This window comes from Stegodyphus dumicola, chromosome X1 (assembly GCF_044657685.1).
Source record: "Stegodyphus dumicola isolate Sdum_Otavi_A_Nest chromosome X1, ASM4465768v1".
Taxonomy (NCBI): domain Eukaryota; kingdom Metazoa; phylum Arthropoda; class Arachnida; order Araneae; family Eresidae; genus Stegodyphus; species Stegodyphus dumicola.
In genome coordinates, this window is record NC_140780.1 from 187,173,620 (window position 1) to 187,461,977 (window position 288,358).

Genomic DNA, 288,358 nt, shown 5'->3' on the forward strand with positions numbered 1-288,358 from the left:
GTCCAACTGAAGTTATAATAAATCTAATTTTACTAGATCTCTCCCTCCCCTCAGGTGTAGAAAATTTTCAAGTGCAGAAAGTTTATTTGCAGAATTAATTCATTTCTGATAAACTTATTATCATTAATTTTTTATATAACATGTTATTTAGTTACACATTTGACTACTGTGTAATAAAATTGTATTTAGGGCAAAAAATTAACTATAATTTTGCATCTGGTGACTAATATCATATGCTTCTAAGAATATTACTTTAACTTTTTCCATAATTTTTGTATTTCAGGAACGTGAAACTATTATTTTGATATACTTAAATAATAAAAGTGTGTATCTGAATCAATTAATGGATACAAATATTTTACAGTTATTTTTAGAAGATATTTGCCATATCACTTCTAATAATTCATAAAGTATGTTAAAATATAGGTAAATAATTTGGTGCAGAATTCAAATTTAGGGTTTAAAATATAGTCAATCATAAGACTAAATGATTTTTATTGTCATGATTTGCCTGGGCTTAAGAATGTACTTTTCGCCCGGTGGAAATTGTCATCAAACTGTCCTGAACAGGCTTTTTGTTGATAATAACTTCCAGGCTTATCAGTACCTCCTTTTGAGTGGAGGGTATGCAAATATAGTACCCAATTTAAATTACATTGTGATTGTAATAATATTGTGGTATGAAATAAGTGATTATAATTACAATTTAGGTAATTGCATTGTAATTATATTACATTGTATCTGTGAACTCTTAATTTCATTACTTTATGCAATTATGTTGTAAGTGCATAATCTAATTGCAATAATATAATCTATTCGTAATTACAAAATAATTATAAATTCAGTTACATCTTAAATAGAGGCCATTTTAATACTTTTAAATTTTCGCAAGATAACTTCCCATTAAGGTTCATTTGGAGGAAACTATGCAAATGTTAAAAAAGAAGTTATGCTAAATTTACATATTTTGTACAGTACTTTCTTGTTATAATGCTGTTCAATATATCTTCAATACTTTTGTAAATTTAACGACATTCTTTGCAATCACTGTGGTGCTTTAAAAAGAAGTTTCTTAGTTATGCTTTCTAATAAGAATGGGTTTAAAATTAAGTATTATGTATAATAACTAGCAGTTAAAAAAACTTGACTGCATGAAAATGCTGTTGCTGTGTAAAATAAAAAATAAGCTTTCTTTTATGCTTTGAAATGAATTACATGTGGTTAAGTCGTCCTTTTACAATTTAAGAATGTGGTTAACACACATTCTTAAATTGGACAGGTTTTATCTAAATTATTAGTATAAAATATATAAACTATGAATTATTTTGTAACATAACTCAAATTACAAAATTCATTCTATATACGTTCAAAGTTATTATCTTTTATGGAATAACTGTTTTTTTAATTTAGGTAAAAACTGGATTTTTAGAAGTATTACAAATACAATGCAACACAAAGGTGATCTGATTGAAGAGGAAGGACTTTTTATTACGGTTTCTAGTTCGTATTTATATTACATTTGATGAAAAGCATCCAAAACACAGAATGCTGTACTTTCTTCTTCCATATTATGTTATGAAATATTTCACACATTTAAAAGAAAGTGTTTCTTCAGAATCTTGCACAATTATTTCCATGTACCTCAGACTTAAATGACAACATATTCTTAAGTTATTTTTTTAGTATGAATTTACAGTGTTTTTATGGAAATTTTTGTTAAAATGTCATTAAGATAAATTTATTTGCACACTCTACGCTTTAACTATTTCCCCATTTGACACTATTGAAAGTTTTTATTCATATCTTATTTATTATAGTCTGCTAACGAAACTGAAACATCTAAAGAATAAGTTATTTTGAATATGTTTACAAAATATACGCGAAATTTTTATTTAAGTGAAAACGTCTATATACTATTCGAGAATTAATAAATTATCCGAAAAGTTTATATGCGCTGAATACCGCGCGTCTAGAAAATAAATCTTTAAAAAAACAGCAGACATTCAGCCAGCGTGTGCGATAAACGCGCCAAAATTAGCAGCGCGTTCACTCCCTCGCCAAGAGAGAAACGTTGGTGATTCAGCCTGGTTTAGAGGAGCCTTAACTCTTCTAAATGGGAGCGGAGAAAAACAAAAGTAGACAGACAGACAGACAAAGTAGACAGATGTCTTGTTTTGCACCCGCTAAGTCTTTCTGCACCGATGGGCGAAAAATCAAGCATAGGTGCGAAGGAAAGGTATATAGAAAGAGGGGCAATTTCGTATTTGAGGAGAGTAAAAAGGAACTTCGTACATCTTGTACGAGTTCAAAAGGCCAGAAAGAAAAGATGGGACAAAATAAAATTTAAAATAAATGGCCCAAAAATAATAGAGGAGAAAAAAAAGGGCCTTTAGAAAGAAAAGGAAAAGAAGTAGAAAATATCCTAAAATAAGATTGTGTACATGAGAAAAGGAGAAGAAACTGTCTTCATTTACAATAAATAGTGTCTCACAGGTGTGTGTGTGTGTAGTGAGTGTGTTTGGTAATTGTGAATAGATGTGTTACTGGGGAAAAAACAAATATTGGCGGTGTTAAAATGCTTCGTATTATGGTATTTAGCATGGAATATAAAGTAATATGTATGCTTGCATCTTGAGATATCAACAAAGGTCATCAAACAAAAGTATATATTAATTTAACTAAAGTAACTTATGCTACTTTCATTCTCAACATTTTCATACATTTTTCAAAAAACAGCAGCAGACTAACAACATAGAACCATATGCAGTGCAAGACCACAAGCGCGCACACACACACACACACACACACAAAAAAATATATATATATATATATGTATATATATATATATATATATATATATATATATGTGTGTGTGTGTGTGTGTGTGTGTGTAAATTACTTAGTATATGTATTAAAAACACAAATTAAACAGTATTTATTAATTTAACTATCATAATTTATTACAAGATTAATTATTTTACTATCATAATTTATTACTAGTTAATTAATGTTAGTATAACACAATGAGGCACACTGTTATTTATATAAGCTCATAGTTCTAAGAATTCATTTAAGGCGGTGAAGAATAAACCATCCCTTACATATGGACATTTAACAGATAGCAAAGAACAGTATGAGAAAAAATCGGTGAGGTATAATATTATTTAAAGGCGAAACTATATTCAAGTGATCTAAAAAGAAAAGAGAATCCAGAAGATCCGAGAGGGAAATAGCGCGATGCCCAAATTTTCCCTCTCATCCCCAAATTTTCCCTCTCTCGAGATTCCTTAAGGGCTTTGTAAGTGTTGACAGACGTGAACTGATAACGTTGGCGTCTGTTTGGAGTTGATACACAAAGGAAGCCACAAGCAATGGCAATTTCAAGTATTTTTTAATGCTTTAAACTGAAGAAAAATAAAGATTTATTGATTTAAAGGCACTTATTTATAGAAATTTGATTTAGTTTAGATGAAAGAAAAGTACTTATCTTAAAATTCCAGGCTTTTGGAGTATATCCTTACATTGTCCGCTGCTTTATTCTCGTCAACATCGGAGTCGAAATTCATTGGAATGATATAGGTGTTGTAGAAAAAAAAAAAAAGAAAAAAAAAAGAAAAAAAAAAAACATTTTTCAAAGAAATTTAATTGATAATCACCAAGAGGAAAGGAAATTTTTGCCGAAAAACAAAAGTAAAATGAGTAACGCGGCGACCCTTCCGTGGGTTACAGTTAAGGGATATTACCGCGTCCCCTTGATTCTGGCTGCGGAGGCCTGTCCGAGTCCGCGCGGACTCTCTTCGTGATAGACGGCGGCGAAGTGTTTTGCCTGTCCTGCGGCACAATAGTATAGTTTTCAACATGATGGCTTTTAGTAGAAAGAGACAGATTTTCTGATGGAATGGAATGTGGAATAAGGGCGTGTCTTCCTTTCCGTTATAATCCCGAATCGCTCGCGCTGAAGATACAGATTTTGTGATGATAATATTGAATAAAGGGAGTGGCTCCCTTTTCAAGTATTTTTCCGAAGGTTTCACGCTGAAGATGCAGATTATTCCAGAGATTATTGACTGTCGTCATCTCCTCTTGTCTGTTTTTATCCAAACCGTCAGCACGACAATTTCACAGGATGATTTTAGAGTTAAAATGCTATTGGACAAAGTAGTGGTGGAACTATTTTGAACTGGAGAAAATTTCCCGTTATGCTTCCCGTTGAACTGACTTCAGTATCGGTTTCCTGACAACGACGAAGTTTTGGCAGTAATTGTTTTCGACACTTTATGACTAGATCGCTGCTCCTCGTGTCGCTCAGACTTGTGTTACGCTGAACTCGTGAGTGTACATTTTTTATTTAATTTTTGCTTTCCTTTTATAAGTCCCCGTTAGGATTTTGGAAGAATTAATTTCTAACGCCTTAGCTGACCTTTTATATAGATTAAAATTTGGATTCTACTACTAATAAATTAATTTATAGTTGAGAAAATGTCAGCTATGTTTTAAATGTTTATTTGTCATGAGTTTAAATTGAGTACATATTTAAAATATTAATATGAGGTGTTTCACTATGATTTTTGTATTAATGGAATAATGTTTAAAATGAGATTGATATGAAAAAAAAAAAAAAAAAAAAAAAAAAAAAAACCATGAGTAACTTTTAAAAGATTTTTGTAGGGGTAGTCTGGCCAGCTATCTTAAATAATAATATTTGAATTATTTAATAAATGTGCTTATTATTTTTATCATTGTATGTTTCTTTGAGTTTAATGGTGGTTTACTGTAGGTCACCCATGTGATCCTTATGGAACATGGTTATTCAATCGAACCTGGGTAACCGTACTGCGGTAGTAGAAAAATCAGTTTTAAGTGTTGGTGACTATACGATCGGCCTAATTAATTTATCTTGATTTGTTGTGTAGACTTCTTAGGCGCGAGATTTATCTTTCCCTGGTGTTTGAAGAGTTCTGGGCTGTGTTTTAAAAATGAAATGTGTTTTAGGGCTATCTCTAGATTTGTATTGAAATTTATGAGTTTTCAGGTTAGAGATCTGAATTAGTTATATTTTTGTGAGAGATAGCAGATTGATGAATTTGTTGCGGAAGTGCATGTTTCGCAATTTGGTTTTGATAAAATATTCGTTGAGTCTACCAAAACACCAGGCAGGATATTTTTCCTTTATTTCTTTGATTTCAACAGTAAAGTGTTATGATTATTACTTGAGAGTATTTAGTTTGAGTTATTTTTACTTGTTTTTATGTCGCGGCACCAAAAAGGAGAAGTGAGTTTAGTCAGTTAAAAGTTAAATGAGTGTAAAAGGAAAAAGTAATTTTTTTTTCCCCTACGTAACAACTCGATCATTATAACGAAATATATAGAAACAAAATAATATATAAAATAGTTACAAAAAATAAAATAATACCGCTAAATAAAAAAAAAGAACATTATTAAACTGTTTTCAGGCGTCTTGGTAATTTAATTCTTGTAATTGTAACTGCCATTGTAGTTAAATTATCGTTTAACTGTAGCCTGATTGATCTTCCTTTTAGTGACGCAAAATCATTAATATTCTGTTTTTAAATAAAATCTATCATTAATGAAGTCAGTTTCTTGTAATAGTGGTTTTACTTTATGAAAAGCCATACAGGTTTATGAATCATTTCATGTGTATTGATAACTTAATACTGCAGATTAAAATTAAATGTTTTATGTATCTCTTGCTCAAACACTTTTAATAAGTAATTGCTGAGAAAGTAAGCTTGCTGAAAATTCCTGGAGTGAATAATTATTTTCATCGTATGCAACATAAATAAAAACATTGTTTTGAAAAATTGCCAAAATTTCTGTTGTACAAATTATCAGTACTGAAAGCAGACTGAATATTTATTTCTAATTCAGTGAAGAGGTATATCATAAAATCTGGAAAGATGACACGTTTTAATTTCTTTACTGTAGAACAGAAAATGTTCGAAAAAGTCTCTGCAGACTTGTTTTATTACATATTTATTCTGCGCGTATACATACGATATTTCTTTATCCAATGGCGGGCATTTGCCTATTCAGCATTGGCCAATTCTAAGGTTAAAGGGTAAACCCTCTGAGAAGGCCTCCGTCCTAAGGACAAGCCAAGCTGATTAATTTCAACTCAGAGGAAAATTCGAGAGGACCTGGCCGAATGGACGTTTGTAGCTTAAACCGAGGTAACTTGTAGAGACATTAGGATTTTTTGAAAGCAAGCAAGATGAAAATTTAGCAACGCCTTCGCGGGGAATAGAACCGCAGACCTCTCAGTTACGCGCTGAGCGTGCAGACCACTATACCACGAAGGCGGGAGAAATACCTTATATACTCCCCCTTTTAAAGGGCGACTGGAGTTTTTAGGGAATCCAATCGCCAAATCCTGGGTGAGAAGATTCATCATCCAACACCCTTTTAGTTCGGGCGCCACTGTAGAGACATTATGATTTTTTGGAAGCAAGCAAAATGAAAAATTAGCAACGCCTTCTCTGGGAATCAAAACTGGGACCTCTCAATTACGCGCTGAGCGTGCAGACCACTACACCACGAAGACTCGCTAAGAAGGCGGCAGAAATACCTTATAAACTGTTCTCTCTTTATGTACCGTGGACGTCTTGCGTGGTGATGCTGCGTACAATTCGCTGATGTATGTTGCATGCAATGAAATTGCGTTGCCTAGGAGGCGAAGTTTCTATGGCCGATGCAATGAATGCGCACTGAGTGCTGGTGTGCCATTGGGCGTTGAAAATATCTAAATGGGAATTATATGATAAAGGAGGATATTACATGATCCCTACATGGCAATTACAGTACATAACACTGCACTTACATTACATTTAAATTATGCTGATGATAAAACAATACAGAATACTATACATTAGATTGCATGAGGTTACAGTGCGGTATACAATACATATGATTAGAGTGCAGTTTACAGTTTGATATGTGAAGTTTACATTACATTTAAATTATGCAAATGAGGAAACAGTAAAGTAAATAATAAATTACATTGCTTGAGTATACTGTACGGTATACGATACATTAATATTAGTAATTACAGATTTAACATGCACTGTCTGAGATTACTTAGACTGATAGTATAGATGAAGAAATGACATGAATATATACAAGAAAGAGCAATATCAAGGTATTTTATTTTTTTCAAAGAAATATTTTGTATATTTTTTAATATGTAAATGTATACTTTTTCCCTTAGTCCCTTATTTTCTGACACATTTTCTTTTTTAAAATCAGATACCTTTGTCAATTAGAAATAGATACCTTAAATCAAATTTGTTAATTAGATACCTTACAATACAAATTCCAGAGTAACTTACATTTACTACATGGATATATACAGACAGAATACATACTGTTCAAATAAAAAAAAAAAAAAAAAAAAAAAAAAAAAAAAAAAAAAAAACACACAGATTAGAATACGGACTAAAATAGAGTAGCATTTACACATACTTTATGCAGATTAAATGCTAAGTTGATGACATTCTATTTTTTATTTCAATTCAAATCTGTAGCATTTTGATGAGTTTTGTGTGTTGCTGGGTATCCCACGAGATGAAGTGTCCATTCTTTCCAGTAACGCTTTGAGGGTTTTTTTAGGTAGTGGCATCTAGTTAACAGACAGTCGAAGGCACAGTGATTCGGTGCCCACCTTCACATAATTCGCTGTCCACAAATCCGAATCGATGTAAGTCTGGAATGGATCATGCCTTGAAAGAAATGTCGTGATGGCAGAAATGAAAACGAAAAGGTACTTTAGGGATGAAAGACCTAGGACCTGATACCCTAGGGATGATACCACGCGTCCGTCGTTCAGTGCTGGAAGTATCCCATCTCGTTTGCCATTGTGTTATTAACCATTCATATGTTACCTTTTTTAAGGTAAAAGCCTGGGAGTTGTAGTTGCATGCTCTGATAAGTATGCACCCACTACTGCCTCTTTAGTCAACTGATCAGCTAGCTCGTTACCGACAATGAGTTGGAACCCAGCTCAGTACTGGTCGATGGTCAAGTGGCATGCTCAGAAGCAGTTTTTGCACTTCGAAGACAATGGGGCTCCTGCTCTTACCACCAGCAATTACCTGTAGGCTAGATAAGGAGTCACTGTAGATTTGAGCCTATGTGTTGAAACGGCGAGTTAGATTAACTGCCCTCTATTACCGTAAGCTTCGCTTGGAAAAACGGAGTTATTTTTGTCTTCTTCGCTATGTGTGTTTACATTCGTCTTTTTCCGTGATACAAAGCCCGTAGCTTGTACCCGTTTCTGTGCGTGAGCCATCCATAAAAATTGTGATGCTGCTTGTTGGTACTAGCAATGGCGAGACGCTGACGTTAAGCTGTACATCGTGTTTGGGGGTATGGCATGGAATCTCGAAGGATTTAGTTTCAAAATCTGCATACTGGAGTTTGGCATTCCACAATTGGCTATTTTGTCTGACTCCTAGAACCCTAGTGAGGGTAGCCTCTCTCTCTGCAGTCCAGGTGAGTGGCTGGATGCCGGTCAGAACTTGTAATGCCGCTGTTGATGTAGTGCATACACTCTGCTTATCCGCAGAAGATGTTACCTTTGGATGGATGATAGCGTTCTACGTTGACGGGTATTGAGTCTCTTGGGCCATATGTCCGAGCCGTACAGGACAATCCGTTCCGTGACTGTAAGATACCACCTTTTCAGAATTGGGCAGTAAACGCTCTAATTCTTCCCTGTGATTCTGTTCATGTGATCATTTAGTATCCCTGTCCGATTTTTAACATATTTCAGGTGGAGAATCCACGAAAATCTTATGTCTAGAAGTAGACCCAGGTATTTAAGTTGGTTTACGACATTCATGGAGCTTCCCAATAATTTCACCGTAGTTTTCCTTCGAAGTGGGCGTTTAGTCCCTATGCATATTGCAATGGTTTTTGTCGTCGATATTGTGTCGATATTGTTTCTGAAGACGTCTAGCGCTAATTGCGCAGTAGACTCCAGTTTTGATCGGCCATTTATAACTAACAGGAAATCGTCCGCGTATGCAATAATTTTGCAGTTTGGAAAGTTATTGAGTAAGTATTTTAGGATGGTGTTTGCCAAGACTGCCCAGAGAATAGGTCCCAAGCAGTAGCCTTGTGAGTATCCCCGCTGGATCTTATGTTCGACGACTTCAGAGTCCAAAGTTGCTTGCACAGTACGACCTTGCAGATAATTTTTTATTAGGTTCACAAGGTCGCCCGGGCACCCCCTAGTGATCAGAGCATCTACGACGTCTGGCCACCACAGAGTGTCAAAGGCGTCAGACTGATAATTAAGGAAATAGAACATTGTTCTTGTCGGTGTTCAATATCTTTAGCAATTCTAAAATTGCATGCTCGGTCGACTTGCCTTTCTGGAAGTTGAACTGGAGCTGAGCAGAGTACTTTTCGGGTGTTCATGAAGTACTGGAGAAGGCCCTGTACTATTCTTTCCAGCAATTTACCGAAAGCAGGAACCAAAGAGCATGGCATCTTTGTCCTTGTTGTTGAAAAGCACTACTTCTGCTCGTTTGGTTGCCAGCGGGAAATGATGGAGTTTCCAACAGGTCTGAATTAAAGTGACTGAAGTTTAGGAGCTATCTGAGAGATCATTTGTTGTATTATTTTATTATGTATGCTGTCGGGATCGGGGGCCTTTTTTGGATTGAGCTTTTGAACGATTCGTTTAATTTCATATTTGCTGGGTGAAAAGTTTGGATGACCCTATCGGAGGGAACGTAGTTGTTGAAGTTTTGTCTTAGGTGCGCTTGCTCTGCTGTGTCATTGCTTGGAGGATCCTCTTGGATGAGTGTTGATAGTATAAATCTTAAAGTATCTCCTGGAGTTCGTGCTGATGGCAGGATAACACGATCTCATCTAGCCATAGGAGACCTAACTCTTACATACGTATTAATATCTCTATACCAGCTAATGTAATGTTAATGCATAAGTTTAACGTTCATTCTAATCGAATAAGGGAATGCGTATTTTATGTTTTGTATGAATTAATGTAATGTATGTATGCATGTATTATTAATTTGGAATGTATAACGAAGTATACAGTTATAAGTGCATAATCTGCACCGGAACTGCATCGCAGTATGTCTATAGAGTTTAGAAACTTTTATTTTTGTAGGTATTAATGTAACGAGTGCACGATTAATGTATAATGTATTAATATATCGAATGCAACTTTTATGTTATGTATCTATTGATGTAATGCATGTATTATTAATGTATATAGTTATAAGTTGCAAAATACGCACTGGTACTGCTCTGCAGTTTGCCTGCAGAGTTTAGGGAATTTTATTATTGTATGTATTATTATATCGAGTGCACTATTAATGTATAATGTATTATATATTAATATATCGAATGCGCCTTTTATGTTATGTATGTATTAATGTAATGTATGCATGCATATATTATTAATGTGCAATATATATAGTTATAAGTTGCATAACGTGCACTGGCACTGCTCTGCAATATGTCTGTACAGTTTAGGAAATTTTATTATTGTATCGAGGGGACTATTAATGTATAATGTAGAGCATTATTACAGTGGTATTTCAACGTATTACAGTGAAAGCCTCCCGGGTGTCCGGATCCTGCTGGTAAAGTGTAGGCCTAAAGACCCTGTTCGCTGCTATTGGGAAAACCTTCCCATATGTATCTAGGTTGGTGGAGCAATAGTTGCGCCAAGAGTCCTATATAGCTCTTGCTATGGTCCTTTCACTTTTGGCTTGTGCGTGCTTGTATCGTGCAAAGAGGCTACGACGTGCATCCGGGTATCTTTCGGTCTGTGCTTGTGTGCGCATGCGTCGCAAATTGCTTCTTTCTTTTGATAGACTTTCTGTCCACCATGATGAACTGGTGAGGGTTCTGTAATTCTTCATCCGGAATGTTTGACTGCAAGACGTGGTGCAATTATCCAACAGTTGTTCATAGGCTTTGTCCAAATTCGTTACTGTATAGGAGTTACTGTACTAGGAGGTCACTGATCAGGCGACCGATTATATGGGTAAAAACTAATCTTGAACTTTTCGAGTCCTCAATCTGTTTTAAAACGTCGCTTCGTGAACACACTGCTTGTAATACCAAAACTGAACGTTATGGCATTGTTGTCACTGACTGTTAAAGTCCTGTACAGCCCAATCATTAATTTCAGACGTGATGTTACTAGAAGCGAGGGTTAGGTTGTAAGGATCTTAAGTTTTACTAACGTTTATTTTATTTTAAATCTTTACTATCACTTCTTATTTTCTACTTCCGGCCAGAATTATAAGCGTTAAAGTATTTATGCAAAGTTTGTCTGGCGAACGCCAAGTATTTAAGTTGCGGCTTTTTGCCAAGCGAGAGAGAGGAAGCAGTTAGTCGAAGCAGGCCGCTTACCTTAGAAGTTTACTCAGTTGCTGGTTCCCGTCCAGGCCAGAGGTTTTAATCCTCTTGATAATTTTTAAACGTATTGTAGTGTTCACAGTTCTCTGTACTACATACGCTTCCTGTTAATATAAGGCCAATCTTCCACGTTCATTATTTTAAAGTTAAATTAGAGTTTAGTTCTATTTTTTATATTTTTACGTTAGACCCCAAGTAGCGGGTCTGTGTATTCCGAAGTACGGAAGTTATTGTAAATAGAGAAAAATAAAGGGTTTTGTATACCCTTCTTGTGTATCCTGTTTACTTCCCACAGTTTTGAACATAGCTTTAGTAAGCTCTCTGTTCCGAGTCAGGTCCTTGCATGTTCCCGAAGAAGGTAAGACGGAACATTGAACCTGATAGTGGCGCCCAACGAAGAAGAATAACCATGGCCGAGTTTCAAGAAGAACCTGTGCTGCCTGCAGAAATGGCTCAGAATCCAGAAATGCCAGCTGCCACCCTGGAAGGATTTGGTTACATCGTCCAGACCATGCGCGCTTCGATGAAACCAGAAGCAACATTTAATGGAAACTCACCGGTAACCAGTTTTTTGGAAAGATTGGATGACCACTTCATGCTCTACCCCGTGCACGAATTTCAAAAAGTTACCTTAGCTACCAGCGCTTTGAGGGGCCAAGCGCTTAACTGGTTCAAATGTATAGGCAGAAGTCTCTTGGGTCAAGCAGGAAGTCCCACCTATACTTACGAAAATTTCAAGACTGCCCTACTAAAAGCCTTCCCTGTTGTAAGGGATCGTGCGAAATTAGAAACGGAACTTTTTAGTATATATCAACAAAGAATCGAAAACCTCTCAAGCTTTATTTTAAGAAAAATTCACGTCTTCAAGCTCTTGTATGGAAACCGTCCGGATCCTGAGATAATTCAAGTGATTTTGCCGAGGTTACTGCCCCAAGTGCAAGACTTTATTGAATTAAGAAATCCGACTACACTGGAAAAGTTATTTGAGCTAGCAATCCAGTTTGAAAGTAGAAGAACGGCGGACGTTGAAAGAAGACGCCAATATCAACAGCGAAACCAATTTGGTGCGCCAAGACTACAGCAAACTCAAGCACACGGCTACGGAAGCAAAGCGAATCAGTGGGCAAGGAAACCCGAGCATTCAAAAACAGCCGGCGAACGTCGACAGTTCAATAGCAATCCAGGAAAAAAGTCTCAAGGCCAGTGGAAAAAGAAGGAAAGCACGGAAACGAAAAAGGATTTAAACTAAAACGGATTTCTGCTGACGAGAGGGTGCGGAAATCCGAAGGCCACGAAAACCCCTCTTCCTTCAAGTTAAAGAGTAATGGTGAAAAATTTGACTCTTCCGAAGATTGAAGTGCTGGTGAATAATATCCCAGCCACGGCACTCCTGGATACAGGCGCGCAGTGTTCCTGTGTGGCAGAAGATTTTTTTAGGAAGTATTTTCGGAAATACCGCATATATAATTCGGATAATACGACAGTGTTAGCGGCGCAAGGAGAACTATGTAGGTGTACAGGTAAAGTACCGCTATATGTCCGTATCAAGGACGAACAAGTAAAGGTGATGTTTTTTATAGTAAAGAATCTGCAAGCACACATAATCTTGGGAAAAGATTTTCTTTCAGACGCACAAGCAACGCTGGATTTTAATGAAGCGTCCCTTAAGCTGACAATGAAACCAGTTCGTGCAGAAAAGGCTGAACCGCCGATGTTAAATCTTGACCACCTGCCTAATGACGAGCAAGGAAGAATCCGACAAGTGGTAAGTGAATTTGCTTCGTTATTTAGTGATATTCCAAGATTTACTCAGGTTACTAACCATAGTATTGACACCGGAGATTCAATGCCAGTTCGCCACGAAGCATATCGGTATGATAAGAATAAGGAAAAATTATAGAATGGCATATCACCGATATGCTACGTAAAAAGATCATAACGCCCATCTCAAGTAGTTATGCTAGCCCGGTGGTTTTATGTAAGAAAAATAATGACTATCCTTTGACACATCCAAAAAGGTGGAGATTCGCGATTGATTACCGTAAATTAAACTCCATAACTAAATATCCGGTATATCCGTCACCTATTATAGAAGAAATTTTAAGGAACATAACATCCACCAAATATATGACGACTTTAGACTTAACGACTGGTTATTTTCAAATAGGGGTTAGTCCTGAGGACGTGCCTAAGACTGCTTTTATAACCAAGTCTGGCACTTATGCATTTTTGCGTATGCCGTTTGGCCTTTCAGGGGACCCGGCAACATTTCAGCGATGTATGGACATTGTGTTAAGACCTGTTCTTGGAAAGTCCACATTTATCTATTTAGACGATATCATTATTACTAGTGATAATCTCGACCAACATGTACAGGATTTAAGACAGGTGTTTTCTTTATTAAATGAGGCCGGTCTAAAAGTTAATGTCGAAAAGTGCAAATTTGCAGCCCCTGAATTAAAATATTTAGGTTACAAAATATCTCAGAAAGGAATAGAGACAGACGAATCAAAAATAATTGCTGTACAAAAGTATCCGACTCTAAACACGGCAAAGAAGCTCTCTTCTTTTCTAGGACTTTGTTCATATTATAGGTCCTTTATAAAAGATTTTGCAGCTATCGCTGAACCATTGTTAAAATTTAAAAGGAAAAAGGCAAGATTCTCGTGGACGGCCGAAGCCAATAGTGCTTTCGAAAAATTAAAACAAGCATTAACGCAAGCCCCTGTGTTGAAATTTCCTGAAAAGGATGAGAATTTAGAAATTTCAGCGGATGCTTCGGATTATGCGGTAGGAGCGGTACTTTCGCAAAATCAGCAGCCCGTGGCATTTTTTAGCCGAACTTTAAATCAAACACAAAGAAACTATTCCGCGACCGAGAGAGAGGCACTTGCAGTTCTGTTAGCAGTGCAAAAGTTCCGAGTCTATTTTGGAAAGGCGCCAATAACAGTGTACTCTGATCATGCGGCGGTAAATAGATTGTACTCAGGGAAAAACTTATCCCCAAGGTTAATAAGATGGGCACTCAAGCTACAAGAATATAATCTGGTAATCAAGCATACCCCCGGAAAGGAAAATATCGTAGCAGATGCCCTATCAAGAATTAAAATAGAGGAACAAGGTAATACTGTAAAGGTGGCAATGCTCAGAGCATGTACAATAAATTCCCGAGAAACTGTAATAACCGAACTGGGGAAAGATCCTGAGTTTGAAAGCATTTATGAGTATTTAAAGGATCCTGAAAATTTTAGCCACCAAGATATTGTGGCGATAAGAAATAGGGCGGCACATTACGAACTAATAGATGGTCTATTATTTTATAAAAAAACTACGAATTCCAACAACGAATTTCGACCTGTTATCCCAGCTAATCTTAGATTAAATATCCTGCAGGAGCTTCATGACAGCCCTTTAGCTTCTCATGCTGGTATTCGAAAAACTATCCAACGCGTACGCGAGGCAGTCTATTTTCCTGAACTGCAAAAGTTAACAAGGCGTATGTCCAGTCCTGCCCAACATGTCAAGCAGTTAATTATATTAATTTCCGCCCGGCAGGGTTTCTAAATAGTATTAAATCCGAATTTCCAAATGAAATAATTGGCATCGATTTATTGGGCCCTTTCCCAAAAAGTCAGTTAAATAAATGTCGCTATCTCCTTGTTATGGTTGATCATTTTAGTAAATGGACCGAAATTGTTCCCTTAAAACGAGCCTCCGCGAAATTAGTTACTGATTCTATTTTAAATAAATATATTTTAAAATACGGGGCGCCCCTAAAAGTTATATCGGATAATGGTCCTCAATTTGTAAGTAATATATTTGAAGACATGTGCCATAAACTGGGCATACGTCATTTAAAAATGGTCCCGTATCGGCCGCAATCAAATATAGCGGAACGGGTCAATAGAAATATAGTGAAAATTATCCGTAGTTATGTTAAAAATTTTCATAAAAGCTGGGATAACTATGTCAATGAATTTGCTTTCGCCCTTAGGACCGCAAAACATGATACAACGGGCAAAACTCCTGCTGAGTTATTTCTAGGCAGAAAGATTATAACGCCGTTAGATAAATTATTTATGTGCAATAAAGAGCCCCAGAATTTAAAATGAGTGATATAGAAAAACTAATTAAGGAAGCAAAGAAGAATACTGAAGTAGCACAGAGAAAACAAAAATTATATTATGATTTGAAACGACGGGGAGTAACTTATAAAGTAGGGGATGAAGTTTTAAAAATTAAGCATTCACTTTCTTCAGCACCAGAAGATAAAACTGCCAAATTTTTTCCACGATTTGAAGGACCATATGTCATAGAAAAAATAACTCACGCTGTAGTAGTGTTAAAAGCTAGAAATGGTGAAACCTGCTCCGCAAACATTGATCAAATCAAACCCTACTATGATCGTAATAAAATGAAAATTTTCAAAGATCTTTTGCAGGATCCGGCACGGCAGACACCGCAGGCACAAGCTCCAGAGGTGGAACAACGACAAGTACAAGGGCAAGCCATTAAGAGGCAGGAGCAAGTGAAAAGAAAGTTTCCCCGCGGAAAAATTGAAGGTAGCAAGAAAAAGAAGCCGTTCCACCGTCCAGAAAAGAGAGCTAACGATCACCCCCAGAATGAAGAAGGGAGAAGGACGACGTATGCAAAGACAACCAGGAGAAATGACGGCAACTATAACCCGGCTCTAAAACGGAAGATCTACTCATCCGACAGGACTCTCCGCAGCAAATGTCGCCGAACTGCGGAAGGGCCATCAGCGGCGGAGGAAAAGTTACAAGGAAAATTTGAACGGCCAGCAACGAGGTCCAAGCAGGAACACGAAAGAAGTTTCCCGGTTCCGCCAAGACCAGCTGCCATCAAACGGCCAAGACCACAAGCAGAGGAGAAAAAGAAGGTATTCAAGGGTGACCGAACTGGTGAAAAAAGGAAGCATCTAGAGGAAGGCACTGAAGGGCGAGCCCGTACAAGAAGGAGGATAAATCAAACAACTATCTGCACTACCTTTAAGCACTGGGCCCAGAAAAGAATGTCCGAATATCACAAAGATAAGTAAAATTTTATGTTACTTTGCAAACTTAAGTTAATCTTTCATTCTTACTGCAAGTGGCAGATTTCAAGAAGTTTTACCTCATGCGAGGTCTACCTTTATCGCCAAAAGGGCGAGAAATGAGTTGTGACCGATTTTCGTATTATGTTTTTCAATTACTCGCGCGTAAAACTAAAGTTGATGTATAATAGCGTTGTGTAAAAACTTAAATATTGTAAAAAGTTATTGTATAAATTTTATTTAAAACATTCTAGCAAGAGAGAAGTTTTAGTCTGAAAGACTTTTTGAAATGTATTATTTCAATGTAGAAAGAATTGGCACTTGCTTTGAAAAGAATAGAAGTTAACAATGTACTACTAATGTATGTTTTCAAATCTGTAAAATTAACGGCATGTTGATATGTTCTGTTATTTTAAATGTTAAGAAATACCGTGATATGGTAAAAGTGAAAGTAATGTTAAAAATTTTTCGTGTGACTGTAAAGACTAAATCATGGCGAATATGTGTTAAAGGTTGAATGATGTAGTTAGGCTCTCTGACGCTACACTTTAGAGTTAGCCACTTTTAGAAGAGTACCTCAGGGTTTAGAGTTGAAATTAGGGTGTGTTAAGAGGTCTCGTTATGTTGAATTTTAACACGTTAGTGTTTTGATTGTAGGAGGAAGTGTGGCACACGTAGACAGAAACACATTCGTGTTTGGTGTTCTTTTACAACACATGTCAGAGAGCACGGGGAGAGATAATTAAAATAGTCATGAATGAAATAAGAATGTTAAGAGCAGTATAATTGTATATGTTACTTGCCATGTCATTGTGTAACATTTCATTAAACTAGTTTTCCTTCCAGATCTCTGGAAGGAACCAGAATTGAATAAAAGCTCCTGTTTAGATGCAGTACAGATGAAAACACATTGTGTGTCCTGGGAGCTGCTATTGTAAAAACAAATTTCTTTCTTTTAAATTTCTAGTTTCTAGCGAAAAATGTTTGTAAAAGATTGGCCTCGCGTTAGATTCTAGAGCTAAAAGTTTTCAACAAGGTCGTTTTAGACCTCAGTTTCAAACTAATTAACTCTGGCGGGAAGTATGTAAGGATCTTAAGTTTTACTAACGTTTATTTTATTTTAAATCTTTACTATCACTTCTTATTTTCTACTTCCGGCCAGAATTATAAGCGTTAAAGTATTTATGGAAAGTTTGTCTGGCGAACGCCAAGTATTTAAGTTGCGGCTTTTTGCCAAGCGAGAGAGAGGAAGGAGTTAGTCGAAGTAGGCCGCTTACCTTAGAAGTTTACTCAGTTGCTGGTTGCCGTCCAGGCCAGAGGTTTCAATCCTCTTGATAATTTTTAAACGTATTGTAGTGTTCACAGTTCTCTGTACTACATACGCTTCCTGTTAATATAAGGCCAATCTTCCACGTTTATTATTTTAAAGTTAAATTAAAGTTTAGTTCTATTTTTTATATTTTTACGTTAGACCCCAAGTAGCGGGTCTGTGTATTCCGAAGTACTTAAGTTATTGTAAATAGAGAAAAATAAAGGGTTTTGTATACCCTTCTTGTGTATCCTGTTTACTTCCCACAGTTTTGAACATAGCTTTAGTAAGCTTTCTGTTCCGAGTCAGGTCCTTGCATGTTCCCGAAGAAGGTAAGACGGAACATTGAACCTGATAAGGTCTGGCCATCCCTTAGTTCTGATAATGTCATAAGTTGGTAGTAGTGTCCGAGGTATTCAGGATCACCAGACGATGTGACTCGATAAAGTAAATTACCAGTGCAGATCGAACATCTTCTCTTGGTGCGCCCCAGAGAAGTTAAAATCACCACTCAGCAGATAGTAATTAAAGGTGGTAACACTTAAGTAATCTAGCTCCAACAGCAGGGTGTCGATATCTTGACTAGGTGGAAAGTAAACCGAGATAATTGGGAGACTACCTTCAGTTGTGTCCAAGACCATAGATACCGCATTCTCGGTGCTTTGGCAGAGCATTGGTGTTAGTGAACCATAGTACATAATAGCTGGTAGTCTGTTAAGCGACAGGTACATCTTATTATGCGAAGTAGTATCAAATGATAATTTAACACGATATAAGGTTCTTGGTAGTCCAATATCAGCCCCAAATTCCCATTGTTTGTGAATCATGTGGCTGGTAGCAACTGACAAGCGCTGCAAATTACATCACAGGAGTTTTAATGCTGTATAGCTCTGTCGAATGGAATGTCCATTTTCTTGTCTGCAGTCCTTAGGAGAGTTTGGTGCGCGTCCTTGTAGGACTGGCATAGCGATGAGTCTGCCGAGCGATTGCAAGCAAAGTCAGTGCCCTCTTCTTGGTTGGATTTTGCACAATTCGTGCACTGTGGCTGTTCTTTACAAGTTTTCACAGTTTTATCGTACACCTTTGCGCACTGTATGCTCGACAGAGAGCTGTGACAGTTCCTGCTTAGGTGTCCAAATCCTTGGACGTACCTTCTGAAAGGGCAGGAGTTAAAACCCAGACAAAGGCGTCCTTGCAAGCCAAATTTGAAGCAGCACTCCTTGTCTAGATTTATGACCCCATTGACAAGAGCCTCGATGTTAAAGTGGTGGGCGGGTCTGTGGTCATCAGAAACATCCTTCTTTAACATATGGCTGACGCGCTTCGAATGCTAATTTGAGATTCTCCGCCGTGTAATATGGAGGCACCTCGAAGATAATTATAGTATCTGTCACCAGCTTGGGCTCTCTTATTCCTAGCCACTCGTTCAGATTCTTGTCAGATGTAATTGACTCTTTTACTTTCGTTAACTGCTCGCGTGTAGCGCACCGAATTAATAGGTCTTGCGATCTTGTTGGACGTTATCTGTTGAATTGGGAATCCCAAACTCTTTGAATTAATGTCCGAGGCTAATTGGCGCTGAATATTAAAGGGTGTGCCCCTCTGATCTTTGGCAGAGACGATTAGTACGTGATCCGAAGGTATGGGTCTCTGTCGTCGACGTTTTTTCTGGACCAGTGCAAATGCCTTTGAGGGAGCTACCGATGCTGGCTGATGACCTAATGATCCTGGTGCTAGCTGAAGGCCTGAAGGTACTGGGGCAACAGGAGAGGGTGCAGTGGTTGATATTTTAATGAGTCTATCTGACCACTCAAGTAGCAGAGCAACGTCGTTACGACGTTGCAAACTCGTCGCGGATGTCGTTGCAATATGTCGTCTTTAAGACGCCCAGATGTCTGCGAACATCCACTGTTTTGCAAACGTTGCAAAGACGTCTTTGCAGATGAGGTTTTTGTCGCATAGACGTCGTTATTGCGTCTTTCGCAGGTGATATTCTGGTTGTGAGAGCATCGTATCACGACGTCTTAACGACGCCTAAATTTTCGCAAAATTCCACCTTTTTGCAACAGTTGTGAAAATGTCGTTATTATGTCCTTGTGTTACATATTGATATATGCAGAAAATAAAAACCTTAATAATTGATATATTTTTCTTCTTTTTTAAAATTTTGTATTCCTTGTATTTATCTAAAGTTTAAATATTTTATTATTTTCTGAAAACCAGAAGATAATACAATTTTTTCTCTTTAGACTAAATATGCATAATTAATAATAGCCTGAACTATTTTCAGTACTTTAAACCATAGTTTTTAAAGTTTTCTTTAGACTAAATATGCATAATTAATAATAGCCTTAATTATTTCCAGTACTTTAAACTATATTTTTTAAATAACTTAAATTCTAAGTTACGATTATTTAAGATTTCATAATTTTTCCCCTTAAGTGAAAGTAATTATGAAAGTGGTTATAAATATATAACATTAATAGTAGGTTTTAAGTAAATAAAACTCAATTAGACATAAATAAAAGTAAAGATATATATGTGGGTAAAAAAAGAGCGTTTCTGATAACAGCATTATCATTGAGTATTTCTGTAATTTAATTTGAGTATTTCTGTAATTTAATTTACACAAGTTCATATAACTGTTTTAAACCGACAATGCTTTCTGTAAAGCTTAAAGAAATGTGTTGTTTTGGTTTTATGTTCACAATAAGAAAGCATAAATTTTAGGATTTGAATCTGTGTTAATAGATCTTTTAATATCTGAAATGTTAATGTGTTGTTCTGAAATTAAGCTTATATAACTAAATGTGTAAAAGAGAAGAATTACTATAATTCTGAAGGTTCTAAGGTTAGCTGATATTTTGACATATCATTTCTAAGACGCCTTGAATGTTTTAAATGTTAGAATTTTCCGTTAAGGTGTATAGATCATTGTGAAGGAAGTGAAATTTTTTTCTGTTGAACGTGTAACAGGGAAAAGCTAGAAATCTCCAGTATCTTATGTTTTAACTATTGCTACATCAATGTTTAGTTATGATCATGTATATATATATATATATATATATATTTGTTTCAATTTAATTTACAATTGAATGCATATTTTAATATACCTTGGAAATTCTGATGAAAGTATATTGTAGTGTCATAAGCATTTGAGTTTTAACGCAATTGAATGTAAAGCATTTAAAAGGTTAATGTTATTTGTAATATCATAAGTTCTAAAGTAGACAAATTATATTTGAACGCATAATGTGCATATTATAGTGTAAATTGTCTTGCATTTGTGTTTAGATCCGTAGAATATGTAGTGAAAAAATTAAAGGTTCAATTTTACTTCTAATATTTGAAACTGCTATTTGTTTAAAACAATTTTATATATAGGGAGAGAGTTGTTAGAATGTTATCATAATTTAGGCTTACATCATGGCATTCTTAACAAAAGTTGTCAGGACTTGTGTTTCTCTTGATTTGCTTTGGAAACTTGATGTGTCCTGAACAGGAACAGGGAGCTTACTCAAGCTATGTTCAACAATGTGTGATATAAACCACACAAGCAGGAAGGGTATACGAAACCCTTAATTTTCTATACTTTTACAAGTACTCCCGAACTTAGGGATACAAAGAACAACCACTTGTGGTCTGAACGTAAGAATATAAAACTACTAACTAAAACTCTAACTAAAAGCTAACTTTGAATTAGTATACAAATGCCTAGCACTAAGACTAGCCTTTATTTAAAAGGGTACGTATGTAGTACGCCGAGCTGCTGAAACTACAATACGTTTACAAATATCAAGAGGGCTAAACCTCTGGCCTTAAAGGCAACCAGCAACCGAGTGAAAACTCGTAAAACTGCAGTGGCAAGCGGCTTGCTTCCTAAAACTCCTTCTCTCTCCCTAACTCTTGGCAAAAAGCCACAAATTAAATACTTGGGCGTTAGCAAGACAATTTGCATAAACAAGTTAAAGCATTTGATTCTGGCCGGAAGTAGAAAATAAAAAGTGATAGTACAGTTTTAAAATAAAACAAACGTTAGTAAAACTTAGGATCCTTACAAAGTTAGAAAAGAGGACCTTAAAACCTTGGCTGAAGAGTTAGGATATTGCCTCTAATTACAGCTGATTATGAGAAATGAAGCCTATGAGGAGGAACGTGAAAAGTCTGTTGGAAAATATCACTTCAGTAAGGCTTGAGAGGGAAGAAAAGGAGAGGCGAAATAGAATTAGAAGAGAAGTGAGGCAAGATAAAAGAGCAGAAGAAGAGAGGCAAGATAAAAGAGCAGAAGAAGAGAGGCAAGATAGATTTAGAATAGAAGAAGACAGGCGAGATTGAATTAGAAGAGAAAAAGCAGAAAGGCGAGATTGAATTACAAGAGAAAAAGAAGAGAGGCAAGATAGATTTAGAATAGAAGAGAGGCGAGATTGAATTAGAAGAGAAAAGGAGAGGCAAGATAGAATTAGGACAGTAGAAAGACATTTTATAGTAACGAAACTGAAGTTACAAGCCGAAGTCGATAGGAAATATTTGGAAGTCGGACACGATTTACTTGGAAACCGGACTGTAGAAAAATTAGCAAGAAATCAAAATGAAGGAGTCTTTTGTCAAGAACCAATGTACAAGAGTCGATATCAAAGAAACCGTGAAACTGTTAGTACCAAAAAAAAAAAAAAAAAAAAAAAAGAATGCAATGAACGGAGTGAAGATGGTAGATGCATAGCTAACGGAGAAATTTTGCGCTCCGTTAAGGAGGCGATCAGACCTTCGCTGGGAATTCTGCTCCCAGAAGGCGGAATTAGCTTTCCTAAAGAAAAACCTACGGGAAACACGAAGGTGAATGAACTGATTTTTCATTTATTAGATAAGACTCGGACTTTTCACTTACAAAGAGAAAGTAATGATTGGAAATCACAAGTTTATTTTGCAGGTTTAGATTCAAAATTTTTCCTTAGAAAGGAATAATCCAACAGAAAACGGAGTGCTATTAAATGACCTAGAAAATGGTCGGAAACCATTGGTCATTCCCGAAGCAGTTCAAGAAATAAAGGTAGATATATGCGGACTCTTGCCCATCGCACTTAGGGAAAAGAAAAATATACTAACATAACTCATAGTCGGCGACTGACTACTTCTAATTGTCTGACTTACCTTGAGCCAGAAAACATACTGATGAAATGATTTGGCTTGTCCGTCCGGCACATTCTTGGTACTGGGTTGAATCCCCTGGTGGATCCCTCGCTATGAACTGTGACAGATGCACCCAAACAGCACTCTCCCACTTTCTTAGTAGCCATTTAAGAAGCCTTGCCTTCCAGAGAGGTCAAAAAACACACCCGATTTGTCCGAAATGTAACAATGAGCAAACTTCTCCGGTACATATTCTTAGGTGTCTGGGTTTGTCCTACAACGACCTGGTTAAGTTTCCTATGCTAGTCTATGACTTTTTAAAGGTGAATAAACTAGTGGATCTCGTCTAGCAGAAGCTGGACTTGAGGATTAGCAACATCAAAAAAATATATATACCTTGTTTATTCTCCAAATATCCGGAGACGATTCCAATAGAAGATATCACTTCTGTTACTAAGGGGGATGCATTACTGAATCCTTCCACCAGAATGGGAATCTCTAAGAAATTCGGTACAATTATAGAGCTTTAGTTATGCCAGGTTTAGCCTCGTAACAACCACTCAAATTCTCGGTCCATTTGACACAGCCTGGAAAATTCGGAAGGGGATTGTCCGAAACAAATTGTATTGTAAATTTACCAAGGAAGAAAGAAAGATCCGATATTCGTCATCTCATTAAGTTGTTAAAGTCTTATACAGAGATGCCTATTATGAATAATTATGCATATTGCATAGATGAAGTAAATGAAATCGATAATGAAGTTAGTTTGTCTTATGTTGATGCCCGATTAAATATCTATAATTATTTTGAGGTCATTAAGTGCATAAGTGCATTCAAGATCAAGTTTCGGATTTCCGCAGAGATTTCCAGAAACTGATAATCAAATACCCGCCAGGCTTTCTTTTCCAGTCTGGATAAATGTATAATTAATATTAGATTTTGAGAATTTATACTGTATAATACATGTTTTCAGAAAACTGTAAAATTCTATTTTGTATGTATGTAATTAAGTTAGTTTTAATATTTTGTTATGTATTTTTATACTGGCCTCAATATAAGTTCACATTTTGTTTTATCCTTGGTACTTAACTCAGCATAGTGAAAAAATTTTGTGTTTATATTCATTTAGTGCTGACTTTAGTGATAATTAAGCAAGAGGTACTGAATTATGCAACCCCCATCCCTCCGGCGAGGGAAGGGGATGTAACTATAATCAGGTTTGAAGAAACGTAAGACTTCCTGTTCTATGGGAACAACGCCATGGGTCCGCTGAATGACAAAGTATTCAACAAAGGACCCCCCCCCCCCCTTGTGCGGTTTTTTTGCGACGAAAACGTAAAAGGAAAGTAAAAGAGGCTTTTGTCCAAAAATGCCGTAGAAGTCGCGCCAAGCGACTGTGTGGTTCTACATCACGCGTAAGTTTTACGTGTTTGTTCTGTAGCTGTACTGATGATTTACTGTTTTTTAACCCAGAAATCTTTGTTTAAGTTTTAAAATAAATATTTAAAAGAGCACTAGTCTGATTACTTTCCATCTCGGAAGTTCACTTACGGTACAATGCCATTGCACTCAGCCATGTCTACAGCCAGAAGTTAAAGTACCGGATTCCTACTACGCATTAAAATATTACATATATATGTATATGTGCCTTATAAATTATTAAATGATTTTATTTTGAAAGAAAGAGACACTGTTAATTATGCAAAATTTGTATACTGAAAATTTTTCTGTCATCCGAAAGAAAATTATCTGATACAATACAATGTTTCCCAAGGTATAGGTAACTGTCATAACAAACAAAAGAAAATTAGAAAAAAATTATATTCATACCAACTAAGGAAAGTAAATAAATTTGAAAATAAATAAGGCTGAGAAAATATATCTTTAGAACAAATAAGAATGAGGTAAAAGCTTCTTTAAATGTTGCTTAAACAATTGCTCTGTTGAATGTGAAAATTTATTATATTTTATATTACTTTCAGTTGCTTGCTATGCTTTTTCAGCATGTTCAGATGAGGTGTAAATCAACCGCTAATGCACAATAGGCAACTGAAACTAACATTGTAGAGACATTAGGTGTTTTGAAAACAAGAGAGATGAAAAATAGCAACCGCCTTCGCCGGGAATCGAACAACGGACCTCTGAAATACCGGCCCAGCGTGCAAAACCACTACACCACGAAGACTCGCTAAGAAAGTGGGAGAAATACCTTATAACATATAGCACTTGGCAGCAAAATATGAAATTTATACTGACATTTTGTAGTAAAAAAATACACCAATTTTTGTAAAACATTTCTTATATAATGCTAAAAGGTTAATTAATTTTCTGTGTAATACATAAAAAACATATCACAGTTTAGAAATTTCTGATGAAATCATATATTATTTCCGCACTATTGCATGAAGTGAAAATTATGCTGTATTTCAAAAATTTCTACATATTGTAACTGAAGTGCTCATACATTAATTTCCATTCTAATGCATAAGGTGAAAATTTAAAAATATTTCACAAATTTCTACATAGAACAACTACGTAGAATCCCAAATACATTTTAGCCTGATAAAATCAACATTTATAGATGTTTCTCACTGTTCAGAACCAACAAGCTTCCGCACGCAAAAAACTGATTAGCTTTGCAGTAATGTGCATACATACTAAATATGGTAAAAAAGAATCAAGAACAAAGAGAGATCTTCTTTTACTGCAATATGCAAATTATTGGTTTGACACATAGTTTAACTGCAAACAGTGAATGTGCTAATATTTTAAGCAGATATTTCATAAGACTTTTATTGTAGTTTTGCATTGACAATGTGACAGCCAATCAACTGAGATTTTAATATGTCAGCTATTGAGTCCTACCGTTATTTAGCTCCATCTCAGTTTTGATACAGAACTTCACCGGAAGACAAATCAAGGGTTTGCTACCTCTCTTTTATTGCCACAACCTCTCGAAATGGCTTTCGGCTCGATAATATTTTAAGTGCCCCTATGCTGCAAAGACACTTACAAACATCCATGCCTTCTCCACAATTTGAATCTGAATCCACGCAACGGCATATACCTCCCTTCCCACCGCGCACGCAAAGTAGCAGATTCTAGACGAACAATAGAAACTGGCGCTGAAATTGTAGTTAATCTTGAACAGATATGATTTACTTTTACTACATTTGTTTGTATTTCTCTTATTAACAGTCGGGACATATGAAGTGGCAAAGTTTTGCAAATTAAAATTTCCCCCTATAAATATAGAGATTATACTTTTCAGTTTATACATGAAAAATCCAACTCTGCTTTTCCTGGGAGTGACACCTCAGATTTTCAAACTGCTAATTGGATATGCTAATCACAAAAGAATATATGACAGTTACCTACCACAATTTTACATACCTACTACAGTATACATTGTAGAATTGCTAACGTTAGCTGCTCTGATCGTTACAGTAGTTAACTATACTCGCTGCCATATTGTTGGGACACGGTTCGAATCTTTTGAGAAGCCAGGATGTTTAAGTGTATAATGTCTGTGCAGTGAAGGAGAACTTACAATACTCGCAAGCCGAAAGTCCTCTCAGTGGTTTGGTGGGAAGGACAGAGGGCTGGTAGAACGTCAGATCTATTCCCCAGGTGTTCTGTATCAAAACTGGAAAACAGCTACGCAGTTAATATGGTGGAACTATACTTATTCCACCAATGGTGAAATTCTGATGTCCCGCTTACTTCTAACTGTACTATCTGCAGACATGGCTAGACTTTTGCAGCAAAAAACGAGTGGAATAATTCCACGGAAATATTCAGAAAGCACGATGGTATTTTCCGAGAACTTTGGACTCTCCACTTCTACTTTTACTATGACTATGGACTTATTTAGTGAGTCAAACACGAAGGCATATTATTGTCTAAAGTAATCTCCCCCACGAATAATCGTAGCATTCCTATGCAAGGTGACTAAGCAACAATAACCTACCCTGTCCATGAAACTCTTCAGTGACAACGAATTAATTTACGTCTGACGGTCCTACCCTGAAATTCTTCCACCGAACATGCATCATTCCGTATGGATTTCTAGGACGGAAGCCTGCTCCGTGGTGTATAGTCATGTGTTCTTCGATATGGATAAAATGACCATGGGTCTTGAAATTGTTAGTTGAAGTGCTATTATATCTCAACAGTGCACATGGAAAGAAAGTCATACACCGAACACAGACCTAGACCTATATTTATTTTATACTGGTTAATGATGTAGTAGTTTACTTTTTGTGTATTTTACGCTTTCAGGACAAGCTTAACTTTTAGCTGCAATCTATTTAGTTTGAACTAATTAGTTCAAACTGATCCAAACCTCCGTACTTTGGTATTAACAGGCAACAGTCAATCTATTCATGCCTTTTGAGAAGGGAGTATATTTTAAGTACCAGCAGATAGAATACACAGATATTTTGATTTCTAGAGTGCATTAATTGGCGGTCAATCAAACAGATTACTCTGTCACGAAGGTAAATGACTTTTCTCGACCAACTTTCAGCTCTTCTTCTAAAACTTTGATAGCAGGTTTGCTGACATTATACATACAGCGTATATCTTTCACCATATATAATTTTGTTCCATGAGAACTGACATATTCAAGATTTTCCGTCAAAATACCAGGTCTGAAAATATTAAATTATTTCTTTCTACACAAATCTAGTAAATACATTATTAAAAAAAAAAAAAAAAAACTAGGAATACAAACAAACAGTATTCCTAGAACTTTACCAGGGGAAAAAAATTACCCCTCTCCTAAGATGATTAAATGCAGATATCCACTTGCTCCAATGATTTGAAGCTGAGCTGAAATGGGAGGAATGCTATCCCCATTGTCTTCTAGCCGAAAGAAGGAAAATTACAAAAAAAAAAAAAAAAAAAAAAAAAAAAAAAAAAAAAAAAAATTAAAAATTGCGTCTTTTCTACTAAAGTCAAGAACAAGCCCCAGGGCTGTTGTAACATTTGTAGCAAAGTAAAGTCATGGGCTGTACTGCTTGACATAGTATCGGCTCACAACAGATAATACTAAATGCCCAAACCTTGGACTAACAATGAACAGTCGAAACATTATGACCCTCTACTCAATAACACGTTGCACGGCCTTTGGCCTACAAAACAGCTGCAGCTTGCCTTGAGATGGATTCCACAAATTCTTGGTAGATGACTGGAGACTGGATGTACCAAACGTCCATGCAGCGCTCATGCAAAGTCGAAATACACCGACATGGTGGTGTTTGAGCTCTGAGCTGCTGCTTCATGACATCTCAAATGTGCTCCGGCGAAAAAGGTGGCCAGGGCATTAAGTGGAATTCATCGAAGCTCCTCTAACCACTGCAAAACAATTCGAGCCTTGTGACATGGGGCGTTGCCCTGCTGCAATTTTCTATGTCCAGTTGGGAAGAAAGACGCCATGTAAGGGTGCAGTTGATCTGCAGTTACATTAAGATATTCCGCAGCTTTCATGGTCTCTTCTACCACAGCTAAAGATCCTACAGCCGTCCATAATAACGTCTAACAAAGCATAATACCGCAACTACCAGCCTGTAAAAATTGTAGAGAATTGGAGGCTCCCTTCAGCTCACCTGGACACGAGTGTCCCCATAGCTCAAAAGAAGGGGCCCCGTCTCTCCACAAACGATGGCAGCCAGCAACCCAACCACCCCCAAACAACAAACAAAAATGTTAAATTAAAAATAAATAAGCACATCTAACACAAAATTACAAACAAACATACCACAAACCCAAATTCACAACATAGAACACCACAGATATCTATAACCCATATAAATACAGAATTCAATTTTAACAGAAGATTCCTAGAAGCGTCCTATTTTCATTGATAAACTTCATTAGAGCAATGGTATATGATTTAAAAACGGTACAATTCCATTTTGGGGACCGTAAAAGAATTGAAGCGAAAATATATGCGCAAAAGCGCCAAATCTATCAAGCACGACCATTTAACAGCATGCCAAATCTAACGAACGAGCTGATTTCAAATTGCGTAAGTTTAGATAGTTCTATATTTGAAAGTCGCCATTGAAATACTAGTTTATTTTTTTAATTCTTTCTTGATGACGCTATGGATTTAACATGTTGGGAATGGCCAAGTAACGAAAAGTCTGCAATAGAATTTTTCAAAGAAAAGGCATCATTCATGATAGAAAATTATGTTTGAACAACAAGGAGATTAAATTATGAACTCGGTAGCGAAATGGCGGTGCAAGAAAGAAACCAGAAATGAGAAGAAAGGATTAAGAAATCAAAATTGGTTTGAAGGTTCGATAAACCCCTTCCTTACAGTCGTTAGGTTCATTTATTTTTGGTGTCAGGAAATGACATCTATTGAAGTTTGTGAACTCCAGCTGAAGATGAACAAGACAGTTGTAGACTGGAACAGTTACACGCGTGAGGTGTGTGCCGCAGCTCTAATTACTCGGCCCGAGTTGTAAATCGGCGGTTGTGGAAAAACTATTGAAGTAGACGAAAGCCTTTTCAGTAAAAGAAAGAATAACGTTGGACGTGTTTTTCCGCCACAATGAGTTTTCGGAGGATTATGCAGAGAATCAAATGAATGTTTCTTAGTCGCTGTTCCAGATCCATCGGCGAAAACCTTATTGAACATCATACAGGAAAATATCCCAGAAGGAAGCATTATTTATACTAACTGCTGGAAATCATAGAAGTCGGATGAACTGCAAGTTGCTGGTTTTGGACACTTTACTGTCAACCACAACTATAGTTTTAAGGACACCGAAATTAAGTGTCATATACGAGTACAAACAGTAGAACGGCTGTGGGGCAGTGCGAAATGGCGTAATAAACGCTAGCGGGGTACTCCACTTACCTCGACAGCATTTCGATTCTTATTTGCCCGAGTTTATGTACGGACGTTTGGGGGAAAAAAAAAAAAAAAAACTGAAATTTTCTCTGCTATGCTGGAAGACATAAAAAAAAAAATATGCCTCCCGTTTAATTTCAGGTATATTAAGCCTTTTTTTTTATAAATTAAGTAAAAGTAATAAATAGTAAAATAAGTAATAAAAAATTTAAATTAAATTCATTAAAGTAATAAAAAATTATATTATATAAAACTAACCTTTCATTTAAATTTAAATAATAATTTGAAATATGCTTCAGTTATGTTTAGCCTTTTTTTAATATAAATTATAATAATAAAAAAGTATTATATGAAATTAACTTTTCATTTAAATTAAAACAATAATCTTAGATAGTTATTTACTACTATGCTTCCTTTCTTGCGTTAAGATTGCCGTAATTATTTTTGGCAGCATTGGCATCAACAATAGTTTGAAGATTTTTTTTCGGTCCTCAAAACGGAATTGTACCTTAAAAACTTTAAAATTAATGGCACTTACATTAAAATCAGTAATGTTAAAAATCTGTCTAATAGGGGCTGTTAAACTACAATTAACCACAAAATGCCTAGCATAACCATCAACTTGACAACTATTATATAGTTTACTTTCCTGCAGATTAAATCGGTTGAAATAGAACGAAAACCTACCATGTCCAGTTAAAACCTGATGAACGTCAATATTGTTCATATATTTCATTTTATTCATGATTTTAATTAGTTCCATAAATCCTTCTTTTTTTTTTTTTTTTTTTTTTTTTAGGTGAAGAGAATCACTGCATTTTCCATTTATTAACGTAAAACTCTTTCCTTCTTCGAACCTGTTACTTCAATATCCATTGCATTGACATTTGAGACCACCTGCTTGGCCAGGCTGTCGGCCTTCTCATTACCACTAAAGCCTACATGAGCTTTCACCCAATGTAGCTTAATATTTAAATATGAACTCAAAGTTTCTAAATTATTCTTAATTTCGACAATTAATGGAATGAAATTGTGTGGGCAAGAGAGTGCATGGAGAAGTGCCAGGCAGTCAGTGTAAATATTTACAGACATGGGTATAAACAAGGTATTTTTAATCCATAATAAGGCTTGTTTGAACGCTTCACTTTCTGCTTGGGAAATTGAATTATATGTATTCAACTTAAACATTTACAATCCACTTCAATTCCATAGTAAAAAACAACAAAGGCAGCTCCTACGCTCCCCCCGACCCCAGAACCATCTGTATAAATATCAAATACATCAACAGTTGGATTACTTTTATCAAAAGAAAAACCAAATCTATTGGAGGATGTATTAAATGAATATTAAATTTTTCATAAACATTCTTTGTAACCAAATAATCTTCATACATTTTCAATTCCATTGTCTAGTTCTAAATAAAAATTTCTCATAATAAAATTCGTATAAAATTGAGACAGGCGGCAGCCCAGCCAACACAAAGACGACCTTGGTAGGCACCATTCTAAAACATCGGATTAAAACTAAACCCCAAGCTCTCTGAATACTGTCTAACTTCATTCCGTAATCTAACCAGTTCCCCTGCCCTGGATCAACAGGCTCCAATTCCATACATGATGATTGAGAGCACTACATTTAAGTAAATCTTTCTCAGACTGGAGGATTTCAAGGCTAAAATCTCAGCTGAAAAAGTTCTATAATTTAATAAAATCAGATCAGTTCGTCTTTGCACCAACTTAAAATGTTCTATAAAATTTAATTTGTTATCAGTCATAACACCAAGATATTTCATATTATCTACAAATTTGATTCTTTTGCCTTGATATTTCAAATTTGGTGGTCTAATCTTTTTACCTCCTCTGGAATAAAACAATGCACATGTTTTTTCAATATTAAATTGTAATTTTTCTTTGTTTTGCCAATCACTCAGTATTAGAGAAGTTCATCAAGTAATTTTTCCAATTTTTCAAGGTAATCGTGTTTTATAAGAATCATAATATCATCGCATATGCAATTAATTCCACATTTTGAGAAAACTTCTGCTTCAGCAAGTTATCCACAATAATGTTTCAGAGCAGGTGAGCCCCGAGAGCATCCCTTACAAATATTCATTACTAAGTCTTTACTCTTATTTTTAAAGCAATTGAAAACAATTTTTCTATTACTAAAATAACTTTTAAATAGATAAAACAAATTTCTAGATATTTTTAAATCAATTAAACCATACAACAAGGAAGACCAATCAACAGAGTCAAATGCAGCCGAAATGTCTAGAGAAATCAAAGCTACATGTTGTTCCCCCCTAAAACATTTGACATATCCAACAACGCGATAAAGTGCATCCTCCGTACCTCTTCCAAAGGGAAATTCATATTGAAACTCACTAAGTGGACATTTATTAACGATAAAGTGTAAAATTCTATTAGTTACCAATCTGTCTAGTACCTTACCCAAAATATTCAAAAGTGTAATGGATCTTTGTTTTCCATTAGGCTTAGGGATAAAAATAATTCAACCAATTTTCCAACAATCTGGAAAAAGAGTAAACTTTAGACAGACATTATATAGGCAAACAAAAAAATCTGGTAATAGAAGAAATAATCAAAACAGAATGTATGCGATCCGGACCTGCAACAGCCATATTCCTCAAACCCAATATAATACTCTTAATTTCATCATATGTGAATGATGAGTCATTCTCACTACATTTCAAAACATCATCTTCAAAAATATGTATATCTTCTGGTTCCCCCAAATCAAGCACCTCAATATAGACAGTATTAATATCTTATTCATCACCCATACCATCAGGTCTTTTCACCTTCGGATGCAAATTTCGGTTTCCAATTGCCGTCTTATAAAGACCATCGTAATAAACAATGCTTCTTAAAAAACAATTCACTTTACATACTCTCTTTAGTTTTAATAATCAAGGGTCGACCAGTGGTAAAGACGCTGAACACCGGTAGTTCGGTCCGAGGTTCGAATCCCGTGCTGACTGCATGAGCGTTTACGTGGTTTTCCCCATGTGTAATGTATATACGAGCCAGTCTCCCTTAGAAAGTCCTCCACGAAGGCATCCCTCCCTTTAGGCAGATAGCCCTCGTCTGCTTTGCCATAATTGAATAATCCAATCCATCCTTCCTTATCAAACGTTTATAAATAGCCAATTCTCTTTTGTACTTTATCTTACGTAAAATTCTAGTATTATCATCTAATCCAATCACATGTGAGCTTCTCCTATATGCACAGATACGTCTTTAAACTTTTCCAATTTGGGCGTCCACCATGAGATTACATTTCGAGTCTTCCTCTGCATCAGCAGATCGCAATCTATTCTCACCCGAAGCAACATTCCAAAATTGTTTACTACACAAATCAATTGTTCACTGTCATTTACAACACTAATTCTCTCACCAAGCCTCATCATATCGACTTTAATTTTCTTACACAGCCTGTTGACTCTTAGAATATTTCTCGATACCAAGGCCCCTCTTCCATATTGCAGACAAGAATCTGTCATTTCGAAGACTATCTAGAGATGATCGCTCAGTGAACCATCAGTATTGATTTCAAGTTTGCATTTGTTACTATCCAGGTTACTGGATCCTATAGCCAAATCTGTCCAACCTTGTCCGGCAGCAGAATTAATAGTTGCAATAGAATTAAAGTCATTAAATTAAATTATTAGATACAATAAAATCAAACACCAATGTTCCTCTTGCATCAACCAATTCCCCCCCCAGCTAAAATGCTTTGAATTAAAAACATTTTATATATAGTTAAAACCTCTTCCAATTTATGAAGATTCACAGTAACGTCCTTTGCAGGAGAAAAGTATGCCGATATGAAACTCAACTCTTGGTCTCCCATAATACAGTAACAGCTGTTATTTCATCCATTTCATAATCCACTATAAAATCAATTTCCTCTTTTAAAATAACAATTGCGGTTCGTCCTCCGACTTCAGCTGCAACTCTCCAACCATTTTCAATAAATGCCAATTTTCCATTAACCCAATTGGGCTCCTGCAGTAAGATCAGATCAGGACTAACACCAATAACATTTTGGAGAACAGAGAGCTGGGCAGCAGCTAAGGCACAGTGGTTTAGATTTATACTTAAAATAATCATACAAATAAAATCATGTGAAAATAAAACAAATATACACATAAATGAAAACACAGCTGCTAAAATCTAATTATTTAAAATGCTAGAACCAATGAGTACATATATGTTAAAATTCATAAAAATTACATCATATTACTCATTCTTTAAAATCAAAATCCATGTGAAGTCTAATAAATTCAATTTCTCTCTTTAAAGAGGGACAGTTCTTATCAAATGCACTGTGATCATGTTTCAACTCTATACCATACTTCTGATAAGAAACCACACAGTTAACACATTTCCTACCTCTATCTTTATTTTTAAAAACAGTCACACGATGATTTCCAGCACATTCAGCAGAATGGACTTGATCTTTTGGCGTGTCCTACCCAGTCCTTTCGTAGGAATATCAAACAAATTTCTAACACATCCGGCATTACATGCACAATTACGTTTCAAGACCTACAAGCTCTTCATTCTTAAAGGTCTTCTCCTCACCATAAACAATAATTTTCGGTTTAATATACTTCCTCAAATTTTCTTTTTCTTCAATAGCACTTTCAAGCCTAACTACTTCATCTTTACTACCTAGTTTCAACAATAAGTCTCCATTTTCTCTTCTAATGAACCTTTTAATCTAAACCTTGATATCGTCTGGATCATACTACTAAGTTCATAGAATATACTAGTGGCATCAGAGGTAGGCTTTATCATTATCTCATCATGACCTTTTACAAGAACCAAAGAATGCCATTCTTTTTGAGTTGGACATCTTATTTTCACTTAAGCAATCCATTCGTTCCAATAGGGAGACCTTAAGATAAGAAATTTCGTCTCTATTGCCTTTGATATCATTTCTATTCAGCTTCTACCATAGGGACACTGTGTTTTAGAGCAAGCTGAAGAATTTTATCTAATCCCTCAATTAACTTATCCCGCAATGTACTGGCTATTTTCGTTTGGCTTTTAATCTTTTTTTACAATCTCAAGTGATTCTCTAGCCAAAGTAACGATATCACTGGCTTCATTCATAGCTAAATTAAAAGCATTATCTTCATCACTGAGTGAACTCTCAGGTGTAGACATCTCTCCAATATACCTATACAATCAAAAGTACTACTACTTATACATATAAATATGAATGTATTCAAGATCACTCTCAAAATTTCAATATATTAATTAAAATATAAAATTTCATATTTACAATTAAAATTCACTACATACAATACCATATACTATTACATTTAAAATCATATCAATTAAAAATATCTTTTATAGCAGCCAGTTTTCATACAAACACACAATATTGCATCATCACATTTAACAAAAACACACAAAAATGCCAATAATTATATTTTGATAATAAAATCTTATTAAAAACACTTCAAAATAATTCTCAAAATTAAAATCAAAGTTCAAGTACTAAAATTGAAAAACCTGTCCAATAGGCAGGAAAGCTTCAAGATGGAGCACCAATGGCGGATCAAGGTCCAAAAAGACAATCGAGATAGGTGCACTAAATAATTTACTACAGTTAGCCACTCGTTGGTTCAAATGTAAACATTAATCTGTCTGGTTAGGTCAAACATTAATCAGTCTGGTGCCTGCAGTATAAACAATGGTCCTAATACATTAGATATAGCATGAAAATGCACAATAAGGATAAAATTCAAAACTGGATCAAGAATTAACACAAATAATTATACTTCAGAGCATAAACACAGTGAATAAATTGCAAATCACAAGCACACTGGTCTCCGAACGTCAACAAATCGTGTTCATGTAGGCCTCTCTCACTTGAAGATTTAAGATGATCACCAATCCTTAAATTTGGCATGTAAAATCAAACTAATCACTGAAATAAGTATACGAACGAAGAAAAAAACACAAAGCAAACACACTTTTGCACTTTCACAAACTAATCACCGCAAAAATAAGCAAAATAATGCAGCTGACCAAGATGCACACAGTAATGGTGCAAGCATCTGCCTGTGTATGACATGCTGTACAGGGGAGGAGCAACTGTTCACCTGGATGAAGGTGTACCCTGACATGATCATCGATGTGATGAACGAGAAATCGTGACTTATCCAGCCAGGCAACTGTAGAGAACATTCACAAGGAAAACCGGTAAGAACGCATTCTACAGTGTTCTCGCTCCGTCTATGGCATATCGCCAATTTTGTTTCCAAATAGATGTGATTTCGAGCCAAATCCAACTACCCTGCCACTTTCTTGCAAACCTAAGCCCGCTTTGCGGGGAACCTATCTTACCGTAGCAGGGCTTTTGCAGCACTGCCCCCTCCTCAAGGCTGCATGTCCTGGGCAATACAATCCTTGGTCAGATGCCAAATTCAGTACAAACAAAGTAAACAAAAATAAAAGAAGCAAATATTTACACTATGTACAAGCTATATACATAAATTATATAGAAAAATTAATCTATAGTAATTATGGATGCCTCTAATCAGAATCACTATGTACTATGGCCATAGTATGGGGCTGATCTGTCATAATGTTCGACCTTAAGTTTACAATTGGGGGACTTACGGATCCATACCTCGACGTCGTTGTTAAGAACTGTATACGGACAATCACAGTGCGACTGCAGTTTGGGAGAAATACCCTTATGATGACTTGGATTCCACAGCCAAACCTCGTCATTTTCCTGGAATTGAAGTTCGGTGGCTCTTGCGTCGTATCTCTTCTTCATCCTGTCCATTGAGATGTTGATCTGCATCCCGGCAAACCTGTGTACCATTTCGAACCTGGCCTGGAGGTCTTGTATGTACTCCTGAGGCGAGGAATGTCCATCCTGAAGGCGGCCGAAGAGCAGGTCACTTGGCAGACGGAGATCACGACCGAAGAGCATATCGGATGGAGAAGAGTCGGCACTACAGTAGGCAAGCAGGAACAGGGTCAGCTTGCAATCCCAGTCTTCTTGGTTCTTGGAAACCATAAGCGAGGGGTGGTTCAGGATTACATGGTTAAACCTCTTCATTGTGCCATCAGACTGCCGGATGCAACGGGGTCGTCTGCGTTTTCTTGATTTCCAGTAAGTTACAGAGTCCCTTGAGCACAGCTGAAGTGAAGTTCCTGCCTTTGGTCGGAATGAAAATGGAGGGGCATCCCAAACCGGACCCAGTTCTGTAACAGAGCTTCAGCTGTCGTGGCAGCATCTTGGACTAGAAATGGGTACGCTTCGTAAAATAATCCATGACAGCTAAGATGTACTTGTTGCCATCTGTGGTCCGCGGCAAAGGTCCAAGTACGTTGAGGGCAATTCACTTGAAAGGCACTTCTCCACTATGTCCCTTCGGTCCTTTCTTGGCTGCACAAGAATAGCAAGATCAGCAGCACTTCTCAACATCCATTCTCGCCAAACTCCAAAAGAAGCGCTCTCAAACCTTGTTTAGTGTCTTCATATAGCCGAAATGCCCTCCTGTTGGGCTGGTGGGTATTTCCTTCAGAATATCGGGTATTCTATTTCGAGGAAGCAGAAGCTGCTATCTTTTATTAGTTCCATCGTCAATATAACACTCCATTTCAGAAATTGAGAGAGAGTCCCAGAGAGCCTGGTACCTTTTAATTATAGTACTGAAGATGGAAGTGTTCTAACACTTGGGTTTTGTACTGGATTATTCTTTCAGCTCTATTATTGACTTAATGTCAGGATCTGCCAGTTGATCTTCTCTAGTTTTTTCATCACTCCACGGAATTGGATCAGCTGATGTCAAAGATGTTATTTACCAAATGCTAGGATTCGAAAAAACCATACTTAGCCTTGTATCTTGAACAATGCCTGCAATTTGCAGGACAAGGCTACCTGGATACAGCATTCACATTTCCATGGGAAAAGTCTATGATGTTTTATCTCAAAGTCATATTCCTGGAGTCTTAGAATCCATTTGGCTATTTATCCTTCAGGATTTTAACCCTCCGAGCATTACGGGTTTAGGCCTGAAATTTCAAAGTTCCTCAAAATGTCATATTCCTGGAGTCTTAGAATCCATTTGGCTATTTATCCTTCAGGATTTTAACCCTCCGAGCATTACGGGTTTAGGACTGAAATTTCAAAGTTCCTCAAAATGTCATGAATAAGTGGTATTTTCTTGATTTTTAATTAAAAAATGACTCTCTCATTTTGTACCTTGATTCCTTTTCTTCCAATATACATCCAAATCTAAATCAGATATATTAAAAATTAGCAGAAATTTTCATGTATAATGAATATAGAAGGCAGCCTTCTATGCGGAATTTTCCGGCCATAATGCTGAGAAGGTTAAAATTCATTAGCCAAGTTAGAGAAGCAACAAGAATTTTCTGCCATAGAGATAACGATGGAAATGTTCTATGGCTTTTACAATGGCGAGCAATTCTTTACTGGTGATGCAATATTTCTTTTCTGGTTTGGACAAGCATTTACTGCAATAGGCTATTACTTGCTCTTGACCATCAATCATTTGGGAAAAGACAGCTTCCACACTTTCTTTGCTCGCATCTGTGTATAATACAAATTGCTTGTTTGTCTGGAAATATGCGAGCACGGATGTAGATGTTAATGCTACATTCAACTGATTAAAGGATATTTCGCACTTCTCACGAATTTTTGTTCTCTCTGTTAATTTATGCAGGAGCCTTGTGATGTTGGAGAACCCTATTATGAATCTTCTGTAATAGGTACTAAGTATCAGGAAGCTCCGTAGTTGATGAATATCTACAAGACGTTCCCAGTCCTTAACAACCGCACCTTCTCTGGATCTGTGCAGCAGACATATTCGACACAGATATCATGCCCCAGATAGGTGATTTCACTGCAGAACAACTTCAAAGGACTCAGCTTGTTCGAAACTACGGCCCACAATAATGATGCCGTCTAGTTAGACCAGACAGGATTCATAACTGAACACAGTATTGCATTGAATGCTGGAGATCATGTTGATCTTCTGTTTAGGAAGATGTTTCCTAATTCAGATGTAACAAAGAAATACTGATGTGCTAGGACGAAACTTCTGCAAATTTTAGTGAAAAAGGCATGGTAAGTATTTTGCAAAAAACCTGCCTTCTGTTTATTTGCTGATGGAAGCAATGAAAGTGATTACAAGTTATGTCCAGTTGTTAGAACTTATTTTGTCAAGTCAAAGAATAAAATAAAAAATACTATTTTATGTCTTCCTAATTTAATTGGTGATGCAACTGGTCAGAATGTTTGAGTGATAATTATCAGTAAACTGAGTAATTAAATATTTCCATACAAAGTTTGGTTTCTTTCTGTGCAGATAATACACCTGTTATGACTGGGTATCCCCCCAAATCTATCAGTCTTAATATATTTAGCAGCATAAGAAGCAGCTGCTATTCACATACATAGATTAATACATAGACTAATACACATAGATTAAATTTTAGATGTATTCTAGTGTGTAAAATGTGGTAGGCAAAAAAGAAAAAAAAAAGTGTTTAAAAAGCCTTCTATTAGCTTCATGGAGAACTTGGAAAATAATGACACATAAAGTGGCTGCTCCTTGTTAGAGCACTAAAAAGGCTAATAGAGTAGTGGGATCTACTTCAAAGCTTTTTCTTGCAAAAAAGTTAAATTACATAATGAGTTCAAAACTATTCATAATGACAAGAGAGCATGCTATGATGAACCTGAATAAAGAAATCCTGCAAAAGTAAAATGAAGAAATGTATCTTTTTTTAATCATCATCTGTTCCCGATTTTGAAGAATTAAATATACAGCTACAGTTTGCATGAACAAAGATTCATGTTCTATGTAAAGTTCTTGAGATATTGTTGCATGGACTAGTAAATTTGTCATCTTCAGTAATAACAGAATTGAAAGATATGACAGACATTCCTTATTGTCATTTGGAAAATCAGGAAGATAATTTGATTACTAGAATCTGGACTTATAAACTGCTAAAAAAAGTTACAACATAATAAGAAAAGGAAGATTTCGTAGCAGTTCAATAGTATTTTGAAACTGCTATATTCATTAGCAATTCCCACAGAAATGTGTCTATTACTTCAGGCAGAAATCATGAAATTAAAAGAGAGGATAATTCTTTTCCTAGTAGTGTCTGATATTTTCTCCATAGCTTCTCATTTGATGCATTAGTTGGTTTCATACAAAGTATGTGTACAAACATGTCAGGATTGCTAAATTTCCGAAAGCTATACAGTCAAAAGTCGTTAATCCGGGCTCGTTGGGACTCCGGCGATTCCGGATTATAGATCATCAGTTTAAATCTGGTAAGATGGCATGCAGAAATTATTAAATTTAAAATATGAAACCGTAATTTATGAAATAAAGAACAATTATGATCAAAATTTACAAAAAAAAAAAGCTTAATATTTATTTACTTTATTAAACATTTCTTTCAATGTAAGTTATTTAAGTTGCTTCGTTTTTTATGTGATAATACATTCTCTTTAATTCTATAAAGACATTAATAAATAATTTCTTGTTCAGTTACAAAGTTCCACTGTTCAAGTCCTATAACTGCTGTGTCGAGAATACAGACTGATTTGTCAATCGAAATTTTTTCATTTTCAATAACCTCTGTCACTTTCTTCGCTATCGGAAGCAAATTATAATGATGAGGAATTTGATTTAAATCATATCAAAGATGGAATACATCGAAATGAAATACTACATTTAGTAAGGAATTATACGCCAAATATCTGCCCTGAAGATAAGGATAGTGCTGACAGATCAACTTCCAATTCATTGCGCACTGCGGCGTTAAAGATAAACAAACATTAAAGTTTAGATAAACAAAGGATATGCCTTTATTTATTTTTTTGCAGCAATTCCACTTTTTGTTTAATGGACTTCGAAACATACTTTCGCTTTGTAGATCCTTTACATATTAGTAAATATATATCAGAAATTCTATTTGACATAATTGAACGTTCAAGCTTACTTTTATAAAATTGCTCTAACAGTCTGCAAAAAATAATAAGCCGAATCCAATTCGAAGATTAAGGAACAACGCAATCTGCAACATTAACTGAATTAGATAATTTTAGCTTAGCTTATACTGTCCGTTATACATTAAACGCACATTTGTAAACGTACTTTGCGCACGCATATTCATAGCCGTAAAGGTCTTACGCGCATGCACAGAAAGTTTGTAGCTTTTAGGTCCGGATTATAGATCATTCCAGATTATGGGTGTCCAAATTAATGACTTTTGACTGTATTAGCCATAGCTCACAGCAATGTAAGCACATTTTTAGAATTGTTAAAAAAACAAAAATGGCTTGTTCTTTAAATGCAATATAAACTCTTGAGAATACCTTTATTGTAAAATATAAACAGGATAATAAGCATTACAAATCTAAATTTTCCTATTCTTTTTTAGCAAAACCAAAACCAATTACTGGAATATGTTAAAATAAATGTGATTTTTCATTTTCGTTTCCTCATTATATATTTAAATTTTTTCTAGTAAATTTCATGCTTTGAAATTTGCTTTTTTTTTTTTTTTAAAGATTGACAGGGATATCACCAAATGAGCATATTCTTCAAATCAAACTCCTTTAAAATGCACCCAAATTCTTAACGGTATTTTTCTGTTAATTATAATATGGCTTCTAATTTTTTTAATTGTGTTTAATTAACCATGATTGGGGGATAACCATTTATTTTGTGACCATTATTAGTTTCTTTAACTAGCAGTATACAGCATTTTATTAATTTTAAATTAAAATTAATTGATGTATTACATCTATTAAATTCATAAATTTTAAGTAAAATATAACAGAATACACTTCTTTGGTGATAGACAGCTCTTTTAATTAGTTCCTTATGTTTTTAAAAATAAAAATTTTTTAAGGATATTTCATTAGTCTACCTTAAGTTTCCTTTATATGTTTTTTCCCTCTGGCCCTGGCGGCAACATATCAATGCCATTTTATTATAATTCAGAAGAAAGTGTAAATGACAATGCTAAGTAATTTATTGTAAATAATTATTCTTGTATGGTGAACTAGTAAAAGAATGATAATTTAGTACATGTACATAATAATGTTTGTAATCCACCTCTAATTAGAATTTTCTCTTCAAATTGAATTATTAATTATGTTACAAGATGTAACAGTTGCTAATCAGTATTTCCCCCTTCTTATTATTCATCAATCACTTGGCAATTGAAAACACATATACTAAAGTTGGCAGAAGCTGCTAAATATGAAATATACTTAATACCAATATTTTATAACTACTAATAACACACTTCGATTGTGATAGTGAGCAACAAATTACTTAAAGAATTCTTATGCCCGTGAAAAGAAATAATCGGGCGTCTTCACTTTCACTTCTTCACTCTTTTGAAAATTAGTCCCCCTACACTTTTTTTCAATTCTTCAAACATATTGAAACCATTGGTGCCAGCTCAGGAGTGTATGACAGGTGGATAACTAACAGCTCTCAAATAAATCTGTGGGGTGCAGCTTGTGTACTGTTGGCTGTATTGGGCCTAACAGTATTGTAAAAGATTGCACTTCATTAGGAAACTATGATGCCTCTTCATCTAATCTGCTGCAATCATGTAAAGGTACATAAATACCTGGATACACATGGCTCGAAGAAAGTACACTGAATTCAAACCAATGTCAATATTTCCTTCCTTGGTTAGCTAAACATAGGCTGTGCTCACCTCACATGCTACCAATACATTTTGATACAAACTGATCTGCCTGTCCTCTATCAACATTCAATGCAAAAAATCTACAGTGGTGCAGATGCTGTTGACTTGCTCAAACATTAATTTCTGTGTTGTGACATTAGAAGTTTTAAGCATGAAAATACATTCATGAAATAGGTCGGGAAAACAGCTCAGAGTGATTGATGATTTGCCCACTACTATGTGATGGCCAACAATGTTCTAATATGAAAACATACAAATCTTTATGACAAACATTTTGATTAGGAAGGTTACTAATTTAGAAGTCCAACTGAGAAGTTTTAATCAGTTTAGGTCTAAACTGTAGGAAGGTGATTGTATGAAGGATTATTAGAATGTACCTTTTGAAAATTGTATCACTTTCTTTTTTTATTTCCAAGTGCTTTGGACTGTAATAAAGAGAAAAGCCCTGTATGCATTACATATACATTGCTTAAGTTTCTATTCTAGAAATTAAAAACATGCCAGTGTGTGTTCTACTACTCATTTTTGGTACTTTAAACAATTTAAATTACTACTTCAGTGCTTAGAGATGCCTTGTTCACACATGCAAACATATCACCTAATCTTTTCTGCATGATGAGAAAAATTCTAGGTACTGTTAAATATATTTGGAAGTTTTGTGTAATTGTTAATGAAAGATTAAAAAAATATGTATAAGAATACAAAGAAAAAAAGTTTTATTTAATTATTGAGTTTCATTACAAAGGATGGCATACAATTAAAGTTTATACTTATGAAAAATGCTTTAACGAGAAGAACTAGATGTTGAGCGACGTGCATATCTTCGGCGCACAAAAGATCTTGAATTGGACCTTGATCGAGTACGACGACGAGGAGAACGACGACGATATGGTGACCTGAAGGAAGTGGGGAAAATAAGTTACAAGGTGATCATTATGGAACAATGGGCAATATCCAACAGAAGTTCCAAACAAGTTATTAATTAAGAATTAAAGAAATACAATTAACTAAATTAGATATATTCATGTGCCCTCAATTATTATATTGCACTAAAGGATGTATTAATATCATATAGACATCTTTATAAAGAGTATTAGAACTAGAACCATGTTTAAAAAATTATATCCAAACCATTAATTCCTACCCACTCAAAAAAGTTCTTGAATATGAAACTCACTATGAAAGATTTTAATAACACAAGCATAGTGCAGTTTGAAAGTCTCCTTAGGTTGGTTTTCAATACTTGATTTTATTCTGTGGATTCAAAATGTGTGGGTTCCTTTACATTCCTAGCATAGTCTTAAATACTTTTGTTTATTTGCAACAGCTTTTTAAAGGTGATATTTCAAATGATGCATTAACAGCATTTTCAACTACTCAAAATCGAAGTATTTGCATTTAAACATTTCTTCTTCATAACACTCCTGAGATCACTGCCAGGCTGTGAATATTGGGGCTTCTAATCTTATCTTAATAACACTAGCAGACAATGAGAAATAGCTAAAATGCACTAAAGAGCAGTTATGTATCCTTTATTGTTTTCCCAGTAATATGGTGTTTGTGAACCCATATGCAAGCCACTAAATGCCTCATCATAGTGAAAGCAATTATTGTGTTTGTTCAGTGTTTCTACCACCAGCCAATAAAACATTAGGGAGGGGTGCTAAAGCATATCTTGAGAAGACAAGGATGACTGCACATTTTGTATTTTAATAACATATGTAAGCCTTTTGATGAAAAATACCTTACTTTCCTTCACACATTAAGTACAGTGTAAAGGGATTTCTCAGCCATCTCAGCACTTAATGCTTGAATAAAATTAATGTCAGGAGATTTCTTCCTTTTACCACACACATGAGGTCATATACGAAGGCAACATATGAATTTACAACTTGGAAGCAACCTGCAGTTCTCATGTAAATTAAATATATGTATGCAATATGGTGAACTAAAACTACTCAATGTCCAAAAGAAAGTAATTATGTCATTGCTTTTTATATAGTAAACTAATCAATGTCCAAATGTAATTTGATTCATTTCTTGTTATCTAAGAAACTTCATTACGTTATTCAAAAGCATAAAAAAATAAAATTATTATTGATCCTATCAAACAATTTTGTACAGGAATTACAAATTAGATTTGCTTGTGGATGGCTTACAGGAAGAGGTTGAAGAATTTCTGAATCATTTGTAGTGGTAGGAACTAGACTGGGATGGTTTGTGAGTGGAACACAAAACATGTCACACACCACAAACATTTAATCATACAGAACTTGATACAAGTTAAAAATAATTTAGAAGTTGATTTGACATCCAAATCAATGAAAAATTTATGGCAACTGGAAGTTTTGGGAATTCTAATGACAGTCGCAGCTTTTTTATCTATACACTTTTTTCATTTTAAACCTGTCTATTATTTATGGAACGTAAGAGAAAGGTGATGGAATAAATAAAAGAACGTTTACGACAAAGATCTATATGCTGTATTTACATCCTCACTGCCAGCGGATACTATTCCGCAAAATGAAGATTAAGTAAGGCACAGGAATACATAAGCTCTCAAACATATGCAATTTACTGTCTAGTATAACACTTGATAATATACACAAAACACATTAATTTTACAGACTTTTGAAATCAGGAGGTGCACATAATGAGAAAGTACCTTATAATTCCTTAAACAAACATACATCAAAGTGATAATCAGTTGTGCACTGTAAGTTTTAAGTGATCAAATGTTATAAATGCATAACTGTTAAATGCCCTATTGTTACGAAATGTCCAGGCGCGGTAAGATAGCTTCTCCGCAAAGCAGGGCTGTCAGAAAATGACAAGGGAGCGCAGGGTTGCTACATTTGGTGAAAAAATTAGCACTATGCCATAGATGGATGGAGAACCTTCTGGGACGTATTACTAGTTAAGCATAGAATGTTCTCGAACACAAGGCAAAAGCTATATAAACCCTGCTGGTATGTGGGGAGTCCACCGAGTTGCTAGTCAGCCAGAGGATGCCAAGTCGAGTCAGTGACAGAATGTCACGTAGACTAGTGCCAAGTTGGTTGTCGAGTGCATTGAGAAAGTCTCTTAGTGTATCGCGAGTTAGTGCATTGTTGAGTTTTCATCTTAAGCGTGTGTTCAGCTTCAAGACCGAACGAACTGAGTCGGGAGCTGTACTCTAGTGTATCGTCGAGTGCATTGCCAGTCGCGGTGTGGAGAGCCTCGAGAGTACGTACAGTTCCGAGAACGACCGAACAGAGTCGGGAGCTGTACTATGGTGCTTTGCCTGAAGCTGTATTCACCGCGATAGCCTGAAGACTGTGCCACTGATTGTTCCAGTGTATTTAAAGTAGATCTTCGACAAATGTAAACGTGTTACTGGAGCTGTCTTGAATAATACTGGCTAATAAATTGTGTTTTGATACATCCTCAAGTTTCGTCGTTATTCACTTTAAATCAACAAACCCGTACTGTATGTAAGAAGAAAAATGCAACACAAGCTTATACTATGTACACCATATGTGTGATATAATTATATTATCTCCAAAACAAAAGGCGTACAGTCTTTAGTGTCTACGCACATAAATTATTTTTCAAATGTGGACACCATAGTTAGGATAATGTGTGAAGAACTGATATATGCAGTTGCTGTCAATCAGAAGTGACTTCAAATACACTTTTTGGCAAGGTTCATTTATATATTCATATATACATATACATATAAACACACATCTAATAAGTCAGATTTTTACAAATACACAGAAAGAGATGCGATGGTTTAAAAGTTGTTGATGTATGTTTATTAGTATTAATATAATGAATAAGATTTATATTAATGAATGTATATATAAATGGTTTTTCATCATGCATAGTAATAAATCCATAAATTAAAAATGTTTCAACATGTAGTATTTACAACAAAAATTAAGTTTAAGGATTTATAATCTAAAAAGTATTTCATTCATAACATAAAAATAATAGCATACAAATTTAATGAGTATTCTCATGTGCTATGCTTTCCTTTTTATACACCTTCTATTTTGTTTACACTATGTTGCTGATTATGCAATAAACAATTTAAATGGTATGTAATTAGTAAAAAAGTGAAGCAACATGCATATAAACAGTTTTAAAAGATTATTCACCTTAAAATTAATAAAAAAATTCCATTATAAATCAATGACACTATTTCTAATCAGTACACGAGGAGTCATTTCGCGAACTTTCAGTGATGGAAAATTTGCAAACAAATCATCAAAGTACAAAAACATCATAAAATACGGTCTACTCTGAAATTTTCATGATTATAAATTTAACTAGTATATAAACATTTAAAAAGTTATTTAAACAGTTATAAAAGCACATACAAATACAGCTTCCCCCCCCGTATTTTTTGATAAAATCGGCTTCCATTTCTATTGTCCACAGCATCAAACTAGTCCTATATCTCCATATAGGAGTCTACTCTGAAATTTAGATGATTATAAATTTAACCAGTATATAAACATTTTAAAAATTATTTAAACAGTTATAAAAACATAGCATACGAATACAGCTTTCCCCCCTGTATTTTTTGATAAAATCGTCTTCCATTTCTATTGTCCACGGCATCAAACTAGTCATCTCCATATAGGAAATTATCCATGATCCTTCAGAAGCAGAACTTTTGCCTGATTGGTTGATCTCTATGCGGAACACAACTGCAAATGAAATATTTTTGGCAACGTTTCAAAATGGTCTGCCTAGACAGGACGTTGTTTCCTCGGTTAGATGGAACATCGCCTCCAGACATTATGGTGTTTTTCTCCAAACCCTCTTGTCTAAACCAAAACAACCAGAACGTTGCTTCTCGGAAATGTCATATTTAACCGCACGTGTTCTGTTAGATGTCACAGCTCCGTAAGTTTTACGAGCACTACAAATCTGCGATAGATCAACATTTTCAAGATCACAGAAAAATTGGAGTACTTAAAAATGGGAAAAGAGTACTTTTTACTGCATCAAGCTATAAGTAGAGAGAAAAAAAGACACCACAAAAATGTGTCATCTTGGATGCACCTTTACATACTGAAAGCAAATTGTGTCACTGAATGTTTGCTTAGGATCAGCATCTCTTTCCATGTTCACTACATTAAAATTGATATAAATAAGGACTTGGAAGGTTTTCATAAAAGTAGCTGTGGCTCTCAAACTTTCCCAAATTTCAGCATATGAGTCTTACTGACATGAAATTTGTCTACACTGGTTAAATACACTTCTTTTAACATTTACCAGAATTTCACTACTATAACTACATATAAAGCTGATTTGAACTCCAATAATTATTATTAATAATCATTTACAAGTCATAAAAGTAGCTGTGGCTCTCAAACTTTCCCAAATTTCAGCATATGAGTCTTACTGACATGAAATTTGTCTACACTGGTTAAATACACTTCTTTTAACATTTACCAGAATTTCACTACTATAACTACATATAAAGCTGATTTGAACTCCAATAATTATTATTAATAATCATTTACAAGTCAGCATTAAGTTAATATATAGCTAAAATTTTAATGGCATTATTATGAGAGTATAAAATTGGGAAACACAATAAACTTTTTCAACATACAGGCAGGTCAGTGCTTGCACTGCATGCATAAAAAGCAAAAAAAAAAAAAAACTTTCAAACTATGCACTACTTTATTTCAAACATATACTGTCATTATAAACACACAAAAAAAAGAATATGAAAAAATTCTGTAATTCATAAATGCATGGGAAAAAGGTCCTTACATTTTTCTTAAAACTACAAAAATGAACAGCAAATAAAATGCAATGAAATTTGACAATTCACTACTCTACACAGTGATTTTTTTTAATGCCTCTGAAACACAATTCTACAGACTTTAAAAATAGTATTTCGAAACGCTTAAGAATCATGAAAAGAAAACGACCGTGCATTATCCATATCTAAGTAATCTTTAAGGGCTTTAAAACACAAATATCCATTAACATTTGCAGGCTGATAAATTCACTCCAAATCTACACAATGCAAGTTTCAAGTCAAACTTAAACTTCAGAAGACAAATTAACTGAAAATTTCCTTTTTTCCTGCTATACAAAATATTAAAATATCACAGTTAAAAACATAAGGCAGCATACATACCTAACACGCCTTCTTCTATCACCTCCACGAGGCCAGTATTGAGGGGAACGTCTCCATGGTACATATGGGACTCTTCTTGGAGGTGACATTCGTCTCAATGGTGGTGGTCTTGGTTTAAGTAATAATACTGGTGCTACAGTAATTCGCTGGCCATCAATTTGACCTGAAGAATTTAAAAGAACATTGATATAATTCCTGATTCGAAATAAAACAAAATTAACATATTTTGCTAAAGGCTGAGCATTTTAAAATCAATTTTGGAGTCAAGGAATCCTTAAAGGATGTTCAACACTATTTAACACATAAATGTCAAACCTGCCACTTTTAAGATGCACATTTTGTAACACATAATCTCTGCTATTTGAAGAACAGCTGTTACCTCATGCATTTAAATAACACCAATAACTTGATTTATTACTCCATTTTAGATACAACCATTCAGTGCAGAACTTCGAGTATTTGCTCATTTAACCTCTTGACAAAGTAGTCATTTTGCACACAGTATGAGTAAAATGCATTTAATTTCTGCAAAATTAATACACTGTAGGATAGAAATAAATAAAAAAAAAGTTTTATAATATTATTATATAAACAGAAAATTAAAAATGTAACATTACCATTCATCGATACATTTTACAAAACACAAAATGCTAGCTTAGCAAATGCACAAAAGTTGTATGTATATTAATGAACTTTGTTTTGTTTTAATTTGAGACTTTTTACTTAAAAATTTAATTTCAGTATTACATTTTTTGAAGCACATTAGAATGTGTAAACTCATGAAACAACATTTATATTTTCAAGATTTCAGTTCTCTTCCAGTGCTTTGAAAATCATTATATAGTTTTTAGGAGGCTTCCTACACAGCACTCGTGAAATATGCCTATGGGAAGGATGATGATTCATAGTGACACAGATGTAATGGTTTATTTTCTGCAAAATCAGTAAGCCCTCAGTTTTCTAAAGAATTATACAAATGAATGTGTGACACTCACTACAGTGGGAATGAGACATGGAAATCAGACTAGGAGAATTAAAGAGCAGAAAATAAAATCAAATTTTATATACAATTTAACAATTTGCAATAAAATTAAATGAAATTAAATAATAAATAAACAATATTAAACAAAGGTGAATCAATTATTTTATTGTTTTATTTTACAACATAAATCAAATACTGTGCAACAATGAGCAGTATCAAAATAAATCAACTCATGAAATTAATCAAAAAATACTGTGCCTAATGTTTCAGGTACAAAAATTGTTAAACGTTAACAATAATGCCTAACAAATAATAAAATGCACCAATTAATGCTAAAGAATGTACTTTCGTCTGACCAGATATATGCACCACATGCAGACAGGTAAAAATCTGACCACTCTTTTACAATGTGGATGGCCAGGAGGGGAGTTTTTTTTCCTTTGACCAAAGATAACTGACTGTTTCCCTGCCATACCCTTTTTCTTCTTGTGCTTTAAATAAAATACTTTTTTTAGATATATTCTTCATGTGTACAATCAGCAAAATTCGTTTCACAACATCTAATAAAAAGTTATTGAAATCAAACTTTAGATTATTTCTTATTTTGGCACATAACATAAACACACTGAAAGCATGACATGTTGTTAATTTGAAAATTATTTTACTATATCTCTGAGCATTAATCAAATCATCATGGACATCATCACAACATACTTCAAAGCTATTTTGATGCTTACTAATACCTAAGCACAAATGAAATTATTTTGTATTTATAAAGAATGATATAAAATCAAATGCTATGGAGACAGCCATGAATGAATTTAGATAACGTTGCTTGTATAAATTATCAAGAATTTTGGCATCAATAATGCACCAAGGGGTTAAACAGCACACTGAATATGAACACCCATCTAATAATAAATTGCTGCTAGGAAGCACTTAAAGAGGTAAGAAGCAATTCTGTCATGGATCAGGAAATAGATGAATTAAGAGTCTGCTTTTGGTGCATATTAATTTCAACTATCGCAATGCGCGCACTTTTTTTATGTACTCCATTATTTGGAAAATTCAAAATGGCAAAACTTTTTTCTATGTTGTGACTGCCTATCTGAAGCTCCAACTATGAGCAAAAGGACAGAAAAGAAATTGTCACATTCTTCGTATTACGAAAACAAGTATGCGACATTCATATGTAATTTCAGACAATTCTGTTCACATGTCAAAAAGGCTGCCTTTGAAAATATGATTATCAGTGATGCTCATTATTGATATTTAATGATGTTCTTTTCTTATACAGAAATTTTGGTTGCTTTGAAAGAGATCATAAGCACTTTTGCATACTTTAATTACTTGAATTATATAACTTTATACACTCGCTTATGGAATTTGCTGTTACTTTCTAAAATTTATCTTTTTAAAAATATTTTTAATAGTAAGTAGTTATAAATCTAACTAATATATGCTGTACAAATAGAACTCTTCACATTTTAGTAGATTTTTTTTTTTAGCTTCTGAAAAAAAGGTATTTGTATAGATTGCTCTAAAAACCAGTATAGTTTTATGCCAATTTAAGGTTTCCTTTTTATCTAATTTTTAGCTCTTAATGAGCATATGAAAAAAAGCTTTGCTACTTAAAATATTAATTGCTTATAAATATTTGCAACTGCAAGAGATTTCCAACAGACTGATTTAAAATCCTGTTTAAAAATCTTCCATCTTGATTTAGTATCATTTTATGAGAGTTAGTATTTGAATACAGCAAAGCACAAGCCTAACGGTAGGGATGCCTTTGTGGAGAACTTTATAAGGGAAAATGAATCATATTCATGTTATGCATGGGGAAAATCTTGAAACTAACCATGCAGCCAGTGTATTCATTCCTCTGAGTTTGAACCTTAGTCAAACTATCAGTATTCAATGGTCTTATTGGCTGCTGTAAGGCCATGAGATAAAGAGGGGAAAATAAATACTGCCAGACTGTTCTGTATGAAATCTAAATTAACAAATTAAAATATTCTCCCAAATTTTGATTTGCTTATGCTAATAATTAATATAGTTATGAAACAATCTTAAAATTTCATTTATTTCATTTTCAGATTATGAAAATTAATATGGTATTAATGAACAATAATTTAGACCAACGATATGAAAAAATACATTGAAATTTTCCTTTACAATATCGCGAGATATTGAAAAAACTTTTGTAGTTTATAAACAAGGAAACACAGAATTAAGCCAAATTATACGCATTAAAAAAGTTATACATTATGATCTCTTCTAGCGGAGATTATGGTAATTATATTTCTAGTTTCAAAAGCGAAGTAGGAAATCTAGTTGCTGAAGCCACAGAACACTAGCAATTCCGCTTTCTTGGAAAATAAACGCCCATGCAGTCTCGCTGTTCCAAGCACATTAAACCGGGACAAACTATGAGTGGTCAGTCAAAAGTGGGCCTAAAATGTAATTTTATGTATTTATGTTACTGACTGGCAAAGAAACTTATTATTCTCTTTTTTTCACTCTTGGATATCCTCGGCAGTGACCGAGTGGTTAAGACACTGTATACTAGTAGTTTGCTGACACAGACTGTTCAAAGAATTTTAAACTACCAGGTTTCAACCACATTGGGGCCTACAATGTAGTTTTATACATTTATTTTACTGAAAGACAAAGAAAGTTATTATCAGCTATTTCTTTTTCCCCCCCTTACTCTTGCATATCCTCAGCAGTGACCGAGTGGACATTAGCCCACGCGGATGCTGAACATTAGTAGAACATTAGTAGTTTGAGCACACACAAATGGTTTGGCTACTTAGGTGTTTTTCTTGTAGTTTCCCAAGGCATATTATAAATATGACTGAGTTTCCCTTAGAAAACCTTCCACGAATGCTTCTCTTCCCTAGGCAGATAGCCCTTGTGTGCTTTGACATGTCGAAATAAAACTTTACATTATGATTTCATGATTTTTATATGCATGCAACCAAAAAAAAAAAAAAAACCTGCTTACAGTTGAATAATTATACCGGGTTTGTACACATTTCTGCACATGGATATTAAGTACTTTTAAGGACCATTAAAAAAAAATTAAGGACCTATGAGCAAATGCGAACAGAATAAATTCAATTAAAATTATTATCTATGCCTGAACTTCACATTTGTGACACCATCCTAAAAATAAAATAGATCCGTAAGTAGGATGCATTATTATTAAACATAAACTAATTTACATAATTATTAATAAGTTTGAAAATAAAATTAACTTTATGAAATTTATCAAGTAGCATTACATATTTTACACTCATAATAGATGGAAATATTTGAAAGAAGGTAAGTGATATTTTATTTACCATTTACGAACAGTTAGCTCTATGTTTATTTAATGTCTCATTTTGCCACATGCTTGCTCAGTCTAGAGGTTTAGTAAATAGCAGGTAGATTTCATGTCACGCAGCACAGGTTGAAATGAGAAGTAAGATCATAATCAGCATGATTCATAACAGAAGACTGAATGTTATCACCGCTGCTACTTGCCTGCAGACCTGCTGATTGGAAAAAACCTAAAAGGCCATATGTAGGCATGGTTGGCAAGTTTGAAAGTTAGTTGGGCTCTGTCTGACACAGTTAGTGTCACCGTTTCATCTAGACTTCCATGGGTTGTAGCCCAATTAATATACTTTAAGGTTCCAATAAGCTACTAAAGCCCCAGAGCTGATAAGCCTTGTTTTATTTTAAGTCTCATTAGATGCAAAAAATAAGTTTTACATGAATTTTTACATTTTTGTGGTTTATCTTACACCACAGTAAGGATTAATGAAATTCAATAACTCGCTTTAATATGCAGAGATGATTTTTAAAGGCGAGCAGTTAGTTACAAATAATTAAATCAGGTAGTTACCCTTAGTCATTATAGATTTACATGACCACTATTAAATTAAAAAAAAAAAAAACATTTTCTAAAAAAGCAGTATTAAAAATCACAATTTAATAATTCACAGTTTAAAATGCATGTAATTTATGATATTGATTCTTAAATGGTATTGGGAAAATTCCACATTAAAAGCTACAAAACATGCTTTGTAACAACAACACACAACAAAAGATTTATGCATCTTTTTAATCTGAAGCCTTCCCAAACATTTTGGCTTCATTTATATCAACTTCCTTCTCTTTAAACATCTTTTCTAACAACTAGAACTCTGTTTTAATACACAAGCCAATGTTCTTACTAGCTTCTTCGTGCTTTATCTCCCAACTTGCTTTTCTCTTGATCCCAACGTGGTTTTACTTGATCTGATAAAAGTTAAATAGTCTAAAACCTTTGATAGACATGAAGCAAATTATGTCTGAAAGAAACTACAATGTCAGACAGAGGTTTAAATAAGCCTCTTTTTTAAAAAGAACATAGAACACAAAGGCATGTTCTTATGCTAACAAAATCAATTGCAGCTCGTGGTGATGTAATTAAACAAGAACAGTCAAATTCAAACTAAAAATGTGGACTAATGGTCATTTAATATGTATAGAAAGAGATCATCATGATGCATGTGGACTTAATGGTCAAAGACTACATAATTTAACTTAAAGTTGGCTCAGTAACTCTATCATATGAGAAAACAGAAATAGGAAATTATAGTATAGGCTGAAATCATAAACAACTGGGTAGTTTATATAATAATAACTGTACAATATCTTTGAAGAATAATTTTCTTTATGTATTCAGTTTCTTTCTTCAACATGTTTCCTTTCCATTTTAGAATTTTCAGACTTAATTAAGGATTTCTCTTATAAAAAAAAAAAAAAAAAAAAAAAAAAAGGCATTTAAAATGTATAGAAAAAGCTGCTAATTTTATTTCTTTGGTAATGTGAACATTCAGAAAAATATGAAATATATATGGTAAGTTGGTGTCGCAGAATTTTTAGAATTTAGTGACACACCGAGCAATAAAATCTAGACATGGCAAAACTTTTAGAATTTAGAGCAGGCATTGGAAGCAAAATTTAGAAAGGCATTAGGCAGCAGAATTTAGGATCCACGAAGATATCATCAGGTGGGAAAATGCCTAGTTCTAGCTCTATGCACGATGCATGAAAACATACTAGATGGATCTTTTAAATTTTAAGTTTTCAATTTCTTTATTAACCCTTTCAGGATGGGTGTCCCACATATGCATTCCCTAAGAACGTCTCTTACATTCGGGCATCCCATCCACGCATCACTATAGATTGCAAGAACGCGTGATGCATACACGCATTTTAAGCTGAAACATTTTTCTGAAGACCACTAGATGGCATCTTTTGAATTGAGCACGGTTTTAGGTTCCTGACCTTGAGTTTCATATATTCTGCCTGACTTTGGTATTTTACTCATCAACTGTTGCAAGGGTGGAGCAGAAAGCGTAAACAGAAGTGGGCTCTTTAAACTGCTACGTGCTGATATAAACATTTGCTTGTCTGATTTATATCCAATTCCTTTTTTTTATTCTATTCCTTTCCTCTACTATGTATGGTCTTTTAGGGTTACTATGTGGAGTCCTGTTACGTTTTGTATTGCCTTCAGATATATTTCTGTTTCTTCTCTTTTTATTTCGGAAAGCCTCACCTCCACTCTATTACGGCGAGAAGGCGTTATTTTTCAGAGGAAGAATACCCTTGTATGGTTAATGAACCATTTACTAACACAGATGAGAGTGATGATTCATTTTCTAAAGAGTTAGAGAGTGATACTTTTTCTAAGAATTAGAAAGTGATAATTCTCAGTGCTTTGAGATTCACCACAGTCTTCATTTTAAATTTTGTTACTTCTTACTGTAAATAGTCTTTATTGGGTTGTTTTATTAATTTTAAACTTTATTTATATTTTATATTGGATTTTTACCAATTAAAACTTTGGAATAATTTGAATAGCGCTTCCAAAAATTATTTTACAAGATAAGCAATTTTTTTAAGTATATTTTTATGTAAAATAAAGAAAAAAGGTTATTAAGTGTTAATTTTAACATATATAAGAGCTCAAGTAATAATTTAAAATGATACCAAAAATTACGATGCTAGAAGTGAAACTTTTTTTTTTTTTATAAAATTAGGCTTCGGTGCAAAACCTCTGTCCTGTACGGTGACAGCCTTTGATTCCCTTCCATCTCGCATGAGCGTCTTAAACAAAGGTGCGCTGTCACAAAAGGGTTAATAAAAAATATCCTTTTATTTTTTATCAAACGCCTATCCATGTGATACGATTAGAAGCATTTTTGATGGTTTCCATGCTTGCGTCTAGTGAAAAGTAGAGAAAATAAAGGGAAGATAAAAATATTAAGAAAAATATTCTAGTATCAGAAGTAAAACATTCAAATATTATGTTTTCATTGCTCTTTCAGAAGTTCTCTACAACATAAGAAATTCATCGCAAAATTTTTGGTAAAAATACATCCATTGCATGCTAATAATATGGAGACATTTTTCATTTTCTCACATATTTCTTTTAATCTTCTAGAATCAAGGGTCTATAAATCTAGCCTTCGATTCCTTCTAAACTTTCCAAGCTGCAATGCCTAAAGTCCTAAAGAAAAATTATCCCTACCAATTGTGTAACAGCAAAAAGCCAGAAATATTTTTTTTTGGGGGGGGAAGAGGGAAAAGGGCAAAATTAATTTTATAGAGAAAACTGATGCATATTCTGAGACAATTACATGGGAAAAACATTTGCTATGAAAAAATTAAGGAGACATTTTTAATTATATAGCTAATTGTGCTTTTGCTAAGATCTGTTTGGTAAACTGTACTTTATAGCATTATACTTTGTTGATTTTTCAGATTCAAAATATTGTATAAGTTGCCAAAATAGAATTTTATATAATATGGCAGCGAAAAATAAAAATGTTTTATTTTAATGTTATTTTTTAAATATAATTTCAATATATAACCATTATTTTAATGAAATTTATCAATGTTACAATGTTTTAAAATAAATCGTTGAAAAATTCTTACATCTGGGAATTAAAAATTTTCTATGGAAACTGATCTTAAAATTGCCAAAATGTTGGTAAGATACCAAATTTAGAACCGTTTAATAAAAGAATTAAAATCCCCAAAAGTAAAAGCCTTGCTCCGAAACTTGATCATCCCACCGTTTATATTAGAAATAGGAACAAATTATAACCCATGAATCCATTCATCACTTCATAAGGTAACCTAACCATATATGTCAGCATATCACCTAAAATATTCCTCCAAATTGCTAATCAATGCTCAAAATGGCAGTTGTAAAAACAGACAGAAATTTCAGATGATTAAAATTAAGGACCTTCTGCGGATTTTGGCCAAATTTAAGGACTTAAAGACAAAAAATCGATTCAAAAAAAAAAAAAAAAAAACTAAGGAGTTTTAAGGACTCTTAAGGACCGTACAAACCTTGTTATAGTTTTACACAAAAATATAACATTTCAATTGAAATTCAAATTTTATGGATTAGAAACAAGTTAGTTATCAAAATATTCACAAATAAATAAATCAGCAATTCTTCTAAAATTAAAAATATTATGCTAGTATAGAATTTTAAAATTGAAAGGCAATACAGTACAAAGTCCGTAATCCGGACGTCCATTATCCAGAATGATCTATAATCCAGACCTCAAAGGCTACAAACTTTTTTTTGTATGCTTTACGCATGTGCATTTAATGTATAACAGATGGTGTAAGCTAAGCTAAAATAATCTTTACTGATTATTTTAAGGATTATTTACTGATTCAAGGCCTTTCAATTTATGTTGCAGACTGCGCTGTTCCTTAATCTTGTAATTGGATCCGGCTTATTATTTTTTGCAGACTGTTAGAGCAATTTCATAAAAATTAAGCTTGAACTTACGATAATGTCAAAACGAGTTCCAATTCTGGAGTTGCCAAAGGATCATCTACAAAGCGAAAGCATGTTTTAATGTCCATCAAACAAAAAGTGAAATTGCTGCAAAAAATGGATAAAGGCATATCCGTCTCAGAGTTATGCGATAACTCAGTCACTACTATAGCTATCATCGCCAAACTTTCTAGGATTCTTTTCTGGGTCCTGGAAAACGTCAACGTCCTTTTTCCAAAAAAAAAAGTAGCTAAAATCAGAGATATTAATTAAAAACTCAGAAAACCGATACTTTTTGCCCTGATTTTTCTGAGTGGCAACAGTCTCACAAGCTGGAGATGAAAATCTGCTTTATTTTGAAAGTTATTGCCATTGCTTGCTTTCAAATTCTAGAGCTAAACAATGAAATAAAAATAGCACTGTCAAACATTGAGTCAGTCCATAAATTCAAATGCATTTGTTTGGTAAATTTTTAAATAATATAAAGACACAATTTAATATTTTAATCAATTACATATTTTCCTCCGTTATCTACAATGTTTTGCCATCTTACAGGCAGCTTTTTTATACCATTGCTGTAGCAAGACTGGTTTTGATGCAACAAAACTTGGAAGTACATTGTGTACATCCTGTTTAGAATTATTTTCCCAGTAAAAAAAATTGTAAGGCACAAAATAAGTGAAAATCACTTGGGACAATAGCTGGGGAGTAAGCAGGACGTGGCAAAAGCTCCCAATTCAATTCACTAATTTTTTTGCAGCGTTGTTCAAGCCATATGCGGTGTAGCGTTATCATGATGAAACAACATGTTCTTGATATTCACCAATCGTGAGCATTTTTTGATGATTTCTGAGTTTAGACAGCAAAGTTGTTCACTATAACTTTGTTGTTAACTCCTGAATTAATCGTTTGATTTGGTTCTAACAGTTCAAAATGTCCTGAATGGGATTAATCATCAATGCTGCTTTTTCCAACTTTAAATTTTTTAACCCATTTCTGGGCAGTCCTTACACTAATAGTGTGTTCATCATGTACACTATTAATTTTTATCGCAGCACACCTGGTAGATTCACCACACAAGAATAAAAAATGTAGCACAGCATGTTTGTACCAATTACCTATATTCATCTTCTATAGGTACTAAACTAATTATTATTACTATATTAATCTTCTATGGGTAACTACAACGTTCGATATTTACGAAAGTTCGCGATGAACTGAATAATATGTTATGTCAAATGATGAAAAGTTTCAACTAGTTCAAAATTGTATTGTTTTAATAAATGTGTCATAGTGAATTCCACGCATACTCTTAATGCGCATGAATTTATGGACTGATCCGATACATCATTCCCAATTTCAAAAATTTGTGGGAAACCATTTTGATTATTTCCACCTTTATAGAACTTTAATCAGACAAAATATTAATTAAAAACTCTGAAAGCGCTAATTTTTGGCCTCATTTTTTTCCAGTTTCAGCAGTCTCAAGTGTTGGAGACAAAAATGCTTTATTTTGAAAAGTGTTGCTACTGCTCGCTTTCAAATTGTAGAGTTTGTTAATAAAAAATTTGTAAGTTTTACAAAATCCATACATATAAAGAAAAATGTCTCTTTATGTGTTTGTTTGCTTGCATTATTGATTTCTGATCAATTATGATAAATTTTTTGCCACATGTAATTGACTAAAATTGCATATAGATGAAAATATTGGATGGAACTTGAGCTTTTACGCCCAATTAATTAGAAAGACGAAAATCATTAAAAACTGTGTGCCATTGTTGCTGATATAATGAGAGAATTAGCTTATTTTTCTATCAAAATTTTTTATGTGGGCTCCATATCGCAACTGAAGACTATGAATCGTATTTTTTGCATCGTTATTAGAGATGGATTACCAGCAGTACCATTCTCTCTGTTGTTAGACGCATTACTCTCAATCTAACTTAATTGGCATTGGATAATTCCACTAGAAGGGTATAAATACGACCACTGCACCTGTTTGCCCTCAAAATTGATTGAGATCTTGACTAAATCTATCCACCCCCCAGGGGATGACATAGAGAACTCTGTGAAGCTACTGGCTAGGATCTGTACCTAGGCAGTCTTGGCCATGGTTGTATAAATTTTATGAACCTAGTAGCACTAGAGGCCCTGAAAAGGTCACTTGTTGGCCAACCCAGTGGTCAGGCAATTCCTAGAGCAGAGAGGCTCTAGTAACCCGGAGGGTTAGTGCTCTGGATACGCTGAGGTACGGGTCTCTCAGCGACGGGCAGATAGCAAAACAGTCAACGACAAAAAAGGGCGATGCATCTTTTTCTCCAAGGTGCGAGGGTGGAGGTTGAACCTCCGTGCCGGGTTATACAGGGTTCGTAGCCACATTTTAGTTAGAAAAATAAGCACCTATAAGCACTTTTCAAGCACATTTTAAAGAAAAAATAAGCACCTATCTAATTACATTATACACAACTGCATAACCTTAAAAGAAAAATTAGACTTGTAATTTAAAATATGAGAAAGGCAGTATTTATTAAGAGGAGGAGCATTACCTAAACCATGGAAAACAATTACCTTTTTTTTTAAAAAATTTTAAATAACAGTTCAATTTACAGAGCTGGTTTACAATGAGTGAAAAAAAAAACTAGCAGAACTAATCTATATTATAAGATTAAATGATGAGATTTTAGTTCAAAATATAGAAAATAAATAATAAACCAAATTTATTGTATTTGCTTGGCATCTAATAATAAATGCAATTTATTTTTCCGCTCATATTAATATTTAAATAATTCAACTTAAATCAAAATTCTGAACGTTTTCTAAATTTTCACTGTATAACAGTTTTCCCTTAACAGATATTGCAAGCTAAGTAATTTAAGTAAAAAAGACGAACATTTTCTGAAATTAGAAGACGGGAAATTGCTTCATGCAGTCATTCCTCCTTTAATAGTAAAAGCTTAACTAACCTGCATACCCGGAAATGCCGAATATTTAGGATAGTCAAGCGTAACTGGAAAAACGGGAGCGGGAGTGGGAGGTAGATTGTAACCGCTGTTCTTTAGATTTTTCAGCTAAATAAATGCTTTTGGCATTTATGAATAGACCAATGTAAATATTCTGCTTAGCAAGCACAGTAAAACCCTTTTAAGTGTTCGTAAACAAATCTCCCACTGAGCATCAAAATGCAAATCTGCAAAATATCGCAAACGTTATTGCCCAATACGTGCGCCGTAATTTTTCCATATGTGATATTACTCAATCGGAATCAACAGCTGCCGGTATTCGGAGAATAAAGAACTACATAAAGGAAAAGAAAGAGACTTACTAATCTGGGTGTTTCTGATTCTAATTTTCAACAGACTGCGTTAAATTTCCGGAATAGAATCAATCTTCGCTTAGGTTAGGTAGACCGCAAAAACTTTTAGTCTTATTCAAGTCAGATTGGACAGTGACAAAAAAAAAAGTCCGCTGCTTCAATATTAGAGATTTTGTGAAGAAAGGGGAGAACCTCCCAACCTCTGTACTGTATAATGTATTGGGAAAAAAAAAAAGAAAAAAAATATTTTGACTATTCGATTACTTTCCTTTTATTTAAGCCATTCCGAATATTATTCCTTAGAAAGCTAATCTGTGTAAAAACACACCCATTTTTTGGAAGTTTATCTATACTTCACCAGTTACTGCAACTATATTATTATAAATATTCATGCATATGCTCATAATATAAGCATAACGATCATAATAAACACGAATATGAACTGATCACACGGAACGAGAATGCAAATTATTAAAATCTTGATAGAAATTCAAACATGTGTAGTATTTGGGTAGGAGGAAAAAAATACCGAATGTACCAGAATTTTCTACCGTTTTCGCAATTCTTTGACCAATAGAACTATGTGCACCTGTCTGTACTCTCGCGTGCACCATAGGTTACGTTAATGCAGAGAAAGGGGGGGGGAAGCAATTTCCGGGAGTATGATTCACCATCTGACGTTGCATATAAGGAAGAAAAGTTGTTTATTTAGTTTCGGCTTTGGTACGGGTAAAAAATGTGCGTTCATTAAAAAAAAAGAAGGATTAAAAAAAAGCACTAAAAGCAAAAAATAAGAACTAAAAACAAAAAAATAAGGGTTTTAAAGAAAAAGTAAGCACCTATAAGGGCCTTTATATTTTATTTTCAAATGTAAGGACTTATAAGCACTTGTAAGAACCGATATGAACCCTGGTTATAAGGGGCGAAGGAACTCGTAATGCGGTTCAGTCTTGCGAGGTGAGGAACGGCCAATTCATAGAAATCTATGCCAAACACAAGGTTGGGTTGTTGCTTCGCTAATTTTGTTTCAATGTGGTGGGTTTCTCTTCTGTTTTAACTTGCCAAACTTTACAAAATACATATAACCACTTCCTTTAACCCATTAGCCGCTGGTGTTGCATTGACACAACGGTCAAAATAAATGTGTATAAAAATATAACTACCTAAGATATTTTATACCAGCAGATGATTTTGTGTAGAGAATATTATGAAGATTATATCTGTAAAAAAATATTTGCCTTCAATAATCATTTTGTTTATATAATTAATCTCATACTTTAAGCAAAATTTAAGCAAAAGTTTCGACCGGGTATTTTTGCTGAAAATATTTAACGAAAGAATCGCTGTCTTTATGAGTGATCTATTTTTAGTCAAGGTCACTGTTTTTCAGAACATTACATCAGTCAGATGTTTATATTTGTGTTGGGAAAGGGAAAACAGGTGTTGCGTTGACGCAACGTCAGCAGGAAACTGGTTGTCAATCTCCTTTTTTCACTCATTCCTTTCGATGTTCTGGTTGTTTAAAAATGCCTAGAACGAGGTATCTTACATTAGAAGGAGCCGTTCAAAATTTTTTGATGAAGAAAGAGATGATTATCATGTTAATAATGACCAGAATGAAACTGATATTGTTGTTGTTCCCACAGAAATTGCAGTGGCTAGTGACGAAGAAGAAAGGAATGGCAATGTTTTAAATAATGATAATGATATTTTACCAAATGATACTGCTGGGTAAGTTGAAATTCACGTAAGTTTCAGCTTTCTAAAAGCAGTTATAGTCATACTAAAAAGTTTAAAAAGCAGAAGACTGAAATCTTGAAGTGGATAAAAAAGGAACTGTTAGTTATGTCTCAGGAAGAACATGAAGAAAGAGATGGGAGAGAAATCATAAAAGACAAAACAAAAGGTAAAAATAGTGCCTCTCTTCTCGTTGAACAGACAAATATATATGATCAGGGGAAAAAAAAAAAATGCCCAGAATTTATTGCATTTGAAGCCTATATGAGAAAATTTATTGGAATATTATTGCTTACAGGATATCATTCTTTAACTCAAGAAAAAAATGTATTAGTCTTTTGACAAGGACATTTCTGTTCCTGTTGTACGAGAATTGATATCACGTTTGCAGTACAGGAATATGAAGCAGAATTTGCATTTGGCAATAGTCAAATTGATAATACTGATAAATTATATGAGGTGAGACCGTATCTAAACTTACTAAATATCCCCACTTTTTACTACTAAAAACAAAGTCTCTTTTAGATTTCTGATGCGAGAATGCATTATTCCTTTTGCAAACTCCTATTGAGTGTGTAGAATTAGCCAGAAATGGATCAGCAACAGGAAGACGTAGTAAATTCAGCATTCAAAAACCATTGCATGGAGATGGTAGACATTTTATCGTAAAGTCCATTGATAACAAAAGACTTTGTTGTAAAGAGTACCATAGCCAGACTGTTTATAGATGCAAAATATGTAATGTAGCTTTACATCATGATTGTAATCAAGCTTTTCATGCTTGAATCTTTCAAATGAAATCATCTGTATTTGTAAAAGAAATGCAATGTATTTTAATATTAAATTAATTACAAGTAAAGTGATTTGTAGATTTATAAAATGTTACACAGCTAAAAAGTAATCCTGCGCTCCACTCAAAAGAAACATCACACGAGTACAGTCCTACTCACTAAACATCCGTAGTTTTATTCCGCTGACGATGTGCGAACGCAACACTCGCTTTTTACACAGGTAAGAGCATTTTTTTTTTAATTTTCAATGTAAATTTATGGTATAAATGCTTAATTTAATACTTGTTGTTATTTTCATGAGAAAAGAAACATTCCTTGTAGTTTTAGCGGTTAATGGGTTAATAGTTATCATAACATATTTCTTCTCTGTTGTAATAATTTTATAGCATAATCAAATTCACTTTAATTTTTTATTAAATAACTTTAAATATTGTAAGTATAAATAGATAAAATCACACACCAAACTCAGAACAATATTCAGTAATTACACCTGCTTTTTATAGCACCAATTCTGCAATAAAGCATTGTTTTTCAATCCAGCAGCTCTGCTTCAGTAACTGATCTTCTGTGTCTTGTTTATTTTATTTTACTGTGGATATTGGTACTTTATTGCATGTTTAATGCCAATAGTAGCAGTAGCCCATAAAATGCATTTTTGACATGTCTATATACCACCCTATTTTTTTGTGCAGCTTAAATTCAAGAGAATATACTGCAATAAAATTTGGTTAAAAAAGCAGTACATAAAAATCCTCGATGTGATGTTGCATTAAATGAATTGCCTGAAAGAGCAATTAAACATCTCATATCATAGTAACATAACTAAGTGCACACTTCCAATTCCAGGGTTTATATTTTACATGGAAAAGAGACCTATTATTAGATAAATATTACTACTGTAGAGAATGGATTTTCATAACATACACTAAAGAATATGATGAACAGTAAATTTCATACATGATAAATATAGTAAGCATCTTTGACAGCTTTTAATTTTTCAGTTGTTTCAAGTAATTTATAAGATTGCCACTCCCCTCTGATGCACATGTTTGCAAAATGCTTGAAATAATGTAAAGTGACAGTTATTTTCTGTTTTAATGATAAAATTATTTAAACTTTCTAGATTCTAAAGATGCATGTTGCAACTTCTACAGTGGCATTTACACCTGACTTTATATTACTCCATTCTAATCCATACCAAATCAGAAAAGGGTAACCTTATGTATACTCAATAAGGTCTATTTTCAGAGACTTATAAACCCTAATGAATATACTCCATTTGCAAAATTTAAATTTCCATTTAAAACAAAATTAAGCAGCTAATTACAATGAAAATTTATGCTCTTACCACAGCAAAGCATTAGATACCTTTTATTTTAGCACTATAAAAAGTTCACATCAAATGCAGATTATTTTCTGGGGTTCAAATGGAATCCTAAACCACAGCCCTTCATGGAAACCAGAAATAACACACATTTCATTCCAACTAGCTGGCTTTCTTGTATCAGTCCTCGCTTAAAAATGAAAGGTTCAAATTTTTAAATCAAATACATTATACCACAGTTAACACTGTAGCAATGTTTTGCTGACTAGGAATGAAGGTCTTTTTATGTTACTTGATACACCATTGTAAATGCTCTCCAACTGTTTTCCATTTACTCAAGAAAGACCGCTTTTTTTCTACATTTTCTTTCATTTAGATTTGGTCTTCTAAATAAAGAATAAAACAATATGTTTATACGACTTACACTGCTAAAAGTAATAAACCTCATGATGCTTTCATAAATTTAACTAGCATATTTAATTTGATCATTAATAATGCTTAAAATTACAATATGTTTGAAAAGAAATCAAATTTTTTTAAACATTCATGCTCTAATGCATTTTCTAGTTGGTTTGAAACAACCTGTACAGAAATGCATACAATCAAGGATTTTCTAAAGAAGGATTTTAATATGTAAATAGTTTAAGTACAACTATGTGGTATAAATTTGGCATGCAACATCATCAAACACTGTGAAGACTAAGATATGATGTTGTAGCTAGCATGAAACAGCATTTCTGCAGACCTCACACATACATGCCATTTAACGTTGTATACTCTCTGAATAAGGAGGCAGGAGACAAGTTTGGACACCTGAGTAACCATTTGTGCATACTACTTAACTGTGTCAACAAGCTGAGAAAAAGAGGTTGAAGAAGTGATACACGGTGGGGGTCCATCGTGCATTAATGTCACAGCAGCAAATGCTTGCCCTTCTTCTTTTAGGATACAGATAACACTGACTTTGAACCAGTAACTATTTCAAACTCAAAGATTTTCTTGAGCAAAAATGATCCCATCATCAAAGATACAATTCAAGTTGGGAAATACTGTTGTAATTTTTCTGTAGAGAGCATTTATGACTTCGAAGTATTGCATATGTTCAAAGATCAAAATGTACAATTTCCTACATAATAGTTATAACTTACTTCAGCCATCAGCAATATTATTTTTACTATTTTGAATTGTACTATTTCACAAGTCTTTATAGAAAAAGCAGTTACTAAAGTATTCCTCGATAACATTCTACATGGAAAAGTAGCTTACTCAGTTTTTGAGTACATTTAATTTTTTAAATATAAAATTGCAGAAAAGTGGGAAACGAAAGACTACATTATGCAAAATTGGCAGGTGAAGGGCAGCCTTAAATTCTATACCTGCTTCTTTGCTTATAAGCACAGAGTGTAACTAATAAACATAAGTAAAGCAAAACTTACCACCATCCATATGTGCAATAGCTTTCTCAGCATCATCAGAACTTTCAAACTCAATGTATGCAAATCCTCTAGATAGGTGTGCATGAATTCGATCCGGAGGCAAATCCACATTCTTAATGGTTCCATACAGGCCAAATATTTCAGCCAAATGATCTTTATTCACATTTCTGGACAAGCGACCAACATGGATTTTCTTTGGACGAGGACTAGAGCTCTTTTTCTTACGTTTTACTGAAGCTGACCTAATGGGGAGGGGAGAAGAAAAGCCTTAACATCACTTTGCATCAAAAGCAAAACTAGTAATTTTTGTGACGGGCAGCATATAGGCTGCTTAAATAAGTAGTCAAATACCAAAAATTCGCCAATTCCTGAAATCCCTGTTGCCTCTCAAAATATAAACATTCAGTTTATTGGTTCCAGAAACCACACCCTTGAGTACAAAACATCGAAGAAAAAATACTTACCGAATGATGACGTCATAATTACTGAATAATAATTAGTCATAACAGAAATACCAAATTATTGACATTATGATAAAAGTTTTTTCCCCTTTAATCTGCATCGAGGTAAAAAAGCCGATGATTCACTCACCTTTTCTTTCAAGTTCACAATTCACATTGTTGTATTTTCTGAGCTTTGTTATTTCACGAGATTATTTAGTGCTGTCTTTTTTTTTTTTTTAAATTCGGATATTTTGTGGATGATTTGAGACTATGTTAAATTTCAGCCATTTTTAATTCAACTACAGATTAGAAAGGCACTCATGATTTTACTGCTTGCAACGTTGAAAAACGTAAACACGTTGCATTGACGATAATGCCAAAAGTGCAAATTCTGCAAAAGATGGAGACAAGTGCTACTCCTCGGTTTATAGCAGAATCGTATGGAATTGCGATAAAATTGTGTATGATATACAGAAAAATAAAGAAAGGCTGTTGAAATTTTACAGCAACAGTGATTCTAACACCGGAATCCGAAACCGGAAACCTTTGTATGAGGCAAAATCGGCAAACCTCGATGCTGTATATATATAATACAATGAGTAATATAATCAGTTTATATATGTAATAATAATTTAATGCATATAATAAGTTACTGCAATAATGTATATAATAATTTAATTAAATGTATCTGATACGCCTAATTTATTTTGCACTTTTAGTCTGAAAAGTATGATTTATCTTTTCTGTCCTGAAATCCGCAAAATCTTAAAAATCCGCACAACCTCTGGTCCCAAGCTTTGTGGATTTCTGGAATTTTACTGTAATTAAAAAGCAATTAATAATCATGGTGATAACACAAAAAATTGAGCCAACAGAGATAGATGGTAAATAAGCACAGCCTAACTACTACCAGGCAAATGGGGCAGAAGATGCAAGCAAACAGATGCAGACAAAAAGAAATGCCAATAAGGAAGCTAATGACCCAAAAAAACATAGGTCTATAAACAGCAGATAATCCAGAAAACTTTTAATAAAACTAAAGTGCAAGTACAGTAAGACTCCACTTAACGCGGGGGATACGTTCCATCAAAGTAGAGCGTAATGCGAAACAGCGCTAAATGAGATCTTTACATGTAAATATTGGGGTTAGGGGAAGATGGCTAGGAAATTGGTTAGGTATTAAATTTAAAAAGTATGTTTTTTTAATAAAAATAAAACCAAACATTTATTTCTTAAAGCCCAAATTAATACCACATTATTATTTCTTGCAAAAATAAAAACAAAATATAAATAACAAAACGAATATTCTTAAAAAAAAATAAATAAAAAAATACAATTTTCAGTCATATTTAGTTAGCCTTCCGCATTTTCAGTGTTCTGCCTTTTTGTGACAAAAGCATCTAAAGTTGTTTGCCTTTTTCTTTTGCGTTGTTCTCTTAAAAGTTCTTCATAAACGGGTAGAGCATCTCTAACACCACGCCTTACTTTTGAGCTCCTGTCAAAATTCGGATAATTTTCAATGAATTGATCCATTATTTCAGTTATGGTAGACAAACTCCTTTTTACAAACGCCAACGAAAGTTCTTTTTGCTCTTCTTCTGAATCACTGCTGTCAACATTTTTGTTTTCTTCTTGTTCAGTTAATTCCTTGAGCTCATCATTAGAAAGACTAGCCGCTGCTTCTTGAATTATTTCTTCAACACCTTCCACATTTACCCCTTCAAAACCGGTTTGCTTCGTTAATTTCACTATCTCTTCCACTATTTCATCCACATCGACAGAGTGTCCAACGTCATCGCTCTTACTTAAATCCGGCCAAATATTCTTTCATACTCCTTTCAAAGATCTTTCTGTTACCTCATTCCAAGAAAGGCCTATGTTTTCTACAGCATCCACGATGTTGTAGTTTTTCCAAAATTCTCTTATGGACTGGTTCTCTTCTCCATCTGTTTTTTCAAACATTTGCTTAAAGGTTCGCCGCAAGTAATAAGCCTTAAAATTTGATATAACGCCTTGGTCCATTGGTTGAATTAAGGCAGTTGTGTTAGGCGGCAAGAAAACCACTTCGACTGGAATGCAAGTTGTTAAGTCTGATAAATTTATTGGGTGGCTTGGAGCATTATCAATTAACAGAAGTGCTTTTTGTTCAAGTTTTTTAATTTCGCAATAACGTTTAACAGACGGGCAGAAATGTTCAGTGAACCAATCCTGGAAAATTTTCGCAGTTATCCATGATTTTTTATTAGACTCCCAAATTACAGGTAAAGTTGATTTAGATATGCCTTTCATCGCTCTTGGGTTTTTGGAATGGTAAATTAGTAATGGTTTTAATTTAAAATCTCTGCTTGCGTTACCACCTAGTAGAAGGGTTAAGCGATCTTTTGCAGCTTTAAATCCTGGTGCTCGTTTCTCTTCACGGGATAGAAATGTTCGTTTCGGCATTCTTTTCCAAAACAAGCCTGTTTCATCAACATTAAAAACCAATTCTGGAGGATAGTTTCCTTCTTCAATTATTTTTTTTAATATCGCTGGATATTCAGCCGCCGCCTTTGTATCACCACTTGCGCTGCTTCTGCTGTAATCTTTATGTTGTGAAGGTTATTTCGATGTTTAAATCTATTAAACCATCCTCTACTAGCAACGAAAGTTTCACTTTTGTCAATTGTCTCAGCCTGAATGTAATTAAAAATTCTTCTAGCTTTTTCCATTTTGATAGATTGGCTTAATGGCATATTGCGGTCAATTTCGTCGTCAATCCATATAGACAGTCGTTTTTCTATTTCCTCTATGATATTATTTCTAGAACGGGTAATTCTAGTTGCAGTTGCCAATGACAGTATTTTTTCTTTATTCTTCATGATGGTCCTTATTGTTGAAGTTGGCAAATTCAATGAAGCACTAATTAGAGTTTGACGTTCACCAGAATCTAATCTTCTAATCACTTCCATTTTAGTTTTGAGTGAAATGCTTTTTCTGGTTGCTTTCTTTTCTTTTTCATTATCACCCATAGTAAAAAACCAAAGATCAAAATATTTGACACTGTAATATAGTATTAAATATGTAAATTAATACCTACTTACAATAATGTCAACAAATGTTTCCAATAATAAAAATATGTCTGTACAATACTGCACCAAACAAGAAATACAAGTACACTCTTTCGGATATGTATTTGAAACCTATCGCTGCATAATATTTCGGGGAATCTCCATATGCTGCGAGCGATTTCGTGGAATCCCCGGGTTGAAATAAAAGAGCGCTAAACCGAAACAGCGTTAAGCGGGGTCTTACTGTATTAAAGTAAAATGAGTATAAAAAGACCCAGGCCTAACCAAAAACAACTATATACATTACACAAAAACAAGTTAATTTTGGGTCGAAAGCCTTTAGCTCCTCAATAATGTGAAATGATATATATATACTTTAACAAATTAGCACTTTTTTTTTTTACTTTTGTAGATGAGATGAACCTTACTGACGTTTAGGTCGAATGATTTTTGGAACTCATCAAAACTTTTACAAGTTCAGAGATGTGACTAAAGCTAGCATGCTTCACTTTGGGAGATGTCACTAAAGCTAACATGTTTCCAATTTTGGAAATTTGTTCACTTAGGATTTTATATGTAGTGACTGAAGTTGTGCTAAAATACTGCTAAAATTTTTGGCGACCCCCTGCTGCAGGTCCCGCAACCCCACAGTTTAAGAAACCCTGTTTTAATTGATAATACAGATTGCAAAATAAGGTACGATTTAAGATTATGTGATGGAACTGTCTAACAATTATTTTTCAGAGTTACAAGAAATAAAAATGCAATACTTATGCCATTTCAAAAATAAGATCTCTTGAGAAAAAGCTGAATTAATCCATAATTCTCTCAATAACTACTGGAGAGATTTCAATAATTTTTTAAAAATAATTTTGGCAACAGTTAAAAATTAAACTTGTAGCTCAGGGAAAAAATAAAATCTATGAAATTAAAAAAAAAAAAAAAAGAAAAATGTAGTATGTTTTTATTGAATACTACTACTTTAATACTTCTTTCTACCTGTTACAACAAGGTTGACTGTGATGGTATTCTGAATTACAAAGTAGATCAGCTGATTTGCTCAAACACATCTTTGTAGTACACTTCTTTGAACAGTTTACATTTTCTGAGTCCTTGTCTCCCAACTGCAGTTTTTTTACTACTTCATGCACAGTTATTTCTTCTGGACTAACTTCTTCAATGTTTCCAAAATTTTCTTTAAAAAATGAAAACTGGTTTCTTGCGTACAACCATTCCAATTTACCAAACTTAGTACAACAACATAAAACTCATCTTTAATATCTGTAATAATGGCTATTACTGATTTTGAATCCATTTTTGACCTATCAATTTTTTAACATTTTAGTAGATGCAATCTTCATCTTCTTTGCCTGTTTCTCATGTCTTTTCTTAGCTGTCTCTCGAAACAGTTTCACATTTTGAACTTTGTTGACAATTGCATCCGTTATAATTATTTCTAAGTCCTCACCAGTGACCATGTTATTAATCAAATTATGTGGCAAATTTGAGCAAGGTCCCAGTTTCAGAGGACAACCAAACATAGCTTTGCAAAGTGAATATTTGATTCCCTCGTGACATACTTTGTTTTTCATTGCTTAAACAAATTTTAATCTTTCCGACTACAGTTCTGTCTTATTTGTTTCCATCCATGTTGCCAACACGTAACCAACATCTCAGTTCGTCCATTTGACAGAACCTTGCGATTGACTATGTCTCGGTTTACCATGAACTATCTTTAATATCACTCCAAATTCCACATAAACTGTTTATGATATGGTTACAAAATTCCCTTCCATTGTCAGAACAGAGAATGTTTGGGGCTTCAAAAGTTGTGAAAACATCCAGAAGGTAATCAGCTCTTTTAATGTGTAGATTTCAGAGTAGGACGAATTTTGTAAGATGATCTTGATGTATTAAAATGAATTTCGTATGATGATCAGGATTGGACTGTATCTATTAGGTTGGCATCGAGAATTCATTTTGCTATGCACAACTGGCTTGATTATAATCCCTTTTTTCAGTTTTTTTTTTTTTTTTTTTTTTTTTTTTTTTTTTTTTTTTTTTTGACATGGTTCACATAGTCTCAAATGTGTGATGATAGATTCTATGGTTACATTCTTGTACTTGTGAATTCAGTTCATTAATCATATAAGTTCTTCCACCATGACCGACTGCAATATGAGCATTGTATACAATATTGAAAACTTCATCAATTGTAACATAATATACAATGTCTGCTTTTTCTGTAGATAGCAGTTCTATAAATTTGTTCACTCCTCCAATATTTAGAATATCATAAGCATTTGAACATTCTGTAATGAACTGTTTGTTTTTCCTTCATGCATTTTGCTTCTTTCACTTCATTTATTAAAGAAAATTATTTCTCATTTATTAAATAAAAGCTATTATCATGCTTAATTTTTAGAGATTCAGACAAAATATCGTAAAAATTTTGCCGCATAACATCAGTCATTTCCTTTCAGCAGTTCATGGTAAAAAATATGTTAAAATGGAAACAAACTGCTTCTATTTTAGATGGTAGCTACTTGTTTGAATTCACTCAAAGCTAGACTGCAAATGGCACAAATAAGGAGGGGCAAGAACAGAAAAGTATTGCGACAGAATTTGTATGTGTAGGTTTATTCAAGGTCGATTTAAATCCCTCATTTCGGACTTTTACCGGAAAGCACTGGTAACCTTTAGGTTTTACCACAAAGGCTTAGTAAAAGGCAGAATTGGAATTACATTAAAGCATAACAAACTTTAACCAAGCCACTTTGGTAAAGGCTAGATCTTACTGGTAAAACCTATGATTTACCAGACTACAGGCTTTTAGAGTAATATATATACTAACACAGAGTTCAAAAATAAATAAAAATACAGAAAATGAATTCAAAATAATTTCAAACTGTTTTTAATCCTTACTGACTTTAGTGAGATTACTATGAATAACATAAGCATTTAAAAAAGCTATGGACTCAGGATTTATTGGGAAATTATACATTTTAATGCTTGAAAATTCAACTTTTAACAAACTTGTGTGGCATTAAAGGTTCTGCTATACAAATCACAACAAATCAAACACTATGCATGGTGTGACAGAGGATAAAAGGTATTGAGCAGTACACTGTGGCAAAAGTCATGGGATAGCAATATGCAAATATACAGATGGCAGAAGTATCGCGTAGAAAATGTATAAATGTGAAGTGCTTTGGCAGGGCTTTCATTTGTGTTCCAAGTTATTCATGTGAAGAGGCTTTGACGTGATTATGGCCGCCCGACGAGAATTAACAGACTTTGAACGCGGAATGGTAGTTGGAGCTAGACGCATGGGTCATTCCATTTCAGAAATCGTTAGGGAATTCAACGTTCCGAGATCCACAGTGTCAAGAGTGTGCCGAGAGTATCTAATTTCAGGCATAACATCCCACCATGGACAGCACAGTGGCCGACCACCTGCACTTAACGACCGAGACCAGCGACGTCTGCATAGAGTTGTCAATGTTCACAGACAAGCAACACTGCGTCAAATAACCGCAGAAATCAATGTGGGACAAACGAGGCACATGTCTGATAGGACAGTGTGGCAAAATTTGTCTTCCTTAAGCTATGCCAGCAGAAGACCGACTCGAGTGCCTTTACTGACAGCACGACATCGCCTGCAGCAACTCTCGTGGGCTCGTGAGCATATCAGTTGGTCCCTAAACGAATGAAAAACCGTGGCTTGGTCAGATGAGTCACAATTTCAATTGGTAAGAGCTGATGGTAGGGTTCGAGTGTGGCACAGCCCCTACGAAGCCATGGACCCAAGTTGTCAACAAGGCACTGTTCAAGCTGGTGGTGGTTCCATAATGGTCTGGGCTGTTTTTACATGGCATGGACTCAGTCCTCTGGTGCAAATGAACCAATCATTGACTGGAAATGGATACCTTCAGCTACTTGGAAATCACTTACAGCCATTCATGGACTTCACGTACTCAAACAACGATGGGATTTTTATGGATGACAATGCACCATGTCACCGGGCCACAATTGTTCCCGATTGGTTAGAACATTCTGGACAATTCCAGTGAATGATCTGGCCACCTAGATCGCCCGACATGAATCCCATCGAACATTTATGAGACATCATCAAGAGGTCGGTTCGTGCCCAAAACCCTGCACCGTCAACACTTTCACAATTACGGACGTCTATAGAGGCAGCATGGCTCAATATTCCTGCAGAGGACTTCCGACTTGTTGAGTCCATGCCACGTCGAGTTGCTGCACTTCGCCGGGCAAAAGGAGGACAGACAAAATATTAGGAGGTATCCCATGACTTTTGTCCCTTCAGTGTATGAGCATCACTATAGATTTTGAACGACATATGTTAAAAAAATTTTATTCTCCATGACAGCATTTACTTCTATTCCCTTCTTCAAAAGCGAACAAAAACCGTAGCAGTAAGTAATGTAGAAGTGACCATTTATGCAAGGAGAAAATACATACAATATTACAAAACAGCTTCTGAACTTAAAAATGAAAAGGTGAAACACATATTTTATATTAAACCACGAACTATTCAGAGCAATGAATGCATAATATACAGTGGATTCTTGGTTTTATGAACTCCAATAGGTTTGTAAATGGGAGCTGCATTAAAAAATTTCCACTGTGACAAATGCATATCCACTGTATTTCCATTTGAATATTCCAGTTTATGACACTATGGAAATTTACTTACACATAACTTTTTGTTGATCCCAGAAAGGGGCAAAAGCAAGAAAAACAAATTCCCTAAACAAGATATTCTTCAGTGAACCATGCAGATGTTTGCACCATAACTTTAAAATTTCATGAAACAGCAGCCTTAGTTAAATGGAGCAAAGAGAACATCTTTCATTGGAAATGATAAATCATTTAAAATATTTTTTATGTTTATCCATAAATTATTCCTTTTCATAAACATATTTGATACACATACATTAATTATTCATAGGAATAAGAATTTTAATGATTTCATAAAATTTTCAGTCAAAAGCGCTTTCTTTATGATGGATAACAACAGGAAACTGTTTAGAACATTAACACTTAAGATAACGTAAACCCAAGTTTTTCTATAAATTATAAAGTACTCTGTAGAGTAAGTTAAAGAATGCTACGTAATGCAAGTATTGATTTTTGTTATTTTAAGATTCTAAATTTACAGAAGAAATCAGTCCTAAGAGTACAACATTTTTAATATTCATGATCAGTTAGATGAGAAGACATACCTGGAACGTTTCCGTTTATTCGATACAGATTTAAAAGCATGTTTCTTGTGCTTTGATGGAGATGAAGAGGATGATGATGAAGAGGAGGAGGAGGAGGATGAACGTCGTTTAACCGAGACAGAACTTTTGCTACTAGTCTTACTTGATGAGGAGCTGCTGCTTGAGCTACCTGAGCTACTACTTGAAGAATCAGATCTGCTTCGTGATGAACTAAGAATAATATGCAGAAAAGTACACTGAGTATTTTTTCTCATGAAAGTAATTATGCTTCTTAAACCACAATACATCAGTTTAAAATTAAATTTCACTTAAATAAAATCAAAACTGACAACAAAACTTGCAAGTGGAGAATTAAAATATGAGAAAAAACATTTTACCTAATTTCCTTTCCTAACTTTACAATAGCACTTCATGCATTATGCAGAAAAATATGTTGCTATCTTTCTTAGAATAAAGAGTTTCACTTATGTAACACATAATGATTTTGCACCTTCAAGCTATTTTTGCAAAATTCGATTTAGATTTTTAAAGGTTTAATTAATATTTCACAATTCTCACTTGAAAACTGGCAATGACTGGTAAAACATCAGCACTTCCTTCATGATTCACATTATATTAAAACATATGAAAGTTCTTTCTTTGAAAATTTAGTGGCAAATTAGCTGATGGTGGTAAAAGCTGACACACCTAAACTGATTAATGGATTTAGATTCTGTGGAAATTTTGAGACACTACCTGGAATAATTATAGTAAGTTAAATTTAAAACAAAATATATCTTTATTATTAAATAAGTGAGCTTTCATCACTAACTCCCCTACACTAATTTTTTTTTTTTTTTTTTGCGCTACTTTGGTAGATGGTTGCACGGATTTTGGTGATTTTTCTTTTGGCGAGTAATACGACTTATGGTAAACACATTGCTGGATAAGTTATTTATGGTAACCGATACTTTGTTGTCATTTTATTTAAAAAATAGTGTGTTTTATTATGCATAAATCCTGTGTTTTAAATATTATTTATGGCTTCTAAATATTAAAAATCAATTTAATTTTGCATTTTTATTTTAAATAAAAATTTTATTGTTTGATATTTTATGTTGTGGATGATGTAATCAATGATGTCACCTTACTTTAAAAGTAATTGGTTTTAATATCTATTAATTTAATCTAATGTTTTAAACATTATTTATGGCTGTTAAATGTTAAAATACAATTTAATTTTGCATTTTTTAAAAAAATGATTTTATTACGTATGATTATTTCAGGGTTGCCACTCAAAGAGGAGAATGAAATTCCCTGACTTTTCCAGGTATGTTTCGAGAAAATTCCAGTCTATTCGCGTAATGTACGTTGGCTGTGCTAAGAGGTAAATTAATTATGGCATTACTTGTACTGTGTAGCAAATTCACTTAATTATTCAATAAATCCTAGAGGACATTATTCTTAATTATTCTTGGTACACTTTGTTTGATAATTTTGTTTACTTTTCCGCTTAAAAAACTTAATAAAATTTAAGATATATACATTAGATAACAACTGTACGTTTTATTTAATTATTACTCATGATCATCCCCAGTTCAACACGAGGCTAATCCGGTACTTATAAATCACAACGCAGTGCTAAAAGTTAGGTTAGATTTTAGGTAAATTTAATTTGTGTGAGTGTATTCTTAAAAGGCACCTTAACACTTGAAAACACAAATATAATTATAACAGGAGTTGTTTTCTCCACTGAAGTTTGAAATTAGAATCTGCTCAATCTGGAATAAAATAAGGCTTTTTTTGCAGACATTCTGCAGCTAAACGAAAGAAAGACATATATTTAATGATATTTTTTTACTAAATTGAGGTATTTTATATTTATTTCGCAGCATACATAAGGAAAAAATATGTGCATTAAATTTCGTGATGTCTTCATACTGCTAGAATTAATTTCAGGATTATGCCAGAGAAAATTTCCTGAAATTTAGAAATATTATTTACTAATGATAAATAAATTTAGAGGGAAGAAGCAACATTAAATGATATGAATAACATAAAAATAAAGATAATTACATAAAAATTTAATTAGAATAATCAACGATATTTTAGCGAATATAGTTATACAGTCAAAAGTCGTTAATTCGGACACCCATAATCCGGACCTCAAAGCTAAAATTTTCTGCGCATGCGGTGCATTCACTCGTGCACGCAAGACCTTTACGACTGCGCAAGCGCAGACTACGTTTTCGCGTGCATGTTTAATGTATAACGGACGGTATAAGCTAAAATTATCTAATTATCTATTTCAGTTAATGTTGATGATTGCGTTGTCCTTAATCTTCAAATTGGATCCGGCTTATTATTTTTTGCAGACTGTAAGAGCAATTTTATAAAAGTAAGCTTGAACTTTCGATTATGTCAAATAGAATTTCCGATGCTGGAGCTCCAAAAGGATCTAGAAAACGAAAGTATGTTTTGATGTCCATCAAACAAAAAGTAGAATTGCTACAAAAAATGAATAAAGGCATATCCTTTGTTTATCTAACTATTCCGAAATCTGTTTATCAATTTCACGCTGCTCTGCGCGGGGGAGGGGGGGACGTCGCGGCGCGCAATGAACTGGAAGTTGATCTGTCAGCACTATCGTTATCTTCAGGGCAGATGTTTTTATTTTATTCGGCTTATAATTCCTTACTAAATGTAGTATTTTATCTCGATGTACTCCGTCTTTGATATGATTTAAATCAAATTCCTCGTCATTATAAATATCACGAATACAAATCAAATAGTTTTATGGTTGCAATTTTCTAATTTCGGCTATGCGTAATGTATGCTTTACGCATGCGCGCGTTGAAAGAAATGTTTAGTAAAGTAAACAAATAAATATTAAGCTTCTTTTTTTGTAAATTTTGATACCCTTTAGATCATAATTGCTCATTATTTTATAAATTACGGTTTCATATTTTTAATTTTATAATTTCTGCATGCCATCTTACCAGATTTAAACTGATGGTCTATAATCCGGAATCGCCAAAGTCCCATCGAGTCCGGATTAAAGACTTTTGACTGTATATGGTTATCCTAGATGATTGATTACTATTTTTTTATTTTACTGCAAAATGACAAAGTATTTATTAAAAAGAGAAAAAAAAAAAATTTGCGGTAAAATCCTAGTATACGATACGGCCTTCGCATGATTTTTGAAAATTGACGCCAAGAACAAAATGACCCATTTACTGCTCATCATCATGTCGCCAAATCCCGCTGTACCATACATGGAGACTATTCTGACCAAAGAACGTCTATGTAAAAAGTGGAGGGAAAATTTGCCAAGGGATTTGACGACGGAACGGCCAGAATTTCCCTCTCCGCGATGTGTACAGGATATTGAAAGAAAGAAACGTTCTTTGACAAAAAAGAAAACTACGAAAATCCGTTTTTAAATTATTGCGAAAAATCCAAGAAGAAACATTTTATCAAAGAACGTTTTTTCTTGGATTTTTCGCAATAATTTTAAAAACGTATTTTCGTAGATTCCCCCCCCCCCCGTCAAAATAACTAATCCATGAATTAATTTACTTGTGCCAAAAAAATATTTTCTTTTCCTTTAGAGTTTAAAGACATTTTAAACGATATTCATTTTATGAACTCTTGATAACGTGACCTTCGAACTTCGACACCGGTTTCGAGCTTTGGCGACAGATGCACAGCTGTTTCTCGCTATGATGGAACCGAGCCACGTCTGTTGCAGAGAGGTTTTCCTTCTTTACAATACATATTTTTTTAATTTTAACCTTCATGGTACCGTATACTAGGATTAAACCCATTTTGTTTTATACGAGAACAGGTACTTTCTTTAGTTCATGCACTGCACATGCGATTCTCGAGGTTACTGGAAACCAAAAGTTGCGGGAAACTTGCTTTGCCTTTCTAAAAAGACAATCAAATTGGAGCTGCGAAAATTGGCTCTATGCCAGCTGCCCGAATGACACTCACGTGATACACAGTTCGCCAAAAAAGTGATCTCTTCCGACGTCGGCGCAAAACTCGCCTTTTTTGGCGGGATCGTTGTATGAAATTTCCTGACTTTTCCAGATTTTGACTAAAACACTTAAATTCCCTGACTTTTCCCTGAATTTTTCCGGTTTTTCAGGTAGTGTGGCAACCCTGTTATTTAAATAATTTTAATTCCAGGTGTGATGTAATCAGCTCACTAATTGGTTACTGCAAATTTGTGCATTACCGGGCCATTTTAAAATTTAATTCATATCTTCGAACTCCTTCAAAGATGAATGTTGTTGTTGGTAAGTATCAAGAATTATTGTACAGGAATCAAAAAATTGTCCTTTGAGACCTTATTTTAGCCAGCCTGGCTTACCTAATCAAAGATTTATTTATAAATAGTTACAAGGGTCAGAGGAAATTTATTTTAAATTTTTGGAGGAAACTTCGCTAATTGCTTCTTCAATGACGTGTGAGAAATGTGGATCACAGATGAAGATGGTTAAAAGAGCCGATTCTGAGTACAGCCGTATATGATATTGCGGTCACGTTGGAAGAAATAACTGCTGTAATGGTAAAAAAAAGCATTAGACATTCCTCCTTTTTTACGGGCAGTAAACTTCCCATTGCTGTCATTTTAGCTCTAGGGTATGAAATATTCATGGGTTCTTCGTACGACAGAATTCAATGTAAGCTCGGTATTTTTTCAGAAGCTGTAGCAGTTATTTAACCGACGTTTTAATTAATTTTGTAGAACATAAAACAGAGAAGATTGGAGGGGCAAGGAAAATTCTGGAGATTGATGAGTCCAAAATCAGGAAAAGAAAATTTAACAAGGGTCGATTCGTTGAAGGCCACCGGGTTTGGGGGAGAATAGAGTGCGATTCAGGTCACTGTTTTTTAGTTGCTGTGCCAGACAGAACAGCGAATACTCTTCTCGCTTTAATTAAGGATTGGATAGAACCGGGAACCCAGACTATTTCGGACTGCTGTAAAGCTTATGACCATTTGGACGAAGAAGGTTTCAATCACTTGCAAGTTAACCATTCGCACCATTTCGTAGATCCTGAAACAGGAGTTCATACTAACACAGTTGAAAGACAATGGCGTGACTTCAAAAATTCTTTGCCGGTTTACAATCGTCGAGGAGATTTTGAAGTATACATAGCCTGGTATTTGTTTAGGAAAATTTGCTCTGCATTGAATGAGCATCCATATGTCAAATTTCTCGAAATTATTCGAGACATAAACTGGGATGATTGGCATGTACTTCAGGAAGGGGCGGTTAAAGAATCTTCGAAATCTATTATTGGAGGTTTTTTTTAAAAATTTTTTTGTTATTTGTAATTTTCATAATCCATTAACATGGCTCTAAATTGCTTTATCTATTTATAAATTTGTTTGATTTTTTTAAAAATCTTTTATTCCTGCCCTTGATACTACATTTTTCAAATTTTTTTCATTGATATCTAAATTATGATTCCGATTTTTTGTGTGGTACTTATCAATAAACGACAGGTTAAATGAATTTAAAAAAATGTCAGTACATATTTTTCTTTTACTTTATAATTGCATACTTCAATTTTTGTTAAAAAAAAATACACTATCTTCAAAAATTGCTGTGATAATTATTGTCACATATATTTTAATGTTAATCATATTCTATATAACATTCTTCACAGTATTTGAATTTAAGTAATATTTTAACTCTTTTAAATGTTGGTATGTTTTTAATTCGATATTCAATTTCAGTTATATTTTAATCCAATTAAAATTTGGCACAATGTTTTTATAGCGGCGTTTTTATTCTCTTCTTTTCTATGTGAAAGTAATAATAATCTTTTTTTTAGTATTTTATACTCATAGTAAATTGATTTATTTACACTTGCCTGCCATCTTAAAAAACGAAATTAAGAAAATCGCTAAAAATTCGTGCAACCGTCTACCAAAGTAGCACCTTCTTTTTTTTTTTTTTTTTTTTTAAATATATATTACAAATGTGCTTACTGATGTAATTCCAGTTTTTCCAGCACTGCACAAGTAATGGTAAGAGATGTTAATAACCGTAAGCATGCTGTTGCACAATAGCTCATGCAACAATAATCTTTCATTTATCATTTAAATTATAACAGACACTCAAAATGCATACTCTTAACTTAAAAGAGGAAGACTTTCTTCAGTGTGTGTCTTTACGCTTTATATACAAACCGAGAGAGCACACACACGCTTCAACATACTTAAAAAATCCAGCATTACAGCAGCCAGTATATTTAACACAAAAGGGGGGGGCAAGTTTGCACAACGTCATTAAAGAAACTGTAGCTGTTCTAAGCATGATATAATAAAAATTTAAAGCTTTAATATGTAGTCATAAATTTAACAACTTAAATTACGAATATCAGAATGTGAAAAGATTTGTTTTCAAAGTATTTTAGTGATCACTTACAAGCAATTATAAAACTGCCAAATTCGCAATAACTTATTCATAAGAAGGTTATATTTATCCTTGTTTACGCAATACATATGATTTGAAAAAATATCCCTGCGAAGATTCAGAAGATACGTAAAAATGTCTAAGACCCTACTTCTGTGGAAATTGTGTGTGCAAAAGTAGCAGTATTTTAGCTCATTTTAACAGTTTGTCATGGCACATATTCCTTGGTGGAGTTAGTTATCACTGTTACCACAGCCCTTGCATACTAGTTCTGAACCTGTATAGTAGTTTAATTTTTTCAGACACACAAATACAGCACTGGCAGCTACATAAAATGAAATTTTGGAAAAAATTTAAATATTGAAACAATCTCCTTGCTAAAAATTTTCAAGGTTCATACAATTTCACTGAAAATCACAGATTCCTAAGAAACAAATGAGGGAAAAAAAAAAAAAAAAACCTAACAGGAAATGGAACTTAAAAGTACAAAAAAGAAAATCTATGCAGATTGTTTTACTTTTGTATTATCATTTAAGGAATGAAACAGAAATATAAAGGATGCATTTCTCTAAAAGCCACCAAATTACCATTAAAAAGTGGGAATATTAATTAGAAAACATTCATTTTTAAAATAACAGATTAATAAATATGTAATTTGTGTTGATTTTAAAGACATTAAAATAACTAGCACCAAGATATAAAATACGTATTGCATTATAAATATGTAAAACATTAATGTATTTCTTAAATCTGAAAATTTTTTCAGATATAATTGCATCTGATTTCTTTATAACCATTTACTTCTCTTTAACTATATTCTCAAGTTCATTTGCAAATTAAAATGGACAAATTAATAATTCTGCTAGTTTTTGCTTTGTCTCTAAAATATCTGTTTCTTTTACACTATTTTGGATGTACATAAAATAATAGTTCAACAATATACACAACATTTATACATAAAAAAACCAAATTAAAATGAAACCTTTTCTTATAATTTGGTAGAGACAGGTAAATGAAGAATGACAGCACTTTTCTCAAGGTTATTACATGAAACAAGATTCCACATATTACTTTTACCTAACTACTCATCAAAATATTACAGCCACAAAAACACTAAAGATTTTCACTAATAGCCAATGCTGAAAATTATTAATATAAATTATCCGCAAATAGGTTTGAAAATATGTATATTACATGACTGACAATGTGCTGAGCCCTGGACACATGCCAAGATTATAATGTGCAGTATCATTACTTACGGTTCAAAGGCATCATTTTAAATGATTGGCAAAAAAGGTTAATTAGCAGATTCAAGAAGCGACACACATATTTGGAGATTGTGCAAGAACTGAATATCCCTCAAAATATCACATTATGAACTTGGAACCACTTTTTAAGCAGCGAATCAGTTAGTAGAAAGCCTAGCAAAGGGCAGTCATGTGCAACAATTACACCTGAAGATCATTTTGTGGCATCAGCTCAAAAAAAAAAAAAAAAGAATCAACAACAAGAGAGTTTCAGACATTCATGTTGTCATGCGAACTTGATGCAGGCTGAACTGCATAAAAATTTCACGAGGTAAGAATTGACCAGCATACTCTCACTCCATCTTCTAAGGGCTGTTTAAAGTGACGTCCATTGTCATGTTCAATGGAACCAAGATGAATGAAGCCATGTATGTAATCATTACTGACGAGTCCTGATACATCCTGAAATGTAGTTTCAGATATGCTTTGATGCAGGGATAGACTGCAGTGAGTGAGGAATGTATTATTTACCTTTCCTTGTTTATGAAAGATTCCATTTCCAATGAAGTGGTATCATTGTTTCGAATGAAATAATCAAACAATGGTCACACCAAGGTGCATATATTTGATGGAGGCTCTAAAACCAGTCATAGATATTGTAGATGAGGTCTTGGTGTCCCATGAAAGGCTGTTTATGAGTGCTGTTGTGACAGATAGCCAACTGATAGCAAGGCTGATCTTCATGGTGCATTTCGAATGTCAGATTACTTGAAAAACGGAAAATATCACTGAAAAGAATCGACCAGCTTACTCACCAGACTTAAATGATTCAGCAAGTGTGGGGGTATCTTAGGCTACAGAATTATATCAGGCCTGGAAATTGTACTTTCAGAAAAGTGGCAAGCTATTCCACAAGACCAGATGAACAGTTTGGTAAATTAACTGAAATCAAGATATGAGATTTGCATTTCTGTTAGAAGTGGCTGTATTAAAATGGATTTATTACAAAACTGGGAAGACCATTTTCCATCACTCTCAAATATACATGAGTTCAAATTCAATACTTCGAGATACATCAAATGAAAAACCATTGAAATTTGTTAAAATAATGCTTTTATTGTTCTATTACCAGCAGAATCTCCTTTTTTGAGCATCTTATTTCAAAATACTCTCAATAAACAGCAAATGAAGCTTCCTTATTGATAACCTTTGTTTTGGAAAATTAAATTAACAATCAATCAACTACATCAAAACAGTTGTTATGGCAAAGCTAGTAGCTCTCCATTATTCAGATCACTCTGTAATGGCCCTCTTATGGGCCATATGGTTTGAATTCCATACTGACTGAAAATGTTAATTCACATTAAGAACAATAATCATAGTAAAGGTAACAGAAAAAAAATAAGAGATGTTGAAACGGTAAAATTAAGTACATTAATTGCATTCATCACACTTTCCCATTAACCACACACTTTTAAAACAATCATTTGATAAATACTTAAAATAAACAAAAGGAAAAAAATATGCCATAAGAACCAAATTGCTGATTCTCTTCCACAAGAAACACTCACCTTGAACTACTGCTGCTACTAGTTGAGCGTTTTCTTCTTTTCCCTCTACTATGTTTACTTTTACTTGCTTCCTTGTCTGCTTTAGGTTTTTTTGTCTTTGCATTCTTATACTCAGCTTTTTTTACTTTCTCTGGAACCTTCTCTTTTTGAATCTTTTTTTCTGGTTTTGTAATTGGCTCTTTTGGTTTTTCCTTTGGAGGACTTTTATGTACAACTCTAAAATACGGTTAAGGAAAACATATTAAACTACATGTCTAGATGCAAATATCACAAAAATAGCTTTAACGATATGCCCATATAAATGACAGATATTCTAGTATATTTCCATACAATTTTTAAAACTAGCACATTTTTAAACACAAACTGTGGATCTTAGGATTTTTCAAATTCATGAATAAAATACTGTAGTACATAACCTAGCTGTTAGAGTATACTAGTATAAAATTTGGCTACCACCAAATAAAAGGAATGTTTCTTAATTTAGAATTAGCTTATGGAAGTAGGAAATTATAAATGGATCACTACAGATCACAAATAATGCCCATTTTTCCAGACAAGTTATGTTCCAATTTTCCTTTTTAACTGCAGCATTCTGAAATTAAATTCAGTTATATTATGCAAGCTGGAATTTTTTACACAGCTTATGCACCTCTATTAAAAAATTCTCGTGGAACTACAACATCATATGCACAAGATTTTTAAGCTAGATTTCTATTTCAGAATAGAAGATGATTAAAATATTTCTCCAAGCAAACAGGAAATTAGCTTTTTTAAGGGGAAAAAAATATTCTAAGCTTATTCAATGCTGTGCAAAATCTGTTCTGGCAATTTATCCTAAGATTCTACTTATTTTCTGGCATTTCAGAAGTTTGTTTTGCAACAGGAGTTCTTTTTCACTTCGTATGTTTTGATTTTCATAGCTCCCCTTCCATCCCTCCAGAGGATGACTACTAAAAGCATGATTCACCTTCTAAATTTTAAATTTCATAGTTTACGAGTTATTCTTGGCATAATTCTGCTAAGTAACATTATATCTTATAGGTGAATTCAGATACTATTCCACAATATTGAAAGAATTTTTAGTAAAGGATTTTGGCCCTTAACTGCATTGTCTAATCCAAATATTTCTTCACAGAAATGATATTTTAGACCTGTTTATTGATTTTTTCCTAATTTTAACCCTTTAATTGCTTAAAATTTGTTTCAATGTTTTCAGTCGCCTTTCAAAATGTTTTGGATGTGCTTACATGAATTTGAAATCTCTCAAAAAACGTTTCAAACTAGGTCAAAAATGCTAAAGCAGTGTTCAGATGATACACTGTGGTCTTCTTTCGCCTATGATTCTTAGAATGTTAAGAAATGGCTGAAAGATAACACAAAGCTCTTAATAGGGTGTGAAGCTGTTTGAAAAGAACACTTAAGCGTCCTGTTAGTGTAGTATCATTGTCAGACAGCAGTTATGTATAAATCATTCAGGTGACTGCAAGCTTGTAAATGGAGATAAATCATTTTACAACAGTTCATCTTGTGGTAATTTATACTAATGGGAGTCTAACCAAATCGTTGTTATAGTACATTACTGAATTTTAGTAGAAACAAGAAAAAATCAGAAATGTAATGGAAGACATACTTTTTAATAAATAGTCAAGGACATGAAAAAATATATAATGTTGAAACTAACTTTTTTTGTTTGCCCTCATATTTCAAGTGTGGCTGTTTCTGGTATATCCTTTGTTGCATTCTGAAATGTTAAAACTAAGCATTCAAGATGCCCGAGTTTGGTACTCATATGCATGAGTGTGCATTCACTATGAATGTGAACATACATATAAAAATTTCTTAAATGTCGATAGGAAGACATTCTACTCAAGAACTTCGGTTAAATTAATAAATGAGTATGCAAAAAGAATTTATAGAAAGATTTGCTTTAAAATTTTATTACTAAGATTTAAAATACAACACAATTTTAAAATCTAGGGAAAAAATATGCATTCCTTAAAACTGTTTGTAAAGAAATCTTTCAGTATAAATTTTCTGTAATAATTGTGCTTTGCAATGACTTTACAAAGATTTTTGATATACATACTATAAAAAGTCGCTAGAGTCCTAATTTTAAAGCTGTTTAATACTAATAGTTTGAAGCAGGTTTAAGTCCTGGTGAATGCCTAGCAGCATGGCAATTTTTGTGAATTGTTGCTGCTCATGTTTAATGTCAACATGAGCCAGTTTCATTTAAAAAGGTTCTTCACAAAGACATGCCTTGACTATGAGTCCTCGTTAGGATTAGGCTTGGCTTGGTTTGGTATGTTAGATTATGGCAAAGCACGCAAAAGTGATCTGCCAAAGGGAAAGTATGCTTTCAGAAAAAACTTTCTAAGGAAAACTGTCACGCACCCATGTTACACACAAACTGCAAAAATGCCCATTCAGTGTTTTCATTCACAGGAGTCTGAATCCAGGTCAAACTACAACTGCTAAACATTTAAGAGATAGTCCTCACGTACTTTGCCCTATGATAAATAAAATAAACAATACTGTGAAAGTCACTTTACACTACTGAAATGACCATAACTTGACCAGGTTACCAATCCTGGTGAACGGGCTGTTTGCATGGATGCTTTTCCTAATGCGTATACAAGCCAGTTTCCCTTAGGACCTCCATGAAGGCATCCTCCCTCTTAGGTCAATAGAAATTGAGTGCTTTGCCATAATCAAATAAACCAAACAATTTGCATGACATGTTTCAAATATTATGTTGAAAAGTGTATCCATCAGAGCTAGGCTCCATTAAATGAAATATACTTTCTTTTCTTTGTCTTTTATAACAATGTTCTTATTATCTGAAACTGAATTGTCAGCAAAATATTTTTAATAATGTGTTATTCCATTTTGGTTTCTGTTTAAAGAAAAAACGAATTTAAGCAAGAAATTTCTTGTGTTTTGAAAAATTTTACCTTCATCAAACTGAGCTGCTGGCAAAAGCACATATATTTATTTAGAGAAAACTGTTGGGTGCCTGTTATCTTATAACTGGAAAGATCAAGGGAATTTTTAATACAGAAATAAAGTTATTAATTTTATTGAAATTTGTGGATTATTTGTGTTTTGAGATGAGTCAGAACATTATATGTGATGAATCTAAAATAAGGATTTTGTTACCAGACATTCCCAACAAAATATGTTAAAATTTTTTGTGTTGATTGATTTTTGAAAATTGATTTGTGTTACATTAAGATTTAGCTGTGTCTGATATACACTAGCTGTGTATGATTTAGCTGTGTCTTTTTACTTTGTTTTTATAAATCTGCTTTGTTTGTTAATATTTGTTATATTCATTAAGTACTATATATCAAGTTTTAAAATCAGTCAAGCCTATGAATAGCCTGCTGCCTGAATACTGCTGGTTCGACTCGCATTCGAACCAAAATGAATGTATTGGCTGTATGGTTGGTTGGCTTCATGGTTTCCCATGTATAATGTGAATATGAGTCAGTTTTACTTACTAAGTCCTCGGTAGGAACATCTCTCTCCTGAAGGCAGATAGTTTATATTTGATTTGCCATAGTCAAATACCATATGAAATTTGTCTAAAAGACTAATAAATTATATAATAGACTAATGTAACAAAATTAAATTATATAAATGCATATAATGAAAAAAATGAGATTATAACAAATTTTTAATTATTTTTTAACACAGTAGTTCCTAAATTCCATTATTTTAAAATTTTATTTCACTTTCATGTATGTATTGATAAATTTTATATGTGGAAAGACGTAACTATTCAGTATATCCAAATATTTTAATTAAATAATTCCAATTTGAAAATGCATGCACCTGCGCATGATTCTTGTAACTTGAAAAACATTACTCATAATCTCAGAACAATGTGTATAAAGAAAATTAAATTTTATATCCCTACTCAGTGTTGTCTAAATCTATTTAAATGAGCTTATTAATTTTTTGATATATATTAAAAACAAACTCGATTTTTGTCTTGTATATATGAAAAATACCCAAATCTTGCTGTCAGACTGAAGTACTTAGAGGTATAAAACTCGTCATTTGGAACAAAAGTTTCTGCGGAATTTCTCTAGATCAGCAGGTAACACAGGTCACTGAAGTGGACATTGACCGATTTTACCACCAAAAAGACTTTTCCTCTAACAAAAAGGACTGAAATGCTTTTGTTACCTACAAAACCATATAATCTTTAGCAAGATAAAAAGCTTATTTTAATCAGCTTCGATGTTTGTGTTTAATATTTTTCTGGCAAATGAACTGATCTCATATTTTTTCATTTTCATTTATATGCAAAATTATAAATCACAAAAATACAACACTTAAGACATCCACTGCAGAGTGTCATACCTAGTACAAGGCAAATAAACTTAAAATTACTTATTATCAAATCTGATTAAAACAAAGCAAACTGTTAACTTAGAAATAATGCTATGTTCACAAAAAATTAATTTTGGGTATAATGTATATGATTTATGATGGGATGCATGTTAAGCATGCAAATTATCAGCATTCGTTTGGTTGAAAATCATCTTAAAATTGCTAGATAAAACATAACTTCATGCGATGAAATTTATCCTTTCATGAATTTCTAATATACTCTTGCTACTTACATAACCATATTGTCATCAGTAAAATGATAATTTTACCTAAATCAGCTTTGCTGTTTATAATGTTTAATATTTTTCTTGCACCTGAAGTGATATTGTAATTTTTCACTCTCAGTTTTATGAAAAACTGTCACAGAAGTAAAAGGCCAATTTTACCCACTCAACATAAATACTACTATGCAGAGCCTATGCAATATTTATGAAACCCCTGTATCTAACTGAGACAACTTCTTTGACATGATAATTGAATTCACACAGCTTATCCATCACAAAATCTCTCGTATAATCAAGTTTTGAATGCAATTTTAGGTACAAATATAAATATAACAAAACTATAATATAACAAATTCTAATATAACTAACACCAAAACACTATTTAAAAATATACATAATGCTATGCCACTAATAAATAAACATTTAAACTTACCGTTATGGAACACTATAACACTTATTAATCGACTGTTATAAAGTTAATTTTTGTTTTGATGTAATTTAAAAGTTATTTTTTATAACAATCCCTTAGTAATAAAAAGCTTCACTAGAGGCCCATGAAAACATAACCACCTCCAAATTCAGAGCAAAAGTAAGGATTTTCTTCAGTTCATTTTAATAAGACTGATCAACACAGATAATTTTTAAAAATATATTAGCCTACTTTGAGTTTTTAAAATTCAAGAGAATATACATATACAGGCATGTTTCAGAACTTACCATTTAAATTTCGTGGGGAGGTATGGAAGACATCACAAAATCAATTTCACATAAGAAAGTATGTCTGCAAACGTCATCTACATGAACAAAATGGACAAGTAAAGTTAACACAAGGAAACAGCATAGTTTGGGGTAACGATGTGACCTCTATTCCAAAGTGAAGTAAAGGCTCAGAGTAGGTGCTCAAAATTGTGGCCATTTACATGAACACAGGATTCACAGTGCCACTGCATTGACCTCTGAACATTTCCAAAAAGCCTGGCATATCATGAACAGTTCCTGCAACAAGGTCCATTTCACTGTCAACGGGAGTCTCGTACACACGTTCTTTCATGGCTCCCCCCAAAAAGAAATCCACGGGCAATAAATCAGGTGACCTGGATAGCCAAGCGGTCGGTCCACTTCTGCCAATCCATCGAGCTTCGAATGTTCGGTTCAGATAATCATGCACATCAGTTGTGGAATGGGCTGGAGCCCTGTTATGTTGATGCCACCTATCTCGGTGGATATGCGCAGGAACAGCACCCAGAAAAGTTGGTAACTGTCTCAAGAAAGACTAAGTATTTCTGGCTGTCTAATTGGGGTGGTAGCAAATAAGGTCCCAACAAACAGTCACCAATGATACCACCCCACACATTTATGGCAAAACTATGCTGTGCAGCGTACAAATCCATTACAGCTCGTGGTGATGTAATTAAACAAGAAGAATCAAATTCAAACTAAAAATATGGACTACTGATCAAAGACTATACAATTTAATTTCATTTTAAGCAGTGGGCTCAGTAACTCAATCGTCATAACAAATTTAAATGTCAGCAGCGACAGTAAAGATGAATAATTACAAATTATCAGAGCTGGGAGGAACTAATGCAGGGAGCAAGTGGAGGTTAGAAACAGACTTCTTGTCTTACACTCCAAAAACCTCAGTTTATAAACTGTCTAAGTGACTTGCATTCTGGTGAGAAAATAGAAATTGGAAATTATAGTAAAAGCTGAAATTGTAAACAACTGGGTAATTTACATAATACAGCGGTACCTCGATATACGAGTGTTTTGAGATACGAGCTACCGAGCGAGCGATGCTTTGCTTTGAGATGAGAGCAAGATTTGAGATACGAGGAATCGCACTCTACACCGCTGCACACGACCGCAACATGCGCCCACATGTTGGTGTCGTGTGCAGTGTCTAACAGTTTCTACCACCTCAGACTAAACAAGGTGAGACTAAATGAGACTCCTTCGTTCTCGAAGCATTTTTGATAAGTTGGGTTCGCGTTTTTTGCTTTTTGTACATTTACAAAACATTTATTTTTATAACCATGGGTCCAAAGAAGATGATGTCTATTGAATTAAAGTGTGAAATCATAGAAAACTATGAGCAAGGTGTGCGAGTAATTGACTTGGGGAGGATGTACGGGCGTAGCACATCAGCGATATGTACTGTGCTTAAGCAGAAGGAGTTGATAAAGGGTATAACACCAGCTACGGACGTTACAATAATTTCTGAGCTCCGGACCTCTCTCAATGAAAAGATGGAGAAACTACTGATGGTGTGGGTAACAGAGAAGCAGCTTCAAGGAGGAACCTTAACACAAAGTATCATATGTGAGAAGGCACGGGCGACTTACAGTGATTTGCTGAAGCAGATCCCACACACTTCCACAAACGAGGAATCGGAAGACTTGTTTAAAGCCAGTCGGGGCTGGTTTGACAATTTTAGGAAAAGGACCGGCATTCACTCCATCGTCACGCGTGGTGAGGCAGCAAGTTTGGATGTGAAGGCAGCTGAGGTTTACATCAAAAAGTTTTCCGAACTGATAGAAGCCAAAGGATACATCCCCCAGCAAGGTCTTCAACTGTGACGAGACAGGGCTTTTCTGGAAAAGGATGCCGAATAGGACTTGCATAACAGCAGAGGAGAAGACGATGCCAGGTCACAAAGCCATGAAGGATAGATTAAATCTAGCACTTTGCGTCAATGCGAGTGGCGACTGCAAAATCAAGACTCTGCTAGTATACCATTCGGAAAATCTGACAGCCTTTAAGTCATATCAGATTTTAAAAGAAAAACTGCCAGTTATGTGGAGGGAAAATCCGAAGACGTGGGTCACCAGGAAATTCTTTGTGGAGTGGATAAACCTGGTGTTTGGCCCTTCTGTTAAAAAATATCTACAGAAAAACAACCTACCCATGCAAGCCCTTCTCGCCCTCAACAATGCCCCTGCTCACCCACCAAATCTCGAAGATGATTTACTCAAAGAGTTCAAGATTATAAAAGTTCTCTACCTACAACCCAACACCACTCCTATCCTGCAGCTCATGGATCAGCAGGTGATTTCTAATTTTAAGAAGTTGTACACCAAGCACATTTTTCGGTGCTGCTTTGAGGTGACGGAGAACACAAACCTTACGCTTCGAGAGTTCTGGAAGGACCACTTTAACATTGTGATATGCCTAAGAATTATTGATCAGGCCTGGATGGGTGTTACAACGAGGACCTCAACATCTGCATGGAAGAACCTGAGGCTGTAGCTGAAAGGGCCTTCGAAGGATTGGAACCCGAAGTGTCATTGGTAAAGGAGATTGTTTCTCTGGGAAAATCCATGAGTCTGGAGGTGGATGAGAGAGATGTGAACGAACTCGTCGAGGAAGTCTCAGGAGCTGACAACCGAGGAGTTACACAATCTACATTCGCAGCAGCATATAATGGTTCAACGAAAAATTAGTTTTGAAGAGGAGCCAGAGATGGAGGAGGTTATCCCTACAAGAGATACAAAACAGACCTTGGGAATGTGGGAGATAGTTGTAGAGTTCGTGGATAAAAATCACTGTGAAAAAGTTACAACTAGTCATGCATCGGAATTGTTCAACGAAACTTGCCTAACTCATTTCCGCTTGACAGGGAGGAAGAAACAAACCTCCTTGGACAGTTTTTTTTAAACGATCTGCAGGTGAAAATGAGCAAAGCGTAACGAAAAAAGTGAAGACCAGTGACAAAAATTAAGCGCTTCTGTAAGCACTTCACTTTTTCTTTTAATTATGTTTTTAAAATGTATTTATTATTTATAAAAAAAAAAGTTTCTTCTTGTAAATACATTTTTCTTATTCAAAAACAACTGAGGTGGTGTTTTGGGAGCTGGAACAGATTAATGGCATTTCAATTAATTTCAATGGGGAAAACTGCTTTGAGATAAGAGCAATTTGACATACGAGCAAGGTTACGAAGTGAATTAAACTCGTATGTTGAGGTACCGCTGTAATATCTGTACATATCTTTGAAGAATAATTTCCCTTTCTCTTAATGTATTCAGTTTCTTTCTTCCACATTTCCTTTTCGTTTTAGAATTTTTAGATTTACTAAAAGATTTCTGTTATCCTAAAATCATTAAATGTATTTAGAATGTATAGAGAAAGCTGCTATTTTTATTTCTATAGTAATATGAATATTCAGAAGAAATATGAAATATATATAGTAAGTTATAGAGCTGGTGTGGCAGAATTTTTAGAATTTAGTGATACATCGAGCAACAAAATATAGAAATGGCAAAACTTTTAGAATTTAGAGCAGGCATTGGAAGCAAAATAAAAGCCCCGTTCACATGCAACGCTCCTTCGCACAGCTGCCGTTAGCAAGAGGAGAAAAAGGAGATATGAAAGAATTTTGTCTTTAGGACCCATTCAGAAGACCACCGTCTTCCTTCCCTTTACACCTAAGCCTCTGTGAACAATCACGTCTCCGAATTGGCAGATTTCTAATACTGTTCACACATTTTTAACATTGTTTACTGTTGTTAATTTCGTAATCTGTACTTTCACAACTGGTACCTGAACTTTCATAATGGCTCCTGAAAAATATACGCTTTTTAATTATTATTATTATTTTATAAGCTGTTATTTAGTTCACTCTTGGAGCTTGTCGCTATGGTTAGAAGATGGTCATGGATTTTTAAACTGCTTCCCGATAAGATATAGAACCAAGCTTTGTACATACACTACTTGTGGATGTGGTGTCACGCTTTTGATTTTTAGTAGATTAGATTTTTTTCAAATTTTAAGTTGAAACGATTTTTTTCGCAAATAATAACAAATAAACTGAGAATCTCAGAATATTATAGTTTGCACCATAACACACTGTGGAGGGAAAAAAATTAAATTTTTAGCGTAATTTTTGAAAAAAGTTCATATTTTTAGACTTTTTGACGCCCATTAATTTTAAAATTTCATATCTAAAAATATATCTGTTACAAACTTCCAATATTTTCAAAGCTTACATAACAAACTTTTCGCATTTAAAAAAATTTAATTGGATGATTTTTTTACTTTTTTGAAAGATATGCAATAAAGAAGAATGGGAAATATTGGTTCTTCTTGGGCATCAATTCGAAACATCGGTTTCAAAGTAATAATCTCATTATACCACACTATTTTTATGACATTATTTATACTATATAAGTTGTTATTGTTGCCAGTTGTTAGTTCAGCATGAGATTGGAGATATTTCTGAATTAACTTTCTCTTAAGATGCGTTTTACATTCCGTTGTGTTTAACGTTCTTATTAGATTGAAACATAACTACTGATTATACTTCGTGATATTCTAAACACTTGCACGAGTATTTCTGTGAAAAATTCCAGAACTTTGAAGTGTTTCTGTTGATAAAATTAATTTAATTAAGCTATCACCGTATTTGAGTGCAATGACAATCATTTACGAACTATTATCAATCTATAACAAACCCATACGCACGCAACAATATTATAATTAATTAATGTATTAAAATTTTTTGAACGTGTTTTACAAAACAAAAACAGGTAAAGAAAAATTCTGCTTGCATTTTATGAGTTTTTGCAAATTTTCTAGCCACATAAGGTTTTAAAAAAAAGTTTGTAATTTATGTTTATATTTACCAATTGAATAAATAGCACTGGTTTGATTTATATATATATGTGTGCATTGAAATTCAGCAATAAAATTTTAAAGATTTGAAATGATTAAATGTCTATTTAGACAGTTTGTATTCTTTAAACTGCAAATGCAAACTGAGAAACCTCTTGCATTTTTTTCAATAAATTCTTTTACTTAAAGTCCTAAAACATATACAGGCATGGACTAAATTATTTATTATTTTTACTGCTTATTTAAAATTATATACTTTATAGAAACAAGGATGGATTTTGCAAAATACCAAATGGAAAAATTATTTGAAATGAAAATGTGACTGAGATCATATTTGTTTTAAAGATTTTAGATAAAAGTGTATTTATATTTTTTTCTCAGAAACTAATTCATTAATTGCAAAATTATTCGTTGAAGTTATTAAGAACACTCTAATAAATACAATAAAAAAACTGGGGGGAGACATTGAAAATTGTAGGAGAAGAAAGACATTTTAATTGTAAAATTTTTCTTCAAAAATTTAAATTAAAAATACTAGCAAAACTTTTTTTCAGCTTAAAATTATTTTGTCTCACAAAACCATTTAATAATGTTCATAAAAAGTAGATGAAAATGCTTAAATTTGTTTTAAAAAAATCATTCAAAAGGTACTGAGTCCCTTGTCGCGTTGAAGCCAATATACACTTGTCTTAACTTTAGTTTTAATTTAAACGATATTTCTGGAATACCGAGCATCAGATAACCTTGTCTGTATTTGTCTATAATTTCCGTATCTTGTACAGTTCTATCTAATTTTTGGGGAGATGCTATCACATCCCCAGACATCTACCAGCGCAATTGTTTCACTGACAGTCCAGCGAGCAGTAACTAAAATTAAGTGAACCGCGCAGTATAGTACGGGAAATCTCCCCATTTGCCCTGCTCCCAAGAGGCAAGGAACATTCAACCAAGTTCTACCTCCAATTCGGCGAGGCAGTTAATGCTTGTCCCACGTGAATGGGACACGTTGCAAGAACCAGTTTTCGCCACCGGTCGTATCTGCTCTTGTGAACGGGGCTTTAGAAAGGTACTAAGCAGCAGAATTTAGGATCCACAGAGATTGCATCAGATGGAAAATGCTTAGTGCCTGCTCCGTGTATGATGCATTAAGACATATTAGATGAATCTTTTAAATCGCAAGTTTTCAGTTTCTTTTTAATAAAAAAAAATTCTTTCTATAACACCTGTACACGTGATAAGATTGGAAGCATTTTTAATGTTTTCCATGCTTTTGTCTAGTGAAAAGTAGAGAAAATAAAGGGAAGATAAAAATGTTAAGAAAAAGATTCTAGTATCAGAAGTAAAAACATTCAACTATTATGTTTTCATTGTTCTTCCAGACTTTCTCCAAAAAGTAAGAAATTATGTATTAATACCATGGAGAAATTTTTCATTTCCTCACATTTTTCTGGAATCTTCCAAAACCATGAGTCTATAAATCTTACCTTTAAATCTTTCTACATTTTCCAACCTGCAATGTTTAAAATCCTAAACAAAAATTAACCCTACCAATTCGGTAACAGCAAAAAGCCAGAAATATTTGGGGGGGGGGGAAATCGGAGGAAAAAATGTGTAAAATTAATTTTATAGAGAAAACTGATGCATATTCAGACAATTACATGGGAAAACTCTTACCATGAAAACACTAAAAAGACATTTTTAATTAATTACATAGCTATTTTGCTAAGAACTATTTCATAAATTATGCTTTATAACATTATACCTTGCTTATTTTTCAAATTTAAAATATTGTATAAGTGGTGGCCAAAATGGAACTTCATAATATGACAGCAAAAAATAAAAATGCTTTATTTTAATGTTATTTCTTAAATATAATTACAATATATCACCATTATTTTCATGAAATTTATCAATGTTACAATGTTCTAGAAAAAATCGTCGAAAAAGTCTCAGATCTCAGAATTAAAAATTTTCTATAGAAACTGATCTTAAAATCACCAAATGTTGATAAGTAGCCAAATTTAGAGCAATTTAATAAAAGAATTCATATCCCCCAAAGCGAAAAGTTGTTTAAAAGCTCTTCACTAGAAAAAATGAAATAATTTCGAAATGCTTATGTTTCACTTCTTGCTCAGAAACTTTATCAAACCATTTATATTAGAAATAGGAACAAATTATAACCCGTGAACGCATCCACACATTCAAAAGATAACAATATTGGTCAGCGAATTGCCAAAAATATTCCTCCCAAATGCTAATTCACACTCAGAATGGCAGTCATAAAAACAGACAGAAATTTCAGATGATTAAAATTAAGGACCTTCTGCTCATTTTGGCCAAAATTAAGGACTTTTAAGGACCAAAAATTAATTTAAAAAAAAAAAAAAAAACTTAAGGACTTTTAAGGACTCCTAAGGACAGTACGAACCCTGTTTTTCACAACTGACTACAAATTGAACTTAAGCATGTATTTTTTCCACTGATAATGAGAAGCAAATTTTCAAGCATTTCAAAAAACAACATAAATACAGTAAACATAAAAATTACAATGAACGAAATGAATGAAATGAAAATATGAATAATATATTGAATGAAGATATGAATATTGCTAATTAGAAAACAATACAATATTTTTTGAAACAGTTGTTTTTACTTAAACTTATTTTAGAAGTAGATAGATCTGCTGCACATTATAAATCTCTGCTTCACATACAGTTGTCACATTTAAGTTTAGAAAATTAAGGTACGTTGGCTTCAAAGTATTTTATATTTTTGAAGTACTCAATCATAAATTGATACTAATTCTCTGGTTTATTGATGTTAGAAGTTACTATGAAATACAGTTTATGAGATTACTTATAATCTTTCTGTAGCTGCCATGCCATAACATGGCAGCTATGTATGGGTTTGGATTTTAATGATTTCTTAAATATAGACTTTTCCTTTCCTTCTGGCTGTGATGTAGGATGTAATAGTTGCCACACATAAAATAATTCTGCTTTTTCTTCTAGCTCTCAAACTCTTCCTTTTAAAACTAGTATTTTTACACACTCTATAGTGCTATTTTCATATATATGTTTACTTTTATTTTTAATATCTTCCCTTTACCTGCTGCCAGTATTTTCTAATAAGGCTGGTTCACTTATTAGAATTATTTGTTCAGATTCAATGCATTTTCCCTCTGAAATACTACCTGAATTCATTTTGACTTCATTAAAACATACCATTATCGTTTCTTTAACATGTTGAGAGCCACACCTATTTCTTAGGCAATCCCATTCAGGCCACGTGGGCCGCTTAAAGCGCTGGTATTATAGGGCCAGTGATTCTTATCGCAGTAGAAGATAGTTTACATTTGGCAATCATTCAACACGTTACGTTTTTATGCTTACCGTGTTTCAATGAAATTCATTAGTCCTGTAAAATGAATCAAAATTAAGTAAATTTTAAATAAATTTTTTGTAATTCCATAAAACAGTGTAAATTTTATAGTTATATATCATGTTACGTGTTGTCAGCCAGCGGCGGTCGACGCAGAGCTTAAACGGAAAGTCTAGTGTCAGCCACAGATGGCTGACGTGGCACTCAACATGTTAAAATCTTGATTGCTATCGTATGCATTACTTTCATGGCCCCATTATACAGATGCTTTGTATAATTCACAACATAAACAAACATCCACTGACTTGGTCGAACTAAAAATTATTTCTCTTTCAAATATTTACAACGCAAATGCATTGCAAGTACGAAGGAAGAAAAAATTTTTTTACTTCTAGGTAAATTGATTAGAATGAGGATGAGTTTATTTTGAAATTACAAGAAAAAATATAAATGAAAGTCTCAAAGGTAGCATATGAATAAAAAATGGTTAAGTGTTATACAGAAAACACACAATTGATAGTTAACAAAATTCACAAAGAAAAAAAATATTTACTTCATTGTTCTTTTAATTAAATTACATTTCGCATCATTTTTCTCATAAATTCAACAAATGTCTTTATGTAGTACTAGGCTATTTTATTTCCTCTTTTCATCATAATTATTTCCAGTTTAGCTTTTTAAGAAATATATTTTCCTTTTCTGTTTTCCAGTTTTGATAGGGTTTGAATTTGGAGAATGCTGAGAAATGTTGTTAACTTCAGGCCAGTAGAACATTTAGAACTCTTATATTTTGAATCTTAAAACAGAACTTAAACACACAGTTTTTGGCACATTTTTTAAAAAATTTCATTCAGAAGCTCTATACTTTTATCCTGATCTGTACTGCTTTTGTATGAGAACTTCCTACGCCAACTGCAGTAAAACATCCCTTAACCTTCGTTTTTTAATGGTAGTAAAATTTTTTTTTTTAAATTCTTTTCATGATGCCTTACATCACATAATAATTCATCTTATCTAAACATACTAAATTCCTGTTCATCTGTGACTATTACATTATGCCAAATAAGACAAATGTTTATCATGCATTTTGCATATGCTAGATTCAAATTCTTTATTTACAAAAAATTTTCTTCTTGCGTTTTGAGCATGGTATCTCTATGCTATCTGGCAGTTTCGTGATTAACTTCCATTACAAAATGTTTTACTTCAGATGCAAATTTTATAGTATTAAGCTTAGGATTTGTTTTATTTCTTTGTGTTTGAACACTTTATTTTAACAGCATTTGAGGATTTTTTAATATTTTTGCTATATTCCAAATGGTAAAATTTCTAATAGATAATGCAAGACATGATTAAAAAGTCTGAAGGTTTAAGATTAAGCCTGTTATTATGCTACTGAAGTGTCCTACCTTCGATCTCGCTGCTTAGTAAATATCATGGATGGAAGTTATATTTAATTTAAATTGCATTTCATATAATGTATTTTATAGAATAGCTCTAAAATTCAAATTATTTCATTCTGAAGCTGTTTAAACAAACAAAAAGGAATGTTTTGTGAATTTTGCTTTCATAATTTCAGTTTATTGCATGAAATGTGAAAAAAACTAAAGTCATGTCTTTAATATTTAGTAGTTTTTCTTCAAATAAATTTTAAAAAACACCATACGAAACCAAATTTGAAGCACTAGTATTATCGGTATCAATTAATTGTACAGATGAAATTTTTTAGTCTAGTTTATACATTCAAAATATTATGTATCATCAGATTGCTTTTTACTTTACTGAAGCAATAAATTTATATTAAATAGTTTAAATAATTATATAAAAAAAGAGTTTGCAGTTTTATCAAAATATGCATGGTTGAAATCGTATCTTAATCTAGTTTATAATTCAGTTTTAAAACGTCGAGGACTAAAAGCTTTTCTTAAATGTTTTTGAATATATAATAAAATATTAAGCACTTTTCTAAATTACATATCATTAAGATTTGACTTGTCACTCACTGAAGATAAAATATGGCCATTTAAACAAATGCTTACATCTGCTTTTAAGGTTTTCTCATAAATATTCTTAGCATTTTTATTGTATTTTAAATACTTTAGTTATGTAAAATAAACATGAGGATATTAGGAAACCTGAAGAAATTGAATACCCTACCATGATAAATGTATTTTTTCAACCTGCCCATTGTTTTAGAAACCACTGCACTATTATTACATGCTGGTTTATTTTATTGTGATATACAGTTAAATATTAAGTTCATGTTACTGCAGTATTGTCATTATTATATACTTATTGATAATTTTTAAATTTCCTTTATAAGTGTAATTAACATAAAATGTTTATAAGTGTAATTTAATAAAATGTCATTCAATAATGTATTTTATTTTTACTAATATTTTAAATCATGAATTATGATTTAATATATTTCTCATCTAGGTTTTCTTTGTGTGTTAGGAGGAGGAAGACAAAAAGACTGAAATGTTTTAATTAAGAAAATAAAACAATTACAGTAATGTTTATTGAAGCAATCAGTACTGTGTGATTGCCAATCATTGAATAATGTTAAAATACATTGTTTGTAAGGAAATTTGCTTATCTTTATGTTACAGTTTTTATTTTAATACAAGCTGAAATTTGAATGACTTCTTGAATCACTAGTCAAGCCATTATTCTATTAAATAACATACCAAATTATTTCTAAGAGCCTATTTTAAAAATATCCTTTATATTTATTATTTATACAAATTATAGATAAATGTGGCATGTATCAGTTATCAAAGCAGTAAGATTTATCAAAGTCTACTCATTACTTATGGTACCAAAAAAGTGCAAGTGATATTGTCACATTAACAAACATGACTATCACCGATGCTTCAATAATTTAACTATATCCTGAGTAATACTGGGAGCTTTCAGAAGTGGGCATCTTAGGAAATGATGGCTTCATGAGAAATATACATATTTTTGTTATTCCTTATTTATTTACCTTCATGAGAAATATACATGTTTTTATTATTTCTTATTTATTTATCTTTTGGTTGAGAATGAAAAATGGATTTTCAGATGTTCATATGAAAGAATTCTGTTTAATAATAAAGGTTAAAACTTTTAATAATATGCAATTAGCTTTTTATTATATATATAACTACACTACATCTAATGCAATATTCTAATGCACTATTATAAATGTCAGTGCTAAAAAATTGCGATACTATTGTTAGGGTAATCTCTTCTTATACACGAAAAATTTTGGTACTTTCTGATGATCTGTACTCACAATATTTGCTAAAACTGGAGGTGTATACACACGATAATAGAAAACCATGAATATAATATGCATACCACACACATGTATATTTACATGCTTTAAATTTAATCTTTATTTCTGCATAGCATTTCACTGGCTGAAAAATATGTGAATATCAGCCATATAGTTTCCTTTTTGGTCTCCTAAAATTTATTGTTTGTTATAAAATGTTTATTTTTATTACTGTCTGTGAACAGAGCAGTAGGTATGAACCATAAAGCAAACAAACATTTTACCAAATCTCAAAATTACCAATTTTCACAGTTCTGCAGATAGTCAGAAGGTACCAAAATTTTAAATAATGTTCTACACTTTTCTGTTAATTGTTCTATTCTGTTCTATTAATTCATTATTCTGTTTATTATTTTATCAAACTTTCTGTAGGGATCTTAACTGGTTAGGATGTTATTACCATGCAGAAGAGAATTTGGTATTCAAGCTTGAAAAAACTGCAGCTGAAGGTCAGTCAAACTGGTTTTGGTTAATTTCAATTTAATTTTGGATGAAGAAGCATAAAATTTATAATTAGTAAAAAGGATGTTAAATTAAGTTTTTCATGTTTTCGAAATTTTTTTTATGTTATTTCTTGCTTTCCTTTTTTTTTTCAAATTTTTTAACTCTTGTTTGTGCATGTAGTTCTGCATTTAATGCCATACCTTAAATATTGTAAAATATTAAAATAATTTATTTCATTAAAAATGTAATTATAACAATAAATTTTCTGTTCCATTTAATCATATCTAAACACTATATACATCACTTTTCAATAATCTATTATTTTGTATCTTTCTTTCACAACCAAGATCTGACATATGACTCACTTTTCAAACTGATAATAAGGTGTAATAATGGTAATCTATTTTTTAATATGTGTGCAGAAAGATAGAATTTTAAAAGAACTTCTTGACTTTCTAATGATGCAGGGATGGTGGTTCGGTAAAACCATCGACACTAGTCCTGTGAAAATTTTGAAAATATAACGCTGATTTTTGTTGTTTGACTTCAGAATTAATACCAAGGATGTTTTTGTGCTATGTGGGAATTTTCAGGGGTAAAGTTGCAGCTATATGATGGTGCTCCCTAATGTCCCATTCAAAGTTTTAGCAGATTTGGGCAGCAGTACTGAAGCAGATGTGCAAATGCAGCAGAGCATTGTTACAAAGCATGATCAAGCAGAACACTCTGCTAACAAACAGAAATTTTAGCAAATAGGGTAACTGCATTTTCTCAGTATGCATTGGTAGCAAAAGTGTATAACAAATATACAAAAAATTTTGTCTCAATGGTATGATAGAGCATGTATTCACAGCCCAAGTGATGCACTTTAAAAATTAAATTTTGTTACTTTTATTTTTTAATGTGCTTTATATTTTCGTACTACAAATCATTTTGAATTTCCCCCTCCTACTAAAGAGAAATAAATGACTGATATAAAGCAACCTCCACACTTTCTCAAAAAAAAGTTCATTCATTGTCATAAGCTACAAAATTTTAATTACACTAAAACAATTCTTAAATCTGACAATTACTGTGAGATAAAAGAAATCATCCATCATGTAATGATTTGAGAAGTTATTGCAATTGTTCAATTTAACTGATGACTATATTACACTGAAACTGACATTACGTTGAAAAAGTCTCACAATTAAAATTTATCTCGTTTTAAAACTATAGAAATCTGGTTATTTCATATATTCTTATCATGCAAGTAACACCATTAAACATTCAACTATTTAATACTTTAAAGCTATTAGCCTAACTATTTCAAAATACATTTAATTATAACCCTTTAAATAAAATATTTTAGATTTCAACAAAAATTATTTCATCAATCAAATTCTAATCACCTAAATCTGAAAGAGTGCCATTCATGAAATTAAAGCACAATTAAAGTTAATACAAAGTGTGCTCTATTTCATTATCAGGACTGCAATGTAAATGATTGTCTCTTTACACAAATTTCCTCTCAATGAAAACTGAGTTTTATATGTTACCAACAGATTTTGATTTAACATTTTTAGAAGTGAATAATTTTTTTAAAAAGTAAAGAATCACTTACATTTCTTCAGAACTCTTGCTACTACTGCTACTACTATTACCAGATGATTCTCTACTATTTCGAAATTTTGTTCTTCCGCGTTTCCTCTGCCTTTCTTCACCACTGCTGTCAGACTTCACTTTCTCTACCTCTTTAGCTTCATTCAGGGGAGGTTCAGGCACAATTTCGGGAGAATCATGAATTTTCTCCTGATTTTCAGGCACATGTTCTGGAGATGACACATCTGATGACCTAAAAAATATTTTTTAAAAGTGACATTCATTTTTATTCATATTTACAATAACTTCAATTACACAAAATAATTTATATAAACATGCTGTTATATCATGAGTTATCTACAATATGTGTTAAGAACATTATCAATTAAAGTGTTTGGTGATCCAATGAAGAGAATTGGATATGATTATTAGACTACTGTAAGGCATACTTTGACAATAAGTCTATGGGAAAAAGATACCTTCATGGAAAACTTTTAAAGGGAAAGTAGCCCAGATTTATGTTATATATGTGAAAACCTATGGAAACCTGTTGCATCCAGTAAGCTCAACTGCTGGGAATAGAACCTAGGGTGAATCTGTGTTAATTTGAAGTGTCTAGTTTACAACACTAGCCAGCCAAATAATTAAAAAAAGTTCACAATGTTGCAGATGATAGAAATAATCAAGTTTAGTATTACAAGGGATACATCAACAAAAACCAAGAATGTACAATAACATTTTAGCACTTTAACTTACAACAACCAATTATCTAATTTAGTTAAGCTGAAAACCAAAAACAAACAAAAAAAACTTCTTTTACATTTATGCTATTATCTTAAAAAACGCTTGCTTAAATTGAGTTGTAAAACTCAAAAGCTGCAAATGAAAGCCAAGAAGTAAATACACAATCTCCACCGCTCTTTATACATCTCTTCGTTATTGAATAGCAGTTAACCGTTTTTGATTTAAAAAAAATTTAAATACAGTCGATTTCGGTCAATCGGACAACACCAAGAAGCGATCGTTTTGGTCCTAATAACTGGCTGGACCGATTACACGAACATGTCCTACGTTGTAAGACGGGACGTGCTATATGTAGCAAACAGTAAATGTACATGTAAATCATGTACTAAAGTATAATTATGAACTTTATGGTGCGGTACACACGTATGACAAACATACATGTACAAACAAGAAAATACAGTCGAACTTTTTTTATTGAGAAAATTAATTTAGAAACGAATTCTAGGAAACAATCTCCATGATACTCAACATGTGAAGCACAATAAAAACAATTTCTTACCAAGTTCCAATCAACATTTGAAGAACTTACCCAAAGTGATCTGACGCGTTCTCTTGATGTACGTGAACGAAATCGCCACAAGCATCTAACGCAGCAATGGGACTGCCTTCATTTCCCTCCTGCATGAAATACCGACACACAGTTTCAATGCATTTCCTCGCATCCTGTGTTGTCATTTTCTCGCCATGTGCTTTCTTGAATTTTATGTCATGTCTAAATTTCCATCAAGACAACCAACCGTCCATAGCTTTAAAGTCCGATGACTTTAAAGCAAAGCTCAGCCAATAACAATGGCTTACCAATAACTTACTCACAAGGGCATCAGCGATGTCTGGATCCTTGGCTTCACGCTTCCGTCTTTTAAAAGTTCCTCCTCGTCCTTCACATTTTGCCCATTATTCTCGCAGCTCATTCATTCTCTTGTTTTATCAAGCGTGAAATTGTAGTCCTTGCGAATCCGGTAATTTTCACTAACCAATGCTGACTAGTGTTTCGTGGTTGTTGCTTGATCTTATCCAGGAAAACAATTTTTTTCAGCTAACGTCAAGTCCCGTCACATCATTTTATCATTTTGGCAGGGGAGACACGACACGTGCACAGTTCACAGACTAAAGTGGTCTGAAGAAACCTTGGTGTTTCGGGTTCAAGATGTTGAGGTCAAGAGGAAAATAAAATGCTTGCCATTCAAAGCTTTGGCACTAAAACCATCCCAAAATGGTAATGAAATGATAGCTTTCTTGTGTAAACTTTAATCATGATTGACAGGCAGGAATTCCTTTCAGGTGAAGATGGACACTCTATTGTTCCTTTTCTCAAAACTTGGAGGCACAGGTAGGTCAAAGAAAATGGTGCACGTGTTCACCTCCCACCGGTTTTGCTTTTGTCATGCACTTTAAGAAATTCCTGACCTTTTATAAAGCATTTTCCTGGGAAGCCGCAACTACAGATCCTCCCATATGTCGCAGACCACCTGTACATCCGCTGTATGTGGCCGACTTGTGGCTTCTGTTTCTTATTCGCTCTCACGTTTATTGGTCTGATTAAACAGAATTTTGGTTCAAATAAGCGAATAATATAAGGCTTATGTACACTGCTCGACATTGAAAATGCAACACCAAGGAGTGGTCAGAAAGTGATGAAATTTGGAAAAAAGAGACAGCAAGCAGCAATTTAAGTGAATTAAGTGTAAAGAATAAGAATTTAAGAATAATAAGAATAATAAGAATTTAAGCAAACTTAAGTGAATTTTATTATGTACTTTACATTATACTCCTTAAATTTCATAAAATTCAGTCTGCAACAGTGTGCAAATTCTATACAATACAGTACAATAAAAGTGAAAAGCAATGAATTTTACGAACAAAAATATTAATGATACTCTGAACATTAACAAGAGAAAACAATAAAGGAAGAAATGGGAAAATTATTTCTAAATCTCCTTTTAAATAGATATAAATAAAATATTTTCATTCTAAATCCTAAATTAGTCTACACACTGACATTAATAAATATCAAGGCTCAACTTGGCCTTCAAGCAATCTGAAATTTTAACCTACACAGATTTAGTTTGTTACGGTGGTGGTATTGGTATATTTTCCCGACACAAAACCTAAAAAGGTTATCAGTGGCAATTTGTTTTGATTCAAAAATTATTTTCTTTCCAATGCAGAAATAACAGTAATGTTAACTTGCAGTAATTCAGCAACTAATACTATAAAAATAGAGCTTAAAATGAACAAAGACTATGAGGAAAACTCTACACAACTGTTTCTGAATCAGCTGAACCTTTTGAAACAAATATAGCATATACATAAAGAGTACTACTAAGTCTCTATTTAGAAAGATCACAGATGTATGGAGTATATCCTCTCTACACTGTCTTTAATTTAAAGCTCTACACTATAATTTTATAACCATATAATGTAATGCACATTTTAAAACCAGAAAAATAATTATAGGGAAAAAAATTTTCTTTAAACATGCAGTACACTAATGTTTACATCTTAAGTCTCCATGATATTAAACAATAAGTCTCCATGATATTAAACAATGATTTAAGAAAACTATTACACACTGATTCAAAAGAATATATTACACTTTCAATTACCCACAGATAAGAGAGATAATAGAAACTTTTTCCCACATACCTTGAGCTACTACTGCTACTGCTGGATGTAGATGAGGCACCCCGTTTATGTTTTGCAATATCTCGACCTTTTGCAGCTTCTTCAACTAACTTATGCTTCTCAGGAGTTTTGGCAGATTTTGATCTAACTCTTTTAACTTTTGATTTACTGCTGCTACTGCTGCTGCTGGAAGGTGATATGCTCTGTTTATGCTTTGCACTCTTATGTCTTCTACCATGATCTCCAGCTAACTTACCACTTTTATCAGCATTACTGGAAGATTTAGATCTATCTTTTACTTCCTTAGATTCAGCTTTACCTTCCCGAGGTGATGCTTCCTTCTTAACACTTTTTTTGGCATAATTTTTGCTCAGCTTCTCCTTTGATTCATGTTCTGGAGAATTTTCAACAGATGACCTAAAAATATTACGTTCTGTAGCATGATGTGCAAGTTATTAAAAAGCAAATAAAAGTATATTATTTCACTTCAGCCCATTTCTACGGTTTTTCTAATGAAATCTGAGTATATATTTCAAATTAAGCTTAAATGGTTTTTGAAAGTTTTATGGTTCTTAAAAGTTTTGCTATCATTAAGTAATAATAGAATATGCATACATTATAGAAAATACATATGGAGTGGTGACGGTGGTTGCATTGATGAGATGACTTCATGTAATGACTCTAACTGGCCAGTATGCATTATATTTAGGTTGTGTATTATTTAGTGCATACAAAATTAAATACATTTATTATGAATCTATGAAAAGTTCTATAACAATACATAAATGTAACTGAAGGCATACAAACAAGTACTGTTCGCTGTTGTCCTCATTATGTGAGGACCTTGCTAGTGGCAAGAGTCTCTCTAGTCAAGAGTTTAAGAGCATTCTCAGCCTTACCTTGTCTAAAACAGTTTGCGGACTCAATTAGTCATGCCCCTTTGATTGTTTGGTAGTTTTTTATGTCCTGTGATTCATTATAGTTGAAACAATATCACAGGAGCAATATTTTCCCAGGGCCTTCAGCCTCCCTTAAATTGAGAGGCTTTCGTGACAGACACAATGCAAATCACTAAAACCCCTTAACACCGACCGTGAAGTTGCGAGTCTTGTAACGTCAAGAGGAGCCATAGCTGAAATAATCATTGCTTCTGCAATGTCAGAGCATGTCGTCTCAAACCTGATAACAGATTGAAGACTGATAATCATGTGTGTGTGGGGGGGGATTGCATGAATAAATTTATCTTTGTGCAATCTGCCGCATTGTTAGGCATCGCACAAAAAAATTTCTCATCTTTGTTGGTTGGCTGCCCCTACGCACCATGGTTGGGCTATGGTGGAAAACAAGACACATGCTACCACAACACCAAACCGAGAATCCTATGAAGAAATTATAATTTTGGAAATGTTTTTGCAGAAAACTTCTTCAATTAGCCTTAAAAAAATGATACAAGTCAAAAAATTTTTAAAATAGCTTTTTTTTTAAGAATTCCATATTTTACAAGGATGGTGAAGACGCTATACATACATCCTCTTTTGACTGAGTACATAGCTGTGTTTAAAATACTGTTATTTTATACAGTATTTTAAGCAAAGCTGTGTATTCATTTATGCCCTCTTTATGCCCTCTTTTGACTGCATATATATAAACCTAACTACTATTAACTGCTACATTTTTTATTACAAGAATAAACACAAAATGCAAGATGTTTAAAACCTTTCTAAGGAATTTTTAAAATGATTTTGAGATGCATGGTTTAACTGATTAATGTAATGAAAGGAGTAATCATAATAGTCATTTAAAAAAAAAGGTCCATTTAATTCTTAGAAATTTATGAATTAATAAATAAAAATGAATCCTTAGTGATGAATATCAGTAACGCTAAGATATTAAGTGACTCGATCATTAGTCCCGATTATAGTTTCATATGAAATTTTAAAAAATATTAAACCGCAAAGTAATGAGATTTTGAATAAGATTTAACAATATTTAGTACATATTTTGCACTTTTAGAAACTAATCAGAAAATTTCAGCCTTTTCTCATATTAATGTCTTCTAATAATTAAATCCCTGAAGGTAGAGTATAATTCCAATCTTACGGAAATCTTCAGAGACAAAAGATAACATGAACAGAGTACAGTGACTAGATGATCTTGACTTTTAGGGACAATCCTCAATTTCACTCCAGAGCTCTGATTTTGAATATATTTTAGAAAACTTATTTATAAAATATTCTGGATTTTCAAATGTATTTAACATGAATTTCATTAATGCTCCTCCAAACTGTCACTATACTTTCGTGAGATTTGAAATATCTATTCAAAAATCAAGTAATCATGCTTTCTAGACATGTTCAGAACTTTAGATATAGTAATTTGACTGAATTCTATACCATTGTTTATTTTACTTCTCTTACTTAGCTTTCATAGAGATAGCTTCCATACATTTACATAATTGCTATAATTTAGTACGACCTCTTGCCATTTGCTTTACAATAAATTAATTCCTCGCTGATAAATTTTTTCTGAGTTAAAAAACTTGTAATTAAGCTTTACCATTTTAGACATCATAAAGAACCAAAGAACTCTGAAATAATAGTAAAAAACACAGTCTGAAGGAAGGTCTGGAGAACATGCTGTATGTGGTAAAATGTCCCAATCAAAGTCAGCAGGCTATTTTAGTGTTAAACCAGCATGAGGTCTGGTGTTATGTTGAAAAATATGGGTTTTGTGATTGGTAAGTGCTGGCCACTTACATATCATGTTTGCCTTGTTCTGTCCAGCTGCTAGCATTGCATGTCGGCCAGCATTAATCTGCCCAGCAGCTAGGCCCGTCCATGGCAGCTTTATTGGTTTGGTTTCATGGACATAACTCCCAGTGTATATTCTTTATATGCCACCATGCACTTAACAAAATATTTTTGTGATGCAGTCTTTCTATGGAAGTGAATGAAGCAGGTTCTGCTACATGACACGCAGTCCTAAGCAGTTTGATAGCATTTTAGAAGAATAGCGTTTCCATTGATTCCTCAACAGATGGATACGAAGCATTCGACCTGGTTTTGTCCAGAATCTGCCAAGACGCTATCGATAGACATAAATCAAACTATCGCTAGACATTCGTCCAAAATGTGGCTGGTCTTTATAGTTTCAGTCTCCACCCTGCCAGCATAAATGCCGAATGTTTTGGTTTGCTAGTCTGTAGAATTGCTTCTACCACACTTGCACAATCTAGCTAATATGTATTATTTTAAAGATAAATATCAGAAAGAGCTGTCTGATTTTTATTACTGGCTGCACGTTTATCAGTTGAAAATTCCAGGCATCATAACATCATGTCCATCTTGGAATCCACTCTTTATCTGCATTTTAAAAAATGCGTAAAGCTTTTGAACTCGCATAATATATCTCTACTACTGTTTGAAGTCCAATATTCTAGAAGAGAGACTTAAATCGTAACCGTACAGAAAATTACGTGCCTCACAGCCAGGGCTGATCCTAGCATGAAGAGGGAACGGCAAGATTGTGTGCAGCACCTGGGTGGCCAAATTTAAGGGCGGCGAAATGAGTATCAAACATATTATATTTCTGTAAAAAGGGGCAGACAATTTTAATTATCACAGGTAAGCCCATGGTCTAAGATCGATACTGCTCACAGCAATTCATAGTTTTGCAGAAGTGCAGCTTCCTAGAGTGTGCAATTTAGTGCTTTTTAAATAATTTTAAAATTCCAGTCATATCACTATTCAGTAATGGTACTAGAGCAAGCTGAAAATATTGTTAGTCAAAAAAAAAAAAAAAAAAAACTGAGAAATACAAAAATAATAAAATAAAAATTCCAAGTTCATAGCTTCACATACAAAAGTGGCAATATGTTTACATTTTTCTTAAAATTTCAGTTCCATTTAAAAAAAATACAGTAATGAATGCTCCAAAGTGTAACTGACTGTCAGACTAATGGCCCCCTGGGGATTGACTCAGGAGAATTTCTGAGAAGTACTAGCTAGGATCTGTACTTAGTCTCAACCATCAGGGTATAAAATCAGTCTTCACAGGACTAAAGCCCCCATTCATTCAGAGGTTGGCAGGGACTATATTGGTACTGTTGTGTCCATTTCTTTAGGTGTTGTGGAGCTAGATCGGAAATCACTGACCAAGTCCTCGGGGGGGGGGGGGTTGACCCCATTCTTGTGATGGGAGACTGACAGAGCATCAATTCAAATCCATGTTTGCTGATAGAGTAGGGCCCGGAGGCAAATGTGTCTTAGCATATTTCTTTTGCATTGTTTTTATTGCTTTGCCCAATGTTTTGTATAAAGACGGGCGGAGACTGCGGGGGGTAGCGGCTGGTCTTTGGACTTTAGACACCCCCTGCCCTGAGAGGAATTTTTAAGTCCCCTAGTGGACAAAGGGCGGGGATCTAAGTATAGCATTCTGTTAGACTAAAGCCAGCACTTGTTCTGTCAAGTGTAAGTGAAAATCTAAATTCAGATGCAAGACTGCATTGTACTGTAATATTAATTTTAAGTAGCAATTTTATGTAGTTAAGAGAAATTTCTGCTGGCATGAGATTACAGATGTAATGCACTTTCTAATGATCCTGAGCAAGTTAATTGTGAACTAAATGAAGTTACCCTCGGTCTCCTTTACATTATGCTATTTGTGTGAAGGAACTCTCTTAAATAAGTAACGTTCAAAATGATTCATTTTCAGGTTTCTTTTGGCAACTAATGCACATGTTTTCTGAACATCTTTCCGCAAAACAAGAATGCTAGTGATATTATGAAATCTACAATAATAGCATTTTCTTTGTAATTATTAAATTAGCTGTAACAATTTCAAAATGCATGCTTATCCTCAGGATCAAAACAAAGTTTTATCTGTTAATCGAATACTGCAGTTAAACCACACTCAATATAAAAAGTATGGCACTGAATTTAGAGGAAAAAATCTTGCTTTTAAATGTTACTTAATTTTGAACTAAATTTTAAAGTTATATCAACTTAAAAAAAGGAAAACAGTATGGAATCCAGTGTTTCCCCCCCCCACCATTATTTCCGAAGCTTCATTTAAGGATTTTTAATTTCTTTAAAAATAATACACGACGATAATATATGGTGGCAAAAATTTAAAAGGTGATACAGCTGTATACATTGGAAGACGTAAAATCCCGTTTTGAGATTAATAATCCATTTGGTTAATTCTCTTTGGGGCTAAAAAATGTTATTATCTGTTAACAAATTGTACTGTAAAAATACTGCATTTGGGAAACTATGTAATAGCTGACAGTTCAAAAAGTGATCAGACTATAATGAAGCTGAAAGAGACAAAATAAATCCGAATTTTGTTTGTTTTTAGAATAATCACATTCCTTTGAAATATGTACCATTAATAAATGAACCGTGCTTAAATACAGAAAGATAATGTGTATTTCGATAATAAAGGATACACAGGCAACTGCAAGGCCTAACTAAAGATGAACACTCCAAATTTTGCGTGATAATCATGAATTTTAATTCAGCTGTGTGTATAAAGCGTTCAACTTAGCGACAGGTGAGGACAGAAAAATTCTCAAGAAAGTCTTGCAGTGGCTATAAGTTTTAAATGAAAAACCTTTTAAAATATAATTATGTTTAAATACCATACTATTTACTTACCTTTATAATGAAATTGGGGGGCATAAGAACAATTAGTCATTGTTTGAAACTACAGTATTATGCTTATGCTTAAAACACTTTCGTTTTGCCTTTAAAGTCACCAAAATTGTTTTGTCTCAGAATCACTTTGAAAAACATCTAATCACTTTGCATTAGAATGAAATTCAATGAAATGGTACAGTACCAACTAGACTATTTTAGAAGGTTCTTTCTACAACAAAATGTGAGCAAATTTGAATTCAGAGTCATGAAATACCCAAGACACACTCACTTCCAAAAGTTAAGCATGAAGAGGAAAATGCTAATTTCCGGAAGCCAATCAGAATTGAAGAGGATGCAATTCGCTGCAGAGGCAGATGGAAGTATGCAAATATACCAATTCTGAAGTCAAACAACAAAAATTAGCGTTATATTTTCAAAATTTTCACAGGAATTTTGAAAATATAACGCTGATTTTTGTTGTTTAACTTCTGAATTGGTATTTGTTCGGCATGTTATTTTGTCTTAAGTATGCAAATATGTTAGGTAACAGCCAATCGCACTTTCATGTCAAAGAAATATGCAAAAAAGGCAGTCTTATAAGAAGCCAGCTTTATGAAGGGTTACAGAAGTTGATTGTAAGTGCTGATAGAAGGTGTTTAAAACTTTCGTACAATTTGTTTTCAAGACATACGTGCTTCTATGACTTCCAGAAGACGAATAGAAGATTCTGAGTGCTGCCATGCTGTGGGGCGCATTGAAGCAGGAGAGTCGATCACAGATGCTGCTCTTTTCTTCGGCGTTCACCATTCTGTAATTTCATGTTTATGGAAACAATTCCAAACCACACAGACAGTTGTCCGAAGGCCCGTAGACGGTCACCCAAGGGTTACAACCCCCACAGAAGATAGATATATTGCTAATGTAGCCAAGCAGAATAGCAGAGCAACCTCCACAAGTGTGACATCTATGGTTACAGCGTCCATTGGTAAGGCGAAATCTGCAGCTACTGTACACCGAAGATTACATACGAGTGGACTGTAAGCTCGGGTACCTCGAGTTTGTGTTCCGCTATTCATCCAATCAAGAGAGGCACGATTACAGCGGTGCCGGGAACATGTTAATTTGTTTGGTTTGGTTTATTGAGATTACAGCAAAGCACACTAGGGATGCCTTCGTGGAGGACTTTCTAAGGGAAACTGGTTCGTATACACGTTATGCATGGGAAAAACCACGAAAATGAACATGCAGCCAGCCCGTTTGCGGGATTCGAACCTCGGACCGAACTACCAGTGTTCAGCGACTTTACTGCTCTGCTGCTGGTGGGCCATGTTAATTGGAATGTGTCTGACTGGGGCAATGTCATTATTGATGAGTCAAGATTTGCTCTGGAGCCAGATGACAAGTGTATAAGGATATGGCGTGAGCAACGAACACGCAATCAGTCCCAAAACATCACACATTCTGAGGCGGAAGCATTACGGTGTGGGCAGGGATTTCATTAGGATACCGCACCGACCTGCACATTTAAACGGGGTTCTTTGACGGCTGTCCGGTATTGAGATGAAGTCCTAGAACCCATTGTGAGATTGCACACTGCTGCAGTTGGCCCTACTTTTGTTTTAATGGACCATAATGCATGTTCCCATAGAGCTGACATCATCGATGACTACCTGGAGAGTGAAGGGACTGTGCATATGGCGTGGCCAGCATATTCGCCCAAACTTAATCAAATTGAAAATCTTTGGGATGCTCTCGGCCGTGCTGTATCTTCACATTTTCCACCGCCAGCCACTCTTATTGAGCTAGAAACCGCTCTACAAGAAGAATGGCGATTGCTTAATTCTGCGGTGGTTGACCACCTAATTGAAAGCATGGTCACAAGGTGTAAACTTTGTATACAGATGAGGGGGTATCACATACCCTATTAATGTCCTTTTTTTCATTTTATGCTGTTTATTTTCACTTTATACATAATTCTGTTTAAGTGTCCAGTATGTCATTATCTGATAACTTACAAAAATTTAATATTGTTTTCATTTCTATTAACTTTTGGAAGTGAGTGTACATTTCCAGCAATGTACGCATATTACGATATAGTAACAAAAATACCTCTGAGCATTGTGCAATTACCTATCTTAGTGCTAAGCTGAAGTTGGTTCAACTTGAAATTTAAAAAACAATTCTGATGCCAACAAAATGTGGTATTAGGTAGTTTTCTATGCGCTTACCTGATCATAATAGTTTTTGCATACTGATTGATACAATCCAGGCCAGTTATCCCATTCGGGATGAACGCCACAAATATGCATCAGAGCTAGATGCCCTTCAGAGCCCAATGCTGCATCCTTGCGTTACGGTGAATCCTATGCAGCAGGACAATTGCCGCACAGTTGCATTGTTTTTGGAATGAAATATTTACTAACAGATGCTGTTACTAATTTTATATTAATATTTAAATGCATATAATGAGATGATGCCATAAACACAGTAGCAAGTTTTTCTGCTTGACACTGATATATTCCTTATATAAATATGAACAAAAGTGCATTAATTAGAAAAAGTTTCAGCACAAAAGAGCTGTGCAGTTTTGAATTCATCATCAATGAGTTCAAAATTGTATCACATTTTCATACAAACATATGCTTCAAAAGAAAAAAAAAATTAGAGTAGATCTAAAGATATTTAACAAACATAGAATTCAGTAGAACTAGAAATATCAATTAGAGGAGGATTCTTAAACACTGGTCTCAAATATATAGAAATCTATCTTTATAAATATGTATTGTTATCTGTATGCCATGAAAATTTCATTGTTTCAAAACACATTTTAAGTTTTTAAATCCACTTTTCAGATTTAAAGTTTAAGATTGAATTCAAACTTGTCATTAGCAGTTTTAATTAAAAAAAAAATTGTATAAAAATTAGCCCCTTATATATTTTTACCAACTGATTGACAAGATCTGTTCAAAAGCTTCTAGGTCCATCAGATAGTAAAGCCAACGCAACTCAGTAAAGTTGTTCACTGAAAACTGATGGTAAGTCATCTCCATACTTGAATCCTAGAGAACGGGCTAGTTGCATGGGAATTTCTGTGCTTTTCCCCATGCATAACGTGGATAAGAGCCAGTTTCACTCAGAAAGTTCTCCATGAAGGTAAACTTCTCAGGCAGATAGCCTCTACATGCTTTGCCATAATAAAATACACCAAAGTTATCAAAAACTCTAAAACTTCAATCGTTTACCAAAATATTGGGTTTTAATAAAAGTTTCCCTCTACTGGAATCATCTGCACAAATTGTCAGTTTGGTAGTCTATTTGTCACTGACATATTTTGTCAAAAGATTGGCATTTGAAAGAAAGACTTGCTTTAGAACACTGTGTTGTGATATTTGTAAAAACAAAATATCGTTTTCATCAAGCAGAAGGTGTCTGAAATGGAACTATCACGCTACCAGATTAGAACCATCATTTACTTCCAGTTCTCTTGCAAAAAGTCGATGAACTGGTCAATGAGCTCGGTGGCAGTGTCACATTGCTTAATTTGACTAATAAAACGATCATGCTTTGTATCTGCTGGGATTGATTGCCATGGTATTATCCATGGAGGTAGGAAAGGGAGGAGGGGCACACCCGCACTGAAAGTGAAGCACTGCTTTTAAGCTTGGGTCACCAGATGGGGTGTTCTTTGTTTACATTCAGAAGCTCGCTTGACAAGATTCTGATAGTATTTCGACACACGACAGTTCCATAGAAATCGAAAAAGGGACACTTTCGCATGAAACATTCATAGTGTGATGGATAATAGCAATTTGTATAGTTTAGTGACATTTACGCAAAAATCACATCTTGGTTATTTTCCGATAACTAACAACAGCGATTTTGATTATGAATTTGTTTTATAAAATTCTAAGCTGTTGCACTACAAAAATATAGATTTTAAGAAAAATGTTATGCTTAAAAAATGAAAAATACCTTACGGTACATTTAAAATTGTATACGTCTTTCGATACCCTTGATAGAGTATTCGCTACTTTTATTTTATTTTCCAAACGTCAAAATGTTTTAAATAAAACAAATTTATTTTTCACATCCATATATTATTGTAACATGTACCTTTTAAAATTTCTTAGAGGAGAGGCTTTACTGCTGCTCATTTTAAACCCATCGTTTTAATTTTATATATCTGAAAAATAATCACATTCAGCTTACACGTTTTACTTATTTGGGTTAATTAAAAATAAAATTACCGCCAAATGCTGCAATCCTCGTCAAAATTAATAAATATACACACAGATATGCCAACAAGTTAGCTTTCCCTCGATTTGGAACCATACATTTGTGTAAAATTATGTACAGTTTTACACAAATGTGTGGAACAGAAGAGGGATACATACATATTCATTAAATTATTTATAAATGTATTTGAAATGAAGAATTTATTCACTTATAAACAACTGTGAAAGTACTGTGAAGAAATCTAATTATTAAATGTATCTAATTTATAAAGATTATAAATGTTATCTAAATATATAATAAACTTAATATTGAATTGTAAACATAAATTGAAATCCTGTTGACAAATACATTATAAAACTATTTAAGCAAGAATTGTTTGTATTGGAAAGCAATCTGTTAAAAGGTATTGTAAAGCAAATGCTATGAGATGTGCACTTAAGAATGTAATAAAAGTTTTGGAATATGTATTGTTGAAATGAAGAGTAAAAAAAAATCTGATAAGTATAATTAAAAGAATTATTCCTCTTTACATTTTATAATAACTCAGTTACAAGTTTTATATAATACTTAAAAAAATAACTTATTTTATTCCCTTTCAGAAATGTTCAGAGAAAGTCAATTTTTATAATTCCTAATAATTCTCTAATTTAAAATGAACCGAATAGAGCATTAATTATAAATTGACTTACATTTTTCAATTTAAAAGATGCCTCAGAAGCCAAAAAATCATATCATATTTAAGAAAGTATTTTAGGAAGCTCTATAAATAAAAAAAAATAATGCATAATTTTAATATTAATAATACAATAAACTTTGATCTTAATTTTTGTACCTTAACCGAATAAAATCGAATTACCTTAATTTTTTTTTTCTAATGTAATTAATGAAAACTTGTGAAAATATTTCATTCAAATTAAACCATTCTGAGAAAACTGTCCTGTGTAAAGTATAGCATTTAATTCCGTTCAGAATAAAATGTTGTTTAAAAATATGTTGTTTTCACATACTTAGGACTCTGAAGTGTTGTAGAAAAAGAAAATATATACATTTATATGTATATTTACGACATAATTACAAAATATTTACATCCGAACGCGTCAAATCCCATTGAACTCAATGGTAAATGACCCAATGTTTTGGTCACCACGTAGGGATCGCCGGTGCTTCAGAGCAGGGTACGGGAGAAACTTGTTTAGGGCAACTCCATCTAACTTCCTACCTCCATGGTATTATCACAAAGAGTATCTGGAAAAGGGTAAAACACATGACAGTAAGGTGTACAACTAGATGTGAGTCCATGTTGACACTGCTATTACGGAAAAATGTAGAACTGTGTTCCGGTGCAAAATGGTAATCACATCAAGATAATGCAAGACCACATGTGTCTGCATTCACCGGCTGGACTCGAATAGGAACTTCTGCCACACCCACCATATAGCCCGACATTGCTCCTTGAGATTTCTATCTTTTTTTCAAATCTGAAGCTACATTTTGGAACTGCTACCTTCCATTCTGCACAGAAAGTCTGAAAATGAGGTTGATCTGTTTTTGGACTCGACGCCACCAAGTTACTGGACTGAAGGCTTTGAAAACTACCAAAACATTGGTAGAATATCATAGATTTGGGTAGTGATTACTGTCCACACTAAAGTTACTGTTTTCATGTTCTTTTTTCTAAAAAAAACCTAATCTAAAAGATAAATATATTACCTTGAGATGGAACTTTGACTATCTGAAGATTCACTTTTCTCATCATCACTACGCCGCCGCCTTCTGTGATCTTTCTCACGCCCAGGTTTTGATCTATGATCCTTATGTTTACATTTATCTGCATGCTTTGAAGACTTATGGTGAGATTTACCACTAGCACCTTTAGATGTCTTAGGTGGTGATGGCTTATCACCGCTCCTGCAAAAAAAAAAAAAAAAAAAAAAAAAAGAGAAAAGTTCCACTTCTGTTTAACAAAGCAAATATTTATCAGTAAAGAAGAAAAAAGTATGCATAAGGTCAACTGCAAAATATATTACAAGGGAATTAAACAATTTTTAAAGTTAGCTAAAAAAGTTTATTATTTCTCTAATTAAGAATAAATATTTAGTACTAAGTCTGGGTTTAAGATATCTCTGTAATGTAATAACATTAAATCATGCTAAATTTAATATTTATTTGTTTAAGGGGGGGAATAGTATTTACAACAAAGAAAAAATATATGTACACATCAGGAAATTTTATGCCTTCCAATTAGTTTCTTATATCAACTGAGCTGCTCTAAGGGGCTTTGATATCACGACAAGTATATTGAGATGACTTCTAAAAATCTTCCTGCCACTGTTCTTTTACATTCTTCATTACATGAGATTCATTCAGTATTTCTGGAAGATAAAAGTAACTGATTGTATAATTTGTATCATACTTATTCTCAAAGAATAAGTAAGGTCCATCACCTTGTCCCATGATTGAAAATCTGTTCAAATAGTACTCATAGCTATTAATTATGTGATGAATAGTTGTACTACTTATGTATATCAATTTGAATTGGTATAAACTACAGCAAATCATGCAACGGGTTTCTAATTTGTCTTATGATAAAACTCTTTGAAATGATCTAGAAGACAGTAGTAAGTTAATGTGCTGTTTTGCTAATAACTGGATTTAACAATAATGAAAACAGTTCAAGACTTACTGTACCTAAGAGAGAACATATGCAGTACAAAATGAGTAAATTGTCTAAAATTAATTCAAAGGATGAAATTTTCAATATTAATAGTTAAACAACACTATTAAAGTACAAAACAATTGGAATAAATTACTTAAAACTTTTAAATAAACACTATTTGATAAAAGTAAAAAGAAAAGTTATTACCAGACATGCAGTTTATAGCATAACCTTAAAATTAGCATGTATTTGGTGGAGATAATTTACAAGAAGGTTTCAGTTATTTTTGCAGTCAATACAGCTTAGAATATAAATGAAATCTGTGATTGTGGCCATCCAACTGCAGATAAAAATAATTTTAATTTGAAATGTGCAAAATGTAACAATAAAAAGAAATCTTTGCAAATAAAGTAAAAAATCTCCCTACTCAAGCTATACTGGAATTTCAAAATAACAAATTGGCCCTTTTTTTAGTAGGAAAATGATAATGTGTGTTTTAAAAACTAAGAAAATACACTAAATTTCTTTAAAATGTCTTAACATTCCTGTGGCAATAAACATTTAAGTGCACATGTCCACATATCAATACAATTAATTATATTTAGCATAACGAGTGTAATAGGTAATTAACTTTGCGAAATATCTGCAAAATTTACTTAATTTTAAGCAGTCATTTAATAATTAAATGTAAAATTCTTCCAAACTACAGTAAATGTTTTTAATTTTGACAATCTGATTTTATGAAATGTGCTAGCAATTACCTTTTTAGATATGTTGGAAACAATATACATAATCTATAAGATACATTGATATTAAAAACATGCATACCATGATATTAAATTTGAGGTCTCAAGCATTTGTGATATATTCTCTTAGACAGAAAAAAAAAAAAAAAAAACAAAGATGGAGAAGAAAGATATAAAGCAAATTGGACACAAATTGATATGCATACAGGTTTCGACGGAAAATGCATAATTTTATATTTTGGTTGCCAATGAATGAATGGTTGTCACTACAGTGCATCTGCTCTGCACAACTGGCAGGATATTTAAGAGGAGAAATTACGATTCCAGGTCATAAATTCTTCACGAATTTCATTCTGTGTACTCTGGTACACTGTAACTATGCCTCGCATACAGGTGCACGAATGATATGCACAGATATCAGAATTTGAGAGAGGTCGTGTAGTTGGGCTCAAAGAAACCGGTTGGTCTTATCAGGGAATAGCTTGACACTTGAGCAGGAGCGATGAAACTATTAGATGTTGTTGGCAGGAATGGGTGAACCATGGCCAAAAACACAGTGTCAAGAAGGAAGTGGTAGGCCTAGAGAAGCGACAGAACGTGAAGACCGAGCAATCGTCAGAGCGGCACTCACAGCCCCAGATGCATCATTATTATCGATTGTATGTGCAACTAGTGCTTCAGTAACCGCAAGGACCATTCATAGACGACTCACAGAAAGGGGGCTGAGGTCAAGGCGCCCATTGCGCAGACTACCATTGAGCTCTGTACAACATCAAGCCCGTTTGCAGTGGTGTCAGGCTCATTTGCACTGAAATGTCACTGATTGGAGTAGAATAGTCTTCTGTGATGAGTCCCGCTTTGAACTGAGCCCCGATGATAAGCGAAGGCAAGTCTAGAGATGCCCTGGTCAGCAGTGCAATACCAACCTGTCTTCCGGCAGACAACCAGGAGTGATGGTCTGGGCTGCCATCACATTTCATAGTAGGACCCCTTTGGTTGTCATCTGTCGCAACCTTATAGCACAGCAGTGCGTCGAAGAAGTTCTAAGGCCCGTTGTGATGCCTTTCATGTCACGCCATCCTGGGCTTACATTTCAGCAAGATAATGCCCACCCCCACACTGCACATGTTTCTACTGCTTGCCTTAATGCTTGCCGAACATTCACTTGGCCAGCAAAACCACTGGATCTCTCTCCTATTGAGCATGTTTGGAGCATTATAGACAGGGCCCTCCAACCAGCTCGAGATGCTGACGATCTAACGCGCCAGTTGGAGAGAATTTGGCACGATATCCCTCAGGAGGACATCCGCAACCTCTATCAATCAATGCCAAGCCGAATAACTGCTTGCATAAGGGACAGAGGTGGATAAACGCATTACTGACTTTTTCACTTCAATAAATCATCCAATTTTTCTCAAACTGTAATTATTTGTTTTTCTGTACAAGTACATCAGTTCTACCGATTTTTGTCCCATTCGGATAACTCCTTCTTGGTGCATCATTATTTTTTTGTCTAACAGTGTATTATAATTCAGGGTTTCTTCAACATTTTTGCAACCACCATTTTATGACTGAGATTTTTTTGTGACCCCCAGGACCCCATAGTATTTACGAAAATTTTATGGGATCCCCATAAGCACTGCACAAATCCGACACATGCGTGTGTGAAACTGTTAATTTTTTTACTAGTACTGTAATATACTATTGCAGTTTTAGGTCATTAACTTTAATTTCTAATTTTAAGAGATAGAACAATGTGAAAATTTTTAATAAGCAACAGACGAAATGACAGCGTCAAAACTTTTTTCTTATACTTGTCTGTATTGTCTTATCTATATCTATTTTCAGATACATGGTGTAAAAATATTTGGTAATTGTAAAACTATTATAATAAGTTAAAGAAATATCAAAAATGCTAAATTTTTTGGTGACCCCCTAGGGGATCTCGACCCACAGTTTAAGAAATGTTGTTGTAATTGATCATTTTGATAGCTCGGTAATCCGATCTAATATTTTTAAGATACATTTCATTATGCTTCAGACATTTAGGATGATTATAATGCAATTTTTAAGATACATTTAATTATGCTTCAGACATTTAAGATGATTATAATGCAATCTTCTAGTGTATTGCTCAGCACTATTTCCTAAATGTATCTAAGGGGATAATTAAATCTGGCAGTTTATGTTTTTGGAAAAGCAAAATCATTCACTTTCAGTAAAAACAAACTCTATTGAGCCATGTGGCAAGAAAAAATACTCTTCATAAGAGCAATAAAAAGATAAATTTATTTACAGAAAATGCAGGTTCACTATAATTTATAGTTTCATTTATGCAAGAACACTCTGTTACAAGCCGCTAAGTATTGGCACCAAAAGGTGTAGTTTGTTAATAGCCAACATATACTCATGCATGTAATTATACTCTTTAATAAAAAGATAGAATCTGCAAATGGGCATAGAATAGTTTCTGCCCATTGGGTGTACCATTAATCTGTAATTAAAAATTGTTATCGAGTTTAATGAAATGTGTGCATTTAAATCTTCCAATAATCAATACTAATAAGGTTTAATTTCGGGGAAAATACTATAAATAGCTCAACGAGGCTTTTGTAAATTTTACTATGGGATCAGGATATGGAAATGCTTTCAAAATTTGTAGCAATTAATTTCACTGTTTGTGGAAAGCTTTACTAAGTTTGTTGAAAATGTTATTGTCATTTGCCAGACCATTTCTTGTGTGTTATTCCATTCTTTATTTCATTTTTAAATATTCCTTCATAGAAGGCTTCTCAAATATCATATTGTTATTGTGGGTTTTGTCTGTAACAGTGACGATGAATTTACTCATAATGCGATTAATTTCTTTGTACAATTCATTGAAGTTAAAACTGCTTTGATGGAAATGAATTTCAGAAATATTATTTTTAATTTGTTCAGTCATATTTTATTTCCATTCAATAAAGGAATTAACAGATATCCTGTAAAAATTATAGGTTTTTTTAATAACAAAAAAATAATCCAAGTGGATTTCAGGTCTTATGATTAGTGCTGCGATTCTACATTTAGTTCCATTGTCCATAAATGTACCAAGCTGAGTGTGATGTGTATTATTTAAGTTGCCACTAAGAATATACGATTATTATCAACATTCTATGCACATAAAGAATCTTCATGCTGAATTAGCTTCTAGATTGCTTCAGTTGTTGTATAATATTTAACAACCCCTTTTTTTTAAAAAATTATATTTAGAGCAGACTTTGGTATGAATGCTATTGAGTGAATTCCCTCCACCCCAATTTTGCAGACTTCTTTTAAATTTAGTACTGTCAAAAGCAGAATGTCAATAATGCAGTAACTTAAGCTAGTACTGGTAGCTTTAGTTATTACAGTTGGTACATCATCATGTATTAGTGATGAAATTATTATAGGGTTGCCACTCAAACAGGAAAATGAAATTCCCTGACTTTTCCAGGTGTGTTTTAATAAAATTCCAGTCTATCAGTGTAGTGCATGTTGGCTGCGCTGAGAGGTAAATTAATTATGGTACACTTAAAAAACCCAAAATTTGCCAATTACATATGACTTATATCCCCAAAGCATTACTTTTAAAATTACAATAGGATTTGTTTTCTCCACTGAAGACTGAGATCATAATCTGCCCAATCTGGATTAAAAAGTGTTTTTTTTTTTTCCTCTTGGCAGACATTCTGCAGCTAAATGAAAGAAAGAAAATATATTTAATGATATTTTAAAACGAATTCAGATATTTTATATTTATTTAGCTGCATACACAAGCAAAAAATATGTGCATAAATTTTCGTGATGGTCATACTGCTAGAATTAGTTTTAGGAGTATGCCAGAGAAAATTCCCTGAAATTTGGAAGTATCAGCAAGTAATAATAAGCAAATTAAATAAGAAGCCGCATTAAATGATACGAATAAAAACTGAATTACAATAATCAACTTTGTGATAAAATCCTGGTGTACGATATGGCCTGGGCACAATATTGAAAATTGTCGCCAACACTTAAATGCCCCTTTTACTGCTCATCATAATGTTCCCAAATCCCATGTGTACCATACACTGTCCCATGTGTACCACGTACAGGTTTAAACTGATTTTGTTTTATACAAGAATAGGAAGGTATTTTCTTTCATTCAACATGCACTGCACATACGAGTCTGCCGATTCTCGAGGTTACCGGAAACCAAAGTTACTGGAAACTTGCTTTGTCTTTCTAAAAGAAAATCTGATTGGAGCTGCAAAAATTAGCGCTATGCCAGCTGCCTGTATGACACTCACGGAATACATAATTCGCCAAGAAAGTGATAGCTTCAACGTTGGCACAAAAAAAGAAAAAAAAAAAAAAATCGCTTTTTGGGGGGGGGGAATTGCTGTATGGAATTCTCCAACTTTTCCATATTTTGATTTGAATATTTAAATTCCTTGACTTTTCCCGGTTTTCCAGGTAGCATGGCAACCTTGTTATTAATATCTTGCAGGATTTTGAAAATGGGTTTTACAAGTTTTGTTTTTAAGAGGAAAACAAATTTTTTGGTTTCTTTGAAAGTTAAAATTATTCAGTATGATGTCAAAGCTTGCTAATTATTTTTACAAAAATTTAATAAAGTTTCCAATTATTTCATAAAAAATTAACTACATTGTCATATTAAATATTATTTAACTCTGTTAATGACACATGTACACATACACTTAAAGCTTTACAGGAGGCATGTACAAAATGTTTATTATCTCAAAAACATGACGACTTCTTTAAAAAATCTGGTTAATTTTCTAAAGATTTTTTTAACCCTTTAACTATCAAGTTATTTTGATGATTTGGGTACACAAATTGTCAAATTTTTTTATTGAAAAAACCAAATGTAGCCGAAATAAACATCTCCCGATATATATTCGGGTATGACAATACGATGCACTCAAAAAAAAAAAAAAAAAAAAATTACCCCGAGAAATACTCGAGCGTGACATTTTAGAACAGCAGTGCTGTGCCCGAGATAATCTCGGGCATGACAGTTAAAAGGTTAATAAAACCTACATCCCTACTCTGTTACTATGAAAAGGCAAATATATTTTTTAATGCCCTAATACCACTTGAAAATGGAGAATACTTTTTACTTTAACATAATGAAAGTTATTCCTTTTTCCCACTATTTTAATACATTTTAAAATTTAAATTACTTATACCTCCAACTGAATAGCTACAATTTCAGATTTTCTTAATACTCTAAGCTCTATTGACTGCAAAAATAACTGAAAACATAACATTTTTGTAAAGTGACAACAATAAGGGTGTTCATTTTAAGGATGTGTGTTCATTTTAAGGATATGCTACATGCTGCAAGTCAAGTAATGAGTTTCATCTACACTGCTTAACTTCATTCAATAGTATTTATGCAACAGTAAGTTATTTGACCTGTTTTGTACACTAAACCCTTGCAAAATATGGAGTTAAGGAATACAATTTTGGGTATACATGCTGTCTGTATTTAATTTATCCAACATAAGAATTTCAATTATACGCAGAATGCTATGATAGTCCTCTTTAATAACTGGTTTGAAAATGTACTTACTAAAGAAGGCAAATATTATTTAGAACAACAAAGTCGACTTTAAAGTTCTCCATAATGCTTCAAGACACAAAACTGAAGCCCTTACCACAGTGCATCTAAATCAGAGGCTTTACTCCTTCCAACAAATAATACTTTAATCCAACCTATGAATTGAGGAATCATAAAAATTTAAGTCATTTTTCCTATTAAAAGTCAAGCATGTTTACATCTCTGCAAATAAAGCACTAGATGAAGTAAATCTTAAGACACTAATGGCATTTGGGAAGCAATTCAACAAAAGACACTACAAAGAAATGATTGAACTCCCATAGGAACAAGTGAATGCATCAACAATGAATGCTTGCTGCATCAACACTGACCAGAAGTTGTCAGGAATTTTAAAGGATTTCCATCAACTGAAAATAAAGCTGAGGAAATGGTACAAACTGCAGAAGCCATAGGTAGGGACTGATTTTTATATATGGAAGAAAGAGAAATTAAAGAATTAGTCAAGAATGACAATTATGAAATGACAAAGAGCTGAATGATATTATAACAGTCAATGGTGGAAAAAATACCAAAGAAAATATGGTGCTTTTAATGTATAAGAAATTAAACAAATTGTAAAAAACAGCATAGGAACTGTCTGATTTTCTAATGAAGATTGACCTAAATGAACAGATGAGAGGTATTGCCTGTATGAGAGGTACTGCAGGGTTCGTACACATTTCTGCACATGGAAATTAAGGACTCTTAAGGACCATTAAAAAAAAAAAAAAAAAAAAAAAAAATAAGGACCTATAAGCAAATGGAAACTGAATAAATTCAATTACAAATATTATCTACAACTTCACTTTTGTAATACAATCCTAAAAGTAAAATAGATCGTAAGTAGGATGCATTATTATTAAACATTATTATTAATAAATTTGAGAATAAAATAAACTTTATGAAATTTATCAAGTAGCATTAAATATTTTACACTTATAATATTTAGACATATTTGAAAAAAGATAAGTGACATTTTATCTATGTTTTACTAACAGTTAGCTTTATGTTGATTTTTTATTTAATGTCTCATTTTGCCACATACTTGCTCAGTCTAGAAGTTTAGTAAATAGCAGGTAGATTTTATGTCAAGTGGCATAGGTTAAAATGAGTAGTAAAATCATAATCAGCATGACTCATAACAAAAGACTGGCAGTTGTCACCGCTGCTGCTTGCCTAGAGAGAGACCTGTTAATCAGAACAACCCAGAAAAGCATGGTGTAGGCACAGTTGGAAAGTTTTGAAAGTTAGTTGGGCGCTGTCTGATGCAGTTAGTGTTGTAGCTTTGTGTAGAGTTCCAGGTGTTGTAACCCAGTTAATATACTTTAAGGATAATATACTTTTCATACCAGTTAATATACTTTAAAGCACCAGAGTGATAAGTTGTTTTGTATTGCTTCAAGTCTCACTAGATGCAAAGGATAAGTTTTACATGAATTTTTACATTTTTGTGTTTTAACTTGTCATCAAGGTAAGGATAAATGAAAGGCAATAACTCACTTTAATATGCAGAGATAATTTTTAAGGGTAAGCAGTTAGTTATAAATAATTAAATTAGGTAGTTAAATAACCTTAGTCATTATATTTTTACATAGCCACTATTAAATTTTCTTTATTTTTAACAATATTTGTTAAAAAAAAACCTATTAAAATCACTATCTAATGAAATTTCACAGTTTAAAATGCATGTAATTTATGACATTGATTCTTAAGCGATACTAGGATTATTACACATTAAAAGCTACAAAACAAACAATCAACAAAATATTTATGCATCTTTTTAATTTTAAGACTTCCCAGACATGTTGGCTAATTTATATCAATTTCCTTTTCTTTAAGCATCTTTTCTAACAACTAGAAATCTATTTTAATACACAAGCCAATGTTCTTACTAGTTTTTTCGTGCTTTATCTTCCAACTTGCTTTTCTCTTGATCCCAACGTGGTTTTACTTGATCTGATAAAAGTTATATAGTCTAAAACCTCTGATAGACATGAAGCAAATTATGTCTGAAAGTAACTACAATCTCAGACAGAGGTTTAAATAAGCCTCTTATTTAAAAAGAACTTGGAACATAAAGGCATGTTCTCATACTAACAAAATCAATTACAGCTCATGGTAATGTAATTAAACAAGAAGAGTCAAATTCAAACTCAAAATGTGGACTAGTGGTCAAAGACTATAACAATTTATTTTTAATTTAAGTTGGCTAAATAACTCTGTCATCATAACAAATTCACATGTCGACACTGATAATGCAAAGATGAATAATTACAAATTATCAGAGCTGGCAGAAACTAATGCAGGAGCAAGAGGAGGTCAGAAACATACTGTGTCTTACACTCCAAAAATCTCAGTTTAAAAACTGTCTATGTAATTTGCATTCTGATGAGGAAATGGAAATGGGAAATTATAGTACAGGCTGAAGATAGAAACAGCTGGGTAATTTTCATAATAATAACTGTATATCTTTGAAGAATAATTTTCTTTCGCTTTATGTATTGTTTCTTTTTTCAACATGTTTCCTTTCCTTTTTAGAATTTAAAGATTTCTATTATTCTAAAAAAAAAAAAAAAAAAAAAAAGCAGCATTTAGAATATACAGAAAAAGCTGCTAATTTTATTTCTTTAGTCCTATGAACATTCAGAAGAAATATGAAATATGTATGGTAAGGGCCGGTTACAGAGCTGGTGTGGCAGAAATTTTAGAATTTAGTGACAAACAACAAAATCTAGAAACTGCAAAACTTTTAGAATTTAGGGCAGGCATTGGAAGCAGAGTTTAGATAGGCCCTCAGCAGCAGAATTTAGGACCGAAAGAGATTGCATCAGACAGGAAAATGCCTAGCGCCATCCCTGTGTATGCATTAAGACATATTAGATGAATCTTTTAAATTGTCAGTTTTCAATTTCTTTATTAGTGAAAAAATTCCTTGCTATTATGCCTGTCCATGTGATAAGATTAGAAACCTTTTTGATATTTTTTGTGCTTGTGTCTAATGAAAAGTAGGGAAAATAAAGGATGATAAACAGGTTAAAAAAAAGATTCTAGTATCAGAAGTAAAACATTCAAATATTATGTTTTCATTGTTCTTTCAGACTTTCTCCAAAAAGTAAGAAATTTATCACAAACTTTCTGCAAAATACATCCATTATATGTTAATACCATTTAGGCATTTTTCATTCTGTCACGTTTTTCTGGAATCTTCTAAAATCGTGGGTTTATAAATCTTGCCTTCAAATCCTTCTAAACTTTCCAAGCTGCAATGTCTAAGATCCTAAAGAAAAATTAACCCTACCAATTCTATAACAGCAAAAAGCCAGAAATATTTTGAAAAGAAAAAAAAAAATCAGAGGGGGGGAAAGTGTAAAATCCATTTTATAGAAAAAAATGATGCATATTCTGAGAATTCTGAATAGAAGATGATAACATGGGAAAAACTCTTACCATGAAAAAATTAAAAAGGAGACATTTTTAATTAATCGCATAGCTATTTTGCTAAGACTGTTTCGTGAATTGTGCTTTATAGCATTATATCTTATTTATTTTTCAGATTCAAAATATTGTATTATAAGTGGCCAAAATGGAACTTTATAAAATGGCAGCAAAAAAATATTTTATTTTAATGGTACTTTTTTAAATATAATTTCAATATACAGTACAAGGCCCGTAATCCGGATGTCCATTATCCGGACCTCAAAGCCACAAACATACGCATGCACGTAATGTGTTTACGCATGCACATGTAATGCGTGTAAAGCATTTACCCTTGCACTTCCAATAGTAAAGAAAGTGACAGAGAGGTTATTGAAAACGAAAAACTTTCGATTGACAAGTTAGTCGGTATTCTCGACACAGCAATTACAGGACTTGAAAAGTGGAACTTTGTAACTGAACAAGAAATTTTGTCTGTTTATAGAATTAAAGAGAAAGTATTATCACAAAAAACAAAGCAACTTAAACAACTTACATTGATAGAAATGTTTAATAAAGTAAACAAATATTAAGCTTTTTTTTGTAAATTTTGATACCCTTTAAATCATAATAGCTCTTTATTTCATAAATTACGGTTTCATATTTTTAATTGTATAATTTCTGAATGCCATCTTATCAGATTTAAATTGATGATCTATAATCCGGAAAAACCCCTAATCTGGAATCGCCAAAGTCCTGACGAGTCCGGATTACGGACTTTGTACTGTATTACCATTATTTTAATGAAGTTTGTCAATGTTACGTTTTTTAAAAAAAATCATAGAAAAATTCCCAGATCTTGGAATTAAAAATTTTCTATAAAAACTGATCTTAAAGTCACCAAAATGTTGATAAGCCGCCAAATCTAGAACCATTTAATAAGATAATTCACATACCCTAATGCGAAAAGTTGTAAGAGCTCTTCATCAGCAAAAATGAAATAATTTTGAAATCCTTATGTTTGACTTGTTCAGAACCTCAAGTATCCCACCATATTAGAAACAGGAAAAAATTATAACCCATAAGCCCATTCAAAATATAAACATATTTGTCAATGAATCGCCAAAAATATTTCTCCAAAATGCTAATTCACACTCAAAATGGCAGTCGTAAAAACAGACAGAAATTTTAGATGATTAAAATTAAGGACCTTCTGCCAATTTTTGCCGAACTTAAGGACTTTTAAGGACCAAAAATGGATTCCAAAAAAACCTAAGGACTTTTAAGGACTCTTAAGAACCTGTGTTGAAAAACTCCACACTGCTTATTGCAAATAATGACTTGTCACACACTGTCCCATGCAAAAATACTAGCTGTTTAAAAAAATAAATTCATCATGTACCTACTTATTCAAGCAGTAACAGAAATCCTTTCATTTAATTATTTGTTTCAATTTCCCCTTTTAGTTACAGTAATATTTGGATTTGCATAAATCATACATCTATCTTATTCTGAACTACACCTACCACATTTTTTCCATACAAAGTTAACTTAGTGGAATGCAATTATGCATATGTGAAACATGTTGATGTAAACACCTCCAGTTTAGCAAGAGTTTAATGTACTTTAATTCCACTGTTTAGGTATTAATATAAAAATTTTCCTACCTTATATTAAATTTAGCTAGATTCACTCACTTTGTTACACAAAGGTTCTCACTTAAGTTTTTAAGAGCAAAATGAGCAACATTTCATTATCAGAGAAGAATAAAGCAATGGGTTGACAAAACTACCAGATTTTAACGAAAGTTTACCACCATTGCAAATATTGTCTGCATAAAGAGTCTGCATTGCTGTGTTTAGTTACATTTTGTCAAACGATTTTCGAAATTTGAAAGAAAGAGACTTGCTTTAGAACACTGTGTAGAGAAAGTTTAAAAAATATAGCTATCATTAAGTACAAGGTGTCTGAAATAGAACTATCACCCTACCAGATTACAGCCACCATTTACTTCAAGTTCTGTTGCAAAAAGGCAGCTACAGAATGTCACTAAATCATGTGCAAAACTTTAGGTACTAACGTTATATCATATGACACTATGAAGGTTTTGGTACTGAAAGTTTAAAATCAAGGATTATGACATTCAAGAAGCAGAGTGCTCTGTCCGGCCTACTGATGTTGATGAGGCCTGCTTGCCTGCCAGAACTTGTTGAAGAAGATCAGTATGCAAACACTCGAGAGTTTACTAAGGAGTTATACATTAGTGCCATGTCTCTATAGTTGCTCTACGGATCACATACAAATTCAATTACTGGGTACAGCATGAGCTGATTCAAGCAGAAAAGGACAGACATGTTCCAGACCACACTACTCTGCTTGAATAAAAATGCAAGGAACAAGTTCTAGACGGGATCGTCGCTTGTAATGAAATGTGGATTTACCTCAAAAACACAGGTCAAAAAAGGGGGGTGGTCAGCTCCCTGTGATCAGTGTCGCAAAGTGCAATTTTACTAACAAAAAGATCATGCTTTGGTATCTGGTGGGATTTCACAAAAAGTATCAGGAAACAGGTAAACCCCTCGACAGTACAGCGAGATGCTAGCCCATGTTAACGCCATCACGTTAAACTAAGTTACTACGCAAAATAGGTAATGTTCCATCCAGATAATGCAGGACCACATGTTTCTGCATTCACCGGCTGGACTCTGTTCAGACTCGAATGGGATCCTTGCGCCAATCTTTGATCTCATCATATAGCACCGACATCGCTCTTTCAGACTTCTACCTTTTTTCACCTGCAGCTACATCCTGCTGTTGCTATCTTCCATTTTGCACAGAACATCCAAAAAAAGGTTGATCTGTTTTTTGGACTCGCGGCCATTAAGTTTCTGGGATGAAGGCTTTGAACTACCAATATGTGATTACTGCCCGCACTAAAGGCACTGCTTTGACGTCCACCCCTAATTTTATAAAGAATGTTTTTTAGTAGAAAGCTTTCGTTACAACCAGATATTTCAGATATGAGCTGATAAAACAATTTGGGCAAGAAAAACTGATATTGCAGCAATTCTTTATTTGCTTTAAGACAACAACCTTTGCTTATGTCACTCTTTAGATCATAAACTTTTATTATCCAAGATGAATGATATAAACTTTTCCCCTTGAATTTTCTAAACTTTTTGAAAAAGCTTATATTTTCACGAACTTTTACAGATGAAAGAGAATCCCAGATTACTGTATTTTGATTGTGGAGCTTGTTGATAACTATATTGTATTCTAATAGTTATTTCAGCTAGACACACAAGAAAATAGGATATGGTTTTGACACACAAGAAAATAGGAAGTAATCAATGAAAGTACTGTATGCTTAGCCATTGGCAAAACCATAATTAACTGATAATCTTAATTTTTCTTTTCAGTTACATCAAAATTCAACACATAATGCCAAATGCTTTGCTTGGTAAGCATTAACAAATAAACAATCAATCAATAATCAACAAAAACTGAATAATAAATCATCACAAAAGGCTAGACAGTATCAAAGATATTTAGCATGGTAAATACTAACACTGTTAAAATTACCAAGAATTAGAACTTAATTTTTAGCTTGTATGCATGAAAAACTATTATTAAAACCTTAAACAGATAAGATGTTTTAATGACGTAATGAAATCATCAGGGTCTTTAAATAGTCAGCCCATTTTTATTTTGGATAACATGTTTATTTCATGGAATAGAAAAATGTGTTGTACATACATTACATAACAGAGAAATAATAAAAATGTACAACGTCAGACATTATACAACTGACCTAGCCCCCATATATTGTTATACTCCAAAGTTATAGCAGATTTTGTTCACATACATTTTAGTGGTCCAACTGCAAAAGGATTTATTCTATAAGCAATTTGATACAGTAAATCCCATTATAATTTGATATTCTTGTAATGTGCTAGGTAAAGTAAATATACATATATATTACCTTTATTGAATTTCTAAAGAAAAAAAAAAAAAAAAATCACGAACAGGTCAGTAAGGATAGGAGTCCAGCAGAAGCTATTTTGCACATTTCAACCAATCGAGCAATGAAAAACAGCAGGATTCCCACAAAAAACTGATTATACTCAACATGGCAACATAGCTGGCAAAAACACTTTCCTGAATTTAAAAGGAAAATTCCATCACGTTTTCAATGTAATCATCAGAAATTCAGAATGTTAACTACTCATCAGAAATTTGCCATTCTGTTAAAGTCAAATATCATCAAATAGGTAGATGATTAGAGATTTAATTTTTAAACATTATCTAAAACTTCATGATGCTTTAATTTGAATTTGTCTTCCAAAATATATATTGTTTTTACTTCTGGATCAGTTATACAACTTTGCTCTTCTAAAGCTAAACATTTATCAGTGCTGTCATGATCAGAACAAAGTATTGTATTAAAACACTTTCAATCATTTCATTTCCTTTTAAAATCAGTCTTGATCTTAACTTCTTATCTAATGCACAATGTTCTCTTCTTGAAATACTTTCTCACTCTTCATCACTTCGTTTGCATAAAAAGGCAATTCTTTAGCCTTTATTGGATTCACATCTAATCCAAAGGGGGGGGGGCACTGTCGCATTCTGTTTCATACTTTACAGTATCAATTTGCCCACACAAAGATTAAAATTTCCACTTATCAATTTGCACATACAAAGATTATAATTAAATAACATTTCATTTTATCATGCTGGTGGATTAACACCTAAGTGAAAATGCAAAGCCAAAAAACACCTGATGGCCTATCAAATGAAATGTTAACAAAATTGAGGCAATTTGCCTTTTTTCTCTCTCCTTCCTTTTTGGGCTCATTAAGCTTCTCTAAAGCAGCACACGACATTCACTCTAATAAGCACAATTTACCATTAACCTATCTAGCTTTTAAACTTTTTCACATGTTCTTAATTTCCTAATTCGCATAACATTCTGGTCTGGGTGAATATATGTGACAGAAACCAAGAAAAGATAGAAGAGTGTTTAATTTAAACTCAATTGTTAGTAAAACCGAAAAATTATTACAAAACCACCAAAATCAGTGATTTCATGGCATGCCAATGAAAGCAGAATTTAAATCAGCACTCAAAAATCAATCAGCTAAGTGATCTAAATTATTTGGTGTTGGAAAAATGGAAGACATTTGAATGAAACATGAAATTCTCAATGACTAACGTGAATGAATATTTTTAAAGTAGCAACTACAGTGAGCCCTCTTGTCAGAATAATCTCTGAAGATGATTAATTTCAGAAATTGAATGGCCCATGCGTCGCGTACGGTGACCAGACTAAAGCCCACTGGATGAAAGCGCACGCGACAAAAGCCCACAAAAGAAAGCCCACTATGATAATTACCCACGCTACAAATACCCACAGCGATGAAAGTGCACATTGATAAAAGCCCACGTTGATAAAAACCCACATAGATATAAGCCCACGCTGATAAAAGCCCACACTGATAAAAGCGCACATAATTAAAAGGGACTTATGCTTTTTTAATTATTTTTATATATTTCTAATTTTAATTATAATAAATGGAGTATTCAGATCTGAATTCTAATGTCTCAAATATGTCTGTTTGTATATTTTATCACTACTTTCTTTGTTTAATTTATTTGGTTGAAAGCAAACTTTCTACTCTCTGAGATTAAGTGATTAGCTATAACGTTTCGATGATAAATCTGAAATTGCATTTTATTATTTATTTACTTATTTAACTTTGTATGTGAAAATGAAAAATAACATTGTGGAGTTTTTCTCATGCTATTTTTAAGGTAATATGGCTGAGATTAAACATAATTATGTTTCATTATTAAAACTATTAACTTTTTAATTAAAACACTTGAATTTTATTTCTTTTTAGTTTAGGAATATTAAAACACAATGAAAACTTGGCTAAAAGATATTTTATTCTTTACTTTAGACTGAGCTTATTTTCAAAGTTTGAACATTTCTCATTGAAAGCTGTTTTGAATGTAACAATTATAATCTGGCGATTTTCTAGAGATATTTTCTTTTAGATTTCTGAATAATTTAAAACTGTCAGCTGACACCCTGTCAGAAAATGAATTCCAAGTGTAATCTTTCAACTACAGCAATTTGGAATAGTGTTTTTAATTTTAATTTTATTTACTTACTTATTTTGGGAAGGGATGGAACAACTCTTAGAAGTCAACATATCTACAAATTTAAGTACAATCACCTCAAACTATTGTAATAAATATGTAGCATTTTATTAGAGATTGTGAATATGGCAGAGAACAATGCATATAATAACATCTAATAAAATTTTGTAACTACATAAATATACTTATAGTCATCAGATCCAAAGTTCATCATTTTTAGATTCTAAGCATACATATTATATAAATTCATCATTCATTAATAGCATTATGTATAGTAATAAAAAATTAGTATTAACGTTTCAAATTGTAATTTTTTAATAATTTGTCTGGCATTTGCTGTATATTTGTTCAAGACGTATAGATATCAGTTACATAACATGGAAAATACACAGAAAGCAGCTATATAACAGCCGATTGTGAAAGAAAAATTACAGTGCTTTTAATTACAGTTATAGTGCTTTTAAATCTCCCTATTGTAACTATCTGTTTTCTAATTGACATTAAATTAATTCCATTATCTATTAGAAAATAATTATAGTGAATTATATCTATTGACGACATTTCTAAGAAGTCACCTTTTGAAAGAGACCTGCATTTTTTATGAACATAAAAGAAAATTGCCAGCAAATATCATATTTCTAAGAGCACCATATCTACAACCAAAATCCTTTAAAACCGTGAACCAAACAATTGTTACATTCAAAACAGCTTTCAATGAGAAATATGTTTAAGCTTTGATAATAAGTTCAGTCTAAAGTAAAGAATAAAATATCTCTTAGCCAAGTTTTCATTGTGCTTAACTGTTTTAATATTAAGACACACCGAATAAGTACTAATTCAGAAGTCAAACAAAAATCAGCGTTAATTTTCAAAATTTTCACAGGACTAGTTTCGATGGTTTTACCGAACCACCATCCTCAGCTGCAAAACCGCAAATGAACACGATAGGAAATAATGATTAGGTAAGATAAGAAAGACTGGACCAGAATAAGCAAGTGGCGCCATCTGTTGGTGAAACCAGAACTGAAACATAATTTCTTTAAAGGCCAAAGGCAAAAATAGATTGGAATTAGGATCGTTAACAAGAACAAAGATTTTTTTGAATGTGAAATGCCTCCAGAAAATCCAGTTCTCCAATGGAAGATGTTTTTTGAATAATTTTGACAGCAGAAAAATTGAAAGTGTGATTTTCGGACCAACAAAGTTGAGCAACAGAAGACTTCTGTGTTTCCTTTTTTCTAACATATGCCTAATGTTCCTTGATGCAGAATTTAAGGCTCTCTTAGTTTGGACAATGTAAATTAAACCACACTGGCATGGAATCCTATAAATACTCCAAGAATTCATATCCGGAATGGGGTCCTTGAGTATGGAACTCGGAAAATTCCGAGTTATTCCGAGGCAATTATCATAGTGCGCTTTCTTTTGTGGGCTTTTGTCGCGTGCGCTTTCATCCAGTGGGCTTTTGTCTGGGAATCGTCACATACCTACGATCGTCCACGATCGAACACGTCTAAAATCCGGCAGTTTATCCATACTGGCAATTCCAACAACTAACTCAAAACCACCACAAAACGTGCTATATATGCAATTACTACAGCACTCACAAATTGTGTAGCGCTGTGTATCACAATTTGCATAGCCCTTGCTATCCCTAATTCAGTGGCACTTCAGTTTAGATAAAAGTATATTTATCAATTATCTTATTGATTAAATCCAGTCTAAACTATGAATGTGATTTTTTCTAATTTCTTTTTTTATAAAACTGAAACATTTTGAAAACAGCTTCGTATAAAAATTGAAAGAACTTTTTACTTCCTTGTACGAAGTAAAAAGGAAGTATTGTAATCGCGAAAAGCTTCAGGCAGGATATTTCAACGAAAATATCCACTTTGACCGCTTTCGAATGCAATTTAACGATGTTTTTGCGTGATATCTGTACGTAAGGACAGAATAAAGGACGCTTTTCCTCCAAAAAAACTAAAATCTGCTTTAAAATGAATTCTGAAGAGAATTTTTTGTGGTGTCTGTACGTACGTGCGTATGAATGTACGTATCTCGCATAACTCAAAAACGAGTAGCCTCAGAATGTTGAAATTTTGTATATAAGACTACTATAACATGCAGATGTGCACCTTGTATTTTTGTTTCAATCGGCTGTGCCAAACGTATATAAATATATTTATAAATATATCCGCTCTGTTACCCGGCTCAGTGATCTCAGTTTCTTTACTCTTATATGTTTGTAAATTCTAAATTTTTTGCTTTAAAAATGATTGAATTATGTTGTTTTTATCTTCCATTTAAGGGTTTTATGCCTTCAGTAAATCTGTATACAATATTTTTAGAATTATCAACAATTTTAAAATTGTTTAAGTGCTGCTAAGCCTAATTTGATGGCAGCTATTGCTCTTGTTTACGTTTGAAACAGCTGAGTAGCGGATTTGTTGCCAATCTAGAGAAACTTAGCTTCGCAACAACAAAGATAATGCCTTTATTTATTATTTAAATCATGCTTAATCCTTTCTGGAATTTTTTCGAGGAAATATGCATTTAAGATTTACTTCGTAATATTTAATACAGATATTTTGAGTTTTTATGTATTTTTGCCTTGTCGTGAAGTGAAAACTGAATTAATTGAATGATAAATACTCAATCGTCTGCGAAAAACCGTTTCTTTTTTGTTTTGTTTGCTTAATTTCTTTTATACATAGTTCTAGCTTTATTATAGTATTTGAATAGAACACGTGGCAACGATCAGATAATTTTTTAAATGATATAAATTTTGTGCATTTTGAGTTATAATATGAACGAAACATAATACTGTTAAGTGAACCTAGCGCCAGAGTGTCGTTATGGTAAACAAATAGAGTGAATTTTAAAGAATGCATTTATTCTATTGTGGTTTATGCGCTGTCAGCGAAGTAGATTTAATTCAATCTAATAAGTTTAAATGAAATGCAAGAAAAAATGCGTATAATTTAATATTCCGTACAAGGAAGTCATGTGGTGTACACATCAGATTTTTTTAATAATATTTTCCCTGCTGTTTCTTATTACTTGATAACTAGAAATGAAATGATCTACAAGCTCCACACCTCCCATTGTTTTACTGCAGTCAAAAGTATGACTTTGGGTGTTTTTTTTTTTCCCCCCCTCCAGTTTTTACTTGTTACGTATACAATTTCAGAATCATGAAATTATGATAACACTGTCACTTACTTTTTGTCCTTCCAATTTCAGAGCAAGGAATTTTTCACATCTAAATGATATAACTTCAACAAATTTTAACTTTTTATCTTTCAGTGCTAAACAAAAAGCCTTTTTGTTTAATCTAACAGTTACATCCACATCTGTATGATAAGTTAAAAGGATATAACATAATTCTGTTGAAGTATAATAATTATCTATGGTAGTGCAGTAGCCTTGTTTCAATAATGGCATCATCAAAGTCTTAACATCTTGTGAAGGTACCAATACAGATTGGAATTTATGATGAAATAAAATACTTTCTCCGGTATATAAAATAAATTACCAAATATAACCAGCACTAGATTCACTTAGCATGCATGTTCTGATACTAAAATTTGCTTTTTACAAGGGTACATATTGGCGCCAAGATAAATGTCCTCTGAACAAGATCAATGTGAATCATTGCTCCCAAAATGCAAGTATTTTTTAATTTCATAGTATTGATTATACGACATAATCTTAGAGAAAAATGGAGTTTCCACTGATGTTTCCTTAGGCCAATACCTGCTTTCTTCAAGTTTTTTGACACTATCTTGTAAAACTGAAAGCGCAAGGAACAAATGCATTTCATGCTGTGATATATGTTTCCATTCTCTTCTGCCTTTCACGTTTCTTTCACCAACAATATTACCCGATTACTCAGCATAATAATTAGTCTCCTTCGCAAGTTTACACACTATTTCATCATTTATAAAATGCTCATAATACCGTAAAATGGTTTGAAATGAAATATTAACTTCAGGCAATAATTTGAACTGAAAACAAGGAGGACAAATATCTCGGACATCTGGAATAATTTTATTCCATTGGCACCCTAGTAAACGTTGCGCCAGATCATCACCATTATCACTCTCTTCAAATTCTGATACTTCAGAATCAAAAGCATCTGACAAAATGCTGCATTCTGAATCACTTCTCAAATCTTCAAAACTTAAATCCTCTTGTTCCCTTGAGCTACTCATTTACAAATATTAACCATGAAAAACGATGAGCACTGAAATTTAGTACTGTCAAAACATGTTCTTATGGAAAAAATATTCTAAATCTCTATACTACTTATGTATAATAAAATTACAAATACTGCACTACTATCTGCCAATCAGCTCTGTAAGTAAAACTGATACGAGCACAATAAAAATTGGAATTCCCAATGACTTTATATCACAAAAGTGCAGCCCATGTGATACATGAGCGCAACAAACTTTGTTCCAACCAGGTGCCTGTAAATGAGATGGGCGCGATGACAAAGGGGTTAATTCAAATTTCAACTGATGAAACAGGCGACCTGTGAAATCTCTAACCATAGCAAAGTTTTAACATGGGTTTAAGAAAGTAAACATGTCTTTTTATTTTTATGTAATCTTAATTGTATGTGCATTTTTGTTTCTTGAACATGTCATCTGTATACACAACTTACTAACATGGATCCAACAGATTGTGTCAAGTATGGGGAAACTTTCAAAAATACAAGGATTAAATCAATCACTGATCTATAACAAATCAAGCTTCTACAGAAACGCTCTTAACATTAAAATTGTACCTACAAGATTTAAAATCGAAATTACAAAAGCAACAAAAAATTCTTTATGATACTGGAAGAAATATCACTCAAATTAAGAGTAAGAGGATGAGCAATAAGAGGATAAGCTAGAATGACTAAATTGGGAAAAAATGTAAAATATTTTAGACCAAGCTTTGAAGTCGATCACTTCCTCTCCTACTTCTGACAATCTCTTAGTGAAAATAATGGCTACTAAAGACTCAGTAAAGGAAAAAATAAGGACATTTTAAGAAAAGGAACTTTCTACAGTTTGTTATTTTAAATTCACACTTCAAGGTCTTAAACACCCCATTTACGATCACAGTATATGCCATCGTCACCACATAGGATTTGATTTCTCCACCTCACTTGAGACTCTACTTCCAGTAAGCCTTCATTTATGTTCATCAGACAATGTTAGAGTTCTTCCCCGGTTAAACTATTTCATAAACATATGCCAGAATCAGCATCTCTTTTGACATAAGGTGATTATATAGTTGAAAGTTAACTGTTGATCACACAAACTGTGTCCTTAGGTTCCTAAAACTATAATCCATTTTAACCTTATCTTGTTCAAAGTTACTTTTTAATAACTAATACTGTTATTCTTCATACTATTAACTAAAAGAATATTTAATCAACAGAAATATATCCTACATAAAGTAAAATAAGCAGATTTATAGTTTTATAAATGTAATCAGTTTACTCAGCTGTCTTGCCATTTCTAAAATGAACACTGAATGAGAAATGAGTTAACTAGAGCGAGCCTTCATAGTTTACTATTTGAAAACCTGCCATTAGATTTTAATTAGTGATTTTAAATAATTACCCATTTTAATAACAATCTTTGTAAAAATTATTATTAATATGCATTATGCCATATAATTACTATTTAAAATTAATATTAAATGTCAAGTATACAATACAGTACAAAGTCTGTAATCCGGACGTCCATAATCCAGAATGACCTATAATACGGACTTCAAAGCTACAAACTTTATGCGCATGCGTAAATGCATAATGCGTTTAAGCGCATTTAATGGATAACGGACAGTATAAGCTAGGCTAAAATTATCTAAGGCATTTCAGTTAATGTTGCAGATTGCACTGTTAGTTAATCTTCTAATTGGATCCAGCTTATTATTTTTTGCAGACTGTTAGAACAATTTTATAAAAATTAAACTTGAACTTTCGATTTAGTAAAAAAGAGTTTCCAAATCTGAAGCTGCCAAAAGATCTACAAAGCTAAAGCATGTTTCAATGTCCATTAAACAAAATGTGGAATTGCTGCAAAAAATGGATAAAGGCCTATCCATCTCAAAATTATGCGAGAAGTATGGCATTGGAAAGTCCACTATATATGACACAAGAAAAAGGAACTTTTTGTGGAAGCATCTTAAACAACTTACATTGAAAGAAATGTTTAATAAAGTAAACAAATAAATATTAAGCTTTTTTTTTGTAAATTTTGATACCCTTTAGATCATAATTGTTCTTTATTTCGTAAATTACTATTTCATATTTTTAATTGTATAATTTTCTGCATGCCATTTTATCAGATTTAAAGTGATGATCTATAACCTGGAAAAACCCCTAATCCGGAATCTCCGAAGTCCCAACGAGTCCAGATTACGGACTTTGTAATGTATATTACAAATCCCTTAATGGTAAAATTCCTAACTTCTTGTCGATACTATCATCTTTATCCAAAATTATTTCAAGCTGTTAAATTTTTAAAACTATTACAACCTAATAAAACTTAATTAATAAATTTGCTAGCAGCATTTAACTTGTAAAACTTCAGTTGTCTCAAATATTTTCTTTTGGTTGGCACTATCAGTTGATTCTGAATCAGTTGATCATTCAGGCAGTCAAATACATTGTCTTGGAAATTTATTTGACTGACTGAATAATTCAGCATTCTAGTGAATAATTTTGGTTTTGCACAAAATTAAAGATACTAAATGGAAATGAAGGGATATGTACAAGACTTGACCATCTTCTGCAGCTCTTGTTACCATGGTCATGATGGAAGCCTGAAGGAGTGGAAAAATTACTTAAAAATGCTAATTCTGAAGTAACATATTATTAGACTTCATAAAGCGATTACATAAATACAATACAGAATGTGAAAATGTCTCCAGGAACAATATCTTGACAACTTCTACAGAAAAGGCTCCAACTGGTGTCAAAGATTCCAAAGCTAGACTAACAATTTTAGAAGGCACAAATGCAGTGGAAAAGCTCAAGTGTAAACTTTTCATACTTAGAAAAAGTACACGACCTCCAGCATTTAAATGACTTAAGATTTTCCCATTATATATCATTCAAATAAAAGAGCACGGATGACACAAGCGTTAATGTATGATTGGTTTGAAAATCATGGCTCGGCAAAATTTGAATTCGGTCGGTTTACCTGATGAAGCAAAAAATTGTCTGATTGTAGATAACTGTTCAGCTCATATATCATTTAAAGTTTTAATGAAAGATAACGCATCTGTATTATTCTTTTCTCCAAATTGTATGTCCGTTATTCAGCCTATAGATTGTAGAATAATGCAAGTGCTGAAATGCTAACATAAAGTAGCATTGTTAAAATCCATGTTAAATTTCTTGAAAAATAACAATACTAAAGAATTTTTGAAATATTTTAGCATAAAATATTCTGTATTGAGCATCGCAAGATTGTGGGAGGAAGTGTCTGCAGATATTTTTAAAATGCTTGGCATTATTTATGGCCAGATACCATATTTCATGTTGAGGATAATGAAGATGATTAGCCTCAAATTTGAAGGTTTTCGGGTATTACCAACCAAAGGTGAAATTTTCCATTTAATGGATTTTGTAAAGAAATGTGGAGAAGCAGTAATAAATGACGATGATTATAACAGAAGTTTTTCATTGCGATGACAATGCCACAATCATCAATTAACAGACAGCGAAATCTGCAGTGTCGTTCCAGATCCAGAAAATACTGCTACCGATAGTGAAGAAAGTCACACAGAGGTTATTGAAAACAAAAAAGTTTCGTTTGAAAGTTTGTCTGAATTCTCGACACATCAATTACAAGACTTGAAAAATTGAACTTTGAAACTGAACAAGAAATTGTGTCTGTGTATAGAATTAAAGAAAAACAAAGTGACTTAAACAACTTGAAATGTTTAATAAACTAAAATAAATATTAAGCTCTTTTTTTAAAAAAAATTTGATTCACTTTAGATCATAAATCACAATTTCATATTTTTAATTTTATAATTTCTACATGCCATCTTACTAGATTTAAACTGATGATCTAATATCCGGAACAATCCCAAATCCAGAATCGCCGAAGTGCTTACGAGTCTGGATTTTGGACTTCGTACTGTACAATTTTGGATGGCAAAACTGGATGACTGATTTAATTTTGGATTTCTGCATGAGATTAAAAATGGATCCTATCATAGAAAGTCACAAATAAAAAGGGAAAATCAAAATGAAATGCATGATTGCAGAAAGTGTGAAAAGAGATTCTAATTTTTTGGATAATTTTTTCAAGGTATAATATGGAAAACCATTTTGTTAACTGGTATAAAATGATTAAAACTAGAAAAAAAGCCAAATTTTTTCTCAAGATTTAACCTTACACAAAGGCTGTGAATATTAAAAGTGGCTGCAAATGATTAAGTAGAATTTCACGCAACAAAATCTTTTTTAATATTCAACAATTAATAAGTCTGTGAAAGCTTTAAATACATTAAAAAAGCTTTCTTTTTCCCCTGGCAAATTTTAAAATTTCCCTGATGCTTTTTTTTTTTTTTTTTTTTTCCCATGGAACTAAAAAATCTCAAAAAGAAAACTTTTTTAAAGACACTTTTAAGTCATGTACAAGAGAATCAAGATGAAGCATATATTAACGACAAAACAGGTGTTTTCAAAGAGTATAATCATGTCTATTAATATTATGAATTTTCTCAGTGAGTCACATCATACTGAATTAAATTTACATTTGATTTTAATTAATAAGAAAAGCTTTCCACGCATCAGAAAATAAATTCATACATACATTCATTCAGACATAAATACCTACGGAAAAACTTTATAGGCTAATAGACTGGATAAGTCGTCTAGAGTAATAACTAAAAAAGCAAGAAAATTCGCTGTTCGTATTCAGATAACTTGATTTGAGTAAAGTATTAAAAATATTACTTAAAAAATCAGGTAAACAATATTTTTTAAGTGCATTTTGATAAATACCAATGGCTAAAACTATTTCTAATATTTCCTCTTAACACAGCATTATCCTATTATTAATTGCATAGAATATCTTTCAGAAAACCTACAGAGATGTAGAAAAGACATCAGTAATACACTGGTAGACAACTGCTAAGGATGGATCATAAACGGCTATACAGCACGTAAAAAAGTAAGTGTGCTTGGATGCCAAGTGAAATAAAATAATGCCAGAATACTAAGACATAACAATAAAGATAATTTATTGTGCTTTGAAATCAAGAAGGCTCTGAAAAGTGTTCAAGGGACAAAATGGTCATTTTGTACTGAATATGTAAAAGTGAAAAAAATAGAATTACTATCTGCAGGCATTCTGGTGTAAGATGTCAATACAGAATACGGCCACCATAGAGGGCAATGTAAAATTTCACATGTCATGTCAGGCTTTGCACAACATTATCCAGCAGTTGTTGGGGTAATTCATCCTATTCCTCTGTCAGTGCACGGATGAGGGTGTCCTTGTCTATTGGATGGCATTGTCGACCAGCAAGACTCCTCCACAAAGCATCCCAAACATTTTTAATAGGATCAGATTTGGAGAACTTGCTGGTCATATGAAGTGTTGAATACCCTCATTCTCTACACAGTTCTAGACAGTGACTGAAGACATAACACACTGTTGTCCATGAAAACAAATTTATCACCAACAGCACCACAGAACATGCAAACATAAGGCAGTACATCATTAATGCTCTGTTGGCGAAATTACAGTCTCAGCTGGAAGCACAGAGTGACATACGGCCATTGATCATGATCCCAGCCCATAGCATGATACTACATGTAGGATTTTGGTCCTTTTCAACTAGGTTTGCTGAACTATATGTAGTACTACTCTCACGTCACATCAGCTGTCATTCACAATCAGATGACAAACTGAACCCACTTTCATCTGAGAGTAGTAAACAAGTCCAGTCATCTTCCATCCAATTACAATGCTGAAGACAGCATTGCAAATGGGTGGAATGGTGATGTCTAGACAACAGAATGCATACAACAGGAGAGCGAGTGTATAGTCATCCTTGGTGCAAATGTCCGACTACCATTTTTCAGGAGATTCGCTTATCAGTAGCAGCAAGTAACTGCTTTGCAACCTCAACAGCTGTGCTGCATGCATCAGTCCCTTTTAATAGATAGCAGCACTAAGTACCTATCTTCTGCATGCGTTATACTACGAACAAGATCTTTCCTGCGAAGTTTACTACACATTGCATTTGTCGGAAATGATTTCAAAGCTTTGAAACAACACTATGGCTGATGTCAAACTCCTTAGTAACATCAGTTATTTTTTGCTCTTCTTCAATCTTTCCCATAACAAGGGCATGCAAAATCCATTTAAGTTATGTCGGGAAAACTTACCGAAAATTGCTAATTCATTAATTGATTCTTTCCTGTTAAATTTTGCTTCTGAACAACAACACTGAATACGCATCAAATCATCTTTTAACAGCACTATCACATGGCAAAAAACTTCGTGAATCCAAAATTTGCATACTCACAGCATGCCTTACTGTATTCCACACTAATGTTAATTTCCATATTTTCCCCTCTTCAGTTGCTATCACTGCTATTGTCATCCGTGCTTAGCAACTCTCCACCACTGTATTTTGACGAAATAAAAGGTCTAATGAAAATGAAACCAGATTGAATACAGAATCTAAAAAATAATTATAAAGGTTCTTGAAAGTTAATTAAATTAAATACAGAATTCAATCTATATAAATTTAGATACCAGTTAAATCACCTACCTTCCCTGTCTGAATTTAAAGCTGATCAAATTTGCATAACTGAAGTCAATCCCTTTCATATTGACTGAAATAAAGCTAATCATTCTACTAAATTCTAATTTCAAAATAAAAAATAGAATTCTATTTTTTAAAATTGATCTTTATTCCAAATGAATTAGCACGAACAGAACTCCTAAAAAAGCTTGCAAAGCAAAATACTAAATGGAAATAACAATAAACTCAGAAGGACAAAATTTCTAATATCATTAAAAAATTACAGACATCAGTACTAAAGGTTCTCAACCTGTCTAAACCAGTTATTACTCTTATGAAACTTCAAAAGCAAGAACATAAAAAAAAAAATCTGAAAGCTTTCAAATCTTATATTATACCTAGAGTGTCTTCTTTTTTTTTTTTTTTTTTTTTTTTTTTTTTATGTTTTATGTGTTACCTTTATTTATTAAATTCTTTGCACTTAAACCACATAAAATTCAATTCAATGGCAATATCACAAAATATTTTTAAAAAGCATAGCTTTAGAATTTCTGATAGACACTCTCAGTCTGGAGATAAAAATGTTTCTTTCCATACAGTGTTGTAATTGCTAACTTTGAAATAGTTGAGTTTGTTAATCAATAATTCATTAAAGTTTGGCAAAATATGAAATAGATAATAAAGCAAATTCAAAATTCAGGCTTCCATGTTCCCATGTTCAGGTGGATGGTTATGTTATTCAAAATTTGATGGGTCTAGATAGTTTTTTGCAATGTGAGAAACATATACACATTCATGTAGATTCATCATTTAATTTCTTTAAATATAATACAGAAGATATATTTGTTGGCAACAATTTAAAAAGTGAATATGCTGTTTATAGTTAAATGACGCAAAATGCCTTTATGAGACTAACAGTCCTTCTGGGGCTAAAGTGCCTTTAGGCTAAACTTTTTATCAAGAAGCTTTTCAGAAAAACAACTATAGACCAATTTTCTAATCTGAAAGATATCATCGATATGGCATTAACAATAAAAGATAAAGAGAAATATTTAAATTTAATTACGATTACAGAATACATGCAATTAATTTTTTTAGTCATAAGTATTTCCATGACAAGTACATTTCTATATGAAATACCTAAGATGTAAAAATACAAAAACCTGTGGAAAATTACATGAAAGAAATCATGAATATATTGAAAACTGCATAACACTATTCAATTAAGAGATCCAAACTAATGAAAGCAAAAATATGAAATTTAAAAAATGCTAACACACATAATTTTCAAAGGTTAAAGTTCATTACTTGACACATTCAGTTTTCCTTACATTAGAAAATTATGCAGATATAAAATGAATATTTAAAATCTTTACATTTTTTAATATTTTAAACTGCCTATTTGTTGCATCATTATGTACAGTTGAAAGTTGTACTTGCAAAAGAAAATTACACTTCCAAAATATATAAAATTGTAGATAGACAAAATTTGTTTTTATTTACTAACAATCTTAAAAGCAGATTATACTAAAATATACAACAAAACTCGCAGAACTTTCAACAACTGCACAACAAGCAAATGTTCATATAATCTAATGGGGCTCCACTAGGACACAATCAGAAAACTGTTAAAAATCTACCTGATATTAAAATATGAACCAAAATTTGAAGCATGCACAATGTTAAAATGTTCCATGTTGAAATATTTCAGGTTTGAAGTAATTTTCAAAACTATAAATTCTTTAGCAACGAACTGATTTTTATGCCAAATTAATATAAGTTTTTAGTTGGTGTCATTGTGTACGTGTTTCACTAAACATTTTCTGGATTTCTATTTAAAATTTTTTTATTTTTTAGAATTTAAAAATGTATAATACTTTATACATATATTTACTTTTCAAACATGCCTGAAATTACTCACTATACATACATTAAAAAAATATATATATACAAAGAAGCAATTAATTTTTTTACAAGGAATAACAGTAAAAGAGCCAAGTCTTCCTTTAAAGAAAAAATCAGAATGGCTTTCCTGCAACTTCTTCCTGTGAAAACATTCTCCAAATAAAAAATACATATTAACATTTACTTTGCTCCTAATAGCAATTTTCATATGCTTTCAAAATGCCTTGTTTGTGAGATATTTTGTATTATCAACTTAACTGATTCATGCTATACACACGTATCTGGGGATCAACAAAACTTATACTATAATATACATCCTGCAGGGCATTTTTCAACCATTTGAAGGCTTGTAGCAGAACAATGCAAAGCACTCCACTTAGACTTATAACAATGAAAAATCTTTTTCTACTTACATGATAAGTACTATTGCCTTGAAGATTAATCTGAAAAAGGAAATATAATTTAGTTACAGAAAAGTATTTAACAAAAGAAAAAAAAAAAGAAATAGATAAAATAATTTTACATTAGAAAAGGCAGACAATTCTTGATCAAGCACATAAGAAAAAATATGAGAAAATCCTTACATAAAATTCTTCCAATAAAAGAGTATGAAAAAACAAAAGGAATTTTTTTATTGCACTACATTTAGAAACAAACAAATAACATTATTCACATTTAAAAAAAAGTCTACCTATATTCCATGAGCTATGCATGAGAAATTTTCAATGAACTTTTACACGAACATACATTGAGACACAATAACACGCCGAATAAATACTAATTTAGAAGTCAAACAACAAAAATCAGCGTTATATTTACAAAATTTTCACTGTGAAAATTTTGTAAATATAACGCTGATTTTTGTTGTTTGACTTCTGAAGAACATACATGTCGACTAAAATAAAACTGATAATACATTAAGGGATACATTTAAAATAAGATTAAATAATTAATTTAAATTATTAATACTGAAAAATATACTCAAAAATTTTTTTTTTAAATTTCAATACTTGATAACCATAACTATATACTAAAAATATACTGAATACACAGCTGGCCATTAAAATTGCAACACCATGAAGTATCTAAATTTTTTCTCTACATTTCGAACTTTAAGCCTAAAATGTCTCCAAAAACACAGTTTTCGTACATGCAAAAACCACATTTTGAACACACAATTTAAGCTAAAAATCCAAAACAGAAACGTAAAGTTTCTAAACAAAAATATTGACAAGAATCCATGTACACAGCGATATGTTTTAACTTGAAAAAAATCTGCAAATTGCACAATCTAAGCAGCAAAAGGATCTACGAACTACGCACACCTCGCTTTAATAAATTAACAACAATAAATTTCAGAGAATACCATGTACACAGCGTTCTGTTTCAACTTTAAAAAACATCTATGAATCGCACAATCTAGGCACTACGCACTAATAAACAAAATAAACTAAAATTAATTTCAAACAATTCAAAAAAACAATAACGACAGAAATTCATACTAAAAAAAAATGAACATAAAATTCTACAAAATAAGAACAAGAATAAAATAAAATGCACTTATCATGAATGAATGCTTTTTTTGAACAGCAAAAATACCAATTTCATACCGCCATTAACATGCTGCCACGTAATCACTATTGTATTTATACAACAGCCAGACATACTATCCAGAAAATTTATACCATGGTTCACAAATAAATGTTCAAAAACTTCTTTTCCTAAATCCTTGTAAGATTTTCTGCCATCCGAAAAAAATAGTTGCACAAGGCTCAATCCACTCTTTAATACATTGCATCACCATTTTCCTTACTTCTATCATGCACAGCCACTAAAAATAATCTCTCAGACCCTCTTGCAACCACATCTCTTACTGCAACATAGGCCATTTCAAAACACGCACGACACGAACCAGCGAGCAATTAAACCACTCCAGAAGAGTTTTCAACATAAAAAGGGTTGCCATACAACACAGAATCTCACCAAAAACCAGCGCAGAACACATATTGTCACATTTGGTGATCTTAGGGCGCATATAAGAGTAGAGCCAAGTTTATATTTTAATGATGAATGAAGGGTTGTGATCTTGGTGACCATAGTCGCAGTCATCCCTGACTAAATATGTTTTAAACAATTGCAATCTAGTGATATTTATTTAAGTGCATTAAAAATCACTTAAATATAAAAATTTTTAGCAGTGGGCTGAATCTTGTTGATAAAGAAAAACCATTTTTCAACCACACAGTATATTTATGTGATTTCTCATATTATGTTAAAGCATTTGTTTATTATTCTAATTTCTATTTTCATTTGCACAATCAGTTCTTTTGCATCAAACATATTCATACTAAATAAAATTAGTCTGAAAACTGATTAATTTGGTTAATTAGTTATGAACAACAATAATGTCAGGAGCTATGTTTTGATTTTTAAAGGAAATGGAAACAAAGCAAAGAACAATGATGAAAACAAAGAAGAATACTAGGAATGAGAATTTTTCTGTAATCAAAATTTTACTACAGTATTAAGGCAGACTATCAGAATTCTACAACGAAGCTTCAAAATACCTAAATTCTGTCAAAAACTGATTTTCTAATTTTGATCAGCAGTGTTTCCAAATATCTCTTTCATAATATCCACAAACTGTTTACAAATTTATCAATTATTATTGAGGTTAAACGTATATGTCGAAGGTAGAGCGTCTTTCTGTTGGTATGAAAAAGTGATGGACTGTTGCCAATAGCGCGACAAACATTATGAACTGGAAACCCTACAAAGGAGTTAATTGTGTAACTCGATTATTCTTTTTTTTTTTTTTTTAGTTTTCTCACTCCTTCAGGAAAGGACAGTGATATGTAATGTATGACACTCTCTATTATATAAATCCCTTTTTCGATATATATTTGTGATACTAATGAATTTTAATCTATTTTCATGTATTAATAAAGAATGTGTTTCACTTACAATTTCCGCCTATAACCTTTTCTGGATTACAAGTTAATTAGGTATGATCTCGCTTGATGCTGCACTGGATACAAGGTAAGAGGAATCAATTTGCTCTCTACTTTTATTAATTTGTTGTGAAATTTCGAAGCTGCAAAAATGTTTTACAACAAAAGATTATGAGCCCTGATGAAAAGATCATACCTTAATTAAATAATAATAAAGAAAAAAACTGTAAAGGCTAAACTGTAGATTCATATCAAAACCTAAAATAAATTTTTTTGACAATACAAAAATGCTGCATTTAAGTCAAATGCAAATTGCAAAACTGAATTCCAGCAATTACTCAATATGGAAATTCAAAATGCAAATGCTACTAATAAAGGAGGATCTTTACAATGTAATCGAAGATGTTCCTCCAAACCCCATTACAGAACAATGGAGGAAACGGGATCGGCAATGCCGCGCGATGATAAATTTATTTATCGAAGACAGCCTCATAATTCACATTAAACATGAAACTATTGCTAAAGCAACCTGGGAAAAACTCAGGTAGGTACATGAGAGGTCTAATCTTTAAGGTAAACTATTCCTTTTACGAAAGCTTTACAGTTTGAAGCTTGAAAAAGACGGAAATATGCAAACACACATTACTGGATAAACTCAAATCAATAGGTGAGAACATAAAAGATGAACACGTTTTGGCACTTTTGTTTTGTTCAATGCCTAGTTCTTACGATATGCTCATTATGGCTCTTGAAGCGAGAGCAGAATCGTAACTGAATCCAGAATTCTTAAAAGGGAAATTAATTGAAGAATTTAATAAGAGAGTTGAAAAAATTCATCATATTCAAAGGCATTTAAAGCCTCATTTCAAAACAAGACAAAGAGAGAAAAGTTTTGCTCATATTGTCATAAAAATAACCATTTTAGATCAGAGTGTTATCTAAAATCAAAACAAAAAAAAATGAACTGCGCCAAAACTCGAAGAAAACAGACACAGATTCTAAAACATGCCAAACAAAGAATGCTTGTAACCTCGCGATGAATCAACAAGAAACAAAAATTAAAACACCAGAAATCGAATCCAGATGCTGTGGCGTCGCTCTGTCTGCTGACAAAATCATACATCAATCATCAGAGTTTTATTTTTGATAGCGGTGCAAGTAATCACCTGGTAAATAATAAGAAATATTTCACGGAGTATAAACCCATAAATCCGTCAGATAGTATAACTGTGAATGGGCAATGTATTAAATCAACAGCGATAGGAACTGTCCGTTTTAAAATATTAAATGTTAAAAAAAAAATAACTGAAGTTCTTTTATCGAAAATTTTATACGTTCCTGAATTAGAAGCGAATTTAATCTCAATTAAGAAAATAATAGAAAAAGGACTTTCAATTCTGTTTGAAGGCAATAAATGTATGATCACAAAAGGAGATCAGATTATTTTAGAATGTCATGCAACTAACAATCTTTACCAAATTAAACCAATTGATAGGAATAATGAACCATCAACTCATAAAGCATTTCAGTGCAAAAATGAGAACTGTGTTCAACTTTGGCATAGACACCTTGGTCACAGAAACGATGACTCGATCAAACAACTTGTAAACAAAGAACTCACTGAAGGAATTAAACTGGATAATTGTAAACATGATACCAAATGCATTCAGTGCATAAAATGTAAACTGACTGATTTCCCGTAACCAAAAGAATAGAAATTCAGAATATCTAAACTGCTCGAACTCGTTCACACTGATGTTTTAGGACCAGTACAAACACCGTCTGTCAGTGGATACCTGTACTTCGTAACTTTTATTGATGATTACAGCAGGTTCACAATGATTTACCTAATGAAAAAAAAAAAAAAAAAAAGAACTAATATCTAAACTAAAACAATTTATTGCTCTTACAAACAAATTCAAGAGAAAGGTAAACACTAAAAGAAGTGATAACGGTGGTGAGTATACAAGTAAGGAACTTGAAGAATATCTTATAAAACATGGTTTAAATCACCAGCTTACTGTACCATATTGTCCAGCACAAAATGGAGTTAGTGAATGCAAAAACAGGTATTTGATAGAGATGACAAGATACCTTTTAGCTGACTCAGGTCAACCTAACAGATACTGGGCAGAAGCAGTACTAACTGCAAATTATTTACAGAATTGTATGCCCACAAAACCAAATGCGAAAACGCCATACAAATTATGGAATATCAAGAACTCTCTCATCTGAGGACTTCCAGGTGCAAGGCTTTTGCTTACATCCATAAATCTAAAAAGGGTAACCTGGATGATACTGCTATAGAAAAAATACTCGCTGGCTACGACAGTAGAAGTAAACGCTACAGAATTTTAGCCCCTGGAGACAAAATCATAATAAGTCGATCTGTACGATTTATTGAAGACACTGTAACTAATGACAAAAGCGTCTCTTTAAACCAGGATGAAGAAAATCCTAAGCAAGAAAGCTCAGAACAGGAAGAAATAAAAATAAAAGAACCTGAAGAGGAAGATATATCAGAACACGAAGAAGAACCTTTGGAACTCAAAAGATCGAACAGAATTAGTCACAAAAGGTAAACCTCCTGATCGCTACGGATTCCATGCAAAATATCCAACCTTTCTCGAACACAAAACCTGGAAGGAAATTCACACTTTAGATGAAAATGAGAAGAGAAAAAAAATGTCCGAGAAGAAATTAATTCACTAGAAGAAAACAACACTTGGGAATTAGTTGATTTACCAAAAGGAAGAAAACCAATAGGATGTAAATGGTCTTTCAAAACCAAAAATTGAAAGATACAAAGCCAGATTAGTCACAAAAGGATTTAGCCAGAACTTTGGTTCTAACTATGACGAAATCTTTGTTCCTGTAGTAAAATATACAACTCTATGAGCCTTCCTATGTGCAGCTTCATATAAAAACATGTCTGTCAAACATATCCATGTCAAAACAGCTTTCCTTCATGGAGAACTAGAAGAAGAAATTTATATGACTCAACCCGAAGGATACTTAAAGGCGGGAAATGAAAACAAAGTTTGCAAGCAGAAGAAATCTATATATGGTTTAAAACAAGCCGCTAGAGCTTGGAATCTGAAAATTGGAAAAATACTTCTAAGCATGTCATTTAAACAAAGTAAAGCAGACCAATGCTTGTTTTTTCAAAAACATAAATGGAAAATTCATTCATTCTACATATATAATATTATAAGTAGATGATATGCTTGTAGGAAGTGAAAGAGGAGAAGATGTAATGGAAACATTCCAATTAAACACTCAATTGGAAATCAAAAACCTAGGAGAAGTCACCTACTACCTCGGCATAAACATCAAAAGATTTAAAGATGGAACCTTTGCCATAAACCAAAAAAATAAAATCGAAGACAAAGTTAAAAAATTTGGACTTCAAAACGAAAAACCAACATATATGCCAAAGGAAACAAACTATTGCAAATTAGAAACTGAAGAAGATCTTCTAGAGGATAACACAGAATATAGACAAGCAGTAGAGGCATTATATATTACAACAATCAGCAGATCAGATATAGCATGCGCAGTCAATCTACTGAGTAGAAGAAACAAAAAAACCTCGGATCATAGATTAGAATGCTGTCAAGAAAGTCATTCCATATTTAAATGCAACTAAATACTTTAAGTTCATCTTTAACAAAATTCAAGTACCTATACTGACTGCATATTCAGATGCAGATTGGGCAAATGACAGAACAACAAGAATACATCAGCAGATACATATTCAAACTAGGAAATAACTGCATTTCATAAAGCAGCAAACGGAAAAACTGCATTACACTATCTTCAACTGAAGCGGATTATACGGCAGCAGCTAATGCAGCCTAAGAAGCGCAATGGCTGTTAAATTTGCTTAAAGATCTAGGACTAAAACAAAATCTTCCGATCACTCTCTATGAAGATAACGAATCATGCATCAAACTTTCACAGACGGAGAAAAATAGCTTCAAAACAAAACATATCGACGTAAAATACCACTACTTGCATAAACTTGAACAAAATGAGACCATAAGCCTGGACTACTGCAGAAGCACCGACATGATTGCAGATCTACTCACAAAACCAATAGGCAAGTCTTTGTTCAAGAAACTTCGAGAATCGCTGCAAATGGTGATGCTGCCCATCAAGTAGGGGTGTTGTATGCAAATAGTGATAGACTGTCGCCAATAGCGTGATAAACATTATGAACTGGAAACCCTACTAAGGAGTTAATTGTGTAACTTGCTTATTCTTTTTTTGGTACTTTTCCGTTTCACTGGGCCCAAATTTCGCCAAGCAGACTTTATTGGCGACAACATACAGTATACACATAAAAAATGTTAACAAATGTTAGTTCTAAGATTTTTTTTTTTAATTTTGAAGGCATAAACATTTTAATATCATTTAAAACTTCATAAAAAGACATTAATTTAAGAATTTACTATGCTTTCATGGCTCAACATCGTGATTCGCCGGTTCATATCACGTGACCCCAAGTGATCTCATCTCACGTAAACTACGCTAAAAAAAATCCAATTTTCTCAGTAATTATCTACATTAATTTCAAGTTGAATCTTAATTTGGAATACAAGTTTAAATGCAAGAATTATTTCAATTTGTACGAATAGCTTACTCAGAAATTATGTAAAACCGCAGTGCATTACTTCGTTAGTGCATACTCTCATTAGAATTGATGAATTTAACCCTCAACTTTGCCTTTTCTAAATTTTCGTCTTCGGGTGAGCGATGTGATTGCATCCTTATTGACTTAATTACCGTGAATGGCCTTAGAGCATAAAATTGAACTATCTGGTCAAAATTTTATGTAACTGTATGCCAGTACTGAAAGAAACAATTAATCTGATAAGAAATAGCTGCGACTTGTTTCGAAAACGTGGTGTAAAAGGTTACCAGCGAGGATATTCTGTTTGGCATTAGTTGTACCATTATTGTTGACTTGATCGCCTGCGCCGGCAAAATGGAAAAGTACCCTTTTTTACGTTTCTCACTCCTTCAGGAAAGAACAGCGATATGTATGACACTCTCTATTATATAACTCCCTTTCTGAATAAAGAAAGTGTTTCGCTTACAATTTCCATCTATAACCTTTTTTGGATTACATGTTAATTAGGTATAATCTCGCTTGATGCTGCACTGGATACAAGGTAAGAGGAGTCAATTTGTTCTCTACTTTTATTAATTTGTTGTGAAATTTAGAGGCAATAAAAATGTTTTACAACTCTTTCTACTAGATGTTAATGAAAAGTTTACTTTTAAACACTTCTAGCTCGATGTCATGAATTATATCCTCATAAAAATTTGACTACAATTTTAACTTTCATTACTTTTATAACGTTTGATTAAAGGAAAGCAAGATTATACATCAGTCTTCTTTATTTATCAGATTGTAATTTTGCAAATCTGGTTCACCACTTTAGTTATCAAGTTTTCTTTTGGTATATGCTTAAGAATGTTATTAAAAATGTCAATCATGAAGTACATTTCTGGCTATAAAGTAGAAAAATTGGCATATGTAGGCATGCAGAGGATACCAGTAACTATTGAAAACATCTGAAGAAAAATTATGAGAGCCATCAATTGAAGAAAATAGCAGTATAAACACGGAGCAGATTGATAAAGTATATAAGCATTAATTACAAGTTTAATTCATAAAAAAGTATGATAAAAATATATTTACGAGTACCCCTTGGCGAAAATTGGCGGTACAAGGATACCGCTGCTACACAAAGCCAAAATTACAAGACAAAGAACGCACATACTTGGTATCCATGTACACAACAACCTATTTTCACTTTAAAAAAAAAATCGCAGAATTGCACAAACTTGCTATTGCACACTCCCTTGACTTTAACTATGTACACATCGACATATTTTTACAGGGTTCGTACACATTTTTGCACACGGAAATTAAGTACTTTTAAGGACCATTAATGAAAAAATTAAGGACCTATGAGCAAATGGGAACTGAACAAAAAAATTCAATTAATATTATCCATGCCTTAATTTCACTTTTGTAATATAATCCTAAAAATGAAACAGATCCCTAAGTAGTATGCATTATTAATAAACATGAATTAACATAATTATTAATAAGTTTGAATAAAATAAACTTCACAGAATTTAATACATTTCACAGTTTAAAATACATGTAATTCATGACATTAGGATAATTACACATTAAAAGCTACAAAACATTTATGTCTTGTAACAACAACACTAAAAAAATATTTATTTGTCATTTTAACTTGAAGCTTTCCCATTTTGGCTACTTTATATCGATTTCCTTCTCTTTAAGCACCTTTTCTAACAATTAAAGATTTGTCTCAATATGCAAACCAACGCTCTCGCTCGTTTCTGCGTACTTTATGTTCTAACTTGCCAACTTCTCCACAATGTACCTATGAGGGTTTACTTGATCTTCTAAAAGTTTAAGAGTCCACCCCCCCCCGACAGACCTGAAGCATATTATCACTATGTCTGAGAGTATTTACAATATCAGACAAAAGTTTAAATAAGCTTCTTATTTAAAAGGAACTTAGACCATAAAGGCATTTTCTGATGCTAACAAAATCAATTACAGCTCACGGTAACGTAATTAAACAAGAACAGTCTAATTCAAACTAAAAATGTGGACTAGCGGTCAAAGATTATACAATTTGGCTCAGTAACTCTATCGTATGAGAAAATTGAAATGGGAAATTATAGTAAAGGCTCAAATCATAAACAATTGGGTAATTTACATAATAATAACTGCACATATTTTTGAAGAATAATTTTCTTTATATATTCAGTTTCTTTCTTCAACACGTTTCCTTTTCATTTTAGAATTTTTGGATTTAATTAAGGATTTCTGTTATTCTAAAAAACTCTAAATGCATTTAGAATTTATACAAAAAGCGGCTAATTTTATTTCTTTAGTAATATGAACATTCAGAAGAAATATGAAATATATATGGTAAAGGCAGGTTACAGAGCTGATGTGGCAGAATTTTTAGAATTTATTGACACACCGAACAACAAAATCTAGAAATGGCAAAACTTTTAGAATTTAGAGCAGACACTGAAAGCAGAAATTAGAAGGGCACTAGGCAGCAGAATTTAGGATCCACAGAGATTGCATCAGGTGGGAAAATGTATACCAGCTCTGTGTATGATGCATTAAGACATATTAGATGAATCTTTTAAATTGTAAGTTTTCAATTTCTTTATTAGTGAACAAATTCCTTTCTATTATGCCTGTCCATGTGATAAGATTAGACAACTTTTTGATATTTTTCGTGCTTGTGTCTAATGAAATGCAGATAAAATAAAGGGAAGATAAACATGTTAAGATTCCAGTATCAGAAGTAAAACATTCAAATATTATGTTTTTATTGTTCTTCCAGACATTCTCAAAAAAGTAAGAAATTCATTGCAAACTTTCTGTAAAATACATCCATTATGTGTTGATACCATGGAGACATTTTTCATTTTGTCACATATTTCTCGAATATTCTAGAATCGTGGGTCTATAAATCTTGCTTTCAAATCCTTCCAAACTTTCCAAGCTGCAATGTCTAAAATCCTAAAGAAAAATTATCCCTACCAATTCTGCAATAGCAAAAAGCCAGAAATATTTTGAAAAAAAAAAAAAAAAAAGGAAAACGTGTAAAATTAATTTTACAGAGAAAACTGGTGCATATTCTGAGAATTTTGAATGTTCTGAGACAATCACATGGGATAAACTCTTTACTATGAAAAATTAAAAAGAAGACATTTTTAATTAATTACATAGCTAATTTTGCTTTTGCTAAGAGCTGTTTCGTAAACTGTGCTTTCTAGCATTATACCTTATTTTTCAGATTAAAAATATTGTATAAGTTGCCAAAATGAAACTTTATAATGACAGCAAAAAAAATAATAATGTTTTATTTTAATCTTATTTTTAAATATAATTTTAATATATTACCATTATTTTAATGGGTTGATCTTTACATTATGGTAACTTGGCGTTTTTTTGGCGACCAACTCTAATACAGCAACCCTCTATTTTTTTTCCTCGCCGCCATTTTGTCTTCACGAAGTAAAGACATGTTTCTTTTCTTTTTATCTACTGAACACTTCTTCCAACAATCTACTAGCTGAATTACACTTATGCTAGAAATTTTATCTAACAAAACTGCTTAATCATGACAAATATTCACTGCAAAATTGGGAAAAAGTGCACAATACCATACTCCTTACGCGTTTTTCAAAATAACACATACACATAAACCATGTACATGCCGACTTATTTTTACTTAAAAAAAAATCCCAGAATTGCACAAAAATGGCATTGAGCACACTCTTCACTATATCCATGTACACTGCTTTTTTCTCATAAATTACAAAAATTTCACGAAAATACATGACAATTTTCTCAATCTTTAAACCCGGTAAAAAGAACATATATGAAATTACCTGATCGCGAAAAAGTATTTACCCTTTCCAAATATGAACATTTCCACATATAAAATAAATAAAATATCCAAAAACTTTTACCTCTAAATCATCTATTACATTATACACGTCACCAACGAATTCATACCGCAACCATTACAAATAGTTAGTGTCAGATATTTAAATTATTTCCATGCACATTTACTTCAACTAAAACGTATACCAAATTCCTACAAACATAAAATTCACAAAATAACTATCATTTAATTAAAATATAATTAAATTCAAAAACACTACTTAAAATATAAATGAGCACATACATTAAATTAATACATACATAAATACCCATTTCGAATTCACTTTAGTTACGGCCATGGGATCCAAAAATTCACGAACACTGTTTCACACAACACAGAATAAAGCCAAATACAAAATTTCCAGATTTTTTCCCGATTTCCCCCCTTTTCCGATTAAAGACCATCTCGCGTTTGGCGTACTATAATCAACTTTGGTTTTGCGTCATAATCTCTCACTCACTCACTCCCCGATTAAAGAACCGTAATTCGTCCATTAATATCACATGACATATCCCATGATCTCTCATTTCCCTCACACAAAATAATGCGTAATCGGAACTGAGTACTGCTCACATTATTACCCAAGTCCCAGGTAGTAACCTTTATCGCCTCCAAAATGTCGCCAAACTACCAGTTACCATATTGTAAAGATCAACCTTTTATTGAAATTTATCAATGTTACGATGTTAAAAAAAAAAATCGTTCGAAAAATTTTCAGATCTCGGAATTAAAATTTTTCGATAGAAGCTGATCGTAATATCGCCAAACTGTTGAAAAGTCGCCGAAGTTAGAACTGTTTAATAAAAAAATTCCCATCCCCAAAGCGAAAAATTGTTTAAGAGCTCTTTATTAGAAAAAATGAATTTCGAAATGCTTATGTTTCACTTCTCGCTTAGAAATTCGAGTATTCCATCATTTATATTAGAAATAGAAAAAAATTATAAACCATGAACCCATTCAAGATAACCATATATGTCAGTGAATCGCCAAAAATATTCCTCCAAAATGCTAATTCACATTCGAAATGGCAGTCGTAAAAACAGACAGAAATTTCAGATGATTAAAATTAAGGACCTTCTACCGATTTTGGCGAAAATTAAGGACTTTTAAGAACCAACGATTCCAAAAAATCTAAGGACTTTTAAGGACTGTACTAACCGTTTTACTTAACACTCTATCGGGCACGTTGATCTGACAGATACAGGCATGTCAAAATCTCTGTTTTTGTCCCCTTTAAACTCATTCTCATGACCTTGACCTTATCAGTATCTGTCCATCTGGCCACCCCCTCCTTTGAAATGCAGTAACAACCAGTTCAGTGTAGGAGTATTTCCTGTTTTTAAGCTTATTTGAAAATTTGTATCTGTCAGATGCACGCGGCTGATAACGTTTGTCTCCTGAAAAATTTTTGTAAGTATCGAAATTTCTTATAGCTTTTTTATTTATTTTTCCTATGATGAGTGCTCAACGCTTTTCAGATTTGAATAATCAAAAAGACTTTGAATTAGTCCATAATATTCTGTTTAGTGATGGAAATGAGGAATTAAATGCTGAAGAATTTGATGAAAGTGATGATGAAGAAGTGGATATTTTAGAAACATTTTGAAGTGGATTCTGAATGTGTCTGTATTCTGAGTGATTATAGTGACTCAGAACTTGATGATGATGCTAACAATAGTGATGTTTATGAAGGAAAAGACAAAAGCACTAAATGGGCTAAATCGCCCGGAAGAAAAAAAGTTAGATCGCAGAATACCACAAAATTACCCGGAGTAATCGGAAATGCGAAAGGTATAAAAACTATATACGACTCTTGGAATTTTTTTTTTTTTTTTCTGATGAATTAATGGAAATAATTGTGAAATACACTAACAAATACATTTCTACAATTTCTGATCTATTTAGTTGAGAAAAAGATGCAAGACGAACAGATATCATTGAAATAAAATCATTTATAGGCTTACTTTTATTAGCTGACGTTTTGCGAAGTAATCGACGAATTTTGGAATAACTGTGGTCTACTGATGGAATGGGTATTGAGATGTTTAGAATGGTAATGAGTCTGGAACGATTTAAATTTCTTCTAAGATGCTGTAGATTTGATGATAAATAGACGGGGGACGAGAGAAGGAAAACAGATAAATTAGCACCTATTAGAGAAATTTTTGGGAAAATGTAAGCGTAAGTATTGCGTGGGACAAAATGTTGCAATAGAAATTAAAAGGTTTTTAGAGGAAGATGCCCTTTTCGCCAGTACATTCCATCAAAACCAAATAAATATGGCATTCAAATTTTTACAGCAGTTGATGCTAAAACGCTTTACACATTGAATTTAGAAATATATGCTGGAAAACAGCCCGAAGGTCCATTTAGTGTCAGTAATTCCCCACTAGATGTTGTTCTGCGATTATCGGGACCAATTTTCAACAGCGGTCACTATATGACCGCAGATAATTGGTTTACCTCTATTGATCTTGTAAAAGCCCTAAAAGATAAAAAACTTTCTTACATTGGAACAATAAGAAAGAATAAAAAAGAAATACCTCCCTGTTTTGTGAAATCTAAGGGAAAAGAAGTACATTCAAGCTTATTTGGTTTTTCTAAAAACTGCACTTTAGTTTCATACGTACCGAAAAAAGGCAAAAATGTTTTGCTTGTATCAAGTATGCACTTTGATGATACTATAGATGCAGACACCGGAGATGAAAAAATGACAGTTATAATCACATTTTATAATGATACAAAATGCAGTGTTGATGCTCTGGACAAGATGTGTGGAACTTATAATTGCACTTGCAATACAAGGAGATGGCCGATGATAGTATTTTATTCGATGCTAAATATTTCAGCTATAAACGGACTAGTTGTATTTTGGGAAATCAGAATACTGTTCAAAACAGGAGAGAGTATTTGAAAATACTGGTGAAGGAATTACTCAATGAAGAAGTTGTTAGGCGCATTACTAAACCTAATTTATCGAAGGATTTACAAATGAAACTTCAAACCTACAGACCAACTGCTGAAGAAGGAAAAAAAGCAAAGATTCCCAGTAACCAAAATAAATGTAAAAGGTGCTCTACATGTCAAGCAAATAAGAAAAGTAGATTGACTCAATATTCCTGCATAAAATGTGCTGAATATTTTTGTTTGGAACATGCAGTAATGATGTGTCAGAAATGTTCAAATGAAAACCAAACTTAAATTTAGAATTGAATTAAAGTATAACTTATTTTGTCATTTTATGTTATGTATTTTTATGTAATATTAATTATTTGTGAACAACTGCCATATTTTTTAATTTTTTTTCAATTGTATTAACATGTTTCATTGTGTGTGTTTTTAAACAGCATTTTAACCTGTGTAATAGTAATTGTAAATAATAAATAAAAATATTAAAAAATTTAAAAAAAAAAGAAAAGAAAGAAATATCTAGGTGTAAAAGTCTGGACCTAAAAAGAATAAAAATAGAAAATTTAAAGTAATACAGATCACCAGAAAACACGTAAAATAAAGATGTATCTAACAGATACAGCACGCCCGATGCCACAAGTTTCGAGACGCGCCCGACTTAGTGTTAAAAAAACATCAGAGAATTGCATAAACTAGGCACTGCGCACTCCCTTGACTTTGTCCATATATGCATCAAACTATATTCACTTAAAAAGTCAAAGGAGCAGCCAACAAAAAAATATATAATCTCAATAAATTACACTCAAAAACTTCCTAAAATTATCTGAACTTGAATCTGCATACTGGCATCACCACATAAATTAACAAAACAAGAGTAAAAAATATGCTCTGTAGTGCCATTTATCATTCGATGTTCAACGATACGCATTTCCTTCCTATAAACAGGACACTTAATAATGGCTACTAAGTAAACCTTCATTTACACACCAGTCAACTAAGGCTCTTTTCCTCTTTCTTTCCAAATCGTACAGAAACTTCAAACTAATCGTACCACATTCAGCCATTTTACTGTCTAAACTACAAAGCAAGCAATATACTTCCTAACCAACACACACAAGCCCTTACGAATTTACCGCAATCATGCAACCAATTACATCATAATAGGGTTTTCATAACATTCAACTACTTAGGTTACCATACATGAAACAACAACTTCGCAATAACACAAGGAGTACCCTTCTCTCTACTCTATCTAAACGTATTAATAATAATGGGGAAGGGAGATTTTTTAAATTTTTTTATTCATAAACACTTCTCCCTATTACCCAACAACTCAACACAAATAAGTGGGCGATTCTGCACTTTAGCAGCGAAATTGTTTCTAAGGGCTTATTAGCTAAAATCCCGATCGGAATTTTCCAGAAAATGTCACATGACATGTCTCATGATCTCTCATTTCTCCGAGACAAAATAATCTGTGATTCGAACTGTGTACTTCTCAGATTATCGCTAAAGTCCTACTTAGTAACCTTTATCGCCTTACCAAAATGTCGCCAAACTACTTGTTACCATATTTCAAAGATTAGCCCAATTCAGATAAAATAAAATTTAACAGGAAAAATTATTCTGAAATTCACTAGAAGTGGGGAAATGAACGTACAATTTAATTTATTACATGCAATCCCAGAGATGTGTCGAAAGACCACGAGAGTCGGCAGCTATGGTGTAGTAATGAATGTTTGCATGCCCAAAAGAAAACAGCAATCATTTTTGTTATGCACAGAAGACCTATACCAAGTTCTTCATACAAACGATACAATAAACCAATTTATGATGCAAGTTAAGTATGTGTTCGAGGCATTTCCATCAATGCTATCATTAAGACCATCTCACTGATTTTTCTGCACCAAAGAAGCATGTAATTTAATTATAACATTAAAGCCTGCTTGCACATTACATGTACCAGACAACATACTCTACAGGAAGTTATCTCCTGCCTTCAGCTGCACATTTACAGAAGTAAACCAAGGAAGTATGAGATTAAAAATGCAAAGGTATTTTTAAACATAGCTCCGAGAGAAAATTTCAGTTGGAATATAAGTTCAGAAAATACGATGTAACATTTCATGACATATTTGATAGCTTTTCAGCTAGACTTCATGTACAAGTTATAGTATAGACTATTTACACCAGTGATAAAATTATATTTATTTACTATAAAAATATTGAATAAAAATGGCCAAACCTTTGGTTTGAGATTATTTTCTTTCTAGAATACTGCAATTTTTTATGCTGATTTAAAATCCACAGATGATGATTTAACCCCCCCCCCCCAATTTCCAGCAGTGCTTTAACAGCAGAGTGAGAGTTGCAGCATCGTATAACAATGCAATACACTGCTGCTAGATATCCTAAGCGAAAGCCAAATAAGCAGGACTGTTGAACACTGGTAGTTTGACTCCATTTGAAACCCAGATGAATGAGTTGATAGCATGGGTGTCTTTGTGGTATATTACCACGTAAATACAAGCCAATTTTCCTCAGAAAGTCCTCCACAAAGGCATCATTCTATTAATGCACACAGTCCTTATGTCCTTTACCTTAATTCAGCAAAACTTATAGGAAGCTAAGAAATAGAAAAATAATAAATATGTATAACTGATCATTAAAGTGCAACAAATACGAAAAAAGAAAGGGAGTCTGAAGATTTTACATAATAAGGGGGGTGCGAGAGAACCTTTGCAGATCACAAAAGTTTCACTTATATAACTATGCAGAAGACTATAATAAATGATTCCACTCTAAATTCTAAATGAAAACGGAATTTTGTCACTAAGCCTAATTTAAACAACACCAATCCTTATTTTGAAATGTTACAGAAATTATTTCCTTACTTTGCTGTTTAACTACTCTTATTTACCATTTAATGCAAAAGTAATTTATTTTTATTTCACCTCCTTTACTTCTTTGCTTGGATGTATTTTTCTTACTATGTAATTCATTTCACGATTCAAACAAAAACTATGACACTGAACTAAAAAAATATACACAGCATTAAAAACAAATCCTGCCTGACGATGAAGATGAATGTCATATAAAAGGAAAGAAACTAAAATTAGGAAGATTTTCATTTCATGATGATGTAATAAAAATATTTACCAGATAATACAATAGCAATGTAGAACACCCTTAGAACCAAAATAAGACGGTCGCCGCTTTTCCGATGGCCCAAACTGTCCTTTTACTATCGATAGGCAGCTTTTTGCCACCGATAATGAAATGGCCGTTGTTTATCGATTACGAAGGTTTTAATGTTTGGATTGGGAAGTGTCTACCCGTACGACGTCGGACGTTTAGCTGAAACATGGTAAAAATGCTAAACGTACGACTGGTTGCGCAGAGACCATATGCGCATGAACATGCCTCCAATGTGCCATGCGAATCGAGCGCCATTTTGTTCTCGAACCTGGTGGGGTGGTGTAGTGGTAAGTATGCGAGTGATATCTATTGTTCCAAATTTTAAGTTGAAATTCAAATAAATTAAAATTCTAGTGCTTTTTCCACTTAAATGAATAGTCTTTTTTTAATTTAATTGTCTTTTTGATTAATTTTAATCATTATATTTTTTCTTGCACAGACCGCAATTATAGGCATAATTCGTTTTCTGCTGAATGTATAGGTAAGAATTATTTTTGAGTTTGTAAATATTTAATTAACTTTGAATACAAAATTATTTATGAATTGTATATAGTTTATTGGTTTGTGTGTGCAGTTAAAAGGAAGAAAAAAATTCGTGTCATTTATGTACTTATTCACCCATTTTTCTTATTAAATACTGCGAAATGTAATATATTCTTGTATTTCTGCGTTCTTTTGAAGAAATATACTCATTTTTTCGGGGATGTTTCCATAACCGGCACTTGGCGAAATTGCGGATTTGTTTACATCGGAAGTGAGCGTACGTGCGCCAGAATATGGTAACCCTGATAATTGTTGCAACCCACACAGGGAATTTTCCTGAAGGAGGAAAAGGGAAATTTTCTGTTTACTTTTCGAACATTACGGTAAGAGAAAATAAAGTTTGAAAGTCGCAAATCATTATTATTTCATATTTTCGCAAAACGTTTATGGGGTTTATTTTTCGAACATTACGGTAAAAGAAAATAAAGTTTTTATATTTTCGCAACGAACATTACGGATTATTACGGTAAAAGAAAATAAAGTTCTTTATATTTTTATATTTTAACGTTTATGGGGTTCTGGAGTTAAAAAATGCAGCAAATTATTATTATTAACATAACAAAATGTTCCTTTTTTAGGTATTATATATGTTATAAATAATGCTATTGCCATGAAGACCAACTGGGCAAAGTTAAAATGATACCAACAACAACAGCATTTAATTTATTATAGCTTTTTTCTTACTTTTACTAGAATTCTAATGATAAAATGATTAGTGCATTTAAATACATATTAAATGAAAATATTAAAATAGATATGGAGATGCATTAAATATGATTTGGACTAATTTAATTATGTATTCTTACATATATAGCTATGCACATTTAATTTTTCTCAATAAAAATAATTAAGCTATCCTTATTATTTTTATATGTCTATACATTTTTTAACTCTGTACATAGCTACTTAGAAAGAAAGATATATGGGTAGGATATAAGAAGATAAAAATTATTAATCTTCCCTTCAAAGTCAAATGGATATAGCTGTAGTATATGATTTCAAAAAAAGTATATCATTAGAATATTAAGCTGAAAATATAAGTCTGAAAGAAAGAGATTTTTCTTAAATTCAAACTGTGCACAAAACATTTCAGATGCATTCAAACTCTGAACTGGAACATGTTAATTTACTGTTGTGGAACTAATATGAAAACAATATTGTTGACAGTATAGTAGTGTACCACCAAAGAATTTATGCTGGGAGAAGAAGCAAAGCTTCGATGACACCTCAAAGCCAAATGATAACTGGCTTAATTTTTACTCTTTTTATGCATAAAATGTCATAGTTGTTAGTATCTCATTAAAATGTATTTTCTAATAATATAATGATTTGCAAATGATGGAAATTTACTTGTCATTAAAACATTTTGTTCTAAACATGCTTCAGCTTATCAAAGAAGTTAAAGCTATTCCAACCTATTCCCCATATTAAAGTTTTTTTGATTAAATCAGGTTCATGTCTAATGCATCAAAAATATAAATAAACTTTCTTTAGTATTTGTCAAACATCAGTTCTCATGGCCTTAAATTGGATGCAAGATTTATTTCACAAAGTTATGTTTTCACTTATGGGGCAAAACTTTTAAATTTGTTATTTGAATCTGTTACATTAGTCTTTATTTTAAAGAATATATTGTATGTCATATGGCCATGAAGGCAACCTGGTTAAAGTAGAAATAAAATCAAACTTTCTAATTAATGTGATTTGAAGCCATTGTGTTATACTTCAAGGAATATGTTATATGGTAAATATGTGTGCTCATGTTTTTCCTGGAAAGGGCATAACATTTTTTTACAGAAATAAGTTACCAACCTAAATCTATTGTCATGGCAATTAAATTTTTCTGAAAGAGCAGGATTATTTATAAGCCAAGTGCTAAACCTTTGTATTGTTACCCTGATCATGAAATTTTAAATGGTGATTTAATTTCTTTTTTCAGGTTGAACTGCCCTTCAATGAAAGCTTTTGCTCGATGTGTGGCCTGTAATAGCAATAAATGGGACTGAAATGGATTTTGTGAACTGAAATCTGTTAGGCTTTCCAAAATCCAGAAAGGTAAAGTTTAACTTTTTATTTAAGCCTAATGTTCTTAAAATATATTAGAATATCCATAGGTGACATTTGATTATTGTTTAATAAAGACACCATAACAAAATAAGCTGATTGAATCACCAAATTTGTAACTTGTAACTTTTAAATATATCCAGACTGTCTGCTTTAATAAGGAAGTAACATACAGTGCATATATAGTAGTGTTTTGATTTTCATTTATCATTTTATTCTGTTTTAAGTATGAGTTCAGCAATGCTCCAACATAAGGTATTCCAATTTATATGAGCTTTAAGTCGTACAGCTCCTTATTTTATTTTGCATATTTATACTTGTTGTTTTGAAATTGTCAATAATTCATAAAATGCTGATGAACAAAACATTACTATGCCTATATATAAGAATTAGCTTTAATGAAATAAGAAGCATCAAAGTATATGCTAATTGCCATAAAACTCCATACCCTTCTTCAAAACAGTACTTCAGTTATAACTGTGTTAACAGACGATGCAGTTGTTCAACATTTTTATACACTGTGCTGTTACTTTCATACTTTGGTTCAGGAAAGTAAATGGGATTTGATATTCTATATTTCTTCTTTTTTCCCCACATTATAATTATGAATCGAGTTATCAGAAAAGAATAATTAATTTTATGAAACCATTAGCATCAGAATAACTCCATTTCTTGCACATGTACTTTTTGTTTCCAATGGTGGATGCTTGCCTATGCCGGCATTGGCCACTCCTAAAATCAGATATGGTGATCTATTATGGAGGCACCTAATAGGCAGGCCACCTTTGCCTCCTATGAAGGGACAGATAATTTACATCCATGCCTTGTTCGTTATTCGAACCCGGGTCCCTCAGTATTGTACTCAGGCTTCCCTAATCACTATACCATCCGGGCAGCTACAACTTTATTTTAATATGTATTGATATGTAATATGAAAAATACATTTTTATTATGTATTTTTTAAAACAAGTGCTTTTTAGTCATTGGTTCTATTTAACTAGAATTCACATGTATTGTTTTATATGCAAAATAAATACGACCCAGACTGATTGGAATCTGACTTCAGAGCTTTCGCTCGTCGCATCTGTCACATAGCTTCAGAGCTATAACTGTGTTATATTTAATTTTTAGTACTTAAATATTAATTTGTTAAAGTTAAAAAGTAATAAAGCTGAAGAATGTCGATGTGATATATTTCTTAACAATAATGTGCAGTAGTCCCTCTTTAAAAATGGTTTTGATTATCTGCAGACAATAAAAATTGAGAAAGTTATGAAAATTAGATTATTTTGTTGAATTCAAATTGGCCAAATGATAAAGATATACAGTCAAAAGTCGTTAATTCGGACACCCATAATCCGGAATGATCTATAATCCGGACCTCAAAGCTACAAACTTTCTGCGCATGCGTTGCGTTCACGCATGCGCACAGGTGTTTAAGAGTGCGCGTAAGACCTTTACGGCTGTGAATATGTTTGTGCACATGCGCGTTTAATGCGTAACGGAGGTATAAGCTAAGCTAAAATTATCTGATTCAGTTAACGTTGCACATTGCGTTGCTCCTTAATCTTTGAATTGGATCCTGCTTATTATTTTTTGCAGACTTTTAGAACAATTTCATAAAAGTAAGCTTGAACTTTCGATTATGTCAAATAGAATTTCCGATATATATTTACTAATATGTAATTTATATCTACAAAGCGAAAGTATGTTCTGAAATTCGAAATCTGTTTATCAATTTCACGCCGCGGATTAGAAGTTGATCTGTCAGCACTATCCTTATCTTCAGGGCAGATGTTTTTATTTTATTTGGCTTATAATTCCTTACTAAGTATAGTATTTCATGTCTATGTACTCCGTCTTTGATATGATTTAAATCAAGTTCCTCGTCATTATAATTCGCTTTCGATAGTGAAGAAAGTGACCCAGAGGTTATTGAAAACGAAAACATTTCCATTGACAAATTAGTCGGTATTCTCAACACAGCAATTATAGGACTTGAACAGCGGAACTTTGTAACTAAACGAGAAATTATGTCTGTTTAATAGAATTAAAGAGAAAGTGTTATCACATGAAACGAAGCAACTTACATTGAAATAAATGTTTAATAAAGTAAACAAATAAATATTAAGCTTTTTCTTTTTGTAAATTTTAATACCCTTTAGATCATAATTGTTCTTTATTTCATAAATTATGGTTTCATATTTTTAATTTTGTAATTTCTGCATGCCATCTTACCAGATTTAAACTGATGATCTATAATCCGGAAAAATCGATAATCCGGAATCGCTGAAGTCCCGACGAGTCCGGATTAACGACTTTTGACTGTACTTGCATATAAATCACTTCTGCATATGATTGAAGCTTTACAATATGTGCTTGTTAACTTCAGTTGTCTATAGTATTATTATTATGACAGTTTAACATTTGATATTTGCAGCACATTACCTCAGATTAGAACTATAGGATAAAATGTAGTTGAAAACTTTGGGAGGTTATAAATGAAATAAACGCAGAAGAAATTAACTCAAGCCATTACTATTGTGAATGAATAACAGAGCAGTTGGAAAATTTATTATAATTCAGAATTAATGTTTAGTACTGGCAAAGAGAAAGTGAATAGTTTTCACAATAGAAATATTAACTTAAATAAAAAGAACAAAACTATAAATTTTCCCTCATTAATTATTAATATTTTTATTATGTTTCATTATTAAACATGTTTATTACTTGTGTATCCTGCCAAATAGACTGGCTGCATGGAAGTTTTCATAATTTTCTCTATGTGTGACATGAATTTATGCATCCAAAATGCTAACCTTTGTGTGCAACACTCACTCATTTCTAATGCTTTAAAGTCCCAATACTCGTTTAATTTAGCATTTGCAGTATCAGCGTTGTTACACTATGAGTATTACTAATATTTTAATTCAGTGCTGCTTTCTAATTACTTTCACATTTATTTTATTCAATAAATAAATTAACTAAAATATAAAATTTATTGTGAATCGATTTTGTAATTATTTATGTTTATAATTTTTATCCCTTCCAGCTGATTAGGTGTGCAGAAGCAGCAGACTTGTAAATGTGAAGGAGCTATTTGCTTAGTTATGCAGTAGAATTCACCACCCTGCGGCAAGCTTCATTAAAGCTGTGAACAGCCAAGCTAACCATCTTCAGGGCAAGTAGCTGCATCAAGCAAACCCAGTGACATTCCAAAGAGGAATGTCAGTCAAAATAAAAACTTAATACCTAAATCTCGGAAAATCAGACAATTAAGCCACAAATCTTGTGACCAATTTTTCAGTTGCTGTGCTTAGTGCGATAAAGTTATATGGCAATAAACTGAAAAGCTATGGCAGGTATTCTATTGTACCCTTTAATGAAATCAATTTAAAGCAAGCTTATCATATGATAAGCAAAATGATTGTATCATTGGATGGTAATGATTGCATTGCTGGGTATGCAGGCTATGGTTCTACAATGAGCCAAATGTAATATCTCAGTATGCTGTGACTATTAAAATTATAAATTATGTATTATTACTTCATATTGGTCATTATGTTCCAAAATAAATGCTCTTTTTATATAGAACTATATAAATGTAGAAAATCTGAGAAGTTAATTTTATATGGAAAGCCTTCGTGCAAAATTAATAGCATCTTGTTAATTTCATATATGTTTTGTGAAAGTAATTGCTGCTGAATCTAGAATTAATGCATTATCTGAGATTTGAGACAAAATTTGTCAAATTAGAAGATAGTGAAATAGATAAATAGGAAATGAAACATGAAATTTATATATTTAATATTGAAATAAATATCTCGGTAAAGTGGCTGTATGTAAAGTATAATGATGCAATTTTTATAATTTTTTACTAAAATGCTAAAATTATGTGCTATGAAAATTTTATTTTCATTAATATTTATAATTTTTTCCTCGCAAATTTTTATCCAAGGTGTATATGTTTTAGCTATTTTAGATTTTTCTGTTTTAATGTTAAAAATATCTTCTTTATCAGCATTACATTAAAATCCATCTCATAATCATTTGAAAATGAAGGAAATTTCATTCTTTTCAATAGTTTAAGAATATTTTCATAAAACATAATTATAGAAAAAATGAACTGATACATTTTTAGTTATATATATGTAAAGAAAATTTTTTAGAAGGATCCTTTTTTCCATACCAGAAACATTTCATGAGCTGTAATATGTAATATTAGTTGGCCTAATATGTAAAAGGAATGTTTAATCAAATTATTTTTATTATGCTTTTATAAATATCACTATAATTTTAAGAGTTATTGAATTTAAAAGTGAAAGAAAAAGCTACAGTTATTTCAAGACTCTTTAATAAAACAATTCTTTATTCTTGTATTCTCGTATGAAAATTTTCTGTATATTTAACATAAAATTGTATGCATGTAAATAAATTTTTTAATTTATTATTATCATTCTGTTAGCTTCAATTTTTATTCTCAATAAATTTGATACATATATTTAATATTCAGCTAAGTTTTATTAACCATGACTGATAAGCATTTTAAATTTCATCCTGTCAAAAAATTTAAAATTCCCTTTTTTTCTTGTAATTTTTTCATACACCTCTCATTTTCTGTTTAATTGTAAATATTGCATACTTATAATTTTATAAAGCATAACTTCCCTTCCCTGAAAAAGCACACAGATTCATTCTTAATTTAAAATTCAATTACAAGTCCAATGTGAAAATGAATTAGCCAATGGAACAAAATAACACATATGTCTTTAATAGAGGACAACATATCAATAATTCCCTTAGTTTCATTTATCCCATTAGCTTCTTTACCTATTAAAAAAATTCTGATCCCCCCCCCTCATGGGGGAATCAGAATTTCAGTGTAAAGTCATAAATACCACTAATGCACACATTTACATATACACATTTGCTTCCCCTCAATGTAGTATAAGTAATGTTACTGTTCATTGATAATGTTTATTTTTATTTTAACTTTGCCTGTATTATTCACTTTTCAAATAAGCACAAATTTCTATTCTGTTTTTTTGGTTATCAGTATTTATTTCAAGATTCACACATCTGCAATTTCCAGCTTCATTTATTAAAATATATTATGCATTTTACTCATTATTTACATTATTTATACATTATTACTGGTATTAATCTTATTATCTTTTATGGATTGTAAACTGACTCTGGATGAAGGAAATTTCCATTATTAAATATTTTCTATTAGCTTAAATAAAACATAAATACACACACGCAGAATGTTTGAAATAGGTTTTATGCTTAGTATATTGACTGATCTAAGGATGGAAAAGTTGTACAAATAGAACATGTAATTTTGTAAAATCATTACATTTGTCAAAGTAAGAAATAGGGCAAATATGCAAAATTCTATCTGCAGTGCAAGACTTAATTATTGATGCTCAGGACCTATATCACTTGGTCACCCTATATCGGAATGATCACCATACAAAATGTCAACACAAATATAAAATTAACATTTATTTAATTAAAATTAAATATTTGAATTGATTTGAAAAGCAAGTCTTAAGATTAAGGGGAAAAATTACATTTAGAAAACAAATTTATATTTAAAAATGCTTATTAATCAGTTATTTTTGATGATTTAAAAAATATTGTTAACTTTTCTAAACATAAAAAAGCTATAACTGTTTTTAGTGAATTTTGACTTACGAAAGTTTGTTTATAGTTTTGTCAAAAATTCATTAACTTGTTTAGCTACCGTATGTTCAATGCAAAAAGACTGACAAGCCATTAAATCTTGGCACCTTGTTGATCGAAGATAGCTTTTAATCCACTTCAACTTCAAAAAGCTTCTCTAGCATGGAGCAACTGAAACATACACCGTCCCAAAGATATCTTTAGTGCCAATTATGAGTTAGGGATTGATTCTCCCAATACAGACCACATTTTAGCTTCATTTTTTTTTTAATATATACTTAAAAACTTAAGGTTCTTCGGAGGCCTCTCCTCTTAATCAGTGGCTTGGCTGTTCTGCTCCCCCTGGTACTCTTCTGCCTAGCCAGAATATGAAAAAGGTGCAATACCCTAGCCAAATTTTCCATTGCGGTAATAAAGGAGAAAATTCCTTGCATTCTCCCCCACTTCTAGGGCGACAAGGAAGGTAAGGATCAGTTGCTAAATCCTGATAGTGACATATTATAGGCTACCACATTTTACTTCAGGCGCCAATAGGCAGGGAAAATATACGTTGCCCTCGCCGAGTTTCGAACTCCTAACCTCATGATTTCTAGGCGGGCGGGCTTCCGATTATACCATTAAAGACCGCTTTAAAGAGGAAAAAATACCTATAACTCTTCCTATTAATAATGATTAGTTTTTCTCAGACTTCGTTTGGCTTATTAAATTACGGCAAAGCACTCGAGGGCTATCTGCATTAAGGGAGGGATGCCTTCGTGGAGGACTTTTTAAGGGAAACTGGCTCGTATACACGTCACACATGGGGAAAACTACGAAAACACCCATGCAGCCAACCCGTTCGCGGGATTCGAACCTCGGACCGAACTACCAGTGTTCAGCGACGTTACCGCTCGGCCGCTGGTGGGCCCCTTGTTTTCCAGTTAATTAATTTAATGTGGCTTCATGTTTTATAGTTTTACTAGCTTTTACCCACGGCTTCGCTCGCGTTAATGTCCTTAAATAAGTTTCAACTTCGCGTGAATTTTAAAAATACACTCTGCGTAAAATTTCAGTAAATACTGCCCTTCTTCTATACCTATAGACCGCGGATATTTTGTATTTACGTGGAGTGTATCGCCATGAAATCTAGTAAAACTGCTACGTATATTTTCTTAATGACTGAAAAATTTTTGTGAAAGATGACCCGAAACCCGTAAATCCTGAAGGATTTCAAATAATAAAATTAAACAAGGAAAAATTTATAAATGTTACGCTTTCACGCCTTAATTACTTAACGGACCATCATGAAATTTTCAAGAAATATTTTTGATATATTAGCAGTGGCGTAGCTAGGGTGAGGCTATCTGTCTCTGGGCCCAGCATCCAAGGGGCGCCTTATAGATGCTACGAAATTTTTGAATGAAATGTTTTCCATTTTTGGCACATAGAATGGGGCGCAAATGCTTCAGTTGTCCCCAGGCGCTGGAAACTCTAGCTATGCCCCTGTATATTAGAAAAGGTTATAAATTAAATGTTTATTAAATATTTATTGTCTATAAAATGTTTGCGTGGCTTAAACCACGCAAACATTTTATAGACAAGCCAAGCACCTGTGCGCGCAGACAAACTTTTATATCGTTTAACATTTAATGTTTATACAACGGCAATCATTTTAACTATAAAACTTATTGTATAGTTTAAGTTTCAACTGATAAGTTACATTATATAGCCTATAACCTTTTCTCATCTTTCTTGAAAATTTCATGGTGATCGGTTAAGTAATTAAAAAGTGAAAGGGTAATAAACAAACGCACAAACAAACTCGCATTCGCATTTATAATATTAGTTAGGATTATATAATATTAAAAACAATTTTTTTTCGTTATGACATAATTACGAATAACCTTGCTTTGTTAAGTTCCCCCACTTTAAAGATAACCTCTCATATGCATCGCAAAATACAATTCATCTTTCTGTTATATATACAGGCTGACTCATCTTTAATAAAAATCAAACGAAATAAACCGTATTTATATGGAGCAACAAGGCCAGAAATGGAAAAACAGATAAATCTGTATTTAGTACCAGTGCTCCTGGTAGGCACTTGGAGAGCTTTCTGATTCCAGCCACAGAGTATATACCGTTTTACGAATTCAGAGTTTGCAGACATTCACTTCGTGTATCAAACAGCTGACGGCAATGGAGGAGCCACTGTAAGAATGTATGGGAAAAGGTGCCCAACCACATGTGTATCATAATATTAATGTTTGCACATTTGCATCAGAACCTGTTTCAATGAACATGGTCTCTTCAGGGTAAGAATATAGAATGTCAAATGGCAAAGATCAACCGAAACACCTGGTATATAGGAGGATGGGTCGCATGTTATGGAAGCTGTGTATATGCTTATACCAAAATTAAAATGCACAAACATATATGCAATTGTGGCTCCAACAGGAGTATCTAGAATCAATGGATATTATGCAGCTCACCTTGCCTTTCTTTAATTTTATCTGCAATGTGCCCAGTTATTGCGATGATAATCTGCGATGTATTGTATTTTTTTGCGGTGGTTCTTAGAGACACCTTCATAATAGCACCCAGATATAATGGTGAATACACCTTTATAAAGATCGATCGCTGTTCGAAAAAATAAAATTCTTTGTAAGGGTGCCTTGGCATAAAGGCATGTGAACCTTACAAAAAATCAATCTGTAATTTTGAAAAATGAAACCTCTGTAAGGATACGGACAATTTAAGGCAGGTCTCTTTATGCGAATGGGGTTTTCATTTGCATTGCAGATTAATTAATTAATGATGCAGTGGATGGAATTAATTTTCGGCACTTTTGTGAAAAACAAGATCTTTCTACGGAAACGCTCGTCACACATTTCTCAAAGGGTACATTTATACAAAGTCCAGTGAAGTGAATTTGCATAAAGGTGCCGAAGATTTATTTGATCCTTCGCTTAATTAATTAGTCAGAAGAGGCGTAGCTAGGGTTTTCGGCGCCCGGGGACAACCGAAGGTTTTGCGCCCCTTTCTCTGTGTCAAGAACGGAAAACATTTCATTCTAAAATTTCGTAACATCAATTTCGCGCCCCCTGAATTCTGCGCCCGGGGATAGATGTCCTCCCTTGCCCCACCCTAGCTATTCCACTGCTAGTCAGTAATGAAAACAAAAATTGAACTTACATAAGTATGCACTTTTATGAAGAGTGCTTTTCTGAAGTTAGAAAATGATACTCATCAGGGACGCTCGTCTTCAAGGCAGGCGCATTTCTAACAATTTCTTTAGGTAACAAGGATTATCAAACAACAACGATTTGCACAGGTGTGCAAGTATCTTTATGATGCAGGGCCGTTCCTAGTGAAGGTGGAGAGTGTAAAAGTAAGCGGGCTTCTAAAATCAGGGGCGGCCGGACTTCCGCGATACCTAAATATTTCAAATTCATTGTAAATACTTGTCATATTATGTCAGTACTTGTTATACAATGTGTCATATGTAAGTACTTAGTGAGTATGAAATATAAATTTTATTAATCATTGAGCATTTTGTTTTAAATTTGGGAGCGGCAATCTCGAATGTACTCGGGCATCTAATGGCCTAGGAACGGCCCAGTTATGATGTACTCCTTATTAAACCATCTTGATTCAAGGCAAACTAGATATCTAGTTGGCTTGCTTGATTCTTTTAACAGAGCCCTTGTGATCTAGAATTTAGAAGCTGTATTTATAGATGATAAAGTCCAGTAAAGTGAATTTGCATAAAGGTGCCGAAGATTTATTTGATCCTTTGCTTAATTAATTAGTCGGTAATGAAAACAAAAATTGAACTTACATAAGGATGCACTTATGTAAGTTCAGTTTTCCTCCTTTCTTATAAAGAGGTCTTCTAGATCTCAGCGCAGACTGTGGATTCAGATGAACTCACTGCTACTCAGTCCCATGTTGCGTGACACCGCTTCGCCATTTTTAATATGTAAGTGGATGACTGTTTACTGAGCCTATACCTACTACTACCCAAGATGGGAGAGTAAGATTTTTGTAGGCGAGATTTCACATGATTTCTGAAGATAATCCCATGACTCTGAGCCACTGTTTATGATTCCAACCCGAGTGGCTCCAGCCCATTACGTCATTCATGCATGTGAGTATTAAGTGAAATTTTGTAAAGCAATGGGTTGGGGCATGATGAACCTCTGTCGAAGCTCCCATATTCACATGAATTATTTAGCACGAATTCCTTTCTGAGAAAGACACAAAGCTAGATTTAGACTTGATAAGGCTCTAGGCTGTTTGAAATATAGGGCCCTTTATAAGTCTGTTATACTATATTTTAATTTTAGGGGGGCGAAGAAAGTGGGGGCCCTAAGCTATATATAATAGTAGCTTATATGTGTAGCTTATACGTAAATCCTGCACTGGAAAGACACTTGAGACCAATGTGCATTAAATGGCTGTTGTTTCTGATGTAGGGCTTGCTGGAATAACTGCAAAAGTAGCTACTATTAAGCTACGAAATTGAAGGTGCCTTTGTAAATATTTGGCAATCCATGTGGAGTTAATGACGGGGATGCATTACAGAAATTAGCTGAAATTTCAAACATCGTTTTTAAAACCCTATTATGCGGCTACAAGTTTTGTTAGCTGGTCTTCTTACGTTTATTCAATCGGGCCAAAGCTCTATTTATACTGTTATTAATGTTTGATAAGCCAGTAATAATATTTGATTCACTGTGATAATACAGATAAGTAAACTGGAATCATTCTAGCTAATAAATGAAGCTTTTAAAAAAGTTACATTTTCATTAAAAAAAAGTTTTTTTAATCTTGAATTTAATTTTTCTTTCCAAAAATGTAATTTAGAATTGTAAATAGGCAGACAGAAGAGCATCATGGATGATTAATAACTGCTCGGCGCTAAATTCTCAAATGTACATAAATAAGTATATTTAGTATAATTGTTTGCAGCGAAATAACCTATACCATTCTGTTTGAAATAATTTACTGTATTTTATTTTAATCAAATTAGAAAGCAGTATTATTAATTATACATTCTGAACTGTAAAAACAAGACCTTAAATATAATCAAATGTAGATTGTGAATAAACATAAGAGTAGGAATATAAGAAAAATTATACTATATAACAATTTTATATTTGTTTATTGGCAATAAATAGCAGTTCTAATTTCAATAATTCTATTTACAAGAACTTGCAGATCTTCTTAATAAATTTTGCCAAAATTATTAACTTAACGATCCGAGTTCATCGTTCACTGCAACCGTAACTAGTAACCGTAACTTTGGGCGCCAAATCGATCGCGCGCGGAAAGGATGTCTCGTGTACTAAGTAAGTGCTAATTTGTTATTAATGCAATTTAATATTATTATTTATATATATTATGATATAAATTAAATTTAATTTCATATATTGTCAGAGGATGCTAACGAGAATAAAGGAAATTCGTAGTTTAAAACGATTACTTAACTTATCCCTTACTTACGATACTGAGAATTTTTTTTTGCTTTTACTGTATGTTTTAAGCGTTCTTAAGTATTTCTAGATTTATAAAAATAGTTTATGTATTTATAAAAGAGTAGGTTTCTTGATTAATTTTATGATAGATATTTCTTTTAGTTTTAAAGCATGAAACTATTTTGTAAAGCTGATTTCTGCAAATCGTATATTTGAAAACATTAAGTAGTTGTATTTAATGTAATTTAAGCAATTTCGTTTATTATTTCTTAAACTTTTGCCCAGCAAAAATATATATATATATTTTTTTTTATAATCGCATATTTGAAAATATTAAGCAGTTGTATTTAATGTAATTTAAGCAATTTCGTTTATTATTTCTTAAACTTTTGCCCAGCAAAAAAATATTATATATATATTTTTTTTATAATTTGCATTTCTGCTAAGCAGTTGTATTTAATGTAATTTAAACAATTTCATTTAATATTTCTTAAACTTGTGCTCAGCAAAAAAATATATTTTGTTTTTCTTATTATTTGCAGGTATCCTGATAGATATCTGAAGGAACAGCGATGAGTAGCCTTCAGGATGGCAGCATAAATTCGGTAAGTTCGTTTTTTCTTGTTCTTTCCAGGTTTGGTAGGTCAGAGTTGTTTTCCCTGTCCGATTTCCCTCGGACAGGGAAAACAATTTTGGCCGCCATCTTGGATTTCAAAAACGCGCCAACGGCCAAAAAATAGCCAAGGGCCGGTTACGGAAAATTTCCCATTTTTTCATGTTCTCTTTGATATCGTATTAATAGTAATGTTAAATATCTGGCTGAGCAAATATTTTGGTTATCTGCGCTCAACTTTCCAGACGTTATTGGAAATCAGCTTTAATAATGCATCTAGTTGAACATGCTTAGCCAGAAACATTAACATATTAACTTCAGCCGAGCCAAAAGCCTAACATTCTATGTACACTTATTGTAAGCAATTCTAGTGTTATTCTGTTATTTGTAGCGAAATTAAAAATTGCAGCGGCAAGAAGCAGTAGCTTTTGCCGTGATGGTTGTTTTGTTATTAAGCCCAGTTAATGTTCTCTTGCCTGTATGCAGCGTGGTGTGGGTATGATATGGCTATTCTCATTCTTGATTGTAAGGTAAAATTTATAATTCATTATTTGCTTAAATGAATAGCTTTCAATTGTAATTATTTATGTTAATTCATTTTTTTTTAAAGCAAACTTGTGATTGCGATCTTTTTTCCCTGAATTTCTGCATGTATAGGTTAGTAAAAACTATATTTGTAATTATTTAATTTCGGTACAAAATGTGTATTAAATGTATATAATTTGTATGTATTATTAAATTTCAGAATGTAGTTGCAGATTAAATAATTACATGGTTCTGCTCGATTCAGGGTAAGAAATGAATATGGTGTACTTCAAAGGTATTCTTTCAATGCTGTGCGCATAACTCTATTTTCTTATTCAAACGTAATTGTATGGTGTGGCAGTGATATTGATGTGCCTTTTTTTTTTTTTTTTTTTTGTTGTTGTTGTTGTTGCTGCTGCTGCTTATGTACTTATTTACACAAATTTTTTATTACATTCTGTGAACAAATTTATAATTTTGTTGTTGTTATTGGATGAGCATTGGTGCTAAATGTCTAGCTGAACAAATTAATATTTTTCTTAATATCAAGCAAATATTTCAGTTATGTGTTCATTTGGCAGCATTTACTGCAAATCAGTTTTAATGTTGCTTCTACTTAACCAGAAACATTAACATCGAAGTTGAGCCAAAGTATGTTTTGCCAAGAAGCTAATGTGTGCTATTTTTTATGAGATTCTGGCCATGTCTAACCATATGCTTTTGCAGTGCCTTTCTTATTTTTTTTTCTGCCATGGTCCATATGATTTGTTTTTAGGATTACAGTATTTTTAAATTGTTAAACTTGTACTCATCTTCAAACATGTCTTTTCACAACAGCAATATGGTAAAACTACATATTATGGTCCAGATTGGTGAATTTTAAAAAAACTGCCAAGTCGCCAAATCGATTGTTTTCATGTGTTTTAGAAAATCGCTAACTCATCATATCGCTGGTTGCAAATTTGAATTAATTCTGTAAACATGCAAAAATATCTATAACAGGACTTCAAGAAAAACAATGAAGAATCACCCACTGCTTGGTGCATTTTTAAGAATTACGCATCCTCGGTATCCATGTACACATCGACCAATTTTTTACTTGAAGAAACATCTTAGAATTGCACAACTGCAGAGTCGTAGGCGAGAAGTTGAGTATGCAGCTGAAATCATAGAATGGATGTCAGTTTGTGTTTGCTTCACTGTGTTTCAACAGTTCTTGTGTTAAGTTGGCATTAAGGTAAAAAATTACAAGAAGAAAGGTTCAATGTAACCTTTGTATGTATTTTATGGGATTTTGTCTTTGTAAGACAACGATTACCACATCAACAAATACATTTTAAACTATAGGAAAGCTCGTTCTAATAATGTATTGAAAAAGTGGAAAATGAGGGAAATATTTTTATTAATTTGAGCACTGTAAAGTGGGGGGGATATAGTAATCCATCATTGGCAGGCCTTCGATAAAGCAACATGCATCATAATAATAATCTTTATGACTAAAGGTAAGAATCAGCCACAGTGCAAAAAAAAATCCCTATTCTGTTTTGACATTCAAAGTTAAAATATGCATCATTAATGCCATATATTTTGTTAATTTCTCAAAACTGGATCAAATTATTTCGTAACAGTAGTATATAAATTTCATAAAGTTGCCAGCTGGAATGTCCTCTGGAGCAGGATTTTTAATTTTCTTTTCTGTTTCAAGGGCAAACTTGCTAGCAAATTCCAATCTGTGTAATTATGTCGTATATTAACCCATTAAATGCTGTGGTGCTCATTTGGTTATCATAAACAGTCAAAAGTCTTTAATTTGGACTCTTCGGCGATTTCGGATTATCGTTTTTTTTTTTTTTTTTTTTGTATTATAGCTCATCAGTTTAAATCTTTTAAGGTGGCATGCAGAAATTATAAAATTAAAAATATGAAATAAAGAGCAATTATGATCTAAAGGGTATCAAAATTTACAAAAAAAAGTTTAATATTTATTTGTTTACTTTATTAAACTTTTCTTTCAACGTGCGCATGTGTAAAGCATACATTACGCATAGTTGAAATTAGAAAATTGTAAGCAGAAAACTATTTCATGTGTATTTGTGATATTTATAATGATGAATTTGATTTAAATCATATCAAAGACGGAGGACATCGAGATGAAATAGTGCATTTAGTGAGGAATTATAAGCCGAATAAAATAAAAACATCTGCCCTGAAGATGAGGATAGTGCTGACAGATCAACTTCCAGTTCATTGTGCGCTGCAACGTACCCCCCCCCCCCTCTCCCGCAGAGCAGCGCGAAATTGATAAACAGATTTCGGAATGGATAGAGAAACAAATCACCTCTCTGTCACTTTCTTCATGCCTTTAACCATTTTTTGCAGCAATTCCACTTTTTGTTTGATGGACATCAAAACATGCTTTCGCTTGTAAATCCTTTGATATCTCCAGAATCGGAAACTGTTTTTGACATAATCGAAAGTTCAAGCTTACTTTTTATAAAATTGCTCTAACAGTCTGCAAAAAATAATAAGCTGGATCCAATTAGAAGAATAAGGAACAATGCGATCTGCAACATTAACTGAAATAGATAATTTTAGCTTAGCTTATACCGTCCATTATACATTAAACGCATATGCGCATGCGTTTAAGCGTGTGCAGAAAGTTTGTAGCTTTGAGGTCCGGATTATAGATCATTCCGGATTAAAGACTTTTGACTGTACTTTAAGCCACCTAGTAACACAATCTAGCTATCTCGGAGGGAAAAAATGGCAACATTCAACTCATCCACTGAATGTCAATTGTAGAAAACCTAAAGTGATTGCTACCTATACGCTCTTATGCTGAGCTCATGTTCATTTCCACATTCCACTCTCCTCTTATCACAAAAGCGAAACATGTGTTTTGAAAACGGATTAGACATAGTGGATTGAGGCTAATTTTGGTCATTGTGATTTTACTATATTATTAGTGAGTGTTGATTAAAGCGGTTATTTACTTCTAGCAACAGTCCCTGCTAGATGGGACTTTCCTGAGAAACAAATTTTTGGTAGCACTGGTTTAAATGGGAGGATTCTTAGAAAAAAAAAGAATCCCACCTAGCTACAGAAACAATGTAGCGGCCATGTGATATTTCTCCTTACCTCGCCAAAAACGTCTCAGCTGAAACTCTGTCCCGGGTAGAAATGAACCAATCAGATGAAAGTTCTGCTTCTGAAGGATCACGTGGTCCCAATCTGAGTGATAATCGATTATTGTTTGGCGTTGTCTTTGTAGTAAGTGAAAATGGTAACCTAGCTACATGGGTTTCCTGGAAATGTGCGGGTTCAGAGAATTGCCCCTTTCGTCATCCAGTTCGGCATAGCTGAAAGATAATGTAATTTAAAAAATTAGATAATGCTTTTTTTTTTTTTTTTTTTTTTTTTTTTAATCAGTGTAATTTGTATAGATGATGGACACAAATTCATAAAGCCGCATTTGGAGATTACAGTTGATACTGAGTAGAATTTCAACAAGCATTTTATGATTGCATTGTACAAGAAAAGGCTTGAGAAAAGCTTTGAAAGAATTTAAAGATAATATGGGATTCCCAGAACCTCTGTAATTCTGCCTTTGAAGATGATGGCAATGATTTTATATACAGGGAGCTTCCTCCACAGCAGGTTGATGGAGTTTTCTGATGATGGACTAGAGGCAGAATGAGGCATTGCTAGGAGTGACAAGTGTTATTTAAGATTCTGTGCTTAGCAATGAATCATTACGGGCATTTCAATAGAGATTAAAAATTGTCTTCAGTTAGTCATTTATCTTCAGTAACATACGAGAGGATGCTGAGCAGGCACTGGAAGCTGTAGACACACTAATGTTTGTGAAAAATGCAACACCATGAAGGAATTGTCGGAAATGAATGAAATTTATTCCGCATATTACCGGTAGTGATACAAGTAAATGATCACATTTACAAACAAAAAAAAAAAAAAAAAAAAAAAACGAAAGTTGGAAAATCAGTATTTTGGGTTTCTGTCATGCTGAGCGAGAGCCTGTACACATCGTGGCATTGAATCGTATAGATTCTGAATGTAATCCTGGGGAATGGCTTTGACTTGATGTGAAAGTTCAGTTTCAGTGTGTGCCCCACTAGCTGTACATGCGAGTCGCTGACCGATGAAATCCTAGGCATGCTGATTGAGCAACATATCTGGGGAAGATGTAAAACCTGTTGTACCTTAAAGAAGGCTTGTGCACAGGCATTTTTTTCCCTAAAATATAGTGCCTGGAATGCATCAAATAATGCATAGTCTGTCATCATTATACTCCAGATTGTAGCAAGATTTGTTGGAGAAAGCAACTTGTTGCCACAGAGCACGCCACGCACTGAGTTGCAGTGCTCACTGAAGTCGGAGGCATATGTTACTCAGCGACAGGGCAATCCTGCGTAGAGGAACCCTTGCATGCAGTTCATGTTGCAGCAGACAGCGACGAACACTTGTAATCATGCTCCAATATTGTACTAACATACGAGAGGATGCTCTACAATCCATCACAGCCATGCAAATGAGGTGTTTGTCGTCCTGTGCTGTTGTGTGCCCCATTGCCAGGATTTCACCTTGTTTGGTTCTCGCTGTCCATTTCTTCCAAACATGCATCACTGTTGTGGCATTGTGCTGTGTGCGGGCTGTGATTGTTTGATATGAAAGTCCACCCTCTTGCATACAGACGATGTGGCCTCGTTCAAACTTGTTGGTATGGCATCCTCCGCTGTTGACGAGGCATACTGAGCACAAATTAAATGTTCACTGCAGATGGAGGATGTTAAACAGATTTCAGCACAACTTTACAGTCCTTTACAACTGCCAGTTCTCATTTCATGCATGCATAATCCCTTTGTAATTCTAATCATTTGTATGTCTTAACTCACTTTACATTTCATGTAAGTTTGGTTCAAAGTGCAAAATTCCTAATGGTTGTGATTTTCACAAACATTAGTGTATATTAGGTAGTCCTAACTAAAAAAGCATCTTGAAATAAAAGTATGCAGTTGTCCAGATCAAATGTTTATTTTACAGAAAAATATAAACAGCTTATGCATACATGCATTGTTTTTATAGGATTCTGATCATACCTGAATAATAATTTTTCACTAAGTTGTATTTTACAATAATTCTTTCAAATAAGTAACAGTTACTTATCCATTATTTTCATTAAAAGAATTTTGTATATATTTTTGTTCTTATCAACTAATGAAAGGGATGTATATGTATTAATTTTATAAAATTCATGTGAATGTATGCAAAAAAATTGTTTATAAATGTCACATAAGCTTATACCTCCTTCATGTGAAACAGAAGCCTTATTTATAACAATATAATCAAACATACCAAGGTATAATTTTATTAAGACCCTGAGTTACATCAGTATGAACGTATGATGGAACTATTGGAACAATACTCATCATGAGTTGAGGATTACTTATAATTTGTCAGTAGGCATGTATGAAAATGGGTTTTGTAATTAATATTGAATGTATAACTTTTTCTTTTCATATAAATACAGGATTTCATGTCTGCAGATAATGTATTACAAGAGGCTGTTGTGTGCCAGTTGACAAGCTGGTGAGAAGCTGAACACTAATAGCTTGAATCCTGGTGAATGGACTGCCTGCATAAGCGTCGTCATGATTTTTCCACGTGTAATATGAATGCAAGCCAGTTTGCCTTAAAGCATCCCTTCTTGGAAAATATCTTCTAATGTTTCATCACAAAAATCAGCCAAGTTTCTCATGATTTGAAAAAGACGTATAAAGGAAGTCAAATTTAATTGATAAATTGTGCATGCTGAGATTGTATACTATATCATATACATTTTTTTAATATATTTTCTGTATCTCTAATGTTGAGAATTTTGATGTTTTAATTTAACCCTGAATAAAATGTTAAGTACTATAAGCAAAGTAAGCAGTATTGTATTTGATGTCAGAACAATATTTTTTTAATTTTTTTATTTTATACTTGTATATTTTTGCTTATGATTGGAATTTTAGTAAAAATTATTTTGGCATGATGTGGCCTGTTCTCATTTAAAATGCATTTTGTATTTTTTTTCTTCTGTTATTTGCATTATAATAGTTTGGCCATAACAACTATGGATGCCAAATCAACATGTATGGGAATAACTGTATTAAATTTTGAGAAAACCTTTAGGTGTCATTTATTATAAAGGTTTAGATGATTGTTTTTATAAATTCATTCATTCTTATCTATTTAAGAATTATCATTTAACATAAAAATATGAAAAAGAATAATATATTATAATACTAAATAAAATATACTTTTATATATATATATATCCAAGCTCACTATATGCGCACTCAAAGAGATACATTTCTTTTTTGTGATGTATGTGATGATAATTTACTGTTAAGTATCTTAAGTTGTTCATAAATAGTGCTCATTTTTCATAATGCACCAAACAAACCTCACATAATTAATTTAATAAAATATTATTGCAGAGACATATTTTTGAAATTGACATTAGTCCTCTATCCGTCCGTCCCATAGGGATAACTATGGGGCAGATTCCTACTGTCATCTACAATATGCCCAAGCCCTTCGCCAATGACAGTTGCTTCTCAATACCCGTATTTTACAATTAAATTCATGAATCTGATCTGGCTGAGTGTCATATCAGGGGAATTAAAAAAGCAAAATACATTCATTACCTAAAACCATTTTTCTCCAACTAGCTGGATGATTATGTGATTGGTGTGCATGGAGGGTAATGTGAAAGGATATGATTATATTTCTTCTAGGTCATAACAGTTTTTAATAATGAAAAGCTCTTATTCTTTTTTCTTTAAATTCTTGTTTTTTTTTTTATTATTTATTTATTTTTATTTTTTATTTCAATGCACACTTTTTTAAAAGCAAACTGAATTAGCTGGATGATCACTACAAGTTTCTTGACATATTTAAAAGTAAAATATTGCATCTACATTCATTTTGAATAAATTGTTATTACTATAGTCTGCAATCATTGAGTTCATTTTAAGATTATTTGTCCTTTTTTTGTTTGTGGAATAGGAGGCTGTATTTTTTAGATTTTCTGTTTATTTAGCCAGTTTTCTATATAATGGCTAACATAAAATATAATTTATGTTAGCCATTATATAGAAATTTATGTGCCCTGTTTTAAAAATTATGTATATCTTAATTTAAGTTTGTCTCATGTCAAATGAACAATGCTGCTAGTCTGGTTGAGAAATTAAGAAAGTCTGACCATTCCATGAAAAATCTTTTAGAACAGCTCACTGATTAAAATACATATACTCACCAATTAACTGTGCTCATCAAAAGTGCTGTATTATTTAATGCTTCTTCTGATGAGCAAAATTCAAAGCATTATTTCTCTTGTTTTCTGTGTATGAAGTTTGTAGCAAAATGGAATTATTATTTTTTTTAAATTTCATTCACTGATATCACTATTTTTATATGTCTGATAATGATCTACTGCATAAGTAATATCTATATGCAAACATAAACCAAAATCTTGCTTTAGAAGAATTCCACCGGTTTCGGTTCTCGAATAGATAAGACCACAGAATACTGGTGATACAATTTAGGTTTGAATTCTATCAAATGGGTTAGCTACATCTCTGTTTTTACAGTTTTCCCTGTGTTTAATACAAATACAAGTCAGTTTCATTCAAAAAGTGCTCAAAGAAGGGCATCTCTTCTTTTAAGCAGATAGCCCTCAGGACCTTTGCCATAAAAATTCAACAGCTGAGCATGTACTAAAAGATAACATAGTATACAAATGTCCATTTTATAACTTTCAAATGAAGTGGTTGATTTAAATTTAACATCTGGTGCTATAGCAATATATGTGACTTGGGTAAACAGCCAGTTGATATGGTCTAAGGAACAGGGCTTTTAATTTTATTTTCTTTTCATATAGCAAACTAGCTTGCTTATGCATATATGCAAGTCTAATTTATTTTTTACAAAAGATTCATATTAAAATACATACACATATGACAAAGAAATGTATGCACATAAGCTATAACTAATAAATCAATTGAGCAATATGTGAACATAGATGCTAATGGTTCAAGTGTCATGTAGCAGGGTATGACTGCAAACCCTATAGTGGTGCTGCAAACAAAAATTAGTGTCTGATTCAAAGCAGGCATAAAAACTAGTATACAGTTTGTCCCCATATGACACAAAACAAAAAGTATGTAATCAGAAAAAATATCATGTAGACATTGATTTACCCAACTTATAAACTTCGGTAAAGGCCTTATCATTCGCCTTAAATCTGTAGAATGATCAGCACCCTTCTGCTTTGGAAACAGCTCCAGAAAGACATGTTAACCTATTCCACACTACAGTAGAACATGTGCCTCTGAACCATTACCATCGAAACTGCAATTTCAGAGTCACTATGTACACTAATCTCGATATTAAAGCACTGGTAGCTCTATTTGAGATTGTGCTATTGTAGATGAGTGTAGAGCACCATAGAACGGTGATGTATAATATTAGGTTTATTTAGGAGCCAAAAAAAAAATCAGAAATGACCTATCCTGGATTCGAAATCTGGGCTTAAAGACTGCCATCCAGAAGTGCTTCTAATTACATCATGAAAGCATGCGTTGAGAAAAAAGAAAATTCCGTACATTCTTCCCCATTTAAAAGGCAGTTGGGGAGGTGGTAACCTAATCGCCACCTGCTGGTGGTGAAGAATTATCGTCTACCACATTTTAGTTTGGGAACCACTTGGTTAGTTGGTGGAGCCTTTAGGTATTTATTTGAAATAGAAAATATCAGCGAATGACCGCCCCAGGATTTGCATTCTGGACTTCCCTATTGCCAGCCGAACGTGCTTCTAATTAGAACACGAAGCCAAGCGGTAAGGAAAGAGAAAATTAGTGACTTAGTATCTTATTTTATTTTGGCTGCACACAGTTCCTATATGTAGCTAAGCGAATTTCCCGGTCAGTAGCATAAATCCCAACCTTCCTAGTGGACAGCGTGCTTCCGCTCCTGTAAAATATTGCGATTTAAGAAGTCATCCACGATAGCTGATCAGTTCTGCAATTATATAAATAATAAAAATTAAGAATGAAATGGAGAAATTAATGTAACGTTAGTACAAACAAGAAGATGCAACAAAAAGATCAATTAGGAGATCACTTAGGGTCTGGTATTGTACAGCATGCACATATACGTAGCATGACATCTATGGGGTGCAGGAGAGGGTATAAAGCATGGTGTATGCTCAAAACATGAACGGAAGTTACTGCACGGTACACTCGGTTTTAACAACATCGATTTGTAGTCTCAGCGTGACAGTTCTATAGACAATATCTGGACGAATTTGTCTGGAAGTTTGAAAGAAGGCCAAAGTGCGACTATACACATCATGTCAGTAGTTTGGATTATATTTCGAACAAAGGGAGCAGCTATCAGAATGTTTAGTAATGCTCATTGCCAAATTAGACTTTTATATGCCCGTAGCACTTCAAAGATTTTGCTGCCTCCACATACATCTATAGTATAACGCCTCTTTCTCATCATTCCCTCTTTCTCGGGCTTGGATTAAGTGCACTAGGTATCTTCTAAAATCTGCAGTGAGAACTTTATTTTTGTGGACCCTTTGCACTCTTTGTTTGAATCTTTAAGCACCTTTTAGTAACGCCGCCTTTACCTGATGCCCTAAGCACGTGCTTACTTTCCTTAATGGCTAATCCAACTCTGGTAGTGGTTTTCAACAAACAACCACGCCAGGATATGAAGAACTGATATCTTCTCTTACAGATGATGAGTTGGGTTCAGTTTATTTAGTTATGGTGAAACATTCGAGGGCTACCTGTCTAAGGGAAGGGATGGCTTCGTGAAAGACTTTCTAAGGGAAATTGGACTGTATATAGGTTACACATATGAAAACCATGAAAACGCTTAGTTAGCAGCCAATCTGCTCGCCGGGATTCGAGGCCCGGCCCGAGTTTATCGGCTTTACCGCTCGGCCACTGGAGAGCCGTCTTTAGATGATGCGATATCTATGCTAATGACTCCCATCATCTGGTGGTGGTGACAGTGGGTGACATCCTAAGATGCATGCAATCTATTACTGGACATCCAATATGGCTAAAGACTTGGCTATAGTTTTCAGCGCCTAAAGACAACTGCAGATTTCATACACCCTTCTGTTTTCTAAGTATGGAAACCGTTTCATTCTAAAACTTCGTCAGTTTGGCATTTCCGTGACACTACGCCCAGGGACAGTTGTCCACCCTCGCCCGTCTCTAGCTATAACACTGATATCACTACGAAACAATCTCATGGTGTTTTGATCGCTTTGCGGACTTTCATGCCTTCTCGTCGGAGGCAGTGTCTTCTGTAGTGTTGCAAACAAAAGATCTGAGTAGCTCCAGTGGAGTGGCGAGCATAACTGGCGCCCGGGGCAAAATACCTTTTTGGCGCCCCCCTTCCCGAAAAAAACACAGTGATATGATGAAAATCTTGTTTGGAGACCATTTGGCGCCCCTCTGCGACGGCGCATCATACACCCCCTTTACGCCACTGAGTAGCTCAGCAATGGAGTTGAGCTTTAAGGATAGCAGCAGTCGCTGGCAAGACTAAACAGGGAAAGGGGGTGTCATCCAGTTTTCTAGGACAATAGATCAGCCGCTGCAATATTATATGAGGCGTTATCATCCCGGTTCAAGAATAAGATAACAGCTTTAATCTTCCGATATTTAGATTATCTAGCCATTCTGGAAGTCTAAATATCTAGATAAAGCAGAGATTACGCAGTCGTCCCTCTGAGATCATCGAAGGGAAACAGTTTGCAAGTGCTCAAATTTTCGTTTGTGGAAGTGAAATGCTTGGTCGCTATATGAAGCTCCATACATCTGAAGAAGATTAATTCACTACTGACTGCAGTTGTGCTAATGTTCTTCTCCTCACGTGCATCTTTTCCAAGATTCTTCGCGAACAATAATGCTACACTTCAGGGTATACCAACTGTCGCTAGCTTGTTAAGGAGTGAAGATATAGCACCTGTCTTAGCGTAGGCATTCTGAAGGCTGTCGTATGCTCCAACTTAATATATGGTGTATGGTCTGGGGACTTTTGACAGCCCGTCGCTAGGGCCTTTCAATGCTTTCATAGCTGTAATCAGCCCTGCAAGAAGAATTGAACATAATTTCTCAGAAATTCGTGGACGATCTCGTACAGAGCATGAATATACAGTAGAGAGACTGCATCACAATTAAGTAGGATTATATCCCCTAGTGATAATTGCGTTTGTGTTACCCTTATCATATGGGCATTCACCTTCTGATTTGAGTAGAATACAGATGTATTTCGAATCTGCTTTTGTATCTTTTGCATTCCTTTCTTAGTCAGTGTTGTCACATTTCTCACTGTCTAATACGTTGACGATGTTATACTATGCTTTGCACCATTCTAATTACTGCTTGCACATGAGACATAACATGCGAAAATCTATCTGTCTCAACCAATATACACCAATACCTGACAAAGAATCCAAGCACGATATTTCAGTAGGATAAAGAACGCCACTCATAGCTTATTGCCCAAGACTGGCTACGTCATTTACTGACACTTACACTACCTACCTGCTCCAAAAATATGTCTCTTGTTGAGTATAAACCTACCAGTAAATTTGGTGAATACTGTTAGTTCGACTGGTTTGAAATTCCAGCGAACGGACTGGTCGCATGGGAGTTTTTGATGTTTTCTCTTGCGCAATGTGAATGCCAGCTAGTTTTCTTCGAAAAGTCCATCATGAAGCCATCAAGAATCTTTGCTCTTCTTTAGACAAATAGCCCTCAAGTGCTTTTCTAAAATCAAACAAACCAAATCGAACCTTTAAAAAGTGCTCCGCAAATGCATCCCTGTTCTTAGGCAGAAAGCCCTTGCGTGCTTTGCAGTGATCAAAATAATGTGTCTTAAGCTCTATCTGGCCTGCGTAGGCTCAGTGCTTCGATGTCCTCAATATGAAACACATTATCTAGCAAGTGTGGAATGTTTGTCATAGGATTATACGAGTGCCTGTTCAATTTTATGCCTCAATGCATTGTGGTCAGTACTTAATTTCTAAAAGAAGAAGGACTATGAAAGGTCGTCAACAAAGATAAAAATAAAGAAAAAATAAAAATAAAATGTAAATTAATAAATAAAATTAGATAATTCAATTTAATGAATGAAAATAGTTCAGTAGAAAATTGAAATACCGGAGCTCATCTTAATTTAGACTCCAACAGGAATTATACTTTTGCTCAAATAGTGAGAAGTACTGGGACTGGATTTTAGGTGGATTAAAGACGTGACTATGACTTGAGATCGTACTGAAGATGATTGCACTGCATGCATATCCTTCTTTAATTGACCTGCTGCTCTGTTTTGATGAGCAGATCTCAAAACAAGAGAATAGATAAACAAGAGCTAAGTTCAGAATACAGAAAGCAAACGGAATTAACATTTTTTATGAAGAGGATTGCTTATAGATTATAGGTCACATAATATCATGATAAAAGGTGTTTATTACGCTAACCTGTTGACTCAACTTGTACTAGGCCCACCAGCGGCCGAGAGGTAAATCCGCTGAATGCTAGTAATTCGCTCAGAGTTTTATCTTGACGAATAGGCTGGCTCCAGAGGAGATTTTGCTGTTTTCCTCACGTATAAAGTGAATCAGAGCCAGTTTTCCTTATATTGTTCCTTTGAAAAGGCATATCTTCTCTTAGACAGATAGTTCTCACATTTTTTTGACGTAATAATCCAATACAATTCCTATTAACTATAAAACTGGGTAGCAAACTCAGCAGTAAAATTCCGCTATGCATGAAAACGCTGCAGCACACAAGACTAAAATCTGCCAGATTGCTGTTCCAGGAATAATAATTTCAGCTTATACCCTATGCACAATGTTCACTAGACCTTGTCATCATTCTTTTTTGTTTCAAAAACGGAAGAAGTATTTGTATATTTCATACTGCAGTCTGATGATGATTTGAATGATGTTCAGGAATGATCTGAAGGCTGTGATAAAAAATATTTTTATATTGGAATTCAATGCGTAATTGATTGCTGTACTAAATGCAAATGTAAAAGTCTACATAGGAAACTGAAAATGGAATTTTAGACATTTATCTTCTACAAATTTATTATGCTTAAACTTACTGAATATCTCTATATATGGAATAAAATTAAGCAGAGAGAAGGAATATTTCACAAATGGCATGACATGACAAAACTAAAATGTACATAGGCTGTACAATGAAATTTTCTACCATTATGAAGATGTAAGACACAGAGCTCTTAAGTTGTCTGAATAATTTAAAAATAATACACTTGTTATGAATCTAGGTAAACATTGAAATTTAAAATGCAAGTTAGATTTTGAATGTTGATCATAAGTTTCAAGGCTATTAAGTTAAAATGCAGAAAACTTTTCAAAAGAGAAATTAAAAAACTACTGAAAACAACAAATTACAGAATAAATGTATTCACAAAAAAAAAAAAAAAAAAAAAAAAAAAAAAAAAAAAAATCACAGGAGTTCACCAGACAAACCAGTTAAGAAAAATAATAATTGAACTAAGGAAGTAGCTGTTATTTTGGAAACAAATGAACAAAAACTTTTCATTTGAAAAATAATAAAAAAAATATAGAGAGATTTTAAATCACTAGTGAAAAGATCATTAAAAATGCCAGTGTGGTAACTGTATTAGAAATCTCAGCTCTTCTACATATAAATCCATTAGTAACTTTAAATAAATAAATAAAGGTAATACAAGACATTCTGATGGTTCTGATGAAGTCATACATGTGTGCTGATTCATTGCAGTTAGCAATATTTCTTGAAATGTGTTGGTCCTGAAATCAGTCTCTCATTTATTTCAAGGTTTTGAAAAGAAGCAAAAAAAGTATCAAATTGGTTAAAATTTATTCAAAGGGGTTAAAACAAAAAGAGCGGCATTTATCTCATGTACATATTTTAATTCTTTTAGAACTTGTATTTTAGAACCACCAAAAATTGTTTTCAGATTTTTTCATTAAATAGCTTCACAAAACTCACTTCATTCTCTGACAACTGAAAGTATTAAATTATATTGCTTGTATTATTTATTACTGTACTAAAAATGGTCTGCCTTAATAGATGTTGTGTATCATTTATTTTTAGATTATTATATTAGATTAAGTTTATTCTTATAGGAAAAAAAAGTAATAATGTATATATGTGCAAGATAAGTTGATAAAAAGGTTAATTTTTTTGATTGTTTATTTAAAACATCCAACAGAAGTCATACACTTAAAATTTATATGTATAAATTGATTCACATATTTGCATTAAACTGAATATTTTTATTACATTATCTTAGAATAATAATGTACTTATGTAGAATTTACTAATATTTTACTCTATATACATACAAATATATTGCATTATTTCAGACTTCCATATTTAGATATTTGGATAAAAAAGGCCAAGCATTTTTAGATGTCACATCTGTAAATAGTATAAAGCAAAACTCTTACAGGGAAAAAAAAAAAAAAAAAAAAAGGGAAAAGAAAAGGACATTTGAAGTACAGTTCTTATACTAGAAATTCGGTGCTTTAAACCTATAAGTTCTTTTGATAAAGTTAATGATAAGACATAGTGCTGCCATTTATTTTTAAATAGAATATATAAATATGTCATCTATTACTTGAATATAATATATATATATTAACATATAAATATCCTTGAATATGATGTATAATTATCTTCAGGAAAATATTCATAACATAATAATTTTTCTAACAAAAATAATCATCTGTTATCATACTTCAATACCATAAAATATATTTGGAGGTAAAATGACTTTCCTGTATAAAGTTTTATTTTTGAGCTTATGAGGACAGGATATGATAATAAAACAAATACTGCATAAGTCATTTGTAAGCGATTATTTTCTATATTCAGAAGTCACATATATTTATAAAAAATACCTTAGAATTATCTTTATTATAATTTTGTACATATCACCCTCCTTCTTTTCAATATTAAATATAAGAGAGTCAATTGTGTTTTTAATAAATCATCAAGTACACTATCAAAAGGTAAAAAATTTTCACGTCTTTATATTAAAATTTGAGTTCTTCTAAGAGTTTAAAACAAACTCACACACAAAAGTTTGCTGTAGAAACCAAAATTATGATAAAAAATTTCTAAACTTTTCTTTTAAGGAGCTGGGTGGTTTGTTTACATTCTTTTTCAGCAAGACATTTTTCGAGACCAGACTCAAAAATGTATGTATGCATGTATATCTGTGCACACACACACAAACGTATGTACACACATATACATATGCTACATGAACACCTACATCGGTACATACAAGCATATGCACATACATTTCTAATTCATCTCCTGAACACACTCTTTATGTATATAAATGCTTCTGTATGCAATTTTATAGAAATATTTAGCTACGCATGACAGAAAAATTACACAAGGTTTTAAGACGATTTTTCAATTTCCTTTCGTAAGAATGTGATTTTACTGTTTGCATGCGTGATTTATTTAAATCTGTTGATAAGAATTTCAAGAAATTTTGATTATTTGTGTAAACTCCTCATCAGTATAAAATGATCAAACATTAGCAATTTAAAACAAGAATAATATTCAGATATATTCAAAGTTCTTTATTTTATATAATGTTTTAGATATCTATCAAGAATGATAGTAATTAGTCATCAAACGAAATAAAAAATAACTTTTTCTTGATATTCTAGCACTACACGGAAAAGCAATTCACCCTTCCGATAATCAACACAAATGTAAACAAACATCTCTTTACGACTGGTCGGAATGCGCAGAAATCACGAAAGTGTCTCTGCGCAACTAGTCGTACGTTTAGCATTTTTACCATGTTTCAGCTAAACGTCCGACGTCGTACGGGTAGACACAGCCCAAAGCTTTCAGCTATTCGTCATCGATGTGGAAAGGACAGTCTGGGCCATCCGAAAAAGCGGCGACCAGACAGACAAAGACAGATGTCTTGTTTTGCACACGCTAAATCTTTCTGCTGGCAGAGCGAAAAATCAAGTTAAGCCAACGAATCTATTCTTTGGTTAAACTGCGAAAGAAAGCAAATAGGAAAAATGCAATTTTATTTGAAGCAAAAATAATTTTGCACCACTAGATATAAAAGTAAAAAGGGAGTTAAAAAAAGAGAAGGTCTATACAATATTAAAAACAAATAACTGTGGGCCTGAGTAAGATAGAGATGAAAGAGAAGCGTGAAGGAGCCTAACATGAATACATCCTAGAATGGAATGAACAAGGGTAATGTTCCCAGACAAGATAATGCCATGAGGACGACAATGTATACGACATTTTGTTATTCCAATGGAAGTAAATATTGTGTAAGGAATACCAGCTAGAGAGAAGGGAGAAATATATGGGGAAAAGGGGGATTAAGAAATCTTTATTTTTGATCGGTAAATGAACAATGTGACAAGTAATGAAGAAGTCCATGTGACCTACCACTAAATAATAATGCCCCTAATGCTGTGTTGTAAATATATAGTATAAGTATTGGAAATATAAACCTAATGTAAATGATAAGGAAATGAAAGGGGATGATTTGTTCCAGTAATTGAATACTCCTGAACATTTGTTTCTCATCAGAGGAAGAAACGAATCTGCAAAATCTTTTATCAGATGTGTGGCGATTTGATTTTTCTAAAGCTAGCTAATTGCGCTGGCAAAGCCAAAGAAAAAAAGGGAGGACTATTATTTGATAACCATTTACCTACCTTAAAATCGTCTACCTTAAAATCGTGCCTACCTTAAAATCGTCGTTTTGGTGAAAATTTTCGAATTTCATTTTTTTATTTTCACTTTATAGGACAGACATTTAGGTTTCCAAAAATGCTTTATTTTTGTTTTTACAATAACTAGAAGCAAAGTTATAGCATAAATAATAAAACGGAAGTTGGAATTTAAATGGACGTAAAAATGTAAACAATAAGTTTAAACAACTATTTTCTAATTATTAAACAATATAAAAGCTGTAAAATTGTAAAAGCAACATATCTTTCACTGTGTGATAAGAATTTGCTGATAAAATGCCTACATGGGAAGACACAGAAGAATAATAACTATTTTAATAACCTTTTGTGGACTATTTTACCTAAAGAAACTTTTGTCCAACTGAAAACATTGCTTTTAGGTACACATATTGCTGTATTACTATTTAATTCAGGATATTTAGGACTTTTACCTGTTTTCAGGTATCTAGATATAGAAATTAATCCCATTATGTTTGAAAGCTACATGGGAATAGATAAACAGTGAATTCAGAAATCGAAATGCCAGTCTCTACAAGCAACAAAGTTATCCAGAAAAAAGCTAAAAGAAAGTCAAAAATAGTTTAAAATGAAGCAAAAGAGGGTTTAATATAAAAATATGGCGAGATTTAAAGGTCTAAAGTGGCTACAAAATTTTTTGTGCTGTATTAAAATCTTTCAATGCATTTTCTGAGAAACTGTGTTTTTCGTTACTTTTGATTGCGATTACGTTCATTTCTCAAAATGTATTTAGAATATTGAATTGAAATTTTGCCAAAATGTTTTATTCATCTTTAGCTGTGTTCTGTAGCAAAATTTGACCTCTTTGTATTTATTTAATAATTTTATTGAGAGTATTTTGAAGAAAAAAAGGATTTCTTTTGCTTTAATTTTGAGTTTTTGTACAAAGTTTGGAATATTTCAAAACATTTCACAAGTACAGCAAATCATTTACAGGTAAGTATGTTTTTTACATACTGTGTAAAGATTTTTGAAGGATATTCATTAGAATGTATTATAGGAGATGTGGCGTAAATTTTCACTAAAATTTTCCAAAATATTGCCTATATTTAAAAACTAAACGAAAATTTATGTAAAATTGCATTTAAATTCATAATTTTATATCCCGTCTTACACAAAAACATGTGTGTTTAATTAAAATTTTATGTATTTTAAAAAAGGTGCTTCGTATGTAAGCACATACCTTAAAATCTAGTTAAGAAGCTAAAAGAAACACAACATCAGACAAAAGTAGATTTTCATACATTGTTTAGAGCACAGCAACAGACGAAAGTAGATATTGTTGTAAATTAATCAAGCATTTGAGAATAAATAAATAAAATGCTTTTTCTAACTTACCTCTGGCAACCCTAAAAAATGCCAAGACACACGGGCATCAAACACGTCAACTATGTTAATCACGTGATATTAATATATCCCATCATCCTCTAATTCTTTAGATATTATTAAGCTTCTGTATGTGTTTGTATTAACATTAATGTATCCATCGCTTATATTATTTAGTTGCAGTTCAATAAATATGTTATTAGTGTTTAAATCTGCATCGTATTACTTATGGATAAATCCCTCATATCATCATCAACAATAGTTTCGGAAACTCAACTGCTGCTATTGAGTGCACAAAAGGTAAGCTGATTTTGCTATCTTTATTCTTCATTGATTATTGAGCATGACGTTGTAAATCCCGAAACTAAAATTTAAACTGTGCATATAAACTTTCTGAAAGTGCAAAGTAAGAATTAATAATCGCACAGGCAAGTCTTAAAGATTGTATGCAAATAATTAAACTGAATTCAGAAGTCAAACAACAAAAATCAGCGTTATATTTTCAAAATTTTCGCAGGACTAGTTTCGATGGTTTTTACCGAACCACCATCCTCAGCTGCAAAACCGCAAATGAACAAGATAGGAAATAATAACTAGATAAGATAAGAAAGCTTGGACAGGAATAAGCAAGTGGCGTCATCTGTTGATGAAACCAGAACTGAAACATAATTTCTTTAAAGGCCGGAGGCAAAGACGGATTGGAATTACGATCGTGAACTAGAACAGAAAGATATTTTTGAATGTGAAATGCCTCTAGAAAATCCAATTCTCCAACGGATGATGTTTTTTGAATAATTTTGGCAGCAGAAAAATTGAAAGTGTGATTTTCGGACCAACAATGTTGAGCAACAGAAGACTTCTGTGTTTCCTTTTTTCTAACATATGCCTCATGTTCCTTGACGCGAAATTTTAAGGCTCTCTTAGTTTGGCCAATGTAAATTAACTTTCTGAAGCCGGCTGGTGCAGCAGTTGTACCAGGAGAATGACTTTCTCAGTCGCCGGCATTGGTACAACTGTCGTACCATCCATGCCCTCCCCATTTTAGAGAATCGCCTATCTGTAGATCTCTGGGTGGTCCATTGTCGCTGCTCAGAGTAGTCGCTGGCTACGCATTATTTCCCTCTTCTTATCAGTTTGGCTACATTTTGGCAAAAACCGCAGGTTTTCGTCTCGCGCCGATATACTTGAAAATCAAATAGAGGACATCTCTTTCTCAATCTGTCTCATAATTTTAATGCTAATTTTTTTAGTACTGACTTTTGCTGTGATTAAAACGTCAGCGATTTTGCACGCTCTTTAAGCTTACCATATTTAATGTTTTTTAATCATAACAAATAAGAATAGATTAATATTTTAGATTTAATGCCCTTCTAGAAAATAGGTAAAACCGCTTTTATCGTTTACTTCCTTTTCATACTTATGAATAATAAGATTTTATTTTGACATTTTTTTGTGGAATGCATAAAACCCTTAAGAACTGTTAACTCTTTCAAAGTGCTTCTATTATGTAGGCAATTTTGTCTGATTTATCAGGAGATAAATAAGAGACAATTGTATGCATAATAGTTTTTGTAATTTTCATTCATTCAGTGATTGCTTTCAATGATTTCCATTGATTGTAAATTAAATAAAATCAATTTATATTTAGACCCTCTTTTAGGATGAGATCTTCCAAAACGTATTTAAATATCATGAAAGCTCTTCTAAATTGAATCAAAACATCAGTTACATTGTATTAAATTTCGGCCAGTTTTATTTGCTGAAATTCTTATACTCCTCAAGAGATAAAGGGAATTCAGACAAGTTAATAAAAAAATATCTTTAAAAAAGGTTGTTATTTTGTCTGTAATAAGGTGTATGTCAACTTACTATTAAATGTATGAAAATTAGGATTGGTTACGGAAAAGCACGCGAACGCTATCTGCTTAAGGGGATGGATGCTTTCGCGTAATCCTTTTTAAGAGAAAATTGCTCGCATTTACGTTCCTGGTGGAAAACTCCACATGTAATCAACCCGTTCTTCGGGTTTGATTGGATTAATTTTGTTCGCTTACTGAATTACACAAAGCACACAACAATTACCTGTATAAGGGGAGTTATGCCTTCGCGGAGGACTTTCTAAGAGAAGCTGGCTTGCATTTACGTTACACAAAAACCGTGAATCCAACTATTTAGCCGGGATTCAAATCCAAGCGAGCTACAAGTGTTCAGCCACCTTTACCGCTCTACTGAAAAGCTCGTAAAAATATTGATAAAGGAAAAGTATTGAAATAACCGGTTTAATTTACTAACCTATATTTCTCAATCGACAGTACATAAATTGCGCATATGAGGGGGATTATTTGTGAATAAATAAACTGTAAATAAATATTACAAGCAAACTGAGGGATTAGCGATGGGTAGCCCCCTCAGTCCCATCCTGGCTGATATCTACATGCATTATTATGAATCAAAATTTTTTGAAACTTTAAACTTACCGGCATGGTTCCGCTACGTAGACGATATTTTTAACCTGTTTGAAGGTAATAAAGATGATTTAAATAAAGTTCTTCTAACAATGAATTCTATTGTGCCTGCTATTCAGTTCCCTTTTGAACTTGAGACTTGCAATTCTTTTCCGTTTCTCGACATTCTGGTCACACGTAACACATCCAACTTCAGTACTACGGTTTACCGTAAACCTTCATCGGTTTGCCTTCCACCACACTTTAAATCATGTCATCCGACTAAACAAAAGTTAGCTTCATTTTATTCCTATGTTTTCCGTGCTCTTTAAGTTTGCTCCTCCAAACTAGCCCTTGATGAAGAACTAAACTATTTAAAAGCAATAGCTACCGACACGGGCTTTTCACCCAGCATTATTAATCAAGCAGTTAAAAAATTCTCATCTCAACACACTAAAAGGCACACTCTTGTTTTAGGAGATTATAAAAATTCTGTTGTCATTCCCTTCTTTCTATCAATTACCTATAAAGTTTCACATATTTTGCAGAAATTTAACTTTCGGGTTGTGTATTCTCCTATCAATAAAATTCCGAGTTCCATACTCAAGGACCTCTTTCCGGATATGAATTCCTGGGGTATTTATAGGATTCCTTGCCAGTGTGGTTTAATTTACATTTGCCAAACTAAGAGAGCCTTAAAATTTCGCGTCAAGGAACATGAGGCATATGTTAAAAAAAAGGAAACACAGAAGTCTTCTGTTGCTCAACATTGTTGGTCCGAAAATCACACTTTCAATTTTTCTGCTGCCAAAATTATTCAAAAAACATCATCCATTGGAGAATTGGATTTTGTAGAGGCATTTCACATTCAAAAAAATCTTTCTGTTCTAGCTAACGATCCTAATTCCAATCCGTCTTTGCCTTCGGCCTTTAAAGAAATTATGTTTCAGTTCTGGTTTTATCAACAGATGGCGCCACTTGCTTATTCCTGTCCAAGCTTTCTTATCTTATCTAGTCATTATTTCCTATCTTGTTCATTTGCGGTTTTGCAGCTGAAAATGGTGGTTCGGTAAAAACCATCGAAACTAGTTCTGCGAAAATTTTGAAAATATAACACTGATTTTTGTTGTTTGACTTATGAATTAGTATTTATTCGGCGTGTTATTGTGTCTTAACTAAACTGAATTCCGAAAATTACGCTAATTGGAAATTCAAGATTCAAATGCTTTTAATGCGTGATGGGTTAGATGATCTTCGTTATTCTCCACCATTATCTAAACCTAATGAGGAATTTTTAAAGAGGGATAAACAAGCACGAGCTGTAATAAATCTATGCATTGATGACTCTCAGATTATTCATGTTAGAGATGAAACGACTACCGCCGGTACATGGCAGCAATTAAAGTCAGTTCATGAGCGCTCAAATCTGAGTAGGAAATTATATCTTCTAAGAAAATTATATTCAATAAAAATGGCAGAACACGGTGATATGATCACACACATCACTCATATGATGGACTTGGTCGAAAGACTGAAAGCTATCGGTGAGAACATTCCAGATCAGAATGTAGCCGCACTTTTGCTAGTTTCGATTGCCGAATCGTACCATAATCTTATAACCGCCATTGAAGCTAGAGAGGAAATTCTTATAACTACAGATGTTGTAAAAACGAAACTCACTGACGAATACAACAGAAGATTAGAACAACAAGCAGATCGAAGTTCTAATTCTTCAACGGCGTTTAAATCTGCAATAAATGCAACAAATTATGATAATAATAGACAAAAGAAATTTTGTACCTTTTGTAAACGCAATGGCCATACTCGTGAGTGTTGTTATAAATTGAAAAATCCGAAAATCGCGTGACCAAACATGTCGGAAAATCGAACCGGCATTGTATGAGAGCAGACACTTTCTTTAAAGAAAGCTATAAATCCAATCAATTGTCGTCTGTCAAAAACGCTGTTTATGAAAAAGGGTTTAATAATTACTCCACGATATTGCTCAGAACAAAATGTAAATAAAAAGATTTTGTACGTGGATTCCGGCGCGAGCAGTAATCTAATAGGAGATAAAAGTTTGTTTACAGAACTGATATATGAGGATTCTCAAACGAAAGTCATTTTAGCGGATGGAAAAATTTTATATTCGCAGGGAAGAGGATTTGTTGACCTTGATTTAGAATATGAATGTGGATTACAGAAAATTCGATTGACTGATGTTTATTATTTTTCTGATTTAAAGAGGAACTTAATTTCCGTTAAGCAAATTGCTAGTAAGGGATAATCTGTTACTTTCGAAAAAGAAAAGTGTTACGTAAAGAAGGATAGCCAAATAATTATGCGTGCATATTCTGACGATAATAGTTTATATAAAATTGTTTTAATGAAAAATTCAGAAAGCGCTAATTTTGCAGTTGAATGTAAAAATAAAAACTGTATACAAATATGGCATTCTAGGTTAGGTCACCGAAGTTATGAAGCAATCAGACAATTAGTAAGAGAAAATCTTGCAGAAGGAAAAAATTAGATAATTACAGTCATAATGAAAGCTGTTCAGAATGCATAAAGAATAAAATGCAGCAAATTCCTTATCCGAAAGCTTCTAGCGTTCGAGCAAGAAAACCACTAGACCTTATACATTGTGACATTTGCGGGCCTATGCCTACTCCAAGTATTGGTAGAAAACTTTATTTCGTAACCTTTATTGATGACTTTACTAGATACACTGTCATCTATATACTCGCGAAAAAGAATGAAGCTCTTAGTAAATTAAAGAACTTTGTCGTTATAACAAGAAATAAATTTGGGAAAACCATACAGACTTTTCGAACCGATAACGGTGGTGAATATACCAGCAAGGAAATGGAGGAATTTCTGTCAGATAACGGCATCAAGCATCAACTAACTGTTCCCTTTTCGCCTCCTCAAAACGGTGTGAGCGAATGAAAAAATAGAAGTCTTACTGAGATGACCAGGTGCCTGCTGTCCCAAGGCCGACTTTCAGACAATTTTTGGGGTGAAGCTGTCAACACCATGGAGGTAGGAAAGGGAGGAGGGGCCAACCCGCGCTAAAAGTGAAGCACTGCTTTAAAGCTTGGGTCACCAGATGGGGTGTTCTTTGTTTACATTCAGAAGCTCACTTGACAAGATTCTGATAGTATTTCGACACACGACGGTTCCATAGAAATCGAAAAAAGGACACTTTCGCATGAAAGAAACATTCATAGTGTGATGGATAATAGCAATTTGTATAGTTTAGTGACATTTACGCAAAAATCACATCTTGGTTATTTTTCGATAACTAACAACAGCGATTATGATTATGAATTTCTTTTATAAAATTATAAGCTGTTGCACTACAAAAATATAGATTTTAAGAAAAATGTTATGCTTAAAGAATGAAAAATACCTTACGGTACATCTAAAATTGTATACGTCTTTCGATACTCTTGATAGAGTATTCGCTACTTTTATTTTATTATCCAAACGTCAAAATGTTTTAAATAAAACAAATTTTTTTCACATCCATATATTATTGTAACATGTACCTTTTAAAATTTGTTAGAGGAGAGGCTTTACTGCTGCTCATTTTAAACCCATCGTTTTAATTTTACATATCTGAAAAATAATCACTTTGGGCTTACACGTTTTATAAATATAAAATTATGTATGTTAAAATATTTGTAATTAGGCACATAGGTCAGATTAAGTTTTTATTAAATAGAGTAACGCATGCAAGGGCTATCTGCCTAAAGAGAGAGATGCCGTCGTGGAGGAATTTTGAAGAAAAACTGACCTTTGAGTGGGTATTAAAAATAATACTTATAATTTTCATTCAAATTATAAATTCAAATTCAAATATATTTTTTATGTAAAACTTTCGGGTGTATGCTAAATTAGTGTAAATTACTTTACACGAAAAATATAGTGAATGCACAGAAATTAAAGATTTGCACATGCCGGAAATGATAAATAGTAAATATGTATGGGTATTTATGCATGTGCTTGCAAAAAGCATGTATCTGCCTTTGACAAAATACTTAAATATTCATTAAATTATTTATAAATGTATTTGAAATGAAGAATTTATTCACTTATAAACAACTGTGAAAGTACTGTGAAGAAATCTAATTATTAAATGTATCTAATTTATAATGATTATAAATGTTATCTAAATATATAATAACCTTAATATTGAATTGTAAACATAAATTGAAATCCTGTTGACAAATACGTTATAAAACTATTTAAGCAAGAATTATTCGTATTGGAAAGCAATCTGTTAAAAGGTATTGTAAAGCAAATGCTATGAGATGCGTACTTAAGAACGTAATAAAGAGTTTTGGAATATGTATTGTTGAAATGAAGGGTAAAAAAAAAATCTGATAAGTATAATTAAAAGAATTATTCCCCTTACATTTTACAATAACTCAGTTACAAGTTTTAAATAATACTTAAAAAAATAACTTATTTTATTCCCTTTCAGAAATGTTCAGAGAAAGTCAATTTTTATAATTCCTAATAATTCTCTAATTTAAAATGAACCGAATAGAGCATTAATTATAAATTGACTTACATTTTTCAATTTAAAAGATGCCTCAGAAGCCAAAAAATCATATCATATTTAAGAAAGTATTTTAGGAAGAAGCTCTATAAATAAAAAAGAAATAATGCATAATTTTAATATTAATAATACAATAAACTTTGATCTTAATTTTTGTACCTTAACCGAATAAAATCGAATTACCTTAATTTTTTTTCTAGTGTAATTAACGAAAACTTGTGAAAATATTTCATTCAAATTAAACCATTTTGAGAAAACTGTCCTGTGTTTAATTCCGTTCAGAATGAAATGTTGTTTAAAAATATGTTGTTTTCACATACTTAGGACTCTGAAGTGTTATAGGAAAAGAAAATATATACATTTATATGTATATTTACGACGTAATTACAAAATATTTACATCCGAACGCGTCAAATCCCATAGAACTCAATGGTAAATGACCCAATGTTTTGGTCACCACGTAGGGATCGCCGGTGCTTCAGAGCAGGGTACGGGAGAAACTTGTTTAGGGCGACTCCATCTTACTTCTTACCTCCATGGTCAGCACAGCTAATTACATCCAGAACCGCCTTCCAACCAGAGCTTGTGATAAGACGCCCTATGAATTATGGAGCGGAAAAAACCTAATTTAGCTCATATGAAACAATTTGGTTGCACAGCTTATGCACATGGACATAAGGAAAACCGTAAAAAATTAGACCAGAAAGCGATTGAAGGAATTTTTGTTGGTTACGATCAACGATCGAAGGGGTACCGAATATACGCAGGTGAAAACCGTATAATTATCAGTAGACGCGTCAAGTTTGTCGAAGAATTATCAATGAATGAAAATATTGAAATTTCTCTTCAAACAGTTGAAGATATTGAAAATGATGAAGAAACTGAAGAAAAACACAAAATTATATCCAAAGAAGAGCCAAGACGATCAGAAAGGAAAACGAAGGGAATACCACCAGAGCGTCTAGGATTTCTAACAAACACAATCAAAACCATACCAGAAAATTTTAAAGACTTAGATAAATTGAATTCCGAAGAAAAGGAAAAGTGGTTACTCGCAGTTGACGAAGAAATCAATTCCTTATCCCGAAATAAAACTTGGGAGCTTCCTGTAGGAAAGAAACCTATTGGCTATCGACAGATTTTCAATCTGAAAGAAAACGAAGATGAAACAGTCATTCGTTACAAGGCGCGGCTAGTTGCTAAAGGTTATAGTAAAAAATTTGGAACTGATTATGATCATACCTTTGCACCAGTAGTTCGACATACAACTATCAGAACTTCTCTTGCTGTCGCAGCATATGGTAAAATGCATGTGAGGCATGTAGACGTTACTACAGCATTTCTGCACGGAAATTTAGAAGAAGAAATATACATGGAACAGCCAGAAGGCACTGTTCAACCCGGACAAGAAGAGAAGGTTTGCAAACTGAAAAAACTATTTATGGATTAAAGCAAGCTTCCAGAGCATGGAATAAAAAAGTTGAAGAAGTATTGAAAAATAGTAACTTTTCGCAAAGTACGGCAGATCTATGCTTGTTTCTAAAGAAAGATGAAAATGACACGATAATGATTATTGTCTATGTCGATGATATCCTTATAGCATGCAAAAGCGAAGAAAAATTCAAAAGGCTTATCAAATCTCTCAATGAATTCTTCGAAGCAAAAGATTTAGGGAAAATCAGAAACTACTAAGGAATCAACATCAAAAGAGATGAAAACAAGTTTCTATTGAGTCAAAAATCAAAAAATAGAAAAATTAAAGAAGATATTTTGTCCAGATATCCACAAACCATCTTACACACCAATTGATACTTCTTATCCAAAGGAAGAGGACATCTCTCCACCAGTGGACTATACGAAGTAAAGGCAAGCCATTGGAGCCTTATTATACATAGCCACTGTAACCAGACCAGACATTATTCTTGCAGTGAATCGATTAAGTAGGAAAAATGAATCTCCAAAATGAGAAAGACTGGAAAGCAGTTCTAAGGGTGATTGAATACCTCAACTCTACGAAGGACATTTGCCTGAAAATTGACTCTGATAGCACACTTACACTTTCCTGTTATACGGATGCTGACTATACATCTGATTTAACCACCCGACGATCAACGGGTGGAAATTTATTTTTCTTAGGAAATAGTCCAATATTTTGGTCCACAAAGAGACAAAATTGTGTTTCCCTATCATCTACGGAATCCGAGCTTATTTCTGCAGCCACTGCTGCTCAAGAGCTCAAATGGATATTAGATTTCCTTAAAGATTTTGGAATAACTCAAAAACTACCCATTAAGATATTTGAAGACAATAAGTTCACAATAGCTCTTATAAAACAGGGAAAATTGAATACTAGGCTAAAGCATATTAATGTTAAATATCTCTTTTTAAGGGAAATGGAAGAAAATAAAATAATCGAGATAACTTACTACAATACAAATTCTATGATTGCAGATATTTTTACTAAGCCATTGCCTAAACCAAAATTTCTGAAATTAAGAAGTGAACTAAATATGATTTCCAATATTTCCCAAATGCATGATTAAAGGGGAGATTGTTATATATTAAACAAGCATTTGCGAATAAATAAATAAAATATTTTTTCTAACTTACTTCTGGCAACCTTAAAAAATGCCAAGACACACGGGCGTCAAACACGTCAACTATGTTAATCACGTGATATTAATATACCCCATCATCCTGTTGTTCTTTAGATATTATTAAGCTTCTGTATGTGTTTGTATTAACAGTAATGTATCTATCGCTTATATTATTTTAGTTGTAGTTCAATAAATATGTTATTAGTGTTTAAATCTGCATCGTATTACTTATGGATAAATCCCTCATATCATCATCAACAATAGTTTCGGAGACTCAACTGCTGCTATTGAGTGCACAAAAGGTAAGCTGATTTTGCTATCTTTATTCTGCATTGATTATTGAGCATGACGTTGTAAATCCCGAAACTAAAATTTAAACTATGCATATAAACTTTCTGAAAGTGCAAAGTAAGAATTAATAATCGCACAGGCAAGTCTTAAAGATTGTATGCAAATAATTAAACTGAATTCAGAAGTCAAACAACCAAAATCAGCGTTATATTTTCAAAATTTTCGCAGGACTAGTTTCGATGGTTTTTACCGAACCACCATCCTCAGCTGCAAAACCGCAAATGAACAAGATAGGAAATAATAACTAGATAAGATAAGAAAGCTTGGACAGGAATAAGCAAGTGGCGTCATCTGTTGATGAAACCAGAACTGAAACATAATTTCTTTAAAGGCCGAAGGCAAAGACGGATTGGAATTACGATCGTGAACTAGAACAGAAAGATATTTTTGAATGTGAAATGCCTCTAGAAAATCCAATTCTCCAACGGATGATGTTTTTTGAATAATTTTGGCAGCAGAAAAATTGAAAGTGTGATTTTCGGACCAGCATGCGTGCCATTGCCTCTCAATTAAGAATGTTTTGTACCAGTATTCAGCTTGTCTTAAGCGCCAACTCCTTCCCCACCTTTCGTCTCCAAAGGGTTCAGTTACTGCTACCCGATAACTATCCTGAAAGGGTGCGTTTCGCACAGGGGTTTGTGCAAAAATGTGCTCGTGATAATATCCCAGCTTATGCTGATAATATCCCAGCCAGCTCACGGACGAGGCCACATTTAATACAGATGGCGTATTCAATCACCACAATCAACATTTGTGGGCTAAAGAAAACCCACAACGTTGTGCGGCATCACCACGCGTCAAAGTTAATGTGTGGGCGTGTTTGTCGGCCACTGCTTAGTCGGGCCGTACCTTTTACCATACAGGTTAAATGCCGCGACTTCTTGGATCTTTCAGGAACAGGTTCCTCCCGGCTTACTTGGCGATGTTCCACAAAATGTGAGATTCAATATGTGGTTACAACATGACGGAGCACCTGATCATTTTGGATTGGATGTTCGTAGCAATTTGAACAGATCAATTCCGCATCGACGGATTGGCGTGGTGGGTTGGTTCCCTGGCACCCACGCTCACCGGATTTATCGAGACTTGATTTCTTTTTGTGGGGAGCCATTAAAAGTGTCATGTATTACCATCCTGTTGTGTCTGAAATGGATCTCATGGGAAGCCTCGCCTGCGCAGCTGCTGCAATCAAAGAAATTCTTGGTGTGTTTGAACATGCCCCGCAATCAATGGTCCATCGATGCCAGGCATGTTTGGCGTCTGATGGTGCAAACTTCGAGCATCTGTTGTAACATTCAAGCTGTCGTACGCCATTTGTATTCATGTTCAATAAATGATTCAAATTAATCACTCTCTTATTTCCTTTCCCATCTTCTACCTCTGCTACCCCGTACCCCTGACATTTCTGGGCATGGGTTCGTATGCAATTCTTAATCCTTATGATGTGTCCTACCTTCCCCAGAAGTTTGTCTCAACATTTACCGTACACCCTGTATATATACATATACACATACACACACACACATATATATATGTATAGATATAGATATGGATGTAGATATGTGTGTGTGTGTACGACTATGATATGGTGTGTGTGTGTGCGTGTGAGTGCTTTGAAAGTAAGTAGCATATATATTTATGTGCTGAAATATAAACCATTATTGTTCATTCATTTCTTAAATATTATTAACAAACATACAGTATATGTTAGGTTTTTAAGCATACTTTATATCCCCAGAAATTTAAATTCTGCTTCAATTAATGTAAGCAATGATTTAAATGAAAATTTATAATATGAAACATATAAAAATAAGAATTAAGTTTCTTAACATTAATAATGAGTTTTGAGTTCGAAATTCTAGTAGGATGAAAATTTCTATGTATCAGTAATTTCTTCTTAAACCATTTAGAATAGTTTACAGTGGCTGAGGATACTTTGCATAAGCCAATTTTAAGTTCAGAAAGATTACGTTTATCTAAGTTGATCAGTTCGGCATACGTAAGTGTGATGATGGCACTCTTTTGAGATACTACTACTAAGCTAGGACACACAAAATATCTAAGTATTTACAGAATGCACAATATTACAAGTTAGCTTCTTATTAGCACAGACACGTTGCGACGAGCGAATGCACCATTGGCGAGATGCGTAACCCCTTCAACTACTAACTGAACTAGTGCATTTGGGCTTCTCTCAAAAGACGGCGATACATTAAACTGAACATTTCGGACCCCAGTGAAACAAGTTTCAATAATTTCATATACATTTACAATCAAATTAAATTTAAATAAAATAAGAAATGCATAATGAGATACAATTTAACACAAATTGTTTCAATTACAATTGAATTAAGTATCATATAGTAATAAATAACAATGTCACACATAAAAAAAGATATTACATTTGTATCAGAAACGAATAATGGGCACCCATAATATGGAAATTTTACATATGATTGCTGTCTTGTATATACAAAATACTTTACTTTGTGACAGACCTTTTAAAGCAACCTTTGAAGTGAGTACGGTAACTACGCTAAATCTTTTATCCAATCCTACTCTGGTATTCATCTCGACCTAAAACCCAGCGGCAGATAGGCAAGTTGTCTTCCTTTACGAGCACCATAGTTCCGGATTTAAAGTTATCCTTTTTAAACTTCCAGTTCGTTCACTTATGAAGTTGCGATAAATATCCCTTTGTAACCACTTCCAAATATTTTAGTCATTTTAGTGATTCTTTCCCATTTGAACAATCTGTTGTCTGACTTGTTTATAATTTTTGGCTCCGCAGGGATTGTTATAGAACTGCAAGGTCGTTCTCAGTTTTTCCACATAAACTAAGTTAGATCCTACAACGAATCTGGCGAATTCTCACACAGGCGCTATTTGTATAACATTGCAGTAATGAGATACGATCACTAGAAATTTTTGAAGGAGACCTATAGAATAAACCTGTAGATACACTAGGATTTTTTTTTGAAGCAAGAGAGATTGAAAAATTAGCAACGCCTTCGCCGGGAATTGAACCGCGAACCTCTGGAATACGCACGTAGTGTGCAGACCACCACACCACGAAGGCATGCCAAGAAGGCGAGAGAAATGCCTTATAAACCATCTAAAGGAATATATATGCAGTGGAATGCGGTAAATGGTAATCAATATTCTTGAGAATAAACTACTCATAGTAGAGGTTTCTAGTGAATTTTGGAGACAGGATAAAATCCAATAAGCACATGATGAGCTAGCTGAAACTTTTTCAGGGTTCAAAGATTATCTCGCGAAAACTTAATATAACAACAATAATAATAAGTATAATAATAAACGTCCTCATTTTATGCGGCTCACCAGCGGCCGAGCGGTAACGTCGCTGAACACTGGTAGTTCGGTCCGAGGTTCGAATCCCGCAAACGGGCTGGCTGCGTGGGTGTTTTCGTGGTTTTCCCCATGTGTAACGTGTATATGAGCCAGTTTCCCTTAAAAAGGTCCTCCACGAAGGCATCCCTCTCTTAAGGCAGATAGCTCTCGAGTGCTTTGCTGTAGTCTAATAAACCAAAACCATTTTACACGATCTACCGTTTTGAAAAACCACACCTCAGTATGTCTATGTCTGCGTCTTACCCGCTGATATCTTATACAGTTTTTTTTTTTTTTTCCTAAGCAGGACCTCATGCTTTGGAACGTGCATCTCATTCCTTCTTGCATTTCATGGTGGATTTATTTTGATACGCTTTCCTTCTTGCCATACCTCCTTATTGCAGTCTTGTATGAACAACATTGTAGAAGATTCAATGGATAAGACACAAACAACCACACTGAAGTGTGTCTTTTTCAAAAATAAAGGTGAAAAAATGTGGTTTATTATTATTATATTTATATTACATATAGTTTACGTGGGATTATCTCTGAGACCTTAAAGTGTTTCAACCAGTCGTTTAACATTTGACTGTATTTTTGATAAGGACAGAACAGATTGTTTATCATATCAAGTTTGGAAAGAATTTCTTATCTGGGTTTGTGATTCCATGAAAAACAGAACTATGGTTATGTTGTAAGGACTTTAAGTTTTACTAAAGATTATTTTATTTTAAAACTTTGCTATCCTCTCTTATTTTTCATTTCCGGCCAGAGTAAGCCCGAATTGGAATTGTTTATGCAAACTGTAAAAGTATTTAAGGAGTGGCTTTTAGTCAAGAAAGAGAGAGTGACTTTTTGCTGCCCTGACACGCTTGCGCTTTTCAGTCAGTTCATGTCTGGCCTTAAAGCCAGAACTTAGTTCCTGCTGATATTTGAATACGTATTATAGCATTTGCATTTCGCTCACTAAATACATAGTGTCAAAAGGCCAGTCTTCGCGTTAATAGTCTCTGTAAAGCATTTAAGTCTAGTTCTTATTTAGTTAATTAGTTTTTTTCTTATTTTCTACGTTTTAGACCACGAATGCTGGTCTCTGTATCCCGAAGTGCGGGAGCGGCTTACATTGTGAGAAATAAAGGGTAAAGTTAACCCTTATTATTGGTGTTGTTTGTCCTACACACACACGAATTTGAGTAAGCTCCCTGCTCCTATTTAGGATTACTAAATGTTCCTAAAGGCAATTAGAAGAAATAGCAGCCCTGACAATGTAAATGCTGTACTAGTTTATTCTATAGGTCTCCTTCAAAGATTCCCTTTGACCGCATCTCATTACTGCCGTCTTGCATAAATAAAATCCTTTTAATGACTATTGATGAGAAATGAACAGGAAATTTGTTTAATGAAGGTTATCATATATGTGTGTGTCCAGGGAATCGCGAGTTATAATGAGGAATACATTTTAAGGAAACTATGAAAGAAAATTTCTGACAAAGAATATTCTTAGTCCATACCAGACTTGTCCCATACCAGACTGCCAAGCAATGAAAAGGGATCTTGGATAATGGTTTCAGACAGTTGAAGCAGTGGCTGTGCGAATGGAATTTGAAGTCATAACAAACTTCTTCAAAGAAATCTCTTCCCCTTTTGGATTCTATTCACTTTTCATGAGAAACGGAGAGAGGTTTATTTAATAATTTCTTAGAGCAGAGAGGAGAAACCAGCTATGACAGCAGATCTATGTAGATTTCTAAAAAGGATTACCGATCAGGTGGATTAGGACAAATGAGGTCAGAGATAAGCTAAAGCTCACTCTCAAAAATAATGATGCCAGCCAGCTGAAACTCTCTGAGGCCTCATAGATTATTTCACTGTGATATAAAAAAAACGAAAATATTTCTTTTTCTTTAAATATAATCATGTCTCCTCTTGATCTATATTTTAGAAATCGAAAATAAAAAAAGAGAAAATATTATAACCCTCCAAACGTTACGGGTTTAGCTCTGAAATTTCAAAGTTCCTCAAGAAGACCCAGCCAGGAACTCGGTATTTGGCGTACTACTGTTTGGAAAACTCTACTATCATTTAAACAAGGATGCCTACCACATTCAAATTGTGAATAAGCTTGAAGCCAAAACTCTGCAGCTAGGCAAGTCATGTGTCAAGATTTGTTGGAAGCTGTAGAGAATGAGAACTTAATGGAGAATGTTCTTTTTAGCGACGAAACCACATTCCATCTCAGCGGCCATGCTAATAGGCATAATTGCCGAATGAGGGCTGATGAACAACCAGACGCGTTACACGAATCTCTGGGAGACACACCTAAAGTTAATATATGGATTGGAATAACTAAGCTCTGTGGACATTTCATGTTTGCAGAAAGGACCGTCACTGGAGAAATTTATCTCGCTATGTTGCAAAAATATCTTGAGCCACAGCTAGTATCAGATGGCATTATTAACACTGTTGTCTACCAACAGGATGCAGCACCTCCCCATTTTGCCCTTACTGTGTGTAATTATCTTAATGAAACTTTTCCTGATAGGTTCTCAAAGGCTTTGGGTTCCACGGTCACCAGACTTAACTCCCCTAGACTTTTTCGTATGGGGTTTGTCAAGTCCAAAAGTGACCCGATTGAAGACTAGCAGCATTGAACATTTAAAACAGCGAATTATGGCTGCAGCAGCTGAAATTGCACCAATAACCTTACATAGGGTGTTCCGGAGTGTAGTGGAATGCTGGCAATTGTGCCTAGGCACTCACGGGTCCACACTGATTGTACCATTTAGTGTTCAATTATGTTGCATTTTCATGTAAATAACTTATATTTCAGAATAAAGCCATTTTAATAAAAATGTGTAAAGACTTTATAAATACTCTATATAATAATAATAAATATAATATTAATAAACTCCCATCTTTTTACCTTTCTACCTTTTTGGAAAGGACGCATCTTTAATGTGTCTATTTCCGTGTTTTACTCATTGGGCACCTCCACACTATTTTCCTAAGCACGTCTTTGTGCTTTGTAACCTGTATCTCATTCTTTCTTACATTTCATGATGGACTAACTTTGATACACTTTCCTTCTTCCCCGTATCTCATACTGCAGTCTTGTATAAATAGCACTGTAGAAGGTTCAATGGTTAAGAAATAGAAAGACCTACTTAAGTGTGTCAGCTCATAGAATGCCTTTCATTCACACCACTGAAGTTTACTGATTGTGTACTATTACATTAGTGATATGACTTATTGTATATATAGCTTAAAAACAGAACGAGTCAGACGTTGAGGGATCTCTTGTAGCTATAATGCTTAGAAGATTTTTTCTCTATTCGTTTATTTAATACCGTTATACCATTGATAAATATATTTCTTTTTTAATATCGTTGGATTCCGGCAGCTATTCAAAAAAGAAATAAACTAATATTTTAAATTTTATAGATGACATTTTGAAATGTTCCATAGGCATTTTAGAAACCATACTCTCAAAATCCAGAATCATAACATTGTCCAAAGTTACGACACAATAACACGCCGAATAAATACTAATTCAGAAGTCAAACAACAAAAATCAGCGTTATATTTACAAAATTTTCACAGGACTAGTTTCGATGGTTTTACCGAACCATCATCTTCAGCTGCAAAACTGCAAATGAACAAGATAGGAAATAATGATTAGATAAGATAAGAAAGCCTGGACAAAAATAAGCAAGTGGCGCCATCTGTTGGCGAAACCAGAACTAAAACATAATTTCTCTAAAAGCCGAAGGCAAATTTGGATTGGAATTAGGATCGTTAACTAGAACAGAAAGATTTTTATGAATGTGAAATGCCTCTAGAAAATCCAGTTCTCCAATGGAAGATGTTTTTTGAATAATTTTGGCAGCAGAAAAATTGAAAGTGTGATTTTCGGACCAACAATGTTGAGCAACAGAAGACTTCTGTGTTTCCTTTTTTCTAACATATGTCTCATGTTCTTTGACGCGAAATTTTAAGGCTCTCTTAGTTTGGCCAATGTAAATTAAACCACACTGGCAAGGAATCCTATAAATACCCCAGGAATTCATATCCGGAATGGGGTCCTTGAGTATAGAAGTTGGAATTTTATTGATGGGAGAATAAACAACCCGAAAGTTAAATTTCTGCAAAATATGTGCAACTTTATAGCTAATTGATGGAAAGAAGGGAATGACAACAGAATTTTTATAATCTCCTAAAATAAGAGTGTAGCTTTTAGTGTGTTGAGATGAAAATTTTTTAACTGCTTGATTAATAATGTTGGGTGAAAAGCCCCTGTCAATAGCTATTGCTTTTAAATAATTTAGTTCTTCATCAAGGGCTAGTTTGGAGGAGCAAACTTGAAGAGCACGGAAAACATAGGAATAAAATGAAGCTAACTTTTGTTTAGTCGGATGACATGATTTAAAGTGTGGTGGAAGGCAAACCGATGAAGGTTTACGGTAAACTGTAGTACTGAAGTTGGATGTGTTACGTGTGACCAGAATGTCGAGAAACGGAAGAGAATTGCAAGTCTCAAGTTCAAAAGTGAATTGAATAGCAGGATCAATAGAATTCATTGTTGAAAGAACTTTATTTAAATCATCTTTATTGCCTTCAAACAGGGTAAAAGTATCGTCTACGTAGCGGAACCATGCGGGGAAGTTTAAAGTTTCAAACAATTTTGATTCATAATAATGCATGTAGATATCAGCCAGGATGGGACTGAGGGGGCTTCCCATGGCTAATCCCTCAGTTTGCTTGTAACATTTATTTTGGAAAACAAAATGTGTTTGTTTCAAACAGAGTTGAGTGAGAGAAATTAGCTCATCAATTTCGATGCAAGAGAAATGAAATTCGCGAAGTCTGGTTTCTAGACATCTTAATGCACCCTCCACTGGGACATTGGTGAATAATGATTTTACATCAAAAGAAACCATGAGTAAATTACTAGGAGAAATGTTTTTAACCTTTTTTACAAACTCTATTGAATTTTTTATGGTGTAAATGTTATTGTCTAATAGAGTGGAAAATCTAGAAACTAAATATTTAGCTAATGGATACGAGGCAGTACCTAAATTTGATACAATAGGGCGGAAAGGAATACCACTTTTATGAATTTTGGGAAGAGCATATAATGTGGCACAATTCGCAACAGATGGGATAAGCGTATGTTTTAAGTTGCTTGAAATTATTTGCGAAGATTTGATCGCAGTTTTTATTTTGGATAAGTCCGAAGGTGAAGGATCTTTAGGGATCGGATTATATGGTCCTTCGTTTAAGAGTTTAGTGACACCATCGATGCAAGTGTTCTTATCCATGACGACTATCTGGCCACCTTTGTCGGCCTTTGAAATGATAATATCCGGGTTAGAATGAATTTCACGCATTGTAGCTCTTTCTCTCGCAGTTAGATTTGGTTTCAAAGGTTTATTATTGAATTTCACATTATGAGCGATAAGATGCCTAATCATTTCTTTCTGTGAATCTGAAACTTTACTAAACTTGAAAGCTTTTTCGATAGGAGCCAAAATCTTTGGAATCGAGGGTTTACAGGTTTGTGAGAAGTTAAAATTATATTTTAGAATTCTCTCTTGTTCTTCTGAAAGACTAACATTAGAAATATTAACTATTGGCTTGATGTTTACAATGGGAAGATTTTTTGAACTACTTGAACTAGAAGACTGTAAGAGAAGTTTTTCGAATTTAACTGCAAGGGTGTTTTTATGACGGTTAACTGCATTCTCCGTTCTAGACCAAGACTTTTGTTCAAGGGCAGTGAATTTTGGATATGATTTAGCGAGTTCCAGATGAAGCTTATAGAGTTCATGTTCAATTTTGGACAATTGTTGACGTGTATCCCTTATCACGGACCGAAGTAAGGAAAGCTTGCAATTTAACAGAATTCTTGAAACGCGATTCGAAGGTTTTTGATTAGATTTGATTTGAATAAAATTGGGGATCAATTTTTTACATTTACATTTAAGTAAAAAGTCAAGATTATTCAGGAATTTTTGCCGTTTCAGACGTAATTTAGTGAAACGATTAACGGATGAAGGCATGATAAACAATGCAGAAAATCAAATTAAATTAACTGAGCAATAATAAAGTACACACAAAACAGCAGAAAAATCCCTCACTGAAATGAATAGAAAACAAAACGTTTGTAAGCAAAATGCATGAAATCAGACAAGCAAAGCACAATATCCAAATGTACAAAACATAAACATAACTTGAAAATTGCAAAAATGTACTCACCGAACTCCTACAATCACAAAATGGCGGCCACACCACGTACAAAAAAGAAAGCAAAATGTAAGCCTGTTTGGGGCTTCTATAATTAAGACACAATAACACGCCGAATAAATACTAATTCAGAAGTCAAACAACAAAAATCAGCGTTATATTTACAAAATTTTCACAGGACTAGTTTCGATGGTTTTACCGAACCATCATCTTCAGCTGCAAAACCGCAAATGAACAAGATAGGAAATAATGATTCAAGTAGTTCAAAAAATCTTCTCATTGTAAACATCAAGCCAATAGTTAATATTTCTAATGTTAGTCTTTCAGAAGAACAAGAGAGAATTCTAAAATATAATTTTAACTTCTCACAAACCTGTAAACCCTCGATTCCAAAGATTTTGGCTCCTATCGAAAAAGCTTTCAAGTTCAGTAAAGTTTCAGATTCACAGAAAGAAATCATTAGGCATCTTATCGCTCATAATGTGAAATTCAATAATAAACCTTTGAGACCAAATCTAACTGCGAGAGAAAGAGCTACAATGCGTGAAATTCATTCTAACCCGGATATTATCATTTCAAAGGCCGACAAAGATGGCCAGATAGTCGTCATGGATAAGAACACTTACATCGATGGTGTCACTAAACTCTTAAACGAAGGACCATATAATCCGATCCCTAAAGATCCTTCACCTTCGGACTTATCCAAAATAAAAACTGCGATCAAATCTTCGCAAATAATTTCAAGTAACTTAAAACATTCGCTTATCCCATCTGTTGCGAATTGTGCCACATTATATGCTCTTCCCAAAATTCATAAAAGTGGTATTCCTTTCCGCCCTATTGTATCAAATTTAGGTACTGCCTCGTATCCATTAGCTAAATATTTAGTTTCTAGATTTTCCACTCTATTAGACAATAACATTTACACCATAAAAAATTCAATAGAGTTTGTAAAAAAGGTTAAAAACATTTCTCCTAGTAATTTACTCATGGTTTCTTTTGATGTAAAATCATTATTCACCAATGTCGCAGTGGAGGGTGCATTAAGATGTCTAGAAACCAGACTTCGCGAATTTCATTTCTCTTGCATCGAAATTGATGAGCTAATTTCTCTCACTCAACTCTGTTTGAAACAAACACATTTTGTTTTCCAAAATAAATGTTACAAGCAAACTGAGGGATTAGCCATGGGAAGCCCCCTCAGTCCCATCCTGGCTGATATCTACATGCATTATTATGAATCAAAATTGTTTGAAACTTTAAACTTCCCCGCATGGTTCCGCTACGTAGACGATACTTTTACCCTGTTTGAAGGCAATAAAGATGATTTAAATAAAGTTCTTTCAACAATGAATTCTATTGATCCTGCTATTCAATTCACTTTTGAACTTGAGACTTGCAATTCTCTTCCGTTTCTCGACATTCTGGTCACACGTAACACATCCAACTTCAGTACTACGGTTTACCGTAAACCTTCATCGGTTTGCCTTCCACCACACTTTAAATCATGTCATCCGACTAAACAAAAGTTAGCTTCATTTTATTCCTATGTTTTCCGTGCTCTTCAAGTTTGCTCCTCCAAACTAGCCCTTGATGAAGAACTAAATTATTTAAAAGCAATAGCTATTGACAGGGGCTTTTCACCCAACATTATTAATCAAGCAGTTAAAAAATTTTCATCTCAACACACTAAAAGCCACACTCTTATTTTAGGAGATTATAAAAATTCTGTTGTCATTCCCTTCTTTCCATCAATTAGCTATAAAGTTGCACATATTTTGCAGAAATTTAACTTTCGGGTTGTTTATTCTCCCATCAATAAAATTCCAACTTCTATACTCAAGGACCCCATTCCGGATATGAATTCCTGGGGTATTTATAGGATTCCTTGCCAGTGTGGTTTAATTTACATTGGCCAAACTAAGAGAGCCTTAAAATTTCGCGTCAAAGAACATGAGACATATGTTAGAAAAAAGGAAACACAGAAGTCTTCTGTTGCTCAACATTGTTGGTCCGAAAATCACACTTTCAATTTTTCTGCTGCCAAAATTATTCAAAAAACATCTTCCATTGGAGAACTGGATTTTCTAGAGGCATTTCACATTTATAAAAATCTTTCTGTTCTAGTTAACGATCCTAATTCCAATCCAAATTTGCCTTCGGCTTTTAGAGAAATTATGTTTTAGTTCTGGTTTCGCCAACAGATGGCGCCACTTGCTTATTTTTGTCCAGGCTTTCTTATCTTATCTAATCATTATTTCCTATCTTGTTCATTTGCGGTTTTGCACCTGAAGATGATGGTTCGGTAAAACCATCGAAACTTGTCCTGTGAAAATTTTGTAAATATAACGCTGATTTTTGTTGTTTGACTTCTGAATTAGTATTGTCCAAAGCTTTGAAACAAAAACTGCAGAGAACTTTTAAAAAAATGAATTCTGTATGGTTTTCGGTTTAAACACTGGATATGTCTGGTTTTCATATTTAATAGTCCAATGTTATTTAATTTTACTTCAGCAGTTCGGTTGAGCCAGACTGCTGTTAAGCAATTTTTTTAGAGTATTCTTCATTTATATTCGCGAATAAAAGGAGAAGGAAAACTATGTTAATTTCTTTTCGATCGATCCACCGACTGCAGATTTCTATGCTGAAATAAAGTACATAAGTTTCGGCAACAATCTCAGGATTGCAAACTGAACTATTCCGATATTTTACTGCACAATAATTCCAATAACTCACATTTTTGAAATTTGAACCTCGTTAAATTTCCCCCACCTTATTAGTAGCTTCTTTACAGGCCCCTCCTGCAGCCATACAGGCCTTGCAGCGTGATGTCATACTGAAAATAAGGCAGTTTATCAGTGCCTGTGGCAATTGGTTCCACTGATTCAGCAACGCTGTTTTCAGATCCTGAATGGTTCTCGGAGTGGGGTTGCGAGTTGCCCTCCCCAGAGCGTCCCAAACATACTCTATAGGGTTGAGGTCTGGAGACCTGGCTGGCCAATCCATCCGGCGAATATCCTCAGTCTCGAGAAATTCGTCGACCAAAAGAGCTCTATGTGGCCTCGCGTTATCCTACTGTAAGATGAACTCGGAGCCCTCTCCACCCCGGAAAAGCCGAACATAGGGCTCCAAGACCTCATCCCTATACATCACACCAGTCACAGAGCCTCTGTCAAAGACGTGGAGAGGTGTGCGGCCATCCAACACAATGCCTGCCCAGACCATTACAGCACTACCGCCATAATTGTTAATTTCGCGAACATTAGAAGATAGGTAGCGGGTCCCCGGCTCTCTTCATATGAAAATACGGCGAGAATCTGTGTTTAGGCTAAAACGGGACTCGTCGGTGAACAGAACGGTTGCCCATTGCTACGTACTTCAATTACTATGCTGCTTGCACCATGCTAATCGGAATCTCCTGCCCGTAGATGTGAGCGGGACGCAAACAGCCGGTCTTCTGGCAAACAACCCTCTCTCATTTAGTTTTTTGGAAACAGTCACCCTTGTTACACGGGTTCCTGTTGCTGCGTATATGTTCCGAGAGAGAGGAGAAGCTGTAACTTCTCTGTTACGCCTCTCTAAAATGGACAAATAGCGATCTTCTCTGGCCGTCGTGGCTCTTGGACGATCTTGCCCAGGCTTTCTCTCGATGGATCCAGTATCCTGGAACTGTTTCCATAGGTTACACAAGACGCTGGGCGTTATACGAGCCAGTTTCCCTTAGAAAGTCCTTCACGAAAGGCATCCCTCCCCTTAGGCAGATAGCCCTTGTGTGCTTTGTCGTATTCTCAATACACACACACACACACGTTGAACCTGACGTGTAACAACATGTAATCTCATAAATGCTTGTTTGCAAACGGAAACGCAGTCACTTCCTTTCATTGAGTAGAAATGTGTCTTTTTCATTTTTCGATTGTCCATTATACAATCTATTAATGATAATACGTTTTTCGTCATCAGAAATATTTTCATGCAGATGTGATTTCAAGAATAATCTGGCAACTTAACTTTGGCCGGAATGTGTTTACCTTTTATGCTGACTTGAGAAGTATCTTCAAGATAGGCTTTCTTTCCATTGTTTCTTCCATGGGTGAGGGATCAGCTTTCTTGTTTCTTGTTTCTTTGCTCTCTGTTTTTGGTGCAGATGTACCACTGTCTCTCGACGAATCACTGGTGATATCCCACATTGTTCATAACTTAAACTTTCAAACCATCAGAACTGTTCTAAAACCACTTTAGTAATCCCATAACTAAATAATATACTCCAATCGCAAGAGAGACGATAACGGACTACGAAAATGGTGGAATAAGTATCAATAAAAATAATAAAGTTTTAGTTTAGTTTTCAAGAGTAAGCGCTGCCCAACTAGCGCCATCTAGAAGTCGGATTGCAAGTGAGATAAAAAAACAGTACTAGTCCAGGACAGATATTTTTTTTCCTCTCCTTCAGCACCATGCCTAGTTGTGGGAAGTCTTGAAAATTGTACGGTTCTTCCTTTCAAACTGTAGTTCTACGTTTTCAGTATTACACTTTGCAGTTATCTGAAAATGGCTGATTTTGGATTCGCACTCACTCACTCATTCAATTGGACTGAATAAATTATTTTATTAGGAAAAAGCATTTGTGCTATCTGCTTTAGGTAGTACCATCATGCAGCTTTCCTCATGGAAGACTGACTATTATTTCCCTTACAGTTTAGAATAACCATGAACTACACCTACGCAACTTCAAACTCAGTATGTACTGGATGGTCATAAAATAAGTATATTTATTTGGAGATGTCTGTAGCTTGAAGAAATAATCCAAATGAAACCAAAATCAGCACACTAATTGAAGAAGGAGAAGAAGAATGGCATAATGGAAAAAAAAAAAAAAAAAGAAATAGTTTAAAAAATTGTCGATAGATGGCGCTTTTGAATGCATAATGTGTAATACAAGAACAAAGAATGGAAACATAAAACCGGAAGTCATGCTTAATTTATTGAAAAATGTTATAGGTAATGTGCTTACGCTTGAGCATGGAGGTGTCGATGAGAGTTCGGGTTCCACATGGCCATTGAGCTGGAGGACACAATCCAGGTAGTGCGCGACACTCTCATGTGCGAAATGTAATGAATCAGGAGTGATATTTCGCACATGTTGTGTTATGCGATCTTTTAGATCATTGAGGTTTGCGACATCTCCACCGTTTTGAAGTTCCACCAACGCCAAAAATCACATGGCATCAGATCAGAGGATCGAGGAGGCGATGCCATGTGAAAATACTGGCTTATTACTCTATCATCTGTGAAATGTTCGCGTAAGAACTGTTGTACTGCTCTCCCAATATGGGATGGGGCTCCATCTTGCATAAAAATCGGTTCAGTAGGACACTGTTTTTACTGCAGTTGAGGAACTACGGAAGTCTGAAACATGTGCAGGTATCGTTGTGCAGTAACTTAACATGTTACAGGCTCTGATGGCCGTAACTATTAAAAAATAATGATCAAGAAGGAAACTTGCTGTAAAACCACACCGTGGGGTTTGGAGAGTGAAGGGGTCTTTCTTGAACAACATTTGGTGGCTCCAAAGCTCATTTTCTACAGTTCTGCGTATTGACTGTCCCATTCCATTAACAGTGGGCTTCATCTCACCACAGAATCTTTTATGGGAAGGCATCATCCATATCCATTCGTGCTACAATCGTTAGAGAAAAATCCAATCTCTGCTTCGCGTCACCTGGTAACAATTACTGATGACGACTAATTTTTTTCGAACACTAGCATATGGAATAACCAACTCTCGAGCAACTCCACGTGCACTGGGAACGGCTTCCGGAATTCCTGATGACTCTGCAATTGAAGCGGCAATTTCCATTTGTATGGGGAGAGGTTTCCTTCCCCTTCCATGTTTTACAGCAAATGATGCAGTCTCTTAGAATTTTTTTTAACATACTTCTCACCGAAACCCAGTGTCAAAGAACCTTTTTCCTTTACATTTCCCTTTCACACGTCTGAATTCACATAAAGCAGCTGCAGCGTTTGAGCTGTTAACGTAGAATAGTTTTAAAATCAAAGCGCGATCTAACAAACTAAGCGGCATCTCGTACAACATTACTGGCAGAAGTGAAGGCTTCTTGATTTTGCTGATGCTTACAATAGTGTTTGCACTGGCAGCGCCATCAGTCGGTGATTGTTGCAACTAATTTTTTATTATTCCATTCTTCTTCCCCTTCTCAATTAGTAAGTGTACCGATTTTGGTTTCATTCGGGGTATTCCTTCAAGCTACAGACAGCTTCAAGTGGCCAATTGGTATTTAGTCGTCTCAGCTACTTGATTGTCCACTAGCGGTTGAGCGGTAAAAGCCGCTAAAGACTGGTAGTTCGGTCTGAGTTTCTGGTCCCTGCGAATGGGCTGGCTAATGGGCTTTTTCGCGGTTCCCCCCCCCCCACGAGCAACATGGATACGATCCAGATTCCCCTAAAAAAGACATCCACTGGGCATTCCCGCCCCCTTCCGCGGAGTGCCCAGTGACAGAGCACGTAATAAATAATGTGTGTATGTGTGATTATGGCAAAGCCTCGTGGACTATCTGCCTAAGAGGAGGGATGCCTTCGTGGAGGACTTTCTAAGGGAAACTGGCTCGTATACACGTTACACATGGGGAAAACCACGAAAACGCCCATACAGCCAGTCCGTTCGCGGGATTCGAACCTCGGGCCGAACTACCAGTGTTAAGCGACTTTACCGCTCGGCCGCTGGTGGGCCGCACGTAATTAATAAATAAATAAATAAATAAAAAGTTTGTTTGGTTACTGGCAGCCATGGTCATCGGATAATTTACATTAGAAAATGTGTTACTTATGTTGATCAATACCGTTCTTGTACTCTGTGTGAAACAAACGAGAATTAAATTTAGTTCTTAAGCTATTTAAAAGGTCTTGAGATCATGAAAATTACTGCTGTCAAATATCAAGTGGTTGACAGAGCTGAAACGAAGATTCTACTGTTTAAATGTGTTTCTTCTAATTATATGTAAACCATAAAATTTTTTTTGTGCAAATAGGAGAGAAAATTTAGTACGGTTTTTACGCTATAGATTTGAATCATGACCTGCACGTCTTGAAGCTTGCCTCGAGGTCAGGATCACTGATTCTGTATAGTATTTAGGATAAAGCATTCAGTTTAAAATCAAATTTATTTGCTAAGCAAACTGAGAAAAAGGGGTCTAACAGTTTTTATTTACTAGTTTATTAAATCTATCGTAAAAGGCCTTATTATTCTGCAATTCTGTATAACCACAAGCATTGTGTATAAACAGGCATGGAAAAATATTTTAGCTTTCTCCCATAAATTCATCTAATGAAATGTTTCAATTTAATGTATGTGTTGTGTTGTTTGTAGCCTATATCAACTTTCAGGTAACTATGTGAGGTGAATAATAGGTTTAAATAAAAGCTGTAAAATTAAATCTTATTTTTTCTCAGAATAATATCTTATAAAGTTAATATGAATCCTCAGTGCAATCCTTCTAGGAATGGAGATTAGAAGATAATGTAGTGTACCTCATAAAATCATTAATTTTTAGATAAACCAAAAGTCTTCATAGAAGTCTTTTTGGTTTCTATTCATTTCATTTGACTTACCGATCCTGCCTCGCCGAGGTTTCTAATACGGAGCTCCAGGCTCTAACCAGCTATTATGTTATATTTCACAGAAGTAAGGAGGCGCAAATGCAGCCATAACGCAGAAAAACTTTGCACTTCAATTTAATTTGTAAAAATGTTGGGTACTTTTCCGTTTTGCCGGCGCAAACGATAAAGTCGCCAATAATGGTTTAACTGATGCCAGACGGAATATCTTCGCTGGTAACCTTTTACGCCTCAGTTTCAAAACAAGTTGAAGCCATTTCTTATCAGATTGTTTCTTTCAATACTGGCATACAATAATATAGAATTTTTACACGATCTTTAAATTTTATCCCCTAAGACAATTCACGGTAATTAAGTCAATTAGAACGCAATTACACCGCTCATCCGAAAGCGAAATCAAGTGTTAAATTCATCAATTCTAATGACTAGCGAAGTAAAGCACTGCGGTTTTACATAATTTCTGAGTAAACTATTTGTACGAATTGAAATAATTCTTGCATTTAAACTTGTATTCCAAATTAAGATTTAACTGAAAATTAATGTAGATAATTACTGAGCGAATTAAATTTTAGTAGCGTAGTTTACGTGAGATGAGATCACTTGGGGTCACGTGATACGAACCGGCGAATCAGGATTTTGAACTATGAAATCATAGTAAATTCTTAAATTAATGTCTTTTTACAAATTTATTGTCTTTATTTATTGGCTTTTTACAAAATTTTAAACCATATTAAAATGTTTATGCCTATACAATAAAAAAAAAAAATTCTTAGAATTAACATTTTTTATGTGTATACTGTATGTTGTAGCCAACAAAGTCTGCTTGGCGAGATTTGCGCCGGCGAAACGGAAAAGTACCAAATGTTGTTTTACAGCCATGTGATTTCTCTCTCTATAAAGTGCAGAATAGAAGAGAACTAATATATTGTTTGTAGTTTTCTAAGAAAGTATTTAGCGAAGACTACGAAATTATCGCATATAGTATGTAACTGTCTCCATTTACACTAGATGGCGCAACTGTGAAAAATCACTGCATTTATATCATAGATTTTCAAACCTTTTTGGTTCACCGCCTCCTTTCAAAATGGTTTTTCGTTCAACAGCCACTTTGAGTAAACTATCTCTATTACCCAAATGTCCAATTATGGGTGCAATTTATGAAACTTAAAGTTCGACTAAAAATAAAGGAAACAACTGTTTTTTCAATTTAAAAGTTGTTTAATATAATCTTGTAACTGCAAGTACGCTTTTCCCAAATTTGCTTCAAACCTTCCTTGAACCTACCTTTTGTTGTATGAAAAAGAAAACAAAAGAAGCAAAATTAAAGTTTTAATACACTGCGGATTGACAATTAATGTCAGGTTGTTTTTGATTTATATTGTATATATATATATAATAAATGTTGTATGATCTTAAATTCATTTAGTGCGAAAACAAGTTACTACTACTTGCGCAATTGCTGCAAAGTTAGCTAATAATAATTTATTTCCTAAACAATATTGATTAATTGATAATATTATCTCCTAAGTTTAATTAAAGTAGAATTATTTTAAAAGAGTGAATCCATACTGGTAAGTCATATTTTGAAAGATGTTTTGAAGTAATTTGAAAGCAAAATGTAATCCCTTCTAATCCCTTCTATTCGCGGAAATATTTGGCCTGACTAGAATTGCTGGTTTGGCTTTAACTTATAACTCGAGTAAAGACGAAACACCTTCGTATTTACGTATTTTTATCAATTATTGTTCATTGAACGGGAGTTGGTTTGTTCCCCTTGAAAAGTCAACTAATTTCCGATCAATGACAATGATTACATGTTTTTAATTTTCCTTTTACAATTGAAATTTTATTCTTCATGATGATTTAACTCCAGTCCCCGTTAAAACATTATTAACATTTTGCTTTCAAATTACTTCAAAACATCTTTCAAAATATAACTTACCAGTATGGATTCACTTTTTTAAAATAATTCTACTTTAATTAAAATTAGGAGATAATATTATCAATTAATCAATATTGTTTAGGAAATATATATATGTAAAATCAAACAGTTTTTTTTTTTCATAAATAAATAGCTGGCTTCACAGACTTTTCTCAGCATAAATTTTTGGTTAATTTATCACATTCCTTGACTGTGTTATTTATATTTCGGTAACCAGTTATCAGAGCTTTAAACTTTGCTTTTCAACGACGATTAAATTTTAAATAGATTCTTTTACGTTCTTTCGTTTGGCGTGATGATATTAAATTTTAGAACATTCGTTATTTTCCCATGTTGAAAGTCTCGTCGGAGATGCAAAGTCTTTACTTCTTCACCAAGAATGATTTCTTATTCATTAGGAGCTTTCATTTTCGCGTTTCAGTTTCGAACCATCACTCAAATTTGCTTGAAAGCATTTTTTTCTTTGTCACGCTCACCATGATTCAAACTTTTACCCAAACCATGATTTCTGTTTATCTCACTCCTAAATTAAGTTTTCAAAAGAGAAAAATACTGGTTTCTTAAATTCTTCTGCTTTATGAATTTAAGAAGGGAGATAGAGTTTGAAAGTAGCTAGAAAGAGGATGCTGTTACTGGAATATTTGAATGGGACAGTGAAATTTCGGTTCGAACGTAACGGAAAAATACACTTTCATATGGCTTCGAAGACTCAAATCATGAAGATGCTCCACGGTGCAGGGTAAGTTTCCTGGAGGCTAATACGAATTCGAAAAAAGGTCCTGCAGTTGCGCGCGGTATTGTGTTGAATCATGTCTGAAAGACTGAAGTAAATGGGTGAAAGAACTGGTAAGAATTAAGATAGTACAATTTCGTTCTTAAAATGTGCTCTTGCTATTCCATCTTATGATCCACTTTTCGAAAGGAAAGTCGAATTGAATTGAAATGGCTCTCGATAGATATATATATAAACACATTATTGAATAAATTCAATTACTATTTAAAATTTACTATGTTTTATTTATTATAGCGACATTCAGGGCTAGTCCTAAAAAAACATCTCAATTACATTGCAGAAAAGAATTCACAAAATTGTATCACTGATGAATTATCAAATCGTAGACATATATTTGATGCAAATACTAGAATAAAGACTAAAACGATGTATAACAGAAATTGAACAAACAAAAAAAGAAACAGTTTTTCACAGACGATCAGCGTCGCTTACAAATGACGCTCATGCGCCTCTCCTAAAAGTTCTCATCTGTCCGAGGCAGACAGGCGACAGTATTTTTCTGCTATTTTGTAACCCTTCTGCTGTTGCAATTAACAATTTCAAAACTATTATTACAAAGAATGTAAATATAAAGGCACTACAATAAAATACGAACGATAACAAATTATAATACTGAAGAATTTACATTAAAATTAATATAGCAGTGATTTTCAGTAATTAACCGTTAACAACTACTCAAATTTTAGCAAGAAATAGGTATTTATAATAGAGATATAAACAATAATTTTACAGAAAGTAGACAAATATCTCAAATATTTCCTTTTAAGAAAATTTTATTAGGCAATCTTACAGTTACCACTCAGAGTATGAGTGGTAACTGTAAGTAACTGTAAGTGGTAATTGAGGTCTAATGCGGGGTAACTGAGTGGTAACTATCTAATTTATTAGGCAAGCTTACAGTTACCACTCATACCCTGTTATCTCCACCAAGAAAAACCTCAGCTATTCTCCCCACTAACCATTTGTTTGAAGGTAAATTTTCTTCTTTCATTAAGTTGCAAGAATACGATTTAACATTTAAACGTATTCCCGAGAAAGAAAATATTGTAGCTAATGCTCTGTCAAGAAATAAATTAGATGACGAGATGCATGAGGTGAAATTTCAGTGCTAACTTAAAAAGTTTCACAATCTTGAAAAACAGTTACTGCTGAGTTTCAAGCAGACCCAGGAGTTTTGGAATATTTATGGGTATTTGAAAGATCACGACCGCTTGATTTGGTATCCCAATGAGTTTAAGGTTAAGTATTTTGTAGGAATTGCATGATGTGCTAATTTCAGGCTATCTCGGGATAAGAAAAACAGTCAGATACTTTATGTTCCACAGCTACAAATATTTTTTACTTAGTATGTCAAATCCTGCAACATTTGTCAATTTTAACGATATTTACTATAGCCCTAAATAGCATACAAGTTAATTTCCAATACTAATTAATAAAAATTGACCTGCAAGGTTCCTACTCACGAATGAGAAAAATGAATGTAGATATTTGCAACTAATGGCTGATCATTTTTTAGAGTAGGTAGAAATAATTCCCCTTAAAAGAAGTTACGCTGAAATTGTTGCAGATTCATTTTAAAATAAATTTATATTAAAATGTAGAGCTTCACAGCAGTTTGTTAGTCAAATTTTCGAGGCTGAGGGTTAAGGGTTTCACAAACAACTTGTAAGGATCTTAAGTTTTACTAACGTTTATTTTATTTTAAATCTTTACTATCACTTCTTATTTTCTACTTCCGGCCAGAATTATAAGCGTTAAGGTTTTTATGCAAAGTTTGTCTGGCGAACGCCAAGTATTTAAGTGTGGCCTTTTGCCAAGCGAGAGAGAGGAAGCAGTTGAGTCAAAGCAGGCCGCTTACCTTAGAAGTTACGCAGTTGCTGTTTGCCTTCCAGGCCAGAGGTTTTAATCCTCTTGATAAATTTAAACGTATTGTAGTGTTCACAGTCTCTGTACTACATACGCTTCCTGTTAATATAAGGCCAATCTTCCACGTTTATTAGTTTAAAGTTAAATTAGAGTTTAGTTTTATTTTTATACTTTTACGTTAGACCCCAAGTGGCGGGTCAGTGTATTCCGAAGTACGGAAGTTATTGTATATAGAGAAAAATAAAGGGTTTTGTATACTCTTCATGTGTATCCTGTCTACTTACCACAATTAGTGAACATAGCTTTAGTAAGCTCTCTGTTCCGAGTCAGGTCCTTGTATGTTCCCGAAGAAGGTAAGAAGGAACATTGACCCTGATAGTGGCGCCCAACGAAGAAGAATTAACCATGGCCGAGTTTCAAGAAGAACCTGTGCTGCCTGCAGAAACGGCTCAGAATCCAGAAATACCAGCTGCCGCCCTGGAAGGATTTGGTTACATCGTCCAGACCATGCGCGCTTCGATGAAACCAGAAGCAACATTTAACGGAAACTCACCGGTAACCAGTTTTTTGAAAAAATTGGATGACCACTTCATGCTCTACCCCGTGCACGAGTTTCAAAAAGTTACCTTAGCTACCAGCGCTTTGAGGGGCCAAGCGCTTAACTGGTTCAAATGTATAGGCAGAAGTCTCTTGGGTCAAGCAGGAAGTCCCACCTATACTTACGAAAATTTCAAGACTGCCCTACTAAGAGCCTTCCCTGTTGTAAGGGATTGTGGAAAATTAGAAACGGAACTCTTCAGTATATATCAACAAAGAATCGAGCTTTATTTTAAGAAAAATTCACGTTTTCAAGCTCTTGTATGGAAACCGCCCGGATCCTGAAATAATTCAAGTGATTTTGCCGAGGTTACTACCCCAAGTGCAAGACTTTAATTAATTAAGAAATCCGACTGCACTGGAAAAGTTATTTGAGCTAGCAATCCAGTTTGAAAGTAGAAGAACGGCGGACGTCGAAAGAAGACGCCAGTATCAACAGCGAAACCAATTTGGTACGCCAAGACTACAGGAAACTCAAGTACATGGCTACGGAGAAAAAGCGAATCAGTGGGCAAGGAAACCCGAGCATTCAAAAACAGCCGGCGAACGTCGACAGTTCAATAGCAATCCAGGAAAAAAGTCTCAAGGCCAGTGGAAAAAGAAGGAAAGCACGGAAAGGAAAAATAATTTAAACTAAAACGGATTTCTGCTGACGAGAGGGTGCGGAAATCCGAAGGCCACGAAAACCCCTCTTCCTACAAGTTAAATACAGTAATGGTGAAAAATTTGACTCTTCCGAAGATTGAAGTCTTGGTGAATAATATCCCAGCCACCGCACTCCTGGATACCGGCGCGCAGTGTTCCTGTGTGGCAGAAGAGTTTTTTAGGAAGTATTTTCGCAAATACCGCATATATAATGCGGATAATACGACAGTGTTAGCGGCGCAAGGAGAAAAATGTAAGTGCGTAGGTAAAGTACCTTTGTATATCCGTATCAAGGACGAACAAGTGAAGGTGATGTTTTTTATAGTAAAGAATCTGCAAGCACATTTAATCTTAGGAATAGATTTCCTTTCAGACGCACAAGCAACACTGGATTTTAATGAAGCGTCCCTTAAGCTGACAATGAAACCAGTTCGTACTGAAAAGGCTGAACCGCCGATGTTAAAACTTGACCACCTCCCTAATGACGAGCAAGGAAGAATCCGACAAGTGGTAAGTGAATTTGCTTCGTTATTTAGTGATATTCCAGGATTTACTCAGGTTACTAACCATAGTATTGACACCAGAGATGCAATGCCAGTTCGTCAAAAACCATACCGGTATGATAAGAATAAGGAAAAAATTATAGAATGGCATATTACCGATATGCTACGTAAAAAGATCATAACGCCCATCTCAAGTAGTTACGCTAGCCCGGTGGTTTTATGTAAGAAAAATAATGACTATCCTTTGGAGCATCCAAAAAGATGGAGATTCGCTATTGATTACCGTAAATTAAACTCCATAACTAAATATCCGGTATATCCGTTACCGATCATAGAAGAAATTTTAAGGAACATAAAATCAACCAAATTTATGACGACTTTAGACTTAACGACTGGTTAGTTTCAAATAGGGGTGAGGCCTGAGGACGTGCCTAAGACTGCTTTTATAACCAAGTCTGGCACTTATGCATTTTTGCGTATGCCGTTTGGCCTTTCAGGGGCCCCGGCAACATTTCAGCGATGCATGGACATTGTGTTAAGACCTGTTCTTGGAAAGTCCACATTTATCTATTTAGACGATATCATTATTACTAGTGATAATCTCGACCAACATGTACAGGATTTAAGACAGGTGTTTTCTTTATTAAATGAGGCCGGTCTAAAAGTTAATGTCGAAAAGTGCAAATTAGCAGCCCCTGAATTAAAATATTTAGATTACAAAATATCTCAAAAAGGGATCGAGACAGATGAATCAAAAATAATCGCTGTACAAAAGTATCCGACTCCAAACACGGCAAAGAAGCTCTCTTCTTTTCTAGGACTTTGTTCATATTATAGGTCCTTTATAAAAAATTTTGCAGCTATTGCTGAACCATTGTTAAAATTAAAAAGGAAAAAGGCAAGATTCTCGTGGACGGCCGAAGCCAATAGTGCTTTCGAAAAATTAAAACAAGCATTAACACAAGCCCCTGTGTTGAAAGGAGCGGTACTTTCGCAAAATCAGCAGCCCGTGGCATTTTTTAGCCGAACTTTAAATCAAACACAAAGAAACTATTCCGCGACCGAGAGAGAGGCACTTGCAGTTCTGTTAGCAGTGCAAAAGTTCCGAGTCTATTTTGGAAAGGCGCCGATAACAGTGTACTCTGATCATGCGGCGGTAACTATTCCGTTACTAGATTGTACTCAGGGAAAAATTTATCCCCCAGGTTAATAAGATGGGCACTCAAGCTGCAAGAATATAATCTGGTAATTAAGCATACCCCTGGAAAGGAAAATATCGTAGCAGATGCCCTATCAAGGATTAAAATAGACGAACAAGGGAATACCGTAAAGGTGGCAATGCTCACAGCATGTACAATAAATTCTCGAGAAACTGTAATAACTGAACTGGGTAAGGATCCTGAGTTTGGAAGCATTTTTGAGTATTTGAAGGATCCTGGAAATTTTAGCCACCAAGATATTGTGGCGATAAGAAAAAGGGCGGCCCATTAGGAACTAATAGATGGTCTATTATTCTATACAAAAACTACGAATTCCAACAACGAATTTCGACCTGTTATCCCAGGTAGTCTTAGATTAAATATCCTGCAGGAGCTCCATGACAGCTCTTTAGCTTCTCATGCTGGTATTCGAAAAACTATCCAACGCGTACGCGAGGCAGTCTACTTTCCTGAACTGCAAAAGTTAACAAGGGCGTATGTCCAGTCCTGCCCAACTTGTCAAGCAGTTAATTATATTAATTTCCGCCCGGCCGGGTTCTAAATAGTATTAAATCCGAATTTCCAAATGAAATAATTGGCATCGATTTATTGGGCCCTTTCCCAAAAAGTCAGTTAAATAAAAGTCGCTATCTCCTTGTTATGGTTGATCATTTTAGTAAATTAACCGAAATTGTTCCCTTAAAACGAGTCTCCGCGAAATTAGTTACTGATTCTATTTTAAATAAATATATTTTAAAATACGGGGCGGCCCTAAAAGTTATATCGGATAATGGTCCTCAATTTGTAAGTAATATATTTGAAGACATGTGCCAAAAACTGGGCATACGTCATTTAAAAATGGTCCCGTATCGGCCGCAATCAAATATAGCGGAACGGGTCAATAGAAATATAGTGAAAATTATCCGTAGTTATGTTAAAAATTTTCATAAAAGCTGGGATAACTATGTCAATGAATTTGCTTTCGCCCTTAGGACCGCAAAACATGATACAACGGACAAAACTCCTGCTGAGTTATTTCTAGGCAGAAAGATTATAACACCGTTAGATAAATTATTTTATGTGCAAAAAGAACCCCAGAATTTAAAATGGGTGATATAGAAAAACTAATAAAAGAAGCAAAAAAGAATACGGAAGTAGCACAAAGAAAACAGAATCTCTATTATGATTTGAAACGACGGGGAGTAACTTATAAAGTAGGGGATGAAGTTTTAAAAATTAAGCATTCACTTTCTTCAGCACCAGAAGATAAAACTGCCAAATTTTTTCCACGATTTGAAGGACCATATGTTATAGAAAAAATAACTCACGCTGTAGTAGTGTTAAAAGCCAGAAATGGTGAAACCTGTTCCGCAAACATTGATCAAATCAAGCCCTACTTCGATCGTAATAAAATGCAAATCTTTTCAGATCTTTTGCAGGATCCGGCACGGCAGACACCGCAGGCACAAGCTCCAGAGGTGGAAAAACGACAAGTACAAGGGCAAGCCAATGAGAGACAGGAGCAAGTGAAAAGAAAATTGCCCCGCGGAAAAATTGAAGGTAACAAGAAAAAGAAGCCGTTGCACCGTCCAGAAAAGAGAGTTCACGAACACCCCCAGAATGAAGAAGGGAGAAGGACGATGTATGTGAAGAGAACCAGGAGAAATGACGGCAACTATAACCCGGCTGTAAAACGGAAGATCGACTCATCCGACAGGACCCTCCGCAGTAAATGTAGCCGAACTGCGGAAGGGCCATCAGCGGCGGAGGAAAAGTTACAAGGAAAATTTGAACGGCCAACAACGAGGTCCAAGCAGGAACACGACAGAAGTGTTCCGGTTCCGCCAAGACCAGCTGCCATCAAACGGCCAAGACCACAAGCAGAGGAGAAAAAGAAGGTATTCAAGGGTGGCCGAACTGGTGAAAAAAGGAAGCTTCCAGAGGAAAGCACTGAAGGGCGAGCCCGTACAAGAAGGAGGATAAATCAAGCTACTATCTGCAGTACCTTTAAAGACTGGGCCCAGAAAAGGATGTCCGAATATTACAAAGATAAGTAAAAATTTATGTTACTTTGCAAACTTAAGTTAATCTTTCATTCTTACTGCAAGTGGCAGATTTCAAGAAGTTTTACCTCATGCGAGGTCTACCTTTATCGCCAAAAGGGCGAGAAATGAGTTGTGACCGATTTTCGTATTATGTTTTTCAATTACTCTTGCTTAAAACTAAAGTTCATGTATAATAGCGTTGTGTAAAAACTTAAATATTGTAAAAAGTTATTGTATAAATTTTATTTAAAACATTCTAGCAAGAGAGAAGTTTTAGTCTGAAAGACTTTTTGAAATGTATTATTTCAATGTAGAAAGAATTGGCACTTGCTTTGAAAAGAATAGAAGTTAACAATGTACTACTAATGTATGTTTTCAAATGTGTAAAATTAACGGCATGTTGATATGTTCTTATATACATGTGAACTGTTATTTTAAATGTTAAGAAATACCGTGATATGGTAAAAGTGAAAGTAATGTTAAAAATTTTGTTATTCGTGTGACTGTAAAGACTAAATCATGGCGAATATGTGTTAAAGGTTGAATGATGTAGTTAGGCTCTCTGACGCTACACTTTAGAGTTAGCTACTTTTAGAATAGTACCTCAGGGTTTAGAGTTGAAATTAGGGTGTGTTAAGAGGTCTCGTTATGTTGAATTTTAACACGTTAGTGTTTTGATTGTAGGAGGAAGTGTGGAACACGTAGACAGAAACACATTCGTGTTTGGTGTTCTTTTACAACACATGTCAGAGAGCACGGGGAGAGATAATTAAAATAGTCATGAATGAAATAAGAATGTTAAGAGAAGTATAATTGTATATGTTACTTGCCATTTCATTGTGTAACATTTCATTAAACTAGTTTTCCTTCCAGATCTCTGGAAGGAACCAGAAGTGAATAAAAGCTCCTGTTTAGATGCAGTACAGATGAAAAAAAATTGTTGTATATCCTGGGAGCTGCTATTGTAACAAATTTCTTTCTTTTAAATTTCTAGTTTCTAGCGAAGTATGTTTGTAAAAGATTGGCCTCGCGTTAGATTCTAGAGGTAAAAGTTTTCAACAAGGTCGCTTTAGACCTCAGTTTCAAACTAATTAACTCTGGCGGGAAGCATGTAAGGATCCTAAGTTTTACTAACGTTTATTTTATTTTAAATCTTTACTATCACTTCTTATTTTCTACTTCCGGCCAGAATTAAAAGCTTTAACTTATTTATGCAAATTTGTCTTGCTAACGCCAAGTACTTAAGTTGTGGCTTTTTGCCAAGCAAGGGAGAGGAAGGAGTTATTAGAAGCAGGCCGCTTGCCATAGTAGTTTTACTCGGTTGCTGGTTTCCTTCAAGGCCAGAGGTTTAGTCCTCTTGATAATTTCAAACGTATCGTAGTTTTAGCAGCTCTCTGTACTACATACGGATTTTATTAAATAACGGCCAATCTTAAAGTTAGGCACTTGTATATTAATCCAAAGTTAGTTTTAGTTAGAGTTTTAGTTAGTAGTTTTATATTCTTACGTTCAGACCACAAGTGGTTGGTCTGTGTATTCCGAAGTTCCGGAAATCTCTGTAAAGTTAGAAAAATAAAGGGTTTCGTATACCCTTCCTGTGTGTATTGTCTACTTCACAATTTATTGAACATAGCTTGAGTAAGCTCCCTGTTCCGAGTCAGGACAGTTCATGTTTCCAAAGCAAGTAAAGAGGAACACAAGTCCTGATAATGTATCTGGAAGACTAAACAGTGATCAAGTAATTTATCTCCACATATCGGTTTTTTATGGATTTAATCTTAACATTTCTTAGACACACTGTGTGTGCAAGAATTATGGAACAAGAAGCATATGTAGATAGGTTCGTCAGTTAGTTTTGGTTACAGCCGAAAACATCGCTGCAAAAATATCGCGAACGAAAACGTCGCGAAGAAAACAACGCAAGGCGAAAGCGTCGTAGTACTAAACATCGTGGGTGTAAATGCATATTCGCAGAAAGATTTGGATGCGCAGGAAATGTTAACGACACTTTCAGAATAAACGAAAACAAAATAAGATATAATTTTCATCAAAAAACAATATTAGATTAACAAATGTTAAAGAAAGTAATTTGATAATTAACTAAGCAATTTTTATAGGGACAATCTCATGTAGTTACTTATCTTCGTTTTTCTAAACATTTTAGGCTGTATTTTTCATGAAATTTATAAGTAAAACTTTATAAAAAAGATTGATTTATTAATGACCTTTGTAAATTAACTATGTAAATTTAAAATTCTACTAAGTGCTGTAAGTTGCTTTATTTTTCTACTCATTTTCAATCTTTAATTGCTTAAGTTTTCTTCTTAGTTCTTGTTTATTAGTTCATTCAAAAATATGAAATATAAAAGTAAAAATATTCCTCTTTCCTTCTTGCGCTCCCAAATCATTGTGCGAAAGTGCATTTACAGCTTTTAAAACCTGAAAAAACGCATATGTGCGATGTTATAGTCATGCGATGATTTTCAGGTACTTTATATTTTACCACGATATTTTCGACAATGATGTTTTTAAACTGTGAAGTTTTTGAACCTCTTTATTTTTGATGACGATATTTTTTTTTGTAGCACGATGTTTTAGGCGGACATTTATTTTCAAGTGTTCTTTAGTAAGATGTGCGGAACTAAGTTACATTTTCATTTTTAGTATGTTATCATGATGCATCAACTTATCAAAATGTTACTTTTGTATAATGCTGGATATTTTGGTTCACATCTCTAGGATTAGTTATTATTTAAACCTGTTAAAATAGCTGAGTTATTCATTAATTAGTATCTTTTCAGCTTTCATGAAATGACATAAAAATGTATGTAGTTGTCGAATTTAAGCTTAGAAGAGAGGTTCGAGATGCATAAACTGCCTATAGCAAAAGTTGCTACAGCTGTCACCATTGTTCTTTGAAAGGGAAGAACGGAGTCCTTAGCTCTTTGCAGGGAGCAGAAAAATTAAGCGAAAACAATATGATTTATATTTAAAAACTGCACACTTGTCACTGAAAATTAGAAGATTATGAATGTTATTGGAAATTAATAGCACTAAATAATATTGATGGTAAAATGCAGTTTACTGAGCACATTTTGGGCTGCAAATTTGTTTTAATTTCAAAAGCTTCTTCATAAATATATTCTAAAACAGTTATAAAGACTATAAAAGTCTAAAGACTATAAAAATTAGTCTAAAGACTAAGACTATACAGTATAAAGACTATAAAAAGTTAAACATCTTTCAGTGAGTAAAAAGCTGGTATCTGGTCTTCTCTTTAGAGATAAGCATGCCTCATGAATGATATTCTTAAAAATACAGAACAATATGCCCTCGGCCGAGACTTGAACGTAGACCTCTTGAATACGCGCTGAGAGTGCTATCGTTACATCACAAAGGCATACGGCAAAGAGGAGAAAATGCCTTATAATGTTAGTTGGAGATTGAGTTCTGAGTAGCACGCGATATCGAAGCTCCGCATCTTCGTTCAGCAATAGCCGAAATAATTCATACAGCAAGCTAATTCTGGTATCATCATTTAGAGGAACATAAGCTGCGCATTTTAAGACATTGTATATCCCGATATGTTAATTAGTAAATTTTCTACGAATTAATCAGCAAAGTTATATCAGCGAACGTATGTACTCTTTGTGTACAGTGCTTTAAGACACAACAGAAGAGCCGCCGCGCATCGGAGCCAAGTGTAAGTTACATCATTGGAACCGGAATCTTACAAGGAGTAGTTTGAGACTATTTTCATCAGCGTGCGTTAATTAGGAAATTAACTATCGCAAAAATAGTTGTTTTTGCAATTGGTGCGAGCAATTAACAGCAAATAGTCCTCCCCCCGAGCCGTGCTGATTACGTCTTGAACGAACGGGAGCTTCACAATAAACAACCGAACAATAGCAATTGGACAATTGCCCTTTACGTGCATAACTTCCGCAATTTTTAATCCAAGGCATCGGAACCAGGATATTTCTTTACAGCACAACAGAAGGAATCCAAAAATCGAAAATTGGAAAAAATCGGACAGCGGGTTCAAATTCTACAAATTTATTTTTCTTTTTCTGGACTTTGTCGCAACGAAGAAACTCTCGTCGCTCGCAGTATGTTTTACAGTGTGTTTAAGTGCAGTGATCGTGTTACAGTGTGTAACAACCACATTTACTCATCTAAGCACAGCGATTGCGTTCAATTTTGTACGACAGTGTGTATTTATCTCACTAATAATTGTATTACCCTACGTTTTATAACAGATGAAGAACTTACAAAACATTGCTACAAAAGTAGGATTCAAATCATAAGAAATTTTCAAATCATTTGTAATAAGAACTGAATTCTGAAGTTTAATTTATTTAATTGAACAATTGACTTATTCCTCTAAATTGTATACTGCATAAATTTATCCTTTGTCAATTAACTGTTAATCCCGGTTTCTGAGCTGCAAATTCATCCTAATTAACTAGACAAGCACTAATTAGCTACAACTGATTTCCTTATATTTCGCTAAGCATAACAACGCTAATTCTCTCTTTTTTTTCTTATATTTAATTTGAACCGGGGAATATTCAGTAGACACTTAAATTCTGCAATTTAAATTCAGTTGTCTATACATATATTTATATATATTGTAAGAAAGGCATACTAACTAAACTTAAAAGAAACTTTATATTAAAAACAATAACTACTAAAAGCTGCTATTTTTTTGGTTTATACTATAGTATTATAATAATATGTATATTGTAGTATTAGTGCTATGGTTTTTAGTATATATATATTATAATATACATATATATGTAACAATTGTACACACATTGTAGTATTTGGTTTATAATTATAGTATATACATTATAGTATTTGTGCTGTGGTGTGTATTATTATAATGTATATATTGTAGTATTTATGCTATATTTTAGTATATATATGTGCTATATTTTAGTAATTTCGTGTGACACTCTGTGATTTGTGCCTTTACTTAACACTCTCCTATCTTGCACATGTGCCACTCGGAACTGTGAATTAGCGTAAGTACTCACTACCTGGTGAAAAGAAGTGATTAATGACCTAGCGAATTAGTGGCCTATTGACGAATGCTGATCTAGTGACAGTAACACAGATTTTGGCAGTGCTACATTTCAGTGATTTAGTGTAAATTCGGCTGACAATGATTAATACAGATTCCTCTGCAGTTCTAAATACAGCCAAACCTCGATTCTCTAGTAAAATATAGTGCCATGTCTCACGAAGAAAAGATTGAAACATTGCACGCTGAGTGCACTCGAATAGCGCAAGTAAAACGACGAGGGGAACCTCTGCTTCCCTTGTACATACGGAGTAGCTTACTGGAAACACTACAGGCCCTTATGTCTCTGGCACTAGAAGGTCCCTTCTGTAGGGTATCACCACAGATCAAGGAAGCCTCAACCAATACGGATCACGTGGTTACTAAGAACGCAGAAGTTGCTGTCAATTCAGACGCACTGCAAGAAGCATCTCCTATTTCTCCTCCTCATCATACCTTTGCTGAAATCCTCAAACAACGAAATCCCTCATTAAGACAAACCAGACAGCCCAGCTTGCTGATTGCGCCAAAGAACATTTCACATACTGAGCTAAGAGAAGAATTACGCGCAAAGGCGCCGATTTCTAAACTTCCAGTGGCTGTGGAAAAGATTGTAGTGCACAAGAAGGGCGGCTTCGAAATGTTCTGCAAATCCCCGGATGACCTCACACTCCTGGAGGCACAATTACAAAGAGCGGAAATTCCGGCAGACTTTCAACACCCTGCAAGACGAAAGCCACGTTGTATAGTACACAATGTTGCAGAGGACACGAAGCCTGAGGAATTCGTGGATGAACTCAGTACAGCCACGGCAGCCCCAAGAAACACCTTTAGACCGCTCTTCAAGCTCAAGGAACGCAAGGAAAAGAACGTCAAATGGGCCTTTGAATGTGACCCGCATAGCTTCGCAGCAGCTCTCCGAATCACACATTTATACACAGGATGGCATGCACACACCATCCGCGAATATCTCGTGATCAAGCGCTGCTTTAAATGTCAACAGCTTGGCCACCTACAAGTCTCGTGTCCCTGCAAATACCAGTACTGCGCGTATTGTGCAGGTCCACACCCCGTGCGAGACTGCCACGCACGAAAACCAGCATGCATCAATTGTGGGGATGCAAATCATAAGCACGGAATGCAGTACAATACCAGGCACCCAGCTTAACACCATGCCTGTCCTGAATATCAGAGAACAGCAAAACGAGTCAGAGATGCCACGGAATATTAACACAGACAATAATGGCAACACGTCTGCTGGTCATTTCCCTACACGAGCAGATCCAATGACAGATTCCAACATACGACACATTGACTAAAGTGCACTAAAATAGTTCAGATTAACCTGCAAAGTGCGAGAGCAGCCACGGCGCAAGTCATTCAGTACGCCATGGAAACGAAAACAGACTTCATCATAGCTCAGGAACCTTACCTTTACGACAACAGTGTCCGATTTTCCCTTCTCGTCGACAGTAATTCATGGTAATACTGCCGAAGGCCCGCGAACGGCAATAATATGCTGCCAACAGAAATGGTCTCCCACCATCGTCCTAGCCTCACGCGATGTAATAACTATAGCTGTAGAGACAGTAAACTTCAATGTGCTTATCCCGGATGTTTACCTTTCACCATCTGAAGACATGACACACTCCTTGGAACTAATTCAGAGAACTCTTGTACAATATCCCAGTACGTCGAATCTGCTTGCAGGTGGCTTTTATGCGCACTCGGAAGTTTGGAACTACCCAAGCACAGACGCAAGAGGGAGAATCATAGAAGATTTCGTGGCCAGCAACGATTTAACTTTGCACAACACTGAAGACAGTCCTCCAACGTATGAGACGGTTCGTGGTAGGGGTTGGCCTGACCTAACCTTGACCTCAGCTTCATTGCCCCCATTTATCCAACAATGGACGGTGCAAGACTTACCATCCAACTCTGATCATTTATATATTACAATATTTGCCATCCACATACGAGAATGACCATCAAGCGCTATAAGCGAAAGACTGCACAATTCATAAACAAAGTTCGTTTTCCCCTTAGCAGCGCAGAGGAAGATGTCACAGCATGCACTACATCCCAGGACCTGGAGTCGTTCACCAGCTCTCTGATTTCCACAATACAGGACATCTGCAATAGTACATTTTCCCTGAAGACGCGGAAAACGCTGCATATGCCGAACTGGTGGACGAAAGATCTCTGAGCTCAGCGCAGTAAAACACGCGCAATGAGAAGGCGCATGAAAGCAGAATACGACCAGGAAGCTAGGCTGGCACACAGCATCTCATACTGAAAGGCGCAAGCGGAATATAAAAGAACAATTCTTAAAGCAAAGCTTGAGTGTTGGAGAAACTTTTGCGCTAATAACACCAATATTTATGGTGCGCTATTCGAAATAGCACGAGGTAGTGTCTTTAAACCACCACAGCTTAGCCTTTTTGACAGTTCACCCCCAGAGCAAGTGACTACAAAGGAGGCAGTACTCTCCAAGATTCTGGATGCAGTCTTTCCAAACGACAGTCATGAGGAATTCACAGAAAATTCTCACCTGGCATACCAGCTCTTCAGGACGGCAACTGAAGATCATCCCTTTCAGGATCCGGAAGTCAACGCTATCATGCGTATTCTGCCCAAGCGAAAAGCACCAGGCCTGGACTTACTTGATTACAGCATAGTCAAAGCTGTACACAAGGCAAAACACGGATTCCTCTGCAAGTATTTCAACAAATTGCTGGAGCACAGGTATTTTCCAGTGGCATTCAAAACGGGGCAAGTAGTCCTCTTTGCCAAACCTGAGAAGCATCCGAATGACCCAGTCTCCTTCCGCCCGATATGCTTGTTGTGGGCAATAGGGAAGGTTTTAGAAAAACTTGCAGTCACAAGACTAAAGCATCACCTCACCCGGAAAAAATTCCTGTCGCAGCTATAATTCGGTTTCAGGGAAAGCATATCAACGGTCCATGCCCTTGATCTCCTGCATAAAGAAATCACGGAAGCTCGCAGTAACAATCAACACGTAGCAGTACTAAGTTTAGATCTCCAAAGTGCATTTGATTTCCTGTGGTGGCCTGCTGTGCTCGAAATTCTGCACACAGCTGATATTCCAAACAATCTTTTACAGTTTTTTAAAAGTTACTTCAGCAACAGACAATTCATAGTTGTGCACGATGGCGGAATCATTACCAGACAACAGACCAGGGGCTGTCTACAGGGATCATACGCTGGTCCTGTCCTATGGATCGTGACGTTCAATTCGATCTTGTGCACTCAGTTGCCGGAAGGAGCGAAGGCATTTGCATTTGCAGATGATGCTACATTCATCGTCAGAGGACACAGCAGGGACGTTCTTGAAGCCCGCTGCAATGACGTTATCTCGCAGTTTGACATGCTCTGCAACCAAAAGAAGCTACGAATCTTGGAGCTCAAGTCGAAATATATAATATTCCATAAACCTGGCTAGACACTCCTCCGCAATCCATGTATTAACCATAGACAAAAGAAAGTAAAACGAGTGAAAGAACTAAAGCTTCTCGGCTTATTAATCGATGAAAAACTCTCCTGGCTCCCTCATATGCGAGCTCAACGCATTAAAGCCCATAGAATAGCCTCTCAAATAAAGAGCATGCAAGGCTCAGACTGGGGGCTCCGGCCCCACATTCTAAAGATAATATGCAGCACAGTGGTCGAAAAAATACTTATCTATGGGGCGGCCATATGGGCACTTCCAATGACTACGAGAAAACAACAAATTTTGAACAGCCCATTTGTTTTGGCCATCACGAGGGCCTACAGAACCACAGCGACTGCAGGAGCCACAGTGCTAGCTGGACTTATTCCACTGCACATAGAAGCCCAAATGGAAGCGGTCACCGCAAAAGTCCCTCTCCTTAAGCAACCTGCACAAAACCAGAACCTCCATTTCTCACCGGAGGACTTTGAGAACAATCTACAAGTTGCGGAAGTACACCCGGCCCTTTTCTGCAAGAATGTCCATGCTTATACAACGATGCTTGAAGACAACAACGATCACTCTAATGCCCTTAAGATTTATACAGATGGTTGTCAGGTGAATGGAACGACAGGCTGTAGCTATACCATCAAACGAAATGGAAGCACCTTAAAGTCTTGGAAAGGCTTTCTGGGCGCAGGCAACTCAGTCTTTCAGGCGAAAGCTGAAGCCATACGCCAGGCAATCCTAGCAGCGAGTTAATTTAGCTACTCCACCGCACAAATACACGCCGACAGTCTGTCAGCAATTTATGCAATTCGGAATCCTTTTCACAGGACGCCCATCATAGGGCGCATTCAGCAAACCCTGCACCAGTACGAAGGACGCATCCTCATCTTCTGGATTAAAGCACACGCTGGACACCAGGGGAATGAGGAGACAGATTTACTAGCCAAAGAAGCCGCGAGCAATCTCGATGCGGAACGACTGGCAATAAAGTTACCAAAATCCTATGTAAAGAAGGCTGTTCTAAACGCCGCACTCAAGCAATGGCAGGAAGAGTGGAATTCTATTCCGCAAGGAAGAAGGACCTACGAATTCGCTCACAAAGTCAGCCACACATCACCTGATTTATAACGGGTCATGGTCCATTCCCGGAATATTTTCTAGAACGAAGAATAACAAACACCAACATCTGTGTGTGTGACCAGCCAGGTAGCCCGGACCATTATGTCACCTCCTGTCCACTAACACGAGAGTGGCACATGCCGTTTTACAACACAGATCCAGCCTATAAAAGATTCTTTATTCGCCAACCAGTAGTACTTAAAAAACTCAAAAGTATTATGAACAGACTGCAAGCATTAGGCCAGTACTTGTGTGATTCGGCTTAACCACAACTCTATCCTTTCCACATATACATAACCAACCTTTATATCCAATGTACCTATGGCAATGTGCTTATGTATCGTGCCTTCATTAATTGTCACTCGTTCTTACCCATGTCATTAATTGTCATTCATTATTTCATTAATCACCAATGCATCATCAATAATTGTTGCATACCATTACTTTAGTTTTAACTATCTAGATCAACGCACTTTTGTATCCAACGCACATCATTCGTTTAAGTGTACCATCCCTGTCTATGTATGTAAAGCCATGTCGAATAACACAGGATTATGTGTTATCACTAATCGTCATATATCGTTTTACTGTACAAGTACCATTTTCAGTGCATCTTCTGTAGTAATGTATCAGTGTTTAAGCGTATCATTTCTACTAATGCCTGTATTGCCATGTAGGATAACACACGAGTATGTATAATCATTAATTGTCATTTTTCGCATTAATATACAATTCAATGTATCAGTTTTATTAATGTATTGGTGTTAAAGTTTTCATTTCTAATAATATATACATAGCCATGTAGGATAATTTATGTTCATGTATTTTTATTAATCGTCATCTTTCATATTTATCCACAAGTATCTCTTCAGTGTGTCGTTTCTAGTATTAATGTTTAAGTGTAGCACTTCTACTAATGTATGTATAACCACGTAGGACGCTACACGATTATGTGTTTATATTAATTGTCATCTCTCGCAATGATGCACAAGCATTACACTCAGTGCAACATTTCTGTCAACTTACAGGTGTTTAAAATGTCTTATTTCTATTCATGTACGCATAGCGCTGTAGTATAATAAATGATTATGTGTCATCATTAATCGTCATCTTTCGTATTAATGTGAAAATTTCATTGTCAGTGTACCATTTCTATTAATGTATAAATGCATCATTTACCATGTTATAAATGTATAAGTGTATCATTTCTATAACTGTATGTATAGCCTCTTAGGATGATACACGATTACGTGTTACCATTATTCTTCATATATCGTATAATGTACAAATGCCATTTTCAGTATTTCATTTCCATTAATGTATGAGTGTTGAAGTGTATCATTTGTACTAATATATATGTATAGCCAAGTAAGGTAATACACGAATATGTGTAACCATTAATTGTCATCGTTCACACTGATACACAATTTTCATTCTCAGTGTATCATTTCTGTCAACGTATAGGTGTGTATGTATCATTTTTATTGATGTGTGCATAGCCCAGTAGAATAATGCATGATTATGTGTTTTCATTTATCGCCATCATTCGTATGTATTTATGCATATCATTTCTAGTAGTTTATGTATAGTCATACAGGATGACACACGATTACGTGTATTCATTAATTGTCATCTTCTGCATTAATACGCCAGTTGCATTATCAGTGTTTCATTTCTTTTAATGTATAAGTGTTTATTGTTTGCCTATCTCATTAACCACTTAGACCAATATGTATGTATCCAATGTACCTATACCATCAATGTAACTGTGTATGAAACTTTTTATTAATTGTATACTAAAGCATATATATGCACACGCCCTTGTTTGGCACCGTCAATACCTCATATTCTCCATTAATATATTTTCAATGCAACCCTCTCAGGAAGTCGCCAGGATTATAGGTTCTAATAGGTGTTCTAATAGGTGCGGGTATCGGACGACACCCGATTTGTCATATTAAGCCTTCCGGGTGTCCGGGCCTTGCATTCACCTGTCACCTTATAATGTTAGTTGTGAAAATTGTAAAGAGTCTTAAAATCTCTAATTAATAACTCGCTTGGACAAAATTTACTGTAAAGTGAGCTATAACGTATGATGGAAAACAATCAATTTCCTCACTTTATAGAGCAAATGTTTTACATGTCTTTGTTATGCAAAATTTGCTTCACTGATATTTAAATATTTTTATAGGTTTTTTTTCTTACATGTAATAAAGGTTTTTCCTGTATTATATGCATAAAGCAATAATGAAGATAACATTTCATTTCAATTCCTATGCATCATGTCAAGTTTAGCGAACAGTAAAAAGAATACATAAGATTTTAATTAAAATATATAATATAACCATTGTTTTATTATATTTTTGTTTAAAACTTATCTTAATTATTCTCCATCTGTTGTTTATTTTGTACTCAAAAACAAAAATTATACTTTATGAATTAATTCCTTTGAAGAATATTTTTCTCAAAGCTTACGTTATAAGGTATTTCTCCCGCTTCTTAGCACGCCTTAGTGGTGTTATGGCCAGCACACTCGGCACGTATTCGAGAGGTTCGAGGTTTGAGTCCCGGCGAGAGCATTGCTCATTTTCACGTCTGCTGCTTCCAAAAAATCCAATGTCTCTACAGTGGCGTCCGAACTAAAAGGGTGGTGGATGATGATTCTCCACCAACAGGATTTGGCGATTGAGTCCCCTTATCCCCAGTCGCCCTTTTAAAGAGGGAGAATATAAGGTATTTCTGCCGTCGAAACTCGACGGCATGCCTTCGTGGTGTAATGGTCAGCACACTCGGCGCGTATTCGAGATGTCAGAGGTTCGAGTCCCGGCGAGGACATTGCTCACTTTTCACGTCTCCCGCATAAAAAATATCTAATGTCTCTACAATGTATACAATATTTAGTCAGCTTCAGAGGAATAAAACCAAAATCAACATACATCTATTTGAAATTATAGAAAATGGAAATTGAATATCTAAAAATGATTCGTAAAAGACATTAATACAACATTCTGCCTAGTGTAAATAAAACTGAAAAATCTAGCAAAGATGTTAAACCTGTATACTGTTAACTTTAACTTCATCTTCGTTCTGCAACTTAATACCTAACTATTTCCAGGCGTTTGTATTTAACTTTCAGGCCAATGCCACTTTTAGGCAATTTCCTTTTCTTTAGGTATGACAACTTGATGGACACAGTTCTTAATAGGAGGACATTTGATTGACGCAGCTATTGGTAGCATGACAAAGCATAAAGTGAAGGAGTTTCGAAGCGTTTAATTAACAGGTACTGCTTTAGTCACACACAGAGCGAAAGCAAACGGAAAGCGAATCAAATTTTAAATAATGTTTAATGATTGACTTAAGAGATTTCCTTTAATTTAAACAAAAAGTCATGTTAGGTTTTGAATCTTAACTGTCACTTCTCTCTTTCCGTTTTTGCGCAGACTGAAAATGAGTTCGAGTTATTTAAGTGAGGTTTTGAGATTGTTTAGTTAGAGCGTGTTCTGTCTCTTGAAGGCCATGTTACTAGGCTTGCTATTCTAAAATAAGAGTTCCTGTTTTCGGCCTTGCATTATACTTGTCGATAGTTATATTCACGCCATATGAGCTAACTTCGCTTTAATTTGCTCTATGTAGTCTTTGGCTATAAGTTTGTAGGGTTTATATTTATTTAAACTAACATTTATTTTAAGTTTAAACTATCTTTCCTGTCAAGCCTTACTTTCCCCTGGAACTGCCAATGCCAGAGTATGTAAATTTTAGTAGAACGCGCAAGGATTCAAATTATCAGCGGAAGTATTCTGAGTTAAATAGAAAGGAAACGAGTTCGAGGTGTGCTGTTCTTACTTCACGAGCGCGGAGGTAGTTAGCCAGAAATTGAAGAACCCCGCGTTTCGGCCTGTGTGCTTGCCTCGGAGAATTGTTAGTCGTTCAACGTGATATTCAAAGTTGCTGAATTAGCAGCGGTATTGTAAAACGCGGTGAGGTTAGTTACTTTTAGAGAGCCTCGTAGTTAGAATCTTGTTATTATTTTCTTTTCAGGTTCTTATTTTTATTTTACCGCCGAGTCGGGGGCAGTTTGTGAGCGTAGAGCACGCACTTGTAATTTATTACGTTGAATAAAAAGGGACTTAAACCCTTAGCAAGACTCTGTCATTTTTCCAGTTTCAACAGTCACCTCTTGGTTGCGTGCAAGTTGGAGGCGCGCAACTCTACATTGGCGCCAGAACACTTATCGAACTGAAATGGCCGAAAATCGAATGGAAGCCGCTGGACAACACCAAGAAATGGCAAGCCAATTGGAAGGATTTGGATACCTGGTCCAGACTTTGAGAACGTGAATCAAGCCAAACGTCAATTTCGACGGAAAAAATTCGGTGGCGATATTTCTTGAAGGCCTAGAAAATCACTTTCAGCTCTACCCTGTGCCTGAAAGACAAAAAGTTGCCATCGCCACATCTGCACTGAAAGGACAGGCCGCGCTATGGAAGAATATAGGCAAATTTTTATTAGGGGAATTTGGAAGCCAGACATATACATTTGAAAATTTCAAAAAATCGTTAGTAAAGGCCTTCCCCATAGTGAAAGATGGAGCAAGGCTGGAAGCCGAACTATATAGTTTCTATCAACGGGATACAGAAGAGTTGACGGACTTTATTCTACGAAAAATTAAGCTGACGGATATGCTGTATGAGAAGAACCCGACGCGGAGATTATTGAAATAATCTTACCAAGATTGTTACCCGCTGTTCAAGACTACTTCGAAATTAGAAACCCAAGCACATTGCAGGAGCTCTTCGAATTGGCGGTGAAGTTTCAAAATCGCAGAATAGCGGAAAGAGCTAGAGGGGCAACGTATTCTCAAAGTACCCGAAGAAAATCTTCAAATGAGGAAACCAGAAATGGAAATCGCTCTTATGGCGGAAAGAGCTATGAAGCTAACTCATTGAACCTCGAAGGTCAAGGCCCAAAAAGAAAATTCGAAAATAAACATCCGCGTACCCAGAAGGCACAAATTGAAAGGAAAGCTTTAAACGAGTAGAGGGGCCTGTGAAAGGGAGGGTCCAGACCCCGGAAGTTTTAAAAAAACCCTCAAAAAGACATTTAAATACGGTCATCGTAAAAAACTCACAGCTACCAATTATACAAGTCCTGGTTGGCGATGTACCAGTAGAAGCCCTCATCGATACAGGAGCAGAAGGAAATTTTATGAGCGAAACATTCTTCAAAAAGAATTTTTATAGGGTACGATTATTTAAAACCAAAAATACGGAAATTATAGCGGCGCAAGGAAAAACATGTCACTGCATCGGGAAAGTATCATTAAACATACAGGTAAAAGAGGAAAATCTCAAAGTATTAATTTTTGTGGTGAAACACCTCCAACACTCTCTTATTTTAGGTATGGACTTTTTAAGGGCCGCGAGGGACAAATTAAATTTTCAAGATAGTTCCGTGGTGCTGGAGATGGACCAGAGGGTGGTGGAACCTGCGCAGACACCTGAATTGGACCTTAGCCATTTGAATGACCAGGAAAGTAAAGCAATACAGCAAGTGGTGAGTAATTTTTCTCATTTGTTTTCAGAAAAACCTGGTAGTTGCCAAATAGTTACGCATCAGATACAATTAAATGCCGAAAAACCTTGTAGGACTAAACCTTACCGCTATGACAGACAAAAAGACGTAATTATCGAAGAACATATTCAGGAGATGTTAAAGAATAAAATAATAACGCCCATAAATAGTGAGTACGCGAGTCCAGTCGTACTATGTAGGAAAATGAACGAGGTTCCTCCTTCGGATAAAAGGGCTTGGAGGTTTGCTATCGATTACAGAAAACTAAATAGTATTACTAAATTCCCAGTTTACCCTTTGCCGGTTATAGAGGAAATTATTAGACAGATCAAATCGACAAGATACATGTCTACTTTGGAGTTAACGTCTGGCTACTATCAAATAGCTATGAGACCCGAAGACATACATAAAACCGCGTTTATAACAAAATCGGGCACTTATGCATTTTTACGCATGCCCTTTGGGTTGTGTGGGGCCCCATCAACATTCCAGAGAGCTACGGACATTGTTCTAAAGCCTGTCCTAGGAAAATCAACTTTAATCTATCTAGATGATATAATTATAACGCGTAGTACGTTGGAATAACACATTAGTGACCTCGAACAAGTTTTTAAATTATTAAAAGAGGCCGGTCTTACAATTAACGCCTCAAAATGCAAGTTCGCAACTAAAGAACTTAAATATCTCGGTTATAAAATTTCGCAAAAGGGTATAGAAACGCAAGATTCAAAAATAAAAGCTATTAAGAATTTCCCACCGCCCAACACCGCCAAGAAACTTCCTTCTTTCCTTGGGTTATGTTCTTACTATAGGTCTTTCATAAAAGATTTCGCTAATATTGTTGAACCACTCTTAGTAATCAAAAGAAAGAGAGGTAAATTTACGTGGACAGCGGAAGCAAATACAGCATTTGAAAGATTAAAAAAAGCGCTCATCAATGCCCCTGTTTTGAAATTTCCGGAGGGGGACGAAAACCTGGAAATTGCAGCAGATGCGTCAGACTATGCGGTGGGTGCGGTTCTTATGCAAAATAGCCATCCTCTGGCATTTTTTAGTAAAACGTTAAATCAGACACAAAGGAATTATACAGCTACAGAGAGAGAAACATTAGCTGTATTAATGGCTGTTCACAAATTTCGAGTTTATTTCGGTAAATCGCCAGTAACAGTCTTTTCGGATCATGCGGCTGTTGGTAGACTTTACTCGGGAAAAAACCTAACGCCCAGGTTAATAAGATGGGCTTTAAAACTCCAAGAATATAATATCACAATAAAATATAAACCGGGTAAGGAAAACAATGTAGCTGACGCACTTTCTCGTATAAAACTGGACGATGAAAGTAATGAACTTAAATGCGCTGTGTTGACTTCAAAAATTTTAGATTCTAGAGATACGGTTATTACTGAACTGAAAGCTGATCCTGAATTTGGAAATATCTATGCTTATTTGAAAGACACCGAACGCTTTGAGCATACAGATATCGATGCGATAAGAAATAGAGCAAAAAAACTATGAAATAATAGATAATTTATTATTCTATACGAAAACAACGAACGAAAATCTTGAGTATAAGCCAGTCATCCCAGCCTCGCTTCGATTAAGCATTTTGAAGGAGTTGCACGAAAAAAAAACAGCGGGCCACCTCGGGGTCAGAAAGACTTTAAAAAGGGTACGCGAGGCGGTATATTTCCCGCAATTATACAAAATAGTAACGGCGTATGTCAGGTCCTGCAATCAATGTCAGTTAATAAATGATATTAATTACAGCCCGGCCGGGTACTTAAATAACATTCGCGCTACATTTCCGAATGAAATTTTAGGCATAGAACTTCTTGGTCCCTTCCCCCAGAGCGAGTTAAATAAAAATCGTTTTCTTTTAGTAATAGTAGATCATTTTTCAAAATGGACAGAAATTGTTCCACTTAAACGCGCGTCAGCCAAAACAGTCGCAAATGCATTCTTACACAGATGCATTTTAAAATACGGTGCACCGATAAAAGTCATTAGCGATAACGGAAAGTAATTCATTAGTCAAATATTTGAAAACATATGCACTGGACTTGGCATACGCCATATCAAAATGGTTCCGTATAGACCACAGGCAAACATAGCAGAAAGAGTGAATAAAAACATTGTAAAAATAATTCGCAGTTACGTTAGCACACATCACAAGCACTGGGACTGCTACATAAATGAATTAGCTTATGCTTTAAGAACGGCAAATCACGATACTACTGGAAAAACCCCAGCAGAATTATTTTTGGGCCGAAAGTTAATTACGCCTTTAGATAAATTATTCTTTGTGCAACAAAGAGAGCAAGAGTTTAAACAGAAAGATGTGCAAAAACTTATTGATCATGCGCTTAAAAGCTCGGATACGGCAAGAAATAAGCAAAAAGCATATTATGATAGAAAACGCCGTGAAGCAGATTTTAAAGTTGGGGATAAAGTATTGACGCGGAAATTTTCTTTATCAAGTGCCCCAGACAATTTTACGGCAAAGCTAGCTCCAAAATTTGAAGGTCCCTATGTAATTCAGGAAATCAAAGGAGTAGTATTATATCTTAAGAACGAGAGAGGGGAAATCTGTAAAGCAAGTCCTGACCAGGTGAAAAAATACTATAATCCAAATGATTTTGAAATTCTTAAAAGTTTCTTGCGGGACTCAAGTCTAAACGAAGTAGAAGGTCCAGAAATAACAACAACTATTCCACCACCCAAGAAGCAGAGAACTGAAGAGAGACCTAGCCCTTCTGCAACCCGGACGACGGTACCAAAAAGAAAAAATGAGAACTTTCAAACTCCAGCATTTAAGAAAAACAAGAATGCAGATGCACCGCGTAAAGAAACCGTGGTAAAGAGGAAAACACCACCTACAACGTATCGCAGGAGAAATTATACATCAAGGAGAACGCTCCCAGGGCCAGAGATTCAGGTGCAAGCAAGGCCGCCGTTCCGGACACTGAAACGGCAGCAGGAGGAACGAAAATACCAGGAACAACAGAAGAAATTCAAGAAGGACTCCAGACCGGAGGACGTCAAGACCAGCCGTCCAATGGAAAAACGGAAACGACAACAACCCGACGATTACTTCGCCAAGAGGCCAGCATGCAGAGGACGCAAAAGAAAAACTAATGTGGACGACACTCGGAGGTCAGTAAGGAGAAGATTGACGTCCATGAAACCTATAACATGGGAACAATTTTGCCACAAAAGAATGACGGAGTTTCAATCATCGAAAACTCAAGGATAAGTTCAAATCTTCTATAAATTTTTTTTTCTCTTTTGTTCCGAAATGTTATGCATAAGTACGAAGTTCTATGTCTTGACGAAAGTCAATATGTCTCGGTTGAGACTTAGTTTTGTTTTACTTTATTTAGCTAAGGCAAAAGTATTATTTTCTTTAAGTATAAAAGCTAAGAACAAGCATTTTCTGTTGGTCGAAAGACTAATTCTGTTATGTTAAAGCCAAAATTTGGCCGAAGATAAAAATAACTTCGTATTCTTGTATTAATAAGAATTTTAGTTTCAGTGCCGCCAGCTTGGCGAAGAATGAGTAAAGTAAAAATTTATTTTCTCTTATTCATTTTATGGTAAATTGTAAAAATTATATGTATTAAAATTTTGTAAATGTACGTAAATACTTGAATGTTATGTAAAAGTAGAATTTAATCTAGAAGCATAAAATTGTAGATGCTAAAAGTAAAATGCTCAAAAGCAATGAATTCAAAAGTTAAGTATTAAACTGTAGATAAAGTCATGCTTTAGAGCGAAAGCCTGCATGTTTAAAGATGAATGAGGGGGAAGTTAGAATGAATGTGTTTTGTAGGGTTCTCCACCTACACTTGAATTTCTAAGAATGTTAAAGTAGCTCATCGAGTTGTAGAATGTCGAGTAAGGTGTGTTTATTTGGTCGTTGAATTCTAACAAATCATGGTGGTTAGGGAAGGTGTTGTAAGACTAAAACACGAATATTCCCGTTTGACACCACACATGGTGGTGTAAAGCCAGGGTAAAGTTAAATTAATGCTTGAAAAGTTGAATGAATGTGAATTAAGCAATAACTAAGGAAAACGAATCGTTTAAAAACAAAAATTTATTGTGTCAAGAAAGTGTAAATTATAATGTATTTAGAAAGATACTGATACTTATTCCTTCCAGATGCTGGAAGGAAAAGCACAAGATTGATTGATGAAGTTCAGGAAAAGTTGCTTTAAGAAGAGAGAGTTATAAGTATCCACAGAAATTTAGTATACAATTTGTTACATAAGATTTTTTTTGTGTAAACGAGGTTCTCAAGAGTTAGTTCAGAATTAGAGAAACTTACAACAGGTCGTTTGTAGGACCTGCTTCCAAGTTTTCCAAATTCTGGCAGCGGCAAATGTAGGGTTTATATTTATTTTAACTAACATTTATTTTAAGTTTAAACTATCTTTCCTGTCAAGCCTTACTTTCCCCTGGAACTGCCAATGCCAGAGTATGTAAATTTTAGTAGAACGCGCAAGGATTCAAATTATCAGCGGAAGTATTCTGAGTTAAATAGAAAGGAAACGAGCTCCAGGTGTGCTGTTCTTACTTCACGAGCGCAGAGGTAGTTAGCCAGAAATTGAAGAACCCCGCGTTTCGGCCTGTGTGCTTGCCTCGGAGAATTGTTAATCGTTCAACGTGATATTCAAAGTTTGCTGAATTAGCAACGGTATTGTAAAACGCGGTGAGGTTAGTTACTTTTAGAGAGCCTCGTAGTTAGAGTCTTGTTATTAGTTTCTTTTCAGGTTCTTATTTTTATTTTACCGCCGAGTCGGCGTAGTTTGTGAGCGTCAAGAGCACGCAATTGTAACTTCTTAAGTTGAATAAAAAGGGACTTAAACCCTTAGCAAGACTCTGTCATTTTTCCAGTCCCCTTTTGGTTGCGTGCAAGTTGGAGGCGCGCAACTCTACAAGTTATTTAAATTTAGTCATACATTTGAATTTCTGCTTTGAGTTTCTCGCCATAGATGCTGGCAGACTGGCAGGCACAAAGTGTGCCTTGTGTTCATCTTATTAAATTTGACTGTCAAACTATTTTAACTATTAACACGTTAAGTCAGAATTATTTTTAAAGGATCTACGCGTACAGATATTTTAGTATTCAAAAGAGGTGTTTTTAAAAGTATACATTTTTTATTCAATTTGAGCAGCATTTTTATTACTCGAGCATCTAAGTGCTAAGTTATAAGCTGCTACCTTTAAATTACCTAAACTTAATGACATTAATTTTTCACCAATTAGAAACTGAAAATTGGAAGCTTCTGCGTTTAGTTTTTCGTAGATCCGTTTGAATTGTGAAATTGAAACAGGTAAGAGTTCTTCAAGTTTGACTATGAAATAATACATTTCTGAAAAGTACTTTCTTTTCTTATCAATGGGTCTTTGACAATCTGATTTACTAATCTTTCATTTCATTATTAACCTTTAGTTTCTCTTCAAATCCTATTGAGATATTTATCTCTAAAACTAAATTTTTACATTTCTTGAGAATGCTTTCATAAATATTTTTTATAATCTGATGTAAAGAAAAATATAATCCCACCATTATGCATAAAGTTTTATATATTACATGTATAATTTTCGATAACAGGGCTTTAATTATTTTTTCCTGTTAACTGTAGTATTAAATTGCGCACAGAAAATACACAGAAAAATTTTTAATTGTTTTGCTTCAAAATGCTACTACTTTTATTCTAATGCAATGCATTATCATTTTATGTTATATCTTTTGACAACTAATTCCTTAGGTGATTTGTAAATCTGGTCCTTACACAGCGTTTTTTCCTGATGCCCACCGTGTATCTGTGCGAACTTTTAGTGTTATTTTTAAACAAACATAAGTAACTCTTAACTAGTAAAATGAAAAACAAAATTTGTAGATTCTCTGTGCAGATTAAAAAAATATGAACATGCTTGAAGTTGCAGCAGCAGCAGCAGCATTTTTGATTACTAAATGTAAACTATGAGTCGAACAAGGAATATATTTAGCTTGACTATTTCCTTGCTAAATAATGGACTGCTCACCTTTGCATAATACAACCGCATTAGAATCATTATCATAGCTTTGACTTCGAACTTGAAGTAGAGGCCATTTTTTTCCCTAACTTACAAGCAATTTTGTTCGCTAAATTATTATCAGTGTGCGCTACTTTTGTAAAATTTTTTAAGCTGCTTTCAATTATTATGCATTCCTTTTTATGTTCACATATCTAACAGCTTCTTATGCTTGTCATGCAGTTGTGCATGATGGGAAATATTTGGGGTACAATTAAAAATGAAAGAAAAATATTTCGCTTCCTATTTTGAAGAAAAATTTCAAATCAAACATGGTTATCTCATATAGAACGTGGAAAAAATTTTCTAATCATAAGAAATATATATCTTACTTTAATTATCTCAATAAACAAAGAAGGAAATAAAATTTTCTATTAAAAAAAACGTTTAATTGACAATGCTTACTCTGAATACAACACTGTTATAAGAGATAAAAAATAACACACTTTATACTGAATGTTATATGAGATAAAAATCACACACTTTTTTTACCAATAGCTAATAAGCAGATTTATCTTTAGAAGAAAGCTATTTAACACGTGTCTTCCTATAACGGAAAATATACTTTAACAAAAGTTGCTATGATTTCGTTGCATGATTTTTGTAATAATTTTCTACCACAATTATTTCATTAAATTCCATGACAATCCATGACAATTCTTAATTACATTAATAGTCCTATGTAGATTGTAGTACTGAAGGGAACTGAACTTGATTTTCATGTTGACTTTCTTAAAACTACCCAAGCTCTGTTCAATCGCTGGTTCGAATTCTATTAAATGCAGTGAATTATACAGCTCCTTTGTTTCCCATATTTTCATCCTTAATGTAGATCAACCAATAAGCCCTTTTAATATGATAAAGTATAATTAGTTACTTCCACATAAGAGATACTCCTGATTCAGAAAATTTTACTTAGCAACTACGAAAGAAGTTCTGCGCTACTTGGATTTCCATTTATTTGTATCCACAAGTAGAAAAATGAATAATACCGACTCCTTGACATGATATGGCTCATACTGAAGGGGTTGGTTGGATATAATTTTTAGAGGTTTTCCTTGAAAACGAACACACCTTGAAAACGAAACTGTTCCCTTAGCTCCCTTAACGAAAGCCCCCCCCTCCTAAAGCAAGTAGCTTCTTTTTTATAATGGATTAAAACAATGAACCAGGTTTTAACATTCGTACGTATTTTATCAGTCAAATGAATTTTCATTGCAAGAAGTTAGCAGCATTTGTCCAGATTACATCTGATGTTTTCATTTTTTTTCTTTTTTAATTTCATAGATATAGCATTTATTTAACTTTCTATCTGTTTCAATATTTCCGAAACTAAATTTCTTAGAATTTCTCTAGCAAGAATCGTATCTTTTATAAGAACATTTTATGTCAGTTATCTTAAGGTCAACAAAATAACACTGCAGTCTATAAAACATGCTCTGTTATATTAATATCTGTTAATTAAAATTAAACAGAAGTGTTATATAAGCAAATATGTATAAAAAAAGAAGTCATGAACCTTATATACCTTATATAAGCAGAACTTTATGTTTTTACATTCAACCTTTACAAAACATGAGGCAGACTAATATACCGATTCGCTTAATCCATACAATAATATAAGCAGTTAATTTAGAAAAATCGTAAATGAAACCATCTAAACTAAACGGCGGCAAATTCTACTAAAACTAACCGAAAATATCGATGACAGCATACACTTATTTTTCAGATATCAATATTTAGAGTCTAGATGCTATCCCAATAGGCTTTTATGCATCAGGTCTGGTGCTAGAAATTGTAAGCTGTTACATCATCATCCATTTTCAGTTAGTGGACTTTTGAAAGCTTGTTATGGTGAAGCAGAAAAAGCTATATTTGAATTAAATAGAGACGATAAAGAATTAAAAATGTCGGTAGTAGGGTACGTTCTAGACAAATTTAGTCTATGCAGCTCAGTAGGTTGTAAACAAGTCTAAATTAATTTCAAAGGTTATTTCCAACTATAATTTTTAATGTTAGAAAACAGTGCATATACTGCACTGAAAAAGCTCGAAACGTTTTAAAATAAATTAATATTATTTATTTTTTTCTTAATTCATCTGGATTGTTTATAACACAAACTTCTTTTGATACTTCTTGATGCCTTTCAAGTTGAAAGCTAATGATAATTCCTTTTTTAAAGGGATTTTTCGCCCCTTCTAGCTGTTCATTTGAGGCATGTCTCATCTTTTTTCCAGCTCTTACCCGAACTACCAGAATTCAGAGGCCTTATCACTCGGAAAGTGACGGGGCTGTGGTTGAGAAGGAAAAGACAAAGAAAAGATATTAGTGATACAGTATTACTTGTTTATTTTCAGGCATGTTAGTATAGTGAATGCAGGCCTATATTGAAATCGTTCAGCTAAACGTGGTTGCTATAATTAGCAGTAGTTATCATTTATATAGTTACTAATTATCTATATGGTATATTTAGCATTTATGTAATATAATTATTCTGCTTAGTATAATAATTAACCTCCTTCCTGTCATTCTGCAATTTCATTTATCAAAATGCCATTTGTATCAGTACCCAATTTTAAAGCAGAAATTTGGGTCTTAATTTTCGATTAAATACGGTAAATGGAATATTCCGTATTTAACATGTTAAAGCATAATGAATACTTAACTAATTAGAATTAAATGGTACATTTGCTTAAAACAGGGCGGTATATTTTAGTAAAGCCTGCAGACGTTTTTTTTTCGAAACTGGGTGTTTGAGCATATGGCAAGAAATAGTCACAGCATAGAAACAGCATTTATTTCATACAATATCCGCAGACAAACATCACCATACACAAAAAATGTAGAAATATTATTTGGAAAAAGGAAATCGCCTATCGGATATCCAGGTAAATGCTAAATACAGAAGTAAAAACCTACATCAAAGTTATATGCAATTAACGATGACTCCATTGCACTCAAAGTAATAGTTTTTGTAATTTCTGGAAACCTATGCCACAATTGCTTCATACTGCCAGATAAAAAGGAAGATTGTTAAAAAGGAACATTATTGTAGCACTCTTCTGTCCCGAGTCTGAAAACGTTTTTCTTCTGTCCCCAGTCTGAAAAAATTTTCTTCTCTTGTTTTGAGAAATTCTGTAACTGGAAGTATATGCCTAAGATCTGTTTTTAAGGAAATGAAGCCGCAGGTTTTTATTTCTTTATAAATTGATTTACTACTGTATTCTAGATCGTACTAGATTTTTATTTCCTAAGTAATGATTTACTGCTTGCATCTTTCAAGCTGCCTCCTCTAACTCACTTTTGATTGAATGAGATATAGGCAAATATTTATTTTATCATTCAGGCCCAGCTTCCAGCCAAGATGACTGTAGAGAAATATGATGTCATACAGCGATAGCAGCGCCCTCACCTGAAGTAAAAAAAAAGTTAGTTAGATACGAGAGGCGAATGGCGCATTAAGCCATATCCTTTGATTTGTAGAGTTTTCCGTATGTTGATTAATTAACTAATTAACTATACATATTGTAAATAAATATTTAACTTAACCTTGCTTTGAATCAATTATAGATATAGATATGATGTTCTTCATTTAGAAAGATTTTAGATACGATAGAAGCTTTCGCCTTAGAATAAAAACCCCCCTTTCGCGACAATGACATAAATAGACGCTGAAAGCTATACTATATTCTGAGAATGCCGTTCAGGCTGTTATTGCAAGCGGCAACGTTTCTATGCAGCAAAAGGATGAAGTGCTAAAATACGTTTACACTTTTCTACGTAATCGACCATATCTCACTGTGCGGAATTTTTATGCATGCCAAACCTCAAATAGATTTCTGATGCTGTCTAGAAAGATAATGCCGCCTGCTACTCCCAGAACGAGATTCTTGCAAAATGATTACGACGTGACTGGCATGGTACTAGCTGATGAAATTTTTTTCATTCACGTTTTAGATAAATAGCTCAAAATAGCCGAGAATGTTGATGTCTCATTGCGACTGAACATCTTTCGAATAAAAATATGAGACACTTTTGATAAGAATATTCTTACAAGTTGCTACCAAAGAAAATATTATTTGGTTCGTATATGCATGGGTATTTATAACCACTAATTGACAAGATAATTGTCATCGTATGGCTTTTATGGATACGGAAGATAAGGTTGCACATGGCATTAGTAAATTTCAAAATTTAAAATAGCAGATGAACTACGAAAACAAGGCAAGATTTTTCATACGGCGTAGAGGGAAACTGAGCAATGAACTTGAGAGTGACATACGTGGAAAGAAATAAAATGATGCCCTGGAAAAGCCTGCAATGGGCAGGACAGGACAAGACAGGAAAAAGTGCAGGGGGCACCACATCGTCATAGACAAAAATGGTTTTGCCCCACTGCACTAACCTTTTCTGGCCTTTATTAAGACAAAAGATTACATTTCAAGTCATTACATTACGCAGTTGACATAATAAATTACATTAAAGTAACAAGTTATTTACATAGGAAGAACAATTATAAAGATAAACTGAGGTACAGGTAATCGAGGTACAGATATATTGGTATACAGGAATCAATATGGAGATAACATGTTACAATTAATTAGGTGTTGCAGTTTGACATTTGTTGGTGTGCTTGGAGGAATGCCTTAGCATTTGGGAAGATGGATGTGATGTGAGTTATAATGCAATGTTATTTTTGTGTTGGTGGTATCATTGTGTGATTGTGCACAGATTTTGCAGAGTTTACTTTGCACAGAGTTCATTATGCATAGAGTTGAATGTGCAAAGAATTGTGCGCAGCAGCATGGAGAGCACTTTGTATAATGAGCATCAGATAATAGTGTAAAGTTCAAAGTACTGCGCTTTGGTAGTTTGAAGGCACTGGTAGTTGATAATCATCACTCACATAAATAGTAATGACTTAGGATAGGAGCACTCCCTGTTGAATATCATATTTGAATCATATGAGTACCTTAGATTGTTTCCATGGAAAGTTCAATGGTGAAGTTGCAGATTAGATGTCGTTCTTCAGTGGAGGTGAGCAAACAGTCATTGATTCTTTGGACAGCTGTGTGGTGGCACTTCGATTGCTAAGTATTCATCATTACGTCCGTTTTGTTACTTATGAGTGGCATAGTTCTCTACCTTGTTGTTGTAGCTTGTTTATGATTAGTTTAATGTTTCTGTAGGTGTGTTGATGGTTGATTGGGAATCTTTTAAATTCCATTCCCACTTGAGTAGGGTGTTTGACGTGTAGGTTGGCGGTTAGTGGGCAATGAAAGACATAATGGTCACGGTCGCCTCTTTCCCCACATACGCACAAATCAGTAGAAGTAAAATTTCTTTCCAAGAAATATGTAGGGAAAGGGCCATGACCTGAGATATATTGTGTTAAGAAATAGTTGGATACTGTGCGTGTATCGTCTATCTTCGGTATAAAGCTGCAGGTACGTCGTCCTGTTGTACCATTTTTCCAGTCTTTCCGCCATGTCTCAGTTGCAAGTTGTATGAGCTTTGATTTTAATGCCGATTGTGGCCAGGGAATGTTTATACCGTCACCGACTTGATCAAGTGCTGCCTGTTTTGCAAGGAAGTCCGCCCTCTCATTGTCTTCGCAATTATTATGGCCTCTGGTCCATGAGAGAATGAACTGCTTATTACTTGTCCTTATGGTCTTCTGGATGTCCTGTGCTATTGGTGAGTTGGTGTAGAAGCTTTGAATAGCTTGTATAGATGACTGACTGTCTGTCACGATATGAATGGTGTCTGTTGGGTCTCGCAGCAGGTGGTTCATCGCGAGGCGAATAGCGGTTAATACGGCTTGGTAGACACTGTTATTTGATCTCAGGTGCTCCTGCCATTCCGAGCGAACTTGTGCTGGTGATGATTGAGGTGTACTGGTGTTGATGCAGATTGTTGCTGCACAGCCCACTTTATTGTCAATTTTGGATCCATCTGTGAAAGCTGTTATATTGGTGTTAGGAGGAGGTTGGTTGAAGTTGCAGTGGAGGTTATGGAGTTTGAAGGCTGGATGTGTCTGGTATTTTTGGGGTTTTTCTTCATATTCATCAGGGTGGAACATGGTATCTGCGAATTTTGCTGGTTTTCTTAGCTGTAATACTATTGTCGAGATTGCTTCTACTTGAGTTTCTATTGGTAGGGGAATAACTCCGGCGAGTGTTTGCAGGGCGTTTGTTGAAGTTGTGACATATGCTCTTGTTATGTTGAGTAGGAATGGTCGCTGAATTGAATTTAATAATCTTCTTTTGCGCTCTGTCATTGGAAATGCCCATATTGCTGCTGCATAGGTGATGATTTTGTTGATTACAGTTTTGAGTAATATATTCATGATTTTGCTGTTGAGGCCCCAGGAGTGCCTGCAATGGGCAGGCTTTTCCAGGGCATGGGCTACTTCTAATTTTTCAAAATGTCACGCTTCACCAGATATTTATTACAACTTAATAATTAACACCGCATAAGTACATACATACATAACAAAAATAGAAAAAAAAAAAAAAAAAAAAAAAAGATTTATTATTTTTTTATTTTTTAAACGATAATGGTAACGAAACCGCATCTAAAACACAACAGTAGAAATATATACAGAAGCAAATTCGGAAACTAACCTCCGTTTCGCTGTAAATTAAAATCTCAGATGACTTAACAAATTTTTTATTTACATCTGAAAGCTAAAGCTGTCCTCAAAGTATTACAGTACACTTCAGAATTGATTGCTGTACCACGATCCATGAATTCGATGAGTAAGATTCCTTTAGCATCCCAAAACAAGGTGACCGTAACCATTAACTATTGTTTTGCCATTAACTATTGTTTTGGCTCAGTTTTGGCTATAACATGCCATTAACTATTGTTTTGGCTCAGTATCCATATGAACTACCCGTCCTCTCTCCCTCTCCTTCCATGTGGTACCAAGTAAAAACGTCTAAACGTTTGTGGATCTCCATGAGAATTTTGCGGACCCATCAAGGGCAGAACTTTTGGTAGCGTAGTAGGTATTTCTTGAAGTTGTACTGTCGTTGTTGTTACTTATGCTCACTTGTGTCAGACGTAGTCAGACCAAGCCCACGAAATTCCTCGTGGCAAGGACCGTACAAGTGACAGTGCTATTCAGTTCCGCCTCCAGTTTTGATGGACAGCACCCCGGGGGGTCAGTGGGTCTCCCACCTCTCTCCCCTTCCATCAAACCACTCGAGAGGACTTTTGGCTCGCCGCATATTTAGAGTGCCGCCATGCCGCACCGACACTATACGTTTACAAACGTCCATGTCTTTGGGATTTGAACCCGGGCTCTTCGGCACGGAAGTCAGCGACGTTAACCACTACACCGGTTGGGCAGTTTCTTGAAGTTGTAGTTAGTAGAAGACTTAGCCTGCATACTGTTCTTTAATCTTTATAGCGAAGAAAGGATTTGAGGAATATATTAACTTTAACTTGCTTTTGAAAATATCAACAAGTCCAATCAATTCAGCTATTACTTGATTTTTTTTTATTTGAAACTGTAAGTTCAGTTCGTTAAGATGATTTATTATGTCAACAAAAAGAGCTAAATCCATAAACAAAACATCATCACTAAGTTGAACATATGCTTCATCTTTTGATTCTACAAAACCTTTCCGCTTTCATAGTAGGTCTCTGAATCTTTGTAAAAATATAGCTTGACGTAGCCAACGAACATCTGCATGATGTAATAGTTTTCCGCCCTCCAATTCGTTTTCTCCTAGATGATCCTGAAGCCTACTTCTTTGGAGAGTTTTCCCCTCGAACTGAGTTTACAGTTTTCATAAAAACTCCTATAATATGACGCATGTTTAGAATTTTACAACAGAGAGCCTGCTGGTGAATAATGCAATAATAAGGAAGGAAATTTGGGAAGTCATCGTCTCTAATACACGTAGCCAAAGGTCCATTTATTGGTTTGGTCACTGAACGGTGCCTCATCAGTTGTCATGGATACAACTTCATAAATTGGAATTTTTTCTTCTCTGTATATTTTTTGAAAGCGAAATAAACCTCTGCTCCTTGTGCTTTACTCTTTAAAAGTAACAATGATAATAATTGTTCTTTCACACTCATATAATTGAAAACCATTTTTATAAAAGTGCAAAGCTGAGAATTAACAACCATGTCCGTAGATTCATCAAACTGTAAGGAAAGGAAATGCAATAATATCGTCGGTCGGCTATACAACCAGATCAGAATTTATATATACGAGGCGACAGTTGTATGCGAAAAATGGATGCCTTTAATATCCGAAATAATTTCATTTTTCCCACTTGAATGAATGAAATAATGAATTGCTTGGCTTCCAAAACGCATCTTTTATTGCTTCTCTATGTGCGGAGTTTTGCTAACATTTGACTGACACAAAGCGATGCAACAGTTGCAGCTTTAGATACAGTAATGAGTTTAATAAAATATGTGTGTTATATCCGGAGATAATGCGATTCGTATTGTTTTAACTTTTGTTTGAGCAATCTGCTTTTTAACGAAAAATCTTTATCAAAATTTCCGTGCATGTTCTTGAAATGTATTGAACATTTCTTTCTTTTGATAGGGTCACACTTGCATGACATATATATGTTACCGTGAAAGACCGAAATTGGAGAATGTCGACTTTCCCGGAGAATATCAACATTCACCAACTACGTCGGTGAAAGACCGAATATTTCACTACATTCTTGTATATTCGGACCCTTACCGGTGTATGTCGACAATCACAGATATGCTCTTGTGAAAGTCGAAAAGAGAGGTCATAAAATGCCATAATAGTTTAAGTTGTTGCAATAAATAAGATTTGAATGACATAATTTAGTAAGTTTCTTATTACTGTTATTTTATTTTCTCATTTAGAACGTACTGTATAATTAAGTAAGTTTTTAACTTCTATTATTTTTCTTTCTCATTTTGAATGTATTGTGTGTTTTAGGTTCTCATGTTCTTAAGTTCTTATTTCAAGTCTCAAATGCGTTTATTCGCAACTGAATTACGGAGAAGAAAATGTAATATTGTTATATGTTCAACATTCATTATTAGTACATGGTGAATGTCGACATTGACCGGTGTAAGTCAGAAATAATTTAGTAATAGTCAGAAGTATTTGGAAAATATTTCGGACATACACCAAGAGACTATGTGAATGTTGACATTCACCGGTGAAAGTCGACATTCTCCAGATTTCGGTGTTTCACCGTAACATATATATGTGGGATGAGGTTAGGATTAAAATAGAGAAAGGCAGTGGTATTTTAAAGGTATATAATGATGAAAGAATAAACATGATTACGGTATGTACAGAGTGAAAGGAAGTAAGATGAAAAGTTCTATTCATCATGAAACGGAATTACATCATCAAGCAACATCGTCAAGCGGGATAGTTCAGTTACATCCATCGCCACGTCATAACCTCATCGGGATGGAAGTCTCTTTTTATTTCCTCACGCAGCTTGAAGAAGTATCTCGCTGCTGTAGCTGTTGCCAGATTTAGGAAAAGGCGGTTGAGTTGCAGGAGCGAATGTTCACACGGCCATTCTGCCTTGCCAGGCGTCCTCGCCTGGGAGTTGATCTGAAAAGAAAGGAAAAAAAAAAGCAGAAAAAGTGAAAAATAATCAATGTCCAGGTGGCGAATGTTAGCTTTGTGCACCACCAGTTCATCTTATCAGTACAGGTTGATATCATAATGGTTCCTTCATGGCGTATCTTTCGTACTTCGTAATAATCAGAGGGATGTACTGTCTCATAAGGATCGAAGAATTTGGGACGAAGTTCAAGTCCAAGTTTGTATTTGCAGGCAGGTTTCCGACGTTTCTTATACTGTCGTATGTGTGCTTGCTGTAAACGGAGGAGGTTCCGTTGAACTTCAGTGCAGAATGCAGCTTTTTCATCATCATGCTGTGTCAGCAATTTCATTGTCTTTGAAGTTCGTTTATATTTTCTTCGTTTATACTTCCAGGCTTTCTGTTCTTTGGGAGTTTCTGCACATTTAGCAGGTGTTTTCTCGTTTGCTTGATCAGCACATGCTTGTTCAAACTGATTCAGTTTATTTTTCACAGTTTCTTCAGTATTCTGCATGCTTGGATCATTATCGACATCATCATCATCATCATTAGCTTCATAGCTGTCATCATCATCATCTTCGTTGTCATCAACATCATCCTCATTGACATGATCTTCATCAACAACAGCAACGTCATCTTAATCAACATCATTATCACCATCTTCATTAGTTTCAGGAGTGCCATCATCATCATCAGCAGCATTAACGTTATGATTGTCGTCATCATCAATATCATAATCTTGATCCATGTCGTCGTCTGCGTCATCACCATCTTCATCAACATCATCGTCATGAGCTCCATGATTGGTATCAGCATCATCTTTGTCATCGTGATCCTCCAAATCCAAATTGTCATAATCTAAATCCAATTCCGAATCGTCATGTGTATCATCATCATTTTCCTTACTTGTTTTCTTCAACTGATTTGCATTTTCTGTTATTTTCTTAAAATCTTCCATAGCAATGTTAACTTCGTGTGGGTTGTGAGGAGTAATGATATGTTGAACTTCTTGGAAAATTTCCGATTTTGAGATGTGTGAAAGATCAGGTGGAAATGTGTGATCATGAGTAGCAGTGGCAACATTAACAAAAATTTGATCATTATTATTGTTGCATAAATGAATACCATCTTTATCAAATGTAAATCGAGTTTGTTGCAAAAGGTCTATTCCAATAATGGCATCAAGAGGAATCATATAGTCTTTTACTACATGGATTTTAGCAGGTAAAATAGTGTTTTGAATTTGAATGTAGTCCTGAACGAATCCAATACTTTGAACTGTGTCTCGGCCAAATCCTGAGAATGTAATTCTGGAAGGATGTAATGGTGGAGAACCAATTTTGCGGTATGCTTGCTCATTAATTAGCGTTGCTTGTGATCCAGTGTCATAGAGAGCAGTTAACTGAGTTCCTTTAAGTCGAATATCAACATGCATCGGGTTTTTAGAAAAATTTTGAGCAGAAAGTGCATTTACAGTACTATCAGATGTAGAACAATTACCAGATTCCGTGGTAGAAATACCAGAACGTTTGGGACAATTGGAATGAACGTGACCATAATTTTGGCAGCCATAACATAATTTGCCATTAGATTTATTAGGACAAGTATTGCTTTCGTGGCCTTTCAAACCACATACTGGTTGAGTGCCTGATGTACGTTTAGCATGAATTTCAGCATTGGGAAAGGAATTTGTAAATTTCTTTGGAGCATTTTGCTTCAAATGTTTTGAATTGTTAAAGAGTTTTTCATAAACCTTTAGTTTTTCTTTAAATTCAGGAATGGATTTACAACTGTATAAAATTATTTTATTGTTTGATGAATCAGGAATACCATTTATAACATAATCAAAGAAGAATCATCCATAGAACCTTTGTGTGTGAGGTCTCTCATAACTAAAAAATATTCTTGTAAGGCTTCAAATTGTTTCACGCGACGAGATTCCATTATTTGATGTAATTGAAGGCTATTAATTTTATCCGAAAATTCATCTAATAAATGGTGTTTTAATTGTTCCCGATTAGTAATTCCACGAATTGATCTTATTAAAGCTGGGCCAGTAAGACATTTTTTAACAAAAATTACTTGGTGTACAGGATTCGTGATCTCATAGAGATTAAAAATATCTTCTGTGTCAGAAATAAAAGTTACAAAGCTGTAATTATCCCGAGAGGAAAAGGGTTTGATCAAATCAACAATGTCTTTTAAGCCAAAATATTGAAACGGAACAGTCTGTGTTTGTGAAAGCAATAAAGTTCCAGGCGCGCTTTCAAGAGATTTTTGCCTCCATTTGTTTACATTATAACGTTGCGCGCCTCTAACTAGCACGCAACCTAGAGGTGACTGTGAAAGCTTGTATAAACCACAGAGTCTTATAAATGGTTTAAGTCCCTTTTTATTCAACGTACTAAATTACAATTGCGTCCTCTTGACGCTTACAAACTGTGCCAACTAGGCAGTCGAAATAAAAATAATAACCTGAAAAGAAAATAAAGACAAGATTCTAACTACGAGGCTCTCTAAAATAACTAACTCACCGCGTTTTACAATACGGCTGCTAATTCAGCAGACTTGAAGCTCACTGGAACAATTGCACCTACTTCCCGCCAAGCACATAGGCCGTAATGCGGGGTTCTTCTATTCTCGATTTCTACCTCCGCGCTCGCTAAGTAAGAATAACTCTCTCACCGAACTCGTTTCCTTCTATTTAAATCATACTACTTCCGCTGATAATTTGAATGCTTGCGCGTTCTACTCAAATTTACATATTCTGGCATTGGCAGTTCCAGGGGAAAGTAAGGCTTGACAGGAAAGATAGTTTAAACTTAAAATAAATGTTAGTTAAAATAAATATAAACCCTACATTTGCCGCTGCCAGAATTTGGAAAACTTGGAAGCAGGTCCTACAAACGACCTGTTGTAAGTTTATCTAATTCTGAACTAACTGGCGAAAGCCTCGTTTACACAAAAAAAATCTTATGTAAAAATTAAAATTCTGTTAGTCGTTACAAAGCTTTCTTCTTACAGCAACTTTTCCTGGACTTCATCAATCAATCTTGTTCTTTTCCTTCCAGCATCTGGAAGGAATAAGTATCAGTATCTTTCTACATACATTATAATTTACACTTTCTTGACACAATAAATTTTTGTTTTTAACGTTTCGTTTTTCTTAGTTAATGCTTACTTCACATTCATTCAATTTTTCAAGCATTAATTTAACTTTACCCTGGCTCTCCACCATGTGTGGTGTCAACCGGGAATATTCGTGTTTTAGTCTTACAACACTTCCCCTAACCACCATGATTTGTTAGAATTCAACAACCAAATAGACACACCTTACTCGACATTCTACAACTCAATGAGCTACTTTAATATTCTTAAAAATTCAAATGTAGGTGGAGAACCCTACGAAACACATTCATTCTAACTTCCCCCTCATTCATCTTTAAACATGCAGGCTTTCCCTCTAAAGCATGACTTTACAGTTTAATACTTAAATTTTGACTTCATTGCTTTTAAGCATTCACTTTTAGCATCTACAATTTTATGCTTCTAGACTAAATTCTACTTTTACATAACATGCAAGTATTTACACACATTTACAAAAGTTTAATACATATGCTTTTTACAATTTACCATAAAATGAATAAGAGAAAATAAATTTTTACTTTACTCATTCTTCGCCAAACTGGCGGCACTGGAACTAAAATTCTTATTAGTACAAGAATACGAAGTTATTTTTATCTCCGGCCAAATTTTGGCTTTAACATAACAGAATTAGTCTTTCGACCAACAGAAAATGCTTGTTTTTAGCTTTTACACTTAAAGAAAATAATACTTTTGCTTTAGCTAAATAAAGTAAAACAAAACTAAGTCTCAACCGAGACATATTGACTTTCGTCAAAACATAGAACTTCGTACTTATGCATAACATTTCGGAACAAAAGAGAAAAAAAAATATAGAAGGTTTTAACTTATCTTTGAGTTTTCGATGCTTGAAACTCCGTCATCCGTTTTTGACAAAATTGATCCCAAGTTAGAGGTGTCATGGATGGCAATCTTCTCCTTATTGATCTCCGATTGTCGTCCCCGTTGTTCTTTCTTTTGCGTCCTCTACATGCTGGCCTCTTGCCGGAGTAATCGTCTGGTTGTTGTCCTTTGCGTTTCTGCCTGGGACGGCTGGTCTTGACGTCCTCCGGTCTGGAGTCCTTCTTGAATTTCTTCTGTTCGTCGTATTTTTGTGCCTCCTGTTGGCGTTTCAGTTTCCGGAACGGCGGCCTTGCTGGCACCTGACTCTGCGGCCGTGTGCGCGTTCTCCTTGATGTGTAAATTCTCCTGCCATCTTTCATAGGTGGTGTTTTCGTCTTTACCACGGTTTGTTTACCCGGTTCATCTGTATTTTTGTTTTTCTTAAACGCCGGAGTTTGAAAATCCTTTTTTCTTTTTGATACCGACGTCCGGGTTGTAGAAGTGCTAGGTCTCTCTTCAGTTCTCCGTTTCTTGGGTGGTGGAATAGTTGTTGCAGTCTCTGGCCCTTCTATTTCGTTTAGACTTGAGTCCTGCAAGAAACGTTTAAGGATTTCAAAATCATTGGGATTATACTATTTTTTCACCTGGTCGGGACTTGCTTTACAGATTTACCCTCTCTCGTTTTTAAGATATAAGACTACTCCTTTGATTTTCTGAATTACATAGGGGCCTTCAAACTTTGGAGCTAGCTTTGCCATAAAATTGTCTGGGGCACTTGATAAAGAAAATTTCCGTTTCAATACTTTGTCCCCAACTTTAAAATCTGCTTCACGGCGTTTTCTATCATAATAAATTTTCTGCCTATTTCTTGCCGTATCCGAAGTTTTAAGCGCCTGATCAATTAGTTTTTGCCAGTCCTTTTGTCTAAATTCCTGCTGTCTTTGTTGCACAAAGAATAATTTATCTAAAGGCGTAATTAACTTTCTGCCTAAAAATAATTCTGCTGGAGTTTTTCCCGTAGTATCATCATGTTCCGTTCTTAAAGCATAAGCTAATTCATTTATGTAGCCATCCCAGCGCTTGTGATGTGTGCTAACGTAACTGCGAATTATTTTTACAATGTTTTTATTAACTCTTTCTGCTATGTTAGCCTGTGGTCTATACGGAACCATTTTGATATGGCGTATATCAAGTCCATTGCATATGTTTTCAAATATTTGACTAATGAATTGTTTTCCGTTATCGCTAATGACTTTTATCGGTGCACCGTATTTTAAAATGTATCTGTGTAAGAATGCATCTGCGACTGTTTTGGCTGACGCGCGTTTAAGTGGAACAATTTCTATCCATTTTGAAAAATGATCTACTATTACTAAAAGAAAACGATTTTTATTTAACTCGCTCTGGGGGAAGGGACCAAGGAGATCTATGCCTAAAATTTCATTCGGAAATGTAGCGCGAATGCTATTTAAGTACCCGGCCGGGCTGTAATTAATATCATTTATTAACTGACATTGATTGCAGGACCTGACATACGCCGTTACTATTTTGTATAATTGCGGGAAATATACCGCCTCGCGTACCCTTTTTAAAGTCTTTCTGACCCCGAGGTGGCCCGCTGTTTTTTTTTCGTGCAACTCCTTCAAAATGCTTAATCGAAGCGAGGCTGGGATGACTGGCTTATACTCAAGATTTTCGTTCGTTGTTTTCGTATAGAATAATAAATTATCTATTATTTCATAGTTTTTTTGCTCTATTTCTTATCGCATCGATATCTGTATGCTCAAAGCGTTCGGTGTCTTTCAAATAAGCATAGATATTTCCAAATTCAGGATCAGCTTTCAGTTCAGTAATAACCGTATCTCTAGAATCTAAAATTTTTGAAGTCAACACAGCGCATTTAAGTTCATTACTTTCATCGTCCAGTTTTATACGAGAAAGTGCGTCAGCTACATTGTTTTCCTTACCCGGTTTATATTTTATTGTGATATTATATTCTTGGAGTTTTAAAGCCCATCTTATTAACCTGGGCGTTAGGTTTTTTCCCGAGTAAAGTCTACCAACAGCCGCATGATCCGAAAAGACTGTTACTGGCGATTTGCCGAAATAAACTCGAAATTTGTGTACAGCCATTAATACGGCTAATGTTTCTCTTTCTGTAGCTGTATAATTCCTTTGTGTTTGATTCAATGTTTTACTAAAAAATGCCAGCGGATGGTTATTTTGCATAAGAACCCCACCCACCGCATAGTCTGACGCATCTGCCGCAATTTCCAGGTTTTCGTCCCCCTCAGGGAATTTTAAAACAGGGGCATTAATAAGCGCTTCTTTTAATCTTTCAAAAGTTGTGTTAGCTTCAGCTGTCCACGTAAATTTACTCTTTTTTCTTTTGATTACTAAGAGTGGTTCAACAATATTAGCGAAATCTTTTATGAAAGATCGATAGTAAGAACATAGTCCAAGGAAAGACGAAAGTTTCTTGGCGGTGTTGGGCGGTGGGAAATTCTTAATAGCTTTTATTTTTGAATCTTGCGTTTCTATACCCTTTTGCGAAATTTTATAACCGAGATATTTAAGTTCTTTAGTTGCGAACTTGCATTTTGAGGCGTTAATTGTAAGACCGGCCTCTTTTAATAATTTAAAAACTTGTTCGAGGTCACTAATGTGTTATTCCAACGTACTACGCGTTATAATTATATCATCTAGATAAATTAAAGTTGATTTTCCTAGGACAGGCTTTAGAACAATGTCCATAGCTCTCTGGAATGTTGATGGGGCCCCACACAACCCAAAAAGCATGCGTAAAAATGCATAAGTGCCCGATTTTGTTATAAACGCGGTTTTATGTATATCTTCGGGTCTCATAGCTATTTGATAGTAGCCAGACGTTAAGTCCAAAGTAGACATATATCTCGTCGATTTGATCTGTCTAATGATCTCGTCTATAACCGGCAAAGGGTAAACTGGGAATTTAGTTATGCTATTTAGTTTTATATAATCGATAGCAAACCTCCAAGCCCTTTTATCCGAAGGAGGAAACTCGTTCTTTTTCCTACATAGTACGACTGGACTCGCGTATTCATTATTTATGGGCGTTATTATTTTATTCTTTAACATCTCCTGAATATGTTCTTCGATGATTACGTCTTTTTGTTTGTCATAGCGGTAAGGTTTAGTCCTACAAGGTTTTTCGGCATTTAATTGAATCTTGTGAGTCACGATCTGACAGTTTCCCGGTTTTTCTGAAAACAAATGAGAAAAATTACTCACCACTTGCTGTATTGCTTTACTTTCCTGGTCATTCAAATGGCTAAGGTCCAATTCAGGTGTCTCCGCAGGTTCCACCACCCTCTGGTCCATCTCCAGCACCACGGAACTATCTTGAAAATTTAATTTGTCCCTCGCGGCCCTTAAAAAGTCCATACCTAAAATAAAAGAGTGTTGGAGGTGTTTCACCACAAAAATTAATACTTTGAGATTTTCCTCTTTTACCTGTATGTGTAATGATACTTTCCCGATGCAGTGACATGTTTTTCCTTGCGCCGCTATAATTTCCGTATTTTTGGTTTTAAATAATCGTACCCTATAAAAATTCTTTTTGAAGAATGTTTCGCTCATAAAATTTCTTTCTGCTCCTGTATCGATGAGGGCTTCTACTGGTACATCGCCAACCAGGACTAGTATAATTGGTAGCTGTGAGTTTTTTACGATGACTGTATTTAGATGTCTATTTGAGGGTTTTTCTAAAACTTCCGGGGTCTGGACCCTCCCTTTCACAGGCCCCTCTAGTCGTTTAAAGCTTTCCTTTCAATCTGTGTCTTCTGGGTACGCGGATGCTTATTTTCAAATTTTCTTTTTGGGCCTTGACCTTCGAGTTTCGATGCGTTAGCTTGATAGTTCTTTCCCCCATATGAGCGATTTCCATTTCTTGTTTCCTCCTTCCTTCTGGTACTTTGAGAATATGTTTCCCCTCTCGCTCTTTCCGCGATTCTGCGATTTTGAAACTTCACCGCCAATTCGAAAAGTTCCTGCAATGTGGTTGGGTTTCTAATTTCAAAGTAGTCTTGGACAGCGGGTAACAATCTTGGTAATATTATTTCAATAATCTCCGCATCGGGTTTCTTGCCATACAGCATATCCGTTAGCTTGATTTTTCGTAAAATAAAGTCCGTCAATTGTGCTGTATCCCGTTGATAGAAACTATATACCTCGGCTTCCAGCCGTGCGCGATCTTTCACTATGGGGAAGGCCTTTACTAACGATTTTTTGAAATTTTCAAATGTATACGTCGGGCTTCCAAATTCACCTAGTAGAAATTTTCCTATATTTTTCCACCATAGCGCGGCCTGTCCTCTTAGTGCTGATGTGGCAATAGCAACTTTTTGTCTTTCAGGCACAGGATAGAGCTGAAAGTGGTTTTCTATACCTTCTAAAAATACGGACACCGAATTTTTTCCGTCGAAATAGACGTTTGGCTTGATTGATGCTCTCAAAGTCTGGACCAGGTATCCAAATCCTTCTAACTGCGTTGTCATTTCTTGTTGTTGTCCAGCGGCTTCCATCCAGTTTTCGGCCATTTCAGTTCGATAAGTGTTCGGGCGCCAATATAACGTTGCGCGCCTCTAACTAGCACGCAACCTAGAGGTGACTGTGAAAGCTTGTATAAACCACAGAGTCTTATAAAGGGTTTAAGTCCCTTTTTATTCAACGTACTAAATTACAATTGCGTCCTCTTGACGCTTACAAACTGTGCCAACTAGGCAGTCGAAATAAAAATAATAACCTGAAAAGAAAATAAAGACAAGATTCTAACTACGAGGTTCTCTAAAATAACTAACTCACCGCGTTTTACAATACGGCTGCTAATTCAGCAGACTTGAAGCTCACTGGAACAATTGCAATTACTTCCCGCCAAGCACATAGGCCGCAATGCGGGGTTCTTCAATTCTCGATTTCTACCTCCGCGCTCGCTAAGTAAGAATAAATCTCTCACCGAACTCGTTTCCTTCTATTTAAATCATACTACTTCCGCTGATAATTTGAATGCTTGCGCGTTCTACTCAAATTTACATATTCTGGCATTGGCAGTTCCAGGGGAAAGTAAGGCTTGACAGGAAAGATAGTTTAAACTTAAAATAAATGTTAGTTAAAATAAATATAAACCCTACAACATAAAGATTCATCTGGAGCGTGATTAATGTTCGTTTGGGAGACGCTACGCGTCGAGAGTGAACTTTGCACCAAAGCTTCTTCTTCAAGGTCGCTGTGGTCAGCGGAATCTGATTTTAATAATGAGACATCAGCTAGATTCGTAAGAATATTGTTAGCACAGTTTTCAATATCGGTGGAAAATTCTAAATGCAGTACGCTACATATGGCAATTAAATCTGTGAGAGAAAATTCTTTGATAATTTTTTGTTAGTTAACTTCAAAGTTAAATGATTTGGGAAAACCAGAAAAATTGCGTAACCTAGCACGATTCTGCCGATCACCATCTGAGCCAAAAAGTAAATGATGTAAAAGCTTGATATGCTTGGTACTGGCGGTTTTTAATGACTGTGCAATGTTGGGATAATCGTTAAGTATAGCCATTGTTTATCAGTTTCGCTTTTAGAAATTATCATAACAAAGTATATTTTTAATGTTTCGTATTCTTCACAATAATATTAATTCTTAGTATATTACACAATAACTAACAGTCAAAAATCATAAATGAAATTTTGAATGTACGATTCAAAAAAATTGTAAAATATATCTTCAATATGATTAAAGTTCATCAATACTTGTAATCTTCATCAATAAAAAAGCCGTCAGGTTATGCAATTAAACTACATCAAATATGCATAAGAATATCATCAAAGAATAGCATTTGGTTAAAGAACATTACTTCGTTTATTCACTGCTTCATTATTAGTATTATTTCATCAAACTTCAATTAATCATCAAATAAATCACCGAAGAACATGCGTGTCTTGAAGTAGTTGAAACATAGTACTTACGGTTCCTATGCATCACAACAACTAGAATCCTGAGATATTCCATTAAGTCCACAGCGTTCCATCATTTATAGTTATGTAGTGGTGTCTAGGGTGGTTAGTTCACACGGTGGAAGAGTTCCAGGGGCCGAGCCCCCATGTGGGATGAGGTTAGGATTAAAATAGAGGAAGGCAGTGGCATTTTAAAGGTATTTAATGATGAAAGAATAAATATAATTATGGTATGTACAGAGTGAAAGGGAGTAAGATGAAAAGTTCTATTCATCATGAAACGGAATTACATCATCAAGCAACATCGTCAAGCGGGATAGTTCAGTTACATCCATCGCCACGTCATAACCTCATCGGGATGGAAGTCTCTTTTTATTTCCTCACGCAGCTTGAAGAAGTATCGCGCTGCTGTAGCTGTTGCCAGATTTAGGAAAAGGCGGTTGAGTTGTAGGAGCGAATGTCCACATATATAAGGCACACCTTTTGGATTCACCTTCGTAAGGAGGATAGCATCTTTCCATTCTGTATTAAAATTATATCTTCCTTTTCTTCGCACTTCTTTTCGACATTTTAACCTTTCTTTTAAAATACGACATTTTACTATTCTTATTTCGAAACCACAAGTAATACAAAACTAACAAACTGGATATCTTTGTATATATTGCAAAAATAGAACGCAGTCATATACCCCAGTTTGTTTACTGTAAAAGCGTTTGTGAAGGATCAGTTCAATACAGTTCGTTCGAGCGAGTCTTTTTAATTCACTTCAGTTCATGACAGCGACTCTGAATATTTGAACTTACGTAAACCGATGAATGTGTAAACGATGTGCTCTTCCTACGAAAGTACGTGTGCCATCTATACATTCATGCATTTATAGAAACTCCTGCTATAGTAAACACAGTCGCCTCGATTGTGAAAAGCCGATTCTCCCATTTAGGACATCACTTCGGTGTTCCATAATATGTTTCTTATACTGTATGTGGCTGTCGCGAACGACGCACTTTCCGCTCTTGGGGAACGGATTGAGCCTCCAGACCGACGAGAATTGAAAAAGAAAGTTTGTTTTTTGAGAACTGGCAACGATAAGTGTATGCTTTTAGAACAGTGACGCAGTAGACTAATGACGCTGTTAGATATGTAGAACAATGATGCTAAGTAGTTAGAAGTGTTTTTTGATAGTGTAATGATTTAGATATTGTTCAACTTTGTGTCAAACGTCAAATAAAGTGATTCATACAAAATAGTGCCAATTTTAGATGAGTTTGGAACCAAATCGGAGTCTACTAAAGCGGCGGACCAGAATCGAAGAAAGCGGATCATAAAGGTAAGCAACCTTTGTTTATTTGCTTATCTAGAATTTTGAATGATCTGTTTTTTACTGAATTGAAACGATATAAATTTTTTGGCGCCCGAACAGGGACGGCCGATGTAGACTATCTTGAAGTGAAAGATTTAGGAATGTTTAAAAAATATCTCCTTTTGATTTGAGAAGTTTATTTATGATTTGAGAGTACTGATTTTTAATTTGAAATATTTTCTATCTGAAACATTTAAACATGTCTACTAAAATAGAAGAATTAAAGAAAAGACGAACTGTAGTTAGGAGTATGACAACAAAGTTGATAAATAATTGTAAAGAATACCTCCAAGAAACAGAACACGATTTGTGTATTCTTAATGAAAATATTGATTTATTAGATTCAAAATATAACAGCCTAAAAGAATTAGATAAACAAATACAAGAATTAATTGAGGCTACTGAATATGAATCGGAATTTCAAACTTGTGAAGTTTATTCCGAGAAAATAATTTCCATGAAATCAAAACTAGCATTTATGTTAAAAGAGAATAGGAAACCTGAAATTCCTGTTTCGAATACAATTGGTAATATTGTGAATAACGATATTTCACATATTTCTGTATCTCATTCAAAAATTAAATTGCCTAAATTATCGATCAATAAATTTAATGGCGATCCTGTTAATTGGTTACCATTTTGGAACCAGTTTGACAATGCGATACATCTGAATAGTGATTTAACAGATACAGACAAATTTAATTATTTGATATCATTTTTATCAGGTGCTGCTTGTAATGCTGTTAGTGGTTTTGCATTATCAAGTGAAAATTATTTTGCCGCAATCGAGTTACTTAAAACACGCTTTGGTCGAACAGATTTAATTATAAATGCACATATGGGAAAACTGTTAAATTTAGAACCTGTTAGGAATGCTAACAACATATTTGCATTACGTAAGTTGTATGATGATATCGAAATACAGATAAGAAGTTTAAAATCACTTAATGTAACTTCTGGCACATACGGCACGTTATTGACACCAGTTTTATTAAAATTAATTCCGAATGAACTGAATCTTGATTTCCAAAGAAAAAGGAAATCGAAAGATAATTTCGATGTAAACGAATTATTAGAGTTCTTGAAAACGGAAATTGAGTGCCGCGAATCCATGCTACAAATTCAAGATAAAATAAACAACCATAATTCGAGCCACTTTCCTAAAGAAAAAAGAATAAAGGTACTTTTCCGTTTTGATGGCGCAAACGATAAAGTCGCCAATAATGGTTTAACTGATGCCAGACGGAATATCTTTGTTGGTAACCTTTTACGCCTCAGTTTCAAAACAAGTTGAAGCCATTTCTTATCAGATTGTTTCTTTCAATACTGGCATACAATAATATAGAATTTTTACACGATATTTAAATTTTATCCCCTAAGACAATTCACGGTAATAAGTCAATTAGTTCTAAGTCAATTAGGTTCTAAGTCAATTAGAACGCAATTACACCGCTCATCCGAAGGCGAAATCAAGTGTTAAATTCATCAATTCTAATGAGAATGCACTAGCGAAGTAAAGCACTGCGGTTTTACATAATTTCTGAGTAAGCTATTCGTACGAATTGAAATAATTCTTGCATTTAAACTTGTATTCCAAATTAAGATTTAACTTGAAATTAATGTAGATAATTACTGAGCGAATTAGATTTTAGTAGCGTAGTTTACGTGAGATGACATCACTTGGGGTCACGTGATACGAACCGGCGAATCAGGATATTGAACCATGAAATCATAGTAAATTCTTAAATTAATGTCTTTTTACAAATTTATTGTCTTTATTTATTGGCTTTTTACAAAATTTTAAACCATATTAAAATGTTTATGCCTTCAAAATAAAAAAAAATTCTTAGAATTAACATTTTTTATGTGTATACTGTATGTTGTCGCCAACAAAGTCTGCTTGGCGAGATTTGCGCCGGCGAAACGGAAAAGTACCAATAAAAAAAATTTCTATTCCAACGGCTGCTGTGTTAAAGGTTTCAATTAACAGCTGCATATTTTGCGAGGATTCAGAAAAAGAAAAACATACTTCCGAAGCTTGCCCGAAGTCTGTAACAGACAGAAAGGCGTCACTTCGGAAACTCGGAATGTGTTATTTATGCCTTAAAAGGAGTAACCATTTGGCAAAAAATTACTTTTCGAAGATAAAGTGTGATTCATGTGGGTGGAAACACAACAGTTTAATCTGTGACAGAAATAGTTTAGATGAGAAAAAATCAAATAAGAAGGATCTCAATTTGACGAACAAATCATGTTTAGAGAAAGTTTTATTACAAACTTTAGTTGTAAGAGTGCGTGGCAATGGTCCAGAAAAATACTGCCGCTGTTTAATTGATTCTGGGAGTCAACGAAGCTATGTATCTAAATTCTTAGCTAATGCTATGCAGTACGAATGTATTAACGAAAGCAGTGTGATTCATAGTCTGTTCGGAGGAACTGAAGTGGTTGAAACTCATAAACAGTTCGTTGTACGTTTAAGTAGTATCAAAAACGATTATCAGTGTAACTTCAAAGCTTTTGATCAAGCGAATATTTGTTCTGATATTCCACAATTGAACATCAAGCCTTATTTAAATGAGTTAAAAACCCATAACATATTTTTGAATGATGTTGAAGGTAGGCATAAAAAATTGTTGTTCGAGCATTCTCCTTCTGAAATTCATATCCTCATAGGCGCAGACATAGCGGGAAATTTGCTTACAGGGAAAATAAAGAAGTTAGAATGTGGATTAGTTTGCATTGAAACTTATTTAGGCTGGAGTATCATGGGGAAAATTCCCGTAGAAATGGAAAATAAATATGATTGTTCTTATGCATTTTCTATGTTAGTATCAGATAGTAAAATTTCTGATTTATGGAAACTTAATACTCTTGGGATATTAGACCCTTCAGAAAGTCAAACTAAAAGGGAATTAGAAAAACAAACAATGACACATTTTCTTTCCAATGTGAAAAGAGATGAAGAAGGAAGGTTTCAAGTTTGTTTACGTTGGATTGAAAATCGTTCCCTACTTCCAAACTATCGAGAAATAGCAGAAAAGAGATTAAAGAGCACAGTGAAGAATTTAATGGATGGGGGATTTTTAGAAGATTATAACGCAATTTTTAAATCTTGGGAAGATGATAAAATAATAGAGATTGTTCCTGAGGAAAAAGTTAATAACCCCTCTCATTATTTACCCCATCGTGCTGTTATTCGAATGAATTCCACCACGACAAAAATAAGACCGGTTTTCGATGGATCCGTAAGAACTAAAGGATCACCCTCCGTAAATGACTGTTTGGAAAAGGGTCCAAATTTGATTGATATCCCAGCTATAATAAATAGATTTCGACTGGGAAAAATTGGCGTGAGCGCTGATATTAAGAAGGCTTTTCTGCAGATAGCACTTAATCCTAAAGACAGAGATTATTTAAGATTTTTATGGTGGGAACAGGGAAATTCTGAGCGTTTGAAAATATACAGGCATAGAAGAGTGGTCTTTGGAATAACCAGCAGTCCATTTCTCTTAAATGCAACACTAACGAAATTAATGAATGAAGTACCAGAAAATTATCGTGCGAGTGCTAATAAATTAGTAGAATCCTGGTACGTTGATAATTTAGTTACAAGTGTGAATGATGAATCAGAATTAAAGAAGTTAAAAAATGATGCCACTGAAATTTTGGCAAGTGCTAAATTTGAATTACAAGAGTGGCCATATAACTATCCTCGAAATAAAAGGGATGCATTTGTTGTTGAACCCATTTTAGAACAGTCGAAGCTTGATAAATTAAATGAGAATGAGTTTTTCGATGATCCTCGTGAAGCTAAAACGGTCAACATTTTGGGACTTCTTTGGAATTTGCATGATGACACATTAAGTTGTGATATTAAGGGATTAAATGAATCAAAAAACAAACCTGTTACTAAAAGAACAATTTTGTCTGAAATTCATAAAATTTATGACCCTATTGGATTCACCTGCCCTATAATTTTAATTCCTAAAATTCTGTTACAAAACTGCTGGGAATTAAAAGTAACTTGGGATAAAGCTCTTCCTGAAGAAATTTAAAGGAAATACATGAAATGGAAAAATGATGCAAATCGTTTAACAGAAATAAAAATTCCTCGACAGATGATGCTTAATATTGATTCTGAATTGAAATTATCCTTTCATATATTTTGTGATGCATCCCGAATGGCATATGCAACCTGCGTTTATTTAAGAAATGAAAATGAAAATGAAGTTTCTTGTCATTTAGTTCAAGCACGATCTAGAGTTGCTCCTCTAAAACCCACATCAATTTGTAGACTAGAATTATTAGCTTGTGTTGTTGGTGCAAGATTAATGAAATCTATAAAACAAGATTTGAAGGAAGAAAATATACCTACGTTTTATTAGACAGATTCAAGGAACACATGGTACTGGATTAAGAATGAAGAAAATTGGGGTGTATTTGTTATGAATAGAGTGAACGAAATACGAGCTCTTACTAATCCTGATGCATGGAATTATGTTCCTGGCAACTTGAATCCTGCGGATATTCCGTCAAGAGGATGTTCTGTTGAAACTATTAAAGCCAAAAGATGGTATGAAGGTCCAGCATGGTTGAAGTTGAATCCAGACTGTTGGCCTACTTGTGATATTTCTCCTGACAAAGATATGATTGATCGAGAAAGAAGAAAAACAGTTGTATCCTCGTTAACAAATGTAGATGAAGAATTTTCGCATTTCTCACGAATTTCTTCTTTTGAGAAAATAATTAGAGTTAAAGCCTGGATAAAAAGGTATATTGATAACTGCAGAGATAAAAACAGAACAACGTCAAAGAACTTAGAAATTGAAGAATTGAATGCAGCTGAAGTCCTTGTTTGGAAAATTGTGCAAAGGGTCTCCTTTAAAACAGAAAAGGATAAACGCTTACGAAATTTAAAACCATTTGTTGATTCATCTGGTCTTTTAAGAGTAAAGTCAAGAATATTAATGAGACAAGACTTCGAAAATTTTAGAACACCTGTAATCCTACCTCCTGAACATCCAGTTGTCTCTAAACTGATTATGGAAAAACATTGAACAACAAATGCATTGCGGAACTCAGACTTTAATGGCAATGCTACGAGAAAATTTCTGGATTTTGAAAAGTCGTAAAACTATTCGTAAAATGTTGAAAAACTGCACTAAATGTAGAAGATTTGATTTGAGGCCCTCCACGGTACAATCCGCACCTTTGCCAAAGGACCGTGTTAAAGATTCTCCTATTTTTGAAGTGACAGGTATCGACTTAGCTGGCCCTTTGTTTTTAAAAAATGGATCGAAAACGTGGATCGTTTTATTTACATGTGCTGTATACAGGGCAATTCATCTTGAACTTTTAACGTCTTTGTCAACAGATAACTTTTTATTGGCTTTCCGACGTTTTATAGCACGCAGAGGAAGACCTGAAATTGTCTACACTGATAACGGTAGTAATTTTATTGGTACAAATTCGCTCTTAAAAATGATTGACTGGGATAAACTTATTAAAAATCATGTTGTCAACCGCATTAAGTGGAAATTTATCCCACCAGCTTCTCCCTGGTGGGGTGGATTTTGGGAAAGAATGATTGGCCTGATGAAAAACATTCTCAGAAAAGTTTTAGGTAATGCCTCACTGAAATATGAAGAACTCTATACGATCCTCTGTGATTGCGAAAATATCTTAAATTGCAGACCATTAACTTATATTTCCGAGGACTTGGAACTGGAACCCTTGACACCTGCAATGTTTTTTCGTGATCTTGTAAGGATCTTAAGTTTTACTAACGTTTATTTTATTTTAAATCTTTACTATCACTTCTTATTTTCTACTTCCGGCCAGAATTATAAGCGTGAAGGATTTTATGCAAAGTTTGTCTGGCGAACGCCAAGTACTTAAGTTGTGGCTTTTTGCCAAGCAAGAGAGAGAGGAAGCAGTGAGTCAACGCAGGCCGCTTGCCTTAGAAGTTACACAGTTGCTGTTTGCCTTCCAGGCCAGAGGTTTTAATCCTCTTGATAAATTAAACGTATTGTAGTGTTCACAGTCTCTGTGCTACATACGCTTCCTGTTATTATAAGGCCAATCTTCCACGTGTATTATTCTAAAGTTAAATTAGAGTTTAGTTTTATTTTTATACTTTTACGTTAGACCCCGAGTGGCGGGTCATTGTATTCCGAAGTACGGAATTTATTGTATATAGAGAAAAATAAAGGGTTTTGTATACCCTTCGTCTGTATCCTGTCTACTTACCACAATTAGTGAACATAGCTTTAGTAAGCTCTCTGTTCCGAGTCAGGTCCTTGTATGTTCCCGAAGAAGGTTAGAAGGAATATTGAACCTGATAGTGGCGCCCAACGAAGAAGAATAACCATGGCCGAGTTTCAAGAAGAACCTGTGCTACCTGCAGAAACGGCTCAGAATCCAGAAATGCCAGCTGCCGCCCTGGAAGGATTCGGTTACATCGTCCAGACCATGCGCGTTTCGATGAAACCAGAAGCAACGTTTAACGGAAACTCACCGGTAACCAGTTTTTTGGAAAAATTGGATGACCACTTCATGCTCTACCCCGTGCACGAGTTTCAAAAAGTTACCTTAGCTACCAGCGCTTTGAGGGGCCAAGCGCTTAACTGGTTCAAATGTATAGGCAGAAGTCTCTTGGGTCAAGCAGGAAGTCCCACCTATACTTACGAAAATTTCAAGATTGCCCTACTAAAAGCCTTCCCTGTTGTAAGGGATCGTGCGAAATTAGAAACGGAACTTTTCAGCATATATCAACAAAGAATCGAAAACCTCTCGAGCTTTATTTTAAGAAAAATTCACGTTTTCATGCTCTTGTATGGAAACCGTCCGGATCCTGAAATAATTCAAGTGATTTTGCCGAGGTTACTGCCCCAAGTGCAAGACTTTATTGAATTAAGAAATCCGACTACACTGGAAAAGTTATTTGAGCTAGCAATCCAGTTTGAAAGTAGAAGAACGGCGGACGTCGAAAGAAGACGCCAATATCAACAGCGAAACCAATTCGGTACGCCAAGACTACAGCAAACTCAAGCACATGGCTACGGAGAAAAAGCGAATCAGTGGGCAAGGAAACCCGAGCATTCAAAAACAGCCGGCGAACGTCGACAGTTCAATAGCAACCCAGGAAAAAAGTCTCAAGGCCAGGGGAAAAAGAAGGAAAGCACGGAAAGGAAAAATAATTTAAACTAAAACAGATTTCTGCTGACGAGAGGGTGCGGAAATCCGAAGGCCACGAAAACCCCTCTTCCTACAAGTTAAATACAGTAATGGTGAAAAATTTGACTCTTCCGAAGATTGAAGTCTTGGTGAATAATATCCCAGCCACCGCACTCCTGGATACCGGCGCGCAGTGTTCCTGTGTGGCAGAACAGTTTTTTAGGAAGTATTTTCGCAAATACCGCATATATAATGCGGATAATACGACAGTATTAGCGGCGCAAGGAGAAAAATGTAAGTGCGTAGGTAAAGTACCTTTGTATATCCGTATCAAGGACGAACAAGTGAAGGTGATGTTTTTATAGTAAAGAATCTGCAAGCACATTTAATCTTGGGGATAGATTTTCTTTCAGACGCACAAGCTACACTGGATTTTAATGAAGCGTCCCTTAAGCTGACAATGAAACCAGTGCGTGTAGAAAAGGCTGAACCGCCGATGTTAAAACTTGACCACCTCCCTAATGACGAGCAAGATAGAATCCGACAAGTGGTAAGTGAATTTGCTTCGTTATTTAGTGATATTCCAGGATTTACTCAGTTTACTAACCATAGTATTGACACAGGAGATGCATTGCCAGTTCGTCAAAAACCATACCGGTATGATAAGAATAAGGAAAAAATTATAGAATGGCATATTACCGATATGCTACGTAAAAAGATCATAACGCCCATCTCAAGTAGTTATGCTAGCCCGGTGGTTTTATGTAAGAAAAATAATGACTATCCTTTGGAGCATCCAAAAAGGTGGAGATTCGCTATTGATTACCGTAAATTAAATTCCATAACGAAATATCCGGTATATCCGTTACCGATCATAGAAGAAATTTTAAGGAACATAAAATCAACCAAACTTATGACGACTTTAGACTTAACGACTGGTTATTTTCAAATAGGGGTGAGGCCTGAGGACGTGCCTAAGACTGCTTTTATAACCAAGTCTGGCACTTATGCATTTTTGCGTATGCCGTTTGGCCTTTCAGGGGCCCCAGCAACATTTCAGCGATGCATGGACATTGTGTTAAGATCTGTTCTTAGAAAGTCCACATTTATCTATTTAGACGATATCATTATTACTAGTGATAATCTCGACCAACATGTACAGGGTTTAAGACAGGTGTTTTCTTTATTAAATGAGGCCGGTCTAAAAGTTAATGTCGAAAAGTGCAAATTTGCAGCCCCTGAATTAAAATATTTAGGTTACAAAATATCTCAAAAAGGGATCGAGACAGATGAATCAAAAATAATCGCTGTACAAAAGTATCCGACTCCAAACACGGCAAAGAAGCTCTCTTCTTTTCTAGGACTTTGTTCATATTATAGGTCCTTTATAAAAGATTTTGCGGCTATCGCTGAGCCATTGTTAAAATTAAAAAGGAAAAAGGAAAGATTCTCGTGAACGGCCGAAGCCAATAGTGCTTTCGAAAAATTAAAACAAGCATTAACGCAAGCCCCTGTGTTTAAATTTCCTGAAAAGGATGAAAATTTAGAAATTTCAGCGGATGCTTCGGATTATGCGGTAGGAGCGGTACGTTCGGAAAATCAGCAGCCCGTGGCATTTTTTAGCCGAACTTTAAATCAAACACAAAGAAACTATTCCGCGACCGAGAGAGAGGCACTTGCAGTTCTGTTAGCAGTGCAAAATTTCCGAGTCTATTTTGGAAAGGCGCCGATAACAGTATACTCTGATCATGCGGCGGTAACTAGATTGTACTCAGGGAAAAATTTATCCCCAAGTTTAATAAGATGGGCACTCAAGCTGCAAGAATATAATCTGGTAATCAAGCATACCCCTGGAAAGGAAAATATCGTAGCAGATGCCCTATCAAGGATTAAAATAGACGAACAAGGCAATACCGTAAAGATGGCAATGCTTACAGCGTGTACAATAAATTCCCGAGAAACTGTAATAACCGAACTGGGTAAGGATCCTGAGTTTGGAAGTATTTATGAGTATTTGAAGGATCCTGAAAATTTTAGCCACCAAGATATTGTGGCGATAAGAAATAGGGCGGCCCATTACGAACTAATAGATGGTCTATTATTCTATACAAAAACTACGAATTCCAACAACGAATTTCGACCTGTTATCCCAGCTAGTCTTAGATTAAATATCCTGCAGGAGCTCCATGACAGCCCTTTAGCTTCTCATGCTGGTATTCGAAAAACTATCCAACGCGTACGCGAGGCAGTCTACTTTCCTGAACTGCAAAAGTTAACAAGGGCGTATGTCCAGTCCTGCCCAACATGTCAAGCAGTTAATTATATTAATTTCCGCCCGGCCGGGTTTCTAAATAGTATTAAATCCGAATTTCCAAATGAAATAATTGGCATCGATTTATTGGGCCCTTTCCCAAAAAGTCAGTTAAATAAAAGGCGCTATCTCCTTGTTATGGTTGATCATTTTAGTAAATGGACCGAAATTGTTCCCTTAAAACGAGCCTCCGCGAAATTAGTTACCGATTCTATTTTAAATAAATATATTTTAAAATACGGGGCGCCCCTAAAAGTTATATCGGATAATGGTCCTCAAGTTGTAAGTAATATATTTGAAGACATGTGCGAAAAACTGGGCATACGTCATTTAAAAATGGTCCCGTATCGGCCGCAATCAAATATAGCGGAACGGGTCAATAGAAATATAGTGAAAATTATCCGTAGTTATGTTAAAAATTTTCATAAAAGCTGGGATAACTATGTCAATGAATTTGCTTTCGCCATTAGGACCGCAAAACATGATACAACGGACAAAACTCCTGCTGAGTTATTTCTAGGCAGAAAGATTATAACACCGTTAGATAAATTATTTTATGTGCAAAAAGAACCCCAGAATTTAAAATGGGTGATATAGAAAAACTAATAAAAGAAGCAAAAAAGAATACGGAAGTAGCACAAAGAAAACAGAATCTCTATTATGATTTGAAACGACGGGGAGTAACTTATAAAGTAGGGGATGAAGTTTTAAAAATTAAACATTCACTTTCTTCAGCACCAGAAGATAAAACTGCCAAATTTTTTCCACGATTTGAAGGACCATATGTTATAGAAAAAATAACTCACGCTGTAGTAGTGTTAAAAGCCAGAAATGGTGAAACCTGTTCCGCAAACATTGATCAAATCAAGCCCTACTTCGATCGTAATAAAATGCAAATCTTTTCAGATCTTTTGCAGGATCCGGCACGGCAGACACCGCAGGTACAAGTTCCAGAGGTGGAAAAACGACAAGTACAAGGGTAAGCCAATGAGAGACAGAAGCAAGTGAAAAGAAAATTGCCCCGCGGAAAAATTGAAGGTAACAAGAAAAAGAAGCCGTTCCACCGTCCAGAAAACAGAGTTCACGAACACCCCCAGAATGAAGAAGGGAGAAGGGCGACGTATGTGAAGAGGACCAGGAGAAATGACGGCAACTATAACCCGGCTTTAAAACGGAAGATCTACTCATCCGACAGAACTCTCCGCAGCAAAAGTCGCCGAACTGCGGAAGGGCCATCAGCAGCGGAGGAAAAAGTACAAGGAAAATTTGAACGGCCAACAACGAGGTCCAAGCAGGATCACGACAGAAGTTTCCCGGTTCCCCCAAGACCAGCTGCCTTCAAACGGCCAAGACCACAAGCAGAGGAGAAAAGGAAGGTGTTCAAGGGTGGCCGAACTGGTGAAAAACGGAAGCTTACAGAGGAAAGCACTGAAGGGCGAGCCCGTACAAGAAGGAGGATAAATCAAGCTACTATCTGCAGTACCTTTAAAGACTGGGCCCAGAAAAGGATGTCCGAATATTACAAAGATAAGTAAAATTTTATGTTACTTTGCAAACTTAAGTT

The 288,358-nt window shown here is 34.1% G+C and overlaps 1 protein-coding gene and 1 long non-coding RNA gene across 4 annotated transcripts; one reads left to right on the top strand and one right to left on the bottom strand.

Moving 5' to 3' along the window:
- Positions 1 to 43,238: 43,238 nt before the first annotated feature.
- On the bottom strand, positions 43,239 to 165,329 carry LOC118190982 (uncharacterized). Of its 2 annotated transcripts, none has more exons than XM_035361769.2 (10): positions 165,201 to 165,329; positions 148,066 to 148,095; positions 118,075 to 118,272; positions 106,511 to 106,906; positions 103,083 to 103,313; positions 84,095 to 84,310; positions 74,859 to 75,068; positions 66,117 to 66,358; positions 48,688 to 48,850; positions 43,239 to 43,435 (listed from the first exon to the last, which is right to left on the bottom strand). In XM_035361769.2, coding segments are annotated over exons 2-10 (1,770 nt in total). In that variant the 5' UTR covers positions 148,068 to 148,095; positions 165,201 to 165,329; the 3' UTR covers positions 43,239 to 43,323. The 2 variants fall into 2 exon arrangements, with proteins under 2 accessions (XP_035217660.1, XP_035217662.1); XM_035361771.2 differs by lacking the exon at positions 165,201 to 165,329 and adding an exon at positions 164,936 to 164,954.
- Positions 165,330 to 165,390: 61 nt separating this feature from the next.
- LOC146993367 (uncharacterized) lies at positions 165,391 to 172,302 on the top strand. 2 transcript variants are annotated; one of them, XR_015038744.1, is made up of 4 exons: positions 165,391 to 165,526; positions 165,679 to 165,720; positions 167,722 to 167,837; positions 170,899 to 172,302. It is a non-coding gene; the product is annotated as an uncharacterized LOC146993367 (long non-coding RNA). The 2 variants fall into 2 exon arrangements; XR_015038745.1 differs by lacking the exons at positions 165,391 to 165,526; positions 165,679 to 165,720 and adding an exon at positions 165,741 to 166,105.
- Positions 172,303 to 288,358: the final 116,056 nt, after the last annotated feature.

What these genes read in the sequence shown, in the direction of transcription:
- LOC118190982 (XM_035361769.2), bottom strand. An exon ending in AGTAGCAGCAGTAGTTCAAG is followed by an intron (nt 75,069 to 84,094) that starts GTGAGTGTTTCT and finishes TATTATTCTTAG; the next exon opens with TTCATCACGAAGCAGATCTG. An exon ending in GATAGAAGAAGGCGTGTTAG is followed by an intron (nt 43,436 to 48,687) that starts GTATGTATGCTG and finishes CACTTCCTTCAG; the next exon opens with GTCACCATATCGTCGTCGTT.